The sequence below is a fragment of the Hyperoodon ampullatus genome, assembly GCF_949752795.1.
Source record: "Hyperoodon ampullatus genome assembly, chromosome: 12".
Classification (NCBI taxonomy): Eukaryota; Metazoa; Chordata; class Mammalia; order Artiodactyla; family Ziphiidae; genus Hyperoodon; species Hyperoodon ampullatus.
In genome coordinates, this window is record NC_136925.1 from 18,622,104 (window position 1) to 18,910,461 (window position 288,358).

Genomic DNA, 288,358 nt, shown 5'->3' on the forward strand with positions numbered 1-288,358 from the left:
TCTGCTAACTCTAAACTCCTAATTTATCCCTCCCTGCCATTTCCCCTTTGGTAGCCGTAAGTTTGTTTTCTATAACATTTCTGTTTACTGGTCTTCTTATAAAGAGGGAATTGCTTCATTCAATTTTTAAGTTTATGAATGTCTCCCTGTCCTTGTTATCTCTCTCCAATTAATCAATGAAATTCTGTGTTTTACTTGAATCTTTTCCTATCAGAACGGGGCTATGTTATCCAGGCAATCCCTGCAATGTCAGCAACCCATGAGAATAGAGGGGCAAGAGTGTTTTCTTTTTAATGGAAAGATAGTGTTTGACAAATATTAATAAAATAGAAGGTAATGCTTTATGAAATTTCTATTGGTGAGACGTAGAGTTTAAACTTGTATTTGAGAGGATTGTAGTAGAAGAAACAGTGTGAGAGATGCCCTGGTAGAGAGAGAATGATTCTGGTCTTTGGAGAGGACTTACGTCAGCACATTCAATGTAGTTATAGGACAGCTGGGAATTTGTGAGGCCTGAATTCTGAAGCAATACCAACCCAAGTTCTTATATATACACCCAGGAAGGGATATAGTACCAATATTTGCAAGTAAGATGTCTCAATGAGTTTTTTAATATTTTGGGGTTTTTTAAAGATTTTTTTTTTGATGTGGACCATTTTTTAAATCTTTATTGAATTTGTTACATTTTGTTACAATTTTGGCCACACGGCATGTGGGATCTTAGCTTCCCAACTAGGGATTGAACCTGCAGCCCCTGCATTGGAAGGTGAAGTCTTAACCACTGGACTGCCAGGGAAGTCCCTTAAATACTTTGTTGATGAAATATCTTAATATAAACCTTATAACCATGCTTGCCTTATATTTTCGATATTCACTCAAGTGCTCGGGGAACGCTATCTGGACACTTACCATGAAACAAATTATCATTATGGAGGCACTATGCTCTAAATGTCTCATGATTTATGTGGCCTGTTCCACAGCTTTTTAAGCTGTTAATGATATGCATGCTGAAGTATTTAGGAGGTTATGAACTACTGTCTGTAATTTACTTTGAAATGCATACAAATAAGATAAATTGATAGGTAGATAGAAGGTTGGACCAATGGATAGATATATGAGAAAGCAAGTGTAGTGAAGAGTTAATCATAGAATCCAGGTGATGTTCACCATAAAATTCTTTCAACTTTGCTGTATGCTTGAAAATTTTCGCTGTAAAATGTTGGGGAAAATTGTGGAAGTCAAAGCAATTAGTGTATAATTGTTAATTTCATGGCATTTATAATGTTCCCAAATTAAGGGCTTTATACATTTAATTTTAACAAGTAAAAATAGAAGAGTCAGTCACAAATGCCTGATGATTTGTCTCTACTCTGCCTTTTTCTCAAAGCTGCCTGATTGGCTGGCTTTGTTCAAAGTTTGGGTTGGCTTAACTTGAATGTCCATGGCAACGTACTTCTGGCCAGGATCCCTCCAAGGATGACAGGAACAAAACCCGATGGAGCCAGTTTCACTGGAATTGCTGCTAGAGCAACTCTCTTGTTACTGTTCTGAAATCAGAAAAACTACTTTCCAAGCATTCTTGTTCTGGAATTCCACCGGAAGCACTCCAAGTTTGGTGGGTCATGTAGGAAACATCCAAAGTGGATACCCAGCTTTGATTCCCTCCTTGAGCTTCTAATATCTGAGTTGCATAACTCCAACACCCTAAATTTTGGTCTCTTATCATACATGATAATTCCGTTGCTAGAAGTCAACTTCAAACAGGAAATTTCTAGAGATTGCCCAAGTGTAGCAATTCAAATGGATTATTTTAATGAGGCCAAAGGGCACTGACCTGATGAGTTTCTTTTAAAAGCTACCCATCTGTTTTGGCCTTCTATATAAAATGTAACTTTCTGATATTGAAATTTCATAGGTTAAGTCAAAGATTTACATTTTTAGGGGTTAAGTCAGAGGTTTACATTTTTAGGGGTGAATAGGTCCATAAAATAGTTTACACAAAATTATTTCTTTCCACTTAGTCATTTTTGTTAAAATCAGGGAAATTTTTTTCTGACTGTTGTGAATTGAATAGTGTCCCACAAAAACATATGTTGAAGTCCTAGCCTCTTATTTGGAAATAGAGTCTTTGCACATGTAATTAAGGTATAAATTAAGATGAAGTCATGCCACAGTAGACGGAGCCCTTATTCAATATGACTAGCATCCTTGTAAGAATGACAGTGGAGGCAGATTTTAGAGTAATGCATCCACAACACAAGGAATGCCAAGATTACTGACAACCACCATAGGCTAGGAGAGAAGTCTGGAACAGAATCTCCCTCAGAGCCTTCCAGAAGGAACCAACCTTGATGACATCTTGACTTCAGACTTCTGAAACTGTGAGACTTGCAGACTTGCAGAACTGTGAGAGAATGAATTTCTGTTGTTTCAAGCCACCAAGTTTATGGGATTTTGCTCGGGCAGCCCTAAGAAACTAACACACCAACCCAAACTATGGAGTCCTGTAGACATAACTTAAAAGATCAATATGATGATAAATAATCTCTTCCTATTTTCTACAATCTCACTACTCATTTCTTCATTTCTTAGAGTCACACCAGGCCATCAATGATGTTTTCAACTTCAATTAGGAAATACCATAAAATAAAAATACAGGTGAAGATTCTCCAGTAGAAGCAGGAACTAATGTGTGGGTCACATTTAGGTGGTGATTCCAATAAGACATTCTGGGTCGGATATTGGTTTTGCTCAGAGAAGGATGCTTATAACTCCCTTGGGAGAATTTGTACTCTACCTTCTAAAAGACTTTCTTTCTCCAAACGAAAGAAGTAATGGGGAAATAATTTTCTGAAAAGTCAAACACAATTTAAGTCATCTTCTGGCTTCTTTTAAAGAAGTTTTTTCCTCCTTTTGTCCTGAGTTTCCTCTCTAAATTCATATTTTCTCAGCCTTGAACTCAGAAAGGGAACACAAATACACACACAATTTTGATATCATTTTTCTCTTTAGAAACAAAAAAATGAGATTTATAAAAATCATTTAGAACTGTGAGCAGAATATCCTTCATTTGTTGTGATTTTCATGATAAAGCCCTTAAAATTTGGCAAAGGATGAAAGTAAAAGAGTGAAACTTCTATTGCAATTTTCCCTTTCCTTTATTCCTTCAGAAAGACACAGAACTGACCTGTGTTTCTGGGCATCAGGAAATGAGGCAGTGGATTTTGAACTTTCCCAGACTTTAGGGTTACTTGTTGTTCATTGGGTTAACCACAGTTACTAATTGGCTAGAAGAAAATGCTTTGAATTACTTGGGTACTGCAAGGTGTATGGCTTGGGAAAGGCAAGGTCATCCTTGGAATGATAGGAGTCAGAAATTGCCTGATGAAGAGCTTTAAAATAATGTTTTCTCAAGATTTTATAATTGCTATAAAATATAATAACTTTCCTCTATTGCCAGCTGACATACCCTGGGAATCTTGACTTCTTGCTGTATTTGTAGCTCTCTCAAAGAAGGGACTAGCACTTTGAATCACAGCGTCAAAAATCGTGATTGAATTTTTCCCTTTTCTTTGTGTTCTAGGGGACTCACTGTTCTAAAGGACACATGGAACCCTAGGGTAATGCACTAGCTCATTAGGAACGGACAGGCTGGTAAAAACCATCTTGAGATCATAACTGTATTTCTGCTGGGTTATCAAATTGTCAGTGTTATGGCTGAAGGGGAGTTTGATGGCATTATATTGGGAGAGCTGTGGACACTTTTTAGTTAGGGGTCTGTAAACCAAGTGGTCTTCTGAATCCCAAACTCTAAGCTAGTCAAAGGCTATGTAATCAATTCCATGGTCTTAGGTTTTGCCTCTCAAACCTTTATCTCTATATCCAATGGGGTTGGAAAGGAAGTATTGATTGGGCATCTTTTCCTTACCCATATTTCTTTCTTATACACTATGAATTAAAGCCCTCATGTGTCCACTAGAATGGAGGGGATTTTTTTGTTTGTTTCTTTGTTTTTAAGTATCTTTTCTTCATGTGTCTCTTTGCAAGTGGAAATGACATAAAAACAATTTTTGACCCCATAATTGCTTTTTCTTTCAAGGTCCTGTGGTCTCTCAACACATCCCATTTACCAACACATTGCCTATATGTAACTCTGAATCCCAGACCAGTTATACAACACCAATAATTTCACTAGATATTGTTATGGACAACTGATTTTTGCTGGGGGTGAGGGAAAGTTGGCCTCTTAAAATATAAATCTGCCAGCTCCATCAGCATGAAGCCTGGGGGTTTTTGGCAGTTGTTGTTTGTACATTTCATTGTCCTTTCATGCTGGGTTTGACCAGCCTTTCTTTACTTGCCTGAGGGGGGAATCTCAGAACTTTTTTCTTGGCATGTGACTCTGGCAGTGGCTCTGTGGTTACCACAGGGTACTGCTCAGATCTCTCTTCCTACCTCTCTTTCCAAACTCCTGGTATTGTCCCAGAGAAGCAAATCTAATGTCTCACACTGCCATGGTGTTTAACCAAATTCTGAAAGCCTGCCAGGGCCACTGAACACAGAGACCTCGAAAGCATTTCCTTAATCAGACTTATGCAGTCATCGGTCTGTAGCTGTGCCGCAGGCTTCTTTCCACATTGGTAAGGCATTGAGATCCTCCAGAGGAAGATATCCTTCAGTTAGATGTGCCCTATCACACTGGTTGGCTCATTTATCATTGGCTGTACATACTTAGATACATTTTGGTAAATCTCTATTAGATGAATGAAGCCTTTCAAAAGGTATTGGGGCTTGCCTAGAGAGTATGAACATGAAATGCTAACCATACACAAGGCTTAAGGCTGCAGCCCTGACCATTTCCCTTGGAGCCAAGATGCTCTCCCGAGAGGAAATAATGGAGCTAAAAGTAAAGAGAAAGATGTTTGCTTGCTGAGATGGTCCCCCTCCAAATGCTTGCCACTTGCAGCCTGATGAAGCTGAGAACAGAGAACACAGCTCTGGTGAAGAAGAGGCCTATCTCTTCAGGATTCTCCTTATCTAGTTTGTTTCATTCCTGTTAAGAAGGGTCCACGTTCTCCAGGAACATAGATAGCAGTTTATGAAGATTACAGGAAGAAATAATCGTTCATTTTCTCTAAGAAGAAAATGTATGTTCATTACACTTAAGTAACACAATCTACAAAGACTGCAAGGTGCGTCCTAGTGCCGATCGCCACTACTCATTCTTCAGGGTTGTTTTGGTTGCAGGACAGTCTGGACACGTGTGTGTCTGTGTGGTTCTTGTCCTCACCACCTGTCCTGAATTCATTTCTGCCTTTTGCTCAGAAAGTCTATGTCTTTAAAAAATTTTTTCTCAATTTGTTCCAATAACAGAGTTTATGTACGAAATCTTTGTCAGTTGACTTCTAGGGGAGGGTTTGCTTCCCTCACCCCGCAGTCTGCTCTGGCTGTGTCTGACTTTCTGTCTCTAGCCCCTTTGGTGGAAAGAATCCCTCCACATTGAGACTCCCCCAGTGCACCCCGCCATGACACTGCCTGTGCAACTATTGTATCTCTCTCCCTACCCAGCAATGTCGACTCCGCAGATTACAATTAAATTACTTAGTGGCCATTATCATGTAATCTTCCAAAAAGTTCTCAGATGAGGAATTGTCAGACTGGAGAAGGAGCTCCTGAGACTATAACTGCCGGATCAGGGAATCTCAGCATTTGACAAAATCAAACCTAGAAAGGTGATTCAGAATGTTTGTAATTTATACTTTACCTGTAATTACTTTGGCTCCCTTCTCCAAAGCTTGTGTGTTCTGTGAAGCATGGACTGAGTTTATCTTGTTGACTAATATATCCCCAGAACCTAGTACAGAGCCAGGAATGCAAAGGTAGTTAATAATGTTCATTTTGATTTGTACTCTCATAGTATCTAGCACTGGTGCTTAGTAAAAGTGGATGAATTTCTGTCTTTTGTCTGTCTGAGATATTCTAAATTAACTTGCATTAACTTCAGGGCTTTCCAGTCCCATTTTTAATTATATTTCCAGTAGCATCCTTATATTTTCACTCACTGATAAGATGTTCTCAATTATTCTTCATGTCAAGTGCCAGTGGGGCACCTGAAAGAAGTTTATGGAATGAATGAATATGTGATCTTGGGAGGGTTATTTGGTATCCAAGAGGTAACAATAATTTGGGAGCCTGGGCATAAAACAGGGAACAGGGAAACAGGTTGGACTCTCCACTCAGTCCTGAGGCAAGAGGGAGCTTTCCAGGCCTTGGTAAGATGCTGGAATCAAAGCAACCATTGCCCACTTTGTCCACCATCATGTGAGTGATCTCTGCCCACTTTCTGCTGGAGGATCCCACACCCGCATGCCGAGGTTTCCATGTGTGTATCTTTATATAGAGAAGAAATATCTTTATATAGAGAAGAGAGAGAGTGAATTAAATGCTTTAAAATTTTATGATTAAAATACTTAATAAGTCAGCATAGCAGAGTGGATAAGAGTATAGATTCTGGGGCAGATTCTAGATTTGAATCGGGCAGCCTGCATGACCTGGGGCAAGTTATTTAAACTTTCTGTGCCTCAGTTTCTTCATCTGTAAAATGGAAATGAAGATAATAATAATACCTGTCCTACTTCATTTGGTTGTAATGTGGACAAAATGAGTTCATCATTATAAAGTACAGATAACAGTAAATGATGCACAAATGTTAAATATAAACAAGGAATTTTCTTTGGGAGAAAGAAGATAAGGATGTTCCTGTGTATCTTAGCATCTAAAGTCTCTTATTCTGTTGCAAATATTCTGTATTTCTTTAGAAACTGCAAAAATCCATGATATCTACCTAAGATTTAAGAAAGCATGAGTTATTTTTTTAACATCTTTATTGGAGTATAGTTGCTTTACAATGTTGTGTTGGTTTCTGCTGTATAACAAAGTGAATCAGCTATATGTATACATATATCCCCATATCCCCTCCCCCTGTGTCTCCCTCCCACCCTCCCTATCCCACCACTCTAGGTGGTCACAAAGCACCGAGCTGATCTCCCTGTGCTATGCATCTGCTTCCCACTAGCTATCTATTTTACATTTGGTAGTGTATATATGTCAGCTACTCTCTCACTTCATCCCAGGTTATGCTTCTCTCTCCCCATGTCCTCAAGTTCATTCTCTACCTCTGCGTCTTTATTCCTGTCCTGCCCCTAGGTTCATCAGAACCTTTTTTTTTCTTTTTAGATTCCATATATATATGTTAGTGTACAGTATTTGTTTTTCTCTTTCTGACTTACTTCACTCTATAGCAGACTATAGGTCCATCCACCTCACTACAAATAACTCAGTTTCGTTTCTTTTTATGACTGAGTAATATTCCATTGTATATATGTGCCACATCTTCTTTATCCATTCATCTGTTGATGGACACTTAGGTTGCTTCCATGTCCTGGCTATTGTAAATAGAGCTGCAATGAACATTGTGGTACATGACTCTTTTTGAATTATGGTTTTCTCAGGCTATATGCCCAGTAGTGGGATTGCTGGGTCATATGGTAGTTCCATTTTTAGTTTTTTAAGGAACCTCCATACTGTTCTCCATAGTGGCTGTATCAATTTACATTCCCACCAGCAGTGCAAGAGGGTTCCCTTTTCTCCACACCCTCTCCAGCATTTATTTTTTGTAGAAGTTTTGATGATGGCCATTCTGACTGATGTGAGGTGATACCTCATTGTAGTTTTGAGTTGCATTTCTCTAATGATTAGTGATGTTGAGTATCCTTTCATGTGTTAGTTGGCAATCTGTATACCCACTTTGAAGAAATGTCTACTTAGGTCTTCTGCCCATTTTTGGATTAGGTTTTTTTTTTTGATATTGAGCTGCATGAGTTGCTTGTATATTTTGGAAATTAATCCTTTGTCAGTTGCTTGGTTTGCAAATATTTTCTCCCATTCTGAGGGTTGTCTTTTTGTCTTGTTTATGGTTTCCTTTGCTGTGCAAAAGCATTTAAGTTTCTTTAGGTCCCATTTGTTTATTTTTCTTTCCATTTCTCTAGGAGGTGGGTCAAAAAGGATCTTGTTGTGATTTATGTCATAGAGTGTTCTGCCTATGTTTTCCTCTAAGAATTTTATAGTGCCTGGCCTTACATTTAGGTCTTTAATCCATTTTGAGTTTATTTTTGTGTATGGTGTTAGTGTTCTAATTTCATTCTTTTACATGTAGCTATCCAGTTTTCCCAGCACCATTTATTGAAGAGGCTGTCTTTTCTCCATTGTATACTCTTGCCTCCTTTATCAAAGATAAGGTGACCATATGTGTGTGGATTTATCTCTGAGCTTTCTATCCTGTTCCATTTATCTATATTTCTGTTTTTGTGCCAGTACCATACTGTCTTGCTTACTGTAGCTTTGTAGTATTTTTTGAAGCCTGGGAGCCTGATTCCTCCAGCTCTGTTTTTCTTTCTCAGATTGCTTTGGCTAGTTGGGGTCTTTTATGTTTCCATATAAATTGTGAAATTTTTTCTTCTAGTTCTGTGAAAAATGGCATTGGTAGTTTGATAGGGATTGCATTGAATCTGTAGATTGCTTTGGGTAGTATAGTCATTTTCACAAGGTTGATTCTTCCAATCCAAGAACATGATATATCTCTCCATCTGTCTGTATCATGTTTAATTTCTTTCATCAGTGTCTTATAGTTTTCTGCATGCAGGTCTTTTGCCTCCTTAGGTAGGTTTATTCCTAAGTATTTTATTCTTTTTGTTGCAGTGGTAAGTGGGAGTGTTTCCTTAATTTCTCTTTCAGATTTTTTGTCATTAGTGTATAGGAATGCATGAGATTTCTGTGCATTAATTATGTATCTTACTACTTTACCAAATTCATTGATTAGCTCTTGTAGTTTTCTGGTAACATCTTTAGAATTTTCTATGTATAGTCTCATGTCATCTGCAAACAGTGACAGTTTTACTTCTTTTCTGATTTGGATTCCTTTATTTCTTTTTCTTCTCTGATTTCTGTGGCCAAAACTTCCAAAACTATGTTGAATAATAGTGGTGAGAGTGGGCAACCTTGTCTTGTTCCTGATCTTAGAGGAAATTGTTTCAGTTTTTCACCATTGAGAACGATGTTGGCTGTGGATTGGTCTTATATGGCCTTTATTATGTTGAGGTAGGTTCCCTGTATGCCCACCTTCTGGAGAGTTTTTATCATAAATGGGTGTTGAAATTTGTCAAAAGCTTTTTCTGTATCTATGAGATTATCATAAAGTTTTTATCCTTCAATTTGTTAATATGGTGTATCACATTGATTAATCTGCATATATTGAAGAATCCTTGCATTCCTGGAATAAACTCCACTTGATCATGGTGTATGATCCTTTTAATGTGGTGTTGGATTCTGTTTGCTAGTATTTTGTTGAGGTTTTTGCATCTATATTCACCAGTGATATTGGCCTTTAGTTTTCTTTTTTTTTTGTGGCATCTTTGTCTGGTTTTGGTATCAGGGTGATGGTTGCCTCATAGAATGAGTTTGGGAGTGTTCCTCCCTCTGTTATATTTTGGCAGAGTTTGAAAAAGATAGGTGTTAGCTCTTCTCTAAATGTTTGGTAGAATTCACCTGTGAAGCCATCTGGTCCTGGGCTTTTGTCTGTTGGAAGACATTTAATTACAGTTTCAATTTCAGTGCTTGTGATTGGTCTGTTTATATTTTCTATTTCTTCCTGATTCAGTCTCAGAAGGTTGTGCTTTTCTAAGAATTTGTCCATTTCTTCCAGGTTGTCCATTTTATTGGCATAGAGTTGCTTGTAGTAATCTCTCATGATCCTTTGTATTTCTGCAGTGTCAGTTGTTACTTCTCCTTTTTCATTTCTAATTCTATTGATTTGTGTCTTCTCCCTTTCTTTCTTGAAGAATGTGGCTAATGGTTTATCAATTTTATCTCCTCAAAGAACCAACTTTTAGTTTTCTTGATTTTTGCTATTGTTTCCTTCATTTCTTTTTCATTTATTTCTGATCTTATATTTATGATTCCTTTCCTTCTGCTAACTTTAGGGTTTTTTGGTTCTTCTTCCTCTGCTTGCTTTAGTTGTAAGTTTAGGTTGTTTATTTGAGATTTTTCTTGTTTCTTGAGGTAGATTTGTATTGCTATAAACTTCCCTAATAGAACTGCTTTTGCTGCATCCCAAGGTTTTGGGTTGTCATGTTTTCATTTTCATTTGTTTCTAGGTAGTTTTTGATTTCCTCTGATTTCTTCAGTGATCTCTTGGTTATTTAGTAGCATATTGTTTAGCCTCCATGTGTTTGTATTTTTTACAGTTTTTTTTTCCTGCAATTGTTATCTAGTCTCATAGTGTTGTGGTTGGAAAAGATACTTGATACGATTTCAGTTTTCTTAAATTTACCAAGGCTTGATTTGTGACCCAAGATATGATCTATCCTGGAGAATGTTCCATGAGCACTTGAGAAGAAAGTGTATTCTGTTGTTTTTGGATGGAATGTTCTATAAATATCAGTGGAGTCCATCTTGTCTAATGTGTCATTTAGAGCTTGTGTTTCCTTATTTCTTTTCATTTCTATGGTCTGTCCATTAGTGAAAGTGGGGTGTTAAAGTCCCCTATTATTATTGTGTTACTGTTGATTTCCCCTTTTATGTCTCTTAGCATTTGCCTTATGTATTGGGGTGCTCCTCTGTTGAGTGCATAAATATTTACAATTGTTAAATCTTCTTCTTGGATTGATTCTATGATCACTATGCAGTGTCCTTCTTTGTCTTTTGTAATAGTCTTTATTTTAAAGTCTATTTTGTCTGATGTTAGAATTGCTACTCCAGCTTTCTTTTGATTTTTATTTGCATGGAATATCTTTTTCCAACTCCTCACTTTCAGTCTGTATGTGTCCCTAGGTCTGAAGTGGGTCTCTTGTAGACAGCATATATACAGGTCTTCTTTTTGTATCCATTCAGCCAGTCTATGTCTTTTGGTTGGAGCATTTAATCCATTTACATTTAAGGTAATTATTTATATGTATGTTCTTATTACCATTTTCTTAATTGTTTTGGGTTTGTTTTTGTAGGTCTTTTCCTTGTCTTGTGTTTCCTGCCTAGAGAAGTTCCTTTAGCATTTGTTGTAAAGCTGGTTTGGTGGTGCTGAATAAGGAAGCATGAGTTATTGATTTAAACCTTCCATCTTGTATAGAGCTAAACCTCTCCCACCCAAAGAGATGTCTGAAGTGGAGCCCACAGTTGATTGCTCTTTGATGATTCAGTGTTCATTCTGCTTCCAGAATCTTTGGGGACATCCATTAGAGTTTGGCAAAAACTGTGCTCTCTAATCAGCAGTACAAGCCCTGAGTTTTCCTCAGAAGCTGATGGGAAAAACTGGTTTTCAAACAATGTAATTGCTATCTAAAGCCAGAACTTGCCTCATTTGTCAGATTTTTGAGTTAAATGATTTCACCTGGTCCTGGGAGGGAACTGACAGCTCAGTGTCTCATCCAACCTCTACGGATAACTGTTTCTGGTGACTAAAGGAACTACAGGCACATTCATAGTCTGAATTTAATCAGGTGACATGCTGCTTATGGATTCATTTAAGCAGTATACAGCTTAATTCTCTCCAGAAGATTAAAGGGCACTGATTTTCCCGCCATGATGAGGAAGAAAGTGCTTTGTGAACGTCTGGTTTTTTCTTATATGGCAATTAACTTACCGAGGCTGAACCCACAGGGCTAAAAATGAAAGAGGACATGGTAGAAAATTAAAATAATTGGGAAGTCCAGGGACAAAGGTGGACTCAGGTGGTGGGATCGGTAAGAGGCATAGCTGGAGGTAGGATGAAGGGATGGGTGCCCAGTGACCCACTGATCTGTGTGCTACCTGGAAAAGACCTCTCTTCCCACTTGGCATGGCTGTCTTGCTTGATTGACTGCTTCTATTCAAATATTCCACCCATCTGTCTAGATTTGGCACGGTTTGGTATAACCATTCTGCTCTAATGTTATGAGTTTAGCTAAATCAGATTCCAAGAGCAGTTTATAATGAAAGCCATTTATTTATTTATTTGTTTGTTTGTTTGTTTGTTTATTTATTTTTAATAGCTCTTTATTGGGGTATAATTGCTTCACAATACTGTGTTAGTTTCTGTTGTGCAACAAAGTGAATCAGCCACATGCATACATATATCCCCATATCCCTCCTGAGCCTCCCTCCCACCCTCCCTATCCCACATCTCTAGGTAATCGCAAAGCACCAAGCTGATCTCCCTGTGAAAAGCCCTTTATTTGGAATGTGAGAGAAATCGGTCTGATGGGAATGACATCTCCACCTTGGTTTCTCAGTTCCATCCCTTTCTCCTTTTGATATTCATCTAGCCTATCTTGGTGGACCAAGTCCCAGGTCCTTACCTCTGGCAGATCTCAAAGGTGATTCAAAATGGGCACCTGCCCATTTTGCGAAGGGTTTATGGACCCTCCCGAGAAGGTATGAAGCTCACTTAGCAGACTGATGCCTGCTACTTGACACTTGAACAAACCCCTCCCTCTTCCTTCGCCAGACTCCTGACTGATCACAAGATGAGACTGTCCAATCAGACTCAAAGGAATCAGATTTTATCCAGGGTGGGTCAAACTTTCTTGGTAATTTCAAGGAGACAACTAATCAAAAGGCACAGGGTAAGCAGGGACCAGCCTAAGACTGTCAACACAGGTCTTCAGGCCCTTTCTTGAAGTACTGGACCCACTCTAGCTCAGGGGAATACAGGAGGTCTCTAAGGGATGTGCCCAGGTCATATCACATACAGAAGAGGATGGTTTTAGTCTTGCAATCTCTCCTTTTTATACTTAGCTGGTTACAGAGCTTAAATGCCTGTGAAAGGGAGCCCTGCCCCAGAAGTTCACAAAACCCATGTTTGTTTACCAGAAGCAATCCTAGGCAACCTAGTACCCAAACCTTTCCTTAGGGAAGAACTCTCCCACCAGGAATTCAATTGCTTTGCTTGGCAGGAGACCTGTCATTAGCATCTTTACAAGGAGATTAGACCAAGCTACCTTCTTTGTTTCCTAGGGGCACCTCTGTCCCCTTAATGAGGAGAGTGGGTTGCAGACCTGCTGTTGAATCTTGTCCTCCCAGAGATAAAGTGCCTTCTCCCTTGGAAAGCCTGAGGGAGCCCTGCACTGGGGAATCCATGCTGAGAGCAAATGTCACAGAGTCCATTTTTCTCAGCAAAGGAAAGTGATGTTCTGAGATCTCCTAAAATAGCAGATAGTGAAAACCTTCTTTTCTGTTTGAAAACTACTGCCTGGGGATTTTTCCCCCCTCATTATGTTTTGTTTATGTGCCAGAGTTTGAGTTCCCTAAGCCATTGTCACATCTTGTGAAAAGGAAGCAACCCAGCTCTAGAAAATGTTCTTGGGCACAGAGAAAAACCACAGCATGGACATGAACTACAGCAAGCAGCTGCATCGTCTCCCTGGGAGAGGTTCCAGTTTCATGGAAAGCCTATTGGAAGCAAAACCCACTCAGATCTTGGGGTGAGGCTGTTTTTTTATTTTTAAAATATTTTTATTGAAGCATAGTTGATTTACCATGTTGTGTTAGCTTCGGGTATACAGCAAAGTGATGCAGATATAGTTATATGTACATGTATACATATATGATGGAAAAGATACAGGATATAGCAAGACATTCAACATAATTCTCTGTGCTATATAGTAGGTCCTTGTTGATTATCTATTTTATATATATTTGTATGTACATTTTAATCCCCAAATCCTAATTTTATCCCCCTGCCCCCCACTTTCCACTTTGGTAACCATAAGTTTGTTTTCTATGTCTGTGAGTCTGCCCCTGTTTTGTAAATAAGTTCATTTGTATCTTTTTTATATATATTCCACACACAAATGATATCATATGATATTTGTCTGATTTACTTCACTTAGTATGATAATTTCTGGGTCCATCCATATTGCTGCAAATGGCATTATTTCATTCTTTTTTATGGCTGAGTAATATTCTGTTGTATGTATGTATGTACCACATCTTCCTTATCCATTCATCTGTTGATGGACATTCAGGTTGCTTCCATATCTTGGCTATTGTAAATAGTGCTGCTATGAACATTGGGGTGCAGGTTTCTTTCCTTTTCTTTCTTTTTTTAAAAAATAAATTTATTTATTTATTTTTGGCTGTGTTGGGTCTTCGTTGCTGTGCACGGGTTTTCTCTAGTTGCTGCAAGCAGGGGCTACTCTTTGTTGTGGTGAGCAGGCTTCTCATTGCGTGGCTTCTCTTGTTGTGGAGCACGGGCTCTAGGCGCACAGGATTCAGTTGTTGTGGCTTGTGGGCTCTAGAGCACAGGCTCAGTAGTTGTGGCGCATGGGCTTAGTTGCTCCGCGGCATGTGGGATCTTCCCGAGCCAGGGCTCGAACCCGTGTCCCCTGCATTGGCAGGCGGATTCTTAACCACTGCACCACCAGGGAAGTCCCAGGTATCTTTTTGAATTAAGAGTTTTCTCCGGATATATGCCCAGGAATGGAGTTGCTGGATCATATGGTAGTTCTATTTTCAGTTTTTTAAGGAACCTCCATACTGTTCCCTATAGTAGTTGTACCAACTTACATTCCCACCAACAGTGTAGGACGGTTCCCTTTTCTGGGGATGAGGCTGCTTGGAAGTAGGCCATCCTTGATTCCACTTTTCATGTGACTCTGGAATTGAAACAAAATTAGTTGTTACTTGTGAGGATTGGATGGCTGATGCCTTGTCACCAAGAGGAGCATGAACAGATTCATTGACTTGCCTAGAGCAGAAAATTACTTACTTTGGGACTCAGACTCAAAATCTCGTCTTTTCTCCACAAGGCCGAGACTGTGGCCATGTGATTACTGTCAACATCATGAACAGCTAGGTGTAACCGCTGCTGCCCCTGATGAGTATTTACCTGTGACAGACACCATCCTAAGCTCTTCACATAAGTGACCTCCTTCTAGTTGCAACAATCCTGGAGACAATGTTTATCCCCATTTTGCAGATGAGGAAACTGAGGCACAGAAAAGTGAGTGGCAGAGCCGAGATTCGACCCTGGGTCTCTCTAACTCGGCTCCTGCCTCCTCACTGCCTGCTGCAATTCTTCTCCTTCACTGCTCGGAGCCCACCAAACAACTTCATTCCATTCATTGATTTTTAACTGTTTTTTTTCTCAAATGAACAAGGGTGAGCAATTATTTTGCCAGGGCACAGACACTGTGAATTTCGAGCTCTCTTCAGGACTGAGCTTTTGCAGGGTTTCCCATCTGCCTAGATAGATGTGAGTTTCACATTGTTTTCACCTGACATCCTTTCCCTTCCACTGAATATTCCCTCTTTGTCATATATTACATATAGTATATTACATGTAGTATATAAATATAGTCTATATTTTTATAAGTATGATACATTTATGTTTATATATGTATGCATACATATGCATATGTATATTGTATGTGCATATATACGTATGTGTATGCATATATATACACACACACACATATGTACATATATACTTATCTCCTCTCCGATTCTAGGTCTAATCTGGCTTTGCCCTCAGGTAATGAGAACTTGAAGAGGTAGCATGCTATCATCTTTTCATTAACTTCTCCCTCTAAAAAGAGACCTGCTAGAAACCTGCCAGGGAAAGATGTGTTTACTTTTCTTAATTTCCAAGTGCAGAGAATGCCTGTGATGTCCCAAGATGACTGCACCTCTGGGTAAATAAAACCCAGTGGTAATATGGATTATACAATCCAGTTCAACTATTGGAAAGCAAAAAGGCAGTATTTCATTAATCAGAACATACTGAAATCACTGAAAAAATAATCATGCAATTCTCAAAATAACCAATGCTTGAAGGTGGAGATGAGGGCAGACCCCTGTTTCATCCAGACATCACTCCTACACATGGACCAGCATTTCTGTTGTACCAAGCATTTTTGTTATCCATACTCAGATCCTTACCTTACGCTTCTAGTTTCTTTGAAGTCATATGAAATGGCATAAGTTTCCATTTCTGAGGTACTGTAATTTCATGAAAACAGCATACTTTAGAAACACAATGTAAGAACAGCATTTGATCTTTATAAGTTACGGTTCTCTATGAACAAACGCGGATAAAGCACGTGCTATGTGCTGGGCATGGAGTTTAAAAACATGGATAAAATACAATCAGCCTTTGAGAACTTCACAGCTTAGACAAGAAAATATATTATGCTTGTAATGAGCACTGCTTCTGAGGTTTAACCTCTTTGCTATGTTAAAAATGCAGGAATTTTCAGGGAATTCAGGATATGTTGCCCACTCGGGAAGTCTGAGTTGGGATAGCAGAAATCCAGGCCCATAGGTCAGGACGTGGCTTGCACAGAGCCTTGGGGCAGGGGCTCGTGAGGCTGGATTTTCCTCCTTCCCCATGACTCAGGGTGTGCTCCTGGGCCACTCACTGGACACTCTAAGCCTTTGCTTTCTTGTGTGTAGCAGGGAGAATCCCTGATCCGCTCACGTCGTGCCATGATCGTGAGGTCAAATATGAAAAAAACACACAAAAACATTTTGAAGACTGTGTCAGGTATCTGTAGCCTCCACGAAGGCATTTTTTTTTCTTCCTGTTTTGCTCACTCTTGTATCCCTAGCATCTAAAACAATGCCCAAATCATGATAGATGCACGATGCATATGTATTGAATGAATGCATTCCATAATAAAAGAACTTGGCGTTTTGCTTTAAACTATTCCAAATTATGGTAATTGATTCTATTCTATTTTCTAAAAGGAAAAACTCATTTTATATAACTTCTAGAGTCACCGCATCTCAGGGCTGGAAGTGATCTTACACAGCACCCAGCCCCACCTTGCAGGATGACTTCAATTCCCTTTGAATCCTTGCTTAGTGGCCTGTCCAGCCTGTTCCAGATCACAGCCTCTCTCAGGGCCCCTGGGCAGAAGTTCCCCTCACTCAGCTGAAACCTGCCGCAACCTGGGGCCACAGAACAATTCTCCCCCCAACTCCTACCCCTTCACTTAGTAAAGGTATCATCTCTCCCTCAGATTTCTCACATCCAGCCTAAATTGAGTAATTTCTCATTTATAAACTTAGGGTCCTTTATAACTATATTTCTTGTTAATGAGATAAGTAGAAATTTAGAATTTTTAAACAAAACAAAAACTCTTACTAGTACATGACTGTTGTTATCCACTGCAGGCTCTTGCAAAGGTGAACGCTGCTGGCACTACCTCTTTTTTTTTTTTTTTTTTTTTAAATCGCCTGCTTTTATTTATTTTTTTTCCCACATTTTTTTTTATTAGTTTCTGCTTTATAACAAAGTGAATCAGTCATACATATACATCTGTTCCCACATCCCTTCCCTCATGCATCTCCCTCCCTCCCACCCTCCCCATCCCACCCCTCCAGGCGGTCACAAAGCACCGAGCTGATCTCCCTGTGCTCTGCGGCTGCTTCCCACTATCTATCTACCTTACATTTGGTAGTGTATATATGTCCATGCCTCTCTTTCGCTTTGTCACAGCTTACCCTTCGCCCTCCCCATATCCTCAAGTCCATTCTCAAGTAGGTCTGTGTCTTTATTCCCGTTTTACCCCTAGGTTCTTCATGACTTTTTTTTTTTTTTTTAAATTCCATATATATGTGTTAGCATACGGTATTTGTCTTTCTCTTTCTGACTTACTTCACTCTGTATGACAGACTCTAGGTCTATCCACCTCATTACAAATAGCTCAGTTTCGTTTCTTTTTATGGCTGAGTAATATTCCATTGTATATATGTGGCACCACCTCTTGGCAGACATCTGAAAAATGTCCGCAAATGTAAAATGAATATTCAAGTACAAAGAGAATAATCGCTGTGAATTTTGTCGTATCTGCCATTATATAAGATAAACACGAATACCATGGCAGCAAACTTATAGTAGAAAAAAAATGAAATATACCAATCTCTCATTAATGAGATATATTGTGGCACCTACTCAATGAAATATTACAGCTATTAAATGGGATGGTCATCAAGATTATATAAAAAAAATAGAAAATGCTTACAATATAATGGGATTAAGTGAAAAAACATATACAAGTTTGTGAGCACCATGTGATTATGATGTAAACATAATTGTAAACAGCCATGCTTTACGACTGTCTAAAAGTAAGGGCAAAATGCTCTCATTGGTAGTTTTATTTTATGGTGGTGAAGTTACATATAATTTTTTTATTTTTAACTTTCTGTAAAGTGCTGGGGCTACTTTTAAAATAATAAGAATTTTGGGACTTCTCTGGTGGCCCAGTGGTTAAGCATCCACCAGCCAATACAGGGGACATGGGCTCGAGCCCTGGTCTGGCAAGATCTCACATGCTCCATAGCAACTAATCCATGAGCCACAGCTACTGAGCCTGCGCTCTAGAGCCCGTGAGCCACAACTACTGAAGCCTGTGAGCCTAGAGCCCGTGCTCCGCAACAAGAGAAGCCACCGCAATGAGAAGCCCGCGCACCACAACGAAGAGTAGCCCCAGCTCGCCGCAACTAGAGAAAGCCTGCGTGCAGCAACCAAGACCCAATACAGCCTAAAATAAATAAATTTATGTTAAAAATAGTCTTTAAAAATATAATAAGAACTTAAATGTTTTTACATTTATTTAAATATTTTTTTCTGAGATTTTATACGCAAACACGTATACCCAGATGCACACACACTCAGACTCACAGATAACACACACACACACACACATCCTCATTATTCATCTTCTTCACTTTGAGTCAGCTTCTACAAAATAGAGAGACATGCATTTTGGTGGAGCCAGAAATATGAAGCATAGTTTTAGGGATAGTTTGAGGCGAGGCTGAAGTATGCTGAACCCTTTCAGCTCATAGGGGCATATTTCTATCCTTGTTAAGCATTAGTTTCCACATCTATAAAATGGGGATAAGAACAACAACAGCCGCACTTTCATAGGATTATTGTGAGGATTGAACGTGACGTCTCCAAAGCACTTGGCATGGCGTGGAGTAAGAGCTCTGAGTATTACTGGCTTCTACTCTGAGATCATTGTAAAATTGCAGTGGATTGAAATTGTGTGTGTGTGTGTGTATGTGTGTGCAAACGAAGAGTAGCCCCCACTCACCGCAACTAGAGAAAGCCCGTGGGCAGCAACGAAGACCCAACACAGCCAAAGTTAAAATTAAAGAAAAAAAAAAAAAAAAAAAAGATGGTGAGTGCAAAATTCCCCTGAGGCAAAGTTACCAGAAAGACAAAGGTGGAAGGAAGGTGGACTCCATGGGAAGATGAAGCTATTCAGGGTTGCAGGACCTCATCTTGTTCTCACTGGTAGGGTTGCCATGCAGGTAGGTAGCATGCAGACCGAGAGAGGCGTGCCTGTGGAAGGGACACCCACATGGCTGTAGCCTCCAGTATCAGAGCTGGCATGAATAGAGTTTTTTACTCTGGAATAATTCCTGCACGCCTTATGTTGGCTGTGATACAGTTTAAGGAAAAAGAAGGTGCAAGTAGCCAGGACAAGCCAATCTCTCCTTCTTTGCTGTCAGACTCAATCAGCCCAGAGCCAGCAGACTGAATTTTCCTCATTATTGCGTGATGGTAAACAAGCAGCCACCAGAAATTCACTCCAAAATTCACAATTTGATTTGGAGGAAAAGAAACATGCAAGCGTCTTACCCCTAGGTTCTTCATGACCATTTTTTTTTTCTTAGATTCCATATATATGTGTTAGCATACGGTATTTGTTTTTCTCTTTCTGACTTACTTCGCTCTGTATGACACAGACCTACTAGACCATGGACTTGAGGATATGGGGAGGGGGAGGGGTAGGCTGTGAGGAGGTAAGAGAGTGGCATGGACATATATACACTACCAAACGTAAAATGGATAGCTAGTGGGAAGCAGCCGCGTAGCACAGGGAGATCAGCTTGGTGGTTTGTGACCGCCTAGAGGGGTGGGATAGGGAGGGTGGGAGGGAGGGAGACGCAGGAAGGAAGAGATACGGGAACATGTGTATATGTATAACTGATTCACTTTGTTATCAAGCAGAAACTAACACACCATTGTAAAGCAATTATACTCCAATAAAGATGTTAAAGAAAAAAAAAAAAAAGAAACATGCAAGCGTTAGAGCCTCTAGCTACAAGTTATCACCACAAGGCTATAGTTTCTCCCTGGGCCACTGTCTCTCTCTCCCTGGTGGTGTAAAATGTATTCTAGTTTACATTAAAGAGTGGCTGACAGCTCCATCGTCTTGACTGAATGCCAAACATGAACTAAAATACATTGGGTGTTTTGCCCGCCTGGTGCCCCGCCTGGTGCCCCGTCTGTGGGTGGACGTCTGCACCATTCTGCCGGAGGAACAGTAGGATTAACGAACGGCAAGGGAGAGCTCCAAGCAAATGCTCACGCCTCGTCTCGGAAGGGAAGGGATGGGGTGGATACCCCGAGGAGGGGGTCTGTGTGTGCACGTGTGTGCAGGTGGCGTTCCCAGGCGTGCGTTTGCTGCACGCAATAAAAGGGAACAGTTTGCGAGGGAGAGCAGCTTACATGTACTCGGGAACAACTGTGCTAATTTGAAGAGCCACAGGATGACCAAGACAAGGCAATGACATTCAAGTTATGCAAAGAGTAAGGAAAAGGTGACAATTCTCAAATCACCTAAGAAAATTGGTGGAGAGCTCCTAGCATGGATGACTTGGGAGAGATTGCCTACTGGAACGTGGCCGGCTGCGGCCTGTGCCCCTCACGTCATAGGTTTCTGAACACTCACCCTCCTATTTATTTTAGGAAACTTCATTGAGCAACTATATAGAGGCCAGGTGTACTTTCTGTGCCCCTGGATAACTTTGCATAGTGGAGTGTGTGTGTGTGTGTGTGTGTGTGTGTGTGATTTTGCCTTGGATTTGGGTTGGGTTTTTTTTACATTTTTTTCTCTTAGATTTTGCAATGAAGGGAAGAGTTGGCGTACAAATAATGGCTAAGGACAAATTATAAATTTTACACCATCTTTTTGATTAAAATGGAAAGTGTGTAATGGTTTTATGATAGATTATCCAGTTCTTTGAAGAAAACAATTGAGTTACAGGGTTAATGCTGTTGTACTATATAGTTTAACATCTGAAAACAATGTCAATTTTTCGTTCCCATCATTTTCTTCAGTTGATCCTTGCCTCATCACTGGACTCACTGAATCATTGCCAAGTTTCCCTCACCCAGACGCATTAGCTATTAGGGATGTGTCCTTCTCTGAGACAAGTCTGGATTTTTACTGCTTCCTGCTGGCCCATTGGCATGAGTCCTGGCCAACTGGAAAATAAATGGAGCTGTCCCAGATCTTGGAGCAGCACTGAGCCCTGCCTGCAGGTCCTGGAAGCTGCCCACCAGCCATCGCCAGCGGGTCACGCCGAGCCCACGCTCCCTTCTTTACTCTCCCCTTCCTTTTCCCTATCTCCTCTCCACCTCTGCTGTGATTTTCCTAATGCCTCCAGGTTTTTTTCCCCAGTTCATTCTGCTTCCAAATCTTTCCTTGTTGTCCAGACACTTGCTGTCTTTCATTGTCGTTTATCTTTTTCCATGAGAAATTTCTTAACCAGCTGTCATCCTGAACAGCTGGAAGGGAATCTCTCTTATGTTTCCTTAAATATCCACCCTTCTCTTCCCTAAATTTCCCCATCCCCGGTAGGGTTCAGCATAAAGCATGATACGCACCATTGAATGAACAAATGACTGAATTTCTCAAAAGTAATCCAGATAACTACTCTTTTGTCCCCAGCTGTTATCTTAATTGATTTTCTTACTCTGGTGTATTTCATCAATGATTTCCTCTCTCAACTCTGCCTTCAAATTCTCTCTTCCCTCTGGACCCTGGCTGTCAATCTATAAACAGGTTTAAGTCTCTTTTTTTGGATACAAATGAATAAAGGCAAAACACACGCAACTTCTCCCTTAACTCCGCATCCCATTCATTTATTCAACATATGTTACTGGGCCTGCTGTGTGCCGGTGTTGCTGCTGGAACCAGATGAAGACAGAACAGGTACTGCTCTCATAGAGACAGTGAGGGGTGCAGGTGATAAATATACAATCACGGAAAGCTCTAGCTGGAGCTCTGTTATTCAAGGCGCAGCCTCTTGGTGCCTTTGTTAGAAGACTTTCTATCCCCCCTTCCTGCAGGTTGATATGCCTTGGTGACAGAGTGTGGGCTGGATTTCAGTCTCCTGGTCCCCTGGGCCTTCATAGGCCTGCACAAAGGTCCTCAGCAGTCGTACCCGCCCCCCTCCCCAGCCTCCTTAGAGAAGTAGCCTGCAACTGCAGCCCTTCTTCCTGACGCAGCAGCAACCTGGTCTCAATTCTCACCACGTGACCTCCATGTAAAGGCCAATGGGCTTTGGTTCTTAATCACATGACCTTGGGCCTTAGACACTGGTGCCCATTTCTCCGTCGGGTTCCATCTTCCTCCTCTTTTCCGCCCCCAATTTCCCTAGTTGCTCTTTCCCTCCCTCCCTCCCTTCCTTCCTTCCTTCCTTCCTTCACCAGCCCTCTCCTGTTTTCACTTCACATTCCCAGGGATCAATCTCACCTCATCTCTCCACTGATGAATCCCAAGTTGTCTTCAGGTTGTTGTTCCCGTATTTCCAAGGCCTAGCATCATGGGCATGGGGCCAGCATGGAGGCCTAGGACTCCATGCTTAGGAGGGCCTCATCTGAGATTTAATGCTCTGTGGTCACCATATTGAAATGTTTAAAAATTTTATCTTTGAGTTTTGAATTTGTGTTTTATAAACCTATGAGTTTGCTAGGGCTGCCATAACAAAACACCACAGACTGGATGGCTTAAAGAACAGAAATTTTTTTCCTCACAGTTCTGGAGACTGGAATTCCAAGATCAAGATGTCTGCTGTGTTGGTTTCCTCTGAGGAAAAGAAAGGACAGGATCTGCTCCAGGTCTCTCTTCTTGGCTTGCAGAGGCCCATCCTCTTGCTGCCTCTTCACATGGCTATGCCTCTGAACAGGCCCCTGGTCTCTCTCTGTGTCCTAATCTCTTCTTCTTATAAAGATGCCAGTCAGTTACCCCCTCCGTTTGCCTTTAGAGTGGACCTGGGTGCAGATGCTGGGAGGGTTGGGGTCCAGCCATCCTTGCCCAGGAGTGGCTGCACCACTGCCTGTTTTGAGGTGATTTAGCAGCACTCAGCCTTGCACCCATGCCCACATATCCAGAGCATCCTGGCTGATGTTGCAATCCCTTGGGGGTCACCTGTGGTCCGTGGATTGGGCAGCAGGCCATGGCAAGGGAAATTGACTTCCCTACCTCCCAGTCGCGGGTCAGTCAGCCCCTTTGAGAATTTGACTAAAGCTAACAGACCTCTCCTGTGAAAAGTTTCCATACAAAGACATCCATGATTTCATACACGTTCAGGGGGTAATGGACTCCAGTGAAGCTAATGTGTGGACCACCTGTGGTCTGGCTCTGCTTACCTTTCCAGCCTCGTCTCAATATCTGTCTCACCATGCTGCAGGCCTCCTGAATTGCTGTAGCCCTTCTCTGAATGCATTTTCTCCCATGCTTCCATAGTTTTGCATATGCTCTTTACTCTGCCTACCATATGCTTTTCTTGGTTATCATTATAACAGACTACTATATATCCTTCAAAACTAAAATTACATTCTATCTCCGTGAATCCTTATTGTCACTACCTAAGGTAAAACAAAGTGCTCCTGTCGGGCCTCTGTGCATCTCTTTTATAAGATTTATAACACTAAAGTCTGATTATTTCCCAATTTCTCTGTCCCTTCTACTAGATTGCAAGCAGTTTTAAAGGCAAGACTGTGTTTTAATCATTTGCCGTTTTCACAGTGCCTGATGCAGAGCTGAGCACAATAAATAGATATATTTCTTGATCACTCAGGTGAATGCACGAGTGAATGGATAATTGAATGAGGAGGTACGTGAGGTTGTGGAGGAGGGTGTGAACTTTGGAGTCACACAGTCCTGGGTTTAAATCTCGACTCTGTCAATGATAGGTCGTGTGGTTTTCAGGACATTACTCTTAAACCTCAGTTTTCCAATTTCAGAATGCATCAAATAGAATTTACCTCAAAGTAAACTGCTGTCCGTTTATACTGACAAACAACAACTATGACTACATATAACTGAGTCCTATCACTAAATTTCTGTGAGCTTGAAAGGTATTTTGGAATGAAGAGGCCAAATTAAGGGACAGTGGACAGAGGAAGATAGATACCGTATGATGTCACTTATATGTGGACTCTAAAAAATACAACTAGTGAATATAACAAAAAAGAAACAACTCACAGATAAAGAGAACAAACTAGTGGTTACCAGTGAGGAAAGGGAAGGGAGCAGTGACAATACAACGGTAGGGGATTAAGAGGTACAAACTCTTATATATAAAATAGCTACAAGGATATAAAGTACAACCCAGGGAATATAGCCAATATTTTATAATAACTATCAACGGAGTATAACCTTTAAATATTGTGACTATTGTACACCTGTAACTTTTATAATTTTGTGCATCAACTATACGCCAGTTTTAAAAAGGGATAATGAAGCTGGGTTCTTATGGATTAATTTATGAACAAAAAAAACCTCATTAAATATTATTTAAATAATAAAACTCTGGATGCAAGGCACTCTGCTAGGACCTGTAGAGAAATTAAATATAAAGTGGCCTATGGAGGAATTGGTAGAGTCTATTAGAGTGCAACTCTAAAATGACAGGTGCCGTAAGAGAGGTCTAAGATTTTAGAACAAGAGTTCATTGGTAGCTGGGGCAGCAAGGAAGGCTTCCTGGAGGAAGTAGTCCAGGAAGAAGTCCATTTGAGTTAGACCTCGAAGGAAAGATAAGAAGATGCTGCTGGCACTGGGGGGAGGGAAGAAGGAGACGGATGCAGCCACGGGGAGGCAGAGATACCTGGGAGAGAAACGGGAGCTCTGCCATCGTGTTGATGACGCTGCTCCCACTGGATGCTCTAATTTCAGCCTCTGACACTGACGGTGTGCAGTCTTTTCCACATGGTACGATGCGCCCTTGTTCTCTGCCTCATGAGCCATTGGCACTCTTCCCAAAAGTAGCCACCTGACTCTGACAGCTAAGGCAGAGACGGCCCTGCTTGCACCGCTGCTTCTCAGCAGCAGTGGTTCTGTGGCTCTGATCTCCGACCGGCTTCACCACACCCTGCTGCCCTGTGTAGTACAGGCTCTACTGTGTGGGTGACGGATCGCAACCTGGTGACCAGGAATGTGCAACTGGAACCAATGTGGAGAATTAAGGAAGGACTGGTGAATCTCATCACAGATGGTCACATTATGTCACTTAGAATTCAGCTGCCTTTGGACGAGGCTGAGGAATAGAGTTGTAAAGATGGCTGGCAAAATATTTCATTGGACATGGAGTAATGAACTTAGCTTTAAAAAAGGTGAATCAGCTGGCATTTCTAGGAATCCTTTTCTGGCACCGGGAAAGCGGGTTCATCACACGGTCACCGACCTGCCTGCGTGTCGCTCTTGCTGCATTTCTTCCACTGCAGTGCAGTGGCGGTTAAACTTCGGTTCTGGGGCGCCAGGCTTCCTGAGCTTGAAGGCAAGCCCCTCCGTGCACTAATATGTGACCTTGGGCAATTCATGTAACACCTCTAAGCTACAGTCTCCTTGTTCTTAACATGGAAATGGTTATAATCGCTGCCTTATAGGTGCCTGTGCGTGGGAAAAGAAATGATTCATTCCGTAAAACCCATCTCAGTGGCTGGTCAACAGCAAGTGCTTTCGCCCCAGATACTAGCAGGATTTGATCCCTCATCTCTAGGTCTTTACTCAAAAGCCATCACCACGGTGAGGCCATCTCCGATCACCTGGTTTAAAACTACACCCCCTCCCTCCACCATCAACATTTTCTGAGCCCTTCCTGGGTTAGTTCTTCTCTACAGCACGTGTCGCTATCCATATGGGACATGTACTTCTTGGCTGTCTCTACACTAGAATATAGGCTCCAGGAGGCTATTTTCTCAGCGCCCAGATCAGTGTCCGGCATGGAATACGGACTCGATAAATATTTACTGGAAGGGAGGAGTGCGCCACGTAGCTAATTTGAAACTACGCCCGGCCCAGTCCCATCCTTTGGGGGCCCCGTTTGGGGGATATTTGACTGGGTGGGCGCCAGTACCAGGAGGCAGGAGGAGATAAATTTGAGGTAGTAATTAAAGTAGCACATGATGGAGGGTCCCAGCATAACTGAATATGAACCCTGCTGCTGAGGATTCTTCCTAACCCTCATCCATCCTGCATCACTCCTTCTCGCTCAGCTCTTGGGCTCCTGTCACTCAGAGTTGGCCAAGGGGACGCACTGCCCAGCCGGGAGGGCGAACAATTCTCTCCGGTCCCTTTCCCTTCCTCGCGGCAGGCTCTCATCCAAACGGTGCGCGAGCGATCCCGGGCGCAGAGGGTTCCGCAGAGCTCGCTCCTCCCGGCCCGGCGCCCTCGGGCTCGTGGGGTGGGGCTGGGGGCGGCCCCGCGCCCAGCGCAGTCTCCGCCGTAGGTCGGGAGCGCGCGTCCCCGCCGCACCGCAGCGCCGGGAGCCACCCGCCGGCCAGGCGGCTGGAGGCGGCGGTGGCGGTGGCGGTGGCGGCGGCGGTGGCGGCGGCGGCGGCGCCGGCGCTCACGCACCTTGCCGGAGCCGGTAACCGCCCGCGGGACGGGGCGCCGCGGGCGTGCGCCTCCAGCTCCCACGGTCGGGCTCGCTGGGGTTTGGGGGTGGTTTTTAGTTTGGCAGAGTTGGAGGATGGGAGCAGGGAGGGGAGATCTGGGGCTCGAGGGTGCCCAGGGCAAGAGTGCGGGCCCGTGGAGAGCACCCAAGTTCAGAGCCTTCTTCGCAGCGGGATGATGTGCGTGTCCTGCGCTAGGGCGTCGGAAAAGGCTGAAAGCGCGGCGCTTGGGGCTAGGGTGGGCTTCCTCCGCTCGCTCCCGCTCACTGGCCAGTCACACCTTCTCCCGCCCGCGGGGAGAACGGCCAGCCCCGATGTGGCCGGCAAGCGAGAGAGCCCCCCGACCCGGGCGCGGGGGACCTGCTGGTCCAGGCGGAACGCGCTGCCCGCAGCCCTCGGGTGCGGGCCCCCTGCCTTGGGCCGGGCTCTGGGAATGATGCCGGTTTGACGGTCGGTTAATTCATTTCGTTTGCGCTGGGGCGCCTGCCTGCAGGTCATTTTACTGATGAGAGGGAAATATCGGTTTCGTTTTTCTCCCTGTGTCCATCCTTTCTGCGTAATCAATTGAGGAAGACAAAGAGTCGCCTCATTAGAAACTTGTTCGGAGGCTTTGTGGTTTCCGCCGCGGTTTAGATGACTCGGGCAATCCCAGATAATACTGTGGATTTCATCTGACGAAAACGAAACCTTCCGTGGTGTTCAGAAAGCAAAGGGAGCTTGGGGGGGAAATGTCCCTGCTACTCCAGGGAGGAGAAGGGAACCCCCACGTGTAAATTAATTCTCATGAAAACCCTAGTGGTAAGTGGTCGTATTTCTAGTTTACATGTGAAGAAAATTAAGTTGAGATATTAAGTGAGTTTTCCCAGCTGAATCCCCCAGTTAATAGTGGGGAGGACTGGAAACTAGGACTGTGAGCCAGTGGCCCTTAGGTACATCACTTGGGGGCGCGTCACTCAGAACGCAGGCAGGAAAGGCCCCCGGCTGGAAGGATTGGGTCCAGAACGCAGGAGAGGCTGCCAGGAGCTGGGGTGGCCAACAATAGTTTTGTTCGAATCGAGAATATCATCCAGTGTTTATGGAAGATGAGGTGATATTAACAGGTGACAGGGGAAGGCTGAGTTGCTACCAATAGATTTCCTTCTTTTCAATGTGAGAAGAGCAGCCTAAATCCCTTTAAGAGGATCTGGAAACCCTGAAACCAGGCTGGATTGTTCAAGGCCCAAATAGCAGGCATCCTAGAGCAGGGAAAGCGTTCACAGTCCCTCAGGCAGGCTTGAGAAATGAGAACGGAGCCAGCAGACTTCAAAAGAAGGAAACACTGAATCCTGGCAACCCTCCAGAACAAATTCTTAGAGAAGCTAGCTCAAGACCACCTAGGAAAGGAGAATTTACAAATTCAATTTATGCTAAACGGACTTCTTTCTCTTTTCTAGCAACCTACTGGGGCTGTAGATTGGGGCATGCCCTATCCACTGTGGGCTGTGACTCTTTAGTGGAATGCTATCAGTGCAGTGAGTTGCACCAGCATTTTTTAAAACATGAAATTCAATAGAAGGGAAGAGAAAGCATCAGAGTGCATTGTATGTGCAAGGGCAGGTATTGTTTTTATGAATCTCGTGTGTGTGTGTGTGTGTGTGTGTGTGTGTGTGTGTCCGTGTCCTTTATCGTACTGCCTCTGCATGGGCCTGCATACCTAACCCCGGCTGCCCCATTGTTTCTTCCAGGCTAACTTCATCTGCTCACAGTGGGGGGCTGTCTTTTACCTTGCAAATAATATCATCAACACCTTCCGGAAAATGTAACCTTCCTCCTCCCCATTTCTCTAGGCTCCCAGATGTTGAGATATTTTGCCAATTGGAATTCTCAGTCCCCTCCCCCCTCCCCATCTTGGATGATCTAAAGTGTGTCCTGCCTTTGCAGAGGCGTTTTACGAAATATCATACTATCCCTAACGATAAGGCGTGAGAAGAGTGGACACACCACAAGGCGTCGTCCCTGAGTCTGCACCTCCTGGTGTCACTCATCAGGAGAGAGACATAGAGGGGACATTTATCAGAGCTGTGGCAATTACAGATCTGGGAGGATACTCTCTGAGACCCATTTTATCTCTGGACAAGAGATAATAACACTAGAATGTTTTGGCTCACAGTAGAGTTGAAGGTCCTCTTCTGCATTGGGGTTCAAAGAATCAATGAAAAAAGTAAAGGATGGGGTGGCCTCGTTAAGCAGCAGTTCATGTGAGAGAAGAAACCTGAGGGTCTTAATGGCCCACCAGGCCCAAATGAACCATCGTGTGAAGTAGCTGCTCAATAGCAAACATGGGTTGTGATAGCAGTGATGAGGACAGGCCTTTGTAAAAAGTAGATATTCTCATGGAGCTTATTACGTGCCAGGCAGAGTTATGAGTGTTTTGTAATTTTTTCTCAATCCTGTAGCACCCCCATGAAGTACGGAATATAATTATCACCATTCCCATTTAACAGATGACGAAACTAAGGCACAGAGGGATTAAGTATTTGGTCCAAGATTACATAGAGGATCTATGAGATGCTAAAATGATGGATGTTTTTTAAAAGTCTCGGTTTAATTATTGCTAGTGTCTGTGTTACCCAGATCTATGTAATTTCCCCCTGCCTAGAGAACATTGGTACATTTCATAACCCTTCAAGTGAAAATAATTTATAAGGCTCAAGTAATTATTCTCCCTAAAGGTGCGCTTGTTTTCCTCATGCATATACTTGGGAACAGCAAAAACAACAATTAAAGGCAAAGGTGAGGCAGCTGTGGGAGCTGCTTCCTTAAGGATTGGCTCTGAATTTGCCTGGTTGAATAAGAAAAAAAAAAAATTAGGAGATGAGTGAGAGTATCGGTTATAAACCTTATCTGTCTTTCTCCTAAACTTTGTGTAGATTTTCCCAGAAAATATAATTTTATCTTCTGTTAAAAAAAAAGGAAAAAATCAGAAATTTATGATGAAGATCTGAAAATCTGGAAACTACTAGAAACTATATCATGTAAACCTACATATATTTCTACCAGAGCTTCTTTAAAATTTCCACTAAACTACCTCAATAGGCGAGGAGAGTTATCCCGTTTTTCTGGGAGTCCAAAGCGGAGGCCAAGGCTGCCAGAAGCAAGTAGATATTTGTCTTGAGCTTCCATTTGATATTTGCAGATAACTTCGTAACGTGTCTGCCCTTTTTTAATATAAAAATGTCTTCCAAGTTTTCTCTTAAAATTGATGCTCCAGGAGGTTGAACCAGATATGACCCAAGATTTGGGGGCTATTTGACACCTTCAGTCCTAGGCAAGCAGAGGGGAGACCTAGGAGGGATTAGATCATTAGAAAATGATCATTAGAAAGTGTAGCTTCCCTGCTGCTCTGTCTCCAGCTCTTAAACCACTGCTTTCGTTTGAATTTCCTTTTCTGTAGAACAGAGATCGAAATACCTGGTCCCATTCCTTTCTTGCTTGTTTTTGTCAAAGGAATGATTCAGCTCAGGGCTGTAAGGAACAGCGTGTGCTGCTTGGAGATAGAGTCCATCAGCAATAAATACAAAGTAGGCTTGTTTGCCAAATCATCCTCAAAGTGATTTAAGAGATGGCCAATCTCTCTCTCCTTAGTCTTATTCGTGCCAGGTGTTTCAAAAATTCCACTAATTAAAATGGAAAGGGCAGTCGTTTCCCTAGTGCCATTAAAACGTTAATTCATCTGGCCGTCATGCTTTATACTAGCATCTATAAATCAGTATGAGGGTTCAGTAAGAGACACTAAGAGAGTCTGACTTATACCGTCTTGTTATTAAAATGACAGATTTAAGTAATCCGTGTGATGGGATTTGAGAAAAGGGAGAGAGTCCTCGGGGGCTGAGATAGTTGGACAGAATTCCATGGGGGAAACGGTGACTGAGCCCTACCCTCCAAGGTAGGCAGGAGTCTGGAGAGTGGGAGATGGCAGTGCAGGCTGGCAGGTGGGACAGAGTGGGCAGAGACTCAGAGGGCCATCTCTGAGGGTCCCGCCACCCCAGGCTCCTCTGCCATAAGGAGCCCTTCCTTTCTTAATGACTCTGTTGCACATGCTATCTGTTTGTGTCATCAGGCTTTCTTGAGGCTTCTCAACCTGTGTGTGTTTGTGTGTGTTTAAGAGGGTGAAATTCAGCAGGGGAAATCATGGTTCTAAATTCAAGCCTGACATGGACATATATACACTACCAAAGGTAGGGTAGACAGCTAGTGGGAAGCAGCCACATAGCACAGGGAGATCAGCTAGGTGGTTTGTGACCACCTGGAGGGGTGGGATAGGGAGGGTGGGAGGGAGGGAGACGCAAGAGAGAAGGGATATGGGAACAGATGTATATGTATAACTGATTCACTTTGTTATAAAGCAGAAACTAACACACCTTTGTGAAGCAATTATACTCCAATAAAGTTGTTAAATAAATAAATAAATAAATAAATAAATAAATAAATAAATTCAAGCCTGAATTCTCTGAATTCTTTGAGGGTACAGGCCTTGACTTTTCAACCGCCACTAAATCACTCAAAGTCAAGCTCACAGTGATGAGAATATCCTTGTTGGGCTGAATTGGCTCATACTAATTTTAACGTGTTCATGTTCTTTCTCCTTGAAGGACATGGTGATGAGGCCGTGATCAATGTAGTGGCTAAAGATGGCATATAGTGGGATAGATGAATGGCGTTTGGTTTTCTTTCCAAAAATGTATTTGTTATTTGGTGAGAGTGATTGGTATAAAGTAAGTTATTTTTAATGGCTTTTCTAGGAGAGTTTGTCTAATTAACTCATCAAAGAGAACATTGGTTTTAAACAGTTACTTTCAGCAGCTGTATTAGTATGCTAGGACCACTGTAACAAAATACCTGAATCTGAGTGGCTTCAACAACAGAAATTTATTGTCTCACAGCTCTGGAGACTGGAAGTCCAAGGTCAAGGTGTCAGCAGGGTTGGTTTCCTCTGAGGACCGTAAGGGAAGGGTCTGTTCTGGTCCTCTCTGTTTAGCTTATAGATGACCGTCTTTCTGCTGCCTCTTCACAAGGTTGTCCCTGTGCATGAGTGCTCCTGGTGTCTCTCTGTGTGTCCTAATCGCCTCTTCTTATAAGGACACCAGTCAGATGGCATTAGGGCTCATCCCAACAGCCTCATTTTAACTTAAGCACCTCTTTAAAGACTCTGTTTCCAAATATAGTCACATCCAAAGGTATTGGGAAGTAGGATTTCAACCCATAAATTTTGGGGGACACAACTCAGCCCATAGTAGGACCTTATCCATATTGTACTACACACACACACACACACGCACACATATACACACATACACACACAGTTTTCACAAACAGACACACATCATTGAGTTTGTGATGCAAGTGGAAAGCAACTTAGTCTTTTATTAAGCCCTGGAGTCATAGGTCTGGAAGGGAATTTCACTACAGCTCTTTTAGTCCTTTCTCTTTGCTGTCAGAGAGAGTGAATATTTAAGCCATTCCAGGTAGCTATCACATGAGTGCAGTGGCCAGAGGCAATGTAGTGCAGACCTGCATGGAACTGTCTGCTTGCTCTGAAAATACTGATGCCAGACAGCCGACTTTCCTTTCTTGCAGAAGACTGACTATTTTTATTGTGAGATTATATCTCTCCTACTTGGAGGGTGCTTAAAATAAGTTTTTGTCTATGAAGTAATAATTGTTAATGATAGTTGTTTTTTACACATTTCCTTACTGGCAAAATATAAATGTCAGCATTCCAATTTTCCGGGTCCATGAAATCCAGCTGGTCTCCAGGAAGCATTTCCCAGAGACTGGGGCCAGTTTTATGAGATTGAGGCACTTCCATTTTGTCCTGGGGAAGCAACAGACTTTAAATGTAATCCATGAGAAGGCCCTGGAAGCTTCGGAAGAATAACTGATGGTGGACTTATGCTGAAATGCAGTGGGCTAATGACAGGGACCATAGGAGGTGAAACTTATAGAAAGGAGAGACTGGGAAGCAGTCTATTTCCAGGACTAGTCTGAGTGGGAGGACCATGGCTGGCACAGCATAAATATTCTGCCAGCTTCTCCCTGGCATAGGGAAGCGTGATTCCTCACAGCCTGGACAGAGTATTCCTTTTACTTGGCAAGAAGGTGCCACAAGGGCTCTTGAACTGAGCAAAGCTGGATCCTTGAAGGTTGGCTGTGGAGGAAGGACCCACACGGGGAGGGTGCCTGGATGTCCCAGCACTATCTTTTGTCCCCTGGGGTGGTCTTTTACTTTGGGGAGCTCTCAGTTACCCTCCCCCAGCCCTAGTACATTGGTCAGGAAATGTTGATTTTTATTATTATTCTTTTCTTATTTTAAAATTTTTAGAACTTTTTTTTTTTTCTTTTTTTTTTGCGTTACGCAGGCCTCTCACTGTTGTGGCCTCTCCCGTCGCGGAGCACAGGCTCCGGACGCGCAGGCTCAGCGGCCATGGCTCACGGGCCCAGCCGCTCCGCGGCATGTGGGATCTTCCCGGACCGGGGCATGAACCCGCGTCCCCTGCATCGGCAGGCAGACTCTCAACCACTGCGCCACCAGGGAAGCCCTAGAACATTTTTGAGTGAAATATACATAACATAAAATGTACCATATTTAAGCATACAACACAGTGGCATTAGGTGCATTCACAGTGTTATGCAGCCATCACCACCATCCGTCTCTAGAAGTTTTTCATCTTCCCAAACTGCAACTCTGTATCCATTAAACAAAAACTCTCCATTCCCCCCTTCTCCCAGCCTTTGGCAGCCACCATTCTACTTTCTGTCTCTATGAATCTGAGTGTTCTAGATACCCCATATAAGCAGAATCATGCAATATTTGTTCTTGTGTGTCTGGTTTACTTCACTTAGCATAATATTTTGAAGGTTCATCCATGTTGTAGCATACGTCTGAATTTCCTTCTTTTCTAAGGCTGAATAATATTCCGTTGCACGTACATGCTACATTTTGTTTATCCGTTCATCCACCAGTGTACATTTGGATTGCTTCCTCCTTTTGACTGTTGTGAGTAATGCTGCAATGGTGAGGTACAAATATCTCTTGGAACCCCTGCTTTCTGTTCTTTGGGGTATATACCCTGAGGTGGAAATGCTGGGTCATAAGGCATTCCATATTTACATTTTTGAGGAACCACTATGCTATCTTTCATAGCAGCCGCACCATTTTATCTTCCTAACAACAACACACAAGAGTTCCAATTTCTCTGCATCCTTGCTAACACTTAACTCTTTTCTGGTTTGGGTTTTTTGTTTGTTTGTTTTTTTGTTTGATGATAGCCATATTCAAATGGATGTGAAGTGTTATTTCATGACGAAGCACCAATTTTTTAAAATAAATTTATTATTTATTTATTTTTGGCTGCGTTGGGTCTTCATTGCTGCGCGTGGGCTTTCTCTAGTTGCGGCAAGCAGTAGCTACTCTTCGTTGCGGTGCGTGGGCTTCTCATTACGGTGGCTTCTCTTGTTGCGGAGCACGGGCTCTAGGCACGCAGGCTCAGTAGTTGTGGCTCGCTGGCTCTAGAGCACAGGCTCAGTAGTTGTGGTGCACGGGCTTAATTGCTCCGTGGCATGTGGGATCTTCCCGGACCAGGGCTCGAACCCATGTCCCCTGCATTGGCAGGCGGATTCCCAATCACTGTGCCACCAGGGAAGCCCCGAAGCACTGCTTTTTGATAGCTGGTTCTTTGACTTGACTCTAGTACTTTAAAAAAATTAATTTATTTTTAAATTAATTTCATTGGAGTATAGTTGATTTACAATGTTGTGTTAATTTCAGGTGTACAGCAAAGCGATTCAGTTATACATATACATATATTCATTCTTTTTCATTGTAGTGCTGCAATGAACATTGTGGTACATGACTCTTTTCGAATTATGGTTTTCTCCAGATACATGCCCAGGAGTGGGATTGCAGGATCATATGGTGGCTCTATTTTCAGTTTTCTAAGGAACCTCCATACTGTTCTCCATTGTGGCTGCACCAATTTAGATTCCCACCAACAGTGTAGGAGGGTTCCCTTTTCTCCACACCCTCTCCAGCATTGTAGTTTTGATTTGCATTTCTCTGATATTTAGTGATGTTGAAAATCTTTTCACGTGCTTTTTGGCCATCTGTATGTCTTCTTTGGAGAAACGTCTATTTAGATCTTCTGCTGTACTTTTATGGAAGGCTCAGGAATAAAGCAAAAATAAATAGTAATAGGAACCCAAAAAACCTAATTATAAGAGAGTGGTCAACTTAGGCTTCTACTGGTGTCCTCAACATTCCTAGACTATTTTGAAGTCCAGACCAAGAAAAGCAAGGTCCAGAAAGAGGCAGGAGTTCACTAACCGGATGACATTTCCATGGTGGGGACACCAACCCCACCACCAGTGAGAGTGTCCTCGTTTTGTGGCTGCAACAGGGCATCCATGTTGGGATACAAGACAAACAGCAGAGCATCCTGTCTTGTGTGCAATGGGGTATATTATGTAACATGATTCCTTTGCCCTAATTCCACATTCACCAGCTAACGTGGTGAATCTAATCTTCAATTTTGTTTCCCAGACTGTGTAAAACATGTGCTCTGATCTGCTTGGCCATTTTGTTCGTTATTGTAATACCACAAATGGATGCTCTGGTTAAAATCATTCTCCTTCGCTTGGTCAGCGTGACCGCCTCAGCCCTGGAGGACTGTGGAAACCCAGCTCCCTAAATCTGCAGAGCTGAGGGCAGTGTGCCTGCCACCTCCACACGCATCTCAGAGCCATGCCTTGTCACTTCTCAGGAAATCCTTCCCAGATGGAGCCTTTACAACCTCTTTCTTGGGTGTTTTTTCCCTGTGTGGGCCTGATGTTCTCTCTGTCCAGCTGAAGTCTCTGTTAGAATGGGAGAACTCTGCTCTCGGGTTTAGGGTTGAGAAAGGGTGAAAGGAGATAATTTTGTGGCTTTTCCACATCATGAGAAACCGACTCGATAAGTATTTATTGCATGTCTGATATGAGCCAGGTTTTGGGTGGGTTGCTGGAAATACAGCAGTGAGCAAGAAGGGGAGGCCCCTGCCCTGATGGAAAAGAGACCAGAGGGAAGAGAATGCCACCGGAGGATTGGTTCAAGTGCTCCTAGCATAGCCTGTACTGTGGTGTATTGCAGAGGTCTGTTACCATCTCCAGAGACCCCTCCAAAGGGCTCAAGGACAGCCATTGTGTCCCCCCCACCTCCAGTAAGTCATGCAATAACTGTTTGCTGGGCTGACCCAGGGAGTACCACAGAGCCGTGAAGCACCAACTTTAAAAAGTACTTTTCAGCCTATTTACGACTATGTAGGTGCCCAGAATATAACTGGAGGAGGTCGGTGTAGGACCCACCCCTTATCCTCTTATCCTCTTTGAGGCAACAGCTGGTGGAGGAAGGATGCCTGCTCGTTAATTCAGCATCTCTGCATTGCAGGTATTGGCTGAATATCTAGCTGTACAAAATATTAAGTTTCGTCTCTAGTTTTAGAAGTTGTTCTTCTATTGGCATTGATTCCGATATTCAGACAGGAAATCTTAAGGCTTGCAAACACTTTTTGTTCCATGTTTTGGTCCTAGAAATAAGTTGCTGCTGTGCCGTGGAGAAGTAGGGAGAGGCAGGGGGAAGATACATCCAGAATTTCTCTGCCAGCTGTCAGCCACCACGTTTTTGAAGTCCGCTGAGTAACTGAGTACTTTCTAGGAAATACCCAGGAAGGCATAAACCTTGATAATGTAGAGAAATTTGGGAGGTATGTCCTTTTGAGAAGGGAGGAGGAACCCTGTGTGTGTGTTTGTGTGTGTGTGTGTGTGTGTGTGTAACATCTCTAGCCTGAAGTGAGTGGCCAGAATCTCAGACTTCAAAAGTAAGATGCAGGCTCAAGTCAAAAGATAATAGTTAGGAGGAAGACTAAAATCTAAAGTCCTGGAAGCATTGCCTCTTTAATTGAAGAAAGTAAAAATCCACACCCTCAAAAAAAGTTGCTGACTTAAAATGGACTCACAGAAAAGGAATCTGCAAACTTGAGAATTAAAGTGATGAGTGCAGGTAGAATGTGGTTTGCACGGAATCTAAAAAAAAAAAAACAAGCAGTGTGGGGCTTCCCTGGTGGCACAGTGGTTGAGAGTCCGCCTGCCGATGCAGGGGACGCGGGTTCGTGCCCCTGTCTGGGAGGATCCCACATGCCGCGGAGCGGCTGGGCCCGTGAGCCATGGCAGCTGAGCCTGTGTGTCCGGAGCCTGTGCTCCGCAACGGGAGAGGCCACAACAGTGAGAGGCCCGCGTACAGAAAAAAAAAAAAAAAAAAGAGCAGTGTGCTGGGAAGAAGACCATGTCAGCGTTTGTTAAGCACCTCCCAGGGAGGGGACCTTGGAGGTTCTGATTTTCGGGGTCAAACGTGATTCCTTGCTGGGATGTAGTGCCTTTTAGAAATGCTTTAGGAATATCCAGCTGGCTCTGGTCTAACCATGAGCCCTACTCAACCTTGCAGACTCTCATTTTCTCTGTTTGGTGTTCCCCACATAGATGCAGGTAAGCCGAGTGCACCGTCAGTTCTGATTGGGCCCCTGGTCAGACCTCTGCGCAATGAGGGAATTAAGCTTCTAAAGCTGTGCTTCTGAAGTTCTGACCTTGGGCTCCTCAGTGACCAGAATGTAGCCTGGCCACAATTTACCTTTGGGTTTTTGGATGTCTTGGCTGGGAGAGAGAAAGGGTGATGGGTCAAGAGTGTGACTTCTCTGTTGTGATGGGGATAGTTGTTCCTAGGAATAGAAGGAAAAAAAGAGATAAGAATAAGTAATTAATGAGACCTCCTAATGGCCCAGGTCAGAATGGAGGTTGGCATCCTGGGTGGCATGCCCACTTTTGGACTTCGGGAATTGAACAGAAAGAAGATAGAATGACTGCAATTGGGAATTTTGATCTCAAATCCAAATAGGTCATTAGGTCTGCCTCCATACAAGCTGATCACCTTGGGTCTTTGGGTCTGTGGCACTGGCCAACAGCTGCTTGGAGTATCTTCCTGGCTGTGTTGTCACAGTTTTGTGTGCGTGCGTGCACGTGTGCTCATATTTTAGGGTTTATAGGCATCTTTTGGTTCTCTCTTTAATGTGCTAGTCCCGTGCCTGAGTTGGTGGCCACTTGGAAAACTCACGTGCTGATGTCTACCCCTTAACATGGAAATAAAGGTCCAGTTCCAAGGAAACAGCTCCCCTGGGCCCACGACCCACCAAGGCTATTGATGAGGAGTTTTTAGTCACTCCATGGGAGGTTCCATGTCCATATACATCTTCCCAAATTCAGGGAGGTTGAGAGAATTGCTTGACCTGTCTTTAAGAAGGCAAGAGGGTGCCCAGGAGTGGTGTGGGAATCTGGGTTGGAGGAGGAAAGGCTGGATAATTGAAAGAAGAGATGAAAGTGTTGGGAATGTGGGTGGGAGAAGAAGGATGTTTAGACTGCCATGAGAGGTGTCTGGGACCTGCTAATATCCCTCTCTGTTTGCGTTTGAGGTCTTCCCTCCCTCTCCCACCCCCATAAGCTGGCCTAAACTACGCTGTGCACACCTGGAAAAGGTAAACTTCCTTTTCAGGTGGGGCTGTGAGGTGCAGTCATAATTTTTCATTATTGTTGTTGGCAAGACGCTCAAAAGATCAATTAGTCTCTCCATGCAGCTCCTGGAGGCTTGTTTGGGATATATTTCCTCTGGAAGAAGTTATTTTTAGTGATGCTAATATTATGAAGAAACCTGACATCAGGAGGGGGTGTGCAGGAGCAGAGTGGGTGCAGAAGGCAGCCACACACCGAGCTCTGCGTTTCCTGTTTGCCGTGTTCTGAACAGAGCAGCTGTCTGATTCCAGCACCCCGTGAGTAAGCCTCAGTGCGCACCCGCCTGCCTCTCCCTCAGTGTGTGTTAAGGCCCAGACATTCCTCACTGTGATGAGAATATCACCCTCTGGAGGCTGATACCCAGACATGCTGGCAGTTTCCAAATGGTGAAACAGTGCCAGCTTCTGTGTCTGCAAAGCTCAGAAAGGCAACCCTGGACTACGACAATGGACATTATACAAAATCCTGCCTTCTGTTTGTTGTTTGTCCTTGTGCATGTGATGGCCCAAGCTGGTTGATCTGAGACTTGCATGAAAACGTTACCTCATGAACTTTTTCAAGGGTGTGAGGTGAAAGCAGAAGCCAGAGGTTCTGTCCTCCAAATCTATCTTTGGAATTCAAGAACTGAGAGGAAATAGCCAGTGAAAACACAAGCCGCTCCTTTTATCTGAAGTCCTCCACAACGGTGGCTGCTTGGGTGGGAGGGTGGTGGCCGGCATCCTATTCTCTGCTTCCCCAGAGAACCTCTTGTCTCCAGGCATCTGTCAGGTGTCCTCTCTTAAAGGGCAGCCTTTCCACTCTCAGGACCTTTTCACCTATGGTCTCCCTCCATCCTTAAATAGTTCACTTAGAAGAACAGGAATGATTTAAGGGAGAGAAAAGAAGGAATGAAAAGACACTCTCTCTGTGGTAGGTAAGTGGTTGATGCTTCTTGGTATCTGACTCTTTTACAGATATTTTGCTTGCTAGTTCCTGGCTGGCCCTGTGCAGGTGGTGCTAATGCTTCTTTCTGAGCCAATAGGAAGACCCTCTGGTCCCATGGGCCTGGGCAGCCATGGGTGGGGACCCACTGTGCATGGATGTGGAGAAGAGCATAGCCATGGGGAGTGATGCTCGGAGCATGGAAAACACTCTCTCATTTTTATTTTCTCCATTGTTTCATGTACTTTTTTCTATTTTCTATTTTTGACACCAGATGAAGCCCAGTGCCTCCCTCTGCTTATTACATTGGCTGTAATGCTGATTTCCAATAAAAATGATATGCTCAAACCAGACTTCATCTTATTTTCACAAAAGGAGAAATTATTTCACAAAAGGAGAAATTTCACAAAAGGAGAAATTACCATATTTTTGACTTGATGAAACATTGTGAATCCCATTATGTACGTTTCTCATTATGTACGTTTCTCATAATTCCATTATGTACGTTTCTCATTATGATTTTTAAACCATTGAAATGAATGCCTTTTGACTTATTTTTTATTATAGTAATTTTATTCATTTGTCTAGACCACACAGATCCATTAACCACATGGTGAAGTTGATAGGAACTGGCTGACAGGGGCGTTGGTGTTGTCTAAAGAATAAACCTAGGCTTTTCTATCCCAGACTAGCATTTCTTAGCTTATAATAATAGTGCTGGCTACTCTTGACTGAGCTCAACCTGGGTCCTGGCTATGCACATTTCATGCAACATCACATTGAATCTTTACAGCAACTCCATGATGTAGGTACTGTTATCACCTTCATTCTCCTGATGGGAAAATAGAAGCTCAGATCATTTTTTTCCCATGGCTCTCAAGGCGGGGAGGGGTTGGCAAACTTTTTCTATAAAATATCAGAAAGTAAATGTTTTAGGTTTTTGTGGCTCTACTATCTCTGTCACAACTACTCAGCTGTTATAGTGCTAGAGAAGACAAGATACAAAAACAAACGATGGTAGCTGTGTTCCAATAAAGCCTTATTTATGGACTCTGATATTTGAATTTCACATAATTCTCTCAGGTCATGAAATAATATCATTGTTTTGAATTTTTTCCCCAACCGTTAAATATATTAAAATATTTTTCACTTGCAGGCTATACAAAAACAGGTAGTGGGCTGGATTTGCTGATTCCAGTGTAGATGACAAGAGTATGCAGAGAAGGAGAGGTGGGTTAGGATGAAGTGGTAGGAGGAATTCTCCTGCCGGAGGGAACAGTATGTGTGCCCATTGCAGGGAGCATGAAGTATTTGAGGAACTGCAAGAAATCCAAGTGCGGCTTGGTATAGGGGAGGAGGCAAGATGAGAGGAGACAGCAGGGCTCAAGCCATGGCCTTGTAAGACATTTTAAGGATTTTGGACTTTGTCCTTGGAGCAATGGAAAGCCATTTAAAAGTACTAAGCAAAAGAGTGACAAGGGCAATTTGTCTTTTTAAAAGATCTTTGGCTGATGTGTGGAGAATAGATTGCAACGGATCCATAAGAGTAGAAGCAGAAAAAACAGGGGGCTCAAGAAGTGAGCCAGGTGGATGGTGATGGTGTCAATTAGTGACTGTAGCCAGACCACTTCCTGCCAACAACAGGAAGTCAGGATGGTCGGTTTTGCAGATGAGGAAAATGTGGCTGGGAGAGTTGAAGTGTCTTCCCTGGCAACATAGCAAATGGAGGGAGAACAATGATGAAGACCCTCGTCTATTTCATCGTCGAGGGAAATCAACTCTTGTTCAAATACTAGAAATGCCAGAGAAGATATGGTGGTAATGATTTTATGTTATTTTTGTGCTGGTATTAGGAAGGTAACTGAATCCTTACTCAAAGGTCAGCTTTTCTTAAAATGTGTGTAGCTTTCTTTCCCAAAGGACAATTGGTACATTCTCTTCTACCTTTGGAGGAGTGAGTCGCCTGGCTGGGCACTCAGAGTCACCCTCTAATTCTGATACTGGCACTCATCTCTGGGTCAGAGCACACCATCTTTTGAACAATAGAATGTGAGGGGTTGGACTCTGTTTCTCTGGGGTCCAGGACTGGCCTGGGGAAGAACAGAAGAGGGAAAGGTGAGACTTGTGCCTTGGGCCAGAGGGGTGGTGGTGATTTTGCCTCAGTTTCTCTGGGGGTTGTGCCCTAATGGCAGTGGTGGGTGGTACTGCCCCATGGGGGGTGGGAGAAGTGGAGCTTCAGAAAGCTCCTGTGGAGTGGGATCCAGTGGTTATACTGCTCAGTGGATCTTGGTTTTGGCTGGTACTTTATTCAGATTTTCCCTTATATTACTGTTGTCACTTAGTGTTCTTTCCCCATTATTAGGGGAGGTCTCTGGAGTCCTGGTCTAGCATCTCCTCCTCGCCCACAATGTATGGTGCCTCACATACAGCAGATGCTCAGTACTGAATATTGGCTCTGTGGACTTGTCACCTTTGGTATCCATGCTGCACAGTACAACCTCGTCTCGCAAAGAAGTCAGCATTTTTAAATCTCAAATGATAACAAACAAGGCATTGGGACATCCTGCAAATAGGACAGATTTCAGGAGTTAGCAGTGACCAAGATTGGAGATTCCACTGAGGTTCTTCTCCAATTATGTGACTTTTGTTGTCCCCCTCATTTTTTTTTACCCCTATTTCATAAGACATAGGTCACATGTCTTTATTTTTGCATGGTAGGTGCCCAGTAGAGGTCTACTGAGCTTCTTCTCTTCTGATACTGATTTTATTTATTCTCTGTCGGCTCTGCATAGGTGGTGATAGGTGATGAGGCTGAAGTCGTGAGCTCAGAGATTTTGATACACTCTCCCCCTCCTTACTTCCTTCTTTCATCAGTTATTGGAAGTTGGTTATGTGCCAGGCACTGGGTTAAGTTCTGGGGGAACAACCATGAAAGAAGACATGGCCTCTGGTTGCAAATAAAATATATCAGTCTCACGGAGAGGTAAAAGGAAGTAATGGCCACTGGGAATGCAGGCAGCCAGGGAGGGCTGTCCCTGACCTGGTGGATAGGACCTCCCTGAGGCAGTTGCCTGCTGACCTCCTGAACGTGGTCAAGGACAATGTGGATGTGTTAACAGACTTTACACTTGCCTTTCTCCATTTCTGCAGGTGGAGATGTCTGCCCAGAGGTCAGTTTCTAACAGGACGTCCCATCAATCTGCATCTAATTCTGATTACACCTGGGAATACGAGTATTATGAGATTGGACCAGTTTCCTTTGAAGGACTGAAGGCTCACAAATGTAAGTCTTGTGCAATTACCCATTGTAAGCATGATGTGTGTTTGCTTTAACCTGTGAAATCCCCAGTGTTTACTTTTCCTGAACATTCTTTTTATAGAAATCTGTCCTCTACCCCCAAATCCCTGGAAAACACCCCCTCCAAATATAGGCTCATTGCTCAAGGTTGTATAATATGAGTGATGAAGAACTTGAAAGATTCCCTTAGTGGGGGAACATGAATCAATGTCACTTTCAAATTGAGATTTAAAAAAAATTAATGATGCCAGCTCTCCAAAACCATGTGAACATTTGGACCATCAAAAATGTGTACACAAATAGAATCTGGAACTCTAATTTGAAGAACCTTCTCTTGTAACAGTCCGCAACATCCTTTCAGCCCCGGTGGGTTTCTGGGGCTGTGGAAAGCAGTCTGTCTGTGTGTGTTTATAGTGATGGACCAGAATAGCCCGCAGTCATTCCCAGCTGTGTGTTATAGGCATGCATTGTGCTTTGTGTAATTGGAGTGATTAATGATCCAGCACAGAGCAAGGAAATATAACTCTATGAAAGGTTACCGTCCACCTCCAGTCATAACTGCCTGCTGGCTGGCCAGCATGAAGCAGCTCAGTTTCCTTAAGCAGAGTTGACATAATAAGCAGAAACTGCTGCCCACTACTGGGTCCTGTCGTGGTTACCCCATAAATATTCCAGAGATGTTTGCTTGTTTCAGAATGAATGTCCACAGCACCATAAAAGTCGTAGGTTCTTATCTGGCTCAGATTAATGGAACATGCTAGGAAATACAAGAGAGACTAGAATTGAAGATGCAAATGTGTCAAAGGAAATGCTTTCACTTCTTTCGTGTTTCCTGGCCGCTGCCACTCTAAGCTGTCTTGGCATTCATGATTCCTCACTCCTACTTGCAAAGTGGGCTTTCTATTTTTTTCAGCTTCATTGAGGTATACTTGACAAATAAAATTGTAAAATATTTAAAGTATACAAAGTGATAATTTGATATATTTTATATATTGTGAAAAGATTCCCCCCATCGAGTTAATTAACACATCCATCACCTCAGATATTTGTTTGATTGTTTATTCATTGGTGAGGACATTTAAGTTCTATTCCCTTGCAAATTTAAATTGTACAAAACAGTGTTATCAACTGTACTTTCCACGTTATACATTAGATCCTTAGATCTTATTCATCTTATAGCTGAAAGTTTATACTCTTTTACCAACCTCTCCTGATTTCCCCAATCCCCCAGCCCCTGGCAACCACTTTTCTACTCTGTTTCTATGAGTTCGACTTCTTTTCTTTTTTTTAGAGTCTACATATAAGTGATATCATGCACTATTTGTCTTTCTCTGTCTAGCTTATTTCACTTCATATAATGCCCTCCAGTTTCACAAATATTGTCATAAATGACAGTATTTCCTTCTTCTTAAAGGCCAAATAATACTCAAATATCTATTTACCTATCTATCTATAACATTTAATTCATCCATGAATAGGCAGTTAGGTTGTTTCCATACCTTGGCTATTGTGAATAATGTTACAATGAACATGGGAGTATAGATATCCTCTTCAAGATAATGCTTTCATTTCCTTTGGATATATATCCAGAAATGGGAGAGCTGGATCATGTGGTAGTTCTACTTTTAATTTCTTGAGGAAATTTCATGCTGTTTTTCATAGTGGCTGCACCAGTTACATTCCTACCAACAATGCACAGGGGTTCCCTTTTCTCCGCATCCTCACCAACAGTTGTTATCTCTTGTCTTTTTGGTAACAGACATTCTAACAGTGGTGAGGTGATATCTCTTTGAGGCTTTGAATTGCATTTTTCTAAAGATTAACAGTGTTGAGCACATTTTCATGTACCTGTTGACCATTTGGATATCTTCTTTGGAAAAATGTCTATTCAGGCCCTTTGCCCATTTTTAAATTGCATTGTTTTTTTTGCTATTGAGTTGTATGAGTTCCTTGTATATTTTGGATATTAACCCCTTACCAGATATGTGATTTGCAAATGTTTTCTCATATTCCATAATATGCCTTTTCATTTTGTTGATGGTTTCCTTTGCTGTGCAGAAGCTTTTTAGTTTGATGTACTCCCACTTGTTTATTTTTACCTTTGTTCCCTTTGCTTTTGGTGTTAAATCCAAAAAATCATTACCAAGAGTGATGTCAAGGAGCTTACCCCTATGTTTATGACCATTATTTTGAATTCTCACTAAGATCTGTTTCTGGAGATTTATCTTAGTCTTTTGTTTGGAACATATTCCTCTATTTATTCAGTCTCCTTGACTCTCTGTTTTGGTTTCTGTGCATTAGATAAAAGAGCCACCACTCCCAGTCTTAGCAGAGTGGTCTTATATAGGAAATGAACCTTGTCATTCAGCCAGGCCTGAGATCTTAGTTTTCTCTCAAACTTGTATGATTGTTCAAGCAAAATTCTTTGTATTAGTAGCTCCTAGTAATTGAGGGTGTGTCAAGACCTGTCTGTGTCTGGAAGGAGAGGATTGTGGTCATTGCCTAGATGCAGTTTGATTAGAAACAGAACCTCAGGCAGCAGCTGCAGAGTAAATAGTTAAATTCTTTCCAGGGAGAAACTGGGAAATGGGCATTTTGTCTGCTCCTTCTGTGCTGAGCCTGGTGGAGAGCCATGGAAGGGTGCTGTCAGGCTTCTTAAGAACTACAGTCCTGTTGGACTTATGGCTATCAGAGCTAGGATATCAGGCAGTCCCTTGGGCAGCAGCTGCAAAAGCTGGGGCACCAGATTGTATAAAAGCTCCTTCCAGGGAGATACTGACAACTTGGTTTTTTATTATTGAAGTGGGCTAGAGGGAGAAGGCAGGGAGTTATCTGTTGGCTTCACTGGTCCCTGGGAAGTATCACAGCTGGCCCCTAGATGCCTGATAATTTAGAAGTCTGGCCCTCAGGCATCATCTTCTAAAGTAAGCAGATAAACCCCTTTCAGAGAAAGACTGGGAAATGGGTGTTTTTGCCTGCTCCCCCTGCACTGAGCCCTGGGGAGATAGTCATGTGTGCTCATGAAGAACTGCTCCTTTGTTTGCTGTAACATTGGATTCTCATGGGCACAAGCCCTGTCTGCTTTCAGAGCTAGATGTTTAGGAGGCTTGTCTCTCTAGTGGGAGTCTTTTTTTTTTTTAAATTGAGGTAAAATCGGTATATAACATTATGTAAGTTTCAGGTGTACAAAATTATATTTTAACATCTGTGTACACTACAAGATGATGATCACCAAAGGTCTAGTTATCCACTATCACCATACAGTTGACCCCTTTTACCCATTTCACCTGTCCCCTAAATCCCTTCCCCTCTGATAACCACTGATCTGTTCTCTGTGTCTATCAATGTTTTGGTTTGTTTTGTTTGTTTGATTTAGATTCCACATATGAATGAAATTATACAGTATTTGTCTTTCTCTATGTATTTCACTTAACATAATACCCTCAGGGTCTATCTGTATTGTCTCAAATGGCAATGTTGCATTCTTTTTTATGACTGAGTAATATTCCATTTTCTGTGTGTGTGTGTGTGTGTGTGTGTGTGTGTACCATCTTCATTATCCATTCATCCATTGATGGACACCTAGGTTGTTTCCAAATCTTGGCTATTATAAATAATGCTGCAGATTGGTTCAAGGTGGCAGAGTAGAAAGACGTGCTCTCATTCCCTCTTGGGAGAGCACCAGTATCACAACTAACTGCTGAACAATCATCGACAGGAAGATGCTGGAACTCACCAAAAAAGACACCCCACATCCAAAGACAAAGGGGAAGTCACAATGAGATGGTAGGAGGGGCGCAATCACAGTAAAATCAAATCCCATAACTGCTGGGTGAGTGACTCACAAACTGGAGAACACTTATACTACAGAAGTCCACCCACTGGAGTGAAGGTTCTGAGCCCACGTCAGGCTTCCCAACCCGGGCGTCTGGCAATGGGAGGAGGAATTCCTAGAGAATCAGACTTTGAAGGCTGGCGGGATTTGATTGCAGGACTTCAACAGGACTGGGGGAAACAGAGACTACACTCTTGGAGGGCACATACAAAGTAGTGTGCACATCGGGACACAGGGGAAGGAGCAGGGACCCCATAGACACTGAACCAGACATACCTGCTAGTGTTAGAGCGTCTCCTACAGAGGAGGGGGGTGGCTGTGTCTCACCGTGAGGACAAGGACACTGGCAGCAGAAGTTCTGGGAAGTACTCCTTGGCGTGAGTGCTCCCAGAGTCCACCATTAGCCCCACCAAAGAGCCCCGGTAGGCTCCAGTGTTGGGTTGCCTCAGGCCAAACAAGCAACAGGGAGGGAACCCAGCCCCACCCATCAGCAGACAAGTAGATTGAAGTTTTACTGAGCTCTGCCCACCAGAGCAACAGCCAGCTCTACCCACCACCAGTCCCTCTCATCAGGAAATTTGCACAAGCCTCTTAGATAGCCTCATCCACTAGAGGGCAGACAGCAGAAGCAAGAAGAACTACAGTGCTGCAGTCTGTGGAACAAAAACCACATTCACAGAAAGATAGACAAGATGAAAAGATAGAGGGCTATGTACCAGATGAAGGAACAAGATGAAACCCCAGAAAAACATCTAAATGAAGTGGAGGTAGGCAACCTTCCAGAAAAAGAATTCATAATAATGATAGTGAAGATGACCTAGGACCTCAGAAAAAGAATGGAGGCAAAGATCGAGAAGATGCAAGAAACGTTTAACAAAGACCTAGAAGAATTAAAGAACAAACAAACAGAGATGAACAATACAATAACTGAAATGAAAAATACACTAGAAGGAATCAATTGCAGAATAACTGAGGCAGAAGAACGGATAAGTGACCTGGAAGATAGAATAGTGGAATTCACTGCTGCAGAACAGAATAAAGAAGAAAGAATGAAAAGAAATGAAGACAGCCTAAGAGAACTCTGAGACAACATTAAATGCAACAACATTCACATTTTAGGGGTCCCAGAAGGGGAAGAGAGAGAGAAAGGACCTGAGAAAATATTTGAAGAGATTATAGTCAAAAACTTCCCTAACCTGGGAAAGGAGATAACCACCCAAGTCCAGGAAGCACAGAGAGTCCCACACAGGATAAACCCAAGGAGAAACACGCCAAGACACATAGTAATCAAATTGGGAAAAATTAAAGACAAAGAAAAATTATTGAAAGCAGCAAGGGAAAAACAACAAATAACATACAAGGGAACTCCCATAAAGTTAACAGCTGATTTCTCAGCAGAAACTCTACAAGCCAGAAGGCAGTGGCATGACATATTTAAAGTGATGAAAGGGAAGAACCTACAACCAAGATTACTCTCCCTGGCAAGGATCTCATTCAGATTTGATGGAGAAATCAAAAGCTCTACAGACAAGCAAAAGCTAAGAGAATTCAGCACCACCAAACCAGCTCTACAGCAAATGCTAAGTGGGAAACACAAGAGAAGAAAAGGACCTACAAAAACAAACCAAAAACAATTAAGAAAATGGTCATAGGAACATACATGTCGATAATTACCTTAAACGTGAATGGATTAAATGCTCCAACCAAAAGACACAGCCTCGCTAAATGGATACAAAAACAAGACCCATATATATGCTGTCTACAAGAGACCCACTTCAGACTTAGGGACACATACAGACTGAAAGTGAGGGGATGGAAAAAGATATTCCATGCAAATGGAAATCAAAAGAAAGCTGGAGTACCAATACTCATATCAGATAAAATAGACTTTAAAATAAAGACTGTTACAAGAGACAAGGAAGGACACTACATAAGGATCAAGGGATCAATCTAAGAAGAAGATATAACAATTATAAATATATACGCACCCAACATAGGAGCACCTCAATACATAAGGCAACTGCTGACAGCTATAAAAGAGGAAATTGACAGTAACACAATAATAGTGGGAGACTTTTACACCTCACTTACACCAATGGACAGACCATCCAAACAGAAAGTTAATAAGGAAACACAAGCTTTAAATAACACAATAGACCAGATAGATTTAATTGATATTTATAGGACATTCCATCCAAAAACAGCAGATCACACTTTCTTCTCAAGTGTGCACAGAACATTCTCCAGGATAGATCACATCTTGGATCACAAATCAAGCCTCAGTAAATTTAAGGAAATTGAAATCATATCAAGCATCTTTTCTGACCACAACGTTATGAGATTAGATATCATTTACAGGGGAAAAAACATAAAAAACACAAACACATGGAGGCTAAACAATACATTACTAAATAACCAAGAGACCACTGAAGAAATCAAAGAGGAAATCAAATACCTAGAGACAAATAACAATAAAAACATGGTGATCCAAAACCTATGGGATGTGGCAAAACCAGTTCTAAGAGGGAAGTTTATAGCAATACAATCCTACCTCAAGAAACAACAAACATCTCAAATAAACAATCTAACCTTACACCTAAAAGAACTAGAGAAAGAAGAACAAACAAAACCCAAAGTTAGTAGAAGGAAAGAAATCATAAAGATCAGAGCAGACATAAATGAAAAAGAAACAAAACAAAACAAAGATCAATAAAACTAAGAGCTGGTTCTTTGAGAAGATAAACGAAATTGATAAACCATTAGGCAGACTCATCAAGAAAAAGAGGGAGAGGACTTAAATCATTAAAATTAGAAATGAAAAAAGAGAAGTTACAACAGACACCACAGAAATACAAAGCATCCTAAGAGACTACCACAGGCAACTCTATGCCAATAAAATGGACACCCTGGAAGAAATGGACAAATTCTTAGAAAAGTATAACCCTCCAAGACTGAACCAGGAAGAAATAGAAAATATGAACAGACCAATCACAAGTATTGAAATTGAAACTCTGATTAAAAATCTTCCAACAAACAAAAGTCCAGGACCAGATGGCTTCACAGGTGAATTCTATCAAACAGTTAGAGAAGAGCTAATACCCATCCTTCTCAGACTCTTGCAAAAAATTGCAGAGGAAGGAACACTCCCAAACTCATTCTATGAGGCCACCATCACCTTGATACCAAAACCAGAAAAAGATACTACAAAAAAAGAAAATTACAGACCAATATCACTCATGAATATAGATGCAAAAATCCTCAACAAAATACTAGCAAACAGAATCCAACAACACATTAAAGGATCATACACCATGATCAAATAGGATTTATCCCAGGGATGCAAGGATTCTTCAATATACACAAATCAATCAATGTGATACACCATATTAACAAACTGAAGAAGAAAAACCATATGATCATCTCAATAGATGCAGAAAAAGCTTTTGACAAAATTCAACACCCATTTATGATAAAAACTCTCCAGAAAGTGGGCATAGAGGGAACCTACCCTCAACATAATAAAGGCCATATATGGCAAACCCACAGCAAACATCATTCTCAATGGTGAAAAACTGAAAGCATTTCCTCTAAGATCAGGAACAAGACAAGCATGTCCACTCTCATCACTATTATTCAACAAAGTTTTGGAAGTCCTAGCCACGGCAGTCGGAGAAGAAAAAGAAATAAAAGGAATACAAATTGGAAAAGAAGAGTAAAACTGTCACTGTTTTCAGGTAACATGATACTATACATAGAGAATCCTAAAGATGCCACTAGAAAACTACTAGAGCTAATCAATGAATTTGGTAAAGTTGCAGGATACAAAATTAATGCACAGAAGTCTCTTGCATTCCTATACACTAATGATGAAAAATATGAAAGAGCCAAGGGGGAAAAGTGGCGGGGCGTGGTTGGGGAGAGGTGGGATGAATTGGGAGACTGGGATTGACATATATACACCAATATGTGTAAAATGGATAGCTAATAAGAACGTGCTGTATAAAAAAAAATAATAAATTTAAACAATAATGCTGCAATGAACATAGGTGTTTGTATATCTTTGCGAATTAGTGTTTTCATATTCTTCAGATAAATTCCTAGAAGTAGAATAGTTGGATCATACGGTAGTTCTATTCTTAATTTTTTGAGGAATCTCCATACTGTTTTGTATAGTGGCTGTACCAATTTACATTCGTACCAATAACGCTCAGATGTTCCCTTTTCTTCTCATCCTCTCAAACACTTGCTATTTCTTGTCTTTTTGAAAGCCATTCTAACAGTTGTAAGGTGATATCTCATTGTGGTTTTGATTTACATTTCTCTAATAGTTAGTGATATTGAACATCTTTTCATGTGCCTTTTGGCCATCTGTATGTCTTCTTTGGAAAGATGTCTATTCAGATCCTCTGCCCATTTTTTAGTAGAGTTGTGTGTGTTTTTTGTTGTTGTATTGTATGTGTTCTCTATATTTTTTATATTAACCCCTTTTGCATATATGATTTACAGATTTCTCCCATTCAGTAGGCTGCCTTTTTGTTATGATGATGGTTTCCTTCACTGTGAAGAAGTTTTTAGTTTGATGTAGTCCCATTTATTTATTTTTGCTTTTGTTTCCCTTGCCTTTGGAGTCAGATCTCTAAAAACATCACTAAGAATGATGTCAATAAGGTTACCACCTATGTTTTCTTCTAGAAATTTTATGGTTTCAGGTCTTATATTCAAGGCTTTAATCCATTTTGAGTTAATTTTTGTGTATGGTGTACAATAGTGATCTAGTTTCATTCTTTTGCATGTGGCTGTCCAGTTTTCCCAACACCATATATTGAAGAGACTGTGCTTTCCCCATACTATGTCCTTGGCTCCACTGTCATAGATCAATTGTCCATATATGTGTGGGTTTATTTCTGGGCTCTCTCTTTTCTTCATTGATCTGTGTGTCTGTTTTTATGCCAATATCATACTGTTTTGATACTATAGCTTTGTAGTATATTTTGAAATCAGGGAGTATGATTCCTCCAGGTTTGTTCTTTCTCAAGATTGCTTTGACTATTCAGGATCTTTTGTGGTTCCATACAAATTTTAGAATTATTTGTTTTAGTTCTGTGAAATATGTCATTCGTATCTCGTTAGGGATGGCATTGAATCTGTAGCTGGCTTTGCATAGTATGGACATTTTAGCAATGTTAATTTTCCCAATCCTTGAATGCAGAATATCTTTCCATTTATTTGTGTCTTCTTCGGGTTTTTTTTGTCAGAGTCTTACAGTTTTCAGCATAGAGATTTTCACCTCCTTGGTAAAATTTATTCTTAGATACATTATTCTTTTTGATACAATTGTAAATGGAATTGTTTTCTTAATTTCTATTTATGAAAATTCATTATCAGTGTATAGAAATACCAGAGTTTCTGTATATTGAGTTTGTGTCCTGCAAGTTTACTGAATTCATTTTTATAGTTGTAACAGTTTTTTGGTGGAGTCTTCAAGGTTTTCTACATATAGTATCATGTCAGCTGCAAATAGTGAAAGTTTTACTTGTTCCTTTTCAATTTGGATGCTTTTTATTTCTTTTTCTTTTCTAATTGCTAAGACTTCCAATACTATGTTGAATAAAAGTGACAAGTGTGGGCATCCTAGTCTTGTTCCTGGTCTTAGAGGGAGAACTTTCAGTTTTTCCCTGTTGAGTATGATGTTAGCTGTGGGTTTGTTATATTGATACATGGCTTTTATTAAGTTGAGGTATATTTCCTCCATACCCACTTTTTTCCCCATGCTGTCTGTTACATTTAATCTCAGCAACTTGCATCCAAGGACTTGTTCAAGAGAACATTATATAAGTTTATAAGCCATATTAAGTTGTACCAAAAAAGCTTTGCTCTCCTATAAACAGCCCTGGAAAACATGGTGTTTCTGTTTGGTACTTAGATGATACTTTGGTAAAAAATTAAAGTATAGTTGATTTACAATGTTGTGCCAATCTCTGCTGTATAGCAAAATGACTCAGTTATACACATACATGCATTCTTTGCCATTATGGTTTATCCCAGGAAATTGGATATAGTTCCCTGTGCTGTACAGTAGGACTTTGTTGCTTATCCATTCAAAATGTAATAGTTTGCATCTACCAACCCCAAACTCTAACTTGATCCCTCTCCCTCCCCCCTCCCCCTTGGCAACCACAAGTCTGTTCTCTATAGCTGTGAGTCTATTTCTACTTTGTAGATAAGTTCATTTGTGCCATATTTTAGATTCCACACATATGTGATATCATATAGTATTTATCTTTCTCTTTCTGACTTATTTCACTTAGTATGATCATCTTTAGTTGCATCCATGTTGCCGCAAATGGCATTATTTCATACTTTTTTATGGCTGAGTAATATTCCATTGTATATATGTACCCCATCTTCTTTATCCATTCATCTGTCAGTGGACATTTAGGTTGCTTCCATGTCTTAGCTATTGTGAATAGTGCTGCTATGAACACAGGGGTGCATGTATCTTTTTGAATTATAGTTTTGTCTGGGTATATGCCCAGGAGTGGGGTTGCTGGATCATATGGTAGGTTTATTTTTAGTTTTCTGAGGAACCTCCGTGCTGTTTTCCATAGCAGCTGCAGCAACTTACATTCCCACCAACAGTGTAGGAGGGTTCCCTTTTCTCCACACCATCTTCAACACTTGTTATTTGTAGGCTTTTTAATGATGGTCATTTTGACTGGTGTGAGGTGGTACCTCACTGTAGTTTTGATTTGCATTTCTCTAATAATTAGTGATGTTGAACATCTTTTCATGTGCCTATTGGCCATCTGTATGTCTTTTTGGAGAAATGTCTATTAATATAGTCACTTTGTTGAGAGTTCTTGTAAATGGATGTTGACTTTTGTCAAATGCTTTTTATGCAATGATTGATATGATCATATGATTTTTATCTTTCATCCTGTTAATGTGGTGTATCATGTTGATTGATTTGCAGATACTGAACCATTTTTGCATCCCTGAAATAAATCCCTCTTGTTCATGGTGTGTGATCTTTTTAATGTATGTTATGTTAAATTCAGTTTGCTAATGTTTTGTTGAAGATTTTTGCATCTATTTTCATCAAAGATATTGGCCTGTGATTTTTTTTCCCTTGGTATTCTTGTCTGGTTTTGGTATCAGGATAATATGGCCTTGTAAAATGAGTTGGAAACATTTCCTCCTCTTAATTTTTTTGGAACAGTTTGAAAAGCATAGGTATTAAATCTTCTTTGAATGTTTGGTAGAATTCACCATTGAAGTCACCTGGTCCTATACTTTTGTTTGTTTGGAAGTTTTTTAAAATTACTGATTCCATCTCCTTACTAGTAATTGGTCTATTCAGAATTTCTATTTCTCTGTAATTCAGTCTTAGAAGATTGTGTGTTTCTAGAAACTTATCCATTTCTTCTAGGTTGTTGAATTTGTTGGTATATAATTGTTCTTAGGAGTCTCTTATAATCTTTTGTATTTCTGTGGTATCAGTTGTAATTTCTCCTCTTTCATTTCTGACTTTATTTATTTGATTCCTCTCCCTCTTTTTTTTTTTCTTGGTTAGTCTAGCTGTTGGCTTGTTGATTTTGTTTATCTTTTCAAAGAACCAGCTCTTAGTTTCATTAATCCTTTCTATTTTTTTCATTTAGTTTGGGCCTGATCTTTATTATTTCCTTCCTAATGCCAACTTTGAACATTGTTCTTTGTTTTCTAGATCCTTTAGGTGTAATGTTAGATTGTTTATTTGAGATTTTTCTTGTTTCTTGTGGTAGACCTGTATTGCTATGAACTTCCCTCTTAGAATTGCTTTTGCTGCCTCTTATAGATTTTAGTATGTCATATTTTTGTTTTCATTTGTCTCTACGTATTTTTTAATTTCTCCTTTGATTTCTTCAAAGATTCATTGGTTGTTCAGATTAAATGTTGTTTAATCTCCACATTTTTGTGGTTTTTACAATTTTCTTCCCATATTTGATTTCTAGTTTTATACCATTGTAGTTGGAAAAGATGCTTAATATGATTTCAAACTTCTTGAATTTATTGAGACTTGTTTTTTGGCCTAACATGTGATCTAGCCTGGAGAGTGTTCCATGTGCACCTGAGAATGGGTACTCTGCTGCTTTTGGATGAAACACTTTGTATATATCTATTAAATCTGTCTGCTCTAATGTGTTGTTTAAGCCTAATGTTTCTTTATTGATTTTCTGTTTGAATGATGTATCCATTGATGTAAGTGGGGTGTTAAAGTCCCCTACTGTTAGTTTGTTGCTGTAAATTTCACTCCTTAGGCCTGTTAATATTTGCTTTATGTATTGTGGAGCTCCTATATTGGGTGCATATGTATTTTTTAAGTGTCACATCTTCTTGCTGCATTGACCTCTTTATCATTATATATATTCTCTTTGTCTTTTATTACATTCTTTGTTTTAAAGTCTATTTTGTATGATATGAGTATAGCCTTATAGGGTTTCTCTTGTATATGTAAAGGTTTTTTTTGTTTTTTGTTTTGTTTTAGCTACTTTTAAGATTCTCTCTTTATCTTTGCCTTTTATCATTTTAATTATGTTGTGTCTTGGTGTGGATCTCTTTGGGTTCATCTTATTTGGAACTCTCTAGACTTACTGGACCTGGATGTCTATTTCCTTCTTCAGACTAGGAAAGTTTTCAGCTAATATTTCTTCAGATAAGCTTTCTGGCCCTTTCTCCTCCTTTTGGACCCCGATAATGTGAATGTTATTCTGCTTGACATTGTTCCAAAGGTCCCTTGAGATATCTTTACTGTTTAAAATTCTTTTTTTTTGTTTTTGCTCCTGTGTCTTAGTGAGTTCCATTGCTTTGTCTTCCTGGTGTGTTCTGCTTCATCCAGTCTGCTGTTGAACTGCTCTAGTTTATTTTTCAGTTCAGTTATTATATTCTTCAGCTCTTTAACTTCTGTTTAGTACTTTCTTATATTTTCTCTTTCTTTGTTGAAGCTCGTACTGTGTTTCTCCATTCTTCTCCCAAGCTCGGTGAGCATCTTTATGACCATTACTTTGAACTTTTTATCAGGTAGATTGCTTATCTCCATTTCATTAAGGTCTTTTTCTGAGGTTTTGTCTTGTTCTTTCGTTTGGGACATATTCCTCTGTCTCCTCATTTTGAGTAACTCTCTGTGTTTGTTTCTGTGTATTGGGCCAGAAAGCTGCCTCCTCCAGTCTTGAAGGAGTGGCCTTGTGTAGGAAATCCTGTGGGGCCCAGACACCCTGGCCACTAGAGCTGGGCACTCAAGGGGCATCCCCTGTATGGGCTGCATGTACCAGCCTGCTGCAGTGCAGGGGTGGGCAGGGGTCTTGCCCAACCCAGCTGTGGCATGCAGCTGTGGCACAGGGGTGGGTGGAGCTCTCAGTGGGGCACGCCTACTGGCACTAGCAGGTTAGAGGGAGACTTCCAAAATGGCACCCACCAGTGCTGGCATTAGCAAGGTAGAATGAAATCACAAGAATGGCATCTTCCAGTGTGTCCATCACCAGAAAGAGTCCCAGCAGGTTCCTGCCTTTCCAGCAGATGCCTGAAGATTAGTTAATGGGTCTCCTTCATGAATATTCCAGGTGCTTTTCAAACGGGTGTTTTTGTGCTGGATTCTGGGGCAAGGGAGTCTGTGAGCCCTTTACAAAGCAGGTTCTCCATTCCCTACAGATCTATGTTTTTCCTGGACGTAATCCCCATTGGTTTTCAAAGCCAGGCATTTTGGGGGCTTGTCTCTCCTGTGCAGGATCTAAGATTTGGGGTGCTTGCTTTAGAGCACAGACCACCTCACTCCTTAGAGAAAAGTTCTCTATTTTTGAGATGCCTCCCAATTGTGGGTCGCTGCACCAGGGTGGAGATTTTTTTGGGGGGTGAGACTGTGTTTCTGCATCTCCTAACTGTCTCAATGTTGTCTTTTTATCCTTTGTTGTGGAGGCTCTGTTTGTCCAGTTTTCAGGTCTTTTTTAGAAGGAAGTATTCCCTATGTAGTTGTAGATTTGTTGTGTCCATGGGAGGAGGTGAATTCAGGATCTTCTTACACCACCATCTTGAACTGCCTCCAGTGGGGCTCTAGATGTGTGGTCCGAACCCTTCCTCAGGGAGAATGTGGGAGTTGGGGGTTACCTCAGATTGCTATGTTGCTGTGCTGGGGGTGGGGTTAATGGCAAGAGTGTGTCTCAGCCTTTCCTACTCATTTGGATGTGAGTAGGAAATCATTTGTCAGATGTGTAGGAGTTGCTCAGCTAGTTTCTGGATCTCTTTCAGAGGGAATTGTTCCATATGTAGCTGTATATTCCATGTGTCTGTGGGAGGAGGGGAGCTCAGGAGCCTCCTGAGTCTCCATCGTGGTCAACTCCCAATTCCAGCTGATAAAGTGCTTAGCCTTTTTTCCCACTCCCTCATTGCAGGAAGGACCACAAGAGCCGGGGCTTCATGTATAGGTCCTGGGGCCTGGATGCTACTGATTGCTGATGGCTGTGGCAGAGCGTCTGGCTGGACAATTAGAGGGACAGGGGCAGGGATACCCTGGCTGGTTCCTGCCCTCTGGTCTCCAGGGATGGGACTGTAAATGGCTTCGGAGTTACTAAGTTCCTGGATCAAGAGCTTTCTATTTTTGTTCCTTAAAAATCGTTAACTAAGCCACATATCCTTTACCCCTGAGGTGAATAGTAATAATTACATGCTTTTGCTCATTGCTGTATTGATGTCTTCTCAGTAGTTCTTTGTGGAAGTAAAAAAAGAAAAAAAAGAAGTACATGGAATCCATTAGGATGTGCTGTCGTCAATGATCTGATGGAGGGCTGTTGCCGTCAAGGTGTGAAATCACCCCCTTTAACTTACTTTGATTCTTTAATCTGTTATTTTCTGGGAAAATCTGTAGGTAAGGATACTTGCTGTTAAGAATTTTAGTGGAAATCAGAATGACTGGGCAAATTGCCATATATTTCCCTGTAATATAAGCTTTTACAGCTTGGTGACACAGATTTTATTTTTGTGTCATTTTGCTCCTGTCTCTTTTTCTTTGTTTAAGGGGCAGAGAGAACAGCCTGCTGCTGTAGTTTTGGTTGGTGCATTTCCAGAAACAGTTGAAAATCTCTTTGGGGCATATTACATTTAGAAATGATTATAGCTGGAAAAAATTCCTGCAAAATGTAGGGAGAAGTATGATACACTACATACTTACTTTACTCACTATATCATTAATAAAGAGTGCTTTTGTTTTAACATTCCCATTAGGAAAACCCCAAAATTCCTGGGTGGGTCCTTACTGTTTTGATTAAGAGATCTGATTAAAGTAGAGGCCCTTAGCTTCAGGAACAAACCCCAAGACATACAGGAAAGTTAGTCAACTATTGTACTGTGTACCTTGGTATAGTCTCTTCCACTTTAAAATGCTGTAATTCTGGCCTTCAAGTGTGTCTCCTTGTTTGGCTGAGCAAAAGTCAAAGCCAGTTAGGTGCAGTTTCAAAAGAATAGAAGTGAGTCATTTCAATGGGAAGCACTTATGAAGATAGGAATGACCATAGCAATTACCTTCATTTATTTGACCTGTAATGGATCTTCATAGCAGCAATAGCTACATCTCTAGTTAGACTAAGTTCTCCTGCCTGCTGAAATTAAGATTCCTACCTCCAAAGGGTCTTTCACCTGAGAAACAACCTCTGATGGTCATTGTAAATTCTCCTTTTGCCTTCAGTTTTGGATCTGGTATTAAACCTTATAACTATCAGAAGTGGACATATATCTGACATACACTGGGTACCAGCAGAATGGACATTCATTCATTCATTCATTCTGCACGTATTTGTTGAGTACCTGTTATGTGCAACACTATTTTAAGCACTGGAGATACAACAGTGAACAGAAAAGACAAAACACTTTCTCTTATGGATCTTGCATTTAACTGGGAGAGAGAGATAATAAGTAAGCTAAATAGATGAACTATGCCAGATGGTGATAAAAGATAGAGTAGGGAAAGGAGATGTGGAGAGTCTAGGTGAAAGTATAGCTAGAATGGCCATGGAAGGCCTTCCTGAGAAGGAGAAAAATGATAAAAGACCTGAAGGAAGTGAGAGATTAAGCTATAAGATACCTTGGGAAGAACATTCCAGAAAATGTTCCAAGGCAAGAGCAAAATGGAACACACAAGGAACAATGAGGAGGTCAGCCTGGTGCCAGAGGGGTGAATAAGAGGCAGAATATCAGGAGACAAAGTCAGGTGATGGGGAAGAGGGCACTGGGGCCTTAGAGGTCAAGCCAAGGACTTATGACTTTTTCTCTGAGAAGTCATTTGAGGGTTTGGAGCAGAAGCGTGGTACCTAGCTTGGGTTTCAGTAAGATCACTCTGCACCTGGGGAAGGAAGGGGATGAGATTGGAAGCAGAGACCAGGCAGGGGGCTACTGCAAAAATCCAGGCAGCTGCTGAGGTGACTTGGACCATGGTGGGGGCAGTGGAGTGGTAAGAAATACATATACTCTGGATCTTTTTGAAGATAGATCTGACAGGATTTGTCAGTGGATTGTAAGTAGGGTGCAAAGGAAAGAGAAGGGCCAAGGATGATTTGAAACTTGTGATCTGAGTAACTGGCAGGATGAATTGCCATTGACTGAGATGGGGAAGCTGGGAGAAACAGCACCAGCAGGAGGTCACTTTTGGACTTGTTCAACTGAGACCCATCAGACCTCCAAGAGCACATGAGGGGAGAGGTAGGGGTACGGTGAAGGTATAAATTGGAGAGTCATCAGCATATTCAAACCCAAGAGACTGGTTGAATGAGTATTGATTAGAAAACTAAAGAGGTCCCAGAATTGAGCCCTGGGACACACTAGCATTTAGAAATTGGGGGATGTTCAGAAGAAAGGAGCAAAGGAGTTTGAATGGAATTTATAGAAAGGTAAGAAGAAAATTGTGTGATTGTGGTTTCCTGGAGGCCAAGTGAAGAAAGGGTTTCAAAGATGAGACCATGGAATGTGTCACATGCTGCTATTATGGTCAAGTAAGCCGAGGGCTGAGACTTGACTCTTGGATTTACAGTAGAAATTAATGGCAATGACCTTAAAAACAGTTTCAGTGGAGTGTTAGGAGTAAAAACTGCTAGAATTGGTTCAATAAAAAATGAGAGGAGAGGAACTGGAGACAGTATGTACAGACAGATCTCTCAAGAATTGTGTTATAAATTTAGGGAGGAAGAGAAACGGGGCATTTATGAAGGGCTTGGCTAGGTGAGACATGCTTTTTTAGATAAGCAGAAGCAAAAGCCTGTGAGTCGATGAGTTTATATTTTAGCAGGACCACTCTGGCAGCTGTGTTGAGGTGAGACTGAAGGAGCATCCTCTAATTCTGAGCCATCAGTGGTGGCCACAGTCTGTACTTCTGTCATGTGCCAACTTGCAGATAATGCCAGATACATGCATGGATGAGTCAGCAGGAAGCTGGCTCATCAAGATAGGAAACAGAGCTAGAGCTAGTGAAGGCTTGGAGTAAGACGTGTGATCGGGAGCACAATAGAGACAAATACTAAAACCCCACTGTCGGCTCCTTGCCAGGAATTCATACCACAGAACTGACCCTAACACCATAGGAACCAGAAGTGGTGTGAAGACAGTGCTGGCTCTGGTGTCCTGAACCCTCTCTTTAAACATTAACCCTCATTTTTCATACAACCACGAGATGGAAAGGTCACAATTTATTCTCTTTTATTTTATTTTATTTTAGGGACTTCCCTGAGAGTCCAGTGGTTAAGGCTCCACCTTCCAATGCAGGGGGTGTGCGTTCAATCCCTGTTTGGGGAGCTAACATCCCACATGCTGCATTGTGCAGCCAAAAATTTAGAAAAAATAATAAATAAATAAATAAAATAAAATATTTATTTTATATTGGACTATAGTTGATTTACAATGTTGTGTTAGTTTCAGGTGTACAGCAAACTGATTCAGTTATACATATACATATATCTATTCTTTTTCAAAATCTTTTCCCATTTAGGTTATTACAAGATACTGAGCAGAGTTCCCTGTGCTATACAGTAGGTCCTTGTTGGTTGTCTATTTTAAATATAGTCGTGTGTATATGTCAACCCCAAACTCCCAATTTATCCCTCCTCCCCCACCTTTCCCCTTTGGTAACCATAAGTTTGTTTTCTAAGTCTGTGAGTCTGTTTCTGTTTTGTAAATAAGTTCATTTGTATCATTATTTTAGATTCCACATGTAAGTGATATCATATTATATTTGTTTTTCTCTGACTTACTTCACTTAATATGATCATCTCTAGGTCCATCCATGGTGCTGCAAATGGCATTATTTCATTCTTTTTTATGGCTGAGTAGTATTCCATTGTATATATATACCACATCTTCTTTATCCATTCCTCTGTCGAAGGACATTTAGGTTGCTTCCATGTTTTGGATGTCTTAAAAAGCGATGCAATGAACATTGGGGTGCATGTATCCTTTTGAGCCATGGTTTTCTCTGGATATATGCCCAGGAGTGGGATTAGTGGATCATATGGTGATTCTATTTTTAGTTTTTTAAGGAAACTCCATACTGTTCTCCATAGTGGCTGCACTAATTTACATTCCCACCAACAGTGTAGGAGGGTTCCCTTTTCTCCACATCCTCTCCAGTATGTATTGTTTGTAGACTTTTTGATGATGGCCATTCTGCCTGGTGTGGGGGGTGGAGGGGAGGGGAAACGGGATGGGATAGTTGCTCTCGTCCTCCCCTATAGTGGAAAACATGGAGAAACAGATCATACCAGTGAAGACCGTGCAAGCTGTTAGCTTTCAGCTCTGTTTCATTCCATTTATTAGAGGTCAGGTTAAGGGAAAGTCATTTTATTATGACACATCCTATTTGGAATTCCTCTGGGCAATTTGCTCTACCCTCTTACTATAATGGTCTCCAAGTAGCTCCGTCTCTAGACAGGACAGAAGTAGCTGTTCGGCTCTATTAGAACCCCCTGTGGAAGGCTTTCTTGGCTTCCTTAATGAACCGGGCTCCTTGGAGCCTCACTCACTCTATGTAAACCTCTGTTCTGACTTCGTTCCAAGAAAGGGTGCTTTGGGGAAGACCAGAGGCTCTGCATTCCTCCTTTTACTGCAATGCTCACCTCCGTGAAACTTGGCATATAAATAAAACTTCAAGAGAGTTTGGTTATTCCTGGGATGAGATGGAGATCTCTGATATTCTCTGAAAGGGGCTCAGGGTGAGAAAGTGCCCTGGGATTGGGCCATGTGACAGAGGATGAGGTGGAGGAGAAGTAATGGAAATAATCTGAGGAAGCAGAATTTCCTTTGGAGAAGAATGTGAATAAGCAAAGCTGCTTAAAGCATATTGTGATGAGAAATGTGGATACCACATTATCAAGAAAACATCTGAAAATGCCATTGGATCATGGGGATTTTCAAATTCTAACTAAAGCTCTCCTCATTCCCACTCTGTTCCCTCGTGACTTTGCTGAGGGCTGAGACCCTCCCAGGTCCCACGTTATTGTTGCTTTTTGATCGGCTCCCTGTGTCACTAGAAAGACGGGGGCAAGGGACTAGGCTGTGTCAAAGGCACCCTCCTCCATCCCTGCCCACTCTGGACTAGGGGACTGGAGGACTCATAGGGATCCAGCCACCATTGGCGGCATGAAAGCTGTCCTCATGAGAAGCCCTTCCTAGTAAACAGATTTGAAAATGAATCAACACAACTCGATTAAATTCTCAGCTGAGGATTTTATAATTCTTGTGGGTCATTGTAGAATTTGCTTTTGCTATGCAGGCAGTTGATGAAGTGTAGGGTACTGAGCTGTTGTTTATCTGCACAATGATGCTCTGCAGTCTGTGGCCCCATAACTGAGATGCTATTGTTACATGCTGCACTTGTGCACATGTGTTTTTTTTGGTGCTTGTCCTTATGTCTTGTTTAGGCCTCATTTCCATTAGATTGTAAGGCAAAATCTGCAATTCTTCTTTCTTTGGCACTCTTAACCCCAAGAAAGATAAATTAGTTTTGTATCCAGAGTGCTGAATAAATGTTATTGAATAAAAGTTGTTAACCTCTAGGCTATAGTATATGTAGAATGAAAGTATGAATTATGTGAAGTCAATTACTGATCTAATTTCTTCATGTTAAAGAGCTATATACTTATAATTTAGTTAGAATAATGCTTTGTATGTAAACACATTTAGTGTATAAGTTCTGTTCACCTTTTTTTTTTAATTGCTAAGTGTCCTCATTGTATTGCCACATAGGTAAACTTCTTAGAATAGATCATAAAATGTAAAATAATTCAACTCTGTTGCCTCTCCCAGATTTAAGACCCTATTAGGAAGGTACCAGGTTCTGGTAGACAGCCTGGTCTCATCCCCATCTGAGAGACATACGCTAGTGATTATTACCCATGATAGGATCAAGGAGAGACCCATGTAGAGAAACACAGACAAAAATGCCATGGGGTTCACAGGAGACAGCAAGCACATCAGTTGGGGAGATCAGACTTTGTGAAGGAGATGGTGTAAGGAATGGGCTTTGAAAGATAGATACACTTTCATTAGCTCCAGCCTGGGGACAGTTGTTCAGCTGGTGAAGGTACAGGCCCCTGAAAAGGTGTGGGTATTAGGAGGCTGGGCCTCAGGGTTCAGATAAGTACAGGGATACAATGTCCCCTAGTCCACTTGGAAACATGAGTTTTAAAGTAGGGGTAAACTGGGAGAAAATGATCATTTTAACAATAATAGCCTGCAAATGTGGGCTACCTTTTTCTCAGATGCCAGATGTTGTACAAGTTCTTTGTATATGGACTGTCTTCTAATCTGAAAAAGGTCAGGTCTATTTTCATTGAAGGGTTTTTCATAAAAGAGCAATATTGTCAGAGCTATGATAAAGCAGATTTGTACAGAGATGAGGCACAGGGAAAGGCCAAAGTCAGGAAGAGCACTCAGGAGGACATTTGTGTGTTCTCTGCCAGATGTAATGAAGAGCTGAGTTATGCCAGCAGGAGCATGTGTGAAAATACAAAATTGGGTTGGTTTGGATCAGAAGTCATTTTAAACTTCATATTGCAGTTTCTGCTAAAAATTGGATTTTCTAACTCAGAACACTTCAGTGGAATCTTGAGGACCTAGACAGCCCATTTTCTATCTTAGATTCCTCCATTGGGATGTGGAAACCAAGAGTCTGGAGGGCTGACATCTCTTAGTAGTACCTGAGACAGAAATCCGGAGGCACAGACTCTTCCCTCATCCCTGCATCTTTCCTGTCCCCTGGTAACTGATGGGTCAAGATTGTCTCAGAAGATTGTTGACATCTTTTCTCATTTCATGTATCAAAAAGCACAGGTTCCTCAATTATTTAAGTTTTATGCTGCTATGAAATACTAATCCCAGCATTAACTGTCTTGCAGATTCCATTGTGATTGGATTTTGGGTTGGTCTCGCGGTCTTTGTGATTTTCATGTTTTTCGTGCTGACTCTGCTGACCAAGACAGGAGCCCCACACCAAGAGTAAGTTTGGGCTGTTCCTAAATGTCCGTTAAGCTCCACAGGGACCAGAAGAAACAGAAATGGGATCTGGGGCTGGGGTTGCTTCCAGTGGGTGGAAAGATGGACCTGGTTATGGATGTGCTGTCTGGACCCAGTGCCTGTTGTGTGGGACCTGCCTTCCTCCTGGTACTTTGCCTCTTGCCTCTGGGGCTCATTTTCAAGTGAACCCTTATGCAGCTGGGTTTCTTGGTCCTTTCCAGTAGTCTAACTGCTGATCCAGCCTCAATTTTTATTTTGAAAGTATTATTAATTGGGATGTTTTTTTCTCCTTATTCCCAAAAGAATTTAGATGACTCACCAGACTGAAAACAGTGAAAAAAGACAATAGCAAAAATAGGATGAAAACTAGCTTAGAAAACGTTTTGAGGAGCAGAGAAATAGTTGTTACTGGATACACGACTGAATTAATTATTAACAATAGTCACTGAATTCAGCACTAAGTTTCCTTGAAATGAAATAAAATGGAAACATTAAGGATTATATAATTCTCATGGCGTGGTAAAGAACATCCATGTTGGGCTTTGAATTTATGGAGGAAATGGTTACATGGATGTTTAAAGAACGCTGAGTAACGTCACAATGTATTTGGTCAGTTATGGTTTGCAAAACACTCAGAAATGTTTTAGAGTATTTTCTTTTATCCCAACTCTTCCAAAGAAGGGAAAAATAATAACTTATATTGGATACCTTATCAGTCAGTCCCAGCAGGCAACAGATAGCACACTCAAATTAGATAATTAGAAGAGCTTTTTTTAAAATTTATTTTTTATTGAAGTATAGTTGATTTACAATATTGTGTTAATTTCTGCTTTACAGCAAAGTGACTCAGCTATACACATATATCCATTTTTTTAATATTCTTTTCTGTAATGGTTTATCCCAGGATATTGAATATAGTTCCCTGTGCTATACAATAGGACCTGTTGTTTATCCAATCTATATGTAATAGTTTGCATCTACTAACCCCAAACTCTCAGCCCATCCCTCCCCGACTCTTGGCAACCACAAGTCGGATCTCTATGTCTGTGAGTCAGTTTCTGTTCTGTAGATACGTTTATTTGTGTCATATTTTAGATTCCACATATAAGTAATATCATATGGTATTTGTCTTTCTCTTTCTGACTTACTTCACTTAGTATGATAATCTTTAGGTCCATCCATGTTGTTGCAAATGGCATTATTTCATTCTTTTTTTCTGGCCGAGTAGTATTCCATTGTATACATGTACCACATCTTCTTTATCCATTCATCTGTTGATGGACATTTAGGTTGTTTCCATGTCTTGGCTGTTGTGAACAGTGCTGCTATGAAAATAGGGGTGCGTGTATCTTTTTGAATTAGAGTTTTGCCTGGATATATAGAAGAGCTTTTAATAAAGGGACTAGTCACAAGTTGTGGCCTGGGAAGAGGGTGGCCCCCAGGATAGTGCAGGATGCCAGGGCTCAGAACACTGAGGAGTAGATGCACTAGATCTGAAGGGGGTCCTGATTGGCAACCAGGAGTCCTGCAGAGAGGCTGGCTGAGAGGAACAATGGCTCGGGTCAAGGGTCACAGTCCAGTGTGACCTCTCAGGGAGGGAGCCTCCAAGAAATATCCAGACCTTTCTTCCCCTCTCCTACCCCTTTCTTACCATTGCTCCCCACTGGTGAAGCCCACACCACAACGAGTGGCCAGAGCCTCCATCAAAGGTCAGTTTCCTGGGGCACAGAGCAGGATGGGGCCGGGTGGAGAGCAACCTGAGAGAGTAAGTGGAAGAAACTGAGCACAAATCCTCACATTTCCATTGGTATCTCCCTTCATCCTCACAGCCTGGCAGCGGCATTCTCATTGTTGTGTCTCATCACACAGTCTGCGGCATCTGCTGTTCAGTCTTCAGCCTGCACTTGAACTATAACAACTAGTTATAGGTAGAGGGAAGAGTTCAGCCCATCACGCACCTATTTTCAGACATTGAGGTCTGGAAAAAAATTTAAATACATGTTAAATGAAAAGAAAAGATCATTTTATTGAAGCATATGGAGATGCATGGTTGAGAATCTCTATAATAGCCACTAAAAAGATATGAACTTTCCCTTTTCTATCTCCTGTTCTCATAAACATCTGAACATGCCTTTACCTCACTTTATTGGTCCAGGAAATTTAAAAATATGGTGTGGATTACAGCAGTAGTAAGAGAAGCCAAGGAGAAACTCAGATTAAGGTACATCTTGTAGAGTGGCCAGGGAATAATAACCCCCTTTATCTTCCTTCTCCTCAGAGGGACAGATGGATTTTTGCAGGGTTATTGAGATCTATTTGTTTCATGTAGGATGCAGGTGATTTTACAGATGGGAACACCCTAGCCCAAAAGGGAACATGACTTCCTGTAATGATTAATTTTATTTGTCAATTTGTCTAGGCCATGGCACCCAGATATTTAATCAAACATTATTCTAGATGTTTCTGTGAAGGTTTTTTTTTAGATGAGATACCATTTCTGAATAAAACTGATCATCCTCCATAATATGGGTAGGCCTCATCCAATCACTGGAAGGCGCTCCTAGAAACAGATGGACCTCGCTTGAGCAAAAAGGAACTCTGGCAGAGGCCTGCCTTCAAACTCTTCCCTGGGTCTCCAGCCTGCCAGCCTAACCTACAGATTTTGGACTTGCCAGCCTCCACCATCACATGACCCAATTCCTTAAAATAAAACTGTCCCCCTCCCCTACCCCGGATGGATGGATGGATGGATGGGTAGATAGATAGATAGATATAGAAATACATACACACACACACACACACACACACACACACACCCTGTCAGTTCTGTTTCTCTGGAGAACACTGACTCATACATTTCCTTAACATTTCACATTGACCCTGGGTAGCTGAGACTTGAATTTCCAGTCTTCCAATAGGCAGTTCATCCTTCTAGTAGATGGTTTCTCTCTTGATGGTGATTCTGTGTCATCTCAAATAACAGGAGTCATTGTAACTCTACATGCTTTTAATGAGGCTAAGGAGAAAGTCTAACCTTTTTTAATTTTTAGTACAATAATGGATCAGCCCTCAGGACCACATTTTAAATGCTTTCTTGAGTCTGAGGCAGTGTAAGACATGGCATTTGGCTGTAGTATATCATAAGCAAACTGAAAGAAACAGACAAGTGGAAAAATCCCTAAATGGAGCAATTAAAAAGGATTTTAGATCTTAGTAAACTTGACATTTATTTGGCAGGAATTTTTTCTAAAATAGACATTATTTTTTCCATTCAGCCAACTTTAATATAAAACAATCAATTTTAAGTGTGCCTGTGATAATTAGGCATGGATGAAAGAATGCTAAATCATTGAGGCTAATAATAAAAGCAGTTTTTTAATATTTGCCACATGCCAAGGTCTGCTGATCATTTTATATGTATAATCTCACCAAGTCCTCACAAAAAGATGAAGTAAATCCTGTAAGTGTTCAACTTATAAAGTTTCCCACTTTACAGATGAGAAAAATGAGGCTGAACCACTCATATGACGATTCACAGGTTAAAAAACCAAACCAAAACAAACAAAACCTTTGGAGCCAGGCCTCAAACTAAAGTCTCTTTGACTCTAAAGCTCCTGTTATTAACACTACATTAAATTATCTCATGTCGGTAATTTTAAATCTCCTTCTTATATTACAACAAAGATATTAGCAAGCAATCAGATTTGTTTTCTTTTATCACATATTGGATCAAGCATGGGCTCTGGAGTCAAACATTTCCAGATGTACTGGAACAGTTTACTAGATTCTTAACCTCTCTCTGCTTGAGATTCCTCATTTGTAAAAATAAAATAGTATCTGCTTCCTAGGAGTACTGTAAAGGTTAAGTGAGCTGATGCCTGTGGAGCTGCTGGTACATGCTGGGCTGACAGCAGGCGGCTCTCAGTGAAGATCAGTCCACCCCTGCGTGGCTGGTGGAATCCTGGGGAGAGCTCAGGGGTGCAAGCAAACAGCAGGAGGGAGAAGAGGGCACCCATCCTCCCGCGAGACAGCCAGGCCCTACGCATTCACGTTGGAGCTACACATGCCAAAGTGTGGCTTCCTTCTACCCTAGCTTCACCTTGGGTGTGTCTCTTGGTGAAAGAGTAAGATGATTTTAGAAAGGAGACTAAGCAGAGAATCTTGGTCATGGCTCGGAAGGATGTCTGAATTCTGACTGCTTTATATAACAGGCTCTCTGGGCAGTTGGTCACAAAGAACTTCCTCAAGTAGGATATCAGGCAGTAAGTATCTTTTTGGAACATGACTCCGACATTCTGGTTAAGATGCCCAGTCAGGTCTGCAAGCTCAAAATGGACTAGTGTTGAATCTACCACTCAGTTCTATCTCCTCCTCCGTGGAGATGTCCCGGGCAGGCTGAGCGTCTCCCTAGGAGCTCATCATTGCTGACACATGGGAAGAGCACAAGCATTCCCTTGAAAGGAGTAAGATACAAGGATGACAGATAGGCTTCCTCCCTGAAGTTTCCAACTTGGGATCATATTAGCATAAGAACTTCAATTCTAGAGTCACTGCCTACTCATTGGCTTCTGTTCAGGAGAGGATGTGTCATAATCGGACTATGAGACAATAACAAACAGCTCCGCAAATCTCAGTAAATCACAACATGGGTTTACATTGTGTTCAAGCTACGCGTCTTCTGAGGGTCAGCAAGGGGTGGACAGAAGCTTCTCCACTGTAGCTGCAGCACCTCCAAGGCTCAGCCTCCCGGGTTCCTGTGACAGGGAAGGGGGCATGAAGAGATCTCACACCTGTCCTTCAGCCAGGAAGTGGCACACACCCCTTCCTCTCACAGATCATTGGCCAGAACCAGCCACAGCCACCTGACCGCCAGGCTGGGCAGGGTAATCTGTGCTCCCAGGAGGAGAGAAGAACCAGATATGAGTGAGCACTAGTAAAGCTGACCAAAGAGGGAGAAAGACTCTTATAAAGCTGACATCGCCTTTCTTAAAAGCTTCTAGGTCCAAGAAGCAGCTTTAATGGGGATTATTTTTCTCATGGAATATCTGCTGTTGTGTGTGGGAAAAAAAAACCCTCTTACCTGGATCCTTTAAAGACAATGAAGATAAAAGAACCATTTTTCCTGTGCTTTTTCCGCTAAGGAGCTATTTACTCTCTTTACCGTCTTGTTAAAGTATTATAACCCCATTATCATAAATCTGCCAGAGAGAAAGAGTAAGGGAAAGGCTTGGACCACATTTTTATGTTGAATATTTTGGACTTCTTAAAAAAAAAAAACGATCAAACCCCAGACATCATACACCTCAAATACCCGCCTTTTGTAGCCTTTGCTAAGTGCACTTTGTCCAGGTGGGGATGGTCTTCGTTTAGGGGTGAGGACAGGATTGCTCATGACCTTGTAAAAATGGAACTTACATTTTACCTTGAGTTGCAATTTTCCTGAATATGATACTCACTAAAGGAGGGGTACAGCGCACCTAAAAGCTAATAGCAAGAGAATGTCTGTGCTCAAGGTCTTTGATAATGACCGAGGTCACAGGAACCAGCTAAGTGCAGATGTAGTGCAGAGTGGTTCCCAAGGAAGACCCGCCATTCTGAAAGGTCTCCATATATCAACAGGTAAAAAATCCAACTGCTTTATGTATCTGATTCAAGTTATACACCTTTGTTCAGGAGTCACTTTTAATTCCCCATCAGTTACAAGGTGTTTCCTGAGTGCACAGCTATGGGTGTGCTGAGGGTCATCCTAAGGTAATAGAATCTTTCTTGCCTTAGAGAGACTGAAATCTCCCTGGCAAGTTGGAACTACCAACAAAAGCAACCAAAAGGCACTTTCACACACACACAAGGATTTGGTTGGTGCCTCTGTTAGGGCTTGTTACATGAGATAAGGCTCTCAGCACAGGCTATGGCTCCTGTGAAATGGTTATTATTATTTTCTCACTGGTGGTTCATCACAGAGTTTAGTAGGTCTTTGTTTGGCTTACGCACCTCTAAAAGTACACTGAAAGTGACTGCTGGAAACACTAGGCTCCCACAGGCTGGACTGCCCACCACTTTTCATGACTGGGGCGAACCTGAGGATAGTCAGGCATGCTAAGACTCAGTACAGCAGCAGGCACTCCATTTGTAAAAACTCATCATAAATCTGGAAAATTCCTAAGGGAATAACCCAGAATCTTACGGGTGTTTTCCCTCTGCCAGCAAAGGTGGGAGAAGTCTGCCCTCCTCACCTGACTTCGCGTAGGGTCACAGAGGAAGGAGCACATCCCTAAACACTGGAGGTGGCTGTGCCTTTCACAGGAATCAGGGCTCTGGACCACCTGCAGATACAGCCGTCCGGTGCATTGATTGAGGGTCGAATGATGGCAAGGCCCTTTGAGAGATGCAAAGATGAATAGCATACAGCACAGCAGTATATGGGAGAGAAAAGATCATACCAAATAGCTCTGACATGAGACAGGAAGGGCTGCGTCCTGTAAGGCAAGGTCAGTAAAATCAAAAGGAGCACAGAGGGGGGCAGATTCCTTCCTGCTGGGAGATCAGAGTCTCCATGGAGGCAGGGACATTTGAGTTGGACAGAAAAGGACGTATTTGATTTTGACAGAGAAGAGGTAGGAGGAACAGCACAAGCAAAGGGTCAGAGGGGGACAGTCAGGTCCCATATGGCCGGATGGTAGGGCTGGTGAGGGGACTGGTGGGAGTGGACACTGGAAAGGCCATGTGATGTGGGAGAGGATGGTCTGAAAGATCAGGCAGAAGAGTTTGGGGAATCAATGAAAGTTTTGTGAGCAGGGGAGTGTCATGGAAGCAAATGACATGCACTGCAAATGCCAGAGGACTGGATGGGTGCTCACGATGGAGGATCTCTGTTCCGGTACAGAAAATCCCACAGGTTCAGACAATACATGACACAACCCAGAGTGAGAAGAAGAAAAGACCAAGAATCAGAACAGTCTGAACAGTCTTTTTACTCTGGCTGGTAGAGTTTGGGGATGTCGCAATCAATAGGTTAGGTCCAAATTGCATTCCTTATAACAAGCTGAAAATGAGGAATAGAGATTCTTAAATAAGTAAAACAAGTGATTTTAAGATTCTACCAAAATAAACAGTTGTCATTTTTCAAAAGTTAGGATGACACGGGAGAACTTGCAAACACGCTAGCTAGATCTCAGTTTCATGATGACAAAATATAGAATAGGTAGGAATGTGACAAAAATAATGAAAGGCACTAAAATTCTTGGTGATTTTGAATTTTCGAGTTGTCTTCGTACGTTCAGTCTCCTATAAATACCATAGGTATTTACTAGATGGCTTGTAAGTAACAGAAATTTATTTCTCACAGTTCTGGAGGCTGAGAAGTCCAAGGTTGGGGTGCTGGCGGGTTCAGTGTCTGGTGAGGACTTGTTTCCTGGTTCATAGATGATGGGCTTTTCACTGTGTCCTCATATGGAGGAAGGAGAGAGGGACCTCACTGGGGCCTCACTTGGAGGATTAGCTTTCAACATGGGAATTTTGGAGGAACACAAACATTCAGTCTATAGTACAAATATTCTTCAGTATCCTTTCTTTTCTTTATGATACTTATAACATGATATTAATTGCTAGCTCAGTCAGCATCTCACAGTTTCTCATTCTTTCAGTGTTCCAGTTATTGAAGTTTATGGTTTCTGGTTTTAATTATCATTCTAATCAAAGTGGTATTTAAGATGTTAGCCCTTGTAATTTTTAATTTTCACAGGTGTAACCAAGGCTGTGGAAGAACAAGTTGATTTTCAACTGTTTTAACTGCTCTGATAGTTGCCAGTGAGCATTACTTTTCCATATGCCAACTGAGTTTCAAAGGATGGGAAACTCGCAACTAGCCTCTTCTCTCTGTCATGGCACCCAGGTTATCTACCAGGACGTGTTTTATAAGGTTGGAAAGACAGCCTTAACAATATGGCACATGTTTCCTGAAAACTGAATTAAGGCAACATCCAGCAGCAGAACCCCCCCTGCCTAATTAGTGAGCATCCTTTGCTATTCCAACATTAAGTGTACAAGAACATTTTCAGGTGTGACTCATGAGGGCTAGTCTGCTTTAAAGACTGGGTAACCACTGGGTGGGGAGAAAGTTCACTGGGCTTTCTTGAAGCCATTCTTACCGATAAATGGTGGGAAGTCTCCCCCGTGGAACCTGAGTCTCCTGCAGCCTCCAAAGTGGGCCAGTTATAGAAGGTGCAAGATGTTCTTGCAGTAGCTCTGTGGTCTGTGAGCTCCAACAATGCAAGGCAGGAGGCGCCATAGAAGACTCTAGGACAGAGCTTGGGGATGTGGGGAGCACTGTGGGTACAGTCAGAGATAGTGCTTCCCTTGGCCAGAAACAGGTGCAGGGCAGTCCTAGATGTGGCTAGTTTGCTGAGTCTCTTGTATCTCTGGAGCTGGAGTCACACTCAGGATCTCTAGTAACAGACCGTCTGTCTATTATGGCTCACCAGTCCTTCTTTTCAGCCTCACCTGGGTATGCCCTCAAATTGATTGCCAACTCTGGGTATGCCCTTGAATTGATTTCCCCAACTGTAGGAGAGGCCTCCTGCCAAGGCAAGAGTTGCTTGAGTTTTGCGATCTCTTCATGATTGATGCATTCATTCATTTAACAAAAACTTAATGAGCACCTACCCTATGCCTAGTACGGTGCTGGGTACTGAGGACATAGACAAGAAACACACAACACCTGCCGCAAGAGCTGATCATCTTAAGAAAGGTGCCAGACAAGTAAAGAAATGGGCTTAATACAGAGTGAGAAGGCAGATGGAGAGAAGCACCCAGTCCTCTGGGAGAACATCCCAACTGACTGGAGGAGTCAGGGAAGAAGGTGGCACCTAAGATGATTCATGAAGGGCCAAGAGGAATTAGGCAGATGGGTTCCAGTTTCAGTAATGGCAGAGTAGCATGTTTCAGTATAACCTTGCAGATAACAATTTAAAATCTGGACAAAGGACTTCCCTGGTGGCACAGTGGTTAAGAATCCACCTGCCAGTGCAGGGGACACGGGTTCGATCCCTGGTCCGGGAAGATCCCACATGCCACGGAGCAACTAAGCCTGTGCACCACAACTACTGAGCCTGCTCTCTAGAGCCCACAAGCCACAACTACTGAGGCCGTGAGCCACAACTACTGAGCCCACAAGCCACAACTACTGAGCCCGTGTGCCTAGAGCCCATGCTCCACAGCAAGAGAAGCCACCGTGATGAGAAGCCTGCGCACTGCAATGAAGAGTAGCCCTTGCTCACCACAACTAGAGAAAGCCCGTGCACAGCAACAAAGACCCAAGCAAAAATAAAATAAATAAAATAAAATCTGGACAAAATATAATGAATGACTACTGGAAGGTATTGGAGAGTGAACGTTAGCAGACAAAAACAGAAGGGAGAAGGGCTTTTGGCCCTTGAAGGAAGGAAACTTCAATAGTTTATGTCTATGGTAATATGGCTTTTAACCTGAAGTCTGCCAATCCACAAACCTGGTATATCTCTTCATATATTAAGGTCTTCCTTAATTTCCCTTTGCAACATTGAAATTTTCAATGGACGGGTCTTACACATCCTTTGTTAAATTTATTCCTAAGTATTCTATTCTTTTTTTTGATGCTGTTGTGAATGGAATTTTTTTTTTCATTTTCTTATTCTTTATTACCTGTGTGTAGAATACAATGATTTTTGTATAAGGTCAAATGAAAAGAAAGTTTTCCGTCTTTTTTTTTTTTTTTTTTAACAACAGTCCTGGAACAACAGGATAAACATATGGGAAAAAATGAACCTTGACCCCATCTCAACATAGATCATAAACCCAAAGTAGAAGCCCCTAGAACAGCTCTGTCCAATAGAACTTTCTATGATGACAGAAATGTTCTCTGTGCTGCCTAATTAGGTGGCCACCGGCCACATGTGGCCATTGAGCACTTGAAATGTGGGTAATATGACTGAGAAACCAAAATTTAAATTTTACTTAATTTAAATGTAAATAAATAGCCATCTGTGGTTCGTGGCTATTGTATTGGTTCTAGAAGAAAGCAAAGGGTTTGTGATATGGGGGTCAACAATTACTTCTTAGAGAGGATATAAAAAGCACTAACATAGAAGATAAAAGTTAATAATTTGAAGTTAACTGAAATGTAAAGCTTCTGCTTATCAAAATACATCTTTAAGAAAATGAAAATGCAAGTCGGGCAAAATTCTCACACACAGGCTCCTCACAAAAGAAGATAAACCAATAGCCAATAAGGGCATGAAAAGATGCTCAATATTATTAGACATCAGATGCTCATTAAAATCACACGGAGTGTCACTTCACTCCCACAAGAATGACCAACATTACAAAGATGGAGAGCACCCAGTGCTGACAAGGATGTGGAACAGCTGTAATTCTCATGCGTTGTGGAGAGAGTGTAAGATGGTACAACCACTTTGGAAAACTCCGCAGTTTCTTATAAAGTTAAGAAACATCTACTATACGACCCAGTAACTCTACTCTTAGTATTTGCTCAAGAACAATAAAAATGTGTATCTACAAAGAGACTTTTCAAGAAAGTTCATAACAACCCCAAACTGGAAACAACACAAATGCCCTTTAACAGAAGAATGAATAAACAAATTGTAGTGTATTTGTACCACAGAATATTACTGAGCAAGAAAAAGGACAAACTACTGCTGTGTGCGACATCATGGATGAACCTCAAAAGCATAATGCTGGGCAAAAGAATATAGGTACAAAAGGCTATATATTGCATGCTTCCATTTGTATGAATTTCAAGAACAGGCTAAACTAATCTGCAGTGATAAAAATCAAAACAGATTGCCTCTGGGAGGTGGAAATTGACTGGACGTTCAAGAACAGGCAAAGCTAATCAATGGAAATAGAAATCAGAGCAGTGTTACCTGAAGGGGCTGGAAATTGAATGGAAGGAAACTTTCCAGAAGAAAGGAACTATTCTATATCTTGACTGGGAGGGTGGTTACATGTGTGTATATATCAATAAAAACACATTGAATTTTACATTTAAGATCTATCGATTTCAGTACGTAAATATTGCCCAGCGATGAGATGAATAGTAACTGAATAGAAGCAAGCTGTGTCCCTGATCACAATTTTTCACATACAGGTTTTTTTAGTTTATCAGTCAGGGAAACAAAAGAGGAAGAACAGGATGGTCTGTTGAGTATTTAATGTTTACCAGACTCTAAGAGAACAAAGATGGGCGTTTCCCTTGTTCTCAGGGAGGGAGAAACAGACAGATTGCTCTGTTACCACACCCAGAGATCATGGGGAGAGAAAAGAGCGGGGGTGGGGTGGGGGGTGGGGGGTCGGGGGGCGGTGGTGAAACAGGGAAGGCATCTTAGTGTCTATCGCCTGGGCTCTGCCCTGGGGAGGGGCAAAATACTCTTGGTCTTCTGTACCTTTGTTCTTCAACAAGCGGCGGGGATGGTGGTCAATGGACTCAATTTAATCCTGAGAACATGTAGCCTGGGTTATAGAAGAGCTGCTGTACACAGCTGGGTTTCTGGGTCGGCCTTCACACTCAGCTGAGGCTCCGGGCAAGCTGGAAAGCTAGTACTCAGAGCTTCTTAGCCTGGAGTTGGGGGATGGTGTGACCCCAGCAGTCCTAACCATGCTTTTTCCAAACATGTTAATCCCCTCTTTTCCTAGTTGACATTTTAGCTTCTTAGGTCACAGGTTGCTGGCACACTCATCGCTGTTCTCAAACATCTTTTAAACTTAGGTGAAATGACAACGAGGGGAAGAAAATCACTTACTGAAAGATAAGACCTATTCCTATTAAATTTGCATTAAAGTAGAATTCCATCAGTCTCGCTCAAATGATTTTTCTCTGAATTCTGAATACATGACCTAGTGAATGTCGTACTCCTGTGTCAATCATTGATCTTCACATCACCTTGTGGAGTGGGCAACGAGACTGGTTAATCAGGCTTATCACTACAAGGAAAAACTCAGGCTTCTGAGAGGAATTCCTCATCTGATGTCACCCAGGTCATCACAGCAGGAGATAAATCTGATATAAAATTCCCTCTGCTGCCTGGATGGCAAAGCTTCTAGGATTGCTGAGCCCTAAAATCCAGGTGATTCTTGATAATTTGGAAGTTAGTTTTTTCTTTTTTATTGAAATAATACATAATTTAGTAGGTGAATGCTTGGCTTCAACTACACTAAGTAATGAGATGTTTGCTTAAATTTTTCTTCAGTTTATATTTATTTATTAACATATTTATTGGAGTATAATTGCTTTACAATGGTGTGTTAGTTTTTGCTTTATAACAAAGTGAATCAGTTATACATATGTTTCCATATCTCTTCCCTCTTGCGTCTCCTTCCCTCCCACCCTCCCTATCCTCTCCCACCCCTCTAGGTGGTCACAAATCACCGGAGCTGATCTCCCTGAGCTATGCGGCTGCTTCCCACTACCTATCTATTTTACATTTGGTAGTGTATATATGTCCATGCCACTCTCACACTTTGTCACAGCTTACCCTTCCCCCGCCCCATATCCTCAAGTCCATTCTCTAGTAGGTCTGTGTCTTTATTTTCGTCTTGCCCCTAGGTTCTTCATGACCTTTTTTTTTTTTCTTAGATTCCATATATATGTGTTAGCATACGGTATTTGTTTTTCTCTTTCTGACTTACTTCACTCTGTATGACAGACTCTAGGTCCATCCACCTCACTACAAATAACTCAATTTCGTTTCTTTTTATGGCTGAGTAATATTCCATTGTATATATGTACCACATCTTCTTTATCCATTCATCTCTTGATGGACACTTAGGTTGCCTCCATGTCCTGGCTATTGTAAATAGAGCTGCAATGAACATTTTGGTACATGACTCTTTTTGAATTATGGTTTTCTCAGGGTATATGCTGTCACTGTTTGCAGATGACATGATACTATACATAGAGAATCCTAAAAATGCTACCAGAAAACTACTAGAGCTAATCAATGAATTTGGTAAAGTAGCAGGAGATTATCTGGCATTCCTATACACTAATGATGAAAAATCTGAAAGTGAAATTAAGAAAATACTCCCATTTACCATTGCAAGAAAAAGAATAAAATATCTAGGAATAAACCTACCTAAGGAGACAAAAGACCTGTATGCAGAAAATTATAAGACACTGATGAAAGAAATTAAAGATGATACAAATAGATGGACAGATATACCATGTTCTTGGATTGGAAGAATCAACATTGTGAAAATGACTCTACTACCCAAAGCAATCTACAGATTCAATGCAATCCCTATCAAACTACCACTGGCATTTTTCACAGAACAAGAACAAAAAATTTCACAATTTGTATGGAAACGCGAAAGACCCCGAATAGCCAAAGCAATCTTGAGAACGAAAAACGCAGCTGGAGGAATCAGGCTCCCTGACTTCAGACTATACTACAAAGCTACAGTAATCAAGACAGTATGGAGGTTAGTTTTTAAGATCAGATTTTTCATACCTGTAACTTGATTCCATGTCCCCTGCCCCATGAGAACTTGGTCATAAGTGCTGTATCTTGAGTGATGGGATGGGAAAGAAGAGATTTAAGAACTGAAATCACTGAGATTACAGACTCCAGAGCCTAATTGTTGTCAGGTTCTATTCTGGATTTGCAAGTGTTCGGACATGATTCTTGACCTTACGGAGTCACTACCTGTGTGGGAGTCGCCTTTCTATAAATCTGGAAAGGATGGTGGTTAAAGTAGGTGGGCTATCAGGTTATTCAGTTTGCCCCTGCTCTTTCTGTCAGGCACTCGTGGGACTCATTGAGAGTTATTTTATTCATCCATTCACCAATTTATTACCATTGAATTGCTAATTTGTTCCACACTAAATGAAACAAGGATTCAGGAACTGGAGTTTTTTCGCACTCTTATCACTGATTGTGTCAATCAAGCAGTAAATCTGACCCCTCCTTACCTTAGCTTATGCCTTTGTGAAATGGGTATAATAATTCTTGGCCTAAGTGACAGCACGGGTCAGTTTTGAGAATGGGGTGAGATAAATGGATATAACAGTGCTTTGACAAACATGAAACTCACCCCTGTGAGATAGTATTGTTGTTCAGGCTGGCCTGTTGTCTGCCAGTGCTTCCAAACCTGACCACGAGTAGTGATCCTTGGGGATTCTATGAAACTACAGACTACCCGTCCCCACCTCCGGAGATCCTGAGGGACTGTAACCCAGAATTCTGCGTTTTAAGAAGCACTTCAAGTAATTCTGATGCAGATGATCCAAGGGTCCCACTGAGAAACACTGGTGTGTGATGCAGAATATCAAGGATCCCTCAGCAAAAGGTCTCTTTTCAGGATGGTCCAAGGGCCCTCACCTTGTGACTTTTGCCTTGGCTTTATTTGTACATGTTCAGAAGTGACGTCTCTCAGTTCTGATGTTTGTCTGCGTGCGGTGTACAGGGACTTGCATTCCATAGATGCCAAAAACCATGATTCTGCAGGTAACTAAGCTGGAGTGTAAGCAGTCTTTTATTTTGCTTTTGTTTACAGCAATGCAGAGTCTTCGGAGAAGAGATTCAGAATGAACAGCTTTGTGTCAGACTTTGGAAGGCCACTGGAACCAGATAAGGTCTTTTCTCGACAGGGCAATGAGGAATCCAGGTCCCTCTTTCACTGCTACATCAATGAAGTGGACCACTTGGACAAGGCCAAAGGTGGTCTCCAGACCACAGCCCTCGACAGTGAATTTCAACACCAGGAAGCCATCAGACGCAGTGGGCGGCCAGAGGAGGAGCTGAACAGGCTCATGAAATTTGACATCCCCAACTTCATCCACACGGACCAGAACTCCTCCTTTGGGGAAGATGATCTCCTGATTTCAGAACCACCTATTGTTCTAGAAAATAAGCCAGTTGCCCAGACCTCACACAAAGACTTGGATTGAGAGGCATGTTTTGTAAAGTGTCTTCCTGAAGATGTTGGGTCTGTCTTTGTATAGCAAGAAATCTTCACTCACCAAGATTATGTGTGTTTGTGTATGAGATACAGAGAGAGAGACAGAAAGACAGAGAGAGAAGAGAGCCCCCTCAGAAGAATGCTGATTAAGCTGAGTGTTTATACCTTTAAACACATTTGGGGCTTTTTGGGGAACCAAGTATTTACACTGTCTCATCCTCCTTGTCATTGAAAACCTTGGTCACGTATTCAGTGTTAGTGTTCTTGAATGGGGTTTGGCATATTGCATTCCTACCTGCCACTAACATGCTCTACCTTCAGCAAGTTGCTTTGCCTCTCTGGGCTGCTGCCTTTTTAACTGTAAGGTGAGGAGTCTACGGTAGATGATCCATTCCAGTTCTAATATTTTGTGAATTTATTATTTTGTATTCGGATGAGGCTGGATATACCCAAAGCAGTATAAACCAGGCCGCTGCCTCTTAGCTCTTGTTGTAGCATCCCCCAGGTCTGTAACTCCCACTCAACCCTTAACTGAGCCCAGCTTTTGTCAGGGGCCTGAGCATCTACCAGGACGTCAGGAGTCTCATTTCTCATGGTCACTGTGGCTAGCATTTCTATTGCTTGTGTGAAACAGCAGTTCTTAGACCCTACAGCCACCCATGCTCAAACCTGGAGACAGCCCTGCCACTCCTCTCCTGGGATGAGTACCAATTCATGAGTACCAGTACATTGTAGGACAATCCTGTCCCCAGAAATGTATGGAATGTTGTCAGCTGGGGGAGGGGAGGTGACTCCTGTGTCTCTGTGTTGGTGTAACTGTGTCTGGCCTCACTACTCTGCCATTGGCTAGTGAACAAGAAGAGTGCTATTGTCAGGCTGTCTGTTTACCTGACAGATGTGGAAGTAATGGTCATGTGGCTAGTGTGTGGGCTTTGAGCTGGGATGGTGAATGGGTTATAAATACCCCATCAACAGATACTCAAGGTGGCCTGGGGCAACCCAGAGTTAATTTCATGAAGGAATCAAACCTGCACACTGTTTTGGAAATGACTTGGTTTTGCACAGTCACGTTGCATGCATGGTCAGCTGCTAATCTCTGGGTGGCATTTTCATTATGGATTTGTTTACCACCTGTCTTGCTTAAGCTGAAAAATAAATCCATATATTGCACCAGAATTTTCTCAGCTTCTCTGTTTTCACATATCCAATTTTTCATTTCATTTAAAAATGATTCCATGTTTATAGTGTCTCAATTTCTATCATCTCTAGGATCCCAGTGGTCTGAGTCATGCACCAGATTTCATTTAGGAATTATTCCACCAAAAGAAACCCCTTTCCCATAATGTCTTTTGAGGAAAATATTATTCTTTAAGAATCTAACACTAAACAGTAGGACAAAGCATGGAACATTTCTTGTAGTTAACACACAGTCTTGCAAAAAGAAACTTGCTATTTTCATTAAACTTGCTATTTTCATTCATTAAAATGTTGATTTTAATAACTTTTACTAATGCAAATATTATTATTAATAACTTAAGTAACAAAATTTAAACCATGGGCTATTTATTATTAAGATTTAAAACTATTTAAGTGGTATCTTATTTAGAAATAAATTTATTAGATGACTGAAGGATATTCAAAAGATAGAAAAATATCCATGAGGATACCATCATTTTTGTTAATTAAATGTCAAGAACTGTGAAAGGTCTAAGATTTGACCCCTTTTGAAAGTTAGCAAGTTAGCATGACACAGTTCTGTGGAAACTGGCAGAAGACACAAGACTCCTGGGTCAGAGACAAAGAACTTTATGACCACACAGCAGGCAGCACATGCATCGTGTTCATTGGTTCCTGAATCATTTCCTGTTGCTGTTGTAACAAAGGACCACAAACTCAGTGGCTTAAAGCAACCTACATTTATTCTCTTACAGTTCTAGAGTGCAGAAGTCTAAGATCAGTGTCAGTGGGCTAAAATCAAGGTGTCATCAGGGCTGTGTTCCATACGGAGGCTCTAGGGAAAGATCCATTTTCTTGCCTTTTTCAGCTTCCAGAGGCTGCTCACACTCCTTGGCTCAAGGCCCTGTATCACTGTCACCTCTGCTTCCACTTTACATCTCTGTCTTTGACCATCCTGCTTCTCTCCTATAAGGACATGTGTGATAACATTGGATTACCTACAGTAATCTCCCATTTCAAGATCCTTAATCACATCAGCAGAGTCCCTTTTGCCATGCAAGGTAGCATATGCACAGGTTTTAGGGATTAGGAAAGGATATGTTTTGGGGTGGGGCATGAATTATCCTACCACATTATTCTCTTTGGCCCCAAAGATTCATGTCCATCCCACATGCAAAATCCATCCATCTTATCCCAACATCCTTCAAAGTCTCAAATATTACACCATGAAATCAAAGTCCAATATATAGTCTAAATAGTATCAGCTCAAAAGTCCCAAATGACATCATCTTATTCATCTAAATCAGGTATGGGTGAGACCCTTTGTATGATCCATCCTGGGGAAAAATTCTCCATCTGTGGACCAGTAAAACTAGAAACAAGTTATCTGTTCATAAAATGCAATGGTGGGACAAGCATAGGATACCAGTTCTAGACATTCCTGTTCAAAAAGGGAGAAACTGGAAAGGAGAAAGGAGTCACCAGTTCCAAGCAATTTCAGAATTCAACTGGGCTAATTCCATTAGGTTGCAAGGCCCGTAAATAATCTTCTGTGGCACATGGCTGCCCTCTGGGCCTGCAGCTGTACCCTTGAAATCGTCCTTCCTTTTTCTTGAAGGGTAGAATGTATTTGTAACTGAGTAGTTTATCAACCTGTTCCCCGAATGTAAAATGTGGGGGAGTCTGCCAGCCTTCTTTCCTCTTGTTCTGTCTCTGTCCCCAAGTTGGCAGTGTTTCTGCTGGTATAACATTCTCAAGAACATTGTGAGTCTCCTCAATATGTCACATGTGCTCATTCCATCAGACAAGAGGCATAAATTGCATCACGGAGTCATTCTTTCTTGAGGCAGGGTCATGACCTTTGGTAAACCAAGCCAGTCAGGGTAAGGCAGCTTCTACTTTGACCAAAGGGCAATTTTCTAGAGAAGGAGGCACTAGTGGGCCAGCATCCCCAGCAGCTGGGAATAACACACTGGATAGTAAAATCTGGGTAAGACACCACCAGCACCCTTATAAACAATAACAGGTGACATTTATTGGGCACTAAGTGGCCTCTGTGTTAAGTTAATTTTTTGTAAACTTACGGTGAGAACTCTCAACACAGAGGCTTAAAGGATCCTTTTAAATAGGAGTTCAGTCAGGATACTTCTCTGCTCAAAATCCTGCAATGGCTTCTCATTTCACTCAGTGAAGAAGCTGGAGTCCTTGCAATAACCTCAAAGCTTTCTTCCCCCCACCCCCTCGGCTGATCTCATCTCCTGTCCCCCCATCCCGGCTCACTCTGCTCCAGACACACTGGCCTCCCTGCTGTCCCGTGAAGACAGCAGACATGTACCCATAGGGCTGTTGCCCTGGCCGGTCTCTCTGTCTGGAACACTCTTGCCTTAGATATTCACATGGCTCCTCCCTCACTGATTTCAAGTCTTTCCTCAAATGCTTTTTGTTGTGGGTCAGATCGTGTCTCCCCCCGGCACCAAATTCATATGCTGAAGTCCCAACCCCCAATACTTCAGAATGTGATCTTATTGGGAAATAGGATTGTTGCAGATGTAACTGGTTAAGATGAGGTCATTAGGGTGGGCCTTAATCCAATATGACTTGTATCCTTATAAAAAGGGGAAATGTGGACACAGAGACATGCATAGAAGGGATGATGGATGGGAAGATGTAGAGAGAAGATGGCCATCTACAAGCCAAGGAGAGAGACCTGGAACAGATTCTCCCTTCCAGTGTTGATTCCAATCCTCAGAAGGAACCAACACTGCTGACACCTTGATTTCAGACTTGCAGCCTCCAGAACTGTGAGACAATAAATTTCTGTTGTTTAAGGCACCCAGTTTGTGGTTCTTTGTTACAGAAGCCCTAGCAACAAAGACCCCCTTCTCGATGTTCTTAATGGGGCCAACTCTGGCCATCTCACTGTAAACTGGGGACTGCAGTTCCCTTACCTCTGCCCCGGCACCCCCATCTCCCAGACCATAGTCTATTGCTCTTTCTCTACAGTGTTTATCACCTATCATACTATATAGTTCACGTGACTATTATGTCTGTTGTTTATTTTCTGCTCCTCCTACTAGAATATAAATTCTGCAAGGACAGGGATCTTTATTTTGTTCACTGATAGGTCCCAAGTGGCTTGACCAGTGCCTGGGACACAGTCAGTGGTCAATAAAAATTGGCTGGATGGAGGGAGAGACTGTTTCTTATATTTACAGGTCAGAGAACCAAGGCCCTGGGAAATTCAGTATTTTGCTTGGGCACAGAACCAGTAAATGGCCAATTAAGCTGGGTGTCAAGTAAATAGTGAATGTGGGGAAGGCTTGAATGATTCCCTTTCTGTTGGTTAATATTTCTCTGGTATATCTTTTTTTCTATCTCTAACTTTTGACCTCTCTCTGTTATTCTTTTAAACTTTCAATCTGTTTTAAGTTTTAATTTTGCTTTGTTTCAGATTAACAAATGAAATTTATAAATATAAATTTTAATTTGTGAGTTTATTTCATCTAAATATACCGTGATTACCAATGATGCTTTATTTCTAGCATTTTATTTTGTGATTTCTATTTACTTTGCTTTTCTCCTTTCCTGCTTTATACCTTGCAGTTGTGGTTAAGAGCATGGGGTCTAGAGATAGCCTGTCTGGGCTTGGTTCCATCACTTGCTAACTGTGCAGTCTTCACCAGGATACCTAATCTCTGTGAGACTCACTTCCTTCATATATAAAGAGGGATACTATCCACCTCAAAGCTTGTGAACCTTAAGTGATGAAATATATAAAGAACTTTTAGAATAGTGACTGGCCTACTCTGAAGGATTCATTTTGGCTCCTGTATTTTTATTCTCTTCTTAAACAATTATTTTAGAGATTACCCTTGAATTTTAATGAACTTACTAGATATTGCAAGTTAAAATGTTGTTTAACCCACCCTTTGAATTGTTTTATTATTAGTGTATTTTATTTATTTTTTAATTTAATTTTTATTTTATATTGGAGTATAGTTGATTTACAGTGTTGTGTTAGTTTCAGGAATACAGCAAAGTGATTCAGTTATGCATATACATATATCCATTCTTTTTCAGATTCTTTCCCCATATAGGTTATTATAGAATATACAAACAGCCCATGCAGCTCAATATCAAAAAAACAAACGACCCAATCAAAAAATTGGCAGAAGACCTAAATAGACATTTCTCCAAAGAAGATATACAGATGGCCAAAAAGCACATGAAAAGATGCTCAACAACACTAATTATTAGAGAAATGCAAATCAAAGCTACAATGAGGTATCAACTCACACCAGTCAGAATGGCCATCATTAAAAAGTCTACAAACAATAAATGTTGGAGAGGGTGTGGAGAAAAAGGAACTCTCCTACACAGTTGGTGGGAATGTAAATTGGTGCAGCCACTATGGAGAACAGTATGGAGGTTCCTTAAAAAACTAAAAATAGAATTACCATATGATCCAGCAATCCAACTCCTGGGCATATATCCAGAAAAATAATAATTTGAAAATATACATGCACCCCAATGTTCACTGCAGCACTATTTACAGTAGCCAGGACATGGAAGCAACCTTAATGTCCATCAACAGAGGAATGGGTAAAGAAGATGTGGTACATATATACAATGGAATACTACTCTGCCATAAAAAAGAATGAAATAATGCCATTTGCAGCAACATAGATGGACCTAGAGATTATCGTACTAAGTGAAGTAAGTCAGACAGAGAATGACAAATATCATATGATATCGCTTATATGTTGAATCTAAAAAAATGATAAAAAAGAACTTTACAAATTTACAAAACAGACTCACAGACATAGAAAGAAAACTTATGGTTACCAAAGGGGAAAGGTGGGGAGAGGGATAAATTAGGAGTTTGGGATTAACATATGCACACTAGTAGATACATAATAGATAAGCCACAAGGACCTACTGTGTAGTACAGGGAACTCTACTCAATATTCTGCAATAACCATTGAATTTTATATATCAGATATTATATATATTTTATTTACATAAGTTCTGTTTAGTTCTTTTAAAAAATTGATCTTTTTTTCATGATGTCCTGATTTTTCGTGTTTTCTATGATTTATTTTATTTTTTTAATGACTCATTCATATTTATTTTATGCTCTCTTTTAGATTGTTTCATAATTTTAATCATCCTGCTATTTGGGGTAAGCTACTTCTTCCTCATGGCCAATTATTTACTTCTATTTTTTGTCTTGTGTGTGTGTGTGTGTGTGTGCGCACATGTATGCACATGTACTGTAGTGTGAGCTCTCCAGCAAGCATTATTTTTTCCTATGATTGTCCCATACATTCTGCTTTATAAAAGTTTCCCTAGAGAACAATTTTGTATTGCTTATCCTAAGGCCCCAAGTAATTTGATCAATCTGGAATTGTTATATTTTTTGCTTGGGAATTCCTGAATCATAAATAGAGTACACATTTGGATTCCATATCCACATGAAACATGGGCTTGGAGTTTAGATTTTTTATGGGAGACTTTTTTTCCTAGAGACCCTGGAAGCACCAGTTTCTTCATCCCTTTCCTGTGTGTGTGTGTGTGTGTGTGTGTGTGTGTGTGTGTGTGTGTGTGTGTGGAGTTCATTCAGTCTCCCTTTCAATGAAGGGGCAGCTCATCCAATAACTTTTATGAGGGAGGTTTCTATAAAGGAAGTCTCTACATCTTGTATGAACCCTTTTTTTTCTAAATAGACATTATAGCCCTATTCACTGCAGATTAAAACCCCTTCCCTCCAGAGTGTTGTGGTATCAGCTTACAAACTTGCCATTCTAGCTTTAAGTGTCCTCTTTATATGTTACCTAGGAACTTCTCTCTCCTTCATAGTTAGGTCTATATTATTTTTGTTGCTGTTGTATTTTATCCAGCATTACTAAAAGTTTTACTTAAAAGAGATCCAAATCAGCTCAATTCGCCATGTTTTCCAGAACTGAAAGCTTCAGTTATAGAGTATAAGTTTGATTTTTCTTAAAAATAGATGCCAGTATATTTCTCTGGTGAACATCTTTATACTGTCATCTATTTTCCCATAATTTCCCCTATTTTCTTTAATATATTAAAAGTAATTATTGTATAGTCTTTATTTTTAACTCTTTACATCATCTGTGGGTTTGCATCTATTGTCTAATGTTTCTTATTCTCATATTATCAATCATGTAGTCTTGACACTTCTCATGTCTAGAAATTTTTTATTACTTGGCAGACATTGTGAGTGAAAAATCCATTGATGCTACATATGTTATCTTCCATGAGAGAAATTCCCCTGCCCCGTCCTGTTAGGCAGACAGAATGAGGGGCTATCATCTCACTCCAGTCAGGCATTGAGGTGGGTCAGGACTGAATTGCTTTTTCTTAAAATAGCTTTGGGGTATACTTGGCAAAATAATTTTTAACACTTTTTTTTTTTTTTTTTTTCTTTTTCTTTTTTTTTTTGTGGTTCGCGGGCCTCTCACTGTTGTGGCCTCTCCCCTTGCGGAGCACAGGCTCCGGACGCGCAGGCTCAGCGGCCATGGCTCACGGGCCCAGCCGCTCCGCGGCATGTGGGATCTTCCCAGACCGGGGCACGAACCCGTGTCCCCTGCATCGGCAGGCGGACTCTCAACCACTGCGCCACCAGGGAAGCCCTTAACACTTTTAAAGTACACAATTTAATACATTTGACCTAAGTGTTTCTCCAAGAAACCATCACCACAATCAAAACAATGAACACACCCATCACACACAAAAGTTTTCTCCTGCCCTTTTGTAATCCCTCCCTCCACATCTCTTCCCTGGAAACCATTGATCTGCTTTCTATCACTGTATATTGGTTTGCATTTTCAAGATACTTGTATGAATGGATTCATGCAGTATCTATTCTATTTTGTCTGACTTCTTTCATTCAGCATAATTATTTTGAGGTTCATCTATATTGTGTGTATTAATAGTTTATTATTATTATTTTTTTTGCTGAGTAGTGTTTAGTGCTGAGTTATTGCTGAGTAGTTCATTGTGAGTAGTGTTTAGATAAACCCTAATTGGTTTATCCATTTATTTGTTGATGGATATTTGGGTTATTTACCATCTTGGCTACTGTAAATAAAACTGGAATGAATATTTGGTTACAATTCTTTGTATGGACATATGCTTTTATTTTCTAAAGCACCTAGAAGAGGAATGTCTGGGTCGTATGGTAGATAGGTGTTTACCTTTTTTTTTTTTTTTGCGACAAGGTGTTTACCTTTCTAAAGAAACTGCTTAACAGTTTTCTAAAATTAGTGTATTACTGTAAATTCCTCACAGTGTATATGCATTCTTTTTTTTTTTTTTTTTTTTTTTTTTTTTTTTTTTTGCGGTATGTGGGCCTCTCACTGTTGTGGCCTCTCCCGTTGCGGAGCACAGGCTCCGGACGCGCCGGCTCAACGGCCATGGCTCACGGGCCCAGCCGCTCCGCGGCATGTGGGATCCTCCCAGACCGGGGCACGAACCCGCGTCCCCTGCATCGGCAGGCGGACTCTCAACCACTGCGCCACCAGGGAAGCCCATGTATATGCATTCTTATTGCTCTACTTCCTTGCCAATGCTATGTAAGGTCAGTCTTTTTAATTTTATTCATTCTAGTATGTGTGTAGTAGTATCTCATTGTGGTTTTCGATTGCATTTCACTAATGACTAATGACATTCAGCATCTTTTCATATGCTTATTATTCATCTGGATATCTTTGTGAGGTGTGTTTTCAAGTCTGGCTCATTGTCATATTGGGGAGTTTGCTTCATTATTGAGTTTTGGGAGTCCTTTATTCTGGATATAAATTCTTTATCAGATATACGATCTGCAAATAGTTTCTATCTATGGCTTGTCTTTTCATTTGCTTAACAATGTTTTTGAAGAGTTTTGAAGACTGTCTTCATTTTGATAAAGTTCAGTATATCAATTTCTCTTTTAAGTGGATCATACTTTTGGTATTATAGCAAAGAAATATTTGCCAAACCCAAGTCATAAAGGTTTAATCTGATGAGTTTTTTTCTAGAAGTTTTAGAGTTTTAGATTTTCTATTTAGATCTATAATCCATTTTGAGTTAATTTTTGTGTATGCTGTGAGTCATGGAGCAAAGTTCATTTTTTTTTTTTGCATATGGATATCTAATTCTTCCAGCACTATTTGTTGAAGGATCCTTTCTCCACTGATTTGCCTTTGCACCGTTATTGAAAATCAGTTGTCCGTATATGTGTTGGTTTAGTTCTGGACATTCTATTCTGTTCCATTATTTTATTTGCCAGTTTTACACCAATACCATACTTCTTGATTACTGTAGCTTCAAAAGTCTTAAAATCAGATAGTCTAAGTCCTCCAACTTCATTTTTCTTATTCGAAGTTGTTCTGGGTACTTGGGATCTTTTGCATTTTTATATTAATTTTAGAATCAGTTTTTAAATTCACTTCCTTACATCCTGTTCTACCAAAATTCCACCCATTTCTTTGGCCATCTCTTTTCCAAAAAAGGTTCTCCAGATCCCAGGTGAAAGGAATTTCTCTTTCTTCTGTGCTCCATTCACACTTCATAATACTTTTATTGCATTTATTCATATTTGGCTAGATGTACGTTTCTGATCTTTCCTGCCGTATAGTAAACCTTTCAAGATCAGGAATCTTGACTTTGTTCCCTTTGTCTGCTGAAAAAACTAGTTTTTTACGTTGCAGGTGTAAGCCCTGCATTAACAGATGTCTGCAGAAGGCATCTAGCTCATTTCCTGCATATTGTCAAGGAATCCAACAGATTTAGAATTGCTTATTCTATTGTTTATCTCCAAGATGGTTCTTTCTTTATCATTTCTATTACTACTACTGCACTTTCAAAGAAAAATGGGATAATTATTTTCCAAATATCAAAACATAGTATAATTGACTTGTGGTGCTAACTACATGCAGCTGTGTCTTAACAATCTACTTATTGTTCACATAACTCCCTCACTCATTGAACTTTTGGGAAAATGTCTATCCTTAAAGATATCAATGATATCTTTGGCTGCCAGGGCAGCCGTACCTCAACTCAGACATACTGTATTTCTAATGGTTCCCTCCAAACCTACTCTAGCCCTCCACTGGGGAACAGCAGTTATGCCCTCTAAAAGCTTATTATATCCCAGGAAGAGTTTCTGTATGAAGTATAATCATGTCCTTCTTATGCGGACATTCAACCCAGAGATCCGGCAGCAGGGGAAAATGTTTAGCCTGCTTTTTGTAGAGCCTAAACTGTTCCATACTTATTAGGAACAAGTAAAATGAGGAAATTGTTTTAGCACCTAACAAATTAGCGGCATACTGTATGATTGCGGAAATCAGCTTTCCCATCACGCTCAGGCCTTATGTTGATGTGTCACTTACCTTGGGTAATGTTTTCTCCTGTGAGTAATGTAAGGTTCAAGACACTTAAGAATGGCTTTTTGTTTTCTTCCTTAGTCTTTCCACATTCGTTACATCTGGTGAGATCATATGAATCCTGTTTATATGCCGCCCAGCACTAATCATTTTTTAAAGGATCACATGTTTAAAAGGCTAGAAGACAATTAGTTGGAAGATAGAAATCCTCTTTGAGTTTTGTCCTAAAGTAAAATCTTGGTTAGTGGCTAAAGAAAATTCACAATAAAATCTTAAATACAGTGATATAAAAAATTTTTTAAATGCTGAACTATTAGTTGATTCCATTAAACACTATAGCAGTTAAGCCTGTTTCTGTGGCAGCCTTAAAATGATTCCCTCTTTATCAGAGTCCTTGAGAGGCCCCTGCAGTCATTGTCAATATCATCATTATGGAACTGATTCCTGTAGCAGATTCTAGGAAAATAAAGAGATGGGTAGGGGATGTATGTGTGTGATTGTGTGCATATATAATGAGAACAGTGATCAGACATTAGATGCAGGATACAAGTTCCATTTAGAGAAGATTTGATCATGAAATCCTGATATGGATGTGAACAAAGGAAGTGGTGGGAGTGAGATGGCCAGTGGAAAGGAGAAGGAAGTGAGCCGAGGTGGGAGTATAGGTGGCTCGGTTAGAAGATCAGCACATTGATGTGAATGAGGGGAGTGCGGTGGGCAAAATAATGCCCCTCCCTCCTCCACAAGGTGGCCCACTGTGAAAATGTTCCTGTACCCGGCAAAAGGGACTACAGATATTTTAGGACAAAAATCTAAGAGGATTTTTACCTTCTAATAAATTGTCTATTAGCCTTTTAAACATGTGATCCTTTAAAAAAGATCAGTGCTCGGCTGCAAATAAACGGAAGTCATATAATCTCACCAGGTGTAATGAATGTGGAAAGACTAAGGGAGAAAAACAAAAAAGCCATTCTTAAGTGTCTCAACCCTTACATTGCTCACAAGAGGAAACATTACCCAAGGTGAGCATCACATCAACATAATACCTGAGTGTGATGGGAAAAGAGGATCCTGAGAGGAGGCCATGGGAAGAGTAGCCTGGATTATCCAGGTGGGCCCAAGCTAATCACATGGGTCCTTAAAAGAGAACACTTCCCAGATGCTTTTAGAGTCAGAAGGGGATGTAACCGCAGAAGAACGCTCAGAGAGATGCAAGCTTGCTGGCGGTGAAGATGAAGTGGAGGGTAAAAGCCAAGGGATATGGGTGGGCTCTGGAAACTGGAAACGGCAAGGAAACATTCTCTCCTAGAGCCTCCGGAAGGAATTTAGCCCAGTGAGAACTGTGTTGGACCTCTGACCTCCAGAACTGTAAGGTGATAAATCTGTGCTGGTTTAAGCCATTAAGTTTGTGGAAATCTATTACAGTAGTACAAATAGTAGTAACATAGGGAGGATTTGTGTAAGAGATTAGAAGTCTGATGGAGAGGGAGGCCAGGGTAAGGATTCTGACATTTACACCTAAAAAACAACAGAGTGAAGTGGGAAGGGGAAATGCTCAAGCAGAGCTGGCAGTGCTGTTTGGCGGACTATTTGGAGTGAGGAGAACACTGGAGCAGGGGAATCAATTAAACCTCTACCAGATAAATAAGGAGTAGAGTGACGACAGGGTTTCAGTGCTGGTGGATATGGGAATGGAGAAGGACATTGATATAAGCATTATTCTGAAGAAATTGGCTACAGGTTTGATGACTCCATGTTGGGAAAAGTTACTCAAGGTATGGACTGAATGTTTGTGTCCCCTCAAAATTCATCTGTTGAAACCTATTCCCCAGTGTGAATGCGGTCGTGAGAGCCCTCCCAAATGGGATTAGTGCCCTTATAAAGGTCCCAAGAGATCTTGCTTCTCTCTCCTCTCTGCCATGTGAGAATACAATGAGACAGCCAGGAAGCAAACCCTCACCCAGATACCTTGATCTCAGCCTCCAGAATTCGTTGTCTAAGCCACCCGATCTATGGTAATTTGTTACAGCATCCCAGATTGACGAAAACGGTCAAGAATGCCTTAGAGTTTGGAACTCACTGGAGAATGCTGCAAATCAGGGGAGTGGGCAGCTGGTTTCAAACATGCAGACTTTTATGAGAACAGTGGGTAATTCTGGCAGGAATTAGGAACAGGGGCTGGCACTCAGGAGAAATGAAAGGTAGGGATCAGCAGTGTTACCCTGCTGGGTAGTGGTGGCTGTACCATGAGTATGAGAGTAGATGTGATCTCTGGGGATTGGAGGGAGCAGAGGGTTGTATGTAGATGGAGGTCAAAGGACAAGAGAAGGTGATACATTTATTAAGCCCCTGCTATGTATGAGGGACTAGGCTGCTACGAAGGCTCTGACCCGAAGCCAGGGGAGTGAGCACCTGCCTGATCTCATTAGGGTTCCTTGCACGTGGGCTTGATAATGAGCAAAACAGTTAAGACATGAGCATGCAAATATCTTTGATCGCTGACACTGCCTGGAGCTGGTGGGAGAAAAAAACCAAGATGCTTTATTCCACTCAGGCTTCTCCAATGAGCAGGCTCAACTTAACCCTTCTGTCAAGTCCTTCTCTAATGACTCCACTTTTGCCTGCCTCACAAATCCTTCCCCCAAGTACCTTCTAGACCCCTCTCCAAGGAGTTACACAGACCATGTACAGTTCTATGATCTGTTCTCTGCATCAGGACTTTCTCATTGTAATATCAATACCCTAAGGTGGGGACCATTGGCAGGCAAACTTACTGAGACTAGCTCCACTGGACCAGACTCCTGCCGTGTTCCTGCCTCTTCGCTTTTGTGCTCCAAGGATGCACACCTGGCACAATTATCACCCCCACCCCCCCATTTTTGGCCCCTTTTCCAAAGTCTCGTTTCTTGTTACTGAATTTACTAACAACCCATTTTATTCTACTAGTGGAACTTGGTGCCTCTCCCCCTTTCTTCTGAGATTAATAGTGCCCTTCAAACTGATTTCTTACAACAATCCTAGAGAGTAGGTGTTGGTGGGAAAACATTTTTCCCCGTTTGCACTATTTAAGTCGTGGTGATGGAAGCTTTCAGCAAACCTGGATAGAAAACTGGACTTACTTTGGTTTAGAGGGGAGGAAATAGGTTAATTTGAGCTAGGAACTAATCCCTTACCAAGCTGGACAGGTGCTGAGAAGGAATACATGTGCTTTTCTTTAAAGACTCTTCGATAGAAACTGAAAAAGGCTATAATTAACAGGTTCAAATACTAGAGTAGAATTATCCATAACAGGGATTAGAAAACTTTCAAACTTCACTCTTCCAACCATTGCTAAGGGGCTCTTCAAAGTAGGAGGCCATTGAATAGTTATGTAACTACAAAGTGTCCAATTCCAAGCAAGTTTACCTGTTATATAACATGCCTGCAGATGTTAGACCTACCCAGTTAGAGCCCTTAGGAAGTATGAGTGGGAAAGAGGAATAGATGTTTCCATCTTCTTGGCATTTAGTCACAAATTTAAGATTTTTCTAATATACAATGGGACCCTAATACTAAAGCCTGGATTTCTGAGGGTTGATGGGTAGATACTAGTTATGGAACATTGTGGGCTCAAAAAAGATCCAATCAGAAATCTCTCTGCACAAAAGCAGCGGTGAGAGCAGCAACCACGTATCTTGACCAGGTTCCTGAAGGGAAGGCCTGTGGATGCAGGTGTCCTACGACACTGTGAGGGAGATGGAAGTGGGAGAAGAGGACTGATAATTTCTGGAGTTTGAATCTTCATAAAAGCCTTCCTTTTCAAGATGGCCTAAATGTGTCCACCTTCTGTGTTCTCATCCTAGACCCTCAGTGCAATAACTAAGGGATGGGGTATGGTCCCCGAGGTTTCTAGTTCTAACTAATAGTTCTGATAGTACGTATGGACCTTTACTCTGTAAGTAAAATTGAAGCTGTGCCATGTGCACCGCTTATTCCAAAACAGAATATGGAATCCTCATCAAAATAGGATGTACCTTCTCTGTAAGTGATAATCTGTTTAATGTCTGTACTTCTTGTGTTTCAGAATCAGCTATGCTTGTGCTTAGAATGAACGGCCCATGGATAGTCAAAAAGACAAACGGGGGCGGGGTGTAGTTATAAATTAGCAGGTTTGCAGATAAAAAAATAGACAAAAGCACATTCAAATAATAACCAAAATAGTTTATATTATAACTTAAAATTCTTTCACATAAAAAAACAACTGTAATTAATGCTTTCTACCCTCTTAGGAAAAGGACATTAAAAATTCTGGACATTAATAGCATTCCTTTAATTTCCACATTTCACATTTGCTACCTATAATTTCACTAAGATTTATTTCAACTGTCCTTTATAAAGCATTTCAGTTTGTAATGATTATTCTAGAACTGCACTTGCTGGCATGTAGTTATTGAGCACTTGGAATGTGCTGGTCCAAACTGAGGTGTGCTATAAATGGAAAACTTGCCAGAATTTGGGGACTTGGTATGAAAAAAAGAATGTAAAAACCCAATTTTTATATTGTTATTTTAGATATATTACATAAATTACCCAAAATAACTTCATTTGTTTCTTTTTATCTGTTTAAATGTGGCTACTAGAAAATTTAAAATTACATGTGGCTCACACGATCCTTCTACTGGACAGCACTGGGCCAGAACATTTGAAAACAAAGTAGCTACAGCTTTAACTTACCAGTTATCTTATATGCCCACTATCTGCTTTTGGAAATGAAATTGTAAAACAGAAGAATAATCTGGCTACCTTTATGCATGCTTTTAATTTTTTCTAGTGAACATATATTTACTTTTTAAATAAAGTAAAAATGTTATATTCTGTTTATAACCTTAAAGTTACAAAAAAGGGACTGACATTTAAGACGTGTAGCATGAAAGATTAAAACAGTGAATAAATCAAATTCCCATATTACTTGTGAAATATATTTTGCACTTTTTTATCAGGTGCAAAATGAGGCACCTAGAGGTAGGAATGGAAATCTGAGAGAACACGAGAATTCACTCCCTATCTACTTGTACAGAAGTTACAACTCTCATCAAAATGATCACGGAAGCGCCACTACTCTGGTGACTGTCCGAGCCTCTGTGCTCACATTCCTCCCTGTGTCTCTGTGGGAAAGAGGAGCTGTTCTTCTGGCCAGGAATTAAGAATACACACTTAAGTCAATGACGGCAAAGTATTTGCAACTTTGTTTTCTTTGCATATCTAGCGCGAAAGCGAGACCTTTTGCAATAAATCTCACTAGTTCCAGTCACCTGACAAAAAGGGACTTGTTCATAAATTATTTAAAATGTGACTGGTTAATGATTTTCAGTAAAATACACCATTAATGCTGCTCTTTTTTTTTTCCTCCTAATTGGTAAAGGGTATTTTGAAATGTTGCTTTTGTGTTCTGGCAACATAGTGTAACACTTTTTTCAAAAGCCTCCTTCTGACAGAGACCCCATCCACCGTCCATCTTCAGGCCTTTCTGTGAGGTCACATGACAAGCGAGTTTCTAGTAACACTGTGGTGCGTTCACTTCTTCTGCCAAAGCAACTGGCATGACCAACCCCTGCCGGTGCAGCTCTCGGAGAACATCCAAAATCGAGTCTAACTCTGTGCGGAACTTGTCCAGCTCACGATTCTTCAACTGTGCAAGTCTTTTCCATTTCTCAATTTCTTTGTTTTGCTCGGTTTCTACTACTTGGTGTGTCTGCTGTATTATCTGCAAATTAAAAAATGCCGTATTACTTTTAGAGTTCATAGTGTGGGTGAAGAACCTCTAATAGCCTCAAAGAGCTCAAGTGGGACAATGCTGATGACGGTAAACCTGTGACCTATATATCAGAGGGGACAGAGGCAGAGGGAGGGGAGCGTTACCTAACGGGCCCCGCTGGGTCAATAAACAGGCTTGTAAGTGAAGAGTAAGTGGAAATTTTAATATCTAATTCTGACAGGGAGTTATGGAGTTTAGTCTTTTTCTTTTAAGCCATGGTGGGGGGAGGGGGGAAGGGTACCATTTAAAGCATCCAATACCTTGGAATGAATCTAAACATCCCCAAAATGCTGTTTTTGTTTTTTTTAAGAATTTTTTTTAATTTAATTTAATTTTTGGCTGCATTGGGTCTTCATTGCTGTGCGTGGGCTTTCTCTAGTTGCGGCATGTGGGCTCAGTAGTTGTGGCTTGCGGGCTTTAGAGCGCAGGCTCAGTAGTTGTGGTGCATGGGCTTAGTTGCTCCACGGCATGTGGGATCTTCCCGGACAAGGGCTCGAACCCGTGTCCCCTGCATTGGCAGGTGGATTCTTAACCACTGTGCCACCAAGAAAGCCCAATAAAATATTTATTTATAATTCTGCCTGGCTACAGAGTAACTTCATAATTCTAAAATAAAAGAATTTCAGAAATACTGTATAAACACATGCTTGAGTTAAGCGGAATACAAAATACGAATTTTCAATTCTAAGTTTTAAACATTATATTTTGAAAATTTTGGATGTCTATTATATATTGAAATACGGCATTAGCCATAACTAACGTAACACTGTATAAGTTTAAGGTATACAGTGTAGTGACATGACGTACGTAAAGGCTGTGAAATGACTACCACAGTAAGTTTAGTTAACATCTGTCACCTCACGTAAGTTTCAAAATCTTGTACTGGAAGTTTTAACCTCCTGACCACCTTCCCCCAATTCCCCCAGTTCCCCCTCACCCTGCCTCTGGCAACTGCCAATCTGATCTCTGTTTCAGCGTGTTTGGGGTTGTTCAGACTACACATGTAAGATTACATAGAATCTGTATTTCTCTGTCTGACTTAGCATAAAGCCCTCAAGGTCCATAAAGCCCTCAAGGTCCATCCATGTTGTTGCAAGTGGCAGGTTTTCCTTTTTTTTATGGCTGAATACCATTCCATTGTATGTATATATAATATATCACATTTTCTTTACCCATTCACCCACTGATGGACACTTAACATTATTTCCATGTCTTGGCTGATGTAAATAATGCTTCAATGAGCACTGGCTGCACCAATTTACAGTCCCACCAACAGTGCTCATGGGTTCCTTTTTCTCCACATCCTCACCAATACTTGTTACTTTTGTGTTTTTGATAATAGCCATTCTTTTTGATATAGCTCACTGTGGATTTGACTTGCATTTCCCTAATGATTAGTGATGTTGAACACCTTTTGATGTAGCTGTTGGCCATTTAAATATCTTCTTTGTAATAATGTCTATTCAGGTCCTTTGCCCATTTTTAAATTTTTTTTTTTTTTTTTTTTTTTTTTGCTCTTGAGCTGTGTGAGTCCCTTGAATATTTTGGATATTAGCTCCTTATCAGATGTGTGGTTTACAAATATTTTCTCCCACTTCATAGGTTGCCTTTTCATCATGTTGATTATTTCTTTGGTTGTGCAGGCTTTTTTAGTTTGATGTAGTCCCATTTGTTTATTGTTTATTTCACTGCTTGTGTTTCAGGTGTCATATCCAAAAAGGATCTATGCCAAGACATGTCAGGGAATGGTCCCCCTATATTTTATTCTAGGAATTTTATGGTTTCTGGTCTTACATTTAAGTCTCTAATCCATTTAGGATTAATATTTGTGTGTGGTGTAAGGTAAGGGTCTAGGTTCAGTCTTTTGCATGTGAATATCAAATTTTCCCACAACCATTTATAGAAGAAACTGTCTTTTGTCCAAAGAGTATTCTTGGCTCCCTGATCAAATATGTATGCATGGATTTATTTCTGGGTTCTTGATTTGATTCCATTGGTCTATGTGTCTATTTTTAATGCCAGGACCATACTGTTTTGATTACTACAGTTATGTATTTGTATAATATAGTTTGAAATTAGGAAATGAGATGCTTCTAGCTTTGTTCTTTCTTAGGATTGCTTTGGCTATTTGTGGTCTTTTGTGGTTCCATACAAATTTCAGATTGTTTTTTCTATTACTGTAAAAAATGCCATTGGAATCTTGACAGGGATTGTAGTGAATCTATAGATGGCTTTGGACATTTTAACAATATCAATTCTTCTAATCCATGAACATTGAATACCTTTCTATTTGTGTCTTCTTCAATTTCTTTTATCAATGTCTTATAGTTATCAGTGTACAGATCTTTTATCTCCTTAGATAAATTTATTTCCAAGTATTTTATTGTTTTTGATATTATTGTAAATAGAATTGTTTTGTTTTTCGGATAATTTGTTGCTAGTATATAGAAACATTACTGATTTTTGTATACTGATTTTGGTATCCTGCAACTTTACTGAATTTGTTGACCAGCGGTTTTTAGGCGGAGTCTTTAGGATTTTCTATATATAAAATAATGTCATTCACAGAGACAATTTTATTTCACCCTTTCCAATTCTGATGCCTTTATTTTTCTTCACTGATTGCTCTGGCTAAGGCTTCTAGTACTATGCTGAATAAAAGTGGTGAGAGTGAGCATTCTTTTCTTGTTCCTGATCTTAGCAGAAAAGCTTCCAGCCTCTCACCACTGAGTATGATGTTAGCTGTGGTCTTGTTATCTATGGCCTTTATTATGTTGAGGTACATTCATTTTATACCTAATCTGTTAAGACTTTTTTTTTTTTTTTTTACCATGAATGAGTGTTTAATATTGTCAAATGTTCTTTCTACACTGATTGAGATGATCATATGATTTTTATCTTTCATTCAGTTAATGTGGTGTATCACGTTTATTGATTTACTTATGCTAAAGCACCCTTACATCCCAGGAATGAATCTCACTTGATCATGGTGTACGATCCTTTTAATGTGCTGTTGAATTTGGTTTGCTAATTTTTTTTTTAAACAAGGAATATATGCCTTTTTGGAAATAATTATGTCCTGATACGGTCATCTTCTATACATTGACAGTGGTAATATTGGTAGTATAAGTATGCCTTGTTGTAGGTGGGTCATGAAGGCTTCCCCTCATATTCACTATAATAGAACTCAGAGCTGAGAGCAGCTTCCAAATAGAAAGGAAAAACACAGGTTTAAAAGGTCCCTTTCACAAGTCTACAAGCATTAAATTTGTTCTGTAATTTCAATTCTGAAAAAACCCCACAAAACCAAAAAACATTACCCTGTAGCTTCTTACAAGCATCTGTACTGTTAATCTAGGAAATAAGTCTCCACTAGAAGATGCAAAGGTTTCACTGTATGTGCTGCTAGAGCAGCCTTTTGACTTCACTGTTCCTTTTTTATTTTTTTAACTTTATTGGAGTATAGTTGATTTACAGTGTTGTGTTAGTTTCAGGTGTACAGCAAAGTGATTCATTTATATATTTATACATACATTCTTTTTTTTTCAGATTCTTTTCCCATATAGGTTATTACAGAATATTGAGTAGAGTTCCCTGTTCTATACAGTAGGTCCTTGTTGTTATCTATTTTATATATAGTAGTGTGTATATGTTAATCCCAAACTCCTAATTTATCCCTCCCCAACACATTTCCCCTTTGGTAACCGTAAGTTTGTTTTTTGCAATCTGTGAGTCTGTTTCTGTTTTGTAAGTAAGTTTATTTGTATCATTTTTTTAAAAAAAATTAGATTCCACATATGAGTGATATATGATATTGTCTTTGTCTGACTCATTTCACTTAGTCTGATAATCTCTAGGTCCATCCATGTTGCTACAAATGGTATTATTTTGTTCTTTTTTATGGGTAATATTCTACTATATATATATGTAATCTCAATGGAGATTAAGGCTGCTTCCATGTCTTGGCTATTGTAAATAGTGCTGCTATGAACATTGGGCTGCATGTATCTTTTCAAATTACAGTTTCCTCTGGATATATGCCCAGCAGTAGGATTGCTGGGTCATATGATAACTCTATTTTTAGTTTTTTTAAGGAAACTCCATACTGTTCTCCAGAGTGGTTGTACCAATTTACATTCCCACCAACAGTGTAGGAGGGTCCTGTCCCCTTTTCTCCACACCCTCCCCAGCATTTATTGTTCATAGACTTTTTGATGATGGCCTGACTGATGTGAGGTGATACCTCATTGTAGTTTTGATTGGCATTTCTCATGTTGAGCATCTTTTCATGTGCTTTTTGGCCATCTGTATGTCTTCTTTGTCTATTTAGATCTTCTGGCCGTTTTTTTTTTATTGGGTTGTTGGTGTTCTTTTTGATATAGACCTGCATAACCTGTTTGTATATTTTGGAGATTAACCCCTTGCCAGTCACTTTGTTTGAAAATATTTTCTCCCATTCTGTGGGTTGTCTTTTTGTTTTGTTTATGGTTTCCTTGGCTGTGCAAAAGCTTTTAAGTTTAATTAGGTCCTATTTGTTTATGTTTGTTTTTATTTCCATTATTCTAGGAGACAGACTGAAAAAGGCATTGCTGCAATTCATGTCAAAGAGTGTTCTGCCTATGTTTTCCTCTAAGAGGTTTATAGTATCTGGTCTTACATTTAGGTCTTTAATTCATTTTGAGTTTATTTTTGTGTATGGTGTTAGAGAATGGTCTAATTTCATTCTTTTACATGTAGCTGTCCAGTTTTCCCAGCACCACTTATTGAAGAGACTTTCTTTTTTCCATTGTATATTCTTGCCTCCGTTGTCATAGATTAATTGACCACATGTGTGTGGGTTTATTTCTGGGCTCTCCATCCTGTTCCATTGATCTATGTCTGTTTTTGTGCCAGTACCACATTGTTTTGATGACTGTGGCTTTGTTGTATAGTCTGAAGTCAGGGAGCATGATTCCTCTACGTCTGTTCTTCTTTCTCAAGACTGCTTTGGCTATTTGAGCTCTTTTGTGTTTCCATACAAATTTAAAAAGTTTTCGTTCTACTTCTGTGAAAAACACATTTTGATAATGCGTTTATTTGACAGGGATTGCAATGAATCTGTAGATTACCTTGGGTAGTATAGTTATTTTGACAGTATTGATTCTTCCAATCCAAGAACATGGTATATCTTTCCATCGGGTTGTGTCATCTTCAATTTCTTTTGTAGACTTTTGGTTTGCAGTTACTATGAGGTTTTGATATAGCGGTCTATATATATATACAAGATTGTTTTAAGTTGCTGGTCTCTTAATTGCAAATACATTTCTAATATCCTGAATTTGTACTCTCCTCTTCTCAACAGCTGCTGGTTCTGATATCATATTTGTGTGTGGATGATTTCCTACCTTTACTTATATTTGCCTTTAGTGGTGAGCTTTCCCATTCGTAATTTTCTTGTTTCTAGTTGGGGCCTTTTCTTTTCTGCCTAGATAAGTTTCTTTAGTATTTGTTGTAAGGCTGGTTTGGTGGTGCTGAATTCTCTTAGCTTTTGCTTGCCTGTAAAGCTTTGGATTTCTCTGTTGACTCTAAATGACTCTACCCTGCTGGGTAGAGCAATCTTGGTTGTAGGTTTCTCCCTTTCATCACTTTAAATATATGGTGCCACTCCCTTGTGGCCTGCAGACTTTCTGCTGAAAAATCAGCTGATAACCTTATGGGAGTTCCCTTGTATGTTATTTATTGCTTTTCCCTTGTTGCTTTTAATATTTTTTCTTTGTCTTTAATTTTTGTCAGTTTGATTAATATGTGTCTTGGTGTGTTCCTCCCTGGGTTTATCCTGCATGGGACTCTACTGTACTTCCTGGACTTGAGTGTTTCCTTTCTCATGTTAGGGAAGTTTTTGGCTATAATCTCTTCGAATATTTTCTCAGGCCCTTTCTCTCTCTCCTCCTTCTGAGACCCCTATAATGCAAATGTTGGTGTGTTTAATGTTGTGCCAGAGGTCTCTGACATGGTCCTCACTTCTTTTCATTCTTCTTTCTTTATTCTGTTCCACAGCAGTGATTTCCACCATCCTGTCTTCCAGCTCACTTATTTATTCTTCTCCCTCATTTATTCTGCTATTGATTCCTACTAGCGTATTTTTCATTTCACTTATTGTACTGTTCATCTCTGTTTATTCTTTAAATCTTCTAGCTCTTTGTTAAACATTTATTGTATCTTCTTGGTCTGTGCCACCATTCTTTTTCTGAGATCTTGGATCATGTTTATTATCATTACTCTGAATTCTTTTTCAGGTAGATTGCCTATCTCCACTTCACTTAGTTGTTCTTGTGAGTTATCTTGTTCCTTTGTCTGGAATATATTTCTCTGTCATCTCATTTTGCATAACTTTCTGTGTTTATGGTCTCCTTTCTGCAGGTTGCGTAGTTCCTCTTGCTTTGGGTGTCTGCTCCTGGTGGGTGAGGCTGGTCCAGGGGCTTGTGCAGGCTTCCTGGTGGGAGGGACTGGTGACTGCCTACTTGTGGGTGGAGCTCAATCTTGTCCCTCTGGTGGGCAGGGCCATGTCAAGTTGTTCGTTTAGAGGTGGCTGTGAGCTCAGTATGGCTTTAGGCAGCCTGTCTGCTGATGGGTGGGGCTAAGCTCCTATCTGCTGTTTTTTTGGCCTCAGGTATTTCAGCACTGGAGCCTGCAGGCTGTTGGGTGTTGGCTAGGGCCAGGAATTGGTGCCAAAATGGCAACCCCCGGGATAGCTCATGCTGATTCAGTGTTCCTGGGGCCTCTGCCACCAGTGTCCTTGCCCTCCAGTGAGCCACAGCCAACCCCCGCCTCCCCAGGAGACCCTACAAGACCCACAGGTAGGTCTAGCCCAGGATTCTATGGAGTTACTGCTTTGTGCTGGGAAAACTTGTGTGCACCCTCCAAGAGTGGAGTCTGTTTCCCCCAGTCCTGTGGAGCTCCTGCAGTCACGTACCACTGGCCTTCAAAGCCAAATGCTCTGGGGGTTCCTCCTCCCCAATGCCAGACCCTCAGGCTTGGGAGACTGATGTGGGGCTCAGAACTCTCACTCCTGTGGGAGAACCTATGTGATAATAATTATCCTCCAGTTTGTGGGTTATCCACTTGGTATGTATGGGATTTTATTATGTCATGAAAGTGCCCCTCCTCCTGTCTCATTGTGGCTTCTTCTTTGTCTTTGAATGTAAAAACATCTTTATGATAAGTTCCAGTCTTTTTTGTTGATGGTTTTTCAGCAGTTAGTTATGATTTTGGTGTTTTCGTGACAGGAAGTGAGCTCAAGTCCTTCTACTCTGCCATCTTGTCCAGAATTGAGGGGCTGTCTTTAGTTCGGATGCTTGTTGCCTCTTTCCTCAGTGCATGCTGGCCATTATCCCCTTGATATGGGGTATGCATGCACGGCCCCTTGCATGCTTATTGGACAGTGGGGGCAGCACTTGGTGCCTGCTCAGGGGTCTCCTGGGGCAGCTGCAACCCATGCACTCCTAGGACAGTGGGTAGCACTTGGTGCCTGCTCAGGGGTCTCCTAGGGGTGGCTGCAGCCCGTGCAATCCCAGGACAGGGGGCAGTGCTTGGTGCCTGCTTGCGGGTCTCTATTTTTTTGTTTGTTTTTGAGAATTGTTGCATCTATATTCATCAGGGAAATTGGTCTATTGTTTTATTTTCTTGTAGTGGCCTTATCTGGCTTTGTTATCAGGGTAATGCTGGCCTGTAAAATAAGTTTGAGAGTATTCCCTCCTCTTCTACTTTTTGGAAGTTTGAGAAGGACTGACATTAATTCTTTAAAAATTTGATAGAATTTACCAGTGAAGCCATCTGTTCCTGGAATTTTCTTTGTTGGGAGACTTTTGATTACTGATACAATCTCCTTACTAGCATGCTCTTTTCAGGATTTTCTATTTCTTAATGATTCAGTCTTGATAGATCGTATATTTCTAGCAATTTATCAATTTCCTCTACGTTGTTCAGTTTGTCGGCATTTAATTTTTATAGTAGTCTCCTAAGATCTGTTGTACTTCTGTGGTATTATTTGTAATGTCCCCTCTTTCATTTATAATTTTGAGTTCTCCCCCTTTTTCTTTCCTCAGTCTAGCTAAAGGTTTGTCAATTTTGTTTATTTTTTAAAACAACTAACTCTTTGTTCTGTTAATCTTTTCTATTTGTTCTTTATTTCTGCTCTAATCTTTACTTCCTTCCTTCTTTTAACTTTGGGCTTAGTTTGTTCTTTTTCTAGTCCCTTGAGGTATAAAGTTAGTTAGGTTTTAAAATTTGATACCTTTTTTCTTGAAACATGCATTTATCTCTATAACCTTCCCTCTTAGAAATGCTTTTGCTGCACCGCATTAGTTCTGGTATGTTGTGTTTCACGTTTCATTTATCTCAAGATACCTTTTTTTTTTTCCTTTCAATTTCTTCTCTGGTCCATTGTTTATTTAGGAGTGTGTTGTTTAGTTTCTATGTATATGTCGCATTTCCAGTTTTCCTCCTGTTGATACTTAGTTTCACATCATTTAGGTCAGAAAAGATACTTGCTATGATTTCAGTCTTCTTAAGTTTACCAAGAATTGTTTTGTGGCCTAACGTGATCTACCCTAGAAAGTGTTCCTTGTGTGCTTGATAAGAATGTATATTCTGCTGTTGTTGGAGGGGGGGAGGTATTGTATATATCTGTTAGATCCATTTTTTCTATAGTATCACTCAAACCCTGCTGTTTCCTTATTGATTTTCTGGATGAAATATCCATTGTTGAGAGTGGGATATTAAAGTCCCCAACTATTACTGTATTGCTGTTTGTTTCTCCTTTTAGTTCTGTTAGTGTTTGTTTTATATATTTAGGTGCTCTGATGTAGGACGCATAAATATTTACATGTTATATCTTACTGATGGATTGAGCCCTCTATCATTATATAATTACCTCCACTGTCTCTTTTGGTGATTTTTAGCTTAAACTCTATTTTATCTGATATAGCTACAGCTACTCCTGCTTTCTTTTGGTTACCATTTGCTTGAAATATCTTTTTCCATCTCTTCATTCTCAGTCTACGTGTGTTTTTAAAGTTAAAGTGTGTCTCTTGTATGTAGCATATTGTTTGGATCTTGTTGTTCATCCATTCAGCAATTCTACTGTTTTGAATGAAAAATTTAATCCATTTAAATTAAAGAGAATTATTGATAAGAATTTACTATTGTTATTTTGTTGTTTTCTGACTGTCTTGTAGATCCTTGCTTCTTACATTTCCAGTCTACTTTTGTGAATTAATGATTTGTGGTGGTATGCTTTGACTCCTTTAGCATAATCTTTTGGATAACTATTACAGGATTTTTTCCTTTGTGGTTAATGTGAGGTCTACATAAAATGTGATATATTTATAACATCCTATTTTAAGTTGATAAAAACTTCAATAGCATACTAAACTTGACACTTTTACTGCTTCCCACCTCAATTTTAGGTTACTGATGTTACAATTTACATATTTTAATACTGTGTGTGGATTAACTAATGTAGTTATGGTTATTTTTAATACGTTTGTTTTTTCAACTTTTATACTAGAATTGTAAGAGAATTATTCACCACCATTACAATATTACAGAATCTGACTTTGACTATATATTTAGCATTACTTGTGAGTTTTTCAACTACATTCATATATTTTTATGATGTTAATTAGCATCTTTTTATTTCCACTTGATGAATTCCCTTTAGGAGTCTTGTAAGGCAGGTCTAGTGGTGATGAACTCCCTGAACTTTTTTTTCAAGTTTTTTGACGCTTTTTAATTTGTTTCTGAAGGAGAGCTTTGCCAGCTATAGTATTCTTGATTGACAGTCTTTTCTTTCAGTATTTTGAATGTATCAATCCATTGTCTCCTCACCTGCAAACTCTCCACTGTGAAATCTACATATCCTCTAGTGGGGGTTCCCTTGTATGTGACACATTGCTTTTCTGTTGCTGCTTTAAAATTTTTCTCTGTCTTTGGCTTGTTTCTTGATGTAGGCATTTATTGCAATTATCTTCCCTCTCAGGACTGATTTGCTGTATCCTGTAAATTTTGGTATGCTGTGTTTCCATTTTCAATTGTCTCAAGATATTTTTAAATTTATCTTTTGATTTCTTCTTTAACCCATGGGTTGTTTAGCAGCATGTGATTTAACTCCACATATTTGTGAATTTTCTAGTTTTCTTCTTGCAACTGATTCTCAGTTTCATTCCACTGTGGTCAGGGAAGATGCTTGATGATATGATTTTAATCTCCTCTTAAATTTATTAAGACTTGTTTTGTGGCCTAATATATGATCTATCCTGGAGAATTATACACGTGTGCTTGAGAAGAATGTGTGCTCGAAAATGTATTTTGTTCCTTTTGGATACTATATACTATGTATGTTAAGTCCATCTCGTCTAACATATTGTTTAAGTCATAAGGGTGGAGCCCTAGTTAGATTGGATTAGTGTCCTCATAAGAAGAGGCACCAGAGAGCTCTTTCTCTCTCTACTCCCCCTCTCCACCCCACAGAGCACACATGGAGAAAAAAGTTCATCTGCAAGTCAGAAAGAGCTCTCACAGAAACTGAACCAGTTGGAAACCTTGATTGTAAACTTAGAGCCTCCAGAGCTGTGAGAAATTTCTGTTTTTTAAGCCACTCAGTTTATGATATTTTGTTGTGGCAGTCCAAGCAGACTAGTACACTGTTCAAGCAAAGCTAAATATCAAGACCAAGGCTAGTGCCTAAAAACACATCAAGCCCTTCTGCCCATTTTAATTTCTGTTAATGTATCTGTTTGTAGCTACATGTAGTAACCCCAATGTTACTGGTGCTAGGCAAATAAGATTTTAAGTGATTTCATTTTAATATAAGCCTGTTTCTTACTAACATTTATTGAAATGACTTAAATATGGAACATGGTTCCCAAGAGCCCTGTTCCCAAGGTAAAATGCCTAACTTACAGGCATCCATCAACAATAAAGAACAGAATACAAAAGTTGTTACTCTATTTCTGTAGATATAAGGCAAACCAATCTTCAGGTATTTAAGAATTAAAGTCTTATTTTCTCTTAAAAGCTATACATTTATTTTTAATAAAATCAATATACAAGGGAAATACTTTAATTTGCTAGGGATGACAAAACGATAGCAAACGGGAGGTACTTAAGTGTGAAGAACTGTACAAATATGTAAAAGTGATTTACTACTTCACCTGTTGAAGCTCCTGCTCTCTTTGCTCATGTCTCAGTTCCATCTGTTTAATTTTCTTTTCTAAGACCATGAAATGTTTCATCTCTGGTGTATGGTTTTCTTTGGCTTCTCTCAATTCTTCCAAGAGTTTTGTAATCTAAAATTGAGATATGAAATAAATGGGAAATTATGATAACAAGGAAATAATTCATTTTTAACAGGCAGTCTTAAGAAGTAAGAACAGTCACTGCATATTCTTTGTATAAAATTTCTCTAGATAAGAGGCTTCTTGTTAACATCAAAGGTATCTGGAGTTGTTAAAATAATAGCTTTCATTCCCTAGGTCCAGAAAGTAAAGGCTCATCCTTGTTCTGAAGTGACCTCACGTTCCAAAAGGTTCCAGATGATTGGACCACCTTCTCCCTCCCAGGTATGCCAGGATGGTTGTGGTGCTGAAAATGAAGTTGGGCACTTTCTTTGATGTATTCAGCCTTGTTACAAAGTATTTGTTAATAGTGTGATTACTTTGGGGATTAAATAATACATTTAAAGCACCCAATACACAGAAAGAGTTCAATAAATATGGATCCTCTTTTGTCAACTCCCTATAATTCTATTTGTAATTCTCTTCTGGTTCTTATCACTTTGTCACTTATAATAATTCATTCCACATGTGAATGTATGCATATAAAACAGAGATAAGGAAGTACTGAACTCTTTCTGTGCTGGCTGTCTCTTAGGTACTGAGGATGCAGAGATGAAAGACACAGTCCCTGTCCTCATGGAGATGACAGTCTAGTGCAGTACCTCCTTTTTCATATCATGACCCAGAGAAAATGGTAAAACTTTTATGGCACCAGGGAGTGAAATGGAGGTGACATGAGGGATCTTTATATTGGACTTCATAAAAAAATTAATTGCATTTTATTTATACCATAAAATTATGATAACTTTGCCAACTGTCAATATCAAAAGGCAAAATAATTAACAAGCAAGTGAAAATGGATAAAATTAACAATTCAATCATGCTTTACATGGAAACACCCAAGTACTTAATAACACTAATACAAAAAAAAAAAAAAGAACCCATATATTCTTCTGAAGTTAGTTTAAAAAATGTGAAAATACAAGCAAATTAAATCAGAGGCAAATCTAAATATTTTAAGTGTGGGACATCCTTGATATCATCAGTGACCAAAGAAATAAGCAGACCTTAATTAGGATGATTTGCAGAAAGGTTGGGGAGATGCCATCCATACCATGCTGTGGTGATGAGTGCTGGGCAACAAAATCTTGTATGTCAAAACAATGATTGATTGCTAAAAATTGTAAAACAAAACAAAAAACCAACCAAACAAAACAAAACCCCCCCGAAACAAAACAAAAAATGATACTGAACTAAGGAAGTTGTCAGAGGCATTGTCATACATGTAATGGTCAAATATCACTTCATCTTCTATAAACTTTTTAACAACTGAAAAATGACTGAGTTTGTCATTAGACAACCTTTCCAGCCATCATCATCTTGTGACCACAGGTAACCCATTCCAGGTCCACCAGCTGGGAAGTTCTGGTCTAGTAGAAGGCACACTTGAGAGAATGAGAATTCTAACATGATGTGCTGCCATGGAGAGATGCCCAAGAAGCAGTGAGGTGGTAAGTGAGGGAGTCCTGAACCTGAAGGAGAGGTGGGCTGCAGGATTCTCAACCTGAGGCAGCTGTGGCTGAACTGACTCTTAAAGGACAAGCAGTAGTGAGTTATGGCAGTATCATGTGCTAGGTGCTAGGCTAAGTACTTAACAGATGTCTCAGTTGATCTGATTTATCAAAAGTTACATTTGTTTATTGTCTGATTCCCCAAGTAAAACATAAGCTCCATGAGAGCAGGGATTTTTGTCTAACTTTGTTCTCCTCAGTATTCCTAGCACCTAGAGCCATGCACAGCAGAGTAGGTGTTTAACAATTATCCATGAATAAATCAACGGAGTCACCTTTCAGAGGTTAAACATTCATTTGTAAACTACATAAATTCAGAAATGTGGTTCTAGACAAAGAATAGAGATAACGTCCCTTCATTTGTACCTACTTAAAAGCACCTTTAAGAGTATAAATTAACGTTGAATCTTTACTTTTAAAAAATTCTTATATTTTAGTGAATTTATCCATTGGAGGCAACTGGATACACAAGCAAAGATGTATGATCAAAAATGCTTCCTGCTACTTGAATACTATAGAAAAAAACTGGTAACAACCTGAATGTCCACTGATAGGGGATTCGTAAAAAAGTAACTGATGGGACTTCCCTGGTGGCGCAGTGGTTAAGAATCCGCCTGCCAGTGCAGGGGACAAGGGTTCAATCCCTGGTCTGGGAAGATCCCACATGCCACAGAGCAACTAAGCCCGCGGGCCACAACTACTGAGCCTGCATGCCTAGAACCTGTGCTCTGCAACAAGAGAAGCCACCGCAATGAGAAGCCCGCACACCGCAATGAAGAGTAGCCCCCCCCCCTTCACTGGAACTAGAGAGAGCCTGCACACAGCAACAAAGACTCAACACAGCCAAAACTAAATAAATTAATTAATTAATTAAAAAAAAAAAGTAACTGAGAGAGAGCCTTGGACCTGGAGCCAGAGGCTCTGAGTCCTAATGCTTGCATTTCTATATTCTGCTTGGTTACATCAGGTAAGTTATTCCATTTTTCTTAGCATCAGTTTCTTCATCTAGAAAATGGGAATAGTAGTACCTACTCTTTGGGGTTATTGTGAGAACCACATAGAACACTTCAGTGCCTAGTAAACACTTAATAAACAGTAACTATTATTATTACTATTTTGACTCCTCTATTATAAAATGTAGGTTCAAGTAAACATTTAGAGTCATACAGTGATCATAAGCCACAGTTGGCACTCTGGACACAGGCTAGGCAACAGCTTCACTTGGGTAGGGAACCAAACCAGGAATCCTGTCCAACTGTCCTCAGCTAGTGGCATCCCTCTTCCTCCAACTTCAGAACTCAGGCAGTGGCCTTGCCCAAAAATAGACCATGAAAGCAAGCCCAAGGATGTGACCAGCAGACACATCCAGAAACCCAAACTGAGCTGGCTGGTAAAGAACTGTCTCTGCTGTAGCAAACCTGCAAAGTCTAGAAGAGGACACCAATTACTCGAATGCACAGATAACCAATGCAGGAATCAAGGATCAAAAAAAACCAGGTTAAGTATGACACCATCAAAGAAAACTAAAAATCTCTAATAACTAACTTGAGCTATGCTGAAAAATTTGAAACCACCCAGTGTTCTTGTAGCTCTACAAAATTACTTTAAAAACAAGCAGTCAGGGACTTCCCTGGTGGTACAGTGGTTAAGAATCCACCTGCCAGTGCAGGGGACAAGGGTTCAATCCCTGGCCTGGGAAGATCCCACATGCCACGGAGCAACTACCCCCATGCGCCACAACTACTGAGCCTGTGCTCTAGAGCCCGCGTGCCATAACTACCGAAGCCCGTGCGCCTAGACCCTGTGCTCCGCAACAACAGAAGCCACCACAATGAGACGCCTGAGCACCACAACGAAGAGTAGCCCCTGCTCGCCACAACTAAAGACCGCGCGCAGCAAGGAAGACCCAATGCAGCCAGAAATAAAAATAAATAAATTAAAAGAAAAAAATGCAGTCATAAAACAGAATTCACCACTGTTTATTAGCTTTCACCTGAGGCCATGGTGGAGTAAGCAACAGGGATTTCCTAAACAACCAGAAAGAACAGACAATACAGGAAACAACTGTTTTCCAAAACTGGCTAATAGCACTGCAGGGCTGTAATTCATGAGAGAAAGGAAACAAACAAGATGAGCTCTATAACTGCCTAGTCTGTTGTCCAGGGGCGGTTTCGAAGCCAGTGGAAACAGTAGCCTGAACGATTCTTGGAGCTCATACAGGCTGGGAATGGTTTATATTCCCACTGGCCTGAGACGGAATGCCTCATAACACACAGGGCACCAGAGAGGGAATAAATTAGCCCTGGTAAAACAGCTATGATAAATATGGTTCATATCAAAAGGCAGATTATCATTAGCTTTATTCAAGAGATGGAGTGCTTTACTTAGTTTTCCAGTAAATAGGCTTGAAAATCATGTTATAGCTTTTCTATTTTCAAAATATTTAGCTATTTTCAAACTAAGAACACTGTAACTTGACCAAAATTGACCTTGCTCTTTATCTTGCAAACATGAACACATACTTCCTTTTACTGTTTTCCTAAAAATTTTACTTGAGGTCTGTGAGGTTCTGTATGTTTACTGCTTATACAACAAAGTTTATGTACCTTTTAAGCACTGAAAAGAATGCACGGTGCTGAACTATATAGCCTTTCCCTAGAACAAGATTTTTAAAACAGATAGTTGCATAACTGTGGAGTATTTCAACATTAATCTTTCCATAATGCAATTAGTTGTATGTTTTGCTTTTATCATGTGATTTAATAAGTCCTTGAATAACAAAAAAAATGATGTATATGCTTCAAACAGAATACACAGCTTATCTGGTTTTTCATACTTCCTAGAATCAAAGAATCTCAGAGTAATAAAAATGGTGAGTTTCGGGGCTTCCCTGGTGGCGCAGTGGTTGAGAGTCCGCCTGCCGATGCAGGGGACACGGGTTCGTGCCCCGGTCCGGGAAGATCCCACATGCCGCAGAGCGGCTGGGCCCGTGAACCATAGCCGCTGAGCCTGCGCATCCGGAGCCTGTGCTCCGCAGCGGGAGAGGCCACGATAGTGAGAGGCCCGTGTACGGCAAAAAAAAAAAAAAAAAAAAAAGTGAGTTTCTAGAAAGATCTATCTCCAATAATGGTTTTCTTCTCAGTGATCCAGCATCACTGTCATAATTTCTTTACCTATTTCTTAACCAAATTAAATAGTCTTAGTACTTAATGCAGAAATGGCCTTAGCCATCCAATTTTACCTCCTAAAAACTCAAAACAGTCAAACCAAACTCGCCCCATTTCCCTACTGCCCAGAAAATCACAATGACAAACACAAACATATAAATAACTTAATTAACTAACATTTGAGCTTCATCTGGGGAAAGCTGGCTTTTATTAATATTTTCTTAACGTGATAGATATTTCTGGGTTATCTCTATTTGTACATTTAAATTTAAAGAATTATACAGAAATATGAATATGATTGAAATGGCTAAGTAAAAGCTTATGTTAGCAGAATATTTTGGTTATTTCTTACCTCTTTCTGTAGGATTTCTTCTCGAACGTGAGAAACTACAAGAGATTCTTGTTTACCCTGCAGCTCGTTAACTTGATTTTGGAAATGTTTTATAAGTACCTAGGAAATTATGTTAGAAGTACTGAGTTAATAAAGCTTTTCCTTGAACATTATTTGAAAAATATAAGAAAGTGAACTAATGACTTGTTTGTATTAAAAAATAAAAAGGATTCTAATATTTTATAATTGCCAAAATCTACCATCATTGCCACAGAAATTAAGTTCATTGAATGAATTAAACTCATTGAATAAATTCATCATTTTGTTTCTTTCAAAGTTTAATATATAACACCACACACATAAATTAATAACTATGTAACTACTTGGCTTCTTTATCTCTAATACTTTTCTCTTGAAGATCTGAAAAATACCACAAAATCAACTTCTATAAAGTTTAAACATTTTGAAGAAAGTGGCCAATATTATCTTTATACTTTGTAATTAAGATAGTTTTTATTAAAGAGCTATTGACTAAAATAATAAAACCTAACATCTGTGAAAAGTCTCATTTTTAGACAAAGAAACTGAAGTACGTAAGTAAATACTTCCATCAAGAAGCTGCAAAAACAGGAAAGATTCATGTTTCTTTTCTCTAATGATTTACTTTTACTGTTTCTACAATCGGACTATGCTGACTTCATTTAACTCCCAATTTAAAATATTACACTTAGAACTCTGGGAAAATAACATATTGATACTTATGGCACTATGGCCTAATAAGACTACTTTCCCCATCCCTCCCAGACCTCTCCTTATCATATAATCACTTGATATAATGTTTGCTGCCCACTGACACCCCACTCCTTTGAGGGGAATAAAGCTAGAGAAGCTCTCTGCAAGGCTGTAAAATGGTTACTTCAAAAAAGCACTTTAAATCTTTTTCAGTGAAGTATTAAAACAGTCAAAGTTCTTTACTTCTGAGCTATCTGAAATTAAATTACAGACCTCATTACATCTCACCCTTAGATACATCAAATATTTCAACACGCATTTTCTTACAAATCCACAATAACATTTTTACACCTAAGAAAATTTGCAGTAATTTCATAATATCTCCTGTCTTGTCCATACTCAACCTTCCCCTACTGATGGACTTGTTTTTAATTAAAATCCTATTAAATAATTATGGGTGGGGGAGGTGATCATGAGATAATTATTTCTTGAAGTTTTTCCCCCTCAGTTTGGTATTAAAACCTACAGAAAGATGAAGAGCACAATGAACAATCACATATTCTTCAATTTGAATTACCGACTGCTAACATTTTGCTATATTTGCTTTCTTTTCTTTTTTTTCTTGGATACACCATTTGAAAGTAAGTTGCAAATTCTATTTTAATGCTGTTTTTTCAACTTGCAAAAACCACAGAAGATGGGCCACACAGTAGATATTCATAAATGTTCCAAGTTGACAAACATACTATCCAAGAAGGAAGACACACTTGAGGAAATGCAGATGAGCTGTCACCGTGCCCTGTCAAAATACTCAGAAGACTATGCTTCATAATGGCTGTAGCTGTGTACATGTCTCTGTTCATTATTTTATCCCCAGTGCCTGAATGACCACAAAACATTATTTAATGAACAACAGGTAATGGGGAAAGAAGAGTGACTTGGCAGCTGGGACTTGGGGTGGAAGGAGGTGGTTCAGCATTCAGGTTTAAGTACAAGGTCCCCATCACATTGGATGTATCCCTCAACCATCTATTACAACCTACTTACAGGAAGATATATTTGAGAAATATAGGGACAAAATTGCAAAAACACTTATTTAAAGGTATAACTGTAAAGTAGAATAGTTAAACACATATGGTAAGAGTGTTGTCTTCTATTAAATAAAAAGAAAGTGACAATAATTTTCCATTCCTATCACCAACCTCAAGAAGTGAAGTTAAAATATTTCCAGATACTTTGTCAACAGTCTTGGGAAAAAAAATTGCATTACACTCAAAGTTTATTAAAGTCACCTACCTCTTGAGTTACTATTTTACGATTTAGTTCGGCTACTTTGGAAGAAGAATTTTCAACTGCGTTTTGGCAAAGGAGTTTCTCTACTTCCCTCTCATGAGATGCTTTGAGGGATGTGATGTGTGCTGCAGTTTCTTCCTTGAACCTTTAGAGCAAATGAAAGAACACCACACATAAAAGTGGCTTTTCAACCTCTAATTCAGAGTCAGCACAAAAATAGTATAAGAAGCCTGGAAATTAAAGAAGCAAAGGGAGAGAAGGCACCAATATCTACTGTACTGTGCTTGGTGCTTTATACATTACTGCCTATGAGTTCTTACAACCACTCCATGAGCTTGCTCTTATTTACTCAATTTTATAAAGGCAAACTTGAGTGTAGGAAAGAGTGATGTATCTAGGGTCCCAGATCAGGAAGTTGCAGAGCTGGAGTTTGAGCCCAGCAGAATTGGACACTCCCCAGCCTGGGGCACTTTCTGAGAGAAACAAAGGTTCTAAATGTTCTGTTTGGATTTAAGGCAAAGAGCTTGTCGTTTTATCTTTTAAGATAAACTCAGATTTCTTGCCCCAATTATTTAGACTCTCCAATGCTTTGTTTCTAGGCAACACTCACCAGTTTTTGGTCCATGCATATGACTCCAGGGCTGGCTGCTGGTTGTGAGAATAAAATGATCTTTATGGTAATTCTTAGGACATAGGGTAGTCTGAACCTGAGACAACTTGAACCTGAGACTACTCGTTTGTCTCTATGACAAAATTTATGCATTCAGTGGCAGTTCAGTAAATGGTAAAGTTATACTAAAAAGCTGATACATTTCTTATAAACATTTCCCCTTATTGGAAAAATTATTTAAAAATGACAATTTTACTGAAAGCAGATATTTAGTAAATCACTGTTGATACTTATTAATATGGCAATTCCCAAACTACAAACATATCAGTTGCTTACTTGACTACATTTCTTCATGGAAACAGTGTGATTAGGACCCTCAGAAAAGCATAAAAATCTAAAGCACCCATGATATAACTGAACTATAGTAAAAAGCAGCCTAAATCTGGGCCTAGGAAACATTACTTTTCACTTCTCAGGCCCAGAGCTGTCTGAAAAACAGATTAACAATACTAAAAAGTTATAAATTATGTATAGGAAAATTTATAGGAGAACCTGAATGTTAAATTATTTCTAGGAAAGAATATGATTCTTTCCAAATAGCTTCATTACTACTATCATATTCAGGACTAAAGAAACAAGGTTTCAATTTGGAAGCAGTATGACTGCCATGATGACTCAGTTAGATGTGGCTGCCAATCAGTCAATAAGCATTTGTTAGGTGCTTCCTATCCTCATTCTCTGGTAGATGCCCTGCACTCTCCCAGGTCCTATCTCTTCCTTCACTCAGGTACTCATTACATATTCTGATGCTTCTAACTCTGGGTTCCTTAAGTCAGTCAAATGTACTGAAATCCTAATCTCTGAAGGGCATGACGTTACGTATTCTCAATATATGATACATAACTTCACAATTAATATGTTGCTTCACAAACATTAAACTACACATGTTCTGTACACTCCAAACCTTATTTTAAACCTCATAATCAAACCTATTATTGCCTACAGGTTGCAAAAGAAGTATAATCATACATCAGTTCTCAAGGAGCTATAAGGTGGTGTATAATTAGTGCTTTCTTGGTACATAAGTTATACAGGAGTTGGAGATGGGAGCAAGAAACTTCTAAAAACTTCTAGGTAATATTTTTCCTAGAAAATGAAACATGAGTGAGCAAAAGGCAGGAAAGAAATTTGGCAAGTAACACTACTCGGATGGCACAGGATCAGAATGGTGATGGGACTTGAGATGCCAGGTAGAGAAATTCAGTCTTGACACTTTAGGAAGTTGGGAGTCACTGGAGAACAGAGTGACTCAGATACAGGAGTACTTAAAGAATATTAATGGTTTTTAAGCAAGATGACTGGGGGAGACGGAAACTGAAATCAGGAGAGTGGGGCGGGAAAACTGTCTAGTAAACCAAGTAGACCACACTATAAAAAGGAAGAAAGCAGGGCTTCCCTGGTGGTGCAGTGGTTGAGAGTCCGCCTGCCGATGCAGGGGACACGGGTTCGTACCCCGGTCCGGGAGGATCCCACATGCCGCGGAGCGGCTGGGCCCGTGAGCCATGGCCGCTGGGCCTGTGCATCCGGGGCCTGTGCTCCGCAATGGGGGAGGCCACAGCGGCGAGAGGCCCGCGTACCACAAAAAAAAAAAAAAAAAAAAAAAAGGAAGAAAGCAAAATGAATACTTATAAGGAAGCACCCCATAGACTGTCAACCCAAGGAATAAAGGTGGTAAAGCTGGGCCTGGCAACTGAAAATATGGTCATAGACAGAGATGGGGAAGTTGGGAAGCGGAGCCAGTTTATGGTTAAAAAAAGAGAAAATCTGCGATACTACTGATTCCAAGAGGAATAATCCAACACATTTTTAGATTTAACATCTGAGCTCAGGGAAGAGAACAAGCCTTGAAAAGTAAATCTACGAGTCGTGGTTCACAGAAGCCATAGAGAACAGATGAGTTTAGCAAGGGAGAAAAAGCAGAGAACAGACAGAAAGCCAAAACCTGAACTTTGGTAGAAAGTCAGATTTTTGAGGAGTGAGAAGGAAAAGGAGTCAGGAGTCTGTCAAAAGGAGCAGAAAAGGAGCTTTAGTCAGAGTGCCAAGTCATGGACGTTACGGAGGAAACCCTTTCAGAAAAGGCAGTGTAGTCAACAGTGTCACAGAAAATGAGGATGGAGAAAACTCCACTGACTGAGAAAGGCTATTCTTGAGAGACCAGATTCAAAAGAGTGTGAGGATGAGAGCCACGCTTAGAGGAAGTCAGGGGGAAATAAAAGGAGAGGCTACTTGTGGGAAAACTGGTGCTGAAAGGCAGAGGACCAGAACTTGGTTTGATCGGGTGAAAAAGATCTGAGCATGTAAGAAGGCTCAGAGGAAAGAGACAGGAGATGGTACTTGGAGATTCTGAGAAGGAAAGGGATGAGTACAGAAGTTCTTCAAGGCATGAAGAGATGTAATCACAAGACTAATTTGAAGAGTTATTTTGGAAGAGGAACTTTTCCTCTTAGAATGTCAACTAGTTTCACTAAGAGCTGTTTTCTGATAGCTATCTGCCTACAGCAACCATAAATGATGATATTCACTTGCAGGAAGGCCCAGTGGGTCAGCTTATCAACACCATCTGGATACGTGCAGAAAGGTAAGACTGCTCGGCCCAAGAACTGGGTTGACATGAAGATTCAAGTTCATTAGAATCTGAGCTTCCAATAGGTAGAAGATCCAACTCTGAAACAGATCTGTGCTTAGCAATGTAATACAGGTTCTTAAAATTTGGTAATGAATTTAGTTCAGAGTCAAACTAATTATCCAGGGGAAATACATCTATGATTTTTAAATTTTTATCTTTTTATGTCTCCATATACTGACGAAGTCACATTTTTACCTTTTCATGGAGCTTTCAAATTGGTTCACTGCTACTTCAGATTTCATCTTCAGCTCATTCCTCTCCACAGTTAATCTCTCCAGTTCATTTTTCAATATGCAGTTTTCTTGTGCAACCTCTGAAATATCGGAATCAGTAAAAGTATGTGGTTGGTAAAGCTTGCCCTCCAGGGTTCCAGAGGAGTTAGCATTTCTTTTACCTGGGTGCAGAACATCTTTCTTCACCCTTTTGGCAGTCATTTCCTCCCTATCCTTAGAGTGCTGATTAGAGAGCATCTTTCTCCTCTCCTTCTGAAGCCTCTCCACAGTTTTTGAAAGGTGCTGTATCTCTCTCCCCTTTGCGGCTAGCTCCTCGTTGAGTCTGACCAGTTTAGCTTTAGAATGAGCCTGTTCCACCTGGAATTCTGTAGACTGGAAACCTTGATCATCCTTATCATTTTTCTTGAGCTCCAATTCAGCATTCTGATGTTTAAGAACATCTATTTCAGCTTCAAGATTTCCTACAGTGATTTGATGGGCTTCCTTAATGTCATCCAGCTCCTTCTCTAGTGCTTTAACTCTGGAGGAGCTGTCATGTTGGTTCTGGGACGCCTCCTTCAACTTGCAGGCAAGTAGCTGTTCCTGCTCATCCATTCTCTGCTCATACTGAATCTGTAGAAAAGAATTCATGTAACGACAAACCACTGCTAAACATTTCATTAGTTACCGAAGCCCTACAGTCTCCCAGGTCCTGCCTTTTCCTTCATTCAGGGACTCACCATATATTCTGATGCCTCCAAGCCCAAGTTCCTTGAGTCAGTCAAATATGTTGAAGTCCTATCTTTGAAGGGCATACCATTATATATTCTCAATATATGTTATGTAATTTCCTAATTATATGTTGCTTCATAACATTACAAGTTTTTATACACCAAAACTTACTTTAACCTCACAAGCAAACCTATTATTGTGTACCCTTCTCTATGCAAACTGACACACTATACTCCCTGAGGATAAACGGGGAAAGCAGTTGGGGTTACTGATATCTGTAAGAAATAGCACATTTTCAACCTTCTACCATCAATTTAGAAATCTCATAGGAGTAATAAGTTGGCTTAGAATTTGCATACTGGAGCTTTATTATTATTAACAAAATAACCTAATAGTCTACTCTGTGGAGGGAGGCATGAAAGAGCTTTGTTCATTCAATCACTGAATGTATTTATTGCACTACAACTGCATGCCAGGAGCTGTGCCAGATCCTAGAGATAAACTCAGTTCCTGCCTTCAAACAGTTCACAGCCCGGTGAGGAGAGTGACATGGCAAATTTCAATGTCCTATGATAACTGCGATAATGGGCCTATGAACACGGCGCAGAGGGGCACCCGGGTGTGTCTGGAGGCCTGAGGGAAGGAAGGAGGGAAGATGGCACAGAGGGAGCACATTCAAGTTCAGCTTTGAGGGATGTGTGTAAATTTGGGGATAAGTGGAAGCAGGGGTACTTTCGAAGTAGGAAGAGCACATGCGAAGGCAACTGAAATGCTTGGTGTGCACTGAGCATCAGAAATGAAAGGAGGAAGTGGCTGGAAGTGGGCAGGGGCAGGAGAGGGGGGTGGGATAGGGACTGGAAAAAGGAAAAAGTTAGGTACATTTAGATAGATTAAAAGGGGGGGGGTTGGAATTCATTCCTCTATTTGATCTCTGCCCTCCAAAGACATACTCTTCGGTCTCATTCTAAGAAGCCCCCAGCCCCCATGGTACACCTCTGAGCCCCATCTCCATGGCTACCCAGCACTTACCTTCATTTTCTGAAACTGCTGTTCCATGGTCCGAAGGCTTTTCTTTGCTTCTTCATCTTTGCCCTCCAGATCAGCTTCTAGTTTTTTTATCCTTTTTTCCATAAACTCCACTGTATTTCTATCCACTGTATCACCAGCTGCTGATGCAGCCAATATTAAAGCAGGCAAAGAATTGGGATATCGTCTCTTTAGAATTCCTTCCATTTCCTTAACCTATTAAGATATTTTTGTATGCATGTTAAGGTCACAAATATATTAAAATTAAGCAGCTTAATGTAAAAATTCAGATTATGCTCTATCAATCATGTCTAGGTTTCAAAGAGATGTTCATATCACATCTCAAGACTGAATCAAATGCACAGCAGCACAAATTAATTTCAAATTTTATATCCTATCTGATTAAAACACACTATAGTATAATATCTAATCTAATACTGGTTAATTTACAGAAATCCTCTTATGTTTATTTGAAATAGATCTTGGGTCTTCCTATTATACTAGTAACAACCAATCTTTGTGAGGACAAAGCTCTTTCCCTCTCCCTTTTTTCCACAGACACCCCTCAGATAAGTGTTTATACTGTCTACTGATTGAAAAATTACTTATCTGCACATGAATGTGCAAAGTTTTCGTAATAAACATACAGCTTCCTAAGCGCCTGCCCCTGCCTGCAACAATCTGCCCCCTACCCCAGCCCTCCTCCAAATAAAGTTTAATCTACTTTAAAATGACTTCTTTCAATCAGGAAGCAAAGAGGATTAGATGACATTTAATGAAGTCCTCATAAAAACAACTTTTCATTTAGTCTATTAAAACAATAACATACTACACAATCTTTCTGTAAGGAAAAACTGCACCTGGGTCCACAGAAATTAGAGCTTGATATTATATACACATACGTGTGTATACCTGCTTTTGTTTAAGGTGTTAAGATACCTTTGAAAAACATAGATTAAGAGCCTAAAACTTCGTTGAACAGTCCTCTAACCCGCGAGCATGCAATAAAATAAATAAAATAGCACCTAAGAGGTGGTCTAGTGCAGAGGTTAGAGCGTGTCTGGAGTTAAGACTGTGTTAGCAGCTTTGTGACCCGTGTCAACTCCTCAATCTATATATCTCTTTCGCCTCATTGGTAAAATGGGGAGGTAACAATACTGATTTCATGGTGTTCATATATTTAAGTGAGGCTCAGATGACATTTATCTTGGTGAAGTGCTTAGCCAAGTGCCCAGCATGTGGTGAGGGCCTGATAATGGTTTTTATTATATATGATCTGGTCCCAAAAACTACCTTTCCTAAGGCAAGACGGGTTGCTCAAAATCCTGTTTATAGACTGAATATTGTTCCTAGTAGGTACTTAAGGGTCACATCGTTTGCAAAGTTAACAGCAAATATTTCCATTCCTGAAGACTGCTTGCACATTCATAGATATACCATAAAGTAGAATACATCCAGATACAAAAATGGATCATTTCATCTGTAAAATTTTTCATTTTGCTTCCCCTGGTATTAAAAATCTAGATTAGATGTAAGCATATAAAGGTATATATATATATATATATATATACACACACACATAGATACCATGTATATTAAAAAGAGACTAGATTTTTTTAATGAATTTGTTTTAACATATTTACAATTAACATATTAATTTAAAATGCTAAATAATATTTTCAATCTGACTTTGATATTTTGCAAAGTATACTACGTTTTTGGCGGAAAATTAATTTTATTTCTATCTTCTTTCATTTTGCTTTTTAATTTATTCTTTGGTCTCTGATACCAGTGTGGCTCTTGTTGTTGTTGTTTTTTAAATCTCACTGGAAATTAAACTACGGAATATTCCATTAAATAAAAGCATGAATGCACACACATAATCGGATATTTTCACTATAACATGCATATAAATTAACACCACTTTTACTTATGTGCTATTTAGAAAAAAAGATGTTTTATTTTGCAATTAATCTATTTCAGGATATGGCTCAAACTTATTCTGAATATACTGTGATATACCTTGATTATAAAATATGTATTAAGATTTAAAATCCTTCGGATAGAAATGTTCTGTTCATGGGAACAGAATAAGATCTGAAATGTATGTGAGCAAACTATACAAAATATTAACAATATTTTAGAAAGATATAATCTAAGACAGTAAACCAATAAATTTTTAATGCAAGTGTTAGTAAAAGAGGGAGGTTACTTTGATAAAACGTTATATTTCTGATCCATATGGATCACCGTTTCAAATCTTGTTTTTAAGCATGCTTTATTTTTTACTCTCATACGTTCAGTTCTACATTATTCTCTTAAAATAAAATCATCTAGGGCTTCCCTGGTGGCGCAGTGGTTGGGGGTCTGCCTGCCGATGCGGGGGGCGCGGGTTCGTGCCCCGGTCCGGGAGGATCCCACATGCCACGGAGCGGCTGGGCCTGTGGGCCGTGGCTGCTGGGCCTGTGCGTCCGGAGCCTGTGCTCCGCAGCGGGAGAGGCCACAGCTGTGAGAGGCCTGCATACCGCAAAAAAAATAAATAAATAGAATAAAATCATCTAGTGGAGAAGTGGTTCCTTTGGTCTTTCCTCTCTCACAGTTCTGGATAGCTTCTTCTACATAGGCTAATCTAAGTCTTAGGCATTGGAAAAAAAAAAAAAAAAGTCAAGCGACCTAGACTATGGTTATTTCAGAATATTTCTCGCTCTTCAAACCACTTCAGTCCTGTTCCTTTCCTGGCCACTAAACCAAACTACCAAATCATACCTTTTAATATAACAAGTCCTGTAAAGTAACAAAGTTAATTTTTTGCTTAGTTTTTCTTCTTCTCGTAAAACTGGGATGATAGGCAGTCCAGTGATGACCTCACAGTTTCAGGTTTGTGATGGAATAACAGCTGTTATTCCATCACAAAGGGTGATGGAATTCCGTAAGGGTCATGACTTGACTACAGAATCATGTTCTCTTATGAACAGGACTGGAAATTCTAATTTTGTTTTAATATTTAGTTATGAATACAAATACTACGTTATAGAAGGCTTTAAAAACATAAGGTACAATTAATATTCCAGCCTACAAAACAACTATTTCAATGAAAAAAAACCTTTATCCTAGTAAGTGTTACTATATGGGTTTTGAAAAAAGTCTTCCAGCCACAATGACCATGAAATGAGTATTTCTAAGCCTAAACAGTGAGCCAGAGCTCAAAATTATGGCCAGCTCTCTGGGAGGGGATGTTCAGTTTCCAGGGTGTTCTGCTGGACTTCCCTAGCACTACTAACGTGTTCCCAACTGGAGGGTCTCCTTCCCTGCCCTCCTCTCTCACCTATCCTTCCTCAGGAGAAGGGATCCTAGCTCTACACCCAGAGTGGCAAAGTTCTGTTTCCTTCTTCCTGGATGTCAAATAGAGCTGGGATGCAAATAACCTTTCATCAATAGGTCTACCACCTAATGAGACACATTACTCTTTTTTTTTTTTTAATTAGTTTCTGCTTTATAACAAAGTGAATCAGTCATACATATATATCTGTTCCCACATCCCTTCCCTCATGCATCTCCCTCCCTCCCACCCCTCCAGGCAGTCACAAAGCACCGAGCTGATCTCCCTGTGCTCTGCGGCTGCTTCCCACTATCTATCTACCTTACGTTTGGTAGTGTATATATGTCCATGCCTCTCTTTCGCTTTGTCACAGCTTACCCTTCCCCCTCCCCATATCCTCAAGTCCATTCTCAACTAGGTCTGGAGACACATTACTCTTAAAAATTCTTTATGCAGGAAGCCACAGAGTATATAAAATGATGTTGTTTACTGTGTTTTTATTGTTACTTTAAATACTGTATTCAAAGTTTAAAGCAGAGGCAGTTCTATATTAAAATGAATGAATAAAACCAAAAATTTCCAGGTTGACTACATCTTGTAGGAACTCCTGAAACAAAAGAGAAAACAAAAATGCTCTGTATATAAAATACCTTAATGAAAATTTACCCTGAACACATACTTGTCGCTCTAGATCCTGAATTTTTTTGGCATCAGTTGCTTTTTCTTTTAAACGTATCTTCTGCTGGATGGATGGATTTCCAGATTCAGCTTTCAGTTTCTCAACCTACCAATAAGGAAAGACCATGTTAAGAAGCATATTTAAAACACAGCAGAGAAACACCAAGAGGGAAGCATAATGGCAGTTCATTAATTCACTTATTAGATCCCATATAGGGCACTGTGCTGGAGATATGGAGAGCAAACAAGACAAGCCAGGTCCCTGCTTTCATGGTGCTTATATCCTAATGGAAGGAGACAGCTGAAAAGCTAATAAACAAAATCATTAAGTAAATTAAATAACTTCAGAGAGTGACAAGTACTATGAAAAAAATAAACTCAAGGAACGAGAAGAAAGAGTCAGGGGAGGCGAGACTGGTAGCTACATAAGGTTAAGAGGTCAGGAAGATCTTTCTGGGGAGTAGAAATCGGAGCTGAGACTTGAACAAGGAGTGAGACACAGGAAGAAGCTAGGTCAGAGCACACTCTAGGCCAAAGCAACAAGTGGAACGAGCTCGGCATGTTCAAGAACCAGAGGGAGGCCCGTGTGGTTGGGAGGAGACTGACCAGGGAGTGCAGTACGGATGGGGCTGGAGAGACAGGCAGGGTTCAGACCACATGGGGACCTCACAGGCTGTGCTAAGGAGCTTGGATTTACAGTTGCCCCTTGGTAACCGTGGGGCACTGGTTCCCAGACCCCTGCAGATACTAAGATCCGGGCATGCCGAAGCCCCAGGGATGCTCAAGTCCCTTGTATAAAATGGTGTAGTATTTGCCTGTAACTCCCATATACTTTAAATCATCTCTAGATTACTTATAATACCTAAAACAAGGTAAATGCTATGAAAAGAGCTGCCAGTGAACAGCAAATTCAAGTTCTGCCTTTTGAAACTCTGTTTTTCTTCCAAATATTTTCAATCCACGGTTGGTTGAATCTGCTGGATAGGGAACTTGTGGATACAGACGGCTGACTGTATTCTCAGGCTAATCTAAAAGAGACTACACAAATAAACACAAACCAAAGTCAAACCGGCCATTTTAATGAACAGAATTTCGAGTATACTGATTTGGTGACACAAAGCTACGAAGGAGTGTTGAAGATAATAGGGTTCATCTATAGAAATACATTCTGAAATGATCATCACCTCAAGTTTCAGCTTCTCAATTTCTTCATTTGCTTCTTTAAGCCGAACTGCATCTTTATCCAGAAGTTCCTGATTTTCAGCGTACCACTGTAATCTTTTTTGCAGGCGACTTATTTCTTGTTTATGTGCTTCTTCTAAAATTTTTATTTCATATAATTTTTCACCTATAAGATAAAGTAATACAATAATTCCATTGTAACTTTTCAAAATATGGAAATAAACTACATTGAAAGATTTTAAATGAAAACCAATGTCTCTCTAATGAAAGCATTAAGAAAAAAATAAGAGGCCAAAAATAACTGATGTATGCAAGGCTGTGTCTAGTTTAGTGTATTAGTAAAGGAGGATGAGGACTGTTCCGAGCCCAAATCCTCAAACTTGTAGCAAAGCTGGCATATAGAAATTTTTGATAAATCACTTGTTTTCCCACTGACTTTCATTATAAAAGTAAAGTTTCTTCTATGAAAATAAATGCTGGATTCAGGAGATAATAAAAATGAAGAATTCCTATAATTATATTAAAAAGTAACAATGGCAAACATTAGAGAGTGCTTCCCATGTAAGACTTTATTTACTACAACAAACATATGATGGGAACTATTGTTGTTATTCTATTTTACAGATGAAGAAAGTAAATTTCCTACAAACAGTAAGTGGATTTTACTATACACATCTTACACTGAAGATCATAATATCACAGAGGAAAGATCCTTACTTTGGCAAACAAGGGGTTCTCTGATCAACCTTTCTAGCCCTGTGTTCTGCCATCCTAAGCCGCAATCCACAGGTGTATCCAAAAACACGCTCATGAAACACTCTTGAGCGGCCCCCTCCATTCGTTTACTCCTGAATCTCTCCATCTGTCAGGACCCTCAAATGCCATTCCTCTCTGAAACCCTTATTAGCACCCTCATGTTTATTTCTAATTTTTTTAATATTAAACTTTCTTATCTTACTCTCCTTCTGCGTTCTTATCTTACTCTCCTTTGTTTTCCCTGGTGGGGCATACCATATCCATCCTTGTGTTTCTACAAACATAGTTTCTACAAACATCTGTTCATTTGGTAAATACTTGAGAGCTTATGTTTCAGACCCAGGGATAAAAAGGGAGACCATGCCCTGGAAAGTCACAGTTTAGCTGGGATGACTGTAAACAACTAAGCTTACAATGCCACGAATTCAAAACAATCTGTGACTTTCTTTGGTCTCGCAATTATTGCTCCTAAAACCAATCAAATGCATATACCTATTAACTAATTTTTTTAAGTTTCTAAAATTACAATACACTTCAAGGAATAGCATTTTAATTATACTATCCAGTTGCTATTACTTAACTCAAGATTAGAACAGTTAGGGGTATAAAGGTAAACCGTTTCAGCTCAGACTTTTACCTGTGGCATAAGCAATCTGGTCTTTGGCTTGGTCTCTCTCTTTCTTCACTTTTTCCAAGTCTACTTCAAGAGCCTGTTTGTCCTGCTTCAGTCTTTTGATGTCTTCCAATAAACTGTTTTTTTCTTTCTTGATATTCATAAAAATACAAAAGCAAATTATTTCCAACCACAATAAATTGTGGTAGAGAGTCTCTTTCACCCACATCATCATAAACACTGCTAATTATTTTTCTAAATTTTAGTTTGATCTTATCACCATTCCCCTCCAAATGATCACGAGCTCCCCAGAGCCTACTAGAATCAGTTCTAATCACCTAACTCAACACAGCTTCCAAGCCCTTCCACTCTGCCGTTCTCACTTCCCCTGGGTTACTCCAATACCCTCCTAACCAGTCTGCCTCTTCCACTCTCAGCACCTACAGTCTTTTCTCCTCACAGTAGCCAGAGGAACTGTCTTCAAGAGTCAGTTAATGTCCGTCTTCTGTCTGAAGCTCTCTGGTGGCTCCACCCCTCTTGGGGGAAGCCCACAGTCCTTACCATGATCTTCAGTGTCACAGAACCCAGTCGTGCCCGCTCCTCTGACACATCTCCTGCAAATCTCCCCCTCGCGCTCCACGACAGCTGCAGAGACCTCCTGGCTGTTCTTTGAACCCACCCAGCACGTTCCGACCCCACGGTGTTTTTGCACTTACTGTCTCCTCTGCCCTCACACACCCAGGTGGTTCGTTCCTTCACTTGATCAGGATTTCTGTTCAAACGAGGCCCCCAGGAAGGCCTGCCCTGATCACTCTAAAACAGCAACCCTCATCCTGGCCCCCAGGTGTGCTGCTTTTTTTTCTTCTCACACACTCATCACCGCCTGACATAAGACATTTACTTGAAAGCAGAACTTTACTTTGCTCATCCCTATATCACAAATGCAAAAAAGTGCTTGGCACATCTTAAAAAAAGTTAAATTCTCAATGTGCTCACATGCCGCACTCTCTCAACCGCCCTCATTCCTCGCCTTGCCAAAGTCATACTTATCCTTCGAAGTGTAGTTCAGATGAGGCTATTCCTGATAATCCCTGCCCCAGCATTACCACAAACTTTCAGTGTACCTCTAGCATAGCATTTACTACTTTGTTTCATACAACACTTATTTGCGTACAACCCTTTTCTCTTCATTAGGCTGAAAGCTCTTTGGGGACCAAGACTGATTTTACTACTTGTTTACTTTATGGCACCAAGCACATGGCAGGTACTCAATAAATGTATACTGAACGGAACTCATAACTGCTGGATAAACTCCTGGGGCACAGTTGGTATATTTTATTTTCAAAATAAAAATTCTTAGAAACTTTCTATCACACTACTTAGAATCTAAAATCCAGTCTTATGAAGAAAATAAATCCATTCATAAGGGCTTGAATAATCGTGGTTCTAGCTGTATCATTTCATTGTTTAATCTTCTGTGTGATCTTCTGTGGATGTCTTTTCAGGAGAGCACTGAATTTCTACAAGGACCTACTGTGTGGACGCTCAGAGGCCTCTGCCTGTCTCTCCGACCTTTTCTTCCATCACTCTTGTCCTTACTCACCCACTTCTGCCTCAGGTGCCTCTGCATCTGGAAGGTACCAAGCCCAATCCTGACCCAGGGCCTGTGCTTCCCCCTGGCTGGAAGGCTCGGTCTTTGCACAGTGAGCTGCTGCTTCTCCTCCACTCTTGATGCAGACACCACTTTCTCAGACAGCAACTCCTTGCCCACACGGCTGACAGCTGCCTTACCCCTGCCCTGCCTACCGTTAGTCTCTATCCTTATTTTCCTCAAAGAACTTACCTCTATTTGTAACTATTTCTTGTTTACCTATTATCTGTCTTCCCTGGTAGAATACAGGTTCCTAGTGAGCAAGGCCCATGTCTGTCTTGTTTACCTACTGTTTTTCCAACTCCAGGATGATTGCCTGACTGACTGGCCGAACTGCAGTCAGCCTCATCCTCCTCTCCACCCTGGGAATCTAGAAGGACAGGGCTCAGGACCTTTGCTTTTAGTATGTGTCCATCCATAGTTTATGAAAAAACAATTCACATTTTAAGACTACACTAATTGGTATTAATTTTTAAGGTACAAATTAGACTATACATAAGTAGGTTTGATACGAATATTGTATTACAGATTTATCTCAGTATGAATTTTTTGCTCTAAAACTATTTAAACTCAGAAAACCAAAGTGAATGAAAATTAACGCATGACATTCCATCTTTCAATATTTGCACAAATAAACACAACCCTAAATAACTTTTATCTTTAACACTTTTTCTTTTTTTGATTTTTTTTTTTAATCTTTCTTTTTTTTGGCTGCTTTGGGTCTTCGTTGCTGCGCGCAGGCTTTCTCTAGTTGTGGCGAGGAGGAGCTACTCTTCGTTGCAGTGTGCACCGCTTCTCATTGCGGTGGCTTCTCTTGCTGCGGAACACGGGCTCTAGGCACGCGGGCTTCAGTAGTTGTGGCGCACTGGCTTAGTTGTTCCACAGCACGTGGGATCTTCCCGGACCAGGGATCAAACCCATGCCCCCTGCAGTGGCAGGTGGATTTTTAACTGCTGTGCCACCAGGGAAGTCCCTTTCTGATTTCTTTTAAGGTGTTCCCTGCCTTTGGTACTTTCACCATGATGGGTTTAGATGTAGATTTTAAATTATGTATCCTGAGCAGGACTCACTGTATTTCCTGAATTTGAGAATTCATCTCTTTTATTAACTCTAGACAATTCTTAGCCATTACTTTAAAAAAATTTTAATTACATACTACAGTATCTCACATCTCTTGATATTTTTCATTTCTCTGTTTTTTTGTGTTTCACTCTAAGCTCCTTAGATCTATCTTCTAGTTTACCAATTTCTTCTTAGTTATGTATGATCTATTTAACTTTTCTACTTATTCTGTTTATTTTTCTCTGAATTTGCCTAGTCTGTTTTGTTCTTTCCTCACACTGAACTTCTCACTTATTTTGTATATGAAATCATTTAAAGTCTATTTCATAGTCTACTCAGTAATTTGATTGGGGTTCTAATCCTGCTGTTTATAAAATCATCCCATGCCTGCTCACGGTGGGTTGTTTCCCTGGGTTTTGTAATTCTGCATTCTGGGCGTAGCGTCAGCAGGTTTTTATCTGAAGGAATACCATGTGAGCTGGGTTAAGGATGGATACCCCTAAGAGTGTTTTGCATGTGTTTCTTATAGACACACTTAAGATGATCACTGACTCAGGACCACCTTTTATGCTATTTTCTTTTTCCAGTTTGAGTAGGACCAAACCTTGAAAATACTGTCAATTCAAATACTAAAACACAAATGAAGGGAGTAGGGATGACATTTATACTGAACAACTAGTAAGACACTGAGCAGAGATTTTTTTCCCCCCTCTCTATATAGAAATCAAGTTAAGACAGATAAGCTTTCTCGATATTTCAGCCCCTTCTGAAGGTGGGTGGATTTTTTCATGGACCACTGTTTTACTGAAGGATGTGGCCCTTTGAAGTCCTGGGGTCCTATCTCTACTTTGTTGTTAAAGCTCAAGGCTCGTGGTTACTGAACTGGCAGCCTAGGAGCAGTGTTTACTGCTAGGTTTGTATCCCTGTTCATTTCTGACCCCTAGAGATTCCCCTTACTTTCTTGAGAGCTGGATTATGCATTTACAAGATGTTTCTTATATTTTAGCCAGCATTTTCCAGTGATTTCAGTGGCAGTTTTAGTTTCCCATTTGTCAGAAAAAAATGTGTTCAAAGTAGCACTTTTAAAAGGTCACTAATAACAGCCTTCAAATGAAGCTAATGCTGTGCTTGAAACCTTACCATGTTTTCCCAAGCCCTCATAAACTTCAGCAATGTTAACTGCTCTCCTAACTTGCTAGTCTTTGAGGCCCACTGATAAGTGCGGGTGTCCAATCATTTATTCCTTCTTTCTACATATCTGCCTACCTATCTAATCATTCTATACATACATGCATCTTAAGAAAGCTCTCTAATGGATTCATATTTGAAGCTGTATTTTACATACAAGTCTGTTAAGCATCAATTATTGAACTAAGGCATGTTTAAAGTGCTATATAACCTAACTTTATATAATAAATTTCTAATTAAAAAGTGATATGTAATTGGAATGTTTCTAATTTACATAATCATTCAAATAGATTGGAAGGACTTTTTAGTTTAGTGCTGTGGTTCTTAATGGGAGGAAGTGGGGACAGTTGACTGCCCTCCCACAGGAGAAGTCTGGAAACGTGGCAGTGGTTTTGAGTGTTGCAGCGACTGGTGGGTGCTATGAGCATAGTTCCTGGCGACAGGAGTGATAAAAATCATGCAATGCATAGAAATGTTCTGCTTAAGACAGAATTAATCTGCCCTAAATCCCCAAACTTCTCCAATTGATGAATACTGCTTTAGAAAATTCCAGGCCATATTCTTTATAACAATTCAATACAAATAAAGAAAAAAGTTATAGAGTAGCTATTGCATTTCACCTCTGTGTTAGGCACATCAGACACACATATTTGCAGATATAGCCTCCGCCCCCTAGAAGTGCACAGTCTGCTTGGGAAGACAGGGGAAAAGCCAACTAACTTTTTAAGGTGAATGATTATCTTCAAATTATTTTCCTATTTTAGCCGTACATTTCCAATGAGGAATTTGAAGTTAGGTATACATGCCCTAAATAAGGTTATGCCTCCAACATGGCTCCACGTGATAAATGCCTGATGAGACGTTGGATTATAAAGAGGATGCCATCTAAAACCAGCATCACATGGTCTCCTCTATAGTAAGGTCACATGTGTCCCAGTGCTAACCTTAGATATTTCCTAATTTTTAATTGGTATGAAATTTATAAGCAGATTTTATTTTTTCATAAATTACGAAAGCAGATTTTTTTTTTTACACATGTAGAAATTTTTATAACAATCTTTCCTATCACTAATGGTTAAAATCCTTATGCAACTTACCTGTGCCACCCGTAGTTCTGCTAACAGATCTGTAAAGTTCTGATTTCTGGTGGGCTCTGAATCTTCAACTGCTTGAGACAGGAAACGACTTTTATGCATCTCTTCTCTGATTTATTTTGAAAATAAAATAAATATATATATTTTAAAAGGTACTCCTTTCAATACAAAATATTCAATTCTTAAAAATTGAAAACACTTCGCACGTTGAAACTATGTGAGTCATTGAAGAGAAAGTTTATTTAAACTAAAGATTATAATACTAAAAAAGAAGTATACTTCATGTGAAATTTTTATGTATAATCTAAAAGAACCAAAACCCTAAGAGTACTGGTTTATTTGTAATATAAAAATATTTCCTGCCGATTCTCAGAAAAAAAAAAAAATCATCTCCCAGAAAGACTTGCTGCATTTCCCCTGTGGTGTTCTGTACTCCTTGTCTCATCATTCTAGACTCCTTTCTGAGAAACACAAATTGCCAATCATACCCATGGAAACTAACAAACAAAAACAAACACAGTCTACTACTGGTACCTTAGAATCAATTTTTCTGTTTTTTTCCAGAGATATTATACAAGTTTAGGAGTACACATATAATCATCTAACCCTACTTTCTAAAGAAACCATTTATTCCATTGTGAAAATTCATTTAGAGCTTCAGGTTTGGATCCTGGAATAGATCTTCTCTTTTAAAAGCCAGGTAACATTATCAGATATGAAATTTTAAAATACTTTATTGAAGCATCTGGGAAGAAAGCAGGTGTAAATGTCTTCATGCCTCAGAACTGTGCAGATTATCAGCCTTGGCTTGGGGTCACACTTACCAGGAGAAAGGGGCATTTTCCCCTTCCTAATTTACACAAAAGTGCCCTCACTTGCCAACCTGTGTACTTTCCGGCTTTGTCTGCTACAAGATATGCTTTTTTTCTATTTTGCATGAAAGATGAGTGTGAGCTAATAGCAGCCCTGGCTCATATACCCTAAGTTACCTTACAAAAAAAATGGAAGAAGTATGTAAATAAATAAAACATACATGACATTCATAGCCAAAGAAATTTCTTCTGATAGCGGTCCTATTTGAGGTTTTAGGTGTTTAGGTGAAATGATGCATAGCTGGCAGTCATTTCCCAAAAGAAGACAGTACCCTAGCTTGCCCACATTGGTTGGTTCAGCTCTTTCACTTAAGTGTGTTAAAGACGGATGTAATAACACCCCAAAGGCCTTACAGTCTGAAGTATGATTGATTCTTAAGTGGGTGCTGGTGCTCCGTCAGCCTTCCACGGTGAGCGCCGGCTGTAATAACTCGCAGGTTCTCCTCTGGAGAAATGCCCTTGCCAAATAGCAACCCCTGCCCCCTGGCCCAGAGGATACCCCCACTCACTCCCTGGGGCCCACCTCAGCCAGGGACTGGCTTCTTGGCGGGTACAAAAGGCTGCCCCCCACTTGCCTCAAGTAGGGGCCAACTCTGCAATGCAATGCGTTCTCCTGAGCCTCCTGGCGAGAGCAGAATGAAGCCAGCCTCCAGCCGAGACCACATTCTTACTTGCCTTCCCTCCTGCTACCTGCCCCCATCTCGCTTCTCTGGCTCCCCTTCTCCTGAGAGTAATCCTCCGGGAAATCACCTCCACGAGGATCCCCACCTCAGGCTCTACTTGTATGGAACCTGACCTAAGATAGTAAATAATACCGTATTTTCTCTTTACTATTGTTACTAACAGCATTATTACTAAGATGTATTACCCAAGTATCTCAGGCTTAAAAGGAATATTCAATTTCCTGAAATTGATGTCAAACACAAATACGAATATACTGAAAATACTGAAGTATGTACTAGTCATCTAACACCAAGAGAAAATCCACTGAATATTAAAAATACCAAAGTTACAAAACTGTAAATCAGTGTACAATTTTTTTAAATTTCTAAGTATCCTAAATGTTTTATTAATATAACAATAAAATGCTTAGAAATAGTCCAAGGATATTTGATTTTAAGAATTTTAAAAGGACTTACTTTAAGGCAGCTAACTCGCTGAATAAACACTGGTTTTCCTTGAACATTCGCTCCTCATTTTTCTTGTTTTGTTCTTGGAGATATTTCACTTGATTATACAATTTTTCGTTTTCCTTTTTATATACGGAAAATTATGTTTTAGTTAAAAATCAGTAGTACTTACATAAGTATATCTGCTTCTAAAAGATACATCCTTTAAACATTTTTAAAAGCGTTTAAATTTCTTCAGTTTTTGAGTAAGCAAAATCTTTTTCAAACTCTTTGATTTGTCTCAGAAGAAAATCTGTTATCTGAAAACAATTCTTTCTAAAACGCTCAAAATGTTTACTTGAAAAAGAAGTTGCAAAAAAATTCCCAAAGCCGAAGAGCCTGTCATATAATGTACCGCATTTCACAGGAGTAAATGGGGGAGAGACTGCAGGAATAACCACATCCTGACTTCATGCACCAGGGATGGAAAGGCCAGTGGGACTGTTTGCACCTTCTTTTTTCCTGTTTTTGGCCCGTCTTTCTGCCATGAGGTAATTGGATGTACCCACGGTGGGTATCTATGTTTGTTTCTGGAACTTTCTGTGAGCAGGGAGTTAGAGACTGGGTGTTTGTGGAAGATCAGGATAGAGCAGAGCAGAGACTAGACCCAGTACAGCACCTGACTTGAGCTGAAGGGGGACTCAAACAGTGAGATCAGGGGGAGAAAGTACCCATCTGTGCTTAGATGCTCTGGCTTATTAACCTCTTTAAAATCAAGAATCTGATGAAAACCACAGACCTTTGAGGATCTAATGAAAACTATGAACTGTCTCACCATGTCTGACCTAGTGCCTGGCACACAGTCTGTGCTTGATTATCTGCAGAATTAATGAAACTCAGAAAAATACATACATACACAGACACATAAATTTTGTATTATCTTTGTGAGAGTGGGTGGTTGGCATACTCATAGCTCTGTGAAATCCTCCTTAAAACCCATGTTCTATACAACAAGCTCAGAATGGCAGAAAAGGGTTTTGGACGGTTCTCACTAACTCTATGGTGGGATGTCCTGCAAAACCAGTACAATTTCATTTACAGCAAAAGCTGTAATCTCTGATGTGGTGATGCTTTCTCTGGATGTCCCTGGAATGAAAATGCTGGTTATCGGTAGGCTGGATGGTTAGGCTATTGTTGTCATAAAAGAAAAAGGTAATGAGACAGAAGAAGAAGGGGAGGGAAGTTAAGAAAAAGGAGTGATGGGAAAGAAACTAAGACAAGTTTCATCCTGGGGATCACCACACCTGCCCTGGCTGACTGTCAGGTCAACACCACCAACACTCCATCATCCCAGAGAACAAATGTACGGCTTCTATAGGACACACTCATTTTCTCCCATTTAATTCCATTGTTTTTCACTCTCAGGGCATTGGCAATTGATTCAGATTTATATTTCTCAATATAATATCAAAACTAGCCAATATTACTACTGAAAAAATTATAGAAAATTAAAGAAAAAGAGGATAGTTTCTAAGGAAATATGGCTATTACAATTAGTAACAGGCAACATGCAGTAACTGGTTACTGTGTGGAAGGCACGAAGTGGTTGATCTGTACTGTCTTATTTTAACTTCACAACCACCTTATGAGACAGGTACTTATCCTCATTTCCACTTCACAGATGAGGAAACTGGCTGAGAGGTGAAATGATCTGCCTAAGGCTGCACAGCAGGTAGTGAAGCAAAGTCTAAAACCAGATTTTTTGAATCCAGAGCCCATGCCCTTAATCACTTTAATTCTGCCCATGAAAAATGTACAGACTAGTCAAATTATTACTTCCTCGCATTGCCAGAATTCCCATTACCTGTTAAATGGACACAGAAATATTTTTAAATGCCTTATTTTTATAATCAAAGAATCTCAAGACAAACTCACTATGTGCTGAAGAGCCATACCTGTTGATATCCTTGAAGAAGTGTCTCTTGTTCTTGTATTTCTTTTTGGATTTGCTTCAATTTTTCTTCAGTGACAGGATCAGCTGTTTCTCCAAAATACAACCACCTTTGTTTTTTGTTTGATTCTTCAAAGTCACTTAACTTTGAGAACATGCAAGTAGTGTTTTATTTGGAGAAGGAAATGATACAGTGAGCAGTGCGGAAGAATAACAGAAAAATTCGAGGTACATAAACCTAAGACTGCCTTATAACCACAGTGGAATGATCATTAACACCAACTACAGTTAAACCACTTCAGCGTGCTTTGTGCTGATGGAAGTTAACTCAGAAATGCTATACAGTGTCACTTTCTGAATCTAGACCTTCCATAGCTTTCTTTCTGAAACTCTGTCTTCCATGAAGGTCACAGTGAACCAAGGGATTTGTTTTCAAAAAGGACTGCTAACAAGAAAATTATCAAAAGGAGCCAGTTTCAATTTCAATTCCCCCCCCCCACCCACGCAGGGGTTCCATGTCGGCTCTTCTGTAAGGAGGCACTCTCAGGAACCATGTTCATGTTTTATACAGCAAATATATCAAGTGAAGCAGCCCCAGGGACAAGCAAATGACAATGCATTTAGCGGGGAGTACCAGTTCTTTTTTAATTAAATAAGAGGAGAAGTAGGACAATGTGTCTAGTACCTTGGCTTGTAGAATATACTTGTCTTGATTCAGTCTGAAGAGTTCCTTTTCCTGTTGTCTCTTTAGTTCCTCCATCTTGTTTTCCAGCTCTCTCTCCTTTTCTGAGAATGTGACTTTAATTTGCTCAATTAGGGCTTGGGCACCCCTCCATTTTTCCTCTGCTTCCTGAACTCTCTTAAACATAGTCAATTCTGTCTCCTTGTTCCCACCATGGTATCCTGAAGAATCCTTTAAAGGAAAAGCGTTACTTCATTATGTAGAGTTATAATATTAGGTTTGAACACAGGTGGTTAGGGGAAAAAAACCACAAAGAATAAAAATGACATGGTCAACGATGTATAAGAAGATCAATAAATTCTTGTGTGACAAGAATATCAGTCAACATAAAAGAAATTATATATATATTTCATTATTTATAATTCAGTTTCAACATACAATTACAGAACATAAAAACATTATGAATATTATTTTGAAATTCAATACCTACATTCTGAACCTGAGCACAGGAATCGGCTTCTGTAGGGCCTTCAGACTTCTTAGGAGTAGCCAGGCAACTTTCAGTTTGGGGTGCTGGTTTACCCAGAGCTGCAGGCCTGATGAGTCTTGTTCCAGATAAGATTTCTAAAGATTGTAAACAATGGATAAAAGCACCACAAATACAAACTAAGTTGAGTGTGTATTCAGCAATTATGTAACAATAAGTACTAATACAATGAGAACACTGAGACAAACGAGGATCATGAAGCAGGCAGATGAGTACAACACATCTGTTTCACTGCACTCCGAACTCCTGTCCATAATCAACATTCTGCTCAAGCTGACACAGAAGGCTAAGGACACAAGATTCACGTCAAATGACAAATGGAGCTAAATAAATGTGAGGAAAATGTAGATTGGGATAATTTCAGGGTTTATTATTTTTCAGTAATTATTCTGTCAAATGTTCACAGCAGTAACAAATAAAAATATCTAAACAATGAATCAAAGAGCAGCTGATAACTTTATGAAGCATTTTACTTCAGATTAAGTGTGCTTTCAGAGCACATTTTTTATAAGTAATGTATATCAAGATATAGTATCACTGGAATAATATAGATTACATGGAAACTTTATCACAAGTAGTTTAAATCTGATTAAAAAACAAAATGATAATACTGCTATAATACTGTTTATTAAATTAGAAAAAATGTGATTAATGTATATATATTCTGGTCAGATTTTCAGCTTTTAAAAGGTACCTCATAAATCCTCAAAGAGTGGAAATAATTCTAAGGCCAGTAAGTTATTCAGTTAATAATAAAAATAAACATTTAAGGGAAATACCTAGAAGAGATCTTGAGGCCCATATTCAATTATTACAGATTCTGAACTGCACATTGAGTAAATATTTATTTGATTGCCATAGATGTAGATGAAGCATTCGAAATTTATATTTTTAATATAATTTTTTCAAGATGCTAACTTTTCAAATGCAGAGTTTACTTTTTCATTAAAGTGAAATACACGGTCATTAAAAGATTTGGAAAATACAGGAAAGTCAAAAGAAGAAACACATCCCCAATAGTACCTCAGCCCAAGATTTCCTTCTAATCTTTTCTGGGCACGCAGGATTTTCCTTATAGAGTAGTAATCATATTTAATTGGATTGTTTGATGTGGAAGGTTTTTCTCGAGAAATGTCTTAAAGTGTTCATAAAGGAACTGTTTGTATCACTGTAAAAGCAGGCATTAATCCTTCCAGGTCACTGGAGGTGCATCAACATGGCCAACGAATAGGGTGTGATTCTGCTAGCATTGTGATTCTCCCTAGGATGTGGTGGCCAAGAGTGGCAGGTGGTTCTGGCTCAAGCTGCAGTCAGCCAGTGCTTTTATACCACAATTCTCCCTTCCTGGGTTCTTAATTTTGGTTTCTCTAAGTAATTATTTTCAATAATAGTACATGGACAGTATCTTTTCCCTTTATACCCGAAAGAAAATTTGCTTGGATATAAAATTCAAACGTGAAAAAACACTGCAGAATTTGGAACCCTTCTTGAAAAAACAATGGATTAAGAAAATTCAGTCAAATAAGAAAACAATCAAAATAACTCCAGAATGGAGAAGCGATGGATAAGGGACTGGTGAAAAGCATTCTGGCCCTTTCATAGCCAGAACCAAGACCCTCATTCAAAAGCTAAGGAGGGGCTTCCCTGGTGGCGCAGTGGTTGAGAGTCTGCCTGCCGATGCAGGGGACGCGGGTTCGTGCCCCGGTCCGGGAAGATCCCATATGCCGCAGAGCGGCTAGGCCCGTGAGCCATGGCCGCTGAGCCTGCGTGTCCGGAGCCTGTGCTCCGCAACGGGAGAGGCCACAACAGTGAGAGGCCCGCATACTGCAAAAAAAAAAAAAAAAGCTGAGGAGAATTACAGTCACTAGAGCAAAAAAACTAAATATATCCTGAACAAGTAAAAATAAATCCAACAAAAATGGGTAGCAGGCATGTGACTGGGGGTTTTACTACCTCATATTTCATAGAAGGGAAAACAGATAATATATAAAACGTAGGTAAAAACAACAACATGGTTTTGGCAACCTTTCAGAGGTTTTCACAGTCTATTTTCTTAAAGGGATTTTTTTTGTGTGTGTGTGTCACACGGGCCTCTCACTGCCGTGGCCTCTCCCGCCACGGAGCACAGGCTCCGGACGCGCAGGCTCAGGGGCCATGGCTCACGGGCCCAGCCTCTCCGCGGCATGTGGGATCTTCCCGGACAGGGGCACGAACCCGAGTCCCCTGCATCGGCAGGCGGACTCCCAACCACTGCGCCACCAGAGAAGCCCAAAGGGATCTTTTGAGATGTATTTCTTAGAATGAAGTTTCTTTCTCGTCTTGCAGATTTAAGTAAAACTCAATCTAATATTTTATTTAAAAAGAACTTATGAAGTGTGATCTGTTCTTATAAAATGCTTTGTCTGTTTGTCCTGCCTGTCTCCTTCCTTCCAGCTCCCATCCCCGCTTCCTTCGATCTGGACAAGGACATACATACAAGAAGCATGGAAAGAGGCTCACCCAGTGCGACCTCAGTTGTTTCTGGCTAATTATTGCTTTTTACTTCTCTGTGTTTTTTAAATTTAAATAATGAGCAACTATTCCTTTTGTGACAGTAAACGTATTAGTATAAAGATAAAAATATAAGAGGCAATAGCCCAAGAAAATTAATTCAGAATAAAAAGGAAAACCACCACCTGCAGACACCACTAGCTGCCAATCTCCTTTTCCTCCCTAATAACAGGAACCTAATTTTGCCCTGGGCAGCAGTGTGCCAGTTTAAAACACTCATCCCCCTGGACTCCATGCAACTGGGGAGAGGGGTGGGAAGGAAACACAGGATCAAAGTTCTGGCCAATAAGATGAAAGCAAAAGTTTCCTACATGGCACTTCCAAGAAAGTGACTACTTTTCTGATTAAGAAGCTGCTGAGTTAACAGGCAGGGACCTTTTACCTTTCACCTCTCCTCCCGGAAGGCCTGGAGGTTGTGTAGCCATCTTGTGACAAGGAAGACAAAAGTCACCAACTAAGGATTTTGCAGCAGGAAAGAAGGGTCCTTGCACAGTTGCACCAGCTATGAACTGACGAGCCCTGGTTTCTTGGTTACGTGAAAAAAAAGAAGCCTTCTAACTGCCTAAGCCCCAGTCATTGGGTTTCTTCTTCATCATACCCAATGTGGATCCCAAGCACAGTCTCTAGACTTTCTGGACACTCATCTCTGCCTCAGGGTCTGCTTCTTGGAGACCCAACCTGTGACAAACACCCCAAAGGAATTCCAGTTCTTTGGAAATGAAACTAAAGTCACTCTGGGCAATTTTCCAATAAAAAGATAGAGATTAAAAAATCATACTTAATGGATAGTCTAATGAGAAAAAGTAGCTCAGTATAAAAATAGACAGTCACAGTTTACCATTGTACTTTAATATGAATCTTACTGATGTGTTTCTTTTTTATTTTGGTAGTCACAAGCACTATGAAATTGTGAAATAGGGAAAAATATCCATAAAAATATTACTTTCATCTATCAACCTCTATACCAACCCCCTCGTTTCCTTCCCACCCCATGACCTTACTTGTCTTCACTCTCAGTAATTTCCATACAGGCACAGGAGATCCTTTCAACCTCTGTATATACGTGCCTCTCCGCCCCAGCTGCTCTCTCCCACTGGCGCTCTAGATCTTTTTCTATCACCAGTAACGCATTTACTCTCCATCAATCCTTCTTCCCACCTGGATTCCCACCATCCTTAGGTCCCCCTGGGACTCACTTTGTGGTCCTGCCTGTGTCATGCTGTATCACCCGCCCCCCGTTGTCTTTTCTTCCTTCATGACTCAACTTACATTCCACATACGTTGGTCTCTCCCTTCTTGTTCCTGTCTCAGTTCACTGTACTCATTTGGCAAAAGCCACGCCTCTTGATAACCCTAACTATACAACTACCCAACACTTGCAATCATGCAGTAGAACGTGGCTGTGCACACGCATATACAAATACACACACACACACACACACCCTGCCTGGTCTCAACTTACACTCATGGTCACTAACTGCACGCCGATGCTTCCTGCTGCAGTCCAACCCTCCAGGATTGCCTTTTCACATCTTCCCTCCTCCAACACCCCTGCCCCAACTTCACTGCTACCTCATTACATTGTACTTTACTTCTCACAGTAAATGGAAGCAACCTCTCACCACTTCTACCCACCCACCAGTCTGTACCCACATGTCCCCCCTTCCTATCGGCTCGCCCACAGGCGAACTGTCCATGGTCCTCTCTGAAGCCAACCCTTCCCATGTGCACTGGATCCCAAGACAGTTCCTCTACTCAAGGACGCTGCTCTAGCCATTCTCCCCTCCATCGTGCGTTTCTGCCTGTCCACTGCATCTTTCCAAAGTGCATAAACATACTATTATTCATTCACAGCTATTATTTCTCCCATTAAAACAAAACAAAGCAAAATAAAAGGCTTCTCCTAACTCCTCTTCCATGCCAGCTACTGCCCCATTTTTTTCTTTCTACCTCTTACACCCTTTCCTCCAGGGGGGTCTGGAGCTCGAAGTATCCAACTCCACTCCTCCTATTCTCACTCAGCTTGCCTTTCACAGCCACACATCCACGGAAACTGCTTGTCCAATACTGATGGCTTCCTTTTTGCTAAACCCAAAGGCCAGCTGTCAGTCCCCATCTCTCTTTATCCCTCAGCAGCAACTGATAGAGCAGATCAATTCTCCTTTACACACTGTCTTCACCTGGCTTTCAGGACCCCACATACTCGGGTTCCTGCAACCTTGCTCTGTCTTCTTTGCAGGCGACTCCTCTTCCGCCTGACCTCTTAAGGCTAGCACGCCCAGGGTTCAGGCCCTGGCTCTTTTTTCTCTAGATATGCTCTCTTGATAATCTTCATCAGTTGCAGAGAACATTATGCTTAGAGAAGTTAAGTCAGACAGAGAAAGACAAATACTATATAAAACTTCTACGTGGAACCTAAAAAATAATACAAATGAATGTATATACAAAACAGAAAGACTCACAGACACAGACAACAAACTTGTGGTTACCAAGGGGAGAGAGAGGGGTGGGAGGGACAAACTAGGAGCGTGGGATTAACAGACACAAACTACGACAGATAAAATTGATGAGCAACAAGCATTCACTGTACGGCAAAGAGAATTATACCCAATATCCTGTAATCACCTACAGTGGGATATAATCTGCCAAAAAAAATATTTCACTGTGCTGTACACCTGAAACTAACACAATATTGTACATCAACTAGACTTCAATTAAAAAAACGCAGACAAACATGGCTTCAAAAATATTCACCTTTAACGTCTGAAACCTACAGTTCACACCACCCTCTTCACTCCACACTTTTCTACCTAACTGCCTCCCTGTTTTCTCTACTTGTGTGTAGAACAGACATCTCAAAACTATCGGCTCGACAGCTGAACTCCTGGTCTCCTCTCCACCCCCAGATGTACTCCCCCTCAGCCCTCCCCATCCCAGCGAGACAGTAACTTCATTCTCCCAGCTGCCATCCTCCACTTCTCTCTCACAACCCTAAACCGATCTTTTAGACTCTTGGTTCTGTCTTCTAAATATACCCTTACCCAACCGCTTCTCATCACCACCACTGCTGCCACACTGGTTCCAGCCCCATCACTTCTAGCCTGCATCCCTAACATCACCTCCTAACCGGGCTCTGAGCTTCTTCCTGTGTCCCCTACAGTGTGTGTATATGTTTGTCTGTATATGGTCTATAACGTATCAGCCAAAGAAATCTGTCTAAAGGATAATTAGATGAATCACTCCCATGCTCAAAACGCTTCAGTGGCTCATGTTTTCACACTAAGAGTGAAAGCCTAAGTCTTTAAAATGCCCTAGAAAAGCCTACATGTGCCTCTCCCTTGACTCTCCGATCTCATCTCCTCCTACCCTCTCTGCCCACGCCCCCCACGCCGTATGGGCTTCCATGTTGTTCCCTGAACACGCCAGGCATCCCTCCGTACTTCAGGACTTTTGCACTATTTAGTCATTTCATTTTTCTCAATACGCTTCCCCCAGCTATCCACACGGCCAATTCCTTTACCTCCTCCAAGTCTTTGTTCAAATGGCTCTCTCTCAAGGAGGACTACTCTATCTTATTGAAAACTGTGACCTCCCCCACTGACGTTCTTGCTCTACCTTTAGTTTTCCTTAGCATATAACCTCATTTACTGATTATGCGTATTGCTAAAAGTCTATCTCTCCTCATCAGATGAAAGTTCCACAAAATGAGGGAGGGGAGATATCTTTGCCTACTTTGTTTACCAATGTATCTCAAGGGCCTCTAATATTGCCTGGACCAAGGTCGGTGCTCAGAAAATATTTCTTATGTGAATGGATCTGGATAAAGTAAACTTCAAAAATGTTGGTGGTTAGTTTATCTAAAATACATATAATAGAGTAGAGAATATTAAAAACAAAATTTCATTTTCTTGATCCCAAAAGTACAGAATGAATACTCCTAAAACATTAATGAAAAATTTTCACACTCCTCTTGATGATTCTAAAATTTGGGAAATGTTCCAAGTGTTTTGCCTTAACATTAAGCACTAGATCCAATGGGCAGTTAATTATTAATAACAATGAGTAGATGAAAACATCACAAGCAGATGTCCCACAGAAACGAGAAAATAAGAGAACACAAGAGATTTCTGGGCTTCCCTGGTGGTGCAGTGGTTGAGAGTCTGCCTGCTAATGCAGGGGACACGGGTTCGAGCCCTGGTCTGGGAGGATCCCACATGCCACGGAGCGGCTGGGCCCGTCTGGAGCCTGCGCATCTGGAGCCTGTGCTCCACAACAAGAGAAGCCGCGAAAGTGAGAGGCCCGCGCACCGCGATGAAGAGTGGCCCCTGCTTGCCACAACTGGAGAAAGCCCTCGCACAGAAACGAAGACCCAACACAGCAAAAATAAATATAAATAAATTAATAAACTCCTACCCCCAACATCTTCTTTAAAAAAAAAAAAAGGGACTTCTTAGGAAAAGGGTCAGAGGTCCGTAGGTTAAGAACAGGAGGAAAGGAAGCTTGCATTAAGCCAACAATCATACTCCTGTCTCTCCAGAATAGCCATCCCCCACTGCTGTTCTCCTGCACTCTCACACAGATCAGCCCTAGCCTTTCCATCTTACACACACAGATCGCTGCAGTGAATACACACCAATACAGACAGAAGAAGAGAGTCTTTAATGCTGAAAGAATTTTAAATAGTCAAAGTGGTCCTGGAATTGACAGTAGTAGGGAAAGGCACTTCCCTACTTGTTAAGCTAGAAGTGAATTTTCCAGTGAGGTTAGTTCTCCTCTGACAACTATCACCAGATAACAATGATGGAATTGGTAACCTATTCAATTTAATCACAAAGAAAAGGACAAAATGCTTCTGGCTCTACTGCTCTCCCTTCCCCACTGGAGTCTTAAGGCAACAGAAATGTTGGTTTGACTTGAGCATTTCTATTTCTTTTACTAGCTGCATGGGCTTCTAAGAGGAAAATTACCCTTTCCTTCTGCCAATATAGCGATAAGCGACTACATTAGGAAATAACTAACAGAGACACTGTGAGTATAAAAGTGTGCCTTCTTGGGCTTCCCTGGTGGCGCAGTGGTTGGGAGTCCGCCTGCCGATGCAGGGGACACGGGTTCGTGCCCCGGTCCGGGAGGATCCCACATGCCGTGGAGCGGCTGGGCCCGTGAGCCATGGCCGCTGAGCCTGCGCGTCCGGAGCCTGTGCTCCTCAACAGGAGAGGCCACAGCAGTGAGAGGCCCGTGTACCGCAAAAAAAAAAAAAGTATGCATTCTTTGATCTATAAAACATCCTTACTCTCCAAGTCTATACTGAACTAATACCCAGATGGTTGACCCTCATTTGTATGTTGCCATTTGCATTTTGAACTCACAGCTCTTCTCTGGCAAACATTTTGGATATTACAAAGCCAACTGGATGAGGAGGAGTTTGACTCTCCTATTTTATATTCACCCCCCATAATTTCTGGGTCTCGTTCAGGAAAACCTAGAACTTACGATGAAAAACCTCCTGAACTCAAGTGAACTTAATCTTTCAAAGATGGAATGCAGTACCTTATGAATAATTTTTTTCTATGAATAAGGAAAGTTCATGGAAGGAGGAAGGAAACAGGGAAAGTAGAGAACAAAGAAAATAAAATAATACACTATATGTACAGAATTCTATCATGAAAAGAGTATATGATTACCTTTTTTCCTAGCCTGCTTTGAGGTAGGAATGGATCTCAAGCTTTTGCTCTTCATAATGTCCTTTGAAGTTTTCTTTTCAAGATTAGAAAATGTCTTCAAGGGTGAACTGGGTTTGCCATAGCCTGAGCTCCTAACTGATGCATATAATCCACTCTGGGGTTTTCTTTCAAATAAAGGAGGTGCACTTCTGGCCTTCTTGTATGGTAGCTGTTTACCAATTCCAGCCCCTTCTTCTCCAGAACTGAGTTGAGATCTAAAAGTCTGCGTACAAGTACAAGCTCTTTAGTACTTAAACTTCGACTACAGTTGCAAATAAGATTTAACAGATAGCAAAACCATACTGATTACTAAGGAACATAGTTCACAGAAGGCAAATCATTATATTAAAGTTCTCTAATTCATCAGAATTTTAGTGTTTGGAAGCACATCTTCAAAGTCAGGAGTAAGACAAAGCAAAATAATAAAACAAAATAAGCTTGCCAGAAAGCAAGACATGTAATTACAAGAATCAACATGGAGAGCAGGGAAGAACATGTTTTGAAACGACAAAAGTCTTAGCTTCCTTTTTCTCCAGATTTCTCAAAGTAAAAATTTATTAGTACCCTGCCTTACCCTATTGATACAAGGAGATAGTTTATGGTAAACACATAACTCAGAACTGTAAAATAAAAATGGAATAGTGTGGTCATGGAGCCTATATAATCAGAATAAATCAAGAACAGAGAAAAAAGGAACAATGAAATATAAGTTTCTTAAGAGCTGCTAATAGCATTTATAGGAAATGTCAACTTACCTACTTTGGCAGAACACAAACTACTAGAAAGATTGAAAGCACTAGAATGATGAATACACTTTATTTTCTTATGTTACTCAAACTTGGACTACGTTTACTAAAAAAATGAAAAATATAAAGAATGGCTTTGAAAAGAAAGCTAATGCTACGGTGCTATTTTTAAATTTGGGGACTACAGGGTGTTGTTATAGACTGCTCACAGATATCCAGGATCTATGTGGAGGTTAGTATGTAACCAATCCCACTAGCTTAAGAAGTATATACTTATCAATAGTATTTATATAACTTCATTTATCAATATGTCAAATCAATTTGAATTATAAAAACTTACCTTATTTATTTTGTCATCCTGAGGTAATAATGAAGGACCAACAGGTATTTTTTTCTTCAAAATATCAAGGTACATTTTATCTACTTGTTCTTCCACAGTATTTACTCTTGGATGGTTAGTTTCTGTACCTTCATTTGTTGCCTTTTCTAAAACCACATTCTCTTCATTTCTGTCCATAAATTGGTTCACAGTTCGTGGTTCTTGAGACATAACATTTGGGGTCATGTTAAGGGGTAAAGGTCTAACAAATTCAGATTCTTTATTCTCAGCCAGTTTCTTATAGCTGTAAAACAAAACAGGACACAGAGAATGAACCCTATATAACTCCTCAAATATCAGTTTTATTAATATACACATACATGTGATACATATAAAATACATTTACATGATTAATATATGAGAGTATTAAATATATCTAGTATTTGTAACTATTCAAATTAGGTCATTAATGTTAAATATATTATTTATAATTCTGGTTAACAGAGTATACTCACATAGCATCACATAATTATTTTAAATTTCAGGTGATAATTATAATGCAGTATAATATACAGGATTTCATGTTTGACTCTGAGACCTACTTCAAAGGAAAGCCAAACCAAAAAAGACTGAGATTGCTTTTGTCTAAGAAAAATTAAAAAATGAGGCCTTTTTGTAATATATATTTTATCTATAGTATCTCATGAAGTCAACATGCATTTGAAGCAGGAAAAACATTTTACACATTTCTAGAAGAAACCAAATAAGTAACCATAATTTACATCAATGAGGCATAAAAATATAAATATTAAAATGCATGATTTCATCACAATATAGGAAAAATTTTCAGTAAAACAAGAAAAATCACTAGGATTTTGAAATAAAATCATTTCTGTGGTTTAAAACACTTAAATGTAATGTCACATTTCAGACCATTAGATTTTCAAAATATGGAAACTGTCCCTTAAGGAAATGTTATAAATGTGGTTAAATATCAGCATATTACAAGAGCTCCCAAAATATGGATATTGTCATTTTCAAATTACTAAATCATGGTCAATTAGGTCATTTAATTTTGTAATTTATAAAATAAGATTAAAGGAAAGTTTAAGAGTCTACCATTTTCATATAAGATAGATTGGCTTCTTGATAACTGTTAGAAATAACAGAAGTAGCTAGAATCATCAGAAAATATAATAGTTCTTTCCTTCTTAATGGTAGCAGAACCTGGCTAGCTGCTCATCAAAACTGTTCCCTGTTCTTGCTGTGAACCAACTAAACTACATTTCCTCAACGCCTTCAATCTAGATGGGGCCATTCACTAGTTCTGGCCTTTAGAATGTGAGTGCCATGGCAACAAAAACCTAAACTATGAGTCAGTGGCTTAGCGGTTGGGTGTTGGGTGGCAAGGAAACTGATAGTAGAGGCTGGAGAGGTGACAACCCATGTTTTATAGTGACAAAACATTTGCTAAACTGTCACCTGTAACAGTTTATAAGGCAGACCACATGGCTACCGAGTCTGGGGTACTCAGGAAATGGTAGGAGAGAACAGGCAGTTTTTAAGTGCTAGCTACTACTGGCTACTTTTGACAAGGTATTATGAGAAAAAGATGAGCTCAAGATAGAATGGTCTGTTTTTCTAAGAAGAAAACAAAGGAAACAGAGTCTAGAAACTCAGGGCCTCTTAGGTTCACTCTCTGTGTCTGAACTCAAACAATAAGATTCAGCACTGAAAAATGCTATGAAAAAGCAAGACATCATGGGACTTCTTGGTTGAAAAGAGTGACTCAGTCCCTTGGCAAATATCACATTGTAAGTGTCATCTTCAAACATAAGGTTATTGTTCCTAATAATATCCAGACAGTTGCAATTAAATTGAGAGAGAAAAAAACAAAAGAACAAGGAAGCAAAGACATAAAGCAGATTTAAAACCTTTGTGTAGCAAAGAGTGTTAAGCGTAGTTACTGGCACATGGGACTGACTGGAACCAAATAGATCAGAAGCCTAATAAACTTTCTGAAGTAACTAATTACAAAGAAACCACAACTCTACTATTAAAAAAAAAAAAAAAAGACTAGAGGCTTGTTTGGGAGCCTTAAAACCACCTGTAGGCAGAAAGTGGACGGAGAAGCCAGTGCATCCTCCAAGATGGGCACAGCCTTCCCCCCTGAAACCCCCTTCAGTTGAAGCCAATGGTGATGAAATACAAGACAAATCCTTCAAGCACTGGAACAAGGAGCTATATGGAACTATATATATATATATATATATATATATATATATATATATATATACACACACACACATACACACACCATATATATATGGTAGTTTCTCCTTAAGAGCAGAATAATGGCCTAATTAAGGAAAATTCCCATCTTCAAGGTAGGGGGTCTTTACAAGGTCTTTCACTGGATTTCAAAGTTGCATTACTGATGGCTGTATTTTCTTCATACTTTTCCTTTCTGAATGAGAAGGGTGAGGGTAATGAAGTATGTAACTTGTCTCTTTAATTCATTGATTAGTAGACAATGAGGAGCTATATTCAAACCTGATAAAGAGAACTGTGCTTCACCTGGAAATCCTGGCCTTTCAGATGGACAGAGTCCTGAATGGGACTTGAGCTGTTCGCTTTGGGGAGGGGCTGAGTAGGTCTTTGTATTCATAAGAGTAGAATGGATATTTGGCTATTAAAAGAGGAGATTCTTGTGGAGACTGGCTAGATGCCTACCAAACGAATTTAACTTTTTTTTCTGGGCACACAAGCAAACCATATTTCCCAGCCCTCTTGGACTCTGTTAGCTAGATGTGCTGGTTCTTACCGATAGAATGTGGACTGAAGTGATGTAACATTTCTGTGTTGAGGCAGTTAAAAGGAATTATGCTAAACCATCTTTTTTCTCTCCTTAGCGACTGTTTAGATGAGGCCATGAGAACCTTGAAACTGTGTGTTGATGACAGAAGCAGCCTGGGTCCCTAAATGACCATGTGGAGCAGTGGAGCCTCAACTCCACTGAGACACATGGAATTATGATGTGAGCAAGAAATACATTTTTGATGATGTTAAACTACTAAAATTTCAAGGATTTTTTTGTTATAGCAGCTAGAATTACTTATCCTAATTTACTAAAAAGTTTTTTGATATGTGTACTAAAGTTTATACTACTGACATTTCTGTAATTATTGTTATGCCTTTAATGTAAGTACACTTGGCTCTCAGCTTTTAAACACAATGTGAAAATCCATATTTAGAACTCACATTACTAAAATGGTGCTACCTATGCCAACAAAGACACAGGATGTGTGAAAAATCTCTTCAGTAGCACCAGCACAGCCCCAAACAGCAATGGTAAGTAAGCATAACTGCGCTTTAAAAATATTAACTAGCACTGCAGACCAGTGGAAGAATACTAGACTTAGCATTCAAGTCAATGGGGTTTAGTGTAAGCTATGCTGCATCATTTTCTCTCAATTAGCACAAAGGGAGGAACAAGGCCAAGAAATCACTGCAAGTGCATTTACAGGATGAGGACGGGGTTCAAGGGAGGCTCAAAAACTTGTCTGTTGATAACACAAATGAACAAATGAATACATGCATGGATGACAGGCTTTTCACAGAAATATTTCATGGAGATCAAAGACCTGACAATCCAAGTGCATTCCTGGGTTATTGCCATATGATCTTGAACAATTTACTTAACCTCTTTAAGCTCAGTTTCTTATCTATGAAATGGGGATAATAATGGAAGAGACCTCATGGAGTTGCTTTAAGATTACATAAAATCTAGGGGCTTCCCTGGTGGCGCAGTGGTTGAGAATCTGCCTGCTAATGCAGGGGACACGGGTTCGAGCCCTGGTCTGGGAGGATCCCACATGCCACAGAGCAACTAGGCCTGTGAGCCACAACTACTGAGCCTGTGTGTCTGGAGCCTGTGCTCCGCAACGAGAGAGGCCGCGATAGTGAGAGGCCCACGCACTGCAATGAAGAGTGGCCCCCGCTTGCCACAACTAGAGAAAGCCCTCGCACAGAAACGAAGACCAAACACAGCAAAAATTAATTAATTAATTAATTTTAAAAATAAAATAAAATAATTGCCTTAAAAAAATCTAATACGTAAAGAACCCTGCACAGTACCTGGCCCACAGTGAGCATGTGATTAAAATGCTAGCTGTTATCATCATCGTCGTCATCATCACTGGTTCCTGTGAGAGCTCCACCACTAAGTTGGTTTACCTCAGTTTCATCGATAAAGATCCCTGACCTACTTATTCTGAGGATCTCATGAGATAACGGGTGTGACACTCTAAGTGCTTCACGAATGCAAAGTGCAGCCTTACGACAAGGCTACTGTGATATGCTTCTCTGTGTTGGTGAATGACAGCCATGTCCCACAAGCTGTCATTAAAATGTACCAGAGCTGGAGCATTTTCATGAAGCCCATTTTTCTTGTGATCCAAGAACTCACCCTGTAAGACAACAGGTGGTCTGTGACTAAGTGTAAAACTAACTGGCTTATAAAGAAGTGAATGGATGACTCCGCACAGAATAAAATTCATGTTCCCTCTCAGCATTCAAATCAACTGTCCCTGAGCTATTTAGAGCTGAAGGGATTTTATTTTTCAGTGGAAAGCTTTAAGACTACCTACCTAATGGCAGCAACTTTTTAGTAGCATTTATTTTTTAATTTTACCATGAGAAGAATTTTGATATACTAATTGCGTAAGACTAATGTGAAAAAAAAGAACAGGAGTGACTCACAGGCAGACATACCAGCTACACGTTAATCATTCATTAGGAATGGTTTTGTAGAACAAATGATTCTAAAAGTTACCAGTGACAAAACAATAAACAAACAACCTGTTCAATCCATTCCAAAAAAGTCATACCTGAGAGGTTGTAAATCGAAATCACTGACCCCAAAGGAATCTATTCTGATGGGCTTCATCAGCTCCTCTACTGTGGGCAGATCTGAGAGGGGAGAAAAGTTAAAACAGCAACCAAAAATCTTATGTAAATTGCTTAACTTAGTGTCTAATACCACCAAAATCACATTTTCTCTGATTGACGTAGTTAACAGAACGGCACATACAATAATCCCAGCTTCCCCCTATAAGCTCGTTTCTACCAAGAAAATCTTCTTTGATATTTATATTTGAAACATATATTTACATATTTTATCTCTCTCTTTCTAGATATATGTACACACATCAAATATATGTGTATGGGTGTATCCACAAACACACACACACATACACACGTTAATTATATATTTAGTTGATCCCAAAATACTGTTCTCTATTTAAAAAATAACTTTAGTATATGTGCATGGAAAAGTGTAAAAAATGTGAAAGTACACAATGTGATTTCTTAATTCGGTCAAGGCATATTAGAGGAGGAACTGAAATTTCATCCTATGTTCAGCTCTAACTTTACAGCTAAACCAGTGATTCCCAGATTTAAACAAACCCTTTAAATTCAGATACTGAGAAACAGTCACTAGAGCAAACTGCATTTAAATTATACCACACTGGAAACTGTCCAGAGAGGGTCTCAAACAAAGAAGCTTTTACCAGATTCTGTAGTAGAGATGTTTTTAGAAGACTCTTCATTTTCTTGAGGATGATCTTTTGCTGAGTTCTTGGTATTTTCCACTGCATTACGCTCAGGTCTTTGTTCATCTGCATCTCCCAAAGAATGTGCAATATGACAATAAGCCTGATGTAGAGCTTCAATGTCACTATTGCTCTGTCCATAAGAAACACCTGTTGAATTAAATGTAATCTCTAGTATATTCACACAAATACCTAAGAAATATGGAACACTAACATTGTCCCTTAATCTATTAGGAATGGTGAACAAGCGTATAGGACAATACTGACATGATCAAAATAGAGTGAAATACAAACCTGGGTCATGCATGGCCACAGCCTACCAGCATGAATCACAGCAGGCTCAGGAACTCTTGTAGCGGGCTGAGATGTGTCCTGACGCGCTAACTGTAAAATCTGACTCTACTAGTTATTGTCTCTTCCTATTACCCTTAATTGACTTCTCTGCATTGGATAAAACTATTCCTACATTTCTCAAATTGACACAATTTTTCAAGGATTCTGTCTCTCCTCTCTCTCTCTCTGCCTCATGGGGCCTCCAAGCGTCTTGTACTCTGCATTTCTTCAACTGAAATTCAATCTTCTAACTTTGCAAACCAATATGTTCCAACAGCTTGCTAAAGCTGCTATAATAGAAAGTGATTTCCTAGTAGCCAAACCCAGCCTTTAATTTTCTTCAACTTTAAAAAATTTTCTTCACCCTGTGAGACGTGTGACCCTGCCATTTTCCTGTGGACTATTTCCTCTGCATAGCGCCTTCTTGTTCTTCCCACTGCTCTGATGGCTGCTTTTCCGTCTTGTATGGTAAATGGCTCATCTCAGGGTTCCTCCATTTCTTTTTAAAACCTCTCTTTTTTTCTGGGGGGGTGGGTGTGGTAGTGGAGTGGAAAACTTCATCAAGACCCTTCACTTAATAACTGCCCATGTGCACGTGACTCCCAAATCTATGTCTTTTGTCTTTATCTCTTTTCTGAATACTAAACTTCCTAACAGACAAGGAGACTGTTCTATAAGCAAATCATATCTAATACATCCTCGAGTGAATTAATTATATTCCCCAACAAAATCTGTTCTGCTACTAGTACCTGCTATTTTGGCTATGGTATGATCAGTCACCCAGTCATCCAAAATAGGAGACATGATGTCACTGTTCACTCTTCCTTCCCTATTAACCTCTTCCTCTTCCCACCAACTGATTAATAAACTCTAGAGGAAATAATTCAAAGGATCTAATGACAACAATGATCGAAGACTTTTATGAGTATTTTCTTACTAATTTTGTACTCTTCACTACTAACAGTGGAATTTTCAAAATTAGAGCAAAGAAAAAAGTGCTACAGAAGAGTGGAAAAAACAAAAAGAGAGAAATACGGTGACCAGTCTCCTTTTCTCTTGATACCCATGAACTAATCAATTAATGCCTAAAAATATTTACAAGAGCATATACAGCCTCCTCTTCCTCTATATAATGTGTAAGTTGCACAGTATAAAATTCTGAGGAACTATTTTCAACTCTAAACATAAGAGGGAGCCAAGTGCCACATATGATTGTGTAAGAATGCCTCACAATGGGATATCTTTCTATCTACTGCTTCAGGTCACCACTGCTATTTGGAGCATGCCCAATAAAGGAATAGATTTTATTAAATACATTAAAAACAAAAAAGTGGAGGATACCGTGAGATCAGAATCACTAACAGTTTTAGCGGCAGGGATATTCAGCAGGACTTGAGGAAAAAGACCTTGCCTGCTAAGCTAAGCCTAATGGCCCCCAACCCCCGGGCCATGCCGTGCATGGCCTGTTAGAAACCGGGCTGCACAGCAGGAGGTGAGTGGCCGGCAGGCGAGTGAAGTTTCATCTGTATTTACAGCCGCTCCCCATCGCTGGCATTACCGCCTGAGCTCCGCCTCCTGTCAGATCAGAGGCGACATTAGCTGTCCACTACCGGACAGCAAGCAAAATGAGATTACAGAGTAGGCTGGACGTAAGCAACACACTTAGGGTGTCACTGTCTCCCATCGCCCCCAGATGGGACCATCTAGTTGCAGGAAAACAAGGTCAGGGCTCCCAGTGATTCTGCATTATGGTGAGTTGTATAATTATTTCATTATATACTATAATGTAATAATAATAGAAATAAAGTGCACAACAAATGTAATGTGTTTGAATCATCCCAAAACCATACTCCCCCACCCCCCACCCCACATCTATGGAAAAGCTACCTTCCATGAAACTGGTCCCTGGTGCCAAAAAGGTTGGGGACTGCTGCCCTAAACCACCTGTCAGATTCAGAGTAGCATGACTGAGGGAGAGAATGAATTTTTATGAAGAAAGGGAAAAGGCACAAGGTGTTTTGTCTCCTCTACAGAAATACCAGGATGGTTAAGTATCTTCAGGGTATGTATAAAAGAAATGATCCGGGCTTCCCTGGTGGCGCAGTGGTTGAGAGTCCGCCTGCCGATGCAGGGGACACGGGTTTGTGCCCCGGTCCGGGAAGATCCCACATGCTGCAGAGAGGCTGGGCCCGTGAGCCGTGGCCGCTGAGCCTGCGCGTCCGGAGCCTGTGCTCCGCAACGGAAGAGGCCACGGCAGTGAGAGGCCCACGTACCACAAAAAAAAAAAAAAAGAAATGATCCCAGTGGCAAATAGCACAGCGGCAGTGAATGCTCATACCTAATTTAACACGTGTGAGGTGTCAGAAAGAAGAGGCTCTGGCTTAAAGCAACAGCTGAGCAAACATGCAGAAAAGCAATGACCTAAAAGTTAGAAATTAGAAATGGAAGATCGAGTGGTATTATGGGCTGCTCAGAAAACAGCAAGGGAAAGGTACTTTTCTCCTAATCTGAGTCATTAACCCAACTGATGTTAAAAATAATTCCAGGGTCATATATGTTAACTTTTTTCATGCATTTTATAGAGAAAAGGGCTGACTTCTCTGCATGTATTTTATATATCACCACAAGTCAAAAACGTCCTGTTTTTTTCCACTTTAGGAGGTTGAGAAGGGTCAAATCCTACTGGGCAGAGGCAAGGGTCCCGTTGTGGAGCAACACTGTCCTCCTGTGACTGCTCTGGTCATGCAGCCACAGCACAAAATGGTACCTGCCCTTGAGACAAATGACAACAAGCAAAAGGGTAGATCTGGCCCTCATTTTACAGTTACCAACCATTTTAAGACAATAAAGCACAAGTTTCATGAATAGTATTATCAAAAAAGAGATAATCTTTGACAACATATTACCTAAACGGAGCCTGCTTAATCCTGGAAGACACCTGGTAAACAAAAAACAAGCCACTGATCTTTTCAGTTTTTAAACCAAGTTCAGGTGCTGATTTGAAAATTTTCAAGTGTATTTTTTGAAATACTAGGTAAATTCAATACCTCACAGCCAAAAGGTATTTATACTCTATGCCTTCAGGTTCTTTATTATAATTTGTACTCTTAACAGAGTATTGATATAAATAATAATGATGAGAAGCACACAGTTGCCACTGCTTGTTGAATCTTAACAATATACTAGGCACTATATATTAACTCAGTTGATCATCACAAGAGCTCATTTTAAAGAAGAGGAAACAGGCTTAGAGGCATTAATTGTCCAGTGTCATGCAGCTGGTAACTGGCAAGGCTGGGAATATGAATCCAAGGCCACAAGACAATAAGATTATACTTACACTCTTCTAGTAATTGACTTACCAAATTATTTCAGAGTCAAGAACATTTAAGAAATAAGACCAAGAAAATTTAGCTTTATATAACTGGCCTGGATCATCTTAATAGAATTTTTGCTTCCAGCAATACATTTTTTATTTCTGAGTTTTTCTTATAATCTACAGCAGTGGTTTTCATACTGAGTTTTACAAAACAGTTTTCAGAGAAAATCATGGGTTCCACAGACGTTTGACCGAAATTTCATTTTAAAACACAAAAACTGTAATAAAAATTAATCTGTACACTCAAATGTGCCATTTATGTAACTGTAATATTTTGAAGAGCATCAGAGTGATAATTCTTGCCTCTGGCTTTGTTTTCATGTGTATCTTAGAATAAAGCTTCTCTGGCCATCCTGTACATAAAAGAACCCTCTACTATGCATCACTGATTAGAAAAGCTGTAGCTCTACACTGGTCTTTTAAAAGAATCCATAACTGCTTACTGAAAGAAGTGCAAGTGGATTGACCATCACAGCACATATGTGACAAGTACTTGAATAAAAACAGCAGTAAGAATGAGGAACATGTGCTCAGCACATGCTTTCAGCATGGCGGAATATTCACTTGGGTAGTAACAAGTAAATGAGCAACATGTCTTGATGGAAAAATTCTGTTGTAATTTTTTTTATGTTTTAAAATGGAAGTGGATGAAACAAGATAGTGGTGATTCTTGGAACGGCACTGACTAGAAATAAAAGATCTGAGTGGACTTTGTGGTTTTGATCATGTTTGGTTTTCTCATCTGGTTGCTGGTTACATGGATGTGTTCAGTATTTGAAAATTCATCAAACTATGATGATAGGTGAATTATTCTACAAGTATATTATACTTCCATAGAAAAGTAGAACAAAAATAAGAAATAAAATAAAAATAAAATGCAAGCAGATGTTCAGAGTTGGCTAGTGATTTATCATTTCTATTGTTTTTTTTTTTTTCCAAGTGTCTGGGTTGGTTTAGTTGACCATACTGGTCAACTGAGACTTGCAAAAAAGCAAGTTGAAAAGTTCCCATTTGCACTTGTTTATCTGGTAAACCAAGAAAATGTTCATATTATACAACAAAAACAAAATATACAAACATATTGAAGTCTGATGATATAAGAATGTAACAAATATCTAGAACTTTTAATTTTAAGAATTTCAAAAGACCATTACTACTCTCACTAACTTTATAAGTAAATGTCACATATGTAAACATTTATATTTATACTGATAAAATACGTTTTTTATCTATATAGAGGTACTACCTAAGATACCATTTGGAGGTAAGAGTTCCACTGCTTTAAAAAAAGTTTGAAAAGGCACAATCTTCAAGGTCTTTATAACCTTTAGTCAAGTCTAGATGGTCCTAGACATTTCAGAATTTTAGGATGTGATCTAGCTTTTGCCTACACAGAGAGAACTATGGAAAAGCACAAGACCAAAGTCTCAATTCTCTGACGCACGGCAAATTTAATGGAATACTCTGGGGCGGGGGGCAGAAAATGAGTCAATATTCATCTACAGTACTATACTTTGTAACAACAGCATTCATTCATTAACAAGTATATATCTTAAAACACACTTTACTCAGCCTACTAGCATTATGTGTCACAATTAGCAAGTTCAGATTATTTAAGTTGTTAAATATAGTAGAAAATATGAGATTGAAAATTTTATTTTTGATACAGTCCACTAACACTGAATCAAGAACAAATAGATAATTTGATCAGACCAATCAATAGAACTGAAATAAAATTTGTAATAAAAAAAACTCCTGGGGTTCCCTGGTGGTGCAGTGGTTGAGAGTCCACCTGCTGATGCAGGGGACACGGGTTTGTGCCCCAGTCCGGGAAGATCCCACATGCCACGGAGCGGCTGGGCCTGTGAGCCATGGCTGCTGAGCCTGCGCGTCCGGAGCCTGTGCTCCGCAACGGGAGAGGCCACAACGGTGAGAGGCCCGCGTACCGCAAAACAAAACAAAACAAAACAAAAAAAACTCCCTGCAAACAAAAGTCCAGGACTGGATGCCTTCACTATGGAATTCTACCAAACATACAAAAAAGAACTTATACTGATCCTTCTCAAGATCTTCTAAAAGACTGAAGAGGAGGAAACACTCCCATAGTTATTCTATGATGCCACCATCACTGATTCCAAAACCAGACAAAGACACTACCAAAAAAGAAAATTAGAGGCCAGTATCTTTGATGAATATAGATGCGAAAATCCTCAACAAAATATTAGCAAACCGAATCCAACAATACATAAAAAGGATCAGACACCATGATCAAGTTGGATTCACCCCAGGGTCACAAGGATGGTTCAACATATGCAAATCAAGCAATGTGATACACCACATCAACAAAAGAAAAGACAAATGATATGATCATCTCAACTGCTGCAGAAAAATCATTTGATAAAACTCAACATCCATTCAGGATAAAAACTCTCACCAAAGTGGGTACAGAGGCAACATATCACAACATAATAAAAGCTATTTATGACAAACCCACAGCCAACATAATACTCAACAGTGAAAAGCTGAAAGCCTTCCCACTGAAATCTGAACAAGATAAGGATGCTCACTCTCACCTCTTCTATTCAACATAGTTTTGGAAGTCCTAGCCACATCAATCAGACAAGAAAAAGAAACAAAAGGGATCCAAATTGGAAGGAAAGAGGTAAAACTGTCATTACAGGCAGATGACATGATACTCTATATAGAAAACCCTAAAGACTCCACACCAAAATTATTAGAATTAATAAATGCATTCAGCAAGGTAGCAGGATACAAGATTAGTATACAGAAATCTGTTGCATTTCTTTACACTAACAATGAAATATCAGAAAGAGAAAATGAAAAAACAATCTGTTTTAAAAATGTATTAAAAAAATACCTAGGAATAAATCTTACCAAGGAGGTGAAAGACTTATATGCTGAGAACTATAAAACACTGATGAAGGAAATTAAAGATGATTCAAAGAAATGGAAAGCTATCTCATGTTCTTGGACTGGAAGAAATAATATTGTTAAAATGGCCATACTAGTAACTGAAAGCAATTTACACATTTAATGTGATCCCTATCAAATTACCCACAACATTTTCACAGAACTAGAAAAAATAATCCTAAAATTTATATGGAAACACAACAGGCTCAGAGTTGCCAAAGCAAATCTGATGGAAAAAAACAAAATTGAAGGCATACCTTCCAGACTTCAGACAATACTACAAAACTACAGTAATCAAAACAACATGGTATTGGCATAAAAACAGACATATGGATCAGTGGAACAGAACAGAGCCCAGAAATAAATCCACACACCTATGTTCAATTAATCTTCAATAAAGGAGGCAAGAATATACAATGGAGAAAAAAACAGTCTCTTCAGCAAGTGGTATTGGGAAAGCTGGACAGCCTCATGTAAATCAATGAAGTTAGAACACACCCTCACACCATCCACAAAAATAAACTCAAAATGGCTTAAAGACTTATAAGACATGACACCTTAAAACTCCTAGAAGAGAACATATGCAAAACATTTTCTGATATAAATCATAGCAATGTTTTCTTAGGTCAGGCTCTCAAGGCAAAAGAAATAAAAGCAAAAATAAGCAAATGGGACCAAATCAAACTTATAAGCTTTTGTACACAAAGGAAACCATAAACAAAACTAAAAGCAACCCACGGAATGGGAGAAAATATCTGCAAATCATGCAACTGACAAGGGCTTAATTTCCAAAATATACAAACAGCTCATACAGCTCAATATCAAAAAAAACAAACAACACAATCAAAAATGGGCAGAAGACCTAAACAGACATTTCTCCAAAGAAGCCATACAGATGGCCAAAAGGCACATGAAAAGATGCACAATATCACTAATTATTAGAGAAAGGCAAGTCAAAACTAAAATGAGGCCATCATCAAAAAGCCTACAAATAATAAGTGCTGGAGAGGGTGTGGAGAAAAGGGAACCCTCCTACACTGTTGGTGGGAATGTAAGCTGGTCCAGCCACTATGGAGAACAGCAGAGAGGTTGCTTAAAAAACTAAAAATAGGGGCTTCCCTGGTGGCGCAGTGGTTGAGAGTCCGCCTGCCGATGCAGGGGACGCGGGTTCGTGCCCCGGTCCGGGAGGATCCCACATGCCGCGGAGCGGCTGGGCCCGTGAGCCATGGCCGCTGAGCCTGCGCATCCGGAGCCTGTGCTCCGCAACGGGAGAGACCACAACAGTGAGAGGCCCATGTACCGCAAAAAAAAAAAAAAAAAAAAAAAAAACTAAAAATAGAGTTACCATATGATCCAGCAATCCCATTCCTGGGCATATATCTGGTAAAGATGAAAACTCTAACTCAAAAAGACACATGCACCCCAATGTTCATAGCAACACTACTTACAATAGTCAAAACATGGAAGCAAGTGTCCATCAACAGATGAATGGATAAAGAAGATGTACACACACACACACACACACACACACAATGGAATACTACTCAGCCACAAAAAAAGAATAAAATAACATCATTTGCAGCAGTATAGATGAAATTAGAGATTATCATACTAAGTGAATTAAGTCACAAAGAGAAGACAAATACCATATGATACCACTTATATGCAGAATCTAAAAAACTGATACAAATGAACTTATTACCAAAACAGAAACAGACTCACAGACATAGAAAACAAACTTTTGGTTACCAAATGGGAAAGGGGGGAGAGGGATAAATTAGGAGTTTGGGATTAACAGATACACACGACTGTATGTAAAACAGACAAACAACAAGGACCTTCTGTATAGCACAGGGAACTATAGTCAGTATCTTGTAATAACCTATAATGGAAACGAATCTGAAAAAGTTATATATACACATACGTGTGTATGTGTATATATACACATACACACACACACACACAAATTGAATCACTGCTGTATTCAGTGAATATAGCAGTGATACAACACAACATTGTAGATCAACTATACTTCAATAAAAAATGTAAAATTTTATTGCTATAACTATGACATATATTATTATATATCACATACATTTCCCTAGAAATGAAGTCAATTAGTCATAGAATATTACATATTTAGAGAACAGCTACTTTGTCCCTCTTACCTGTTCCTGTCATTTCATTATCAGTCATATCTGGCAGTGCTTCTGGCTTAGTTGTTGCTGTCTCCTGGTCATCAAGGTTAACCTCTGCAACAGAGTCTAATGAATCAAGCAGCACTACTGGAATAACATAAAAGAAAAAAATATTAGGAATATAGAGAAGCTTGTATGGTTCCATTAACAAAATATTTAAATCATATGCAATCTGTATAAAAACAAAGATAAATGTTTACATATAAAGAATACATAATCATAGATCTAAAACAAGCATTATTTTATTCTTACATACAACAAAGTAGGCTTACATCAACACATATCTATGCTTATATACAAGTCTAATTTATGTTTATATGTAAAAAGCAAAAGGCCTGCAAAAAATAACAAAAAATTTTTTTCCTCCAATTTTATTGACGTATAATTGCCAATTAAAAATTGTATATATTTGAGATCTATGACTTGTTGATTTGATAAACATATACATTGTGAAATAATCACCAAAATCAAGATAATTAACATATCCATTTATCCTTTTTTGTGTATGTGGTGAGAACACCTAAGATCTCCCCTCTCAGCAAGTTTCAAGTAGTATACAACATTAACTATAGTCACATTGTTGTGCATTAGACCTCGCACATTGCTGTGCATTATTTATCTCGCATAACTGAAACTTTGTACCCCTTAACCAACATCTTCCTATATCCCCCAACATCAGCCTCTGGTAACCAACATTCTACTCTGTTTCTAGGAGATTGACATTTTTAGATTCCACGTATGTGAGAATATGCAGTATGTCGCTCTTCACGTGGCTTATTTCACTTAATGTAAATGTCCTCCACATTCATCCATGTTGTTGCAAATGGCAGTATCTCCTTTTTTTAAAGCGAAATATTATGCATGTAAATACATATACATATTACATACACGTGTAACATTATATATACTACATCTTCTTTATTCATTTGTCTGTTGATGGACATTTAGGTTGTATCCATACCTTGGCTACTGTGAATAATGCTGCAATAAACATGGGAGTACAGGTATCTCTTCCAGATATATATCCAGAAGTGAGATTCTGAATAATAAGGTAGTTCCACTTTTAATTTTTTTCAGGAACTTCTATACTGTTTTCCATAAAGGCTGTGCCAATTTACATCCCTACCAACAGTGCACTAGAGTTCCCTTTTCTCCACATCCTCGCCAAAACTTATTTTTTCCTCTTTCTGATAACAGTCATTCTAACAGGTGTGAGGTGATATCTCATTGTGGTTTTGATCTGCATTTCCCTGATGATTAGTGAACTTCAGTATCTTTTCATACACCTGTTTGCCCATTTATATACCTTCTTTTGAGAAATGTCTATCTGGGTCCTCTGCTCACTTTTAATTTTTTGTTGTTGTTGTTACTGAGTTGCATGAGTTTTTTGCATATTTTGGATATTAACCCTTTACCAGATTCATGGTTTACAAATATTCTGTCCCACTTTATAGGTTGCCTTTTCACTCTGTTGTTCCCTTGCTATGCAGAAGCTTTTTTTAGTTTAATGTAATACCATTTATCTATTTTTGCTTTTGTTGTCTGTGCTTTTGGGGTCATATCCAAAAAATTACTGCCTAGTGCAACATCAAGAAGGTTTTTTCCTGTTTTCTTCTCATAGTTTTGCAGTTTCTGGTCTTATATTTAAGTCTTTGATCCATTTTGAGTTGATTTTTGTATGTGGTGTGAGATAAGGATCCAATTTCATTCTTCTGTATGTGGATGCCTAGTTTTCTGAACACAATGTATTGAAGAGACTATCTTTCCTCATTGTAAATTCTTGGCACCCTTGTTGAAGATCAGGTGACACAGATGCATGGATTTATTTCTGGGCTATTCTGTTTCATTGTTTTTGTTTTTATATGTCTGTTTTTATGCCAGTACCATACGGCTTTGGTTACTATAGCTTTGTAATATATTCTTAAATCAAGGAGTGTGATGCCTCCATGCTTTGCTCTTTCTCAAGTTTGCTTTGGCTATGTGAGGTCTTTTGTGGTTCCATACAAATTTTAGGATTGTTTTTTCTATTTCTGTGAAAAATATCATTGGAATTTGATAGGGATTTCACTGAATCTGTAGGTCACTTTGGGTAGTATGAATGTTTTAACAGTACTAATTCTTCCAATCCATGAGCGCAGAATATCTTTCCACTTATCTGTATGTTCTTCAACTTCTTTCCTCAATGTTTTATAGTTTTAAGCATAATTTACCTCGTTAATAAAATTTATACCTAAGTATTATATTCTTTTTGATGTCACTGTAAATAGAATTGCTTTTTTGTAGTTTTCCTGAGGAATATTTATCTGGTTTTGGTATCAAGGTGATGCTGGCCTTACAGAATGAGTCTGGAAAAATTCCCTCTTCCTGTATTTTTTGGAAGAGTTTAACAAGGACTGATATCAATACATCTTTGAATGTTTGGTATAATTTATCCATAAAGTCATGCTGGGCCTTTAAAAAAATAAGTATTCTTAAATACAACAGGAAGAATTTAAGGTAGGCATAAGGAACGTATTATTGAGAAAATCCGTAAAGTTTAATTCATCAGAAAATATTTAGAAACAAAAATAGTAATTTATTCAGAATTATTTAGATATAATTCTGAACAGACCAATTTTTCGCCAATGAAAATTTATGAATATACATAATATTTACCATTAGCCAGCATGCCAGTTTTCTCTTCTTCCTAAATTAAAAAAAGAAAATAGTTACATGATCTGAAACTGAAGTTACACAAAATGACTGCAATGCAAAAGAATAACAAAATTTGAAAGCCAGTGCTTTACTCCATTAGGAAAAGATCAAGAAACGTGCTTTCTAGATTTCTTTCATCACACTCATTCACCGACAATTCTATAAGACTAGAGAATGTAGCTGTGAGAGAATTTCTAGAAGTCTCTTCAGAACCTTGGTGATCACCAGCAATTAATTCAGGCCTTTATAAGCTTTGTTTAAAGTATCTCAATGCCACCTGTTCATCCACCTTGCTCAGAAATTCTCCTATTTTTCGAACTCAAAGATAACATGGCTAGTTCATGTAAGATTCCTGCTATTATAATATCACCATTTTCCCTATTGATCAAAATTAATGATCAAATATAAGTTGCACTCATCATTTCATCTACATTTTGAGACAAAATCTTCAAAAAAGGCAGGCCATCAAATGGCAAGATAGTTGAAATTTGTCAAAATTATAGGTTCCCTTAGAGTAAGTTTTCTAATTGTGTCACCTATATTCTCCACATGGATAGGCAGCGTATAGGATCCACCCATAAGAGCAGAGCTTTCATTCCTTCCTATTTTCACCCTTACTCAGACAGCTCTCTACTAGGCTTCAACATTTAGGTGGACACATTTTTATACAGTCTGTACTTTCTTAATATACCAAACTATTGTGCCCTCTACTGACCTATTTATTTTTCCAGTAGAAATTACTGTAACACAAAGTATTGTAATTGCCATATTCCAAGTATGAACCCCATTAACTTTCTAAGCATAATTATCAGATTGCATTAACCTTCATGTATTTCTAAGGTCATATCCTTTTCTCCCACAAACTGAGTGACATAATGATACCAAGGACAAAGTACTAGGTAAATTAAAAAATAAGAGTATTTCTTAATACCCAGAAAGTGATCCCTCCTTTTATTTAGAGTCTATGGTTTCATATATGTTCAAAACATCTAGTCCTAACACATAGTTGCAAAAGAGACTGTATCCAGATCAAAACCAATATAACAAATAGTAATTGTCCTACTGGTTACTATTAGGTAGCTTCAAGGATAAGCTCTGTCTGGCAGGCAATATGGAGTAGTACCCTTAGCCAGTCTTGGTAGCCAGTTCTTGGTAAGAACTGAGAAACAAGAGAATTAGAGTACAACAACACTTAATGTGAATGGAATAATTTAGTTTACAATCTTAGCCCAGTAAGTTTCAGACAGTAATGTCACTATTAGTATAAATACTGAGGCAGCTATGTATTGCACTTCACAAGGACAAGACCTACCAAAGAAAAGCATAGTTTAATATACCTGTTTAAAAATTAGATTTGAGATTTTAATGAAGTTTTCAATTTCTAAAGCTTAAGGAAACTTGCCAAAAGAAATCTTTCAGAAAATCATCAACTGCCATGTATTTCATTAAGATTTAAATTGACACCTAAGTTAAGAAAACGACTGAGTATTAAGAGACCTATAACTTTACAACAATGAGCTAGACTATAAAGAACTCTGTATTTTGAGCTCTTTATACAGCAACAGTCAGCTAAGGTGATGAAAGAAGTTTCCAAACTGTCAAACATATAATTGATACATACCTGTTTAGGTACATTTATTTTTCCTGATTTGGAGTTTTCTTTGGAATTAGTCTCTTCTTTAGGAGTCAAAGGTGAATCAACATCCTCCTCATCTTCAAAATCATCACTATAATTTTCTGAAGAAAATAGTTTTAAAAATACAAGGATCATACTGTCAAAAAAGTCAAATTCCATGAAAATATTACTGATTTCCAAAAGAAGTCTACATAAGAATAATTTATTTAAGTGTCAACATAAATATACCTTGAAGAACATACTTTTTTGGGCAAAGATTTAAAGAGAATTCAATTTGTAAGACTTGGGTTTTATTTTTGTACTTTCAGTTATCAGTTTTACATTTTTAACATTTTGTATAATTAACCAACTGAAAATTTCTAGAGCTGTTCAAGAAATTTTATATCTTTAAAACAAACTTCAATTACTTGATTTTTTAAAGACAAAAATCTCAAAATTGCTTACTTATAAAAGGGAGCACTTTTGTGAAATCTTGACACTCTTAAACAGAAGGTTGGATTTTGCTTATTTTTTTATGTTTTTTTTTGTCTTTATAGGGATCTCTTCTGTAACCCTTAAGCAGTACTTATGAAAGGTCTATCTCTGACTCCTCCCTCAGCCTTATATGACCTCCACTGTTTCTTAATCCTGGGCCATATCTCAATGGCTTTGTAGCAGAAGGGAAAGGTGTGTCCATGTTAATATGATGCCATCAGGCTACTTATGGCAAAGGTGGTCAGGGACTATCTGGCCAGGATCTCTTCATCAATTTTTAATTCATTGTTTACAGCCCTTAAATCAAAGGACTGACTGAGATTTGTGGGCTATAGAACAGGAATGGTCTTTTCAGAGTGGAACCGATCATTCATAATCTTATTTGTATTTCAAAAGTCAGATCACATTCAGAGACAGGATGGCCTGATGGGAGAAAGACTGCACAAGGTACAAGAGAGTCTGCTTCTGGAATGGCCGTCCTTCAGTCTTCTCTTAGAAGAGAGGGGACAACTTGAATGTGATTAACAATGGAAGTCTGAAAATAATTAAGTTAAACAAAGATGCTTTCAGTGAGATCTACTTACAGAAACATCTCCATGTTAGTTCATAAGGAATACATTCGTGGAACAGCACGGGTATTGTGACTTAGGTAGATAATCTAGGTGAGCTGGTTAACTACATCAATATCTACATTCTGAGGATGAGAAGCACACCTTTCCTTTTCTTCTATATGAGAAAGAACACTGCCTGGGATTTTCTAAATATCAGTAGACATAATTCAATTCACAAAAGTTACTGAGAAATTACCTTGTATTAGACAAATTCTAGATTCTAGGACCAATATCAGATGATTAAGATCCTAATATTCTAGTGGGAATCACTGAATTTTAAGTACCACAGTGATTAGTCTTTCTTAAGTACCTCAGTGATTAGTCTTTCTTAAGTAAAGATGATAAACAAGGAGAGAGGAGATAAGGGAGGGTATGACAATGAACTCAGACAACTACTCGGGATTTGGGAACTATCTGAAATCAATGGAGGGGGATGCAGCGTTTGTGTCACTGCAAAGAAGCAGTATAAGAAACAGTTCGGATAGTGTGGCATAGTGCTTAGAGCGTGACCAGGAGCCAGAAGACTTGGATTCAATTCCTGGTTCTACTGTTTTCAACTGTAGAACCAAAAGCAGGTCACAAACCCTCTTTGCCTCATTTTTCCCATCTGTAAAGTAGGGATGATAATAGTATTTATTTCAGAGGGCTGCTGAGGAGATTAAGAGTTAAAGTGTTATATAATATGTACTATATATTAGTGTTAGCCATTATGTTTAGCAGTAGCAATTATCTTTGTTAGTATTATAGCTTGTGTTGCACTTATTCTGAATTGAAAGTTAATAAAGCCAAATATTATTTCTAATTAAGAAAAGTGCTAATCTAATGTGCATTTTTCAAAACTACATTTTGTTAGCTGCACTTACTAACTGAATAGTCTGTAGGCAAATACTATTGTCCAACATATAAAAGACCAACCTCCTCCGCAGGAATTTGTCATGATTAAACTAGGTTTGAAGCAAGAAGGAAATGCCACTGGTAGTCACAGAGAGAAATGAGACAGACAGGACGAGAAATAACAGGAAGGAAAACAGCGTATCAGAGATTTCTGAAAGAAACACCAAGGGAAATTAAGTTTATATAAAAATGAAAGAATAAAACCCAATTGAAACGGTGGTTCTCATATGAAAAATATCAGAGACAATAATATCCAGCTCTTTCACACTGTTTGGAAAACAATGAGAATATTAATTTTTATCGTTCTGACCTTTTGACAGGAAGATGTTACACATGTTATAGGTTTCTACTATTATATTCCATACCCTTGTAACTTTGAAAATATTATTTGCCTAAATAGAAAATAGGTAAACAATTCTCAATGTAAAAGATCTAAAAGATACATTTTAGAGACATTTTTCATTCTCTGTTGGAAAATTTGGCTGCAAATTTTAATTTAAGTATGATGGAATCTAGAGGACCTTCTCCTCTACCATCTTGGATATCAAGGACTTTGTAAATAATGAGTAAAATGGACAAAATATATGAAACAATTGTTTTCAGACACTGGACAATCGACAGCACAAAAATATGATTCCTAAGAAAGATAACAAGTGAGCTGAGCCCTACGTTCACTAGAAGGTATGTACATCCTGGAGCGCTGAGCAGGGAGGGGGAGATCAGGACGGTCTCACTGTGTTAAGGATACAGAAATAAGAGTACAGAAAAGACAAGGTGATTAGAAGCTGCAGGGCAGTGATAAAGAGAGAAGGTACTGACATAGAAATAGAGCACTAGAAATCTACATGGAGTAGATTTCTGAATCTATCCTGGAGTCTTTCCTGAATACTGAGTCATGTATGTGCAGCTAGAGCAGAGAATAACTGGGAAGCTGCAGGCTAGACAGACAATTCCCAGAGTTCACACAGGGTGAGGAGATTCTGAAGCTCTAATCAGCTTAAGTGGAAAAAATCCTCATTGTTCAGTAGGGGCATTCAGTGGAAATCTCAGGAGGGCTGTGCGTGAGTAGCAGGGTCAAACTCTGCTAGACTAAGTAAGGCTCCTATTGATGTCTCCTAACAAAGAAGAAGAAAAGGCTTGAAAGGATCAAGCTATCTGCCAGAACAAAGCTCAGTACTCCTTAAAAGAAGAAAACAAGATCCAGACACTCAACAATGTAAAAAATCTATAATATATTCAACACTCAGTTAAAAAATTACTAGAATTACAAGGAGGAAAAGGTGACCACAACTAGGAGAAGAAGCAGCCAACAGAAAGAGACCCAGAAATGAACAAATACTGGGGTCAGCAGAATATGCTCAAGGTTGGGGACTTGGAAACATACTAAAGAGATGAAAAAACAAATCTAAAAGAAACTTCTAGAGTAAAAGGAAAAAAGAATCATTCAATGAATTAACAAAACATTAAAGAAGAAAAAAAATCAGTGAACTTGAAGACACTGCAATCAAAACTGAAGCAGAGAGGAGAAAAGGTGTAAAAAATGAAATAGTCTTAGTGACCTGTGGGACAAAATTTAACTTTCTAACATACTTGTAATTAGGATAAGAAAGCAAGGGGTGGCAGAAATGATATTTGAATAATTAATGGCAAAAACATTTTTTGATTTTGATGGAAACTAAAAATTCACAAATCAATTGATGCTGAACCAGCTCCAAACAGGATAAATACAAGAAAAGCACACCAAGATCATCCTCATCAAATTGCCACAAAACTGGCCTAAAGAGAAAAATTTGAAAACAGAGGGAAAAGAAGACAATATGTATACAAAATCACAATAACAGGAATTACCACTGACTGCTCATGAGAAATAATGTCAGAGGACAATAGAATGAAATCATTAAAGAGCTCAAAGAAGTAAAAACTACCTATAATTTTATATCAAACAAAAGTGTTCTTCAAACACAAAGGCAAAATATACTTTCAGATAAACAAAACCTCAGAGAAATTATTCCTAGTAGACCTGCACTGCAAGAAAAGTTAAGGAGGTTTTTCATGCTGAACAAAAACAATACTAGATAGCAACTCAAAATAATACTAGATAGCAACTATTTGAAAGTTGCTAAAAGAAGAGGTCTTAAAAGTTCTCATCACAAGAAAAAATAATTTTTTTGTAATTATGTGTAAGGTGACAGATGTTAACTAGACTTATTATGGTGCTCATTTCACAATGTATAGATATTGAATCATTATGTTACACCTGAAATTAATATAACGTTATATATGTCGATTATATCTTAATTTTAAAATTAACCTTTAAAATTCATTTCAAAATAAAAAGTTAAAAAAAAGAAACTCAAATTTATGCAAAGAAATACAAGTCATTGGGAACAGTAAATACATGGATAAATATAAATTTTTACATATGTATACATTTTTTTACCTTCCTTAAAAATTTTTTAAAATGACAAGAGATTGTTAAAAGCAATAATAATAATGATAATAATAATAATACTGCTGCATTGTGGGGTTTTTAAGATATGTAGAAGATAAACCAAAAATAGCAAAAAGGTTGGGGGGAGTTTACTGTTAAGATTCATGTAATGTGGTATAATGTTATTTGAACGTGGACTCTAATAAGATAAAGATGCATATTGTATATCACAGGGCAACTAAGAAAAAAATACAGCAAAGAAGTACAACTAACAAGCCAAAAGAAGGGTTAAGATGGAATGGTATAAATACTCAATCCAATAAAATGTAGCACAAAAGCAATAACCAAAGAAAGATGGGAAGATAAAAAAACAAATGGCAAAACAGTAAATAACCATACCAATAAATATATTTTTGCAAAGGGTAGAAACATTTCAATTAAAAGTCTGAGATTGTCAGATTGGATATAAAAGCAAAATTCAGCTATATGCTACCAAAAGAAAGCCATTTAAAATATAGAAACACAGACACATTAAAAGTCAAAAGATGGAAAAAGACACACCTCCCTCACCATGCTTTGGAGGTATTTGTCCTGACTGCACACATTCTTCTGGTCCTAGCACAAAAGTCCTTTTTCTGTCTTCCAAATGGGTCTACTACCCACTCCCAACAAACGAAGCAGTCCTGCGCTTACAACAATTTCTTAGTAGCTCCAACTGTGCTGTGTGCAACTCACTCTACCTGTTCAAGCTCTTTCCAAGATAATATGATTTTCCTTTTATTTTTCTCTTATCAATGTCTTTATTAAAAGCTATATTATCTTTTCAAATACTGTAAATTTTAGAACCAATGAAATTACCTGCCAGTTCTTCATGTTTTGATTCATCCTCATGTCTATCTTCAGTCAGTTCCACATTAGCTTGATTACTGGAAAAATATTTACTTAATTTAGTATTACATGTTAATAATACATTACCATGCAATATTTTGTGTATATTTTTTAAAAACCTCTAACATTACATATTTCTTCTCAAGTACTTTTTTTCTAGAAAAAGCTAAAAATTTGGAAGCTATGAGGGAAATGTTTTAAAAATAAAAGATCTAAGACTAACTGTAGCTGCCAAAGTAATACAAAGGGGAAAAATGCCATTTTCTTAATTTTATACACAAATATACACAATTTTATACAAAAATATGTGCATTTACATCTCTCAGGGCCCAGCCAGCCTTTCTACGCTAAAGATTAGGAACTGACCACAAGTTGTAAAAATCAGTGAAGTCTATGTGGAGACCAGAAAAAAACTGCCAGAATCAGCATTTACATGCTAAGAAGCAATTTCATCCTGAAATGGAAGCTGAAAGAGAGCCTTGAGCCAGTAAATACTCAGCAAGGTGACGAGAGCTACTTTTAATTATATAGGATATATTAGTTCATATACTGCCTTCCTTCAAACCAAAGAATCAGTTCTACCTTTTCCAGTCCCCCAACCATGTCTTTAGTGAGATCATTAGCAGATCCAAGAAACTATAAACTCTAATAACAGTAGCAGAAAATACCATTGCATACTCAATACACTACTGAACTCTGACTAGGCTGTTCTTGCGTAGAAATATCAGTAGTTAAGAATATCGTTAAGAACAAAGAAATGTTAAGAAATATTGCAAAGGGGCAAAAACCTGTGGCCAGCAAACCTGTGTATGTTTAATCTGTGTCACTGTTAGGACAGGAAACCACCATGGGCTCTGAGGGTCCCTAGGTGTTCTTGCTGGGTATGCCAAGAACACAAGCACAGACCCTCCTTCCTAGGTCATTTCTCAGGGTTGTGTGCAGTGAGCAACTTTGAGAGACGAGGCAATGTTTCTGCCCCCAAAGCAGGCTTGTTTCTGCTTACACTAAAGCAAAGATTCCCCAAGCTCAGTGACCCTCTCCTGTAAAGCAACCCATCGCACTGGCAAACAGCCATCATGGACCCCGTGAACCTTGTGGGTCATGGGAAACTAAGGCAAATAAACGTGACCCTCAGGTCCTGCTTTTGTGATGAGAAGTAAAGTCCTTTTGTTTCTGACCCAGGAATCTTGTGTCTATTGTCAGCATTCATAAAACTGGCAGGCTGACTTGTTAGCTTGCAAATAGGGTAAAAATCTCAGACCCTGCACAGTTCATAAGGGCCACTGCTTTGTCCACTGTCTAAGAAAATGAGCATCTTGAGGAGACCAGGCACTCTAATGACCAGAGGTTATGAGTCTCCTGACCCTTAATTTAAATATAGTTTGGTGTTCTTAAAATCTTAAAATTGTAATCTGGCTTCCATTTATAATTTAAAAAATTAAATGGAAAACTTTAACTGAGAAAATTAAAGATATCAGGTTTCACAGAAGTCTTGAGAATGCCAAAGGTCTACGGCACTTACAAGGCACCAGCTCAGTCAACTAGTAGAATTTCCAGGATAAATGAGGTCTCCTAATAATCATTAGGGTCAACCACACACAAAGGTAGGACACAAACCAAATCGGTCTTTGCTCCCTGGTTCCTCCGTCCCTTTTTGTTCCTATTTCCCCTGAGTTTATAATAGCTACCTGGACTCTCTTACTGACCTTATCTCTGGAAAATCACTTAATAAATTACCTTTCTAGTTAGGTCTATTTGGCAATGTGTTATTCATTTCAAAAGTACCTCATGCATGAAATTTTAGATCTCTAGAGGCTCTCAAATACACATCAACGTTTTCCAGCCCACATATATATATACATATATATATATGTATATATAAATCATATTCTACACACACACATTACCCCTGACCAAAATAACGAAGAGAAAATAGAATTAAAAATAAGATTTAAATTTTGCCTGTTATATATGTTTACCCCTTCAATTCCATGCATCTACCAGCCTTTCAAAAATATAAAGACACAAAAATCACTCAATGATTAGTTTATATTATATTTACATTACCTGTGTAAAGCTTTAAAATGTGTGGAGTCATTAGAATCCAATTCTTTATTTAATCTTGAGTAATCAATGGAAGATGTGAAGCCTTTCTCAAGCCTGGCAAAAAACTGCTCTTTTTCTTCTTGCTCTGCTAATGTGTCCAATCCCAATCCAAGAACGCTATGATTGAGCTCAGGAACTACTATCTCTAAATGGAAAGCACAAATATATTTCATTAACACATAGAATTTTGAAAAAATTAATTTTAATGATGCATTTATTGACATTACACAGTCAGACTTCAAAAAATTTGAAACATACTTCATTTAATCTCTTACTCAAATATAGCTTTATATTCATTATAATACGTAAGGCTATGAAGCTTCTCCAGAGGTATAATTCTAAACCTTCTAGGAAGATATTAAATCTGTCTACACGCTTCAGTAAAGGAGGCTCCAAGATAGTTATGAGTTAACTTTTCTAAAAATCCTGATTATAAGCATAATAATGAACCTGTCAACTCACATCGTTCACAATTCTTACCATTGGCCTCTAAGCTGTCAACACTTAAGACAGAGGTTCCACTGCTCTTAAGAAACTGAATCCTTTCAGCAGATTCCTCTTCTGTTTCCATAATAGGCTGAGGAGTCTTCTTTGTTTTCAAATAGCTTACATTTGTTCCAAGTAGTCCTGGGATGGGATTTAACATAGTGGGATATTTATGTTAAGAGAATTGTTTTGACTACTATGACAACACAGTAGTACTGTTATACTAGCTTAGACTAGTTATACTGTTATATTAGTTATACTAGTAGACAGTAGCTATGAAATAAATCTGGTTTATGAAATAAAAATCCACCAGACCAAAAATCCACAGAACAAAAATTACAATTCTATTTGATTGCAGTGCATCTTATTAAGTGGAATATTTCAAAAACTTGCATAATGAGACAAGATTTTTAAAAAATTATTTTGAAGCACAAGTACTTAATACAGTATACCATGCCACTTGGGGAAATAATCCCAGGGCAGGAGTCAATGGTCAGACCATGCTCGTCTTCATAGGCTGGGGGTAGGGTTTTGTTCTTCATTCTAAAAGCACTAGAAAACACTGGAAAAGTTATACAATATCAAAATTTCTTTATCCTAGCAGTATATATTTGTTGTAAAAAACTGATATATGGAAAACATAACTATATTATATGATACAAATAATAAGATTAGAAAAATACCACTTTTGCTTAGAAGGAAGCCTTATTGAGAAGTTACAAATTGTGATCTCAATTTCCTACTTAGCATCCTATTGGAAAGGCTTTAGAATCAAATTAGTTTATGGCTCTGTGTGAATAATGGTTTTAACTGATCCAATAATAACTTCCACACAGCTGGAGAAAATCAGGAGATATATCTATAGGCACTTCAAATGAAAACATACATGCCAAGGTCAGGGTGCCGTCAGGGCATCTGTCCAGGGTCTCAGCCCGGCTCTGAAGATGGACTCAGGGATGTGACCCACACTAACCAACCTCATGAGAGACTAATACAACTGAAACCAAGATCCATTTCAGTTATTTACAATGAAGAGTATAACCAGTAGGAGAATTAGACGGTTTCACTAACTAGGCAGAACATTTTGTCCTTATGGCAACTGAAAGAGAAAGCAAAATTATAAGGTTGAAGTAGCTCAATGTTGATGTTTAATGGCGTCTATGTAAGATTGGGAATGCATTCCTCTCAAAAGGGGTGTTCAATTAATTCTCCCTTAGAAGCTTCTACACTCTTGATGGCAAGAATCATATTTTGTCTTTGCATACTAGTGCCAAGTACTCAGAACATAACATGAACTCAATAAATGTTTGTGACTGAACCAGGGACCAGGTTATACCCTTGGGCAGAGAAACTTTCTTCCCCTGTGTTTAAATGGACACTGTCAAAGTCTCCTTCCTAAATATCCTTTGCATCCTTTACTAATCAAATCCACTCTTGATTGATACATTCTTTTAAAAAAAATTTAGTAGCTTTAGTCAGGTTACATTCAAGTGTTGGTCTAGGACCTATTCTTTCCCTTTAGGGTGAGTTTGCATACTCCACCTCTGATTCATTACTTTCTAGAAAAAGATTTTAATGCTAAATAAGTCACAAATCATTGTCAATTATTTCAATAGCACTTAATCATATAATATCCTTTTCAAGCATCAATGGGGGAAAGATTCTAAAAAAGAATTCTTCACATGCAAACTTTAGCACTGTGAGTGGTTTATGGATTTATGAAAACACACTGAACTTTTCAATAAGGCCATTCCTTACTGTAAAGTGTTAAGAAGAACAGAGAATTGACTATCAAATTCACAGTAACATTTATTTATTAAACACATTTATTATTTACTGTTGAGGGTCAAGGAGCACAAGGAAAAAGAAGAGATATAGAAATCCTATCAGTTCATAAAATGGTGCTTAGTGAAAACACAAATAGTGTGAACGTAGGTACTTAACAGAGGTAGTCTGAGGATCTTTGCAAATACAGCAGTATCATACATAGTAGCTATACTGAAGAAAACACCCAGAGAGTAATTTTCTATTTGTAAAGATGTGAGTAGGAATAGTTCCAAAAAAGATAAACCCATGTGCTAGACAGGATCAATAATGAGTTATTTACCATTAAGGTAATAAAATTAATTTTTTCTACTGTCATTAACAGAGAGCAATACCAAAATCTACAGATTTGTTAAAATCTTCCCAATGCAGTGACATTAATACATTGTCAGAATATTTTATTAAATCACTTTAAATCAATTTACCATTAAACATGATAATATATAAATATACCTAATATTATTCACCATCTTAAATTGAGTAACGATAAATTATTTCAATGTAAAATAATCTGATAATGCAGAAATATAGATTTGCTATTATATAAGAAATATATCATAAAGTAATATGAAAATCAAGTCAAACTTCAAATATTCACACTATCAGTATTATTTTCCTTATATATTTATTAAAAGCATGGTAAGAAAATCCAGAATTAAAAGTCTTGACTGCCCCCCTGTGGTCAAATAATTTAAAATTAAAAATCAGCAATATTTACCACCATCTTCAAATTCATCTTCAGTTATCCACCATGGCATTGTATCATTCTTCTTCACTTCTTTAGTTTGTCTGGGTGTTTTATTTGAATTTTCAAAAGAATCATCTGAAAGCTAAATCAGATATAAGCTAGTGAATTTTAAATTCAAGAATCCCAGATTTATCACTGAAAATGTTTCTTCATTCTCTGATATTTCAGTTGTCACCTAAACATTCTCAGCAATTATGTATAAATTCATATATTTCTAGATTTATGGGGTCAAAATAACTTAAACATCAAGAATATATCTCTGAACACTGATTTCATACCCAGAATTAAACAAGCAGATGAACCAAGGAGAAAAACATCAACAATAACAACAAAGAAATAATAAATTTGATCAAGAAACCTAATCAGGAAGGAATAAAAGGATATAATCCTTTTTTAGACATTATCTCGGGTCTAAGAATAAATAATGATTGAGCAAAATCACCTAGCATCACTCGAGAAGAACACAAAATTCTAAGACCAGGAAGAACTGAGTGTGAGGTGTTTACCAGAGAAATTTGCATTTGTCACAATGATTAATAAACTTTAATAAACTTTTATTTGTCCTTTTCTACTCTTCAGGTTCAAATCTTACTACAATCCTAAACCCCTATTCTAACCCCGATCTACCACCCTTACTCTCAGCCAATAACTTGGGCTCTCTCTTCACAGAGAAAATAAAGACCTTAGGTCAAAAACCACCCTCCTTCTCCTTCCCCTCACTCCACCACTAAATTCACCCATTAAGACACTGCTTTCCTCTCTCAGAAGAGCAATTCTTTCCTCCACTCCCAGAACATGCAGAAGGGCCACCTCCCGCCTCACCAAGTTCTCACTTGCTGGGTTATCCTAATGCATCTTTGCACTTCACTCCCTCCTCAATCTCCTTGCCCTCCTTCCCTCAGGTTATAAACTTGCTCATCACTGCATCCCCAGGGCCTAGCATAGCACCTGGCATAACTGTATAGTATAAGAATGAACACTTGGGCTTCCCTGGTGGCGCAGTGGTTGAGAGTCCGCCTGCCGACGCAGGGGGCACGGGTTCGTGCCCTGGTCCGGGAAGATCCCACATGCCGTGGAGCGGCTGGGCCCGTAAGCCACGGCCGCTGAGCCTGCGCGTCCGGAGCCTGTGCTCCGCAGCGGGAGAGGCCACAACAGTGAGAGGCCTGCGTACCGCAAAAGAAAAAAATAAAAAAGAATGAACACTCAAGTCTACCCTACTTAAAAAAACGAAAACAAACAAACAAAACAAAGTAAATAGGCAAAGTTCCTTACTCCTACCTCCCTTTCATTCTACCTATCATCTTTCCTTTATGTACATTCTAACTTCTCCAGGTCACTGTTAAACCCCTTAAAATCTGGTCCCCATCCAAAACAGCTCTCCTCAGTCACCACAGGCCTCCTACATGCCACAAATAAAGGATGACTGTCAGTCATCTCCCTGATCGTTACCATGGAGTTTGACATGGTGACCAACTCTCACTTCAGGCAAATCTCTCCCTTTGAGCTCACAGCACCACCTCCTCCAGGCTATACTTCACCTCTGTGACCTTTCCTAACCAACTCTAATAGCTCTTGGCCCTTTTGCCCTTTTCTTTAACACGAGACTTCCCCAGGACGCTACTCTTGGTCCTTTTTATCCTTATTCTACACACTTTTTCTGGAGAAGAAATCAACGTTTATTAATTACTTGCCTGCTCTATGTCAGGATCTATACTCAGGTTATTTCAGTCTTTAAATAATCCAGCAGAGATTTACTGATGGGGAAGTTAAGCTCAGAGAAGTTAAGCAACTTGCCCAGGTTGCGACTATCAGTAAGTGATACAGAGCTGGGATTCAAACTTGGGTTTCTCTAACAGGCCTTAGGCCTGTCCACTTTCAAATACTCTATATGGTCCCCCAACTAGGACCTTGGTACCTGGGGCACTTCTTAAACTTCTGAGATGACTACACACACATTTCCACCTGCCAACCAAACAACTCTACCCCAATGACTTGTAAGAATGCCATTTTTAAATCTTCAAAAAGAACTCACTGTCTTCCTTGACCACCAGGCAGGATGAGGGGAGGAGAAAAGAAAGAGTATTCTTTACTCCATCTGACATATACAATTGTCATAGCGGCATTATTCATAATTGCTAAAAAGTGGGAAGAACTCAAATGTCCATCAGCTGATAAGTAGGTAAACAAAATGTGGTAAATCCATACAATGGAATATTATTCAGCTATAAAAAAAAGGAATGAGGTACTGATAGATATGACAACATAAATGAGCCTTGAAATTGTTACGTTAAGTGGCACAAGCTGTAAGAAAGACCCATATGGAATTGGGTAGGAAGGGAAGAAAAGTGATCAGGTCAGGACCTGTTCCCCAGGGAAGGGACACAGAAAAGGAAGGGGATTAAAAGGCTTGGAAACCCACTCTGGGGAGTAGGTGGCTAGAACCACATATTGGGGGCCACAGCCCTGGGGACTGCCACTGGGAAGATGAGTCCACATAGCTGGTTATAAAACCACTGGGACCGACAGTGGGGCTGTAAGAAACTGAGACTCTGCTCATGAAGAGTGTGCACATATTTCCTTACTCCCGAAACAAGGTGGAGGAAGCAGAATGAAACTGCACGGGACTCTGGCTGGTTTCCTATCACCACCCTGGCACAAGCCCTGGCCCAAGCCAAACCCCTACTCCAGCCCCTCTTGCTCCAGCACTACTCCTCTCTGGGGCAAAGATGACAATGTGACAATGCTAGGAGAGGAAAGAGTACATGCTTATGGGGAACAGAACCAGCTGGGACCCAACCCTCAGGGCTTCTGCTCCAGCACCTTGGGACTCGCTCCCACCCCTCATAGGGTGGTGTTGGCCACTGAGCGAGGAGAAGCCCTGGCTCACACCTGGCTCTGCCTTGAGCCCCTTCTGCTCCACTCCCACCTCTTACCAAAGTGATAGCTGCCAGCACACCCTGGAGAAAGACACAACTCCTGCTCACGTCAGATCCAGCTCTCCCACCAAAGCCACCAGGCACATGCAGACTGCACAGGGACACTCCCACAAAGGGGCACCCCTTCAAGATGGGGACAGGTAACTGTTTCACTTAATTTCATAGAGACAGAGAAAGTTAAACAAAATGAGAAGACAGAAGAACTTGTTTCAAACAAAAGAACAAGAAAAACAACTGAAACAGAGATAAATAATTTACCAGATAAGAAGTTCAAAGCATTAGCAATAAGAATGCTGAAAAAGGAATAGATGAACACAGTGAGAATTTTAACAAGGAACTAGAAAATACAAAAGAACCAGCCAGAACTGAAGAATACAACTGTAATGAAAAACACACTAGAACGAATTAACAGCAGACTAGGCGATACAGAAGAATGCATAAGTGATCTGGAAGACAGAATAATGGAAATCACCCAATCAGACATGGAAAAAAAAAACCAAATTTAAAAAATGAAAACAATTTAAGGGAACTCTGAGATACCATCAAGTGTACCAACATTCATATTACAGGTGTCCCAGATGGAAAAGTCAGAGAGAAAGGAGTTGAAAATTTATTTGATGAAATTATGGCTGAAAATTTCTTGAACCTGAATGAGTAATCAGATATCCAGGTACAGAAGGCACAGAGAGTCCCAAATATAATGAACCCAAATAGACCCACACCAAGACATATCACAATTAAAGTGTTATTAAAATGTTAAAAGTTAAAGATAAAGAGATTATTCTAAAGGCAGCAAGAGAAAAACAAGAGTTGCATACAAGTGAACCCCACCCCCCAAAAGCTATCAGCTGATTTTTCTGCAGAAACTTTGCAGGCCAGAAGGGAATGGCATGATATATTTAAGGTGCAAAAGGGAAAAACCTAAAACCTAGGATACTCTACCCAGCAAGATTATAATTTGGAATTAAAGGACAGATGAAAAACTTCTCAGACAAGCAAAGACTAGAAGAGTTCATCAATACTAAATTGACCCTAAAGGAAATGTTAAAGGGTCTTCTCTCAGTGGAAAAGAAAATGCTACAAGAAGCAGACATGTATAGGAAAAGAAAAAACCCACTAATAATGACAAATATATAGTAAAGGCTGTGTATCAACCACTTAAATAAGCTAGTACAAAGATTCAAAGACAAAAATTGTATAATCAGCTATAATTGTAATAAAAAGGTAAGGGATAAACATGAAGATGTAAAATAAGACACAAAAACACAAAATGTTGGGGAGGGGAGAAAAAGCGTCGAACTTTTAGAATGTGTTTGAACTTAAATGACTACCAGTTTATAACAAGTAGATATAACCATAGATCAACATATATGAACCCCATGGTAACCAGAAATCAAAACCCAACAATGGACACACAAAAACTAGAGAGAAAGGAGCACAAGCATAACACTAAAGAAAATCATCAAACCACAAGGGAAGAAACAAAAAGGAGAAAAGAACAGAGAATAAGTAAAAAACCAGAAAAAAGTAACATAATGGCAGTAAGAACATACCTATCAATAATTACTTTAAATGTGAATGGACTAAATGCTCCAATCAAAAGACACAGGGTGGGGCTCCCCTGGTGGCGCAGTGGTTGAGAGTCCGCCTGCCGACACGGGTTCGTGCCCCGGTCTGGGAAGATCCCACATGCCGCGGAGTGGCTGGGCCCGTGAGCCATGGCCGCTGAGCCTGCACGTGTCCAGAGCCTGTGCTCCGCAACAGGAGAGGCCACAACAGTACAACAGTGAGAGGCCCGCCTCCCGCCAAAAAAAAAAAAAAAAAGACATAGGGTGGCTGATTGGACAAAAAAACAAGACCCATCTATATGCTGCTTACAAGAGACTCGCTTCAGAGATAAAGACACACACAGACTGAAAGTGAGGGGTTAGAAGAAGTTATTTCATGCAAATGGAAACAAGACAGCTGGGGTAGCAATACTCATATCAGACAAAACAGACTTTAAAACAAAGTCTATAACAAAAGGCAAATAGGGCATTGTATAATGATACAGGGATCAATACAAAAGAGGATGTAACATTCATTAAAATATATGCAACTAATATAGGAGCATCTAAATATATAAAGCAAATGTTAACAGCTATAAATGGAGAAATTGGCAATAACACAAAAGTAGTAGGGAATGTTAATATCCAATTTACATCAATGGACAGATTATCCAGACAGAAAATCAGTAAGGAAACACTGGCCTTAAATGACAAATTAGACCAGATGGACTTAATAGATATCTACAGGATATTCCATCCAAAACCAGCAGAATACACATTATTTTCAAGTGCACACAGAACATTCTCCAGGGCAGACCACACTCTAGGCCACAAAAAAGTCTCAACAAATTTAAGAGGACAGAAATTATATCAAGCATTTTTTCCGATCACCATGGTATAAACCAGATATCAATTATAGGAAGAAAAATGGGAAAAACACAAACATGTGGAGACTAAATGACATGCTACTAAAAAAACAATGGGTCAATGAAGAAATCAAAGAGGAAATCAGAAAATACCTTAAGACAAATGAAAATAAAAACACAACTTTCTAAAATTATGGGATGTAGCAAAAGCAGTTCTAAGAATGTTTACAGTGATACAGGCCTACTTTAAGAAACAAGAAAAATCTCAAATAAACAACATAACCTACCATCTAAAGGAATTAGAAAAAGAACAAAGTCCAAAGTCAGCAGAAGAAAGTAAATAATAAATACCAGAGAGGAAATAAAATAGAGACCAAAAAAATAAAATAAAATAAATTAAAAAAATCAATGAAACCAAGAGCTGGTTTTTTGAAATAATAAAGAATTTTGTTTTTTGTTTTTTGGTTGCATGGTGTCTTAGTTGTGGCAGGCAGGCTCCCCAGGTGTAGTCACGGGCTCCTTAGTTGAAGCACACGGGCTCCTTAGCTGTGGCTCCAGGGCTCCTTAGTTTCAGCTCGCCAGCTCCTTAGGTGCAGCTCGTGGGCTCCTTAGTTGTGGCTCACCGGCTCCTTAGTCACGGCATGCAGGCTCTCTAGTTATGGCATGTGAATTCCTAGTTGCATCATGCATGTGGTATCTAGTTCCCTGACCAGGGATCAAACCCGAGCCCTCTGCATTGGGAGTGTGGAATCTTATCCACTGCTCTACCAGGGAAGTCCCCCCCAAAATTAAGAAAATTGATAAGCCTTTAGCCAGGGGTTCATCAAGAAAAAAGAGAGAGGACCCAAACAAAAAAAATAAAAAAGAGGAGAACTAACAACCAATATCACAGATAATAAAATCATAAGAGAATACTACAAACAGTTACATGTCAACAAATTGGACAACCTAAGAAATGGATTAATTTCTAAAAACATACAATCTTCCAAAACTGAATCAGGAAGACACAGACAATCTGAACAGACCAATCACTAGTAGTATAATTGAATTAGTAATCAGAAACTTCCAGCAAACAGAAGTCCAGGATAGCTTCACAGGGGAATTCCACCAAACATATAAAAAGCTAATATCCTTCTCAACTTATTCCAAAAAACTGAAGAGAGGACACTCCCAAATTCATTCTACAAGGTCACCATTACCCTGATATTAAAAACAAAGACACTACAAAAAAAGAAAACTGCAGGCTGATATCTCTGATAAATATAGATGTAGAAATCCTCAACAAAGTATTAGCAAACTGAATTCAACAATATATAAAAAGAATCATACACCATGATCAAGTAGGACTTACTCTAGGAATGCAAAGATGGTTCAATATTTGCAAGTCAATCAATGTGATACACCACATTAACAAGTCACATGATCATCTCAATAAATACAGAGAAAGCATTTGACAAAATTCAATATCCATTCCTGACAAAAACTCTCATCAAAGTTGGTATCTAAACTCATATCGCAACGTAAAAAAGGTCATTTATGACAAACCCACAGCTAACATCATATTCATTGGTGAAAAACTGAGAGCGCTTCCTCTAAAATCAGGAACAAGATAAGGATGTCCACTCTCACCACTTCTATTTAATAAAGTATTGGAAGTCCTAGCCAGAGCAATCAGACATGAAAAGAAATAAAAGGCTTCCAAATTGAAAGGGAAGATATAAAGCTGTCAGTATTTGCAGATGGCATGACACTACATATAGAAAACCCTAAAGTCTTCACCAAAAGACTCAGAATTAATAAATGGATTCAGTAGCTTTGTAGGATACAAGATTAATATACAGAAATCTGTTACTTTTCTATACACTAATAATGAACTATCAGAAAGAGTAAGAAAACCATCCTTCTTAAAATCACATCCAAAAGAACAAAATACATAGGAATAAACTTAATCAAGGAGGTGAAAAACTCATAGTCTGAAAACTATAAAACATTGATGAAGGAAACTGAGGATGATACAATGAAATGGCAAGATAGCTCGCGTTCATGGATTGGAAGAATTGATATTGTTAAAATGTCCATGCTACCCAAAGCAAGCTACAGATTTAATGCAATACCTATCAAAACATGTATGACATTTTTCACAGAACTAGAACAAATAATCCTAAAATTTATATGGAACAACTAAAGACCCTGAAAAGCCAAAGCAATGTTGAGAAAAAAGAACAAAGCTAAAGGTATTAAGCTCCCTGACTTCAGACTATACTAGGAAGCTCCAGTAATCACAACAGTGTGGTTCTGGCACAAAAACCGACACATCCATCAACAGAACAGAATAGAGAGCCCAGAAATAAACCTGTGAACTTATGGTCAATTAATCTACAACAATGAAGGCAAGAATTTACATTGGAAAAAAGACAGTCTCTTATTGAAGTAAGTGGTGCTGGGAAAACTGGATAGCTACATGTAAAAGAATGAAATTAGAACATTTTCACACACCATATATCAATACAAAAATAAACTCAAAATGGAGTAAAGACCTAAGTATAAAACCTGAAACCATAAAACTCCTAGAAGAAAACATAGGCAGAACACTCTAACGTAAATTGTAGCAACATTTTTTTGGATCTGTCTCCTAAGGCAAAGGAAACAAAAGCAAAACTAAACATGTGGGACCTAATCAAACTTAAAAGCTTTTGCATAGTAAAGAAAACCATCAATAAAATGAAAAGAACCTATAGTACGGGAGAAAACAATTGCATATCATATGACCAATAAGGGGTTAATATCCAAACATCTCATATAACTCAATATCAAAAAAAAAAAAAACCCAACCTGATTAAAAAATGGGCACAAGACATACACATGGCCAACAGGCACATGAAAAGATGCTCAACATCACTAATCATCAGGGAAATGCAAATCAAAACCCCAAATAGGTATCACCTCACACCTGTCAGAATGGCTACAAATAGCAAATGCTGGTGAGGATGCAGAGAAAAGGGAACCCTTGTACACCGTTAGTGGGAATGTAAATTGGTACAGCCACTATGGAAACAGTATGGAGGTTCCTCAAAAAACTAAAAACAGAACTACTATATGATCCAGTGATTCCACTCCTGGATATATATCCTAAGAAGACAAAAACACTAATTGGAAAAGATAAATGCATCCCAATGTTCATAGCAGCATTATTTACACTATCAAAGATATGGAAGTGTTCATCAACAGATGAATGGATAAAGAAGGTGTGGTATACAGATATATGATGGAATGTTACTCAACCATAAAAAGAATGAAATTTTGTCATCTGAAACAACATGGATGGACCTGGAGGGTATTATGCTTAGTGAAATAAGTCAGAAAAGAACAAATACTGTATGTTATCACTTATATGTGGAATCTAAAAAAATAAAACAAATGAATATAACAAAGCAGAAAACAGACTCTCAGATATAGACAACAAACTAGTGGGTACCAGTGGGAAGAGAGGAAGGAGAGGCAAAATAGGGGTAGGGGTAGGGATTAAAATGCACAAACTACTATGAATAAAGTAAATAAGCTACAAGTATATATCATGCAGCACAGGGAGTACAGCCAGTATTTTATAATAACTTTAAATGGAGTATAATCTATAGAAATTGAATCATTGTTTGAACTAATATAATATTGTACATGAACTATACTTCAATAAAAAAAAATACAGCTGTCATGTCAAAGACCATTCGTTCTTATGGGAGGCAGAAAAGAGAGCTAAACAAGTGGAATAATGAATGGTTCTAAGAGCTACATGGAGAATGAGCTACATGGAGAATTAAGTACATGGTATAAGAAGGAACTTGGTAGTTACTTTTTTACTGGATCAACAGAAAAAAACCTCTCTTAGGTAGTGATTTTAAAAAGAGATCTTCACCATCCAGGTAGAGGATAGAGGAATAGACAGCATTATTGGCAGAGGGAACAGTACAAAGCTCCTAATGTGAAATGAGCTTGGCGTGTCTGGAGGAGAAAAAAGGCATGAATGGAAAAGGGGGAAGAGCAGTGTATAGTCAGTGAGGTGGGCATGAGCAAAATCATCCAGGGTTTTGTAAGCCACAGAAAGGAGTCTGGATTTTACTCTGTATGTGAGGGGAGGCCAATAGGGTTTTCCATTGGGAGTAAGAGTCTGAGTTATGTCACAAACCACGCTGGCAGCAGTGTGGTGAAGGAACGCTTGGACAGTACGTAGGAACAGTTGCAGTAGCCTAGTGAGATGATGGTGTCCTGGATTAGGTAAATTGCAGTGAAAAGGGAGAGAACTAAAGGGATGATAGATATATTTTGGAAACAGATGACAGAGCTTGATGATAGGCTGATTGCATCCTAGAAGAATGAGTTTCTTGTGGGACAATTTACAATATAGCTTTTAAAAATATAAACTTACCTCTTTCATGAACTGTTCAAACTCTTCATCCAGCTCTTCTTTGGAATAGTGGGCCATTATCAATAATTTTCCCTTCCCAAAGTAAACATTCCAAAGTATTTACAACACGGGAAACACTAAATGGCAAGAGATAATAAACATCCTTTAAGGAAATCCAAATCACATTATAAAAACCGTCAGACTTGAACTTCAGACATTTCTCTTATGATTTAGCATATACACACAATTGCTGACCAGTAAATTGGACAAGAGATTTCTAATTCATTAATAAAACTGATTTGGAAAAGCAGCTTTCAGTTTGACTTAGAGTTGAGAATTACATTTTCTTTCTTAACATCCAGTTGTTAAAAAGTGGCCTCAAGAATATTTCCTAAATCTATACATATTAGCGTGTGTGTGTGTGTGTGTGTGTGTGTGTGTGTTATTTAACATCCCTTAAACCAGGGCTTCTCAAGGAAACTTTTAAAAAGTAAAAACTAGCTAATCCAAAAGACTGTTTCCCTTTTGCAAAGCACAGGACAGAGTTTGTGCCATCTTATCATTCAGCTAGTTATTTATCAATCCATATTAAAAAGTTTTGAAAAATAGACTGTTTCCTGATATGGGGGCGTTTCCAGATACAAATTTCTGGGTTAATACCTTAAGACTCAGAATCTACCTAAAACAAAGTCATTGGAGCAAATTAGAACAAATTATGTTTCTCTTGGATGGAGGGAAGGTCAACAAAAACTACGCAATGGTGACTTGCAATGCTCAACTCTCCCCAGTCTCCCTAAAGAACCCAACTTCGGATCTGCGCCAGCTTCTGGACCGTAACTCTATGAGGCAGCTCCGACCTCAGCTTCCTTTTGTGGAGGCGGGAGGTGTGGAGATCTGGACAATACCTTGCTCAGCCCGCGCGGTAACACCTCCTCCCCCTCATTTGCATTTCTGTTCAGTTCAGTGTGTGGGCGGTTAAGGGCTTGGCCCCAAATTGTGGGTCAAATGCGGGTCCCACTCAGAGGGTCCCAGGCCCCAGGAAGCGCGGGCTCCGGAGTCGGCGGGAAGACAAAGACGCGCCCGCAGCCGAGCCGGGGGGAGAAAGGGAGTGACCCGAAATTAAAGCCTTGAGCAGCGGGTCTGAGCACAGTCTGGGCCCTGCTGAACCGAGTGGAAAGCAAGTATCCACGCCTCACCTACCTTTGCTTCTGAATTCCCCGCTTTCCCGGACGTTCTGAGGGGGCCCAGCAGTTACCAGGGTAACTGACTTCAGCCGCCAGGCTCTGGAGTCACATGACCCGAGCTGGTCACGTGGCTCGCGGGAGCAGACGGGCAGCTGTAAGTGTCTCTTCGGCTCTACGAGCGCAGGGTGGAGTGGTAGTGGCTCAGCAGGACGATCTGGCGGGCTGGAGCCGCCGCCGCTGCTGCACCAGTGGAGACTCCGTGCCCTTCTCTGTGCTCCTTGGGGTGGTGGATGGACGACAGGGTCGCGAGCGCCGTAACAGGCGTGGTGGGTGTGGCAGGTGCGCCCGTGGCTTCCTGGGAAATGTAGTTTAGCTCCCCTGCTCCTTGTCTTTCCGCATTTCTCATCCCTTCTCACCTCTCCCTAACATTTGCCTCCCGTGTCGTTTCATCTTTCTGCTTTACAAGCGGAAGCCTTGAAAAAATTTAACTTATTGGGTGATTTCCTTCACGTGCAAAGCCCTGCGTGGGCGTTGTGAGAGAACCGGTAACCTTTGATGAAGAACTCTGTTACCAGGATAGGGACTCTGTTCCACCATCTAGTGGACAAGAAATTGAAAATACACAAACACACCCCAAGTCCTACCCATATCAGAACATCGCTATGGTTTCCCATTACCCCTCCTTTCCCCCCATTCTATAGCGGCATCTTACAATTACTTTCTTGGATTTTTATTTTATTTTTGCTATTCCTTCCTCTAAAAAAATAAGAACACAACGCACGTTGGAGTTTCAGAGGACAGCATTTAGGATATAAAATGTAAAAGCGACAGCAGTTGAAAGCGTTGCTGCTGGCAGACATAGTTAAGGACCTCATCATGTCCGGCCTGAACTTTTCTTTCAGCAAGTGTTTATCGTGATACAAATGTGTACATGCCAGAACTGTGCCCTATGATAAAGATTTGAATAATAATAGAGATTTTTTAGTTGTTAGGAGCTGTGCATGCACTACTTCACTTAATCTTTACAATCTACAAGACAATTCAGTTAAGTTTATACTTTTGTTTCTAATATGTGCTGCGTGGGCGAAGACAGTCATAATCCCTGCCCTAACAGAGTCTTTGGTCTAGTGGAGCAGATAAGTGATCGGACAATTGCAATTCTGTATGACCACTGCTATTGCAGAAGAAGTAGGGTGTGGTTGGAAGACATTAGAAGCCACCTCAACCTCTGAGAAGATGGAGAAAGCTTCTTTCTCACTGAAAATGGCCTGTCTCCTCTTTATCAACCCTTGCTGACTTCTACTCATCCTTTAGGTGGTTTAGGATTCAATTTAGCCCTCATTTCCTCTAGGAAGCTTTCTCCACCCATCCCTACTAGGAAGCACTTTGCAAATTCGGCCTCCTTCCCACTAATTCGCACATACGTAGTAGCCTCAGATCTTCTTGGCCTCGTTTTTTACTCTCGCCACAGCTACTGGGACCACTGCCACTCAGGCTGTCACTAGCTACACACGGGTGTAGCTCATCCGTGTGCCTGCCTGGAGCTTGCAGTGTGAACTGCTTGCTTTCTGATCCGTGGGACTTCTCTGATCCTTGAGGGTAACCATTCAGCACTCAACATTTGCAACTTAGAAGTGGGGGACTTAATCTCTACAGGCCCAAGCTTGATCAGTGGGGGCTGGAGCTGATGAACAAACAATTCCCCTTAGTGACCCTGGACAGTGTTGATACTCGTTTCATAAGACTAATCACAATGTCCTCTGTGATCCAGAACCAGTTGTTCACAACAGAGACCAACTTGATAGCACATTCTCGTATTGGCTTTCCATCCTTCTCTACGTCATTCTCCTTGTTCATGGCTACTGCTACTGGGCAACCCACTCCTTAGTAAATTACTCTCATGCAGAGCTCTGTCTCATGTTCTGCTTTCAGGCAAACACTAGGAAAGATAGATAGATCAGGATTAGCCCTAGAAAATGGACCATTAGGATGGGATTTAGGAACTGAGTAACTCAACAGTCAGATGGCAATGAAGATCCCACTGCTAATGGGAAATGGGGTGGTGATAACCATTGGAACACAGCTCTACGATTCTCATATGAGGTTCGTTGGGCGTAGGTACAGGTGGAAAGTATACTTACCGTTATACTTGAATGGTATGGTGGCAGTGGTCATTATAAGGATGGTTGGATTTTTATTGATTTCTTTGAATTCTTTGAAATCAGGAAAATGACTGGCTCACATCAGCCAAAATTGATTCAAGGCACATGGTAAATGCCAAGGGCCTCTATCAGCATTTAAGGAGATCATCATTGTCTGCAGCATAGGTGCAAAGGAGAATGAAGACAGCCTCTTTGGGTGTCCTGAGTTAGGGCCCTGGTTGAAAACAGTTAAATCCTGAAACCAGGAATATAGACATTTGGGTAAATGATTCTGGGACTCTTGAACTCTCAGATTTCCCTGAACTCTCCTCACTGGCAGAAGCAGTCCCATTCCCTTTGCTAAAAGACAGCATTGTCCTATTGCCTGAAGAGCCTGCAAAGACTTAGAGACCCTCATATGAAGAAGGCAACTCACAAGATGACAGTTGTCCTCTTCAGGACCCAGCCCTGCCACTATTCACCATCTCCATGCCAGTGATCAGGTCAGGTCTCAGACACCTTCTGAGCACAGAAATATAATCCTTGCTCTGGGAGGAAATGGTTTACAGAAAGTGCAGGTCCCATGTTATATATACAAAAGGAACCAGGGGAACACATGTAGGAGTGAACCTGAAGAGTGTTGAAGTGGTAGGGAGAATAAAATGAGGCTGCATAAGGATTTATTGACATGGGAACACTCACTCATGTCTTCAGGTTCAACATGCTAGTGAGAACACCTGGCGTTCGTCCTCGTCCGCTGCTGAGATGTTTCCTTGAAGCCTGAATGTGATAATGGCCAATAGGAAAATGAGGTAGAGATGCTAAAATTGCTTTGGCAGAGTACTAAGGAAGACGTCAGAAGGCTCACAGGGATGGGAATGTTAGAGTAGATACCTGTGATATCTAGAACCTAGCATCTGACTTTGCTCCCCAGGAGGATTCTTAGGACATTCCCTTCAGTAATGCAAGAAGGAATTCACTGGTGAGGAAGAGGCCACCATCTGTGAAAAATCTTGGTGATGTCTGTCCTCCACAGGTCAGAGTTATTAACAGGAGATGCTGTTGTGGAACTAGTCTCCCCAGTATCAGTGCAGTTATGAGATTTCTCAATGGCAGAGCCCATGCAGCAATACAAAACTATCAAAGGCAAGATGGTTGTAATTACTGAAATGGGCAGAAGTCTGTAGTAGCAATCAGGTTGCCTTGATCTGCAGGGATTTGTGCCAATAGCTAATAAATCATGGTGCTTTGAGGGATGAGATACATGGACAGCTGATTGAGTGATTACTTGATTGCGTGTATGTATGTGTGTTTGTGTGTGTATAACAAAGAAAAGTGATCTAGTTAGTGGAATACTAACATCAGCTATCACAATGGAAAATCCAGATCCTTCATCCAATTTCTGGATTTATTTAATTTCAACAGACCCAGATACCAAGTGTTCAAAGGGAGGGTGAGTGCCCTTGAGGAAGGACTCTGTAATGTCGTAAGAATAGTTACAAACATTCTCCCTATCTTTCCACAAAGGGCATTATAGCTGTTCACCAGGGCCACCAGAGGACAAAGTAAAAGAGTTCCACAGAACTTAACTACCACCTCTTTGGGCTCCTCATTCCTGGATCATCGAGCAAAAGAGAATTAATATGTTAGTATATTTGCAAGACTAACCTACCCTTATTAACACGAAGAGCCTGGGTCACTGCCCTATGATGGAAGCAGGGAGGAATATCCATCAGCTTGATTGATGCATCTCCTGGTGTTTTGTGCCAGGTGATAATGGTGAATCAGCATTTACAGCAACTATGCCCTGATGAAGGCAAAGCAAATCAACCTAGAGGAAGAAGGTCTGGATCACTCTACCAGGCAAACAATCTTAGATCAGCTGAGATGCTGGCCACGGGTGAGAGAAATTTAGAATCGCTGGTGGAGAAGAGAGCTGATGACTATCAACAAGGCTTTGGGACCAGCTGTGGCAGCAGGGATGGTAGCTAGTTCACAAACCCTCTTGCAGAAGTTGTGGCTGGCTAGCACGTTGCAGTGACAGATAGGAGATAATGGAGAGAAAATGTGGATCTGAGTAGTGCAAAGGTTCTAGTGCATCAGTGACCACTTTGTTCATCACTTAAAATTCTCTTGGCCCTGCATTCAACTGAGGTCAGTTTCTACAATCAGGTCTCATAGACTTTGACCAGCTTTCTGCAGGTGCAACTGGGGAGTGCCTCACCTCTGACCAAGGTGTGAGCCTCCGCCTCCTTCCCTGGAGATTTTCTGGCAAGAAGTGCAGGTGTGGAATGCCCACTGAAGTGCCACACATGTGCAACCTACAAGTGGGTATGTGGAGGTCAAAGTCCAAGGGCCACTAAATCCGTGGGGGATGGAAGCCCATTGAAAAATCCTTATCCTTTTTTTTTTTTTTTTTTTTTTGGCTGTGCCGCTCAGCTTACAGGATTAGTTCCCCAATCAGGGATCGAACCTGGGCCCCCTACAGTGGAAGTGCAGAGTCTTAACCACTAGACCTCCAGGGAATTCTCCCTTCTCCTATTTATTTCATGGATTTCATTGTGGCCTCTTAAAAGGCCTGTGGAATCCGGCATAGGTTGGCCATAATCATTTTGATAATGCATCCTTATTTCAGCTCTTCCTTCTTTCCTCTTTTTATTCCCCTGTTCATTATTCCTGCTCTCTGGGGTCATATTCCCAGATAAATTACCTGTGTGGAAGCTTTTTAGGGAGGAGCTCAGGTCTAGACAGTAATCTTATTAATGAACTTGAAGTAATAAGTCCAAATAACTCCAGTCTTAATATGCAATAATGCTGCCTTATTCATATATATACAGAGATTTAGGAAGAGTGATGGTTTTGTAAATTAAAATAATTGTTTCAATTTTATCCAAACTTTATTCCATTTCCATTTGAGAGCTAGTAGTCACAGTAGTAAGTTTTTATATCATTAAAATGTTCTTTCTATGCATACATTGTACATTATACATACACATACATTCAGAGATTTATAGACTGAATAAGAGGGCTTTCTTATGCTTTGAAGTGGTAGGAAATTGTCTTAACACTCTTTCTGTATTGTTGAATAATTGATACCATTACATTCTCAAAGTAAATAAATATGAAAAGAAGGGAAAGGATCATCACTAAAAGGTAAATGGAATTTGTGGCATTATTTCTGTTAGTATTTGTAATGTCAGTTTACATTTTCACCATCAGAGGTCATGAAAGAACAATGTTGAACAGAAAATTTGAGCTTTGTTGAAAAAAACTTAAGTTTGAAATCTGACCTGTAACATTCTTAGGAGGCTTTTTACAAAGGAAAAACCACAATCTACTTAATGTCATTTCTGAAGGAAGAAAAATATTTTTTAACAATAAAATTATCCACTAGGTTACAAAAACATGAGGCTCTATTTGCCTTTGGTGGTCTCAATTTTTAGTTTAAGAATAAAATTTTAAATGCAAAATGTTGGTGACTACTTGTCTTGGGAATATATACTTTTTAATCTCATCTGGGTTTGTGGGGTCTATAATTGACAAAAAGTATTCCACTTATTAAAAAAAGAAAGGAAATAAAATTAAAACTTAGAAGTGTTAAGGAATACATTTCTTAGTGCACATAGCATCTACTTCATAAAGCATAGTAAAGTGTGTCTCAAAAACTTTTCACCTGAGAAACTGACAATGCAAAATGTATCAAATATCTTAGTGATAATAAATTTTATTTTAAATATCTACTATCTATATGTGTTTTGTCTGTCATAGGTAGCACGCATTGATTTAAAACGTTTCTTTTTGTTTGTCTTTTTTTTTAACGTCTTTATTGGAGTATAACTGCTTTACAATGGTGTGTTAATTTCTGCTTTATAACAAAGTGAATCAGTTATACATATACATCTATCCCCATATCTCTTCCTTCTTCTGTCTCGCTCCCTCCCACCCTCCCTATCCCACCCCTCTAGGTGGTCACAAATCACCGAGCTGATCTCCCTGTGCTATGCGGCTGCTTCCCACTAGCTATCTATTTTATATTTGGTGGTGTATATATGTCCATGCCACTGTCTCACTTTGTCACGTCTTACCCTTCCCCCTCCCCGTATCCTCAAGTCCATTCTCTAGTAGGTCTGTGTCTTTATTCCCGTCTTGCCCCTAGGTTCTTCATGACCATTTTTTTTTTGTTTTTTAGATTCCATATATATGTGTTAGCATACCGTATTTGTTTTTCTCTTTCTGACTTACTTCACTCTGTATGACAGACTCTATACCCTGAGAAAACCATAATTCAAAAAGAATCATGTACCACAATGTTCATTGCAGCTCTATTTACAATAGCCAGGACATGGAAGCAACCTAAGCATCCATCAACAGATGAATGGATAAAGAAGATGTGGCACATATATACAGTGGAATATTACTCAGCCATAAAAAGAAACGAAATTGAGTTATTTGTAGTGAGGTGGATGGATCTTTTTTTTTTTTTTTGGTGGCTCTGAACAGCCTGTGGGATCTTAGTTCCCCGACCAGGGATTGAACCTGTGCCCCTTGCATTGGAAGCGTGGAGTCTTAACCACTGGACCACCAGGGAAGTCCCTGAAACCTTTCTTGCTCTATTAGAAATACAAAAAAAACAATAAGTTAAAATAATTTTCATTGGCATTATAAAACACACAAGTCATCAGTTGTCATTGCCCTTTTTGGGGAGTAATAATAATGAAAAACCTCCTTGTAAAATGATTGTTAATATTTTTGCATTGGCATAGTTTTATATGTTTTCAAAAATTCTGTGGCACATGAAATAAGTGAATCACAAAAAGACTAATACTGTGTGAATCCACTTCTATGAAATATCTAGAGTAGACAAGTTCATATAGACAGAATGTAAAATGGTGGGTCTGTGGATTATTTAATGGGTATGGGATTTCAGTTTTGCAAGATTTGAAAAGAGTTCTGAAGGTTGTACAACAATATTCACGTACTTACTACTGAACTGTACACTTCAAATGGTTAAGATGGTAAATTTCCTGTGTATTTTACCACTATTAAAAAAATGGGGACTAAAAAATACTGTGGCACATGAGTTGACATTAGACAATCAAAATCCTGGTTGAGAGAAATGGCATTTGACTTACACAAGAAATTTAGATTAAAACATGACACCATCCATCCCAAATTCCTCATTCATCCAACAATAGCATCTACACCATAGCGTTGTATGGAATAAATGAGTTAAAACATATAAAAATTTTCATCAGTGATTGTACATCATAATGCTCAATGCACGTTAGCCGTCATGTTGTTTTGCATGAAGCACGTCGTACGGTGTATGCAGTCAACGATGATTTGATACCTGTTATTATCACCATTATTATGTTCCATTTTTCCAATCTAGTGTATAAAAAGACATTTTTCATTTGTCTCTTGGAGCTCCAGAGGCATCGGAACTATCAAAAAGCCTTAAAAGTAATAAAACCACAAGTCTGTGACTAACAGAGGAATCCATTTTTGTGAATTATTTGTTTAAACAACCAAACCTTAGTCTTCACTAATGTCCATACAATTGTTCCTCCCCTCATTTTTGTCCTCTTTTTTGAGTCAGTTCTATCTTACTGGGTTTAATCTCTGATCTTCCAGTGGCTCTCAAATTCTGGAAGCCTCCATACTGCTTATATCTGAAATCGTCTTTACATACGATGACCATCTGTGTTTGGTGGCCGGGGGAGGGCAATTAGAATCTGGAGCTTCAGAAATCTTCACCACAGATTTTATTATTTTAACTCATACTCCTTTCTTGGTAATAATAATTATTTTAAAGTCATTCTTTGGGTTTAAAAATTTTTTTTGTTTTTAGATTTTTTTGATGCTCACACTTGCTTGATTCATTATTAAATTTAGCATCTATCAATTTTAACATGAAAATAGATTCTGCTACTTGTGTGAATACTGATGTGTTCTGTTAGTTGAGAAATATTTTACTATGTTTTTTGTTTGTTTGGGTTATATAATCAACCTTAAGAGGAAAAATATAACAGTTTTTGATATGAAATGGGGGAAATTTTTAATTTTTTTCTTGAAGTCCTTCTTTGAAGAACTCCTTTGTCCAGAAAGCCAAAGCACACATACCACTTTCCAGTCACCATATAAATCTCACAAGGTTTCTGTGAAAGAAAAAATATATATAAAGAGACTGTTTCTACAATTCCACCAAACCTTTCACCAATGCTTCTAACAAGTTCCAAAATGAATTTCATCTCCATCCCCTCCCTTGTTTGCTCTCTGCAGGAGCTTTTATGAGCAATGAACTGGTTCTCATGGTGAAAGCCAAAGGAAGACAAATCCTGAATAATCCACCATCTGCCTTGTTCCACATTCCATAATCAACGATATTGAGAGTAGCATTAGTTCTATAACACCACCACCTTATTAAAGGAATCCATTTAAGTTTGGGAAAACTGCATATGGAGGAAAAGAATATCCAATTTAGCTTTATTTCATGCTCACACCCAAGCCTTCAGTGACATTCTGATACTTCAAGTTGGAAACAATAGTTCTTCTTTGCTTATATTTCTAGTAGAAAAGTTATTTATGTTTTAAAATATTTATTTACTTACTTAGTTATTGAATACTTGCTCTTTCTCTTTCTCCTACCAGATCATAAATTCATTGAGGGTGGCTGTTGTGTTATGAATTTTTGTATCATACCAATGTTTTGCACAAGTAGGTGTAGAATAGCTAGTTGAAACTATTGGATTTATTGTCTCTTGGTTCCATTCTATTGTCTAATGGTTTAAGTTGTCACTTAAAACTTTTCTAAAATGACTGTCATATGTATGGAGGTAATGCTGCCCTCCCCACCCTTCTAGCCCACTCTTATGTATTAGATAGAGAGACTGTCCTTTGGCCTGAGTATGGGCAAGCACGTTATTTCTAGGTAGGAGTAATTACAATTACACTATAAATGTGGTGATCCATTATTACTTTCTCTAATTTCAGAGAGAGCAATGAAAACAAAATGTCCAGGCACAATGAGAGATGTGGAAACTGCAAAATCTCTTCTATCAGCTCAGCAGTTGCTCAGTCATCCCACATGTTCTGTACCCTCCCAGGGTCTAGTAAATGGATAAATAAATTGCTTCTCTTAATCTGGATAAATATCGCATCAGTGGAAAAATTCTTTCATTTTGTGTCTTAATTCTGAGAGACTTGGAATAAATGAAAAACCTGGACTAATTTCTTACTGCTCCATAAGAGGGTCCCTCAGAGTCCTTAGAGTGAGGATGACCATTGGTGATGACCTTTGGAATAAGGTACCCTGTCCCAATGTCTTTGAAAAGTCTGAATAAGCTTGGCTATTTTTTGCCACATTTTTCTCATAAGTTAATGTAAAAAGTTAAAGTAACTTCAGCAGTTTTATTTCCTTCCTCTTATAAAAATACAGTAAGTCACCTACATACGAACAAGTTCTGTTCCGAGAGCACATTCATAAGTCCAATTTGTTCATTAAGTCCTACAACGTTAGCCTAGGTACCCAACTAACACAATTGGCTATAGAGTACTGTACTGTAATAGGTTTATAATACTTTTCACACAAATAATACATAAAAAACAAACAAACACACAAAATACAGAAAACATTTTTAATCTTACAGTACAGTACCTTGAAAAGTACAGCAGTACAGTACGACAGCTGGCATACAGGGACATGTTCACATCTTTGAAAGTTCGCGACTTGAAGGTTTGTATGTAGGGGACTTACTGTAAACACATTTAGGCTGTTCACCTACTCTGAGAAGCTATTTTCTAATACATCGGTAAAGATGCAGCATTTATGCTCCCCTTCCTTTTTCTCCACTGGGAAGAGGGGTGTTAATGCTTTATTTTTCTTAAAAAAAAGTAAAACTCATGAGATGATGACCATTTCAAGGTTGTTTCTGATTTCTTGATACTATTTTAAAAGGAGACACATTTGAGTTCATTTTAGTTGAAATTGAGTTTTTTATTTCAAAATATGTAACTTGGACACTGCAAGAAATAAAGAAGAAATAAAGTCACATATTCACAAAAACATACTTTTTGTGTAAATCTAAGAAGAGGCCCTAGGCTGACTAGGGGAGAAGGCCTCTCATGAGAGTCCCAGATATGATTTTAACTGTGGAGGTAGACCCTGTATAGACCTTGGAAATGTCACTATCACAAATACACTTTGTTTGAACTCAAACATCCGGCAACATGGCAGACAAATGGCCAAGACATCTACCATCAAGGAGGATGAAACTGGACGGTCGAGGACTCCCAGCCTTATGCAGCACAGCCAAAGCTTGGTGAATCACAGGGGTAGAGAGGCAGGGCTGGCAGGGTGAGCAGGAAATGGAGTGAAAACCAATTATGGGCAGGCTACTGAGAAGGTAGCATCTGACATTAGAAGAGAAGTATATATTTTTGGCTCAGATCAACAGTCGTTTAAAGTCTGGGTAACACAACCAGAATATACCACTAAGCTGAATTTGTTTTACACTTTCAGTTCCGGCAACTCTTCAAGAACAAAAGACTATTTTCTTTTCCATTTCTTTTTAAATTTTGAAAAGTTCTCTAATCTTTAAAGACTGAAATCAGAGGATAGGATAGTATTTCAAATATCAAATTTAGAACTTATAATTTGAATTTTGTTAAATACATACACATATAACCTCATACAAAAAATGCACAGGCCATTCATGAAAGTTGTCTGGGCTGGGGGACATATTTGATTAATTTTCTAGGTATTTTATTATATTTTTCTAATTATCTGTATTGGAAGTGTAGTCTTTTTTTTTTAAGTTTGAAAAAAGAGGGAAAGTACAAAGTAAAATATGAAACATGCAAGTATGCATTACTCTTGTTTATATTTTGTGAATGTTTTGATTGAGATTTTTTGGTAAGAAAAATTATCAGATAAAATTAAAGTTCCTGTTTAATTTATATTTAAAAATACATTTTTCATTAAAAAAACAATCAAGGCTTTAATTTTCTGAGAAGTTACTATAAACCTGGTTGCATTTCCCATGTTTATGCCTCTTCCACGAGCAGTTCCTAGTGTGAGAGTTTTATATTTTAAAAAATCCACAGAAGATTGAACAATCAGTAAACTTTTAAGGGTATTTATAGTTTAAATGAAAAAAAGTAAGTTATTGTATGTTTGTAGTAAAGATTTCATGTTGTGCAAGGGGTCCAAATTAATAATGCTCTAATAGCAAAATAAATAAATATTCAACTAGGACTGGTGGGTATGAGGGTTGAGACTTGTAACAAACTTCCTCCTACCATTGTTGTTTATCTAGGTCACAGTGAATCTAAGCATTTCCTCTTAAAGCTGGAGACTCACGTATTATTTGATTTCTTGATTTCTTGGCGTCTTGGACCAAAGACAGGGTCCCAGGGTAAAGAAGCAAATGCAGTTTATAGACAGAGGTAGGGAAAGGACAAACAATACATGTTAACAGTTTCATAAGAATACTGCTCACACCTACATTGGCCCAACATATTATGACAGAACCCAAGCAAGATCATTTGGAATAAAAAGGTTCTCAAAAACCAAGGTCAAGAAATTCTATCAAAATAAATTTCAGAGGACTGCTGGAGTGCTAAATCTTCCCAAGCACACTGGTGAAAGCTGTAAGCTGTGAAATGAAAAAAATAAGTTTACAGATGTGTAAAAACAGTATCTCACCCAGTCTCACAACAAGAGAATAATTACATTTCCCCCGAATTTATGTATACTTATTCCTCACACAATTTTCCCATTTCAACTATGGTATCATTTCTTTTTCCAGTTAGCTATTTAGGTTAATTTCCTTTTGGCAAAGAAAAAATGGTGCATGTTGGTGGAATAATTACCATGGTTTTTGACCACTATCTCTCAAATGCCTGAAGAACAATAGTTTTCTGTTCCTCCAAGAGACATTCAGCTGATAAATGACATCCAGCTTGTTGAAGAAACATGTTACTTTCAGGCCAGCATCTAAGTGGATACCAAGTAGAATATCTCATTCCTAAAAAAAATGTACATTATTCACAAATGCTTTCTGATACCTTTCAGATAATATTAATAGTATAAAGAATATGTTATCTTCTAGTTATATTATTGATCAAAAAATTTAATACTTAATATGAAGTTTATTGCCTTTAGAAATTTAATAGCTATACTATACGCTGAAATTTATCAAATTTTATATTGTTATACTGACATACTGTGCAACATTAAAGAGTTAAAAGAGGACTTCCCTGGTGGCACAGTGGTTTAGAATCCTCCTGCCAATGTCGGGGACACGGGTTCAAGCCCTGGTCCGGGAAGATCCCACATGCCGTGGAGCAACTAAGCCCGTGCACCACAACTACTGAGCCTGCGCTCTAGAGCCCGTGAGCCACAACTACTGAGCCCTCGCGCCTAGAGCCCGTGCTCCGCAGCAAGAGAAGCCACAACAATGAGAAGCCCGTGCACCACAATGAAGAGTAGTCCCCGCTCGCCGCAACTAGAGAAAGCCTGCGCGCAGCAATGAAAACCTAACACAGCCAAAAAAAAAAAAAAAGACCCAATGCCTTCTTTAAAAAAAAAAAGTTAAAAGAATTTTATCTCATTTGCAATCTGAAATCTAGGCAGAGAAAATGGTTTCTTTACAGTCTTTATAACAGAGGGAAGACAATATAAATTTTAGTGTATATGAGCCCTACCCAACAGGATTTGATTACTTTTGAAATTACTTTACCCTTCACCTATGAAATAATGGAAAACTTTTCACAGTTTCTATACTACCCAGATTATAACTAGTTTAGGCAATAAAACAACTGAATATAAGTTTTGATACAGCTGTAACCTTAGTATTATGCCAAAGACCACACCGTAATGAATGTTAGAGCTGAGAACCGAGTTGAGAAGTGCTGATTATGAGGCTGATGGGCAATGTTCATGCCAGCAGTGCCTTCCAGCTTGCAATTGTCTTGGAAAGTTCTGGGAACTGTCAGTTTCTGGGCCAGGGGAAGATGGTGCCTCTACTATTGGCAGTCAAGGCCAGTGTCTCCTAGGGATCACGCATAGACTCCAAAACATTCTCCTTAGGGGAGCCACAACAATTATTCAACAAAGTTTACTGATAATATATTTTGTCCCAGGCACAATGCCTGGCTCTGAAGGCACAGACATCAAGACATAGTCCCTGCCATGAGGAACTCACTGTTGAGATGGGACATTGAATTGTGAAATGACATAATAATGTGAATTGTGAAATGACATAATAATGACAACAACCTGTGAGAAGTGCTCCAATTAAGTGTGATGACGCAAACAAAAGAAACGCCAGCTCTGCCTGAAGACACCAGCCAGTGCTTCACAGAGGAGGTGACATTAGACCAGGGGTAGATAGGTGCTTCCTTATTAGAAAACAGGGAATCATCTTTTCAAATATTGAGAACAGCATTTTTTTTTTTTTTACTACCTATGCATTTATCCATTAACAATATATAGTATTGTTTTGTGTATTTTAAATTTTTACATAAATGATATATTGTACATATAACTTGCTTTTGTAATTCAACATAATGATTTTGAGTGTTATCCATATTTTTTTTTTAATTTATTTATTTATTTATTTTTTTTTGCTTTATCACAAATTTAATCAGTTATATGTATACATATGTTCCCATATCCCCTCCCTTTTGCGTCTCCCTCCCATCCTCCCTATCCCACCCCTCCAGGCGGTCACAAAGCACCGAGCTGATCTCCCTGTGCTATGCGGCTGCTTCCCACTAGCTATCTACCTTACGTTTGGTAGTGTATATATGTCCATGCCGCTCTTTCACTTTCTCACAGCTTACCCTTCCCCCTCCCCATATCCTCAAGTCCATTCTCTAGTAGGTCTGTGTCTTTATTCCTGTCTTACCCCTATGTTCTTCATGACCTTTTTTTTTCTTAAATTCCATATATATGTGTCAGCATACAGTATTTGTCTTTCTCTTTCTGACTTACTTCACTCTGTATGACAGACTCTAGGTCCATCCACCTCATTACAAATAGTTCAATTTCATTTCTTTTTATGGCTGAGTAATATTCCATTGTATGTATGTGCCACATCTTCTTTACCCATTCATCCGATGATGGACACTTAGGTTGTTTCCATCTCCGGGCTATTGTAAATAGGGCTGCTATGAACATTTTGGTACATGTCTCTTTTTGAATTATGGTTTTCTCAGGGTATATGCCCAGTAGTGGGATTGCAGGGTCATATGGTAGTTCTATTTTTAGTTTTTTAAGGAACCTCCATACCGTTCTCCATAGTGGCTGTACCAATTCACATTCCCACCAGCAGTGCAAGAGTGTTCCCTTTTTTCCACACCCTCTCCAGCATTTATTGTTTCTAGATTTTTTGATGATGGCCATTCTGACTGGTGTGAGATGATATCTCATTGTAGTTTTGATTTGCATTTCTCTAATTAGTAAAGATGTTGAGCATCCTTTCATGTGTTTGTTGGCAGTCTGTATATCTTCTGTGGAGAAATGTCTATTTAGGTCTTCTGCCCATTTTTGGATTGGGTTGTTTGTTTTTTTGTTATTGAGCTGCATGAGCTGCTCACAAATTTTGGAGATTAATCCTTTGTCAGTTGCTTCATTTGCAAATATTTTCTCCCATTCTGAGGGTTGTCTTTTGGTCTTGTTTATGGTTTCCTTTGCTGTGCAAAAGCTTTTAAGTTTCATTAGGTCCCATGTGTTTATTTTTGTCTTTATTTCCATTTCTCTAGGAGGTGGGTCAAAAAGGATCTTGCTGTGATTTATGTCATAGAGTGTTCTGCCTATGTTGTCCTCTAAGAGTTTGATAGTGTCTGGCCTTACATTTAGGTCTTTAATCCATTTTGAGCTTATTTTTGTGTATGGTGTTAGGGAGTGATCGAATCTCATACTTTTACATGTCCCTGTCCAGTTTTCCCAACACCACTTATTGAAGAGACTGTCCTTTCTCCACTGTACATTCCTGCCTCCTTTATCAAAGATAAGGTGACCATATGTCCGTGGGTTTATCTCTGGGCTTTCTGTCCTGTTCCATTGATCTATCTTTCTGTTTTTGTGCCAGTACCATACTGTCTTGATTACTGCAGCTTTGTAGTATAGTCTGAAGTCAGGGAGCCTGATTCCTCCAGCTCCATTTTTCGTTCTCAAGATTGCTTTGGCTATTCGGGGTCTTTTGTGTTTCCATACAAATTGTGAAATTTTTTGTTCTAGTTCTGTGAAAAATGCCAGTGGTAGTTTGATAGGGATTGCATTGAATCTGTAGATTGCTTTGGGTAGTAGAGTCATTTTCACAATGTTGATTCTTCCAATCCAAGAACATGGTACATCTCTCCATCTATTTGTATCATCTTTAATTTCTTTCATCAGTGTCTTATAATTTTCTGCATACAGGTCTTTTGTCTCCTTAGGTAGGTTTATTCCTAGATATTTTATTCTTTTTGTTGCAATGGTAAATGGGAGTGTTTCCTTGATTTCACTTTCAGATTTTTCATCATTAGTATATAGGAATGCCAGAGATTTCTGTGCATTAATTTTGTATCCTGCAACTTTACCAAATTCATTGATTAGCTCTAGTAGTTTTCTGGTAGCATCTTTAGGATTCTCTATGTATAGTATCATGTCATCTGCAAACAGTGACAGCTTTACTTCTTCTTTTCCAATTTGGATTCCTTTTATTTGCTTTTCTTCTCTGATTGCTGTGGCTAAAACTTCCAAAACTATGTTGAATAAGAGTGGTGAGAGTGGGCAACCTTGTCTTGTTCCTGATCTTAGTGGAAATGGTTTCAGTTTTTCACCATTGAGGACGATGCTGGCTGTGGGTTTGTCATATATGGCCTTTATTATGTTGAGGAAAGTTCCCTCTATGCCTACTTTCTGCAGGGTTTTTATCATGAATGGGTGTTGAATTTTGTCGAAAGCTTTCTCTGCATCTATTGAGATGATCATATGGTTTTTCTCCTTCAATTTGTTAATATGGTGTATCACGTTGATTGATTTGCGTATATTGAAGAATCCTTGCATTCCTGGGATAAACCCCACTTGATCATGGTGTATGATCCTTTTAATGTGCTGTTGGATTCTGTTTGCTAGTATTTTGTTGAGGATTTTTGCATCTATGTTCATCAGTGATATTGGCCTGTAGTTTTCTTTCTTTGTGACATCCTTGTCTGGTTTTGGTATCAAGGTGATGGTGGCCTCGTAGAATGAGTTTGGGAGTGTTCCTCCCTCTGCTATATTTTGGAAGAGTTTGAGAAGGATAGGCGTTAGCTCTTCTCTAAATGCTTGATAGAATTCGCCTGTGAAGCCATCTGGTCCTGGGCTTTTGTTTGTTGGAAGATTTTTTATCACAGTTTCAATTTCAGTGCTTGTGATTGGTCTGTTCATATGTTCTATTTCTTCCTGATTCAGTCTTGGCAGGTTGTGCATTTCTAAGAATTTGTCCATTTCTTCCAGGTTGTCCATTTTATTGGCATAGAGTTGCTTATAGTAATCTCTCACGATCTTTTGTATTTCTGCAGTGTCAGTTGTTACTTCTCCTTTTTCATTTCTAATTCTATTGATTTGAGTCTTCTCCCTTTTTTTCTTGATGAGTCTGGCTAATGGTTTATCAATTTTGTTTATCTTCTCAAAGAACCAGCTTTTAGTTTTATTGATCTTTGCTATTGTTTCCTTCATTTCTTTTTCATTTATTTCTGATCTGATTTTTATGATTTCTTTCCTTCTGCTAACTTTGGGATGTTTTTGTTCTTCTTTCTCTAATTGCTTTAGGTGCAAGGTTAGGTTGTTTAGTCGAGATATTTCCTGTTTCTTAAGGTGGGATTGTATTGCTATAAACTTCCCTCTTAGAACTGCTTTTGCTGCATCCCATAGGTTTTGGGTCGTCGTGTCTCCATTGTCATTTGTTTCTAGGTATTTTTTTATTTCCTCTTTGATTTCTTCAGTGATCACTTCGTTATTAAGTAATGTATTGTTTAGCCTCCATGTGTTTGTATTTTTTATAGCTCTTTTCCTGTAATTGATATCTAGTCTCATAGCATTGTGGTCGGAAAAGATACTTGATACAATTTCAATTTTCTTAAATTTACCAAGGCTTGATTTGTGACCCAAGATATGATCTATCCTGGAGAATGTTCCATGAGCACTTGAGAAAAATGTGTATTCTGTTGTTTTTGGATCGAATGTCCTATAAATATCAATTAAGTCCATCTTGTTTAATGTATCATTTAAAGCTTGTGTTTCCTTATTTATTTTCATTTTGGATGATCTGTCCATTGGTGAAAGTGGGGTGTTAAAGTCCCCTACTATGATTGTGTTACTGTCGATTTCTCCTTTTATGGCTGTTAGTGTTTGCCTTATGTATTGAGGTGCTCCTATGTTGGGTGCATAAATATTTACAATTGTTATATCTTCTTCTTGGATCGATCCCTTGATCATTATGTAGTGTCCTTCTTTGTCTCTTCTAGTAGTCTTTATTTTAAAGTCTATTTTGTCTGATATGAGAATTGCTACTCCAGCTTTCTTTTGGTTTCCATTTGCATGGAATATCTTTTTCCATCCCCTTACTTTCAGTCTGTATGTGTCTCTAGGTCTGAAGTGGGTCTCTTGTAGACAGCATATATATGGGTCTTGTTTTTGTATCCATTCAGCCAATCTGTGTCTTTTGGTGGGAGCGTTTAGTCCATTTACATTTAAGGTAATTATTGATATGTATGTTCCTATTCCCATTTTCTTAATTGTTTTGGGTTCGTTATTGTAGGTCTTTTCCTTCTGTTGTGTTTCTTGCCTAGAGAAGTTCCTTTAGCATTTGTTGTAAAGCTGGTTTGGTGGTGCTGAACTCTCTCAGCTTTTGCTTGTCTGTAAATGTTTTAATTTCTCCATCAAATCTGAATGAGATCCTTGCTGGGTAGAGTAATCTTGGTTGCAGGTTTTTCTCCTTCATCACTTTAATTATGTCCTGCCACTCCCTTCTGGCTTGTAGAGTTTCTGCTGAGAGATCAGCTGTTATCCTGATGGGGATTCCCTTGTGTGTTATTTGTTGTTTTTGCCTTGCTGCTTTTAATATGATTTCTTTGTGTTTAATTTTTGACAGTTTGATTAATATGTGTCTTGGCGTATTTCTCCTTGGATTTATTCTGTATGGGACTCTCTGTGCTTCTTGGACTTGATTAACTATTTCCTTTCCCATATTAGGGAAGTTTTCAACTATAATCTCTTCAAATATTTTCTCAGTCCCTTTCTTTTTCTCTTCTTCTTCTGGAACCCCTATAATTCGAATGTTGGTGCGTTTAATGTTGTCCCAGAGGTCTCTGATATTGTCCTCTGTTCTTTTCATTCTTTTTTCTTTATTTTGCTCTGCATTAGTTATTTCCACTATTTTATCTTCCACCTCACTTATCCGTTCTTCTGCCTCAGTTATTCTGCTATTGATCCCATCTAGAGTATTTTTCATTTCATTTATTGTGTTTTTAATCGATGCTTGATTCATCTTTAGTTCTACTAGGTCCTTGTTAACTGTTTCTTGCATTTTGTCTATTCTATTTCCAAGATTTTGGATCATCTTTACTATCATTATTCTGAATTCTTTTTCAGATAGACTGCCTAGTACCTCTTCATTTGTTAGGTCTGGTGGGTTTTTATCTTGCTCCTTCTCCTGCTGTGTGTTTTTCTGTCTTCTCATTTTGCTTATGTTACTGTGTTTGGGGTCTCCTTTTTGCAGGCTGCAGGTTCGTAGTTCCTGTTGTTTTTGGTGTCTGTCCCCAGTGGCTAAGGTTGGTTTAGTGGGTTGTGTAGGCTTCCTGGTCGAGGGGACTAGTGCCTGTGTTCTGGTGGATGAGGCTGGATCTTGTCTTTCTGGTGGGCAGGTCCACGTCTGGTGGTGTGTTTTGGGGTGTCTGCAGACTTTTTATGATTTTAGGCCACCTCTCTGCTAATGGGTGGCGTTGTGTTCCTGTCTTGCTAGTTGTTTGGCATAGGGTGTCCAGCACTGTAGCTTGCTGGTCGTTGAGTGAAGCTGGGTGCTGGTGTTGAGATGGAGATCTCTGGAAGATTTTCGCCGTTTGATATTATGTGGAGCTGGGAGGTCTCTTGTGGACCAGTGTCCTGAAGTTGGCTCTCCCACCTCAGAGGCACAGTACTGACTCCTGGCTCCTCAATTTGGGATGATTTGTTGTCTATTCATGTATTCCACAGATGCAGGGTACATCAAGTTGATTGTGGAGCTTTAATCCGCTGCTTCTGAGGCTGCTGGGAGAGGTTTCCCTTTCTCTTCTTTGTTCTCACAGCTCCCGGGTCTCAGCTTTGGATTTGGCCCCGCCTCTGCGTGTAGGTCGCCGGAGGGCGTCTGTTCTTCGCTCAGACAGGAAAGGGTTAAAGGAGCAGCCTCTTCGGGAACTCTGGCTCACTCAGGCCGGGCGGGAGGGAGGGGCACGGAGTGCGGGGCGAGCCTGCAGCGGCAGAGGTCGGCGTGACGTTGCACCAGCCCGAGGCGCGCCGTGCGCTCCCCCAGGGAAGCCGCCCCTGGATCCCGGGACCCCGGCAGTGGCGGGCTGCCCAGGCTCCCGGAAGGGCGGTGTGGACAGTGACCTGCGCTCGCACACGGGCTTCTTGGCGGCGGCAGCAGCAGCCCCAGCGTCCCACGCCCGTCACTGGGCTCCGCGCTTCCAGTCGCGACCCGCGCCCGTCTGTGGAGCCCCTCCAAGCAGCGCTCCTAATCCCCTCTCCTCGCGCAGCAGGAAACCAAGAGGGAAGAACAAGTCTCTTGCCTCTTCGGCAGCTCCAGAGTTTTCCCGGACTCCCTCCCGGCTAGCTGTGGCGCATTAGCCCCCTTCAGGCTGAGTTCTCGCCGCCAGCCCCAGTCCTCTCCCTGCGCTCTGACCGAAGCCCGAGCCTCAGCTTCCAGCGCCGCCCGCCCCGGCGGGCGAGCAGACAAGCCTCTCGGGCTGGTGAGTGCCGCTCGGCACCGATCCTCTGTGCGGGAATCTCTCCGCTTTGCCCTACCCAGGTATGTGGGGAGTTTCTTGCCTTTTGGGAGGTCTGGGGTCTTCTGCCAGCGTTCAGTAGGTGTTCTGTAGGAGTTGTTCCACGTGTAGCTGTATTTCTGGTGTATCCGTGGGGAGGAAGGTGATCTCTGCGTCTTACTCTTCCGCCATCTTGAGAGAACAGCATTTTTAAAGAGGCAAAGGGAACAGGTCTCCTTTGGAGAAGTTTGCACAGCCCAACTAGCTGAAGCATGGATTGTACTTCTGTCGATTTTTTTGTTGTCTAGCATCTGATTCCACTTTTTGTGGTCAGCCTCTCCCTATGACACTGAAAAATCTGCCTCTTGTTTTTGCAGCCTTTCCCACTTCCGCCTTTCTTGGCAAGGAATGGATAGCTAACTTAGGCGCTGCCAGTCGGATGGAGCAACAGAAGCAGAAAAACACATTGCATGGAGAATCATTCTGGTGTTAACAGCATCACTGGGGTTCCAGTTTCCAGAGGCAGTGGCTGTGGGGCAGTGCCACGCCCAGTGTCTAGAGAGAGCTGCAGTGGAGTTTCAAAGCCCAGGACCACTGTTCTGTGGTGGCAGTAGTGGCGGTCTCTCCTCTCTTGGTTGTGTAGTTTGCTTTGGGCTGTGGTTTTTCTGCTTTGCCTCCCTTTCTTTCTGCCTTTTCTGAGCCTGGTTCTTCAACCCTTCCAAAATTTCTGTGAGCTCCTCAAAGTATCCTGTAATAAATTCCTTTCCTGTTTTATCGGCCATAATTCTTGGAACTAAATGACCCTGTTTAGGTCAATAGCACTCATGTTTGAGTTAGGAAAGTTAGGGTAGAGTGTGAAGGGTCTCATATGTCATGCCAAATATTTTTTTCACATTGAAGACTTTAACATAGGGAATGTTATGATCATATTTGTATGTTAAAAAGATAGTTCTGTTGTCCATCTCGAGATTGGTAGGAAGGATGGAGACAAGGAGTCCAGGTAGAAGACTATTGTGATGGTCAGGTGAGAGATAATAAGGACTTTAAAAGAAAGGGGCAGTGAAGAAGACAGATGGAAAGAGGATTTGAGAGATTTTCCAGAAGCTAAATGTATTGGTTTCCTGACTTGTGGAGTTGGGTGGAGGGAGAAGTTGATGATGGCTTTGAGGCTTCTAGCTTGGATGAAGGGATGGGTACATAGGTGCTGGGGCCATTGACTAGGTAAGCTAAAGAGGGTTGGATATATGTTGAATTATGGAATGTAAGGTGCAGTTGGAAATATCCAGTAGGCAGTCACATATGTAGAACTGAATCTGAGCAGAGAAATGAGGGATGGAATGATATGGATGACTTTTAGGTGTTCAAAGTAGATGAAGCACCTTTGAGATTTATAAGTAAGTAAATAGCTGGCTCAAGAAAATATGCTTGGGAATATCAACAGCAACCACTCTCTCTTGCACCCAATTCCTGTCATTTTGTTGGATAACTTGCAGAAGGGAAATCAAACTCAATTTTAATTGGAAAAAAGAGAGGTACCATGGTTTAGATTTGTAATTTACATGTTTAAGGCAGCAGAGTATTTTTTCAAATGACATATTGTGGGAATCTCAGTTTATAAAACATTAGAAGATAGAGAGGCTCTGGCTGAAATAGGCATAGAGGCCAGAAGTCCCACCTGTAGGGTCTCCTCCTCAATTCCCAAGATGGGCCTTGAGGCCCCTCCTGAGAAGCCCAAGGCTCCAGGTGTAATGGACATCTGTATGTAGACATATGTGGGTCTGTAACCATAGCTCCACAGCCTCTCTCCAAAGTGTCCCCCAGTTCCTTACTTGTACTCCCCAGTGGGTTTTCCTTGTTTCTCTTTTGCCTCCAGTAGCTGCTGGCGGTGCCACGTGGGGAGCTGTACCTGCCACTGCTACCAGGAAATCACGAATGTCCACACCAGGGGCACTGTCTCAGGGCACTCTCCAAGCTCCCTAAGCTGGGCCCCAGAACAGTGTGGGGTGTCCAACAGGGGGGCATAAGGGTCTTCTCTCTCATGCTCTGACATACCTTTCTCCACAACCCAAAGCACATCTGAACAGTTCCATCTGCTTAGAGCTATGGCCTTTTTAAAAAATCCAGTCTACTGGTCCAGATGGGAACAGATAACCATCCCATCCTATCCATCTATAACTTCTTTTACTGTCTCTCACCCTCATAAAAAAAGAAAAAAGCAAATAAATGAAGTCAAACAGATATGTTTGTAAAGGTGTGTGCTTGTGTGTGTATGCATATATATATGAATGTGTGTGGGGAGAGTGGGATGGTGTCTAAACCATCAGTATCCAGTCAAAAATGCCCGGCTACACATGGAACACAGCTAACAAACCACTAGACTGTTTCGGAAAGAGCAATGGCTTTGTCAGGAGAACGAGGCCTATTTATTTAAGCTATTTAGAGCTGCACAGCTTGGGCTTTAAGTTACTTCACCTCCTTGAGAATTCTTTTTTCTATCAGTAAGATGGGAATAACAGTAATACTTATTTCTCAGGGCTGTTAAAATACAAGATAGTGTTGGTACTATACTTGGCTCTGCTAGGCGCTTGGCAAATAATTAAGAGAAATGGGTCTGATCTATTTTCCTAGACATTTAACAGGGGCGTACTTATCATATGTCCTTTGAAGTGGGATTCCACTTTGTTCTCTTTGACTTTTTCATTCAAAACCGACTTCTCCTATATGCGTGCACATATGTATTACAGAAGAGATATGTGCTTATACACAGATGAGAGAGACATTGAGTATGTGAAGTCATTTAACGTATATGGGGAACTATGTCTTTTCAGTATTATGGAGATATGTATTTTTTAAAACTTTGTAGGTACAAGATCTCATTTCAAAATGACTTGAACTGCGTAGATATTGTCAAGATATTCCCAACTTATAATCTGTGAGCGAGGGTAGATCTATGGAAATGTTGTGCAAAAGTGTTGGTGCCTTTTGCCTCCAAATGCCTAGCAGGGTTGGTACAAACTGTGGTGATTTAAAAGCATTTTCCAGCAAAACAAGCTTTGGGGATGAAAATAAGCACTAAGGCTACTGGACAAGGCAAAATAAGGCAGATATTGACCGTTTTCATTTTCGTAAAGGAGTATTTTGTCAGCTGCTTGTGGCCTTTTTGTACCCTATTCTCTTCTCTTTGTCCCTTTATATCAGACACAAAGTTCCTCAGAGATTTCCTGCTCCTGCGAATCCACTCTTCCTTCCTTCCTCTTAAACAAAACTTTTCATGGAATAGCTAGTAAAAGAAGCCTTCCGTTTTGCAGGTAATGGCTTAAATTTTCTACTTCTTTATTTGCAAAGTTTTAGATTGGAACATAATTTTAGAGTGAGAGGGAGAAGAAAATGTTATCAACACTAACAAAAAGTTTTGTGTTTCTTACACTGTATTTTTTCCCATTTAAAATCTATCATCGCAAAAGAGACCAATTCTACCCAGGCTGTTCACACATTCATTCCTTCATTTATTTATTCAACAAATATTTTGTGAGCACCAGTGACCGATAAGCTCTGGAGAAGAGCTGTGAATAGGGTGGCGATGTTCTTGCCCTGAACAGAGCTTAAATAGAGTCAGAAGTAGAAAAAGTTTTGCAAAAACCACACAGAGAACCCAGAATCTCCGCCGACCATTTTTGTGATCCAGTATGGAAAATGCAAAAGACATTGGGAATGATCCTGTTCCCACATGCTTCTGGTCCTACCCGTCACTCCCCTACAACCCATTTAAATCAGTTTTATTATTCTGACTTATCAATTGGGACTTAGCTCAGATATACGAAACAATTTGGCAAATCTGATGATTGAACTCATTTATATTTATATGTTATTATATATACTTAAGATGGATTATTTATTAAAATTTCCATGTCGTATGTAAATGTTTTCTGATAACAATGTCACTTTTCAGTGTTATCTTGGAGAGTCTACCTTTTTTTATTGCTTAGCTTTGTCAGGCGAGATTATCACTGTGAACACGGCAAAGAAAGCAGTTTGAACAAAGTTCTTAATTCACCACTGTTCGTTTGCTTTTAGTTCAGTATGAAACCGTTAACCTTTACAAAAAGACAACTAGGAATATGGCTAAATATTTATTTTCATAATCTCTAGTTTCACATATTTGTAAGTTCAAAACTGAAATCCTATATCTCCTCTTACGCCCTAGCAGAGTTAATGGTACAAACTCCTTTTTTGAACTTTTTCCCCTGACTTAGTCCCTTAATGTTTTATGGCTCTGAAAAATAACACATGAAAAGGCAAAGCCAGATATATTTTATCTTTCACGTATGACAGATGTTCTCTCACCCGTGTTTCATGGGCATAATCCGTCTTTCAAAAACACAGAGGTGGATGTTTCTGCCAGCAAAGCCTCCTGAAAAGAGGACTGCTTGTCTTGATCAGCAAATCCTTCATAATGAGCCTTAGGGCTACACACTATTCAGGTTTCTGGATGAGATTTGACAGGGAGTGGTAAAAGAATCAGCATGGGACTACAATGTAGAAGGTGGCTGGAGGTGGACTAATGGTGACAGTGGCCATTCAGATAGAATACTTTCCATTGGTGCTATTTTAAATTTACTCCACTAGCTGTTTTTTTTTTCAATATTAGATACAGAAAGGTGAATGCCAAGCATGACTTAAGGGCAATTTCAGTTTTACACAGAAGCAGAGTGTTCACATGAATAGTGTTAATGGACAAATAAGAAAAATATAAGTCTATTGAATATGAGCATCCAAAAAAACAGAGGCTGTAGCTACCAAACTAGTATCAGATACCAGTTTGCTTTAATCATCCCAGACGGACAGAGATACGCTCTCTTCTGGTTGAGCCGGATCCTATCTCCTTATAATGCTGGCAGATAGAGCAGCTTTGCCTTTCAGATTTTTCACCCAGTTATTTTTAGTTCTTCTGAAGCCTGGGAAATAAGAAATATAACCTCCTTGAAAAATCCAAGCAAGCCAACCATAGCAGGGCCTCTGAATCTGATTAGATAAAACAACAAAGAGGTTCTGTGGGGGCAGAGGCAGGAAGAGCCAAGGTGGGTGGCAATCTCTGCTTAACTCAGGGGAAATGTAGCCTCAAAGAATTCAAAAGTGGGTGAAAAAAATAACATAAGCAATAGACAACTTTCCCACATCTCAGGTCACTCTCTAAATACAGCTAGAAAAATTTTCCCTGCACTGAACTTTTTTTTTTTTAATTTTTGAAGTATAACAAACAGTATGTGAATGTATGTTTATCCTAAGCACCACACTGAGAGAGAGAGATTCCCTCTCTGGACATGAGAGATTCACTCTCAACATTATAGCCAGTTTTCATCCCTCTTATTAGCTTAGAAGGTAAATCAGGACCAAATTTAAGCTCTAAAAGTGGATATTTGTTTTAAATGTCCTAATATGATATTGGAGGAATTGAATGCAGTCTTTTCCCTCCATTACGGAAATGGAAGAAAATCACGGGAGTCAGGGTGGCTGGAAATTCTCCCCCCAGGTGGAGTTGAGAAATGAAGTCTGTTTCAGTTCTGCCACTGGATTCCTGGGTTTGCCAGATTTGGGCCTGGTGAATAGGAGGCAGCCTCTAACCAGGAAGGCGGGGGTGGTTGATGTGTTGACAGTTGTCTTCAAGAGCTTTGACAGGGCTACTTGGATAAATGACACTATACATCCCGCGTTCCCAGTATCACCACTTTGTAAAAGAAAACAAATAAAAGAGGGCCTGGTACTGAAACACAAGAGGGTGGATGGACATCTGGCACCTTCTGGGCTTGGGATGTCACTGAAGTGCCCTGGATTTTAATCTCGCCATTCAAGATCGTCTTACGTGTCACATTTAGTTAATAACATGAAAATCACTCCAAATTCTTAACCCATTTCCTTCCATATTGCTGATGCCCACGGTTAAGAAGCTAAAATGAGTCAAATTCTAATAAGACATTTAATGTCTTAGCTTTGAGTAAAGTCAGCTCTGCTACACTTCCTTTTTTCTCTCTGAATTCTCAACTTCTCACTTCGTGGATCAATACCCTGATTCTTCTTTAACATATTATGAGCAGCTAACAGGCACCATGGCGGAGGTGGGAGACGGTTTTAGTGGAGGAACTGGAGAAAGCTTGGGCCAGGGAATCCTGAGGTCCGTGCAGAGGGCCACAAGGCATTCATAGAAAAGAATGAGGAGGGAATTCTCTGGTGATCCGATGGTTAGGACTCTGATCTCACTGCCAAGGGTCCGGGTTCCATCCCTGGTTGGGGAGCTAAGATCCCACAAGCCGCAAGGCGTGGCCAAAAAAGAAAAAGAGGATGAGGAAACAGGATGGTGGGCTCAGCCGACACCCCAGCAGGGACGTGACTCCACCAGATTCCACCTGTTAGCCAGGCCTCTTCGAGCTGCTTACTGTGGACGTGCCAGTTCCATGACAGCTGTGGATGCTGGGGGACATCCAGAAGTCCATGAACAATTGTTTCACCCTCACTCCTTCAAACCTGAGAGCATCACTGATGGGCCCAACGTGTAGGGGTAAAGAAACACCTGGCTTCCTGGCCACCATGGCATCCAGCACCTCAGCTGAGATCAACCAGGTGTGAGCCTGTCTGGCAGTTCTGTCTCTTTCCTGTGCCTCCCTGTGCGATGCTGTGTGGGAACAGGGCCTGGCACTTGCTTCTCCGTATCACTGTGGCTCTGTTAGTTTAGGGATCCTAGTCAGAAATGGAAATCTGATGGCCCTGCTCTGGGCAGCCACCTACACCTTTCTGCTTTTGGGATTGCAGATACCCCTAGACAAAGGTATGGGAAGACTTCTGGTATCAAAATATTACACAAGAGTTTATATCACTCTTTTATTTTTACCCAAAGAACATGCCTTGGCAAAGTGTTTCTGTCTGTCCTGTGAAAGAATTCACTCCTCACTTGTACTTTTTTCCATTAGGTCAGATTGTGTGGTCACCTCTACAGAAGTGTTCTGGCTGTGGCTGACAACTTCTTTGTTTGGCGTTTCACGTATTTTTGTAAGACAGACTTTTTGCACAAAAACGTCCTGAATTCCTCATCCAAAAATATACATTCAAAACAGAAGTCACAGAACCGATGGTCTAATTTTAAACTTTAAATGAACTTTGTCATTAAAACTACGTATGAAAATGCTAAAATTAATTATGCCGTTATCAATCAGCCTAAAGTATAGTAGACAAGACATAATTCTCTTGTCATTGATTGCCCCCATCTTCAAAATAAAATACATTCTTCTTAGGGAGAATTTTTCAGTTTACAAAGTGTTTTCCCACATATTATCTTTTGAATCCTTGAAGAAGTGTGGGCTAGATGGTTTATCAGTTCCTCCCAGCTTGAAACTTCTATTCGTCCGTGGCTATATTTTATTAAATGATGCAGACTGGAAGGTAGTTTCTACCAACAAAAACAATGTAACAAACCGACCCCAGGCAGCGAAGCCGCATGCGAATGTTCTTCATAAAGTCCTGCATCTTGAGATAGCACTTTTTCGAGTCACCATGTGGTACTCAGTCTTCTTGTTTAAAGGGTCAGAGACTCATCACCTGGGGGTCCCAAAGGGAGGAGACAGTCTGTCAGTGTCTGGGCAGCGTGAGCAGCTGACATCTGAAGTCAGGCAGCCACCCACCTAGTGCCAAATCTGCCCCCATGGAATCGGCCGTGCAGGCTCTGAACAAGAGCACAAAGACTATGACGCCTGTCCACTCGTTTATTCCCTTTCTTTCAGCATCCTTTTCACTAATCACCTCTGAACTGCATCAGTACAAGAAATAAACACTGGCAGAGACAAGCCTCCGACACAGCACTCAAAGGCTCTCTCCAAAGCGTGCCTTGAAAATAATACCCAGATTAACCTAAAAACCAGGCTGTGCTCTTTGTTGTTGCCTGCTTTGGGAAAGTGGTCGTTTCCTTAATGTGATAAGAAACTGAAACATTTTCAAAGACATAAGAATTGGGTGACGTGTTTGTCAGGATCCATAGAGTCTTGACCGGCACTTGAGGGAATATTTCCATGGCGAGAAATTCTCTTAAGCTTCTTGTTCTTATTGAAAAAATAATTGAACCAGTATTGTGGAATGTCCCCGTTTCGGAGCTGGTATAAGGCACGTATATGGGGTTTTATTCACCAAGGAAAGACTCTGGTAATCTAAAAGCACTGACTGTAATTCTAGTAGAATGCACACAGACTTTAAAACCAAATTTCTTCCTTGAAAATTCATAGAGGAAGATGGAGATCTTTTCAAGTTCAGGATTATTCCTTAACTATCACGTGTGTTACTAATTCTATATTCTGTGGAGCTGTGTGAGGCGTTCTCTTAAGAACTGGAGCAAAGGCACCATGGCTGACTCATCTTCGGGTTTGGATTACATGTGTGGGGCTGTGTTTTGGATGGAGCTTTCTGGAATAGCAACACTCCATCAGAAACACAGTGGCACACCTGTACTCCAAATGGCTGAATAAGGCAAAACATATGACATCAAAACGCTGGGAATCATATTAAAAAGAAAGAAAAAAAAAAGAACGCAGGCTGTAGCAAAGATAAAGACAGCACCAAGGCACTGATAGCCATGGAGAGTAGAAAGAGTTTTAAGTATGTTGCTCATGAAATGATTTATCTATCATGTAACCTCTGCTCATAAGCCATGATGTCGACATGAACACCACACTCAGAGCGTGTGAAAATTGCTCATTTGGATGTTTATCCTAAAAAATAAATTCTCATCACAAGTTACACAACTAGAAATGACTGCTCCTTATATTAACAAAGGCTTTGGAATACCACGAAGAAGGTAACAAAATGGCTTCTCCTGGAATTTTGAATGGTAGCTGATGGTGTAGAATAGATTTCACTAATTTTAAGTGGGGATGTAATAAATTAATGTTTAATATTAAAAGGGGGGATTTATATCATTTTTCATATAAAACTTTCACAAATTACCTTTCCATTCTAATGAATTCTTACTCAGACCTCTTAGAGGAAAGTGTTAATAGTGTCACTCTGGTTGAACTTTTAATTTTACATAATTTTTTTATGGATATGATTTTTAAACAAATGTAATAAATTTTTCCGTTTGGATAATGACCTCTGCTTACTTAATTGGCTGCAAAAAATTGTTCTTGCAGGTAAAGTACAAGCAGGCAGGTGTAAAAGTGAACTTCTTCTAGATAAAAGCTTTTTTCTATCTCTCAAAAGATTGATTTTTAATAACTGAGTTTGAACTTTCATTCACTAAAACTTGTATTATAGTTTTATAGTTCTTGTAGTTACCTACACAGATTTATCTTTTTCCTTGCTACTTGGATAATAAGAGCATGTTGCCCATTGGTTAATATTCCTGTAGTATAGTTCTTTTCAAAGAGTGCTTCTATATTGAGATTGCAATGGACTTCGATTTTAATAAGCTGCCTTCTCCCCATGCATTCATTACATGCTCCATGCATTACACCTGTGAGATAGTTTCTTATCAATTCCAGGGCTGCTCCGTGCTGCCATTACCATCAGAATTTGCCAATCCGGCTTTCTGGTAACCCTGTGTCCCTTGACGGGTTCTATGCAGAATTACAAGTTTTGGCATTAAACCTTTGACTTTTTCCTCTGGAAATATCACGAGAGAAATAATTATTAAAAAGAGTAACTACTTTTCATTTTGGCCACTCAAGAAACGCACTCAGAGCATCTAACTTGGAAGTTTGGTGCCACCATGGTCTTTATTGAGAAACATGTGGCTGACAATTGAGAAGCCGGGAAATATCGTGTGGATTAAAGGAAATAAATTAAGAGCTGAGTTATATAAATCTTGAGGGCTCGTTGCACCTGGAATCATTTTCATGACCGTGTACACAACTGTGCTTTCTCCTCTTTAAAGTATCCTCGCTGCAGAATAAAAATTGCTATTTTGAGTACAATACTATACAAATCTTTCATTTGGCCACTAAGAAAAGATTCTTTTTTGAAGATATTTTATTTTTCTTGTTGAGATTTTCAAGAAGGACCAGAGTATTTTGGGTAGAGATTACTAAATTCTTCTGTCACATACCTTTTATCTTGGACCAACATTCTCCCCTTGTGCACTTTTCTTTAGCTTTCACTGAATCTGTTTAATTCACCCTATGCTTTATGTCCTTAGAAAATTTGAGGAACAGACACAAGCTGAGTTTGGTACAGACAATCTGGATATGGTATATGTCATTTTAGGACATTTTAAACGAGATGCTTTTGAGGACACTAAACATATTGAATTTGTAGGATCACGGAAATAAACATTACAGTTTCCTTTCATACTATGTTTAGGAAGAAATAAAATGATAATAATATCGCCATTTTTTGAGCTCCTACTTTACCACAGCATTCTGCTAAATATTATAGGGGCATTATTCAATAATATAAACATTTATTAAGTGTTTAATACATGTCAAACTCTGGCTGAAGCCCTTATTAAGTCACTGAATCCTTACCAGGAACCCTATTAGGTAAGTGTTTTGTTATTTCCACTTTGCTGATGAGGAAACTGAAGCTGACAATGTAGAGCTTTAAAACTCTTAACCACTTTGCTACTCTATTTTCTTAATCTTTGTAATATTCTGCAAGATAGGTGTAATTATCCCTTCTACATATGAGGATATAAGGCCCAGAGATTGTCACTTGCTCCAAATCATATCGCTAAAACGCAGGAGACCCAGAATTCAACCTGGGCCTGAATGATGCCAAAGCTTGTGTTTCCCCATCACAAGAGGTACACTTTTTCTAGAAGGCAAAGTCAATGACTTTAGAGAGTTTGTTCTGCAAGCGTGGAACTGGGAAGGCTCTGGGACCATAACCACAAGGCAGTGTGGCAAGGGCACGGCAATCTGCCCAGAGCTGTAGTCCATACACATGGTTCCAATTGGCCTTCGTACCCAGGCTGCAGGATCAGCGCTGAGAGCGAATTGGGAATTTCAGAGTGGTTTGCTTCCCAGAGTGGACATGTGCCTTCAGACAGGCTCTTTGTGGAAATCCCGCTGGGACTTCCACATAGCACACATATTTGTAATGCCTTCCCCTGCCTCAGGCTACAAGGGTGCTTTGTAGTTAGAATCTAGTTCATTTTAGTATCCCATCTGGTCTTTGGTGGAGTACATCGGAGAAAGTGAACTATAGATTAACCTCCAAGCCAGAAAATATTTTCATCGTTCCCATTTCCATAGGGTCACAAGGGTATATGAGAATAGAATGCTTGGCAGGAAGTAAAAATCCATACTCTCAGAAATATTCTATTTAGTTCTAACTGTATGTCTTCAGACCTAAATACTTATAAGAGGCCACAAGTAGGGGCCAGTGCAGAAAACATCACCATGTTCCTATGGCAATGGATTAAAGAGAAAAGGCAGTGTATTTCAGGCTCCTCATGTTCAAGTCATACAGAAATAAAATTTCAATAATTGCCTATAGAGATGTATATTTTTATATTATGGGGCTTCCTATCAAGTTGGGGGATTAAAATGATCAAACGTAATAAAATACACATTAGAGCTACGTTCACATTGTTTTGTGAGTACATCGTCAATATGGCTTCTGCTCGTTTACATTATTTTCCAGATTCATGGACATCATAAGGTGTGTGTTCTCAACTGTCTTAGGAGGAAACAGCTCAGGTACTGGGTGTCTAGCCTTTCCTCTTTTACAAGGTAGAGATTAATGTAGTTTTATCTACAAATTGAGTCCAACAAACGCAAATAAATTAAGTGAATCTGGATCCATTGTAGTAGAGACCATAACCCCACTGTGGCCAGATTCTGAAATTTCTTAGAGCAGAAGTTCTTAACCTTGGGCCTTTAGGACATAGATAGACTTCAGTAGATCCATAAGCCCCAGAAACTGAATGCAAAATTTTGTGTCTGTTAATTGTGGGAGAAAGGGACCATGACATTCATCAGAGTCTGTAAAGGCCCTATGACCCACAAAAAAGGATGACTGAGAGATACATGGAAATTCCACCAACACTGCTTTCTGTCTCTTGATCAGTGAAAATATGATGAAAACAACAACACAACAATGAAATTACACATATACACACTTCCTTTTGTTTTACTGTTTCCTCATGGATAAGGTTATTCTTTTTGCATGTAGTGCGTTGTGTATCAGTACGAAGATGTCCACTTCTTTTTGATATGCAAAGGTTGACATAAAATTCTGTAATACATAAAATAAGTATGCTGTATGCATAGAAGCCTTCAGCTGTTTCTCAACTGGAAATGAAACATTCAATGACATTTCTAGAAAAAATATTTCAGATGATTCATACATCATTCATAAATAGCTACTGGAGGTCACAAAATGAAATCAAATTCTGGGAGTGATTTTTCTTTTCTTTTTTTCATTTTTTTAAAATTGAAGTATAGTTGATTTACAATGTTGTATTAATTTCTGCTGTACAGCAAAGTGATTTGGTTATACATACATATACATTCTTTTTTTATATCCTTTTCCATTATGGTTCATCATAGGATATTGAATATAGTTCCCTGTGTTATGCAGTAGGACCTTGTTGTTTATTTATTCTATATATAAAAGCTTACATCTGCTAACCCAACCTCCCACTCCATCCTTCCTCCAACACCCTCCCCCTTGGCAACCACCAGTCTGTTCTCTATGTCTGTGATTCTGTTTCATAGATATGTTCATTTGTGTCATATTTTAGATTCCACGTGATATTATATGGTATTGTCTTTCTCTTTCTGACTCACTTAACTTAGTATGATAATCTCTAGTTGCATCCATATTGCTGCAAATGGCATTATTTCAGTCTTTTTGTGGCTGAGTAGGATTCCATTGTATACATGTACCACATCTTCTTTATCCATTCTTCTGTCAATGGACATTTAGGTTGTTTCCATGTCTTGGCTATTGTGAATAGTGCTGCTATGAACATCAGGGTGCATGTATATTTTTGAATTATGGTTTTGTCTGGATATATGCCCAGGAGTGGGATTGCTGGATCATATGATAATTCTATTTTTTTGTTTTCTGAGGAACCTCCACAATGTTTTCCACAGTGGCTGCACCAACTTACATTGGGAGTGATTTTTCATATGGGAATAAGAAAATGTTGTTTGTACTCTTTAGGACAGAGAGAAAAAATATACCAAAACACACTTAAAGATTAATTTGTAAGAAATTTCCTCTCCCTCTAATATTATAGAAAAAACCCTCAAAAATCATAATGGAGATAGTCTGCACCTTATATGCGTTAAAGATGAATGCCCACTCCAGAAGCATCAACCCTGGAGCCTGAATTCTCTTTTCTCTCTGTGACAACCAGCTGACACTTCGTTCTCATGCTGCCCCTTCCCTCCTTCCCTGCTGCTTGAGACCACTAACACCTAGGATACTCTACCCAGCAAGACTGTCATTTATCTATAGAATCTAAGGAGAGAGAAAGAACATCTCAGAGAAGCAAAAATAAAGAGTTCATTGATACTAAACCTACCCTAAAAGAAATGGTAAAGGGTCTTCTCTAAGTGGAAAAGAAGTTATCTTCATTTTTTAAGGGAGAATCCTGAGGATCTAATTGAAAAAAAAATAGAAAAAAATTTTTTATAGATAACCAACAAGGACCTACTGTATAGCACAGGGAACTCTACTCAATATTCTGTGATAACCTACATGACAAAAGAATCTAAAAAATAAATGATTATGTGTATATGTATAATTGAATCACTTTGCTGTACACCTGAAATAACACAATACTGTAAATCAACTGTAGTCCAATAAAATTAAAATATAAAGATAAAAATAATTTAAAATATATTTTTTTTCTTTAAACCCATGTGTCGCAGTTTGGAACAGTAGGCAACTAGAATGAGAAGGACCCTTGTCTAGGTCAGGCCCAGTGGCATTCAAGGAGGTCTCCGGTCAGTTTTTACAGCCCAGGGGCTAATTCTTAACATTAGGCTAAAGCTAAAACATTTGATGTTAAAATTAAGTATAAGTAACTTTATTCCAGGAAACTCAGTAACCATGGTCACAAAAGACTGATATATAAAAACAAAAATTCTAATTTATTAATTTCTGATGAGAAATAGAGCTATTCAGTACATCAGCCACTTCTGATCACTGATCATTACATTCTTTCCCAATAGATAAACCTTTATGGAAAGTAAAGTTACAATTAGAAAGTTGCTTAGTAAGTGTGAAAACAAAGGAGAGTGTTAACTGAGTGATTTCAATAACTGTGTCATCAACTCACAATAGCTAATAATAACAATAATAATAATAGCCACCAGTATTGAGCTTTTACTATATAGGAGACATTGTGCTAATTTACATGGATTTACATTTGAATATGATAAAACTATTTTTCAGAGGAGGATCTGAAGATCAGAGAGGTTAGGTGATTTACATAAGATCACACAGCTGATAAGTGATTAAAGCCAGGATTTAGCCCGAGGTCATTTTGAATCTAAGACTCCTGTGCCTCACCCAAGGATGAGGTTGCCTCCTCCATGGGAGGGTATACCTGGAGGTCAGAATTCCTCTCCCTAGAACAATGCTGTCCTCATTCTGTCAATATTGATCTTTCTGATTCTTTTCTCTATGCTTCTATGGGTGATCAGTGCCTCTTCTGACTGAAATATCCTTTCTTTAGCCCTATCAACACCCTAATCATAAATTCTGCATCTGAGAGCCATTCCCTCTCTCTAAGTTAGGTATCTGTACTCTGCAACTTTGGATTCCTATTTTGGAGTTTAACTCCTAGGAGGTATTTGTTTCTTATTCCCAGGTTCTTAGGTTACATTTTCCTCTGTGCTCCTCAGTTCTGGGTGTGCTTCAGAAATTCTCCACCCTGACTGTGCAGTAGAAGCACCTTGGAAGCTTAAAAAATGCTTTCATGAGGTCTAACAGACCAATTAAATGAGAATTCAAGAGTAGGCTTGTTCATTCTATTAAACAAACGCCTTCCCAGGTGATTTAAAAAAAAAGATGGCTTACTTACGTTCTCCAGACTTTTTAGTCAATTTATTTGGTGGTAATGGTATGCTCAGAATATACAGTTAAATTACCTTTACTTTTGAGGTCAAATTTCCTCCTTAATCTTTATACATTAATAAAACTTTTAATATAGATTATTCTTGTGCTTTGTGTAGCCAAGATATTGGGTCTTTGAATATGCGGGCTCATTTTTCTGAAACCCCCATTTTACTCAAATATTTAGGAGAAAAATATTATTTTTATTAAGATAAATTCAGTTATATCATGAGTTTCCATTCAAAATTTCCATGAATTTGAAAGAGGAATTCCTAAGACTTCAGTGAAATTTCCTACATGTGGTGGCTTCAGTTATGGTAACAATTCTCTCTTCTTGGGCAAAGGGAAAATTCCACAGAAAAGTAAGGAAGAAGAAGAGGAGGTTTGGGAGGTAGAACAAAAATTAACATTATTTGTGTAGACAGTATAGTAGTGAGGCAAAGACAAGAGCTTTAGGCTTTAATGGAAAGATGGAAAATGAGAAATGAGTTAATGAAAATTGGGGGCCCCATATAAGCATTCACTTGGCAAGTAAATCATTCAACAGACATGTACTAAGACTGCCCTGAGCACTGGAGCTACAAAGATGAATTGAAGGATTTTGCAGGCTAGTAGGAGGAACAATCACATAGATGTGATTATAGGACAGGGTGGTTGCTGCTGGGAGAGAAGGATGTACAAACTGTAAATGGGGTTGAGTGCCAACTCTGATAATTTTTTTTTTTTTTTTTGCGGTACGCGGGCCTCTCACTGTTGTGGCCTCTCCCGTTGTGGAGCACAGCCTCCGGACGCGCAGGCTCAGCGGCCATGGCTCACGGGCCTAGCCACTCCGCGGCATGTGGGATCTTCCCGGACCGGGGCACGAACCCGTGTCCCCTGCATCGGCAGGCGGACTCTCAACCACTGCGCCACCAGGGAAGCCCTGATAATTTTTTTTAACATCTTTATTGATAATTTTAAAAATTAAGAGCAGGGCTGAAACTTGGCAGAGATGATACCATATATTTGTATAGTAGTACTTTATAGTTTCAAAGCACTTTTCCATGAATTACTTGTTTAATCTTCCTCAAGCACTTTGAGATAAAACAGATTATCTCTAATAAATGAGGAAAAGTAAGAGACTCATCTAGTATCACGTTCCTAAGACCATGCCCTGGTCTTCTGTTTCCCATGACACCACCTTCCATTTATGCTGACTAAATATGATGTTACCAGTGTTAATTAGAAAGTGGAAGAATCTTTGTGTTCTTTTATTTTCCTTCTTTTAAAAAGATAAAATGTTAAATTCTTTTGGATATGAACACACTTCTTAACACTCTCCATAATACCTGCACGATGCTTATGACAAAATTGCTGCTTGACTAATAAATGGAGTGATTTTGCTTGTACTGAACACTCACGAAAAAAAAAAAAAATTCTGCCGGTCAGTGCCTAATCGGTCTCAGGAATAGAATTTGTCTTTCCTTTGAAATACTCAGGGAATCCTTTTCACGCTTAAAGGTTAAAGCTTGTCTCAATGGTTTCCCTTAAAAATATGTTTTCCAACTTGTGCTGTGTGTGTTCTTATAACAAATAAAAACATTAGAAAAAGTTCTTGGTATGCTTTTTCCTTTAGATAAGTGCGGTGCTACTAGAACATATGACATCATCTTTGGCTCCAGCCTTTGGAAATGAGAGTGTATAGAAGATGACAAGTTCTAGTAGCCACGTCATAACAGGGGCTGAAATTTAAAACAAGGCTGACAAAATAAAGTTTGAGGAAACTGACTATTTTTTAAATTGTACATTTATCATGACAGTTTGGGGGTTAATCTCTGGAACCAGCACAAGCATGAATGAGGTAATTGTTGCACATGTTGTGGATAAGATAACCAAATGGGGGAAAGTCCATTTCCAGGCTAATGTGCAACTCAGATTATGTGCCTGATGGCTGGAAACTGTTGTGTGGTTAGGATAATACGGGATTCAAAAAAAAAACCTCCTGCCGAGGGAATGATGAGCGGTCACATCGGATCTGAAGCTTTCTGAATGGGGCATGAAAAGAGGAGGCAGGAAAAGGAGTAGGATGGGACCCGCCAAGAGAAAGATTTGGAAAGCAAGAAAATGGGAGGTGAACTACAAGACTCCCTCGCAGAAATGACATGGTAAGGGTTGGTAATTAAACCTTCACTGAAAAGTGAAATCTGATGATAAAACTAGCTTAATGCTGTTCCTGTGTACATTAGGATATGAGAGAAGATTGTAACACTGATTGCCATTCCTGGGTACCCAGATGTTCTCACCATCAGAAAATGTTCAGAGGTCTTGTTTGGACCCACTTTGTTTTATTCTGTGGCTTTGAGGATGGGGAGAGAAAGCGCTGTGAGGGACATGCTGACTGAAATGCACCATGAATTTCATGTCTCTTTTGTAAAAATCACTTTTAAAGCGTGCCAAGATATTTTAAGTGTTTCAACAACATGCTTTTGTGACAATAGAGAAACGAGGGTACATTTTCATTGTATCAATAAAAATATCATAGTAATTTACAGGGTTGGACTGAACTCTAAACTCGGTCACAATGACGCTCTTTCAGGGTGGAATGAGATAGCAGCAACCTCTATTTTGTTCCTGAACCACTGAGATCAGAACAAACATCATTTCTGACTGCCTCTATGATCTGAAGTCTTGGTTGCCAGGGGGCTGGAGTTTTACGGAGGGCCTCCATTTTTGGGACTCTCTCCTTTTCCCTACCCAACAGATCCCAGATTTACAAGCTTTGAGGTCTTAGAAGGAAAGTGGGAAAAAAGGCCTATTTGTTTCTTTCTTAACTGGTGTAGGTTTCCAGATGGTATTAGAAGCTATTATTGGCTGAGAAGAAACACTTGTTTTTTTCTCAGTCTTGTACTTGAGTCCCTAAATTTGGCAAATAGCTCACTTTGAATATCTAAGCAAATAAACAAAGCATTTTCAGTATTTTCTGACACTCACTATCCTTTCCTTCTCAAACTTTGCCAGATGCAAACACCAAGGGCCAATTTCTCTAGTTTCTGTTCTGTTTAGAATCTCTTTAGAGAATTACACTGGTGAGAATCCCATATCTGATTCTTTGCATTGATGAATAGGTGGACATATGATTCTGTGGTTCAGTTAATGATGTAATGTAATAATATAACTTAATGAGTTAAGCTGCATATGGCAACAAGATAGGGCTTGTTGATTCCACCCCACCTCCCCAATGTCATGCTGATGGGGCACTTTCATCAATGTCACATTATTTAAGTTTCTATCAATACTATCCCACACACAGCAGTTGGCACTCTGGTATGCAAAGATGTTTAAGACCAAGTTTCTGACATGAAAGTATCCACAAGATTATAGAGACATTGGTGAGTACACACACCAGTTTTCAATCTGTTTTCTAAGAGAAGGAGGCAATGAGGCTTGACAGAAAGAGACAAACATGGGCTTTGAACTCTGGTTGTACAGCAGTTCAGATTCTGCGTCTGCCACTTCCTTACCTAGAGCACACCACTTTACCTCTCAGAGCCTTGCTTTCTTTGTCTGAGAAGTGGGGACACTGACACTGTGACTTCATAGGGATGTTGTGAAAGCTGAATAGGATAGTCCATGAAAACTACCCTGTACCACACTGGATACATAAAAGATGCTCAACAAACATTGGTTCATTCCTCCAGACAAGGAATCAAGGATCCATAGCTGAGGGGATTAGGGAATGCTCTGCAAGTCAGTGTGTTTTGGGCAGGGTGTTGACGGTTACATAGAAGTTCATGCTAGTGGTTTTCAGAGTACTGTTCAGAAAGACAGAAGAGCATACGGAAGGAAGTGTGTCTGGGGAATAACATGTGGTTCAATTTGATTAACTAATAAGGGAGCTCTGTATAGGGATGGGCTACAGATATAGCCATGGAGGGCTTCCAAATGCAATGGAAGGAATTTTTATAAAACTCTGAGAGCAAAACGTATCAGTGAGATAAGTAGGGGGCATTGTACGCTTGAAGTTGTCCCAATGAAACATTTCTGGCAGCACTATATGCATTAGATTATAGTGGAGGGAGGCAGAGGCCAGGAGATGGGTTAGGACCACTGTAAAGTAGTTCAGAAGAGAAGTAATAAAGGTTTAAACTGCCGTGGCAGGAGAAAGGGCATGCAAGTGTAAGATGAGCAGGAAGGGAACTGGAATTGCCCCTTAACTCCTGCCTAGACAAAATACTCACTTCCCCCGACAGGTCTCTGTGTTGATCACACTAGACAGAATTTTATTTGTTTACGGGCTCGCCTCCCCTACTGGTCGGGGAGTTTGCAGAGAACTGCATTTTACTCATCTTGGTATTTCTAGACTTTATCACAAAGTCTGAGAAGATGTCAGCTTTAGAAAAAAAGTTTGTTTCTTGCGAGAATAAATGTGAATAAATGGGGAAGATAGACCAAAAATGTAATGGCAAGAGGAATAGGAAAAGAAAGGAAAGTCAAAGATAAGTGCAAAATGAAGGGAAGGGAATAAAGAGAAAGATGAGAGGGATGTCTGGGAACAGCTTGAGTTCATTCACAACTGGGGATATGGAATTTTAGCCATTAAAAAATTAGATTAACACTCCGCTTCTTTTTTTCCTCTACCCCGAAGCCTTCACCCTCTGCACTGTTCTTAATAAATAATACTTGATGAAGATGGTGATGATGTGTCCTCTTCATGTTAATCCAGGCGGCTCTCAGTTTATGAATGGGTTTGGTTCCAAATGTCTGTTGTAAGTCAGCTGTTTGGCTATGGAATGTGTTTTTCCTTTGAGACAATGTAACAGTCAGTGGTTAACTTCTCCAACTGCTTCACAAAAGGCTCTTTAATCCACAAAGTATCAAAATTAGAGTGCTAATGAACTGTAGAGTAGTAATTCCTTATAGGCATACCGCATACTTCTTCATGGTGTGCAAAGTGCTTTCACATACATGTAAAGAAACGGAATGTCTCTGCATAATATTCTTTTCCATGGAAAAATGTGTTCCAAGTTTTAAATGAGGAGGCTAGTAACACAGCCTCCACCCACTCTGGTCTCTGTGAAACGACTCGGCTTGCAAGGAGAGGCTCCCACACTGCTCTTCCAAGAGGGACGTGCTCCAAGGGAGACCCCGTGACAGGGAAGCAGGATGGGTGTGTGGCTGTGTGGGGCTCACGGTGACTGGAGTCATCGCTGGCCCTCTAGACAGAAGAGCCACTCGGTATCTAGATTCTGCCACTACCATCTGGTAACCCTGCGTGAGTGTTTAGTTTCCCTGGATGGAGAGTGGGGATAAGGATGCATCCCTCGTGGGGTCTGTGATGTTGAAGATGAGATAATGTGTGAACAATACCTGATACATAATGGATGCTCAAGAACGTTCTCTTTATTCTTTTCCCCACCTGCCTAACGCCACTAAACTCTGAAGCGGAGTGGGTAAAGAGGGGCTCCTGCGGTGATCCTATCTGCCGATGAGCAAGGTCATAGGAACTAGGGAGAGGCTCTGGGGCGTGTTGCCCAGGTGGGTCCAGTTTCCAGAGTGGGAGCAGTGTGGGCTCCAGGGTGCCGAGGTTCCCAGACACCGGCGGCAGCTGCGGTGCTCATTTCTGCATCGATATTGTGCAAAGCTCCGTCACAAGGGGAACCAGGGCTGGGTTGAGTATTATCAGTGTAACTGATATACCCCCAAATCTCAGTTGATTATCGCAGTGGAAGTTTAGTGCTTACTCACGCTCACGTGAAGTCCTCCTGTAGGCAGTTTTCCTCCGCGCGAGGTTTCAGTGATGCAGATTCTTTCCACCTGGTGGTTCTCCCGGTCTTCACCACTTGGCATCAAGCTGGTGGTAGGGGAAAGAAAAAGCGTTATTGGACGACGTGCGTTGGAGAATTTTATGGGCCAGGCCTGGGAGGGGCTCACATCACTTCCACTCATATATCATTGGCTAGTGTCAGGTGACCACATAGTATCTCAAAGGATTGGAAAGTGTAGTCTTGCTCTTTTGCCCAGGAAGACAAGGAAATAGCTTTGGTGGTCAGCTAGCAGTGTCTGCCACAGATGAGAGCAGGGTCCTGAGTATCTTCTTGTTGCTACAAATTGTTGCAAATGAGTAATTATAAGTAAAAAAACCACCTAAGGGCAACGCAAGGTAAACAAGTCAAGCTGAATGCATACCAGAGAATCCACACTATGATAAATGGCCTGAGTACTTTGTGGGTGACCCCTGACATGTTTGCTAGTTTTCCTTCTCCGGCAGAAATGAAGGAGATGAAACAGATGAATACCAACCAGTTTTCAAAGTAGATGAAAACAGAGAGATGATGATTCTTTGAAGTTCCTCCACCAAGAAAGTGTTGAAAACAATGTCAAACTTAATAATATAAATGAACTTCTGCTATTTCAGTCTACTGGTGCTGTCTGAAAACACACAGTCACTTTTCATGTTGTTCCTTCCTTTCTCTGAATTACTTAACACGCTGACCCAAGGTCTGTGTAGTCAAGTCACACCCAGAGCTGTGGTTGATTAGGACAAGTTACCTACCTCCTAACCTTCTCTGACTGCTCTTGTAAAAGGTCCCAGAAAGAGCATGGACTTTGGAGTTGAATCATTTAACAGGTCAAAGGTATTCCTGGCCGCTGCTCTGTTCCAGGTGTTAGAGATAAGACACAGGATGGCCCCATGAGGAGCTTACAGTCTAGTGATGGAGACAAGAATATAAATGAGATTAGGGCAGCCCTGGCAGCATGTTCATGGGGTGATGGCTCCACAGAGTAAGAAGTGCTGAGAGTGGAGGGTGAGGAAAGAAGGGGAAAGTGAGGGGGTGCCTAGCAGCAGAGATGAGGGTAGGAGGGAGCCAGAACACAAAGGATCTTGTAAACCATGTTATCCTATAGTTGACTGGGAGTTAGTTTCACTCTGGTGTGCAAGCCCAGTGAGCTCAGAGGAACATTGTCTATTGATTTAAGAATCATGCCAATTTATTTGCAAAAAATGGCTTCCCCAAACATCTCTGTGTGGTCTTACTCTATAAAATTATATTAGCAAAATGTGTGTGTGTGTGTGTGTGTGTGTGTGTGTGTGTGTGTGTGTGTCTTCCAGAGCATACAAACATCTTTCAGATTACTGGCATGGAAGACATCCTTATATCAGGGGGAGTAAGTGAGAGTTACAAATTATGTTCTGTGTGTTCCCTGGGCCTAGATTTGTAAAATGATTTCTTTTTTCTAAAAGAAAAGCTGCTCAAAACCAACTTAAAATACAATCAAAACACATTCCACTGGAAGTTTGGGGGCATTTCATATTGCATTGATTTAAATACTGGTTTAGCAGCCAATAACTAAAAAGCAGTCACTTTGCTTATTCCCAACGAGCAGGGAATGGGATCATAAAGGGAGGGAAGATAACTAACTGTCCAGTATAACCTAAGACACTGCAGTTGTGGAATAAACATGGGATTAGAATCTGTCAATTCGGGAAGCGTCTAATCGTTAGAGCTATTCCCACTCTTGGCTTCTCGTTAGAACCACGTGGAGAGTTTTAAACCCTTTTGATGCTCAGGTCACACCCTGGACAAATTAAATCAGGATCTCAGGAAGTGGGAGCCATGCAGTAGCATTTTTAAGGGCTCCCCACGTGATTTCAATTCACAGCCCCGTTTGAGAAGCACTGGTCTATTAGACAGGATTACTGGGTATATGGAAACAGCAAGTTCCAATTAACCAACTCAATTCATTTCGATCACGTGCCAGACACTGTGCTTGGTCCTGCGGGCTAAGACGCAGGCCCTGCCTTCAAGAGTGTCACATTGTAGGAGAAGGCTGGAGGATGCGGGAGGTGAGGGGTTGGAGACTGGGTATGGATGTTGGTTCAAACGCGCACCAGTGAAAGAAGAGGCCAACGTCCTGGTAACTATTTGATAATAGTCATGTGTTGTAGCTGGAGAAACTGGAACATAAATCTAGAAGGATGCACTAGAGGAAACTTTTTCTTAGATGGGGATGAGAAGCCAGGAAGCTGGCTTCCTCCTTGTGTACAGCACCCCATTACTTTAGCCTATCTACTCTGGCCTCTGCTAAGCATTTTAAAGGAAAACAAAATCCAAAAGCAAGTCAAGGAGGCTTTTTAAAAAATTGCTTAAAAACAACAATGTGTTTCTAGCTAACATAATTTGTTTAAAATATACTATAAAAAGAACACTCACTTGAAAAAACAATATTTTTCTCTTAAATGTTTTGAACTAAAGAGCTCTGCCAGACAGCAGACGAGATTTTCTTTTATAAGCCAATGGCAGCATTCTCATAGGGTTGTAATCTGTAATATTACAAAGATATTGACATTTTTTATCGATATCTGATAATCACTGATAAACCACACTAATTCTTATTGATTGATTGATTTTTGGCTGTGTTGTGTCTTCGTTGCTGCACGCGGGCTTTCTCTAGTTGTGGTGAGCAAGGGCTACTCTTCGTTGCGGTGCACGGGCTTCTCATTGCGGTGGTTTCTCTTGTTGTGGAGCACGGGCTCTAGGCGCGCGGGCTTCAGTAGTTGTGGCGCACGGGCTTCAGTAATTGTGGCACACGGGCTTAGTTGCTCCGTGGCATGTGGGATCTTCCCGGACCAGGGCTCGAACCCGTGTTCCCTGCATTGGCAGGCAGATTCTTAACCACTGTGCCACCAAGGAAGTCCCATTTTTAATTTTTTTACTTTTTTTTTCATGGGGTGGACCACTCTACACCTTTCCCAAAGTAGTATCTGTAATTGCACTTTCTTTTCTCTTTATTTATTTATTTATTTTTTTAAAAAAATTTTATTTATTTATTTATTTATTTATTTATGACTGTGTTGGCTCTTCGTTTCTGTGCGAGGGCTTTCTCTAGTTGTGGCAAGTGGGGGCCACTCCTCATCGCGGTGCGCAGGCCTCTCACTATCGCGGCCTCTCTTGTTGCAGAGCACAGGCTCCAGACGCGCAGGCTCAGTAATTGTGGCTCACGGGGCTAGTTGCTCCGCGGCATGTGGGATCTTCCCAGACCAGGGCTCGAACCCATGTCCCCTGCATTGGCAGGCAGATTCTCAACCACTGCGCCACCAGGGAAGCCCTCTTTTCTCTTTTTTTAGATGAGTAAATATCATGGAAAGAGCATGGGTGTTGAGCCCCGGTTCTGCTCAGGACTCTGGGACTGTGTTTCCTTGTCTGTAAAACAGTGACAGTAAGTGTTTGGCTGAAAAGCTAGAGTATTAACTCTAACAAGTGTGAAAGAACCATATGCAGGTTTTTATACTTATTAAATAACAGCTGATAAATGTATGAGTAGTGGGGACGTCACTCCTTATTCTTGAAAGTACATTTAGAATATCTACTTGATATTATTATGTGTTCTCCCTAATCAGCTGTGCTCAGGTATCTTTCTCCATCATCTGGAAGAAGCCATGGTAATGTCCACTAACACTGAAACAAGAGATTCATACAGAGTTCCTGCAGTGCTGATTGGGGTGGGGCCGGCGGGGGGAGGAATTTCTAGGTATTAGTGAACAAATGCTAAATCAGAAAAGAATGTAACAGTAGTTTAGCAAAAATTTTACCTGTCGCACAACAATTTAAAACATAGGATACTTTATGTTATAGCTTATAGAACACAACTGGATTCTCAAATATTGTCATAACTAACATAAAATCAAAAATTTACTTTTATAATACAATGTCTTAACTAATGAAGTCCTCTTATCTTGATGATATAGATTAGTTAATAATCATTTTATTTTATTTATTTTTAAAAATATTTATTTATTATTTACTTATTTATTTGGCTGCTCTGGGTCTTAGTTGCATCACGCAGGATCGTCCTTGCAGCATGCGGATCTTTTGTTGTGGCATGCGGGATCTTTAGTTGGGGCATGCGGGATCTTTAGTTGTGGCAGGCAGGCTTCTTAGTTGCGGCATGCATGTGGGATCTAGTTCCCTGACCAGGGATCGAACCTTGGCCCCCTACATTGGGAGCATGGAGTCTTACCCACTGGACCACCAGGGAAGTCCCAGTTAATAATCATTTTAAAAGGCAATCATTTCTAGGTTCCAGGAATAAGAGGTCAGCCTCATTTGTGTATGAATTCTCTGTGAGTTGATTCATATCTTAACAGACCTTTCAACTGGATGCTGGTGTTTTAAATTAAAACATCAAGTCAGTTTATACATCTGGCCTTACTTGCTGGTTTTCTAACTTGTCAATGGTATATCTTAAATGTACTTATATTCATCATAGTTCAAAATAGCCACATCCTTAAATAATTTTTTGAGAATATAGGTTCTTAGAAATACACCCGCTTCAGTTTTTGTTGTCAAATCCTGGGCTAAGGAGGGCTGGGGAGGAAAAGAATGCCAAATCTGCGTTTTGGGCCATTGGCCACCTCCCAGAGCTGTTTCAGTGTCTCCATTGTGCTGCCAAAGGGAAGATGGGGATGCAGGTGTCCACACTCTCGTCCTCTCCTGCCAGCTGCAAACCTCATCACAGTTCCTGTGAAGTCCATTTCCACAGATCAGGTTTCTGCCAGGGAAGACTAACAGTCTCCTACTCCACTTTCCACCACCAACAATTGGTTTTAGCAAATGGTTCAGGCCACTGCCTGGGTTTACATATGATTTCTATTCAAAAAAAGACAAACTCCCTACTCAGACCAGGCCCACATGCTGAACACTTGAGCTCTCCTCTTAGATATAATGGAGTTCAGGCAGTTTCTATCTTTCATTTAAATAAAAAAATCACTCTCACATTTGAAATCTAGTTGGCTGTCTTCCCTCACTGGGTTAGCCATCTGGTAAGTGGGGTTTTAGGCGGACTTATGTTCAGGCCAGGAGTTTAGGAGAAAAAAAATCATTATCCTTTTGTCCTTGTGTGCCTTACTCTTTTAATGCGGTCAGACTTTTTTTTCTTTTTTAATGTTTTCACAGCAGGTTTCCCCCCCGCCCCCTTTCAGATAACACATATGGCAAATAAGTTAAATTCTTAATACATTTTACAGTCAAAATTTGCTTTTTTAGAGTTGTGGATCAGAAAAGCACATACCTGATTGAGGTCACTACAGCTCATTGTAAAACAGTAGAGATTCAAAGAGTTTACTCTCTTGATCTACTACATACTTGTGGTTCTTTTAACATTGCTATGTTACTTTTCAGGGTAAGGTCAGTTTCCTTTCACATGTTTCAAAGGCTTATGATTGCCCCACAGAGAGGGACTACAACTTTAGCGCGCCCAGGGATCTCACTGTTCTATTTAGTTAAGTTTTTTGAAAAACAGACCTTGATGGCTACTATCTATCTAGTCACTCTTCTGGCTGTTTTCTTCATAGATAGAGGCTGATTATATCAAGCAGTTAAGAAACATGTTCAGAACAACCACCTCGTAGTAAGCATCCTTTTCATTACATACCTTCAACTTCAGAAAATCGTAGGTAACTCAAAGTTATGTTTCCTGGAATTCAAGGTAGCTGAAGAGTTCATTCTTGTTTTGTGGATGAGAAAATTAAATTTCAGAGAAATAGGTGATTTTTTTAATATGCCTTCCCACCTCAGACAGAGTGGAGAGGGGGCTAGAACCTAAATATTCTTTCTGCCTTTTGTAACTTTATTCATTTTCCAGGTTCTATGCATTGCATCTTTGAAGACAATTTTTTATGGTAGTGACAATTTGCAGGAAACCAGTGTTTGTAAAACACTCATTTGGAAACTGCCTAGATCTCAGTTAGGAACCTGTTGTTAGTTTAGATGAAGCTCACCTTTTGTAAGTCAATAACTAAGTAAGTTAGTATGTAAAACATACATTAATACGTATGCATAGTATGCATAGTACTCTAGACTCATGGGGAGTATTTTCTTTTTCTCTTCCTAAATAAAACACCTTGAATTCATTTAAATATTTTAAGATAAACATTTTGAAATCAGTTTGATATTAATTTTCTCAAAAGGAAGAAAGGAAGGAAAATCAGAGAAGTTTATGGCATGAAAAACCTATTAAGTGTCTTTGTGATGTGTCAGTTTGGTTGGATTGAACTAAATTTCCCAGAATCCTCTTTCTTGTATGGCATGAACCACACGGGAGCTTCTTGGGAGATATGGAAGCAAAAGGAAGCAGCAGCTATTTTGTAGCTCACACACACACACTCACACTCACACACACAGGACTTGATGTGTTGACTCACCCTGGAATAAAGCAGTGGCTGGGCTTCAACTGCCTTACCTCCCCCTGGGTTTTCCTTAGCTTCTCTGAGTCTTGGGCCTGTTGTGTTGCTTTAGCTCTATGACTAATGACCCTGGTTTCTGCAAGTATTAGTATTCATTTTCTATTGTTGCTGAAACAAATTATCACAAACATGGTACCTTAAAACAATTTCTTGGGAATTCCCTGGTGGTCCAGTGGTTAGGACTCTGCATATCCACTTCAGGGGGCCCGGGTTCAATCCCTGGTTGGGGATCTAAGATCCTGCATGCTGCACGGCACGGCCAAAACAACAACACAACAGAAAGTTTCTTACCTTACAGTTCTGTAGGTTAGACATCTGACATGCATCTCACTGGCATAAAATCAAGGTCTTTTATTCAATCTCATGTTTTTTCTGATGGGGAAAAGAACTTTGCATTAGTGAAGCCCATGACAGCAGCATTATTTCTGTCAAAGCTGGAAAAAGGTAAATTGTGGGGAAATTTTTATTTTAAACACTTTTTCATGATTTTCTTCTTTAAAATCCAGGCAGCAATATGAAAAAATAAGAAAACTATCCTTTAGATTAAATACCTCGAATATGAAAGTATTTATATTAGTCATAGGCAAATAACATATCCCCTTAAGTATTAAGTAAATGTATAGTCATGGGAAATGAATTTGCACAGCTTGGGTTTTGGGTGAAATTACTGTCTTTTTTTTTTCTTTTAAGCAATGAAATTCTTCATGAAAGAGGTGGGATTTCAGTTTCTTTGGTAATGAATTAAGAAAAAATTGGTTTTGGCAGGAGGCTTTTTTTTTCCCCTAATGTATTTCAAATCCACTTAGAAACATCTAGATTAATTCCTGTCCCTATTTTCTATCCACCCATCTGAATATAAATGGAATGGAGTCATGGATACACAAGTGCAATCAAATCATGCAGGTAGTGTCGAAAATATAGTAATGTAGGCATAGTCACAGAATTCCCATATGTAACTGGCACAGACAAGTCTTCTTCATGTGAATCTCACAGAGTAACATTGATCATTATGCAGAATTGCCTAGAAATATGACAGCCCAGAAAATTTTTGAAATGGGGTGGATGCCCACCCTTTACGCATTGGAAAAATCACGTCCAATTTATCTTCTTGTCTAACTTCATTTAAAACTTCTGCATGCATTGCTCAGCTGGTGTGCTGATGCAGTTCCCAGAAGAACACTGCTCTCTCCAAAAGCACTTATTTTACCACCCACATCCTGGCTGGTGGCCCCCTGGGACACTGGCTCTCCTCTGTGAATCAGGAGTGGAGTGTGAACTCAGTGTGCTACACACACAATGGCACATTCTTGGAAAGTGGCTGTCTAGACCCGTTTCCTTCACACAGTGGCTCAAGAGTCTTTTTATGGAGCGATTACTGGATGTTAAATTTCAGGTAGTGGCTTCTTCAGCTGATTCCTTACCCAGTTCTGACAGTGGCATTGTAAGTGGCCTTCTTCCACAGATTAGTGTGGTTGTTAACGTGCCCATACACATTAGCTTTAAAGTGAGTTTTCTGGCAGCTGAAGCCTTTTACCTCTTACCTGTTCTCTCTCTGGAAATGAAGAGGGTTTAATCTCTACTCCTTGCTCTTTTGCAGGGGTGGGGTGGGGGTTTGGTCTTCTGGACTGGGATAAAAGCTTTTGGGGAAAAATAGAATATTCAAAACAAGTCCCAGACACCTAAATACTCCAGCTAGCATCTGTGGGTTTTGAACTAGTTTGAGGAAGTCCAAGTATCTAAAAGGACAACTTATGCCTTTGAATTCCTGAAAATCTGTCCATGGCTCCACACTTATTAGCCAAGCAAATTCATTTCCTTGTGCTTTATTTTATCTATCTCAAAAAAAGAGGTGGCCAGTCAGTAACAATAGCAAAATATGTGTTAAGAGTAAGGATAGAAAGATCAGAACTGAACAGGGAAAAAAAACCCCTAAAACTATTCATATAGTTAAATACTGTGGCACATCGTAAGATAATACATATTTCTTGGAGCCAGAAACTATGGCTTACTTATGTTTGGTGAAAGACTACTTCCTCCTGTTATTGTACAACTGTCATTCTACATTTTCTTCTATTTCTTTTATGATTTTTGGGGGGCTTTGATTTTTAACCCAGCTGTAATATATTTTGATACATGTCTTAAGATAGGCATTATGTCTGATTATCTCAACATCAGTTATTGAATCCTCTTCCAATTAATTTAAAAGATACTTATATCAAATTCTAAATTCCCCCAAACACCTGGGTCTGTTTCTGGTGTATTGACTTTGCCAGTACCATGATGTTTTAGTTACTATAGCTTTCTATTGTGTTCTAATACTTGGTTTATCAAATAAAAACTGCCTTGCCTATTCTTTTAGAGATGAGCTATAGAGTCAACTTGTCATATTTATTAATGAATTCAATTTACGTTCTGATTAAGAATACGTTGTATTTATAGAAGTATCTGGGGCAGTTGGCAATTTCACATTATTGAATGTCCCCATGCAAGAACATGGTCTATTTAGGTGCCCTCTTGTGTCTTTCTCTTCTTGTTCAGTTAGTACATAACCTGATTACATTTAGAGAAGAAACAAAACAGAAACAAAGCACTCCCATGATGCTTGAATTCAGCCAAACCACAAGTTCCTTTTGTGATTGTTGTTCTAGAAGGGGTCAAATTATGAAATGTGTTAGTTTTTTTGTTTTTTCTTAAAGATTTTCTTTTTTTTGTTGTGGACCATTTTTAAAGTCTTTATTGAATTTGTTACAATATTGCTTCTGTTTTATGTTTTGTTTTGTTTTTTTACCTGGGACGCCTGTGGGATCTTAGCTCCCTGACCAGGGATCGAACCCGAACCCCCTGCACTGGAAGGTGAAGTCTTAACCACTGGACTGCCAGGGAAGTCCCGAAATGTGTTAGTTTTTAAAATTAAAAAATAGATATGTAATTGCTTTGGCCATTTGCACATATGTCAGTCCTCTTGTATTGCAAAATATCACTCAATAAATACTTGTTATTAGACAGGAAGTGTTGAATATTTTTTCCAGGCCTGTCAGCTTCTACCTCCGGTTTTATAACACTTCTCCTTATGGTCAGTAGGGGGCGCTCCCGCAGCAACAGGCCCTCTTTCAGTGCCACTGAATTCCCCAAAATTTCAAACCTTAGGAAGTACTGGTTTATAAATTATCAACTGCAGCTCTCACACATTCTAACAGACTCACATCTGTGGGCATTTTACGTAGAAGACAAGTAATGGGAGAAGGTGAGATCTTCAAAGTGTCTTGTAATCGAAGAAGGCCTGTATTATATAAGCACAGGGGGCTGAAAGGGATTATAACAACTTGTGTTTGGGCTAACGAGTGGAGCCTCTGCTTTTAGGGGCTGTTCTTTTGAGCCCTGGTGCCAGCAGACTACTTTGTGAGCTGTCAGTTTCCTGATCTTAGTCCTTTAAGGGCAACATTTTTAAAGTGGTGCTTTAAATAGGGTAGCCGAGCTCAGGAGAGCGATGAGTTGGAGGCTATGGAAGGAAACAGGTCTGGTTTCAGACAATCCTACAGGGAAAATTTTGATTCTGTCTACTGGCTTTGGAGCAGTTGCCTTCATTGTTGAGGGTGGTGATGTTCAAAGAGGTGTGCCGCTCTCCACCTCCCCTACCCGGCTGAGCTCAACATTTCTTCCTTATGCTCCCAAACCATCCAGAGTTTATTTCCACTTTGCAAATATCACAGTTTGTGATAGTCACCTGCGTATCTGTTGTATCCCCTCTACATTAAGATACGTGAAGGCAGAATCATGTTGTATTCGTCTAGCGTAGGGTTTGGTATACTATAGGCAGTTAATAATTATTTGATCGATGGATGACAGAAAGAAAGGAAGACAGAAGGAAAGGAGGAAAGAAAAACGTGTCACAGGGTGGTAGATTGATATCATAGGGTAAGTGAATTTTTAAATTGATCCAGAATCTGGAAATAACAACAGTAACAAAACACACAAAATATTACTGGGTATAATTCAATACAAATGATAATAACAGAAAGCAAACGGTTTCTAATGAGGTTAGTAATAATATTTGTAATAGCAAATATAGAATGTGACCATAACTACCTCACTGTGAAATAAAGGCCATTTGATATTTATGTATAATAGATTCCAAAGTTTAACTGCATAATGTAAAAGTATCCTTAAATATAGTGAGGTTCTAGAATGCAGTATTCCATGTACAATTTTATTAAAATCATTCATCCTACTGAAATTGAGATATTGAACAGTCAACTCATACTTCCCACTGTGGCTCTTATTTGAGTGGAGTTTTTCTTATAGCTCCCTCTCTTAATAAAGCACCAGAAAATTATTAACTGAGGAGGTTAGTTCAGGTATTCACATTCATAATTCCTTGGGTTACCTTTCCCAGTAATGCTGTGAACTTTCCTTATCCTCAAACAACTGCACATAAGCGTATTTTGAGAGTCTTCATTCTTCTGGATAGTTCATTATTCAATAATCTAGTCTATATGAATTGTTCTTAGAATACCTAAGGTTCAACTGGATGATATAAATGCTGTTTTGAGTAGAACAACTTTTTTTTTTAATAAATTTATTTTATTTATTTACTTTGGGCTGCATTGGGTCTTTGTTGCTGCATGTGGGCTTTCTCTAGTTGTGATGAGTGGGGGCTACTCTTCGCTGTGGTGCGCAGGCTTCTCATTGTGGTGACTTATCTTGTGGCGGGCCTTGGGCTGTAGGTGCGCGGGCTTCAGTAGCTGTGGCACACGGGCTCAGTAGTTGTGACTTGCAGGCTCCGTAGTTGTAGCTCGCGGGCTCTAGAGCACAGGCTCAGTAGTTGTGGCACACGGGCTTAGTTGCTACACGGCATGTGGGATCTTCCCAAACCAGGGCTCGAACCCGTGTTCCCTGCAGTGGCACGCAGACTCTTAACCACTGCTCCACCAGGGAAGCCCAAGAACAACTTTTTAAGATACCCCCACTCAAAAGGTTCATGCTTATTAATTTGATAAAAATAATTATCTGTTTTTTCTGTACAGTATCGACTTCCTATATTTACCTAAATAAGCAGTTAAAATTATGAAAATCACCTGAGTCAAAGATTCATCTTGACAGTAAAAATTACGAAATGTTGTTTGATACATTGTGTTTCATTGACTTGATATATTATTTACATTAATTTGGTATAACATTTTCAAGTCCAATGCAAATATAATTATCTGATTTTTTGTGTGTCTAGTGTGATGCAGTGAACAGAAAGCAGGTGGACAAAATGTTTTTCACTGAAAAAAATTCAATTAGACAAGTATTTGTTGAACATTGACTTCGGAGGTTGAACCTGCTCTAGAGTATAGGGGTTCCAATTCCAGCTGTGCCACTTAAAGTCGGAGGAACTTAGGCATGGGACTTTACCTCTCTAAGCCTCAGTCTCCTTATCTGGAATATTCTTTTTTTTTTTTTTTTTTTTTTTTTTGCGGTACGTGGGCCTCTCACTGTTGTGGCCTCTCCCGTTGCGGAGCACAGGCTCCGGACGCGCAGGCTCAGCGGCCATGGCTCACGGGCCCAGCCGCTCCACGGCATGTGGGATCATCCCGGACCGGGGCACGAACCCGTGTCCCCTGCATCGGCAGGCGGACTCTCAACCACTGCGCCACCTGGCAAGCCCCCTGGAATATTCTTTAAAGTAATTACAATCACTATTTTTAAGGTTGTAGGAGGATTAAATGAGCTAATTCACGTAGAGCAGCTGGCATAGGGCCGACAGCACTGTGATCTCTCAGTAAATGGTACCTGTTAGATTCTCACCATTATTCTAGGCCCATGGGATAACATAAAAGATGTTCGAGATACTGCCTATGTTTAAAGAGGCTACACTATTGGGAATTCACTGGTGGTCCTTAGGACTCTGCACTTCCGCTGCACGGGGCACGGGTTCCATCCCTGGACGAGGAACTAAGATCCCACAAGCCATGTGGCACGGCCAAAAAAAAAAAAAAGAGGTTACACTATTAATAATACTTTCTCTATTATATTAAGAATCCTGGGCTCTGCACAGCAGGTTGGAACATTTAAAAAATGATTCATTTAAAAAATATTATTGACAGGACCCTGGGAAGATGGCGGAAGAGTAAGACGCGGAGATCACCTTCCTCCCCACAGATATATCAGAAATTCATCTACACGTGGAACAACTCCTACAGAACACCTACTGAACGCTGACAGAAGACCTCAGACCCCCCAAAAGGCAAGAAACTCCCCACATACCTGGATAGGGCAAAAGAAAAAGGAATAAACAGAGACAAAAGGGTAGGGACGGGACCTGCACCAGTGGGAGGGACCCGTGAAGGAGGAAAGGTTTCCACACACTACAAGCCCCTTCGCGGGCGGAGACTGCAGGTGGCGGAGGGGGAAGCTTCGGAGTAGCGGAGGAGAGCACAGCAACAGGGATGCGGAGGGCAAAGCGGAGAGATTCCGGCACAGAGGATCGGTGCCCTCAGGCACACACCAGCCCGGGAGGCTTGTCTGCTCGGTCGCCGGGGCGGGTGGGGCTGGGAGCTGAGTCTCGGGTATCGGCTTTCGATCGGAGCGCAGGGAGAGGACTGGGGCTGGCGGCAGGAAGAGAGCCTGAGGGGGTTAGTGCACCACGGCTAGCCCGGAGGGAGTCCGGGGAAAGGGTCTGGAGCTGCCGAAGAGGCAAGAGGCTTTTTCTTCCCTTTTGTTTTCTGGTGCGTGAGGAGAGGGCATTAAGAGGGCTGCTTGGGGAAGCGCCGGAGACGGGCGTGGGACGCTGGGGCTGCTGCTGCTGCCGCCGCCGCGGGGCCTGTGTGCGAGCGCGGGTCACTGTCCGCCCCGCCTTCCGGGGGGCCTGTGCACCCCGCCACTGCCGGGGTCCCGGAACCCGGGGACGGCTTTCCCGGGAAAGCGCACGGAGCGCCTCGGTCTGGTGCAACGTCACGCCGGCCTCTGCCGCCGCAGGCCCGCCCCACTCTGCGCGCCCCTCCCTCCCCTCTGCCTGAGTGAGCCAGAGCCCCCGCATCAGCGGCTCCTTTAAACCCGTCCTGTCTGAGCGAAGAACGGACGCCCTCCGGCGACCTACGCGCAGAGGCGGGGCCGGTCCAAGGCTGAGACCCGGGAGCTGTGAGAGCAGAGAAGAGACAGGGAAATCTCTCTGTGCAGCCTTGGAGGCAGCGGATTAAAGCTCCACGGTCCACTTGATGTGCCCTGCGTCTGTGGAGTGCATGAATAGACAGCGAATCATCCCAAATTGAGGAAGTGGACTTTGAGGACAAGATTTAAGACTTTCCCCCCTTTTCCTCTTTTTACAACGAATTATCCCAACTTAAGGAGGTGGACTTAGCAAGATTTCAGACTTCTCGCCCTTTTCCTCTTTTTACAACGAAGTAACCCAAATTGAGGAGGTGGACTTGGAGAGCAAGATTTTTTATTTTTCCCCCTGCTCTCTTTTTGTGAATGTGTATGTGTATTCTTCTGTGTAAGATTCTCTCTGTATAGCTTTGCTTCCACCATATGTCCCAGGGTTCTATCGGTCCGTTTTTTTAAATAATTACTTTTAAATTTTAATAACGCTACTATATTTCATACTTTATTCTATTTTACTTTACCTGCTCTTTCTTTTTTTCCTACCTTCCCTTCCTCCCTCCCTCCCTCCGCCCCTCCTTTCCTTCTTTCTCTCTTTCTTTCCTTCCTCCCTCCCTCCCTTCTTCCTTTCACTCTTTCTTTTCCTTTCCTTCCTCCCTCCCTCCCTCCCTCCTGTCTTTCTTTCCTTCCTCCCTCCCTCCCACCCCTCTTCCTTTCACTTTCTTATTCTTTCCTCCCTCCCTCCCTCCTGTCTTTCTTTCTTTCTTTCCTTCCTCCCTCCCTCCCTCACTTCTTCCATTCACTCTTCCTTTTTCTTTCATTCCTCCCTCTCTCCCTCCTTTCTTTCTTTCTTTCTTTCCATCCTTCCTCCCTCCCTCCCTTCTTTCTTCCTTTCTTCCTTCCTTCCTTCCTTCCTTCCTTTCTTTCCTTCTTCCTTTCTTTCTCTCTCTCTTTCTTTCTTCTACTAATTCTTTCTTTCTACTTTTTCTCCCTTTTATTCTGAGTCGGGTAGATGAAAGGCTCTTGGTGCTGCAGCCAGGAGTCAGTGCTGTGCCTCTGAAGTGGGAGAGCCAGCTTCAGGACACGGGTCCACAAGAGACCTCCCAGCTCCACATAATATCAAGCAGCAAAAATCTCACAGAGATCTCCATCTCAACACCAGCACCCAGCTTCAGTCAACGACCAGCAAACTACAGTGCTGGTCACCCTATGCCAAGCAACTAGCAAGGCAGGAACACAACCCCACCCATTAACAGAGAGGCTGCCTAAAAACATAATAAGGCCCCAAAACACACCACCAGACGTGGACCTGTCCACCAGAAAGACAAGATCAAGCCTCAACCACCAGAACACAGGCTCTAGTCCCCCCCACCAGGAAGCCTACACAACCTACTGAAACAACCTTGGCCACTGGGGACAGACACCAAAAACAACAGGAACTACGAATCTGCAGCCTGCAAAAAGGAGACCCCAAACACAGTAACATAAGCAAAATGAGAAGACAGAAAAACACACAGCAGGTGAAGTAGCAAGATAAAAACCTACCAGACCTAACAAATGAAGAGGTAATAGGCAGTCTACCTGAAAAAGAATTCAAAATAATGATAGTAAAGATGATCCAAGATTCTATTTCCAAGATCCAAAATCTTGGAAATAGAATAGACAAAATGTAAGAAACAGTTAACAAGGACCTAGAAGAACTAAAGATGAATCAAGCATCGATTAAAAACACAATAAATGAAATGAAAAATACTCTAGATGGGATCAATAGCAGAATAACTGAGGCAGAAGAACGGATAAGTGAGGTGGAAGATAAAATAGTGGAAATAACTGATGCGGAGCAAAATAAAGAAAAAAGAATGAAAAGAACAGAGGACAGTCTCAGAGACCCCTGGGACAACATTAAACGCACTAACATTCGAATTATAGGGGTTCCAGAAGAAGAAGAGAAAAAGAAAGGGACTGAGAAAATATTTGAAGAGATTATAGTTGAAAACTTCCCTAATATGGGAAAGGAAATAGTTAATCAAGTCCAGGAGGCACAGAGAGTCCCATACAGAATAAATCCAAGGAGAAATACGCCAAGACACATATTAATCAAACCGTCAAAAATTAAACACAAAGAAATCATATTAAAAGCAGCAAGGGAAAAAAAACAAATAACACACAAGGGAATCCCCATCAGGTTAACAGCTGATCTCTCAGCAGAAACTCTACAAGCCAGAAGGGAGTGGCAGGACATAATTAAAGTGATGAAGGAGAGAAACCTGCAACCAAGATTACTCTACCCAGCAAGGATCTCATTCAGATTTGATGGAGAAATTAAAACATTTACAGAAAAGCAAAAGCTGAGAGAGTTCAGCACCACCAAACGAGCTTTACAACAAATGCTAAAGGAACTTCTCTAGGCAAGAAACACAACAAAAGGAATATACCTACAATAACGAACCCAAAGCAATTAAGGAAATGGGAATAGGAACATACATATCAATAATTACCTTAAATGTAAATGGACTAAATGCTCCCACCAAAAGACACAGACTGGCTGAATGGATACAAAAACAAGACCCATATATATGCTGTCTACAAGAGACCCACTTCAGACCTAGAGACACATACAGATTGAAAGTAAGGGGATGGAAAAAGATATTCCATGCAAATGGAAATCAAAAGAAAGCTGGAGTAGCAATTCTTATATCAGACAAAATAGACTTTAAAATAAAGACTATTAGAAGAGACAAAGAAGGACACTACATAATGATCAAGGGATCGATCCAAGAAGAAGATATAACAATTGTAAATATTTATGCACCCAACATAGGAGCACCTCAATACATAAGGCAAATACTAACAGCCATAAAAGGGGAAATCGACAGTAACACAATCATAGTAGGGGACTTTAACACCCCACTTTCACCAGTGGACAGATCATCCAAAATGAAAATAAATAAGGAAACACAAGCTTTAAATGATACATTAAACAAGATGGACTTAATTGATATTTATAGGACATTCCATCCAAAAACAACAGAATACACATTTTTCTCAAGTGCTCATGGAACATTCTCCAGGATAGATCATATCTTGGGTCACAAATCAAGCCTTGGTAAATTTAAGAAAATTGAAATTGTATCAAGTATCTTTTCCGACCACAATGTTATGAGACTAGACATCAATTACAGGAAAAGACCTGTAAAAAATACAAACACATGGAGGCTAAACAATACACTACTCAATAACGAAGTGATCACTGAAGAAATCAAAGAGGAAATTAAAAAATACCTAGAAACAAATGACAATGGAGACACGACGACCCAAAACCTATGGGACGCAGCAAAAGCAGTTCTAAGGGGGAAGTTTATAGCAATACAATACCACCTTAAGAAACAGGAAACATCTCGAGCAAACAACCTGACCCTGCACCTAAAGCAATTAGAGAAAGAAGAACAAAAAACCCCCAAAGCTAGCAGAAGGAAAGAAATCATAAAGATCAGATCAGAAATAAATGAAAAAGAAATGAAGGAAACGATAGCAAAGATCAATAAAACTAAAAGCTGGTTCTTTGAGAAGATAAACAAAATACACAAACCATTAGCCAGACTCATCAAGAAAAAAAGGGAGAAGACTCAAATCAATAGAATTAGAAATGAAAAAGGCGAAGTAACAACTGACACTGCAGAAATACAAAAGATCATGAGAGATTACTACAAGCAACTCTATGCCAATAAAATGGACAACCTGGAAGAAATGGACAAATTCTTAGAAATGCACAACCTGCCAAGACTGAATCAGGAAGAAATAGAAAATATGAATAGACCAATCACAAGCACTGAAATTGAAACTGTGATTAAAAATCTTCCAACAAACAAAAGCCCAGGACCAGACGGCTTCACAGGCGAATTCTATGAAACATTTAGAGAAGAGCTAACACCCATCCTTCTCAAACTCTTCCAAACAATTTCAGAGGACGGAACACTCCCAAACTCATTCTATGAGGCTACCATCACCTTGATACCAAAACCAGGCAAGGATGTCACAAAGAAAGAAAACTACAGGCCAATATCACTGATGAACATAGAAGCAAAAATCCTCAACAAAATACTAGCAAACAGGGCTTCCCTGGTGGCGCAGTGGTTGAGAGTCCGCCTGCCGATGCAGGGGACACGGGTTCGTGCCCCGATCCCGGAAGATCCCACATGCCACGGAGCGGCTGGGCCCGCGAGCCATGGCCGCGGAGCCTGTGTGTGTCCGGAGCCTGTGCTCCGCAACGGGAGAGGCCACAGCAGTGAGAGGCCCACGTACAGAAAAAAAAAAAAAAAAAAAAAAAAATACTAGCAAACAGAATCCAACAGCACATTAAAACGATCATACACCATGATCAAGTGGGGTTTACCTCAGGAATGCAAGGATTCTTCAATATACACAAATCAATCAGTGTGATACAACATATTAACAAGTTGAAGGAGAAAAACCATATGATCATCTCAATAGATGCAGAGAAAGCTTTCGACAAAATTCAACACCCATTTATGATAAAAACCCTGCAGAAAGTAGGCATAGAGGGAACTTTCCTCAACATAATGAAGGCCATATATGACAAACCCACAGCCAACATTGTCCTCAATGGTGAAAAACTGAAACCATTTCCACTAAGATCAGGAACAAGACAAGGCTTCCCACTCTCACCACTCTTATTCAACCTAGTTTTGGAAGTTTTAGCCACAGCAATCAGAGAAGAAAAGGAAATAAAAGGAATCCAAGTTGGAAAAGAAGAAGTAAAGCTGTCACTGTTTGCAGATGACATGATACTATACATAGAGAATCCTAAAGATGCTACCAGAAAACTACTAGAGCTAATCAATGAATTTGGTAAAGTAGCAGGATACAAAATTAATGCACAGAAATCTCTGGCATTCCTGTACACTAATGATGAAAAATCTGAAAATGAAATCAAGAAAACACTCCCATTTACCATTGCAACAAAAAGAATAAAATATCTAGGAATAAACCTACCTAAGGAGACAAAAGACCTGTATGCAGAAAATTATAAGACACTGATGAAAGAAATTAAAGATGATACAAATAGATGGAGAGATATACCATGCTCCTGGATTGGAAGAATCAATATTGTGAAAATGACTCTACTACCCAAAGCAATCTACAGATTCAATGCAATCCCTATCAAACTACCACTGGCATTTTTCACAGAACTAGAACAAAAAATTTCAAAATTTGTTCAGAGAAACAAAAGACCCCAAATAGCCAAAGCAATCTTGAGAACGAAAAACGGAGCTGGAGGAATCAGGCTCCCTGACTTCAGTCTATACTACAAAGCTACAGTAATCAAGACAGTGTGGTACTGGCACAAAAACAGAAAGATAGATCAGTGGATCAGGATAGAAAGCCCAGAGATAAACCCACGCACATATGGTCACCTTATCTTTGATAAAGGAGGCAGGAATGTACAGTGGAGAAAGGACAGTCTCTTCAATAAGTGGTGTTGGGAAAACTGGACAGGGACATGTAAAAGTATGAGATTAGATCATTCCCTAACACCATACACAAAAATAAGCTCAAAATGGATTAAAGACCTAAATGTAAGGCCAGAAACTATCAAACTCTTAGAGGAAAACATAGGCAGAACACTCTATGACATAAATCACAGCAAGATCCTTTTGGACCCACCTCCTAGAGAAATGGAAATAAAAACAAAGATAAACAAATGGGACCTAATGAAACTTCAAAGCTTTTGCACAGCAAAGGAAACCATAAACAAGACCAAAAGACAACCCTCAGAATGGGAGAAAATATTTGCAAATGAAGCAACTGACAAAGGATTAATCTCCAAAATTTATAAACAGCTCATGCAGCTCAATAGCAAAAAAACAAACAACCCAATCCAAAAATGGGCAGAAGACCTAAATAGACATTTCTCCAAAGAAGATATACAGACTGCCAACAAACACATGAAAGAATGCTCAACATCATTAATCATTAGAGAAATGCAAATCAAAACTACAATGAGATATCATCTCACACCAGTCAGAATGGCCATCATCAAGAAATCTAGAAACAATAAATGCTGGAGAGGGTGTGGAGAAAAGGAAACACTCTTGCACTGCTGGTGGGAATGTGAATTGGTACAGCCACTATGGAGAACAGTATGGAGGTTCCTTAAAAAACTAAAAATAGAACTACCATATGATCCAGCAATCCCACTACTAGGCATATACCCTGAGAAAACCATAATTCAAAAAGAGACATGTACCAAAATGTTCATTGCAGCTCTATTCACAATAGCCCGGAGCTGGAAACAACCTAAGTGTCCATCATCGGATGAATGGATAAAGAAGATGTGGCACATATATACAATGGAATATTACTCAGCCATAAAAAGAAACGAAACTGAGCTATTTGTAATGAGGTGGATAGACCTAGAGTCTGTCATACAGAGTGAAGTAAGTCAGAAAGAGAAAGACAAATACCATATGCTAACACATACATATGGAATTTTTAAAAAAATGTCATGAAGAACCTAGGGATAAAACGAGAATAAAGACACAGACCTACTTGAGAATGGACTTGAGGATATGGGGAGGGGGAAGGGTAAGTTGTGACAAAGCGAAAGAGAGGCATGGACATATATACACTACCAAACGTAAGCTAGATAGATAGTGGGAAGCAGCCTCAGAGCACAGGGAGATCAGCTCGGTGCTTTGTGACTGCCTGGAGGGGTGGGATGGGGAGGGTGGGAGGGAGGGAGATGCATGAGGGAAGGGATGTGGGATCAGATGTATATGTATGACTGATTCACTTTGTTATAAAGCAGAAACTAATTAAAAAAAATAAAATAATTTAAAAAAAATTCAATACAATTACCATTTAAATTCCTTATGTTGGTTTTTTAGGGGGGAACTGAAAATTTTTTATAAAGTTAGCCTAAAAGAATAAACAAAAAGACCAAGACAAGTTTACCTATTCAATAAGTACTTATTGATTTCTGTGTTCTAAGCCTAGGGATACATCTGTGAATAAGGTGTTACAATTTAAAAGTAATCAGGTGTAAGTATAATGTGTTATCTTCTCTTCTTATGAATTATTATTATCATTAACAAATGTAGTTTTATGAAGATAAGAAGACATAGACCTGATATTAAAAAATTAGTGATAAAAATTTTTAAAGAAATCAAGTTAAAATAAAATGTGTTATTTTTTTCTTACTAAATTCCTATTATAGCATAATATTGTTTTTTAAAAGCAGGTATATTAAAATGATAATTTAAAATTCTCATTAGATTAACAAAATAAAAAAATCCTTATTACTGAAATATATTTAGATAGGACTATTTCTAATAATTTATTCTAAGGAAATAATCTGTAAAGCAGATAGTGAGTGCACTGGGATGTTCACTGCAGGGTTAATTATATTAAGGAAAAACTGGAAGCAGCCTAAATGTCCAACAGCAGAGTAATAGTAAATTATTCTTTACTCATAAGTAGGATATTATGGTGTTTTGAAATAATTTAAATGAAAAAGGGAAACACTGGAGTTGAAAGGAACATTGGTAATCATAGCCTCTTCATTTTACTAGATAGTCTGGAGAGGTAAAGTGATTTGCCCAAGGGTACACAGTAAGGAAGTATGCACTGTGGTTACCAGCATGGTCTCTGGAGTAAACTGACCTGACTTCGAATCTTTACCATTTACTAGTGTTATGAAGTTGGGGCTCATATGATCCCTGAGACTTAATTTCCTAATTTGTAAAATGGAGATGATAATAATAAGGCTTTGTGAGAGTTAAATGTACCTGTTGCAGATCAAGTCCTTAATAAATATTTGTTATTAATATGCATGTAATATAATAAAGAATATATCTAGTCTTTGTCGCCAGTTCCTGGCACAAGCTTCAAAAAATAAAAAAAATAAAAATAAAAATAAAAAATATTCTTGCCTACACAATGTATCTTTCATGTAGGTATATAAATTATATTTGATATGGGATATGCTTGTATTTTATTTGTTTTATTACCTTTTATTGTAAGATAAAACACAGGTACAGAAAAGCACATACACAAAAATCTATAGTTTAGGAAATTATTATAAGGCAACAGCCTTGAAACACCACTCATTATAAGAAATAGAATATTGCCAGTTGTGATGGCTAATTTTATGTGTTAACTTGACAGGCCACAGAATGCCCAGATTAAACATTCTTTCTGGGCATGTCTGTGAGGATGTTTCCAGACAAGATTACATTTGAATCTGTGGACTCAGTAAGGTAGATTGCCCTCTTCAATGTGGGTGAGCACCATCCAATCCACTGAGGGTGTGAATAGAACAAAAAGAGGAGAAAGGAGGTACTTGACCCTTTGCTCCTGCCTCACTGTTGAGCTGGGACATATTGTATGTTCTCCCAACCCTCAGACTGGGATTTACACCATCAGCTCTCCTGTGTCTCCAGCTTAAGACCACAGATCAGATCGTGTGACTTCTCAGACTCCAGAACTGCATGAACTTATATACCTATATCTTTATCTCTGTCTCCATCTCCATCTTCATCTCTAGCTCTATCTTTGTCTCTCTCTCTATCCTATTGGTTGTTTCTCTAGAGAACCCTGACTAATACAGCATCCTTTCCAGATATACCTCCAGGAACATGTTCCAATCACAGCATTTTCCTCCCTGCAAAAGTAACCACAATCCTGTTCTGTATAGTGAGCACTTCCTTGCATTTCTTTATAGTTTTATCACCCAAGTGAGCATCTTTAGTTCAGCCTTGCCCATTTTATAAAACTTGATACATCTTTTATGCCTCTTTATTTAAATTTTATTGATGTATAGTTGATTTACAATGTTGTGTTATTCTTCAGCACAGCGAAGTGACTCAGTTACATACACACACACACACACACACACACACACACACACTCACACACACACATATATTCTTTTTCATCTTCTTTTCCATTGTGGTTTGTCACAGGATATTGAATACAGTTCCCTGTGCTCTACAGTAGGATCTTGTTGTTTATCCATTCTATACATAATAGTTTGCCTCTGCTAATCCCAAACTCCCAATCTTTCTCTCCCCTACCCCTCTTTTATGCCTCTTTTAATCTATAGCTTCCTCAACTATTTCTTTCTTCCTCTTACAATATATCTGTGAAGAACCCGGAGCATTTGACCTGTCCAGAGTCAACAGTCCCGGTTTTGCTGACTGCATACTCATAGTACAGTTCAACATGCTCCTCTGCCCTTTGTATTTCCTGCAGATTGGCAGCTGCATCCAGACAATTAGACTCAGGTTCAATCTCTTTGACAATATACTATGGTTTCCATCAAGAGGTTCATTATATTTGATTTTTGCTCTTTTGTAATGTTTATAGCAGTTGATGTCCAAAGTTTAGGTATATTAATTCATTGAGGTTGCAAAAAATGTAATACTTAATTCTATCACTTCTTTTTAATTTATTAGTTGGCATAATTTTATAAGGAGATGCTTTCTCTCATCTACTAATTGGCTACCCAATTCAGATAGGAGTGGAAGCATAAGCATATGATTCTTTTTTTATTTACCCAATTTTCAAGATAATGAAGCAGTTCTCTGTTATTCTGTGCAGGTGACCAATTCGATTATCTTAAATATCATTACAAAGTATAAATATATTGGTTGGGTTTCTACTGATTATTATTTTCACCCTTCTCGATATTCTTTGTCCTGTTTTTGGCCAATGGGAGCTTCTTTCAAGTTGGCTCCAAAGTCTTCTGACATTATAGAATGGTCTTTCCTTGCTCTCTGCTACGTCAAGATATTTCAGGTCATCTTGTATATTTCTTGCTCCTGACTTAGAATCAGCCATTTCTCTAAGAAGCACAGGTGTTTTTTTAAAAGAAATCATTCTTTAATAGGATGTATGCTTTAGGATCACTCAGTGGAACTAGGCTTATCATTGTTTCTAGGCTTTTTCATAGAATTCACTCTAATATTTCCAATTCAAACACAGGACTACAGGGTTTGTCCTTTACCTTGTCTATATTCCATCTATATTTTCTTCTGTCTATAATGAGAATCTTAGTTCTCAAGGGCTTAGGGGATGATCAAATTAGAATGTCCCAGAATTACTCACTTCCTTTATTCCATGTTACACATGGACAGTCTCAGAATAACAAAGCTTCTGTTGAGATCGCCGTCATGACTACTGAAAGCAGTTAGGTTTGTTTCCATCTTCTCACCCTATTCTTCCCCTACCCTTTTCATGATTGTTGTATCTATATTATCAGCTCATATACTCTTTACCATCTAGAACAACTTTCTCATTAAATTTTAGTTCTGTAAGTAATGACATATTTAGTGTTCAACCCTAGTCCTTATGTCCATGTCCTTCTAGTCCTTTTAACTGTCTGAAGCTCACTCTCTCATAAATTCTAAAGGGAAAACCTATGGGAATGAAATTCCCTGAGTTCCTACATGTTGACAGCAATTTGTCAATGGTCTTTATACATTTTACATTCTCTTCCCTTGAGTGTCTTCAATGTGTTCTTCATTTTTTTCCTGGTATTATATGCTTCTGTCAAAAAAGTCTCTTTATTTCCCCTTATAAATCATGTGCTATTTCAGCATGGATGCAAAAAGGATTTTTTTCTGTTTTCAAAAGCCCATTTGTTTTACTAAATTATGTGTAGATATTGGTTGTTCTAAGTCAATATTCTCAGGTACATGTGTTCTTCTAACATGTTGTTCCAATTTTTTTTTTTCAGTTTAAGGAAAGTTTTCTTGAATCTTAGTGTTATGTTTATTTTCTTGTATTTTTTCTTTTTCAGAAACTTTTTGACTATCAATAATATTTGTCACTTTTTCTTTTTCCCTTTTATTTTCCACCCTCTTTCTTCATTTGTTTTTATAAATTGAGGTAAAATATACACAAGGTAAAATATACCATTTAACCATTTTTAAGTGAACAACCCAGTGACATTAAGCACATTCACAATGTTGTGCAATCATCACCACTATCCATCTCCAGAACTTCTTCATCTTCCAAACTGAAACACTCTGCCCATTCAACAGTAACTCTCCATTCCCTCCTCTCTCTTCATTTACTTTTGATTTTCAAATGTTTCATTCTTTTTTTTAACATCTTTATTGGAGTATAATTGCTTTACAATGGTGTGTTAGTTTCTGCTTTATAACAAAGTGAATCAGTTATACATGTACATATGTTCCCATATCTCTTCCCTCTTGCGTTAAATGTTTCATTCTTTTCACCAATTTCTTAAGGCATTTTTTGTTGGATTTACTTTTGTGATCCTTCTATTTTGTGAGTCTTCATTTCTAAAATGATATTTTTTCCTTTATTTTCAACTTTTCTTTAAATATATCATCTCATTTCCAAATTTTTCTAATTCTTATTTAGGTCTGTTGTTCATGTCTTGTACCATCATTTTCTTAATGTCTTTTAGCTCATTTTGAAATGCTACATTACAATTTTGATCTTTTTTTTGAGTGTGTTACTGGAATATGGTAATTATTTATGGGACTGTGATTCTACTTCTTCTCTTTTCTTTTCTTACAGTAACTTACCATGGGATTTGACCTTCATAAATTTCTGTGAAGTTTAGTTTATGTGAGTTAGTTTTCCAGAGCTTCAGAAGGAGGCTTGGCTTAGATGGATTTTCTAACGTTACTGAGCACGCTCTTCTATTGTTTTCACGTGGTATTAAAAAATATGGTGCCTTGGTTTTTGAGATTTCTTGGTTTTTTTTCTCTCCTGCCCTTTATCTGGATGTTTTCTTTTCTTTGCCTCCATTGTCCCATCCTGCTTGATTTTCGTTCCACTTCCAGCATTTTTTGCTCACTGTAAAGCCCTGTCCTAAAAAGGATCTGCCTCATCACCTTTGAGAGTTCACAAGGATAGGAGTAGATTATATTCAATACTAATGAATATCGTGGCAATGGATAACTGATACATTGGCATCCTAGATCATAGAATGTAATGCCTATAAAACATTCAAAGACCATTGGTCCCAACCCTGTAATTTTACTGATGAAGAAACCAAAGCCTGGAGTAAAAAAGTATCCAGACTAAAACATCTACAGTGCTTGCATATGTAGATGAAGACTAGATACCTTTACTCTTTCTTCTGTACCACATCTTGCCTCTGTTCCTTGAATAAGAAGTAGGATTTAGAAAAGTATCTTCACATAATATTTCTCACTCATGCAAAGTCCAGTGCAGATATCTCTGGTCAAACCTGAGACTGGAGAGTTATATGATGCTGCCTTCTTCAGACATGACATCCAAGGTTGCTGCAGAATGGGGAAGAGTTGGTGGGGAATGCAGGCTGCATATGTGAGTATCTTCTGATCACATTCCCTTGGCTAGAACTAACCACATAATTCTATGTATGAAAAGGGGGATTGGAAATATGGTGCCTGGATAGTCAGCTGTTTCCTAGAAACCTGCTATGAAAGGGGAAAATTAAACTTCAGGGGTCAGCTAACCATCTAGCTATAGAAACCTTTCCCAGAGAGATGCCTGTAGACTTCCTCTTACACAGCTATGGGCACACTCATCACTGGGAAGGAGAATGGAAAAACCATGACTGACTTAAACTAATGCAGATTTATCTTTCAGCTGCCTACAGGATCACCCTGCCTGATTAATGAATATCTGAATGAAACTGAGGTTCTCTGAAAGAAGATTAACAAGATCTTCTAGTCACCATAGATAATGTCTTTTACAAAATAGTTATACTCGGCTGAACATGAGCAGAGAATGGACTTTAGCTGCTGCTGCAGGGCAAGCTGATATGGAGATAATTAGAGAGAGAGAAAAAAAATTGAATGATCCTTGAGCAATCATGGAATAATTCTGCATAGCTATCAACAAGGTCCATGTTCTACCTACAGATTCATTTTCAGTAGGATATTTAGGCTGAGTAGTTCTTCTAGCAAGGCTAATGGATTTTGTTTGATTTAGCTGTGATGTCTTGCCGAGATTACTTCAGGTGTATTTATGAGATGCTAGTCAGATTTAAGACTATGACACATAACCAAATTAACTGGAACTAAGAAGAATCAGCATATAGCTTTGATTAAATTAGCTATTAATTAGCAAAGTGGATGTTCAGTCAGAGATTTTACTTCAAGGAAACAGCAAACAAACCTATTTTGAGCCAAAGAATGGCATAGACAATTATGAGGTTGTGAAGTGATAAATGGTTGCTACATAAAATAATGCACTAGACTTTACATATATGTCAAAAGAGCATAAATTATGTATCATTCTTTTCTAACTTTTAAACACACCAAATGACACTTAATTTGGACAAATCTTTTGACTGCTCTGGGGATTAAAATGAGAGGTTAGGGCTTCCCTGGTGGCACAGTGGTTGGGAGTCCGCCTGCCGATGCAGGGGGCACGGGTTTGTGCCCCGGTCCGGGAAGATCCCACATGCCGCGGAGCGGCTGGGCCCGTGAGCCAGGGCTGCTGAGCCTGCGCGTCTGGAGCCTGTGCTCCGCAACGGGAGAGGCCACAACAGTGAGAGGCCTGCATACCACAAAATAAATAAATAAATAAATAAATAAATAAATAAATAAATAAATAAATAAATAAATAAAATTAAATAAAATAAGAGGTTAGAATTAGATGACCTCTGAGGTCTCCTTCAACTCTGTATTTTTTCAGGCTTTAAGTCTTAATTTTAAATATATTATAACCTATGGTTAAACTATGACACCTTATTTCTCTTAGATTCCTCAGTGGCTAGTATATACTGGATCTTCAGTACATATTTTATGAATAAGTGAACCTAGAGTCCTTTTCATTAGCTTCCATAAGAGAAAGGAGGTTAATTACAGTATTTCTCAATAGACATGACAGGGCTTCCCTGGTGGCGCAGTGGTTGAGACTCCGCCTGTCAATGCAGCAGACATGGGTTCGTGTCCCGGTCCGGGAAGATCCTACATGCCACAGAGTGGCTGGGTCCGTGAGCCATGGCCGCTGAGCCTGCACGTCCGGACCCTGTGCTCCACAGCGTGAGAGGCCACAACAATGAGAGGTCCGCATACTGCAAAAAAAAAAATAATAATAATAATAATAATAGACCTGATAGACCTACAGACTTTATTTTGATGACTTCTATTATGCTATTTTAATATCTCTATGTGATCAAATAGCCATTATACTTGCATATTTGAGTGACTACAAGTAGTCAGAGACCACAGTTGTTCTTATAGCTGTTGATTTTAAAAGTCAATCCAGTTCATGAGATTTGAAATAGGTCAAGTAGTGAGCACCTGGGGTCACTTCCTTTGTATAATGTATGTTGTACTAAGCCTTTGTTAATTTGATTTTCATTCATTTGATATTTTTGATGGTTTGATGGTTTTGGCTGGGCTGAATTTTTTTTTACTTCTTTCTTAAGTGATTGATGTCATAATCAAGATTTCTGGGAAATGTTTATACTATTAAAGAATAGCCTGCTTTATTAATTATTCAGTTTGCATTATACATTATTAGTTATTCCAGAAATTCTCATTTACGTATGAATAATAATAAACACAGACAAACTAGTCACTGAAGTATAAGGTAACTTTATTAGATTATTTTGAGTCACTTAAAAAATTTAAACCAATTCAAATGCATATTCTTGAAAATAATCCATAATATAGTCTTTTCACTAATTTTGACTGGTTCTCCTGTCTAAAGGTGAAATTTTTTTTTTTTTTTTTTTTTTTTTGCTGTACGCGGGCCTCTCACCATTGTGGCCCCTCCCGTTGCGGAGCACAGGCTCCAGACGCACAGGCCCAGCGGCCACGGCCCACGGGCCCAGCCGCTCCGCGGCATGTGGGATCCTCCCGGACCGGGGCATGAACCCGTGTCCCCTGCATCGGCAGGCGGACTCCCAACCACTTGCGCCACCGGGGAAGCCCAAATTTTTGAACATTTTGGCATGTTTTACTATGGCAAAAATTGTAGATATCTGAGATAGATTATCCTTTTTGGTTATAAGAAATCAAAATGCAGGGCTTCCCTGGTGGCGCAGTGGTTAAGAATCTGCCTGCCAATACAGGGAACACGGGTTTAAGCCTTGGTCCGGGAAGATCCCACATGCCACGGAGCAACTAAGCCCGTGCGCCACAACTACTGAGCCTGCACTCTAGAGCCCACAAGCCACAACTACTGAAGCTCGCATGCCTAGAGCCCGTGCTCTGCAACAAGAGAAGCCACTGCAATGAGAAGCCTGAACACCACAACGAAGAGTAGCCCCCACTCTCCACAGCTAGGGAAAGCCTGCACGCAGCAACTAAGACCCAACACAGCCAAAAATAAATAAATAAATTTATTTTTAAAAAAGAAATCAAAATATAAAGTGCAATGGTTATCATAAAATATTACTTTCAGAGTGTTTATTTGTATTTTATAACTGAAATACTTTCCATGACTGATCAAGTGCTTCCCAGTTTCTAGTGAGCCAAGATAAACTTCAGAAAATCTGGTTATGAATTCATCAAAAAGAAATTTCTTAGGCAAACTGGAGCAGTGGCTAGGGAATTGGTGGAGATCATAATAGGTCCTGTACTGAGTTCTTCTGTGATATTTCAACAAAATGAATGAAATGCAAACTAGTGTCTCTAGTCATCAAATTTTTAATTAGTTCTAAAAATGAGACAATATATGTGCATATCAGATCAACGTTTTGTGCTGACAATAGTTCTTTTAGTGGTAAACTTCCTACTTAAAGAGAATCCAACAGTCCCTAAAGGAAGGGGTTACCCACATTTCTCTTAAACAGGGAAACATATTTTCAAGGCCAGTATCTTTTTATTTAAATCATTAAGAAACAAAAAAAGAAAAAAAATTAAAGTAATACATTTCAAAATAGAGAAATATGTTTTAAGTTAGTTTTGCCACCCTCCAATCTCAACTTAAGATATTTTCAGAAACATTAACTTCTTTTCTATTTTAACTTAATATTTTATTTTCAAAGAGACTTACTAACTGATACATAAAGTCTTATGATATTGGATCCAGGTCACTACAGGAAAGACTCAATGTAGTAGGGCTTAGCAGGAAAAAATAACAGATGATCATAACTACCTGTGTTATTAAAAAAATTGCTTCCTTAAATGTGACCAGCTCATTAATATTAACATTGGATTTTTTGTATTCCTGGCTGCTTTTCCGGGATATCAGTTAGCTTTGCAGGCTGCTTTTCTTTACTCCTTTATGAAAGCGTGTAAAGGGATTCAGTGTAGGAAACTATTCAAAAGAAATCTAAAACCTGACACTTTTTTACTTCCTTAAATTAGAGCTATAGCACACCTCATAGACTTAATACACGAGGAAAAGAGTGTCCAGGTCAGGCAATTGCATGTGTTCCAATCCTGATAACATGCAGAGTGGAATCAAGACCTCAACGTGAAAATTACCTTAGAAAAACTTATTTTTATGCAGAAAACAATTTTTAGAATATTATTTCATCCTGAATAATACTTTCAGATGTCCAAATTACCTTTTACTCATAGTTATGCTGCAAAAAGAAAAATTACAAGACGTTTGGCTACATCTTAGTTTTCGCATATGCAACACATATCGTTGCATTCACATGCGGTAGAGATCTTCAATAAAATATTGAAATGAAAATCATCTGCCAATGATGGCCTATTTGTGCCTTCTAATCTATAAATTGCTTATGTCCTGCTTCTGAGGTGCAGCGTACTTTCTCATAAATTGGGGGAAGTTTATCCTTTGAGAAGATGGATCAAGAGATGACAAGCTGTGGACCAGTTGGGAGCTCAGGAGTCCAGAAGAGGGGATTTTAAATGTGGATGGCAGGGGATCTCATTCTGCTGTGGGTCTGCAGAATGTCTTGAAGTGGTTTTCAATGTTTTGGGTTTGACAGACCCAAAGTGTGTTTTGCTAAGCACTTTTCTCTTCATTTTAAGCCCATGTGTATTATAAAGGAAATTTAATCCGTATGTTTTTGATTCCTTTACACTTAACTCATCAAAATGTTGTTTTGTAAGAGCTATTTGATGTCCAAGAGGCTTTGAGTCTTTTTATAACTTTTAAAAGCTTTTCTCCCTCCTTAGAAACAGGAAGTTGTGTTTTTCTGAGAGTAAACGAACTAAAAAACCTAGAGGCTAGAGTTGGTTAGAAGACTTCAAACATAGGCTAAATGTTAAAATTAATAAAACAGGAGATACATATCATACTCACTATGCGCTTGGTTTGTTCTAAGCATTTTTGGTGTTTCAATTTATTTAATTCTTGCAACTACCATGTATGGTAGGTGTTGTTACTATCTCTATTTTATTTTATTTTTATTTTTTATTTATTTATTTTTTTCGGTACGCGGGCCTCTCACTGTTGTGGCCTCTCCCGTTGCGGAGCACAGGCTCCGGACGCGCAGGCTCAGCGGCCATGGCTCACGGGCCCAGCCACTCCGCGGCATGTGGGATCTTCCCAGACCGGGGCACGAACCCGCATCCCCTGCATCGGCAGGCGGACTCTCAACTACTGCGCCACCAGGGAAGCCCTCTATTTTAAAAAAAGAAGTTATGTCACCTGCCCCAGAGTTACACAGCTCATAGGGGTGGAGCTGGATTTGAAACCAGGCAGGCTGGGTCCCTATGTCTAAACATTTAACCACTATACTGTACTTCCTGTTTCCATAGTGTTACCCTGCAACTTAAGAATTTTGGACACTCCTTAAAATTAGTTATCTACCAATACCGTACTAGATACTGAGAAGGTCATGTTCTTGCCCCTAAGAGGGTTTATTTTGTAATGGGCACACATAGACAAAAACAAACAAAACAAACAAACAAAACAAAAACCAAAAACCCTAAATGAAATACTGCATGTTTCTTCCATGTCATTTATTCATTCAACACACATTTATAAGGTATCTACTGATGTCAGCCTCTCGCCTGCTCATTAGTGAGAGCAGTCCTGGAGCTTGTATCCTCATGGATAACGGACATTGTATTTCATCCCCCACCCCTTAGAGCAGAAATGGGGGAAATGGGCAAAATTCCTGGGTTGATTCTGATATTTCCAACAGTGACAGAAGGTTAGGAGGCAGCGGGGATGACTTGCAGCCTCCCTCCGTCTCCTGTCCAGCCTGTGTTCTTGGCAGAACGCATTTCCTGTGGAAACTGGGGAGCACTTCTAGGGTCCAGCTCCGCTCTTTAGGTGCCACTGGATATTTTCTTCCAAGCACAGCTCTTCCTTTCCTCAATGATGTTAAGAAGCTAGTATTCCTGTTTGTAAGATACAGATTTTATCCTCAAAAGTCTTAGTTAAATTGAAGAATACCCGGAAAACCTTTAGAGAAGGGTTTTTCACATTCATTAGTATAAATTGGTATGGTTTACTGCATCTGAATGATGAACAAAAGATTATAGCAAAAACTCCTAGGGGCAAGACGGGAATAAAGATGCAGAGCTACTAGAGAATGGACTTGAGGATATGGGGAGGGGGAAGGGTAAGCTGGGACAAAGTGAGAGAGTGGCATGGACATATATACACTACCAAACGTAAAATAGATAGCTAGTGGGAAGCAGCCGCATAGCACAGGGAGATCAGCTCAGTGGTTTGTGACCACCTAAAGGGGTGGGATAGGGAGGGTGGGAGGGAGGTGCAAGAGGGAGGAGATATGGGGGCATGTATATGTATAACTGATTCACTTTGTTATAAAGCAGAAACTAACACACCATTGTAAAGCAATTATACTCCAATAAAGATGTTAAAAAAAAGATTATAGCAAAAACTTAAGGAAGTGTTAAGTTATCTCATTAGGTTAATGTTTATTTAAATCTTTATGGGTGTTTTTTCATCACAAAAGTAATACAAGTGTATTAAAAAGAATTTGGAGTGCAGAATCAAGTTAAAAAATGAAAATCTACCCACAAACACAAGTACAGCTGACATTCCGTTGGTTATAGATGTGTAGTTTAGTATTTTTAAGTGGCTGTAATTGTCTTGCTTTTAGTTATACACTTACTTTTTTTTTTTTTTTTTTTTTTGCGGTACGTGGGCCTCTCACTGTTGTGGCCTCTCCCGTTGCGGAGCACAGGCTCCGGACGCACAGGCCCAGCGGCCATGGCTCACGGGCCCAGCCGCTCCGCGGCATGTGGGATCTTCCCAGATCTGGGCACGAACCCGTGTCCCCTGCATCGGCAGGCGGACTCTCAACCACTGCACCACCAGGGAAGCCCTATACACTTGCTTTTTCAAAAGCTTTTTTACTCATTAACAGCAAAGAAATACCATGTTTTATCTTTTAAAATGAAATATCACAATAGAATTTGAAACCTTGAATTTGGCTTTCCTTTAAACTTGAAGAAGTATACATTTTCTTAAAGAGAAGTCCACTTAAGATGCTCCCTGGGTAATCAGAATGACCAAGGCATGGCTCTCAATAGAGGGAAGTCACCCAGGGAAGTGTAGGCTGAAACATGGAGGGGCTGTGTGGTGTGGTGAGGTGAAGTCACTCAAAATGATATCCTTTCCTCAGGAAATGTGCCTTGGATTCCAAATCAAAATTCTTCTAAAATTAGATGGAAGAGTTTAGAAAGAACAAATACTACCAGCTGTATAAGACCCAAAAAGTGGCTAGAAATAATAAAAATTTGTCAAGCCTATTACAAAGTTGTGCTTTTTTCTCAAGTGCTCAAAGGAAGTCTGAGATAAACTGTATTTTGTGAAAATTATTTTTCTCATCAATATTGTTTGTAAGAATGAACACCTTTAAAAGATTTAACCTTTAAAAACCTCTAAAATGTTTATATAAAGTAAGCTTTAATATAAAATAAGCCTAGACACAAGTTGAAAGTGTTAAAAACTGTCAATTACCTCAAAGAAAAGATAAAGCATAATCGTACTTTCATTTGTATTGAAAAGTAATATAGAAACATACTAAATAAAAATCAATACGTTGAAAAAAGACTTATGTTTTTAATTTTTCCATGAAATCCCTCCAAGCAGCCAGAATGTACATTTCACATAATTTTCCAGGTTTTGTCCCTAAGTCCCTCTTGGCTTTGAGAATTTTATTCAGATATCAAGGGAATTAAGAAAAACAAAATTTCTTTGAAGAAAAAAAAGGAAATCCTTGAGCCATGCATGTTTCAACCTTGGAATTATCTTGTGCAAATAATTACTTTTTCTCAGGTTTATTACAGTTTTTCATTTTTCTTCTCACATTTTTCTCTTAAAATACTTTGTTGTCCTTTATTATATTAATTTTTAAGTTTAAAAATTTCAGTCTCTGACTATCAAAAACAAACAAACAAAAATAAAAAACCCATACAGATACCAGTTCTAATGGGTTAAACTTGATAGCAACGTCAGACTTGCTATGACATCTGTTGCTGACTCTCCAAAATCGGTGGCAGGAATTGAAGCGGTTCAGTTTGCCAAAATAATAATCTGATTCTACAGCTAAATGATGCAGTCTGGCTTACCAAACTCTGGGTCCTATGTCTCCATTAGGGTGGAGAAAGACAGTTATCACAGGTCCCTGCTTTGTCTCATCTTTGTTTTCATACTGTGACTCTGCCTTCTCTCTGCTCAGGAAAGGAAGGACAGAGAGAGCTGGAAAGGTACAGAAGGACTGAGGGGAATTAAGCCCAGGAGCATCGTCCTCTATACTGTATCACCAACATATGAAACTGAATATCCACTGCAGACCTCTTTAGATCTGAATGGATTCCTAGTTTATCTAACTCCCACGCCAGAGGCAACTTAGTCTATCCTGAAATGTGGCTCACAAAACAGTCTTATTTGAAAAGCAAGAAACAGATGGGAAAAGCGAGAAAAAATTCAGGTTTCCTGATCTGAGAACTAATTGCCAAAGATATTGCACAGCTCATCTGGAAGGACAAAGTCAGGTTAAATTAAGTAAAACCACTTTATTCCCCACAAGTTAAAAATATGAAGCTCAGGTTTTACAGAATTCTTTTATAAGGTATTCTGCTATTTTTCTGGCTTTTATTTAAATTAATATAGTCAGGAAAGCATTTAGAGAGATGAGGTTATGTCAATTTTTGTACTTTCAAGTTTTGCTCAGGTTTTTAATCAGAAACTGGATAGTTTGGGGAACCTGTCATTTTCGACATAGAAAAATGTTTGTGTTTGTGTATGTGTGTGTGTGTGTGTGTGTGTATTCAAGAAATACTCCAATACACAACCTGAACTGGATTGGTCATGTCTGGAGTACCTGGAACCTTTTTGCTTTGAGTCTAGATGCTCAGGTAACTGATTCAGCCAATGAGTGAAAATAATAGTAAAGACATGGCTCTTTAGTTGCACACTAGTTATGTGTGCAGTTACTGCCTTGAGGGTTGAACTTTCCAAAGGAATCCTGGGAATTTAAAAGAATTCCCAAAGAACTTGATAACGTGCTTTTCCAACTTCCAAAGGCAATGGATTCCCTACATATATATTTCCTATTTCCTCTTCTTCTCCCTCTGCCCTCCTCTTCCACTTTCTCCTACTTCTCCTTCTCCTTCTCCTTCAGTTTCTTTATCTCTCACTTTTGACAGTCACACATCATAAGTCTGCTTACTTATGACTATCCTACAAAATATAAACAGCAAGTGTACAAGAGTACAGTGACAGAAATGCAGGACTTCAACATAAAAATCAATTCAAATGAGCTCTTTCCCTCATTGAATCGGGAGAACAATTTTTAAAATAAGAGGCAGTTATGTGGAGAAGCAAGAGTGGAACTAGATAATGAGAAGAAAAAGGACACACAAGAGGTGACAAGTCCAATTAGGGAAATGGGGGAAAGCCTTCTTGAATTTGGGTTTTGGATCATTGAATCACAAGGTGGCTCTTACCTTCTCTCAGCCATGGTTAGGGTTACAACACCTCCTATAAGTCTTTCACTTTAGTAGAAACAGGGCAGGAAGTTTTGAGGCTGGAAATTGGATGGGTGCAGCCAGGGTACCTGAAGTTTTAGAGAATCTATGAGAAAGTCACTTCACAGTGATGCTGAAAGAACTGACTGCAGAGTCCTTAACTATTACTCCTTTTCCTACAGTTGTTCCTCTGGGCTGGGCCTGTAACAGACCTTTGATTCCTGCCTTACGCAAGTCGTAACTGGTTTAGTAGTAGAGGGAGAGGAGGATGAGAATGAAGCCAGCAGAGAGGATGGGCCGGGGCACTTTCTTAGTGCTCTTAGGAAATGAGGGTATGGACCACAAAAACAGCATCCTGCCTAGGTAGAGGCTGTGGAGGGTGGAGCCACCAATGGGAGCATCTCAGAGGGGAGAAGGCATCTAACTGGAGACAGAAGATGATGCACATGGCGTGCAGGCCAGGGTTGCTGAAATGAAAGAGAGGGAAAGCCACTCAGCAGAAATGTTGCAAAGGCAGGGGGAAGGGAAAGAAGAAAAACATAGTGAACATTTGAAGATTACTTATTTTGTGTTAAGCTCCATCGCAGGCACTAGAAAGATAAGTCATTGAACCATTACAACAACTTGACAAGAAAGGGAGTTTTCATTCCCATTCCATAGATTTCCATATCTGAGAAGTCTAGATTTCTAATAGATTTACAAATAATGAATTTTGGAGACCTTTAATAATTGGAACAAGAGAAGAGGTAAGATTAGAACCCAGAATTCTCTGTTTTTGTGGCCAATGATCTAAGTACAGCAGTTCATCACAGAAAAATTCTTCCCAGTGAGTTCATTTGACAAATCAGATAGAATATCTTTGGAAAGAAGTTAACTATCTTGATAAAATAAGATTTTACTATTCAGTGTGTCAGAGGCAAAATGAATTAATACAGGGAGAAAACCCACACTCTTTCTATGTTCCCCCTCAAATGAACCCCTGAGCATGTTGCGGTGGGAAATACCTTGATGTTACAGTAGCCTCACCAACAAGACACAGAAAGACTCACCAGACTGATTAAGAGCCCTGAATCACACAGTATATTGAATCAATTAAAATATATAGCAAGATACAAAGGGCAAGAGATGGGGTGGGTTAACACCCTTAGGATAGAATCCAGTGTGGTAGAAGGATCTCATTACCTGAATCCTGGGGCATGTCGTGTCTTTTTGCCACATTGACCTTCCCTGCTTACTGTGTGGTTACAAGGACCAGAGTTGAGGGTAGGGAAGGGAGCTCCATGGACAGAAGGTGTCTGGAGCCAGTACACACTTGCTTTGCTGCAGAGATCTAGGGAAGGTATGCAAGGTCAGAAAGTGAAGATCACTGATAACTGCTGAGCAGCCGCAGCTTCTATTTGTGTGTCTCTAGCAGAATGATTCACCAATGGCTGATTAAAGGATTCTAAACTGTCATAAATATTTGATATCTCATTTTTTTTCTACAAAAATATATTTACCACCCTGTGTAGCATTGCCAATGTTCTTCATTCCTCTCTGTAGCTCCAGATTTCCATTTGGTCTCAATTTCTTCTGCCTGAATGAGTTACTTTCCTGTTCTTTTTCTTTTTTTTTTGGTGTTTAAAGTCTTCTTTAGAATTCTTTGAGCTCTTGTATGTCTGAAAAAATTGGTTATTTTACCTTTATTTCTGAAATATATCTTGCTGTGTATAGAACTCTAGGTTGACAATTTTTTCTTTTAGTTTTTTAATGATCCTGATCCATTGTTTTCTGGCTTGCATTGCTTCTGATGAGAAGCTAACACCCTTGTTCTACTGTATATAACATGTCTTTTCCTCTGGATGCTTTTAAGATGTTCTCTTTATTACTAGTTAAGCAAGTAGATTATTATTATTTTCATTGGTATAGTTTTCATCACTGGTCTTATGCTTATGGTTCATTGAGGTTTTGGATCTGTCGATTTGTAGATTTTGTCAAATTTGGAAATATTTTATTCATTATTATTGCAAATATCTTTGTCTCTTCCTGTCTGTCCTCTTCTTTAGGGGCTCCAATTACATTGATATATTAGGCTGCTTTGAGTTGCTGTCTCAAAGTTTCCTGTTTCTCTATTCTTTTTCTTTTTCCTTTTTTTAGTTTCTTCTCTGTGTGTTTCAATTTGGATAGTTTCTATTGCCTTGTCTTCAAGTTTACTAACCTTTTCTTCTACACTGTCTAATCTGCTTTTAGTCCCATCCAGTCATTTTCAACTCAGAATTTCAGTTTTGGGTGGGTTTTTTTTTTTTTTTACTCTTTCATGTCTCTCCTTATCATGCTTATGTTTTCCTCCACTTTCTTGGACATATGGAATATATTTATAATAAATGTTTTAATGTCTTTGCCTACTAATTATGTCATCTATATAATTTCTGAGTCTATTTCTATTGACTGATTTTTCTTTGAATTATGAGTTACATTCTTTTGCTTCTTTTCATGTTTGGTAATTTTTTATTGCATGCCAGATATTGTGACCTAGTTGGGTGCTAGATATTTTTCTATTTCTTTAAATATGCTTGAGCTTTGTTCTAGAATGCAATTAAGTTCCTTGGCAACAATTTGATCCTTTCAAGGCATGCTGTTAGGCTTTGTCAGCTGGGGAAAAAGTAGCATTTAGTCTAGAGCTAATTTTTCCCCACTACTGAGGCAATACCTTTCTGAGTACTCTACCTGAGTCCTTATATATTATGAAGATTTTTCCATGGCTGATGGGAACATAAACTCTTCCCAACCTTGGATGAGCTCTAAGTATTGTTCTGCCTGTTTCTTTCCTGCAATTCTTTCCCCAGTATCAGGCAGCTTTCTCACACATATGCTGACCAGAGTTCAGCTGAAAGCCCTGGGGAACTCTGTGTAGTTTCTCTCTCTCTTTCTCTCTCTCTCTCTCCATCTCTATCTCTAACTTTATCTCTCTCCCTCTCTGCAGCTCTCTCCTTTCCATGAAATGTATTCACTCCTTTCCATGAAGCTCTGTCCTTGCTAGTACTCTACTCTTCAAATCCTAGCTGTTTTGTGTCCCTGAATTCTCAAGCCTGTATCTTTAGCTTGGGGAATCTGATGGGCTCTGTCTGAGTCTCCCCTCCCTGCCCTATGGCCTAGAAACTCTCCATAAACTCTCTTCCAGTCTCCTGTTATTCCATCCAGTGCAGGGCTCACCACATTTGTTTTCTTTTCACCAAAGATCACTGTCATGTACTGCCTGCTGTCCAGTGTCTGAAAACCATTAATATGTAAGTTATGTTCAGTTTTCTAATTGCTTAAAGAGGAAGGTCTCTGTTCCTTCATCTTGACCAGAAGTGGTAGTTGCTTCATTAATCTTGGGTAGTCATTTGCCCCTTCCTTCCATCCTTTCCTGTCTATGGTCCTTTCCTACTTACTTTATCTGTGACTGACTAAGATGTCTTAAGAGCTACCTGCTTACTTTTTAGATGTACACACTCATATTATAGAGCAGAATACTTTTAAAAAATGTTCTTCTTATTATACAAGTACTACATGTTTATTTGGGAAAAAAGTAGAAAATAAGCAAAAACCACCTTTAAGTCTTTGACATTGAGGTTATTATTCTGACATTGACATTTCCTGATAGACTGACATATGCAGCAGAAGAGAGTTCTATTTAGAACAAACACTACTCACTCCAGTTTGGGGAGGAGCAATGCCATCTCAGAGCTAGGGGATTCTTTTATTGGGAAACACCATCATGTTTCTCGGTGGAATTTTCTGGCTGATAAAGATGAGGTCTCATGAGTATGTCATATGCAAGTAGGTGAGAAAAGAGAGGACTGAATTTTTCTTCCTAATAAAAAGGCAAATCTGTAGTTTTCCAGAGGAAAGTGGAGAAGAGGAAGAGAAAATAGAAGGCTTTAAAAAAAGAAGCCTATGATGAAGGTAATAAACTGTGGTCTAAGGAGAGAAATTTCGTGTGGCCAGAAATTGTTTAATGAATTTTTAGAACATATATCTAATATTTAATTAGTCATTGCTATTTGTTTTGTGCCAACATTTTTAAAATTTTAACCTCAGTCTGCTTACGCTTTTGGTGCTTTGGGGGAATTCATTCCTTTACCAGATATTTTCTGAGCATCTCCTCTGTGCCAGGTACCATTCTGGCATTCAGGGTGCTTGGGATACAACAGAGATCCCTGTCCTTTGGAGCTTGCTTTTGGATAAGGATCAAACAGTATAAAAGAAAAATAATAAATAGGTAATTTTTATAAAGTTTTATAAAGTAAGAAGTGCTATAGGAAAAAAGAAAAAGTAGAACAGAAGTGTGGATAGGCAGGGGGTGAAGGGGGTAGTTTACAATTTTAAATAGGATGATTAAGATAAGCAAAGACTTGAAGAAGATGGGGGAGCTAACCACGTGGATCTTTGAGGGAAGAGTGATCTCAGCAGAGGGAATAGCCAATGCAAAGGTCTTGAGGCAGAAACTGCTTTTTGTGTTAAGGACAGCAAGGTGACCAGCGTACTGTTTCATTACTCATAATCAGAAAAAGAAAATAGATATGTATACGTTCAATCCAGGTATGCTTCAGTAAGTCCATAAATTTTAGGAAAAAAAAGAGGTATTTTCATTTAGGAGCAAGAGCAAGAAATCCAAGTAGCTGTTGCCTGGGGGGAATGAGGTAGGATGGCTATCAGCAACGAAATAGTAAAAATGGCTCAAAGTTGCAAATAAGATATTTCTCAAATGTACTCAGATTTGTTATTGATCCTATCTTAGTAGTTAATCTCTCTCTTTTTTTTTTTTACAGTGAATTCTGGCTAAAAGTTTTCTTTTCTTTTCTCTTCTTTTTATTGGAGTATAATTGCTTTACAATATCATGTTAGTTTCTGCTGTACAATGAGTTGTTAATCGTATAGTTGTTTTGTCCAAGCCCCTGTCTGCCTCTACAGTATAGAGGTCCTTTGTAACTTTTTGTCCCTCTTTTCTTTTTCCCCCTTCCTTCTGAGGACAGGCTCTTCCCATTGTGGGCACATCAACCAACAGGCCTCAACTACCTCTAACCCTGGAGTAGGGGCCATGAGTGAGGCTGGAGAATCAGAGTATTTCAAACTCTTGGCCACAGCAGTTGGTTCTGGGATGGGCAAATTACACGATCCAGATAGATTTGGGTTCTTCTGAGAAATGATGTGGATACTGGGAGATTACACTCCTTTTTAGGAACACTGGCTACAAATATGTTATGAGCCTGGTAGATATTTTCCTGACTTGGAAAGTCTCCTTAATAAAAAGCGGAACTGAGAAGGGAGAACCAGAGGGAAAGAGAGACACAGAAGGAGAAAGAGACAGAGACAGGAACAGAGACAAACATACAGACAGAGACAGACTAATGACATTGAAACCTTGAATCCAGCCATGCTGGAAGTCAGCACTGCCCCTCTTGGATTACTCATTATGTGAGCTAATAAATTTCCTGCTTAAACCAGTTTGAGTTGGAACTTGAGTTGCAGGTTCCATCACCAAAAAATCCTATTGCGTGACAACTCTTGCCCTCTCTAAACTTTCCCCAGTGTTTCTGGGAGTCCCAGGAGGGCTCTCACATGCCTCTAGAATTGGTCTGGGTTTTCCCTCTCTGTTGCCACATTTTCAGCCGTGGCTCAGAAGAGGTTCTGCTACTCCCAGTGTGAGCTAAGCCTGAAATCTGCCAGCAGAGTCCCCTTCACAGGCTGAGAATTCCTGCTGACTGCTCCGGACGGTTGTTGAATGTAAAGAAGCCTCCATCTATGTTTTCATGTAGAAATCCCAAAGCAAGGTGAGCCCGAGGCGTGACTAAGTAGAGTGGAGACCATGCAGTTAGTGGCCACATTCACCCACGTTCAGAGAGCCTGAGCCAGGCTCCATACTTGGGACCCTCTTCCCTGTAACTTCGGGCTCCACTAGAGTGCAGCTCATGTGCAAGTTTCCTTCCCCTGTAAGGGGACAAGCCTCAGGCACCCTGACTCCCCCCACCTCCATTGCTATTTGGTTCTCAACTGTCTTCTTAAATTCAGCTGACATGTCTGTATAGATGCAGCCATTGACACTGTTCTGATTCTGTTTAGTTTGTGTTTTTCCCAAGAGGTATCTCATTCCTGAGCAATTCTGACACAATCGGTTAGGGAGAGGGCCACTGTGGGTGGGGCTGGTGTAGTCACTTATCACTGCCTTGTGGTTTTCAGACCTTGATTCTGGTTCAGTGGGATCAGTCGGCTACATACAATACGGCATGAATTTTGATTGCTGAGGTTGAATAGCACTGAATAGATCAGGCTGCCATGTAGGCTGATATTTGTTTTTGAGCCAAGACTATAACGACAGACTGTTTAAAAATAAAAAAACAAAAACAGTCTCAAAGAAACTGATGTATTGGTGACTTGTCAAGCTACAGCAGCACTTTCACAAAATAATCAGCCTTATGATAGTTAATATTGTAACAGGCATATTCAGCATTTCTTTAGGGCGGACATTATGATAGCTACCTTCTTACTCTGATTTGATTTGGAAAGGAGCTATGCAATGCACTTGCTAAATTTGCAAGCAAAATCTGGGAGTAAGGGTTGAATAAAACCTTTGGTAAATCTTTGAAGCTGCCAAAAAGTTTTACATTCAATGAGGTCAAGTTCAGGATTATGTATCTGGTTTGAAGGTCTGGGGAGTAGTTGATGAATCAAACACCACAGCACATATATAGGGGTATGGCTGTGAAGAGAGTGGTGGATGTTAGGATAACTCCCCCATGCTTTTTTATGGAGAATCAGCATTTGACACTGTTAGACATTTAATTTAGAAGCCTAAAGAAGACTAGAGTTGAGAAAAACATAAAGTATTTAAGCATTTTTTTTCCTGTAAGCTTGGAAGATTGTGCTTTCAAATTGCTGGATAAAGACAAAACCTTAGAAGTAACCAGCAAAACCCAAACACCCAGAATCACTCAACACACTTGGAACATCCCAGTGAAACAAACACGCCACGCAGGATTTGTGACCGTATCTCTTGCTTATCCTTTCTTGTACCTTGTGATGTTTCCATCCATCTCTTTCAAGCCTAGTCGGTGGATCTCAGAAGAGCCCTCTTGCTCTGCAGTGAGTCTGGCATTACCACTGTCCAAGTCTTCAGGCTCAGCCCCGGCTCTAGGGTACCATACCATGATTGGTGTGACCCACTTTGGCATCGTGTAGCTGACCCAGCAATAATGGATTCCAGCATCCAAGGGAAGTCTCTGCTCCTTACTCTTGCTTCCGTCTCCTGCCGCACACTCCAAAACACGTTGAAATGCTAAAAGAATGCAAAAGAACAAATGGGAACTTAAAATGAAAAGAGGCACTTGATAGACTTTGTTTTCCTTTCATAGCACAGTGTGTTGAAGCGGACCTGATTTCTGAGTCACTGAGTGCACAGTCTGGCACCCTGTAGTGGAAAAAGATCCAGTGATTTGTCAGTCATCCTGACTGGCCAACAGAACTGCCTCTGGTCACTGATGCCTGTGGTGGGAACATTCGGGCCAAGTGTCTGCTACTCTGGTGGTGGTGTTGGAGTACGAGCCACACCAACTGGATCTGTGCAGCCACTTTTTGTTGAAATTGCAGTGCAGAACTTAAATAGAATCCTTCCTAAACCTAAGGCCCAGTTCCTCATTGCAAAGCTCACTGTCCTCAGAGATGAAATACCCATCTTTGTTAAGGTTTGCTAGTTTTAAAATTTTTTCAGGGACTTCCCTGGTGGTGCAGTGGTTAAGAATCTGCCTGCCAGTGCCGGGGACTTGGGTTCGATCCCTGGTCCTGGAAGATCCTACATGCCGCAGAGCAACTAAGCCCGTGCGCCACAACTACTGAGCCCACAGGCCGCAACTACTGAAGCCCATGTGCCACAACAAGAGAAGCTCCCACTCACCGCAACTTGAGAAAGCCCATATGCAGCAATGAAGACCCAATGCAGCAGCCAAAAATAAATAAAGTTAAACATTTTTTCAATATTTTATTCATTCTTTTATTAAGTAATATGAGTTATATGAAAAAGGACCAACACCTAGAGGAATGGAAATACCATAGAGGTGAAAAATCATCGCCTAAACATTTGTACTGTTCTTCAAATGGTGGCAAAGGAGGGAGGTAAGCACGTAGGACACTAGGGAATTCCTTACTTTTTTTCTCTGTGGAGTTTTTGGCTTTTGCCACAAGCTTCCTTAACTTTAACAACTAGAAAGCATCACCCTTCCCTTGGCTTTCTTTTCCTCTTCTTTTCACCAGGAATCTGTAAACAAGGATTTTTTTTTTCCTCTTTTAATCAAACATTCCTCTCAGAATCAGGGCCCTTTTCCAGGGTGGGCAGATACCTTCTCAACAGGCTGTAGCTCCTTACTATTTTCTGTTTCTGTGTGAATCATCGATTCTCATGATTATTTTTGCAACCAGAAGAGTCTTAGATGCTTGTTAAGGATTTTTCAGAAGGTAATTTGTGGGGCAACTGTGACTTGTAATAGCACAGAACCAGCCCACATTCTGCCACTTGCCCTCACTGTCCACGGCAGACATTACTAACCCATTGTGGCATGCCTTCCCATAGATTTGATTGTCCTTCGGAATCTTTCTCAGTGGCATGCTCCAGACAGCTACTAGCAATCAGAACTGGTACATGAAAGGACTCTTCTTTGCCAGCCTTTGGCTCTAGTGTTTCTCATCAGCCTCAGCAGAGTTGCCGAATCTGGTTCTTCAGGATGGAAGGAGGTGAACGGGGATTCCCCCAGCTGGAAGGTACTTCAAAAATACTTATTTCCTGAGCCTCCTGAATCAAAGCAGCACCTGGCTTTAGAGATTCTGCAAGAATAACATCTGGGGAAGTCATTTCCAGCCATAGGGAATTCCAGTTCCAAGTAGCCAGGAGAAGGCAACCAGCATGAGAATCTAATAGACGCTGCTATCACAGAGGGCTCTGACTTGTTTAACTAAGCATCACCACTTCTCTCCACTCTTGGAAGGACTCTGGGTATAACTCTGTCCTGAGATGTCCCTGCCACAACAACCTGAGTTTACAGAAGAGGATAGTAAGCATCCAAAAAGATACTTTAAAAATTACCCAGCATTTTAAGTTATTGTTAGCAGAAAGCTCTGTCAGGATCGCTAGTCAACCATATGGAAACAGAATTTCCAGGATCCATTTTTTAGGAAGGATGCTCTCTGTATCTCATATCTTCTGGATACTTGCACAATTGCACAACGCTTGGCATATCTTTGGAGTATGTTTGTGATTTTTGTCATTTTTTGTTGTTTTTGATTTGTCCTATTAGTTACCAGATGTGAAGTTATAATTTTCTTGGGAATTTGAATACATGCCTTATTTTGGTAACTTGTTTGATGTCCGCTGGGACATAATGTTGTATCCAGATACATTATTATTGTTAAAGAAATGTGGGAGGAAAATTAGCTGGGGAATATGCAAGATGAGCCTGAATCATCTTGTAGTGCCAGGAAGTATGGAAGTGCTCAGGAAATCCACAAGGATGGGGGTGCATCAAAAAGATACACGAACCAACTGAAGAAGCTCCCAATGGCCAACACTAGAACAATTAGAGCATGTATATATATATATATATATATATATATATATATATATATATATATATATATATATATGGCAGCTTTGAATGAGAACCCAAAGTATAAAATATATACTCGTGTGTCCACACTGATATAAAGAAATTATCAAATAGGCAAATAAATGGGAAAGAGTAGACAAAATAATTCTATATAATCTCTGTAGCTACTACACCTTCAATGTGGTGGAACATAACTTCCCACTCCTTAAGCATGGGCTTGCGCATAGTGACTTCTTTCAAAGGAGTACAGTATGAAAAGGGGGGAAAAGAGTAACTTTACAGTGAAGAAACCTGACAATCACCACCTCAGCCAGGTGGTCAAGGTTAACATCAACAGTGGGAAGGTATGTGTACAGTGTGTGCCCTGGAGATGATGTGACGAAAATGGTACTTTGATTCTGTGTCCTTCCTTCCTCAAACCCTTAACCCCAGTCAAATTATGAGGAAAACATCAGATGAACCCCAATGGAAGGATTTTCTGCAAAATGCCTGACAAGTATTCCTCAAAACTATCAAGGTTATCAAAACAAGGAAAATCTGAGAAACTGTCATGACCAAGAGGAGCCTCAGGAGACATGACTACTACAAGCAATGTGGTATCCTGGATGGGATCCTGGGATAGAAAGAGGACATTAGGTAAAGATAAAGGAAGTCTGAATAAAGTGTGGATGGACTTTGATTAATAATAATGCATCAATATTGGCTCTTGGATTATGACACATGTACCATACAAATGTTAGATGTTAATAATAAGGGAACCTGGGTATGTGGTACATGGAAACTTTCTGTACTCTCTTTATAATTTTTCCATAATCTAAAAATATTCTTAAATAAAATATTTACTATAAAAAAGGGAAAAGCAAAAAAATTAGCTTGGGAATATGGAGTTGTCATTTTGGCATGCAGTTAATCAGGCTTAATGACTTTAAACAAATCACTCAAACTAATATTTCTAATGTATCCTATGGAAAGACACAACAATATTAGATCTAAGTTCCCTTTTATTTCCTACCTGTGGGCAAAAAAAGTCAAAATTCAAATCAATTAATTGCAAATAAAACAATTTGCTTTCTCTTCCCTGTGTTAGTGTTAGCCGACCCCTCCTCTAAAAATTATAGAGATGGTGTGAGTTCCCTGGGAATCAGCATGGTGGCACGAACTGGGACTTGTGATAAGAATCAGGATATGGTGGTGCTGATAATGATGGTGCTGTTTTAAGTGTTAATAACTACCTTGAGGTGATAAATTACTATGCATCAAACGTTGCCTAAAAGCTTTGAATAGTATCTCATTTATTCCTCCCAATGTCCCTGTGAGGTAAGTATTTATCATTCCTTTTTTCTTTAAAAAAAAAAAAAGAAAAATTATTGTCAGATGTTAGGCAACTGACCCAAGATTCCACGGCTACTAAAGGATAAAGACAGCTTTCAAATTCAGGTCTGTCCAATAGTAAAATCCCTTCATATAATGACCACTGATTTCATACCTGCCATTTACCAACTCTGTGCCTTGAGAAAGCACATAATCTCTCTGGACCTCAATTCTTCATAAAGTGAGGAATTTGGAAGAGATGCTTTTAAAGATACCTTCCACTTCTAATATTTTTAATTTATCTTTATTCTGAGAAATTATCATTGAATCCCTCAGTATAGAACTTAAGGATTCCCCACTTTGGCACATTGGTCGATGGAGCTCACAAGTAAAGATAATTAACCAAAGGGGGGAAAATGATCAATTACATGAATTTGGACAACTGCCTACTACTCCAGTACAAAGCTTTGGTAGAACCCAGGAGGCCTAAGTGAAGCTTCTGAACTGAAGGCAAGAGAAAGCTTGGTATAAGCCCCTCGAACTTACTCCTCAGCTGCAGAGAGATAAAGAGAGAGAACGGGATGCATTTATGTACCTATCCTGACTACTGAAACGGGGCCCCATGGACATCAGACAAGACACCTCTAGGGGCAGCAGTGAGTATAGGTGGGCATAGAAGAAAGGGAGCTTTATCCAGCCAGACTCTTCCCTGTATTATAAAAGGAGGCTAGAAATACTGTCCTCTATGGGCAGAGGCAGAACACAAGAAGATCATAAATATTTCCCCAGTTTCTCTACAATATTTTTTTCCTGGCCAAGTATACTATAAACCATGGGCACAGCTGTCCTCTTAAAGAAGAGGGCAGCAGTTTATGAGGTGAGTCCTGGCCCATATATGTGGTTCAATTCCACTGCCTCCAGCTTTGCCCCTTCTGTTCTAAGTCAGTGAGACGGGCAATTCAGCTGCTGTCCCAGAGCCTTTGAGGTGGGTCAGAGAGGACTTTTATGTTATCCTCCTGAACGCTGAACCCAAAGTTCACCCTCTATGACACTTCTTTCAAAACACGCACTGTCAAAATACCCGGCAAAACTCTTCAGAGACCTTGCAACAAGCTCAAATAACACAGTGAATGAAATAATTCCCTAAAATGAAATACCCATTGCTATAAATCATCACCCAAAATGCCCCCCTCCACAATTTTGTATTTTGCAGATTCTTCCGTCTCCGATTTTATGTTTTGCTCAGTGTCAGACCAGGGCTCCCCCTCTCTGCAGCCTGGGGAAGCTGGAGGTGGGGTAACTAGTAGTGGGAAATTCTGTGTGATTTGTTAGGGCGCATATTTGGCTTTCTCTGGTTGGTCCTAAGTTGGAAGTGCAAACAAAAATTATTAATCAAGGCCTGACCATTTGGGGCAGATTATTTCACTTCCTGGATTGTTACTAGAGATAACAGTCTGACTTCCTACAAGTCTGACTTATATTCGACCGACCTCCTATCTGGATATTCCAGTAAATACCGTACGAACGACAGGTGTTCATAAGTCCAGTTTTGTTCTTAAGTCCAACAAAGTTAGCCTAGGTACCCAACTAACACAAGTGGCTGTATAGTACTGTACCATAATAGGTTTATAATACTTTTCACACAAATAATACATAAAAAACAAACAAACACAAACAATAAAGAAAACGTTTAAAAGTACAATACTACAGTACAATAGCTGACATCCAGGGGCTGGTATCAAGTGAACAGGCAAGAAGAGTTACTGACTGGAGGAGGGAGAGGAGGTGGGAGATGGTAGAGCTGAAGGATCGTCAGCAATAGGCGATGGAGGGCAAGCTGCAATTTCACTCCCACCTGACGTTGATGGAACGCACGTTCGCATCTTTGAAAGTTTGCAACTTGAAGGTTCATATGTAAGGGTCTTAACGGTATAGACAAAGGGGCTGGGTTCCTGGGAAGGTTGCCGCAGGCTCTGGGTCAGAGTTCCATTTCTGAGCATTGTCCCTTTGTATCCTCAGTCTCTCAGAAGTAAGGGAAGGCCAGGGAGAGAGGAGGAAATGCCATATTTTGCTACCTCACACTCCCAGAGAAAGGGCAGATTTTAAGGGCAGAAGTTTAAATGTGAGGAAAAGGGCACAGACAGGCGGTCCTCCTTGCCCACCAATCTTGAATATTCTAAAAAATTCCCCTTGAGAATTTGTCCCCAAAGCAATCCAGGAAAATAATACACAAAAATAAACAACTGCAAACCAAGTTTGAATTAAAATGTGTGTCTAGCACAGAGGGGATTTCTAGGTGAAATAACTTTCCCTATGAAAACACTAATGACACATTATGTTGTAGTATCTGGTGATCAGGTGGGCAGTATGTGCACGAGTGTGCCCGACAAGAAACGGGCAGGGGGGAGAGCAAAAGCAGAGACAGCTCAAGATATGTGACTTGAACCATCAGAGCTGTGTCTAATTCAGAGAGACCTGGGAAACGCCACTGTTAATTTCACCTTTGGAATAGACAGTAATGGTTCAGATGAAAATCCATTAGTCATTCCAGTGATGCACAAGTGAGACCTCTTAGGCTGGTTACTTAATTTGTGCTTCTGGTCATACTGTTGATGGTCTGGCTTTAGCAGAGTGTGCCCTGGTTAGTATTCATCACGATTGATTGTTCAGTCTGACCTAGGTCTCAGCAGGCTGATGACAGTGAAAATGAAAGGCATTTAGGAGACCAGTCAAAATATCTATGCTGCACCTATGAAAAATGGAACCCCGAATACCCTGATATCCATTCTAATCTGCCTGATTTACCTGGTGTTAATTGCTTCCTGGTCTTACCCTTAGAATGGACCTTTCTATTTCATATCCTGTTCACTTGGAAGTCCAGTATTTTAACACTTTCCACAGTATGAAAGTGGATGCATTTGGGGGCTTTACTAAAGACAGCTCAATTAACCTTTGAGCAGTAGGTGTGACAATTCCGACTTTACATCTAACCATTTTCTTGAATCTCCTCCTCTACTGGGCCCTTGGTGGTGAGATCAGGAAATTATCATGAATGAGTCATTTATTTCCTAAATCAAATCAAACAATGGGAGCTTGTGCAAGAGGTTTTTAATTCTTTCTTTTTATAAGACACAATTCTTAAAGGAAAGATTCCTTTTTTTTCTTTTGTTAATGTACCTGTCCAACATTTTGGCTATAGATCACCTCGCATATATTTTCCATTTACCTTGTATCTCTAGAGACAACTCGGCTATAGATTGAAAAGAAAAAAAAGGAAGCAAGCAAAGTAGTCGAAGGGCCTTTGGACCACCCTGTTATGTAGACAGTGTGTTCCCTCACAGCATTTGGCAACTGCACGACCGCCCTTCCTTGTATTTAATGAGACCTGTGGGCAAACGCATGACTCGGTGGAAACTAAGAGGCAGAATTTAAATGTGCTCGATGACAGCTGGCTTACTTGTGCAAGCTGTTGCAAAAGAACTTTACTAATGGTTCAAGCAGATGGACAGAAGGAAGAAAGCTAAATGTTAGAATGTGTGAGAGGCCAAAGGTCAAGGTGAAAGAGCCTGGTGATTTCCTGAGGTCTGTGGGTGTTTCGTGTTGCAGCTTAAATTGAGGGTTGTTTTTCATTGGATGCATTTTTCTAAACTTTAAGTAGGTTCATTAAACCAAAAAAAAAAAAAAAAGTCTCAGCTCTTCATTTAGTTCCCAATTAAATTTTGGGTTTTAACTTCCAAGATAATATAGCACTTACTTGTACAGTATAGGCATTTATAATACCTTTTAAGGGATAAGTTCAAAATGGTTTATTTAACAGAAATTTTTTACAAAAGTTGATCACTTAAGTTTTTTATCAATAATGCACATATACTATATACTTTAGCCCCTATTTTTTTTTAACTTAAAAGTAATTTTTCTTCTGGGGCAGGGAAATTACAAAACAATTTAAATATATTGCATAAAGGATAACTACTATTTGGTTTTTTCTAGAAAATCCTACTTTCCAGATATTTGCTGAGATTTAGGTTAAAAAATCCAATGTCATTTTTCTATTTCATATGATTTCATAACTATTATGTTTTTCAGCTTTAATCAAGTTTTATTGAAGCCAAGACATTAACTAACCTTTAGTTTGACAAACAAGGCTTTTAAAGGAGGTCAAAAAGTTCAAAGGGAGATGGTTTTTGTTCCAAAAACGAGATTATTTTGAAAGCTAAAATATATGTACCATTTATGGAAAGAAACAAAGTAAAGCTTTGTTGCTCGGGAACATTCTGTATTTATTTTCCTGGTTCAGAGAAAGGAGCAGGTCTCAGCAAGAAGTTGAGAAAGGTCCTCAGGCGCCACTTCGGCAGCCCAGGTACTATGCTTTTCTTCCAAGAAGGATGTCATTGGCGCTGGCAGGGGCCTTGGGGTCAATTATTTATTTATTTAAAAATAAAATTTTTATTATACGAAACCAAAAATTTAAGGGTGTGTAAAATATGAACATGGCAATTAGACATACTGTTTATCACCTTGATTTCCAAGCCCTTTCAGACTGAAATTCATTTGGGACTCATAAAAAATTGCCAGGACTGGCCATTTAAAAAGTTACCTCCAATCACAATCAGCAGCTCTTTAGTTGCAGTTGGAATACATACGTGGAGGTGCTCTTTGTTTTGCCATTTCAGGAATAATTCACTCTGATCAGGTGCATTTTAAAAATGCGGGCACAGGCAGAGGCGGAGGTAATTCAAAACCAAACACATTCAAAATTCAAAGTAACATCCCACCCTTAGGTAGTTGATTTTTCTTATATATTGGTTGCTGGCGATCTACTTGGGGAAATCTTTGAAGGTTATAATTCGTTATTAAGTGGGTTCTCTAGATGATGGGAGAGGCCCCCAAAGAAACCTAGATAAACAAACTATAACACCTACAGAAGGAAGAAGTACAAATAAAGGAGGTACTTCTTTGTAACTGCTTCATTATTTCCAATAAAAGACTTTGACTAGAAATTTTTTTAAAGATTGTATTTAATAAGTGATATGCCTAAAGAGAAAAATGTCAGTTCCACTGATTTAATTAATTTCCCCAATGGCTTTAACCACTTTTATGACAAAATGTACAGTCTTTGCTGACAGGATCTTAATTGAGGAACTAAAGAATTAAAGGAAGAGGAAACACCAGTAAACGTGACTTGATTATATAAACAATTTATTTTTGAAAATAATTAAAAATATTTTTAGTGGATAATATAAATATTTGTGTTAAACAACTGTCTAGTCATTATGGGTAGATTTTTAACAATTTTTAGTTTGTTGCCTCTTAATGCTTTTTAAAAACATGTGCCCAGAAAATGTTCCTTTCCAACTCTATGTCACTGTGAGGAAAGACAGCCTGGCAGTGAAAGGAGCAGTCAGCCTGGCCCCTGACAGACGTGACCCCACTCACAGCTCATTCAGTGACTGGTTTTGTGAGCCTGGGCAAATTCCTTAACTTCTCAGAGTCTTCATTTCCTTATTTATAAAGTGGGGATGATACCAGCCTTACAGGGCTGTTGTCAGTTTTAGGTGAGATAATTCATGTAAAAACAGTAAAATCTGTCCAGCAAATATTAGTTTTCTTCCTCTTTAAATCACTCAAAGTACCATTTATTCAGGCACAGTGCTAATGCCTTATTTGCATTTGTCTTGTTTATCTTAAAACAAAAACAAAACTGAAAGCTCATGAGAAAGTTTCTCCAATCATCATAGTTCTGCACTGAGGAAATGGAAGCACTGACATAGCTAGTAACTGGCTTTAACGTGGGTCTGCTTGATTCTAAAGCCTGTGCTCTTAACCACTGAAAATGCTGTGGAATGAGACTGCTCTATGAACACGGAGAAGAAATAGAATAGTAATGATGTGGGGGATCAGGAGTAAAAGACTGGAAGGATTTAACATTTTTGTAGCTCTAATACAGGTATCTTGAACCCCGTTTGGAGATGACAATTAAAAAAAAATACTGTAAATGTTTGGCCATAATACATGGATACAAACAAAAGTTACCCAAAAAAGGGGGGAGTGGGTAGGGCCCAAATGCACAGAATGTCTGTTGGTGAATTCTCTCTAATGAAGTTATTGTGATGTTGGCATGCTACCATTGTTAAGCATATTTATCTAGTCCACACTGTATTAGTCAGGCTAGGTTATGGTGCAATAACAAATAGCACCCAAATCTCACTTGCTTAATACAACACAAGTTTTATTTTTCATTTGTGTAAAGTCTACTGCAAGTCTGATTGCCTTGTCAGGGCAATTGTCCTCCACACAGTCACCCAGGAATCCAGTTATCTCAGTCTCAGGGCTCCATCACCTCCACCTGCTCTGTGATTGCTGCAGAGCGAGAGAAAATGCTGGAGCACTTTCCTGGACAATTCAACTCTTCCACTCCCAATTCATCTACCAGAACCAGGCATATGCCCTGCCTCACTGCAAGGGAAGAAGGGCTGTGCATTGTGAGTACCACTAATCTGTAACACATACTTAAGACTGTTCGTGTTTCAGACCGTGGCTTTTATGACTACTTTACTAAAATAATTTCTATAAACTAACACTCCTTCAGCTAGCAAAAAAGTGTCACTTTAATTTCAACCATTTCTGCATTAAAGTACTTAAAACAATTTTAAGTGGGTGATGTTCTCTGGAAGTGACTTTTGAAAAGTGAATATTCATTGATCTTTAATGAGCAGGGATTTTTGTAATGTTTGCTCTGTTTCAAGCACTGCAGTGTGATCTAACAGCAACAAACATGTACAACAAGCAAACAAACAAAAAAAACCAAAAGAACTGCCATTTTGCCATAGTGGATTGGTATGACTCGGTCTATTTTTAGAGATTCTTCATTTATCCTTGGGCCACTGAGCAGCAGAACAAGTAGTAGGAGGGACCTGAGAGTTATGACAGCTCCAGGGCACACACGTCCTCAGGATCTTCCACAACGTCAACAATCAAAGCTCTGCTCGCACCCCCTCCCCCCAACTGAACAATAATAGCAAGTTACTTACCTGTGGTAGCACAATCTTTTAAATAATTCCACTTGAAGCAAACAAACATTTCAGTAATCCAGAAAGCAAAACCAACTCACGGTCACTATAAAAATGAGACATTTTTGGTCAGGAAATGTAGAGACGTCTGTTGGTCTGGATTTTTAAAACAATTGCTGGAGATTATTCGATTAGTTCTTGAGAAAGCAGAATTTACTTCTCTGTTATAAATATGGTGAAATTACAGGCACGGAAGAAACTGAAAACTTTCTAGCAGTTTATATCAATTGTTTTCCTTGGCGTCAGATTTTTGTTTTTAACAGGTAGAGTGTTGTATTTATTAAAATAGTAAGTGGAGCACAAAAAAGGTTATTTCAAAACCTGTCGGCCAAGCACATTTATTGAGCACTCAATAGCTATGACCCCAAAATGTAAAAATAAAAAGTGAGTCAATTATGTTTGCAACCAACCAAGCCACAGGTCAAGTTTTTTTTTTTTTTTTTTTTTTGCGGTACGCGGGCCTCTCACTGTTGCGGCCTCCCCCGTGGCGGAGCACAGGCTCCGGACGCACAGGCTCAGCGGCCATGGCTCACGGGCCCAGCCGCTCCGCGGCATGTGGGATCCTCCTGGACCGGGGCACGAACTCGTGTCCCCTGCATAGGCAGGCGGACTCTAGGCTTTTACTTTTGTCCTTTAATTTGTTGGCATCTAAGTCTGCACATCCCAAGATTTGTACTTGTGGTTTCATTTCCAGAATGTCTCCTCTTCACATATCTACGAGGTGTTCTAGGAAAAAAACAGTTCCAGCATCAGAAGGTTTGGGAACCGTAATTTTCTAGTTCAGTTGACTGGGGGTGGGGGTCTGATATCAAGTATTTTCAAAAATGCTTCAAGCGTTTCACACACATACCGACTCGGAAACCATGAATACTTCAGGGAGCTTCAGAGTAGGTGGCACTGGGGTCTAAGAGGGATGTAAATATTTTACGACAACACTTTCTGACAACTCTTTCACACAGGACTGCTTTTCGGCCGCCCTGCAATACGGCAGGTGACACCCTATTGGAAGGCCTTCTAATTCTTACCTGCAGGAGGCGTGGCTTCAAGCTCCGCCGGCGTGGCTTCGCGTTTGCGTCCTTGGCTCTACCGTTTTGTAGCAGTCTGACCTTGGGCTAATTGTTAGTTGCCCGCTCCTCTTGCCTTGTCTGAGTAAGGAGCGAATTCTGTCTGTTCAATAGCACTACAGAGGAGAGCGGTAAGAAAAGAGCCCCTTCAGTTCCTGGAATAGTCCGTAGGTGCTCTCTTTCCATCATACAGAGCAAAAGTCCGGAGGGCCTTTCTTAGCTTGTGTCCCTGCCTCCATTCTCCTGACCTCATTTACCACTGTTCGCTTCTCTCTGCTGTCCTGCCCCAGCTCTGCACCTGGACGAGCCTCTTCCCCCAGCTGCCTGCGGCTTCCTCCCCTACTTTTTGTTGAAACTGCTTCTTTCACTCTCACTTTCATTCCCCTTTCTTGCACTTACCACCATCTATTATGCTATATATTTTATTTAGCTTGTTTATTATTTCTCTACCACAAGGTTTTTTTGTTTGTTTGTTTGTTTTTTAAAGTAAACCATCCAAGCAGTTTTTATTCATTAATTAAGCTTCATTAGAGATTTCCATTTTCCTCATCAGTTTGAATGTAGAGTATCTGGGGAGCCTTTTGCATGTCAAGATACAGGAAGCAGAGATCACCCCTGCACTGCTCCCTGCATTTACCAGCTGGAAGTAAAAATCAGTTAAATGGAAATGATTATCATGTATATCTTCTCTCTTCCTTTTGAATGTACACAATAAAACAAGTGACAAACATGAAATTACAGTCACCAAACAAACCCAAGATAGTTGTTATCCTCTTTCATTGGCAAAAACAGCCCAGAGGACATTGCGAATTGGGATGCCATCAAAGAGGAGGCTCATTTCCTTTATTACTCTCTTTTAAATTTAGGTTTTCAAAGCAACATCTAAAGGCATGATATCTGCACAGCCGGTCGCACCTCCAGGAGGTCAGAGGTATTTGTTTGTTTTGTGATTATTTCCTAATTTCTAACTACACTGATAGCAGACCACAGGTGTTCAGTACATGTTTACTGAATGAATTATTGTGAGCAATAATAAGCCATCACTGGGCTATTTCTGGAATGGGGAGCATCATTAGACCAGATAAAACCTGGGCCAGGCCTAAGTCTTGCTTTGCTTTCAGATAGTCCTGGGTATTGAACCTTTGGGTATCTTTGGGGTGGACAAGATCACCCCATTGTTGTCCCTGCAAACACTTCCTAAGGGATCTTTAGAAGTGGGATGATCCTTGTTGGAGGCACCACTTCCTTCCATGTCTCTCTACCTGGAATCACCCCTCAAGGCCAAGGTGGTACTTGGTGTATATGAGAAAAGGAGAACCAGGCAACGTTTGACAGTGCAAATTCAGGGACATCCTAGGACATCTATTGATGATGTTTGATGAGCCATGATATCTGATTGATAATCTTGATGCACACCTCTCACTAGTAAAATTTCTGTTGTTCTCCCCAAGATTCACCCTATTTCCCAGCCTCCCTGGGCCTCTGTCTCCCCTCATGCCCTCTCTGTGCTACAGACACAGACACACAGACACACAGACACACACACACGACTTCCTTGGCCTCTACTGTGCCCAGAGAAAGGCTCTTCCTCTGAAGAAGGGGATAATCAGACAGAGAACTACCCCTATCTTCGCACCACCCTCACTCCCACCACTAAAAAAAAAAAACCCAAAACCAAAAACAACAAAACTGTTTCCAAATATAGTTAAAAGAAAGCTGGGAATTATCATTTATGATAGAAACGTCAATATTGTGAAAAAAAGGTGTCAGTTTTACCAGATGCTTCTGGACTTGGCTGCCTAATCCATTTGCTCTCTCAACAGCTGCAAGCCCTTTGTCAGCCCCTCCCCCCGCCACGTGCTGTCTCTATCAGTTGGAACCCAATTGGTGCCTGCAGCAGGCACTAAACTCAAGGCAAATAAAATAGCAGGGGTGAATCGAACAAGACCAGTAAAAATAACCTTCCCCGATGCCTCTAATTTATAGTATGGCAATGACAGTTCTAAACACTCAGAAAGCGGAGTCAATGATTTGGAGGGTAATTTGTTTTCAATTGGAGAGTCTAAGTATAGTCCTGAAAAAGGCAGAAAATGTTATTTATGGAAGGTGTATTGCTACAGATTGTGCCATGCAAAATTTGATTGACTGTATTTTACTTAATCCTCAGACCTGTGAGCATTGGCGCCCAATGCTCCCAGAAACTGAGGATCAGAGAAGTTAACCAAGTTACCCAAAGTCACACATCTGATAAGTGGAAAATTCTAGATCTGTGCCTAGGTCTGGTTGATTATGAAGTCTGCAGTCCCACTGGCACATCATACTGTTCCGCTGCTCACCTGGCCTAAGACCTGAGGCACCTAACAAACATGCTTCCCGGTGCCAGGATCCCTCATTCTCTTGAATATTTCCAAGCACCCTTAACTTATGACATCCGAGTCAGCGCCGTCCTTGAAAGTAGCCATTACGGAAGTTTATACCTGTAAGAGAGTCTGGCATTTGCAAACACTGTATCTTGAGAATTTTCAGATCCCCAAATTCAGAGGGCATCGTGGTGTAAACTTTTCTCCACAATTGCCACAAAGTTGTACTGAAATGGACTTGCGGGAGGTCAGTGAGGCGCAGTCACTGGGTGTGTGATAGGATCCTGCAAGCTGGCCAAAAACATTCAAACCCAAGCCGAGGAATAACTGCACATTATTACATCATGAATGTTTAGAGTTGATAATGAGGAAATGTTATTAATAAGTCCAATGGCCCATGGCACTGCACCAGAACTCAATCAGGGCTTCTCTTTAGTACCACTCTTGGAGTTAATACATTTGCCTTCTTATCCGTGGAGTTCACATCCACAGATAGAAAGGGCAGACTGTCCTATGCCATTTTATATAAGGGACTTGAGCATCTGTGAATTTTGGTATCTGCGGGGACCCCTGGGACCAATCCCCGTCGGATACTGAGGGAAGACTGTAGAACAGGGGTCCCCAGTCCCCGGGCCGTGGACCAGTACCGGCCTGTTGAGAACCAGGCTGCACAGCAGGAGGTGAGCAGTGGGCAAACAAGCGAAGCTTCATCTGCCGCTCCCCATTCCCCCATCGCTGGCATTACTGCCTGAACCGCCCGCCTACCCCCGTCCATGGAAAAACTGTCTTCCACGAAACCGGTCCCTGGTGCCAAAAAGGTCAGGGACCGCTGCTGTAGAAGCATGGTGGTTAAAAGCAAGGGCTTTGGAGATATTGAGTTCCCAGGCTGGAATCCTTGACTCTGCCACTTACTAGCTGTGTGGGCTTGGGCTTTTTTTTTCCCCTCTCTGTGCTTCAGTTTCCATCACTTTAAAATGGTGATGGTGTGACCTGTATCATGGGATTAGTGTGGGCATGCTATAAAATCATAGGTGTCATCAATAAAAATTTTTTTAAATAAACATGAAAACAAATCATGGGTGTCAAATGCTTAGAACAGAGTCTGGCACATAGTGAGAATGCAAGTGTTAGCTATTTGTATTACATATTGCAATGCAGCGTTTCCTAACAAGTTTCATTTATTTACGGCCCCATTGAATTCTAGCCCTCAGTTTAATTACTCACTCTAATCACGAGAACTGAGGCTGCACAGCTTCATCCATTTTCAGATTTCAAATTTACACTCCAAAGAAGAGGCGGGGGGAAGATGGGAAAGAAGGTGGCTCAGGTTCTGACATCAACAACTGAATGGATGCAGAGACGCCCACATGATTGTTTTTAAAGGGGCAACACTCAACGTGCACGTGCAGGTTCTGCAATGTTGGTTTCAAAAGCGGTTCTATTACTTTATAGTCAGTCATACCTCATAAAGGGTGATATCTTTGACTTATTTCATGAGATTTCCAACTCCGTTTGAAATTTCATGAGCATACTGGGATCTGTCCAAGATGTCACGTGCTGTTCTGAATTAAACACAAACTCCAAATTGTTTGAAAGTCACTCCATCTGTAATTGCTATCGAAGACGCCAGGAGTTGAATCTAGCCCTTACATTTGATACCAGCTGAAAGAGACCAGTAATCTTTGACCAATCCTCCTTTTTCTGTCTTACCCTCAACAGGGTTTACAGTTCTGAGAAGCTGTTTTGCACTTCCTCCACCGATAGTTTACTTTCACACACAAGTGGAAGAATCAGGCAGAGACAAAGGGGTTATGTTTTTCATACGGAGGTATGTCTTGGTTTCATGTTTCTATAGCAATTTTATTAATAACTGAAGTTTCATAAAACCTTATGCAAAAGTTTACAATTCTATAGAATCCTTAATAGTATTCTTTTACTCGTGTAGACAAATAGTTGGGTTAAAATGTCAGATATTTTGCAATTAAAAAATTCACGGGGCCTTCCCTGGTGGCTCAGTGGTTGAGAGTCCGCCTGCCGATGCAGGGGACACGGGTTCGTGCCCCGGTCTGGGAAGATCCCACATGCCGCGGAGCGGCTGGGCCTGTGAGCCATGGCTGCTGAGCCTGCGCGTCCGGAGCCTGTGCTCCGCAATGGGAGAGGCCACAACAGCGAGAGGCCTGCGTACCGCAAAAAAAAAAAAAAAAAAAAAAAGTAAACTCTTTCTCAGTGGCACCAGCAACCTACATGAGCCCAGTGTGTTAGGTCTTTAGGGTGGTGGTGGGGGTGTTCAGGGGCTCCACAAACTCCTACTTTATGAGTATTTTCTTTTGAACTGAGAATTATTAAAGGCAAAATGCCTAACAACGAGAGATGGATTCTGTTAGCAGAACCTCGGGCCTAGGGGTGGGCCAGGGAGGAGAAAGCACTTAGGTCTGGATGCAGGAGCCCTCTCCTGAATTTTCTCAGTCATTCCATGACTATGTGGTGTAGACATGTGCATGTGTGTGCATGAGACAGAGGGGATGGGGAAGTGTGTAAATACATCTTTTACTGACAAAAAACTATTTCTATTTCTGGGAACTTACAAAAGACTTATGTACTTCTAGGAATTCTATTTTATTTGCTGAAACAATACCTGTGAGTCCAAAAATTAGCTTCCTACCTAATTTGAGCAAGAAAAAAATATTGAAAGAACCTAGTTTTTGTATGGAGGCTATGGAATTTGGGACTCTATGAAAAATGCTGTTACAGTCCTTTTCTCTATTTGTTTTCAGATAGAATTATAACCATGAGAGAATATTAATTCCATTGAATTTTTCTTAATATTATTTCATACGAGGAATATGACTGTGCTTTTCATGTATTACAGAAAGTCAAGGCAGATGTGTTCTAACATATTGGTCAAATCTGACTGTTAAATTTCAGTGTACATCTTTTCACATGACTGGTAAGAAAGATCAGCCCCAGAAGGAATAAGACCTTATTTCAAAATGGTATTTTAGGCTTTATTTATTTATTTTTTGATGTGGACCATTTTTAAAGTCTTTATTGAATTTGTTACACCATTGCTGCTGCTTTATGTTTTTTTTTTTGGCTCCGAGGCATGTTGGATCTTAGCTCCCTGACCAGGGATTGAACCTGCACCCCCTGCATCGGAAGGCAAAGTCTTAACCACTGGCCTGCCAGGGAAGTCCCTAGGCTTTATTTAGACAGAAGGTTTTCCAAAGTAACACTATTAAGAGAATGATTTCATTCTGCTTCTCTTTAAATAATGAAACTACAAAAAGTGTCCACATCATGGTTTATCATATGCTTCCATTAGAGCCTTATTTTCTTGTCAGTATTTCTACTTGGAACCTAATCTTTTGATGGGATAGAGACTTCAATCAGGGAGACTGTCTTTCGTTTTCCCGCTTTAACATGATACGCACATTTCTCGCTCTAAAGTGATTGCCAGGAAAATGCTTAACTCCTCTAAATCAGCCATTTCAAGTGCCAGGGCAGATTTCACCGTGACAGCTCATCCACGGTGGAAGTTCACCTCGCAGGGCATTTGAAGGAGGTGCTTTGTGTTTAAAAATGAAAACTGTAAAACTCCTGGTGTTTCACAGTTTTTGACTCTAAGTTGGTTGTTTTCCTTTAATAGTAGAAGAATTAAAGCTGTTAAAAGTCTGCTGTTCGAGCCTGTAATGGTGGCCTCCCATCTCTCCTTTTTCTGGAAATGAAAGAATGTTGAAAGGGTTTCTGTTTTATAATGTAAGAGGTGGCCACGCCTTTACAACTCAATGTACTCGTCCAGTGGAATTCTTCTAAACCTCAGACCTGGCCAGCAGGTTTCTCCCAGACGATTTTCATTTTCATAACATTCACATCCAATAAACTGCACAAAACATAGAGTGAGAGAAAAAAGGGGGACAGGAAATGGCTCTGTTGCACGGTTATTACATCCTATTGCCTGTGGGTTGCTCGTTATGAGTTTTAACTATGTAAATATGACGTATATGACATCAGAATTTAATCTTAAAGCTTCTATGTGGGAGACAGAGTGTGACTTTATTGTTAGGGCTAAAATCAACTGGGTGTTGACGGGTCTCAAAAGTCACTGAGTAAAAGCTTAAAAAGGAAAAGCTCAGACTGATAAGCTGTTCTTTGATTGACAGCTTCAGGCTTGACTGCCACTATTGAAAACAGTTGGGTCAAAGTTTGTGCTGTGGGGAGAAAAGTGTCATTTCATAAGAAACTATACTGGGAAATATGGGAAGATTTATAAGCTGAGAGAACACAAACCCAGAGAAAAACAGGTGTGAGGTTTAGAGTATCTGGAAACTGGGAGAAAGGACACTGTCTATGAATTATTTAATTAATATTGCAAAAGGACTTGAGGCAGAAGAATGCCGACTCAAGAAGAAAAAGAAAATATTGCTGTCTACTAGCTTTGGCTTTCAACAAATCATTTGTCAACAGCTTGTGGTGAAACAGTCTAGTCACTGGGGGGAGGATAAAAATGCACAGACAAATGATTACAATAGAAAATAAATGCAGGAGGAAAAGGAATATGGTCCTTTTCTTCATCTATCTAGTGGAGTAGAAACAATTCTGGCACTGTAAAGTCCGTCGTCGAAACAGTAAAATAAATGCATTCTGAAGTAGCCATCGTTGGTCGATTGAAATGTTATGATTGTTATACATGCCATTTCTTATCAAATATTACCCATAAGGAAGTATTCAATTCCTGTCGTGGCAATTATCCTACTATGGGCATCATAAACTTTTATGGCTTTTTATGGAATGTCACTTGGCTAACGATTTTTTCCTTCAAATATTGCATCATCACATTCAGTTGGAAAACATAGTCTAATGTGGCAAAGTGTTAGAGAAATTTAATACTCTAGGGCTAAATGAAACTGCTATGGTTCATCTCCTGGATAAGAACGACAATTTATGAATGTAATATTCATTTCCTGAGGTGAGCACAAGCAAAAACTTCATCTGAAACTTAAAACCTAGCTGTTCAGCGTCTGGTAGTTTCCTCATTTAACTCATTGATGTCATATATTAAGGCCACTGGTAAGATCACATCTGGGAAGCGCTCACTTTTTCAGCCTCCCTAATTACTTTTACAGGGAACTCCTGGCATGATTGCATTGGCTGAGACCAGACCACAGAGTCTGCAAGATCATCTTTCACTTTTAATATATTGTTAAAAATATAATAATAATCTATTTGTTTTTCTCTTGATCATAAAAGCTGATTAATAGTTTGGCATTTTAATTCACAGAAGCATGCATTCAGAGCTAAGGTTATAGAACAAATCGCGTGTTATATGGAGAAATCATGAGATTATAAACTTAGCATATGTATGTCTCTAAGACTAAGGAATCCAAAGATGGTTCCACAGTCATTTTTGCAGAGAAAGAAAAAGAACAATTGCCAAGAA

General features: G+C 39.8%; 2 protein-coding genes across 2 annotated transcripts; one reads left to right on the forward strand and one right to left on the reverse strand.

Annotated features, from left to right (window-relative positions):
- Positions 1–32,995: 32,995 nt before the first annotated feature.
- MRAP2 (melanocortin 2 receptor accessory protein 2) lies at positions 32,996–78,874 on the forward strand (the record flags this gene model as incomplete). The annotated part of the gene is made up of 4 exons (XM_079716805.1): positions 32,996–33,028; positions 42,431–42,563; positions 63,816–63,915; positions 78,481–78,874. The coding sequence occupies exons 2-4, from the start codon at positions 42,437–42,439 to the stop codon at positions 78,872–78,874; spliced, it is 621 nt and encodes a 206-aa protein (XP_079572931.1). The 5' UTR covers positions 32,996–33,028; positions 42,431–42,436.
- A 16,112-nt stretch (positions 78,875–94,986) lies between these two features.
- Positions 94,987–184,035, reverse strand: CEP162 (centrosomal protein 162; the record flags this gene model as incomplete). The annotated part of the gene is given in 28 exon segments (XM_079716214.1): positions 94,987–95,196; positions 106,440–106,574; positions 111,653–111,751; positions 113,660–113,801; positions 117,148–117,797; positions 118,926–119,138; positions 122,921–123,025; positions 124,104–124,267; positions 125,495–125,621; positions 130,469–130,574; positions 132,477–132,589; positions 134,402–134,542; positions 135,083–135,310; positions 135,570–135,703; positions 143,858–144,119; positions 144,983–145,265; positions 147,469–147,586; positions 147,589–147,617; positions 149,851–149,932; positions 150,535–150,726; positions 159,388–159,504; positions 162,073–162,103; positions 163,733–163,848; positions 169,016–169,083; positions 171,113–171,296; positions 171,632–171,778; positions 174,180–174,291; positions 183,979–184,035. Coding segments are annotated over 28 exon segments (4,365 nt in total).
- Between the last annotated feature and the right edge of the window lie 104,323 nt (positions 184,036–288,358).